This window comes from Vigna umbellata, chromosome 8 (assembly GCF_029865625.1).
Source record: "Vigna umbellata cultivar VRB3 chromosome 8, Vumbellata_1.0, whole genome shotgun sequence".
Classification (NCBI taxonomy): Eukaryota; Viridiplantae; Streptophyta; class Magnoliopsida; order Fabales; family Fabaceae; genus Vigna; species Vigna umbellata.
This window is the reverse complement of record NC_142172.1, coordinates 38,444,791-38,733,148: the sequence shown is the minus strand read 5'-3', so window position 1 is coordinate 38,733,148 and position 288,358 is coordinate 38,444,791. Positions and strand designations below refer to the sequence as shown.

At 31.6% G+C, this 288,358-nt stretch overlaps 25 protein-coding genes, 3 long non-coding RNA genes, 1 other non-coding gene and 2 pseudogenes across 40 annotated transcripts; 19 read left to right on the top strand and 12 right to left on the bottom strand.

The window, feature by feature from the left end:
• Positions 1–9,474: 9,474 nt before the first annotated feature.
• On the bottom strand, positions 9,475–11,223 carry LOC124833604 (zinc finger protein WIP6-like). The gene is made up of 2 exons (XM_047308121.2): positions 10,778–11,223; positions 9,475–10,229 (listed from the first exon to the last, which is right to left on the bottom strand). Exons 1-2 carry the CDS (start codon positions 11,162–11,164, stop codon positions 9,807–9,809), a joined length of 810 nt encoding a protein of 269 aa, XP_047164077.2. The 5' UTR covers positions 11,165–11,223; the 3' UTR covers positions 9,475–9,806.
• A 3,284-nt stretch (positions 11,224–14,507) lies between these two features.
• On the bottom strand, positions 14,508–16,642 carry LOC148194647 (uncharacterized). The gene is made up of 3 exons (XR_015781402.1): positions 16,240–16,642; positions 15,205–15,471; positions 14,508–15,006 (listed from the first exon to the last, which is right to left on the bottom strand). It is a non-coding gene; the product is annotated as an uncharacterized LOC148194647 (long non-coding RNA).
• Positions 16,643–23,003: 6,361 nt separating this feature from the next.
• LOC124833607 (transcription factor HHO3-like) lies at positions 23,004–25,416 on the top strand. Of its 2 annotated transcripts, XM_047308125.2 has the most exons (6): positions 23,004–23,239; positions 23,330–23,438; positions 23,578–23,870; positions 24,001–24,277; positions 24,359–24,435; positions 24,735–25,416. In XM_047308125.2, the coding sequence occupies exons 2-6, from the start codon at positions 23,339–23,341 to the stop codon at positions 25,104–25,106; spliced, it is 1,119 nt and encodes a 372-aa protein (XP_047164081.1). In that variant the 5' UTR covers positions 23,004–23,239; positions 23,330–23,338; the 3' UTR covers positions 25,107–25,416. The 2 variants fall into 2 exon arrangements, with proteins under 2 accessions (XP_047164081.1, XP_047164080.2); XM_047308124.2 differs by lacking the exon at positions 23,004–23,239 and having other exon boundaries at positions 23,309–23,438.
• Positions 25,417–36,230: 10,814 nt separating this feature from the next.
• On the top strand, positions 36,231–39,434 carry LOC124833601 (lysine histidine transporter-like 6). The gene is made up of 8 exons (XM_047308118.2): positions 36,231–36,531; positions 36,631–36,770; positions 37,039–37,422; positions 38,080–38,473; positions 38,554–38,659; positions 38,793–38,884; positions 38,997–39,065; positions 39,174–39,434. The coding sequence occupies exons 1-8, from the start codon at positions 36,529–36,531 to the stop codon at positions 39,270–39,272; spliced, it is 1,287 nt and encodes a 428-aa protein (XP_047164074.1). The 5' UTR covers positions 36,231–36,528; the 3' UTR covers positions 39,273–39,434.
• A 272-nt stretch (positions 39,435–39,706) lies between these two features.
• On the top strand, positions 39,707–47,052 carry LOC124833600 (Zn-dependent exopeptidases superfamily protein). The gene is made up of 9 exons (XM_047308116.2): positions 39,707–40,027; positions 40,105–40,240; positions 40,322–40,594; positions 41,327–41,474; positions 42,650–42,889; positions 43,526–43,658; positions 44,622–44,803; positions 45,927–46,039; positions 46,564–47,052. The coding sequence occupies exons 1-9, from the start codon at positions 39,790–39,792 to the stop codon at positions 46,670–46,672; spliced, it is 1,572 nt and encodes a 523-aa protein (XP_047164072.2). The 5' UTR covers positions 39,707–39,789; the 3' UTR covers positions 46,673–47,052.
• A 1,839-nt stretch (positions 47,053–48,891) lies between these two features.
• Positions 48,892–54,912, bottom strand: LOC124833598 (uncharacterized). 2 transcript variants are annotated; one of them, XM_047308112.2, is made up of 5 exons: positions 54,392–54,912; positions 52,898–53,600; positions 51,123–51,492; positions 49,513–49,905; positions 48,892–49,144 (listed from the first exon to the last, which is right to left on the bottom strand). In XM_047308112.2, the coding sequence occupies exons 1-4, from the start codon at positions 54,657–54,659 to the stop codon at positions 49,855–49,857; spliced, it is 1,392 nt and encodes a 463-aa protein (XP_047164068.2). In that variant the 5' UTR covers positions 54,660–54,912; the 3' UTR covers positions 48,892–49,144; positions 49,513–49,854. The 2 variants fall into 2 exon arrangements, with proteins under 2 accessions (XP_047164068.2, XP_047164071.2); XM_047308115.2 differs by having other exon boundaries at positions 51,123–51,489.
• Positions 54,913–66,425: 11,513 nt separating this feature from the next.
• LOC124833602 (uncharacterized) lies at positions 66,426–71,847 on the top strand. Of its 2 annotated transcripts, XM_088097488.1 has the most exons (14): positions 66,426–66,710; positions 67,193–67,304; positions 68,287–68,399; positions 68,479–68,601; positions 68,697–68,869; positions 69,014–69,089; positions 69,834–69,920; positions 70,116–70,196; positions 70,289–70,321; positions 70,555–70,608; positions 70,714–70,755; positions 71,176–71,254; positions 71,339–71,409; positions 71,489–71,847. In XM_088097488.1, exons 1-14 carry the CDS (start codon positions 66,510–66,512, stop codon positions 71,585–71,587), a joined length of 1,344 nt encoding a protein of 447 aa, XP_087953614.1. In that variant the 5' UTR covers positions 66,426–66,509; the 3' UTR covers positions 71,588–71,847. The 2 variants fall into 2 exon arrangements, with proteins under 2 accessions (XP_087953614.1, XP_087953615.1); XM_088097489.1 differs by lacking the exons at positions 71,176–71,254; positions 71,339–71,409.
• A 2,941-nt stretch (positions 71,848–74,788) lies between these two features.
• On the top strand, positions 74,789–78,317 carry LOC124820726 (RNA-binding (RRM/RBD/RNP motifs) family protein). 4 transcript variants are annotated; one of them, XM_047292480.2, is made up of 10 exons: positions 74,792–75,235; positions 75,315–75,412; positions 75,637–75,877; positions 75,960–76,057; positions 76,131–76,196; positions 76,491–76,580; positions 76,926–76,994; positions 77,086–77,192; positions 77,343–77,473; positions 77,937–78,317. In XM_047292480.2, exons 1-9 carry the CDS (start codon positions 74,916–74,918, stop codon positions 77,427–77,429), a joined length of 1,176 nt encoding a protein of 391 aa, XP_047148436.2. In that variant the 5' UTR covers positions 74,792–74,915; the 3' UTR covers positions 77,430–77,473; positions 77,937–78,317. The 4 variants fall into 4 exon arrangements, 3 of the variants coding, with proteins under 3 accessions (XP_047148436.2, XP_047148435.2, XP_047148438.2); XM_047292482.2 differs by lacking the exon at positions 77,937–78,317 and having other exon boundaries at positions 74,860–75,011; positions 75,086–75,235; positions 77,343–77,588; XR_015781432.1 differs by lacking the exon at positions 77,937–78,317 and having other exon boundaries at positions 74,789–75,235; positions 77,106–77,192; positions 77,343–77,588.
• Positions 78,318–83,253: 4,936 nt separating this feature from the next.
• On the top strand, positions 83,254–85,580 carry LOC124820725 (GDSL esterase/lipase At5g03610-like). Its single transcript, XM_047292478.2, has 5 exons — positions 83,254–83,583; positions 83,684–83,878; positions 84,217–84,479; positions 84,591–84,900; positions 85,231–85,580. Exons 1-5 carry the CDS (start codon positions 83,523–83,525, stop codon positions 85,440–85,442), a joined length of 1,041 nt encoding a protein of 346 aa, XP_047148434.2. The 5' UTR covers positions 83,254–83,522; the 3' UTR covers positions 85,443–85,580.
• A 5,187-nt stretch (positions 85,581–90,767) lies between these two features.
• On the top strand, positions 90,768–92,797 carry LOC124821472 (GDSL esterase/lipase At5g03610-like). The gene is made up of 5 exons (XM_088097725.1): positions 90,768–91,056; positions 91,132–91,305; positions 91,438–91,706; positions 91,900–92,209; positions 92,479–92,797. Exons 1-5 carry the CDS (start codon positions 90,909–90,911, stop codon positions 92,700–92,702), a joined length of 1,125 nt encoding a protein of 374 aa, XP_087953851.1. The 5' UTR covers positions 90,768–90,908; the 3' UTR covers positions 92,703–92,797.
• Positions 92,798–98,064: 5,267 nt separating this feature from the next.
• Positions 98,065–100,778, top strand: LOC124847946 (copper transport protein ATX1). Its single transcript, XM_088097534.1, has 3 exons — positions 98,065–98,222; positions 99,054–99,129; positions 100,356–100,778. Exons 1-3 carry the CDS (start codon positions 98,214–98,216, stop codon positions 100,517–100,519), a joined length of 249 nt encoding a protein of 82 aa, XP_087953660.1. The 5' UTR covers positions 98,065–98,213; the 3' UTR covers positions 100,520–100,778.
• Positions 100,779–102,282: 1,504 nt separating this feature from the next.
• LOC124847944 (serine/threonine-protein kinase D6PKL2-like) lies at positions 102,283–105,300 on the bottom strand. The gene is made up of 2 exons (XM_047325539.2): positions 104,514–105,300; positions 102,283–103,351 (listed from the first exon to the last, which is right to left on the bottom strand). The coding sequence occupies exons 1-2, from the start codon at positions 105,131–105,133 to the stop codon at positions 102,553–102,555; spliced, it is 1,419 nt and encodes a 472-aa protein (XP_047181495.1). The 5' UTR covers positions 105,134–105,300; the 3' UTR covers positions 102,283–102,552.
• A 1,648-nt stretch (positions 105,301–106,948) lies between these two features.
• LOC148194646 (uncharacterized) lies at positions 106,949–109,247 on the top strand. Its single transcript, XM_088097256.1, has 2 exons — positions 106,949–108,059; positions 108,439–109,247. Exons 1-2 carry the CDS (start codon positions 106,949–106,951, stop codon positions 109,245–109,247), a joined length of 1,920 nt encoding a protein of 639 aa, XP_087953382.1.
• Positions 109,248–126,431: 17,184 nt separating this feature from the next.
• Positions 126,432–140,385, top strand: LOC124840904 (pleiotropic drug resistance protein 2-like). Its single transcript, XM_047317043.2, has 20 exons — positions 126,432–126,987; positions 127,178–127,298; positions 132,711–132,799; positions 133,162–133,246; positions 133,512–133,802; positions 133,894–133,984; positions 134,112–135,012; positions 135,351–135,511; positions 135,653–135,756; positions 135,836–136,001; positions 136,072–136,152; positions 136,626–136,753; positions 136,925–137,257; positions 137,520–137,810; positions 137,900–137,983; positions 138,052–138,185; positions 138,296–138,523; positions 138,927–139,098; positions 139,345–139,599; positions 139,906–140,385. The coding sequence occupies exons 1-20, from the start codon at positions 126,584–126,586 to the stop codon at positions 140,173–140,175; spliced, it is 4,389 nt and encodes a 1,462-aa protein (XP_047172999.2). The 5' UTR covers positions 126,432–126,583; the 3' UTR covers positions 140,176–140,385.
• A 1,796-nt stretch (positions 140,386–142,181) lies between these two features.
• On the bottom strand, positions 142,182–147,623 carry LOC124840905 (uncharacterized). Its single transcript, XM_047317044.2, has 3 exons — positions 144,896–147,623; positions 143,352–143,662; positions 142,182–142,800 (listed from the first exon to the last, which is right to left on the bottom strand). The coding sequence occupies exons 1-3, from the start codon at positions 147,151–147,153 to the stop codon at positions 142,433–142,435; spliced, it is 2,937 nt and encodes a 978-aa protein (XP_047173000.2). The 5' UTR covers positions 147,154–147,623; the 3' UTR covers positions 142,182–142,432.
• A 2,573-nt stretch (positions 147,624–150,196) lies between these two features.
• LOC124840908 (uncharacterized) lies at positions 150,197–151,768 on the top strand. The gene is made up of 4 exons (XM_047317048.2): positions 150,197–150,696; positions 150,798–150,908; positions 151,186–151,266; positions 151,550–151,768. Exons 1-4 carry the CDS (start codon positions 150,454–150,456, stop codon positions 151,631–151,633), a joined length of 519 nt encoding a protein of 172 aa, XP_047173004.1. The 5' UTR covers positions 150,197–150,453; the 3' UTR covers positions 151,634–151,768.
• Positions 151,769–151,961: 193 nt separating this feature from the next.
• On the bottom strand, positions 151,962–171,118 carry LOC124840907 (Galactose oxidase/kelch repeat superfamily protein). 4 transcript variants are annotated; one of them, XM_088096177.1, is made up of 16 exons: positions 170,922–171,109; positions 170,742–170,839; positions 170,383–170,521; positions 170,277–170,305; positions 170,061–170,157; positions 169,908–169,963; positions 169,707–169,814; positions 168,938–168,994; positions 160,278–160,369; positions 157,724–157,808; positions 156,685–156,837; positions 156,215–156,312; positions 153,497–153,655; positions 153,298–153,410; positions 152,749–152,830; positions 151,962–152,278 (listed from the first exon to the last, which is right to left on the bottom strand). In XM_088096177.1, exons 1-16 carry the CDS (start codon positions 170,981–170,983, stop codon positions 152,222–152,224), a joined length of 1,485 nt encoding a protein of 494 aa, XP_087952303.1. In that variant the 5' UTR covers positions 170,984–171,109; the 3' UTR covers positions 151,962–152,221. The 4 variants fall into 4 exon arrangements, 2 of the variants coding, with proteins under 2 accessions (XP_087952303.1, XP_087952304.1); XM_088096178.1 differs by having other exon boundaries at positions 153,497–153,646; XR_015781537.1 differs by lacking the exon at positions 151,962–152,278 and having other exon boundaries at positions 153,523–153,646; positions 170,922–171,118.
• A 3,324-nt stretch (positions 171,119–174,442) lies between these two features.
• Positions 174,443–182,100, top strand: LOC124842953 (transcriptional regulator ATRX). Of its 2 annotated transcripts, XM_088096877.1 has the most exons (6): positions 174,443–174,738; positions 177,674–177,759; positions 177,912–178,032; positions 178,261–178,694; positions 179,531–179,849; positions 180,824–182,100. In XM_088096877.1, the coding sequence occupies exons 3-6, from the start codon at positions 177,943–177,945 to the stop codon at positions 181,889–181,891; spliced, it is 1,911 nt and encodes a 636-aa protein (XP_087953003.1). In that variant the 5' UTR covers positions 174,443–174,738; positions 177,674–177,759; positions 177,912–177,942; the 3' UTR covers positions 181,892–182,100. The 2 variants fall into 2 exon arrangements, with proteins under 2 accessions (XP_087953003.1, XP_047175525.2); XM_047319569.2 differs by lacking the exon at positions 177,674–177,759.
• Positions 182,101–184,843: 2,743 nt separating this feature from the next.
• Positions 184,844–188,076, top strand: LOC124842955 (RING-H2 finger protein ATL38-like). Its single transcript, XM_047319577.2, has 3 exons — positions 184,844–185,443; positions 186,002–186,099; positions 187,018–188,076. The coding sequence occupies exons 1-3, from the start codon at positions 185,285–185,287 to the stop codon at positions 187,442–187,444; spliced, it is 684 nt and encodes a 227-aa protein (XP_047175533.1). The 5' UTR covers positions 184,844–185,284; the 3' UTR covers positions 187,445–188,076.
• Positions 188,077–192,669: 4,593 nt separating this feature from the next.
• Positions 192,670–194,546, bottom strand: LOC124842954 (cytochrome P450 77A3). The gene has a single exon (XM_047319576.2). It carries the CDS (start codon positions 194,486–194,488, stop codon positions 192,896–192,898), a length of 1,593 nt encoding a protein of 530 aa, XP_047175532.1. The 5' UTR covers positions 194,489–194,546; the 3' UTR covers positions 192,670–192,895.
• A 10,772-nt stretch (positions 194,547–205,318) lies between these two features.
• On the bottom strand, positions 205,319–208,134 carry LOC124833330 (trihelix transcription factor PTL-like). The gene is made up of 2 exons (XM_088097424.1): positions 207,608–208,134; positions 205,319–206,764 (listed from the first exon to the last, which is right to left on the bottom strand). The coding sequence occupies exons 1-2, from the start codon at positions 208,054–208,056 to the stop codon at positions 205,657–205,659; spliced, it is 1,557 nt and encodes a 518-aa protein (XP_087953550.1). The 5' UTR covers positions 208,057–208,134; the 3' UTR covers positions 205,319–205,656.
• Positions 208,135–218,633: 10,499 nt separating this feature from the next.
• TRNAR-UCG (transfer RNA arginine (anticodon UCG)) lies at positions 218,634–218,707 on the top strand. The gene has a single exon. It is a non-coding gene; the product is annotated as a tRNA-Arg (tRNA).
• Positions 218,708–222,428: 3,721 nt separating this feature from the next.
• Positions 222,429–233,037, bottom strand: LOC148194643 (uncharacterized; annotated as a pseudogene).
• On the top strand, positions 228,458–230,384 carry LOC148194644 (uncharacterized). The gene is made up of 2 exons (XR_015781705.1): positions 228,458–229,471; positions 230,009–230,384. It is a non-coding gene; the product is annotated as an uncharacterized LOC148194644 (long non-coding RNA).
• A 4,775-nt stretch (positions 233,038–237,812) lies between the features above and the next one.
• LOC148194642 (uncharacterized) lies at positions 237,813–240,107 on the bottom strand. Its single transcript, XM_088095879.1, has 5 exons — positions 239,462–240,107; positions 238,838–238,959; positions 238,708–238,748; positions 238,523–238,621; positions 237,813–238,240 (listed from the first exon to the last, which is right to left on the bottom strand). Exons 1-5 carry the CDS (start codon positions 239,916–239,918, stop codon positions 238,087–238,089), a joined length of 873 nt encoding a protein of 290 aa, XP_087952005.1. The 5' UTR covers positions 239,919–240,107; the 3' UTR covers positions 237,813–238,086.
• Positions 240,108–247,044: 6,937 nt separating this feature from the next.
• On the top strand, positions 247,045–249,387 carry LOC148194641 (uncharacterized). The gene is made up of 3 exons (XR_015781567.1): positions 247,045–247,222; positions 247,371–247,442; positions 249,206–249,387. It is a non-coding gene; the product is annotated as an uncharacterized LOC148194641 (long non-coding RNA).
• A 750-nt stretch (positions 249,388–250,137) lies between these two features.
• On the bottom strand, positions 250,138–259,125 carry LOC124848899 (Vps51/Vps67 family (components of vesicular transport) protein). Its single transcript, XM_047326725.2, has 7 exons — positions 258,310–259,125; positions 256,659–258,146; positions 255,753–255,947; positions 252,677–252,957; positions 252,030–252,209; positions 251,615–251,789; positions 250,138–250,918 (listed from the first exon to the last, which is right to left on the bottom strand). Exons 1-7 carry the CDS (start codon positions 258,994–258,996, stop codon positions 250,745–250,747), a joined length of 3,180 nt encoding a protein of 1,059 aa, XP_047182681.1. The 5' UTR covers positions 258,997–259,125; the 3' UTR covers positions 250,138–250,744.
• A 2,248-nt stretch (positions 259,126–261,373) lies between these two features.
• LOC124848901 (uncharacterized) lies at positions 261,374–262,802 on the top strand (annotated as a pseudogene). Its single transcript, XR_015781534.1, has 4 exons — positions 261,374–261,516; positions 261,678–261,735; positions 261,844–261,981; positions 262,059–262,802. The product of XR_015781534.1 is annotated as an uncharacterized LOC124848901 (transcript).
• Positions 262,803–264,683: 1,881 nt separating this feature from the next.
• Positions 264,684–268,549, bottom strand: LOC124848902 (glucomannan 4-beta-mannosyltransferase 9-like). Its single transcript, XM_047326726.2, has 9 exons — positions 267,814–268,549; positions 267,579–267,677; positions 266,888–267,140; positions 266,581–266,691; positions 266,358–266,494; positions 266,068–266,181; positions 265,761–265,960; positions 265,481–265,675; positions 264,684–265,123 (listed from the first exon to the last, which is right to left on the bottom strand). The coding sequence occupies exons 1-9, from the start codon at positions 268,132–268,134 to the stop codon at positions 264,961–264,963; spliced, it is 1,593 nt and encodes a 530-aa protein (XP_047182682.1). The 5' UTR covers positions 268,135–268,549; the 3' UTR covers positions 264,684–264,960.
• An 11,360-nt stretch (positions 268,550–279,909) lies between these two features.
• LOC124842038 (GABA transporter 1-like) lies at positions 279,910–282,715 on the top strand. The gene is made up of 7 exons (XM_047318451.2): positions 279,910–280,515; positions 280,645–280,875; positions 281,202–281,299; positions 281,394–281,580; positions 281,666–281,796; positions 281,977–282,213; positions 282,291–282,715. The coding sequence occupies exons 1-7, from the start codon at positions 280,392–280,394 to the stop codon at positions 282,669–282,671; spliced, it is 1,389 nt and encodes a 462-aa protein (XP_047174407.1). The 5' UTR covers positions 279,910–280,391; the 3' UTR covers positions 282,672–282,715.
• A 2,510-nt stretch (positions 282,716–285,225) lies between these two features.
• On the top strand, positions 285,226–287,224 carry LOC124834732 (uncharacterized). Its single transcript, XM_047309506.2, has 2 exons — positions 285,226–285,595; positions 286,971–287,224. Exons 1-2 carry the CDS (start codon positions 285,305–285,307, stop codon positions 287,088–287,090), a joined length of 411 nt encoding a protein of 136 aa, XP_047165462.1. The 5' UTR covers positions 285,226–285,304; the 3' UTR covers positions 287,091–287,224.
• Positions 287,225–288,358: the final 1,134 nt, after the last annotated feature.

Here is a 288,358-nt window from a genome sequence, read left to right as displayed (position 1 = left end):
ATAAGAGATGAAAATGAGTTTATATACACATAAGATACTTCAATTGATAAGAGACTTTTTAGAATGGTATCAAAATAAAAAAAAAAACTTCTACCAATAAATTTTGCTAAAGCTGAAAAATACTTAAAAAAAACACTTTTATTTGATTTTCTCTTTCAACCATATAAAAATAAATAAAACCATTGTCTATGTTTTTCTTTTCTGTTTTCTTCTCTCTAACCGAATTTAATATGAAGGGTTGAACATTGAAGCCTAATAAAATTAGTCGAACTATAATAAACGCCAAAGCTTAACAAAAAGGGAAGAATAATTGGCAAGCCAATAAGGAATATCACCAATTTTTTTATTTAAAAAAACATTTAGGACATCTTCATTTTCCCAGAGACATATAGGTTTAAAAAGTATTTGACATTATTATCTAATAAGTAAAGATTAAATGATTAGTATTATATTTGTTGCTGTTACCAAAAATATAATTTTGTTATTCATGATGTTAACAATAAAAAAATTTAAACATATTATTGGGGAAATTACTAAATTCATAAATTAAATATTATTATTGATTTGAAGTTATATTAAAAACCAAACATAGGGGAAGCACAATCAGTGAAAAAAGGAAACTGTTTTTTTATAGAGAAAATACAGAAACAAAACAAAGAGTGAGAAGAAGGGAAGGAAGAAAAATTGCCATAGGCTCCAAATTTTTGGCTTACTTTTATATAGTATAAATTAAAAATTTGACTAAATTTATAGTGATTTTATGGATATCCTCTGAAAGTGAAATAATGTTATTTTAAAGAATTGGTAGTTGTGGAATAAATAAGCATAGAGAAGTTATTAATTAGTCTTTCCTTGGACATGAGAAAATTCAAACCGAAACATAATGTTATTCTTCTTCCAAATGTTTCAATGATGTTGAGGAACATTACTTGGCAGAAGTCTTAGTCTGGTTTTGAAACAGTGGATTTGAATCTTCTAACCAGAGAATTAAAAATCCAGGCACTTTGGAATAAAAATATATATATTTTTTAACACTTCTAATAATCGTCTTCATGTTCCATCTAGTCTGCGTAAAGAGCCAAATGTATATATATATGATTTCCTGTGCAGAAAACCTTCGACATTTTATTCGTTAAATGTTTTAATCTTCAACTACATGCATGCTACTTATTACGACGTATCGGACACAAGTGTCAATTTAATTTAGGTTCGGAGTTAAGTCTGATATCCACTAAATTAATACATCTTCACATCACACTCTACTTATTCACTATTCTAAATTCTGTTTCTGTCGCCATAAGATATGTATGTAATGATTTAAATAATCATATTTGGTGTTTCTTTTAGGAAGACTTTTATGGTAATTTTGATTTGAACAAATACCCCTTTTCATCAAACCTGTTCTACCTGCTGTAATTAATGATGACAAAATTTGAAATTTTCCTTATGAACGCAAGAGGAAGAAGACCATAAAGAAGAAGGGTTTGTGATAGATACAGGAAATGTGACAGCTGCAGAGATGAACGTTTCCTACACTCACAGGAGTCTTTTGGTTTATAGTCTTTTTTTTTTTTCATTTTCGTCTCCAACGTTGTTTCTTCTTTGTCTTTGTCTTTGTTTCCCTTAGATGTTTCCTACACTCTAAAATGTTTGTTTGCTGAAACATTTGACTAAACTAACTTGTTCTCCATATTTTCCTGCTAAAAATTTCAATTAGTTCAAGTAATTACAAACATTAAATTTCTGTTGACTTTAACTTGTTTATGGATGCTAATCATGTCATGAGTTAACAATTTTACTCATTCCATCAATGTATCTGTGAATATCAATCACAAAAATATTACTCACTACCTCCTTATCCTTTACATAAGAATTAAGATTAGTTGAATTAGTCGATTTTTAATTGATAAGTAATAATATTTTACGACGATAATTACTCAAGATATAATTTTCAAATCCTTGAGTGCGACTTATAAGGTTACATTACAAAAAGGACTTTTTCTATTAATATTTTATGGAACATTACAATTTTGAAGAAAAGGATATCAAATATATTTCTTGTGCCTTTTTTTTAAAAAAAAAATCTAAAGAAATAACAAAAAATATTAAAACAAAAATTATTAGTGTCAGGGATTTTATGGAGTAAATGACTTCCCAGTAATTTTAACGTATGTTTAATAAGTTAAATTTAGAGTAAACGTGTTTTTAGTTGTACAAATTTAAAATTATTTTCAAATCTTTGTAATTTGAAAAAAAAAATCAGTTTCTTTTTCCATTTACATTTAAATGTACTAAAGTGAATATTTTTAAAGCAAATAAAACATGTGATAAGGTATTTAATGATATGAACAAAATTATAAGTAGATTACTAACAGTCTAAGTCTATTTGTAACAGTACTCGAGATAGAGAGATTAAAAAACAAATTTTTAAATTCTTAGGATTAAAAGACAATTTTAAGTTTATATGAGCAAAAGTGAATTTATTCCAAATTTAAGAAAATAGAAAACATATTCAAGCTTGTATTTTATTATATAAAGAAGATCAAGCCCGAAAACTTTCATGCATTTTGGGCTTTTGGTGTATTACGCCTCCTGTTTTATTCAGTTTGTGTGCTTTTGTATATTTCCTCGTCTTTTTGCATTATTCTCATGATTTTTAAACTAGGAAGCAAATACATCTATAGTGGTAGGTATTATTTTAATTTGTCCCATTTTTTATGTACATTATTAAGAGGATATGATATGGATATAAGCAATATTTTACTTTTTTAAGTTGGATATAGAAATAAGGAAGAATTTATATTTACTTCATTATCTTTTTCATACTGATTCCGTTTTAAATTGTTAAAAGATCTTTTATAATTTTCTTAAATTTTTTTGTTTGGTCCTATTTGAAAAACTCTTATTTTCTTTTAATTTTTTATTTAATCTCTTAGATATTTTTATTATTTGATATCAAACAATATCACTAAAATTTTTAAGGTATTTTTTTTTTCATCACAACCTTAGCTACATATTTAAAATAACTTAAATATCAAATCTATCGAATTAACTCTCTTTTTATTTTTTTTAAAATACGTCTTATTAATATTTTTCCTTTAAATACTTATATATATATATATATATATATATATATATATATATATATATATATATATATATATATATATATATATATATATATATATATATATATATATATATATATGGGTTAAATATGTTTTTAGTCCCTAAACTATTGGTCGTTTCTGGTTTTCGTCCCTCTTTCAAAGTAAGGTACAATTTGGTCCTCATTCTTTTCGAAACGTTCGTTTTAGTCCTCGGAATTTTGGTTTTAGTCCTCATTTGTTGCTAAATGAGGACCAAATTTTTAAACAGTGTTTAGTTTTCGAGGACTAAAACGAACGTTTCGAAAAGAATGAGGACCAAATTGTACCTTACTTTGAAAGAGGGACGAAAACCAGAAACGGCCAATAGTTTAGGGACTAAAAACATATTTAACCCTATATATATATATATATATATTCTTTATTTCTGTATTAAATAAAATATGTTACCATTCATTTGAGTGTTCAAATTTGTATTAACATAAAATTTATTTTTAAAACAAATATTTAATTAATATTTAAGATAAATAAATTTCCTACTTAAAACATAAATGAAGACCGAAATAAATATAATTTTTATATCAGAGAAACTAGTGTAGATTTGACTTCCTAATTCGATATGCTTGTTGTCATACAACTGACATTTTATAATTTTTTATCTTTACCATATGGAGACACTAACAGCTAGATATGCTTGTCGTTTTGTTTTTGTTAACTTTATGATCTATTTTAATCCAATAACGGTATAAATATTGATATTAATATATAATAATTTGACAGTGCAGAAAAAACATACTTTGATATTAAGAATATATATATATATATATATATATATATATATATATATATATATATATATATATATATATATATATATATACACTTAGAAACAAAAAAAATGTAGCAAGGAAAAATATCCTTCGGCCACAATTAAATTCCGTTTTATTTAAATCTTAAACTATGATTATTGATTTTAACCTCTGTTGTACGGAGATTAAAACTAAAATTTTCTGGATAACTCAACAATATAACCATTGTGCCAAAACTTGATGATAGGCCTGATATTGTATGGGCCTTGGGATTCATGGACCGTGAAAAAAAGAGTTATTTTCTTAGTTTTCCGCAAACTATAATTAGTGTATGTATAAGTTGTAAAATAAAAAATTTAACGAGTTACATAAAAAATTTCTACTTGTTAGTTAATATTAAAAACTGATTTATGAACTTAACTTTTTCATATAGTTAAACGTTTTGAAAATAGGAAAGAAAAATATAATAGGTGTTCAACTTTCACAAACTATTACACCCTTTAATAAATTTTAATTGCTGTATTTATTCTCAAGTTAGCCATTATATTCAAAGCTTTTTTCTCGGTTAAATCTTATTTAGTAAAATTTATAAAAATCTAACTATGTAAGATTCCATTTATATACATTAAAATTTATATCATATTCAGTGAATAAATAAATCTAAGATATTTTATTATTATCTTATTATAAAAAACTTTGATACAATTATCAATGTACATGTAATTATAAGTGAAATATTAAACGGTAAAATAATACATTTTATAAAAAAAAAATATTAATAGTGTAAGATGCAAAGTAAAGGAAAATTGGAAACGCCTGTCTCAGCTTCAGAAGGCTGACTCTTTTTGGTCCTTTTCCCTATCCACAGAGTCTTTCCGTCTTTTTATCATTGTCCTCTTAATTTTAGTCCCTTTTCCTTTCATTAAATTTCAATAAATCATATAAAGTAGCATAACATAAACAATCTCTAAACATTTATGTGTTAGATTTAATGTTAAGGATTTATATCCGTGTAAATTGGCAGTCGCGGATAAAATTCATACCAAGTGGATACTTCAACTAGGTTCCTATGAATAATGAATTGGTACGGCTTATAAATGAATTTGGTGTGAGAATTATATACATGAACTCCCAAGTATTTATTATTAGTAAAAAAGGAAAATTTAATTTATATTTATTTTAATTTATATTACCTATTATATAATTTTATAATTATTTTAGATTTTATTTTAAAATTTTAAAATTGTTTATTTAAATACTCCGTGAGTTTTTCTAAATTCCCAAACATGTTTTAAATGGGTATTTGGTGAGTAACATAAAGACTTACAAAATCACATTTTAGAAGTGGTTTAAAAATAAGGAGATTCAACTGTTTTAATATAAATAATTTTGTTTTGAACAGAGTTCTTTCACTTTTAAGGATTCTCTTTGTTCGTTTGATAGAAAATCTGATATCGTAAGATATTTTTCTTGTAGTGAGCTCTTCAATTTGGATCGATTAGTTTATTTGTTTGAGAAAATTGAGTTCTAGCCATTTTTCTTGGTCTCTTTCTGTTATCAGTTTCATGTGAAACTTTTTCCACTTATATGTGTCTTAATAATATGTTTAAGTCTCTATTGATCAATGATTTTAATGGTATGCCTTGATCGTATTTGTTTGTGCTCCTTTTATTAATGCTGTCAAAACCTGACCCAACCCACTACGGGTTGGCCACTTATAAACCAACTCAATCTGACTCACTTATTAGCAAGCCGAAAAAATTAGAACTCGACCGACCTAACACAAGTTTGTGGGTTAAACGGGTTGATTCACTGGCTCACCTAAATAAAGTTTTTTTAATCCAAAAAAAAATTTACAATTTTTTTGTAATTTAAATCTAAATAAATTTCACTCCAAAGACAATTAAAAAAAAGTAACGTACAACTCAATGTAATCCAAAAGAAAGCTTAAAAAGCAAATAATATTGATAGTTTTTGTTCACTTATCCATTTATAAGATTAGAGTCTTCAATGGATAAATCTATAATGTTTTATTCTCTTGAAACATCTTATTCTTTATCCTCATTTACAATACAGTAAAAAAAATTGTTAACTAGTAATATCAAAACACAAAGTAATAAATAATTAAATTAAACTAGGTTAAAGCCCTATGTAAAAAATGTATTTAGATAGTTGAGTCTAGTGTCAACTGCTTTTTGTAAATATATGATTTGTTATACATACATGTTTAGTTTATAATTGATATTTTATGATTATATTACGCAAACTATTTTGCATATTAACTTACTCTTTATTTTATGTTATTCTTTGTGTGTTGTATTTTTTTTTTTGCAATGATCATTAGTTTATGTTATTATTTGTGTGTTGTATTTTTTCTTTTGCAATTATCATTAGTATTGGTGTGAGTTGATCTATGGGGATATGTATTATATTGGTCTCTTGAATATTTTCATCCTTTTTTTTGTGCTATGGTTTATATGAAAGTATATATTTGTATCTCATAGTAGTACAATTATAGTTTGAATTTTCTGATTCCAATATTATTAATAAATGTTTTGTTTTATTAATTTTATGCTTCTGAAATAAAATGTTACAAGTAACGAATCAAAATTTCAGTTACATATCAAATAGCGAGAAGACATTACATGTACTTAAATTTGACTTGGTATTAAAGATTCTTTAGTAATAGTTACATGTATTCACATAAAATTTTAAAAGATTTATTTTTATATATGCTATGTTACGATTTTTGTCAACTAAATAAGATTATTTGAAATATAAAATCAAATAGTTTTTAGTGTAAAATATATTTAAGCAAAATTTCATAATAAAACACAAATACATTTATTTAAAATCACTTTTTTATTCTTATAAATGATAGTAATATTCGGATATTAAATTTGTTGAGATAATATAGTTAAAAGATGGGTAATATTGTCCGCTTTTTGAAACGGGAAAAACGGTTAATTGGGAGAGACCCGAAACGCGGTTGCATGATGACAGGATAAGAAGTTCTGCAAAACTGTCCATTATGCTAACTGCATGCATGACATCCTCTTAACGTTCCTTAACTTGACTTGTCTAATCCCTAACCTAACACATTGTTGCGTGTAAAAGTACCTCATATCCCTCTACATAAATACTTTATCTATTTATCTCATCTCTCTTTTTCATTTATCTATTCTTTTTAACAAAAATAATGTACTATAACCATTCTCTTTTTTTAATACTATGTACCAGTTTACCTAATAATTTTCGTATTCCAAAAATATCCCTACAAGAGCCCAAGTGTATTTTTCAAATAAACGTAACATCCTATTGTTTTAACTGAAAAATAAAACACTGTAATAAAACCTGTATTCTTTTTTTTTCATTATACGACAATAACGTTTGAAATTGTGAAATAAAATGCAAGGAAATAGCCTTATTTTCAAACATTGATGAATGGAAGTTAAACGCATTAAAGGAAAAAGGCGCACTTTCAATTTCAAGATGCAAGCATCGAGCATGCACGGTGCATATACACATACAGCATTTAATCATCTTACCTAGGTTTTTGCAACCTTTCTTTATGCTTCGTTTTCAATAAACTTTTGATGTCAAAAAAAAGAAGGGAAGAAAAAGGAAAAGGTAAAAGGCTTCAAGGCAAGAGGCATGAGAGCCTCGACCAAAGAACACTGCTGAGAATAACCATGCTAAAAGTATTTTTTAAAAAATAATACCAATTCTTTAATTATTGTTACACTCGAAAATTCATGTTAGAAGTGAACTTTGAACTTAACTTAATCCTACAAAAACCGACTTGTAAAGTAAGATTTGCATTCACTTATAAACTATGGAATGATCTTATCTTTAATAATACCGTACTTCCAACCAACCATTCATAAAGATGCAAGCATCAATTGGTGTTTTAAATTTAAAATATAATAATTAGTGATATTTGTATAAGATGAGATATTTAATATATTAGTTTAAAGGGTAGAATAGAATGTGTGAAAAATAGTAGATAGGGGGGTAAAAGGTAAAAGAGGGAGGTAATGATGGTAAAAACAGAGGGTCTGAAAAATGTTTGGTAGTATGAGTTTGTATTTGGTCTGAAAAGGCAAAAGAAAGGCCTTTGGGTGAAACCCCAGAAGCAGCAGCAGCAGCAGGTATCAGTGTGCCTCCATCGTAACTCCCACTCACTCCAACCTCTTTCTATCCTCTTATTCCTCACCCCTACTTCTACTTTACAATAATATCATAAATCAACGTCTACACAATAAAATCAATAACACTTTAACTTTCCAGAAAGTGTTTCAGTTCAAAAACACAGGAAAAAATATATATAAATAAAATAAAATAAAAATATTTTCGTCAATGGATTAATTCACTTGAGAACCGACTGTCTCTTGTTTCACACCAACATAATTTATTCCTGTCAGAAAAAATATATCGTCAGTGAAAAACACATTATTCAAAATTCTTTTTTTGTTACCCCTATGATAATTAATTTGTCCTCCGATTTTCGTATAGTATTTTCAAATGTGTCCTTCAATTTTTACTGTGTTAGGCCTACCACTTTTACTGCTTTTTTTAAAGTGTAAAAAATAGAAAAACGTTTTTTTATACTAAATATGCCACTTGACAGATTATTTTTCAAGGTATTTTAGTTAATAAAAAATTAGATTTTTTATTTGTAAGAAAAACATCAAAAGATAAAATAATAAATATAAAATGTGTGTAAAATTTTATTAGATGTCAAAATAGTTCTATTCTAAAATTTATTTGTTATGTAAATTCTTTAAAATGTGTGATTGAAGTAATTTGCGACAATCCTCCCTTTTGTTAGGCAGTGATAATTTCACACTGTAAATTTTCTATTATTTTCAAACTTGCACTTTCAAAAAATTTTATTTTATTATAATATTTTATTTATATTTATTTTTATCATGTTAATATAATATTTTATTATTAGAACCCAGAGTGAAATTGACGTAGAAATAAAGGTGGTATCAGACAATTTTTTTTCCCTTTTGTTATACTCGACTATTCATAACAATATTTTACATTAAAATTTATAAAAGAAAGAATTTGGTTTATTATAATAGCATAGTTCTATCTAATAATATTATGATAAATAAGTACGTGTTATTAATTATTTTTGTAAGTTATAAGATTTAAATATATATTACATAGATAGATATGGATTAAAACTACAATATTGATGGAAACTATAAACATAGAATGATCCATTTAAGTAACGAATAATATCCCTTCTCCTTTCTATATATTTTTTCAAATAGTTGTTTTATTTTTTGTTACTATTTTTTAACACTCAACAAAATTTATCATACACTTTACATTTTTTTATTTTATTCTTCAATGTAAAAAAACACTTTTTTTTATATTTTTCTCTTATAATTTTCACACGACGAACTTTGTATTTATTCTGATTCTTTAATATAGATTATTATATAGATATTTGTCACATATTTTTGACTTAGCATAATATAATTTATGCAATAAAATGGTTAGGGTGTATGAAAATGTAAAGTAAAGAACAACGGAGTCTGTGTCTGCTCTAGTCTGCATGTCCTTTTTCTCATCTCCTCTGCACTCAGACTCACTGATTACACTCCAGTCTCGAGTACCCCCGTTAAGTTACACTCTCTCTCTCTCTATCTCTGAATATCTCAGCAAAAGTAGCATCGAAAGAAAACGTCCTTTTGAGTTGATAAGACTGCAACTTGAAACCTTTAATGCAAGAACCTTAGCTTTCATTTCACTGTTTGTCTCGCACTCCTTTTCTTCCACGTACCACAGACAACGTACAATCTTTTAATGGATCAATCCAAGTCCTAGTTACAACCAAAAATAAAAGCCTACCATACACCTACCTTGTATTATTTCAAACTAAAAACACCATTTCACTCTCATCACTGCCTCTTTCTTCACCCAAGCTGTGTGGAGCATGCCCATTGCCAAATGCACGGACATGGTCTTTCAGGGACCGCTTGTGCTTGAAATCAGAACCACAGATGCAGAACCAAAGCCTCCCACAATTCTTCTCGTGTGTTCTCCAATCACCTCTCACTGCAAATGCCTTCTTACATTTCCTGCACTCGAATGGCTTCCCTCCGTGCTTCCTCTTGTAGTGTGTTTGGAGGGTCCTGAAATCCTTCAGTGGCCTTGACCTTGGATAGTTTATGTTGTTTCTGCAACCCTCTTCACAGCAGTAGCAGGGCAGCCTCAGCATTGAAGAACCTGCTTTTGACCCTCTCAATGACTCCGACCCTTTCCTATACTCTGATCCATGTCCCCACATATGCATCTATATTTACACCACTTCATCTCATATTAGTTACATCATAATGTTAATATATAAGAATAAGTCTTTCTCGAGACCAAAATAACACGCAGCAAAACAAACCAGTTCTGCTTTGCATTGGGTGAATTTTTAAAATATAATATATATAAAGACACTGGACACGGAAAATTTAAAGATTTTTTAATGTTATTTAATCGTAAGTTCGTATGATAATTACTCCAACTTTTACGCTAATTAACTAACACTGTTACAACTTCTATCTAGCTTGAATGCTGGTGGTTGATATGCAACGAAAGACATCTTGGATTTTTCAAATGACATGATTTTAAATTCCACTTTCAACAGAAAAGCAAGGGTTTAACTTTCTTACTGCGTGTATTTTATTAGCAAGAGGGTCTAAAGGCCTCTGCAGTGTTCGTATATATATATATATATATATATGTAAGACTTTAACGATGGGAAAGTACTATTTCCAGATTATTAATCTTAGTTTAATAAGTGGCTAGCATGAATTTAGAAAAATAGTTCAGTTTGAGCTGTTACGGACTGACCTGCATGTTGTTGAAACGGGTGAACGTTTTGTTGCAGACTGCGCAAGAGAATTGAGTGGGTCCAATAAGGATTTGTTGAGTAGTAGGGATCCAATATCGGACATGAGTCGGAGTGGAAGAAGTTTTGGTAGCGGTTGTGGGAAGGCCGATGTGGAGGGCAACTGTTACACCACTGGGGTCATCAGAGGTAGGGTTTTTCTGATGACCACGCACAGCAGAAGTGCGTTTTGGGTTAAGGACTTCAGATCTGTGGTGGCAAGGAAGGCCGAGGGAGAGGGAAATAGAATCTTCATTGCCAACCTCGTCAGCTTCTACGCAGGCACTATCACTGCCACACGAGGATATGCAGGAGAAAGAGTATGTTTTCTGCATGGAGATATGGTTCATGGATATGGACAATGGAGATAATATTATAAGACGAGAAAGAGAGAGAGAGAGAGAAAGAAGTGAGGGAAAGGGTTGAGTTTTCTATTCAGAAATTGTAAGTGAAGGGACAAGAAAAGGCCATAAATAAACAAATTTTGTATGCGTCTGTGTTTTGCTTTTATTTGTTAATTAATAATGATTGAACGAAATTCAACCCAATTTTCTTTTCTTATTACATTATTTTACTTAAGTTTAGAGTAATCAGTACCATTAAGATACCTATCGGTTAAAAAACAGTAAAAAGAGTTTTGTGTGGTTGTTTTTCTATCTAACGGTGGTTTTTATGAACAGACAAAAAAATACAAATAGAAAATAAAATGACATGAAAGAAAGAAGTTGGCTGAGATTTGAAATAGCTTTTGATTTTGTTTGGAAGTTATAGTGTGGTCGGTAGAATAGAGAAAGGAGGAAGGTAGAGTAGAAGCATGAGGAGGCACGTGTGGCGTGTGTAGGCGCACGTGGAATGAAGGAAAGTATAAGGATGATAAGGAAATGTGGATCTTGACATGTTTGGAAATGGAGTAGAGACAGAAGAAGGAAAGGGAGAACAGAGTAGGAGGAGGCAAAGCATAGAATAGTGAACTGAAATAGTGTTTGGGTACAAATTTAATTTCAGGAGTCACGGACGCATGTGCAAGTTAATTTTCTTTCACGGTATCACTTACAGTTACCATCTGTCTTTGTATCACCCGACCTCACATAATTAAAACTAACTCATTAATTGCTGTTTTCATCATAATTAAAAGATTATAATAATAAAGTTTTACACAGTAATAATGTTAAACACGCAAAAGGGTTTGACATCAAACTGCAAAGGAATCTACTAGATTGCTGCTCACAGTGCCTCTGTCACGGTTGAAAAATCGCATTAGAGATAAAGCAAAAGTATATCATATAATAATGGAACAACCTCTCAGTTCAATATTGATTTTCATCTCTCCCTCCTCATGCACTCTGCATCAATTACCAAATCAATACATGGCAAATTTTCTTGTCACCCCTTTCTTAGTTGCTTAAAAAAGGTTTTAAAAAATTATAAAGAAAGAATATTTCTCGGCCAATGTTTATTGAATCTGAAAAATATTTAAAAAAAATTAAGAATTTTAATACCACCATTGATGGTGTGTGTAAGTCATTCAATTATTGAGTTAAAAGTTAACTGTAGAAAAAGCTTTATATTTGTTTGGACATGATGACAATTTTTTCTTGGGTAGCATAGCATCTGTATGATTCATTGGTCTTCTTTCGGCATGTTTAATCAACTTTCTCTCTCTTTTTTATAAGCAATTCATCTGCAGAGACACAGAGACCGAAAAGTGAGAGTGAGTGTGCGATGGTACAGTCTCTTTCCATATCAGACTGAGACAGTAAACACACAAAACTATAAGTGAGAGTGGTAATATGAACAGAGCAAGTAGACATGGAGAACTGTAGAAGGAGAGGCGTGTGTTCCTCTCTCCCACTTAGTTATTACCAAAGAGATTGTGATGGCGATGTAAAAGTACTGCATGTAATGAAACTCGACTCTTTCAACTTTTCACTATTCCGATTCCTACCAGTATCAAATCTTTACTGCATGTGTACACCATCTTAATGATATTCATTTAAATGTAAATGGTGATCATAATTTGTGTGCATAGGTGCATGCATGGCGTGGATAAACATAATTTTGAGGATAAAATGGTGAATGTGGTGAACAGTGTAGTACGTTCTTCCATTCCATGCTTGGAAGGTGGAGAAAATTGAGAGAGTGAAGCATTGATGGGCTGAAAAAAAAGGGGGTGGTGGTAGGGCCCTGTGGTTGATTGGACATAGCCCTAAAACTTGGAATCTTTGTGTAACTGTTGAAGCATCTCATGAATGGAGGATTGACATTGGGTTCATTAATTCAGGGGTGATCCACCACAACTAAAAAAGGTGGCGAAAGGGTCAGGTGGAAGTTCCAATTTTGCCGATCTACTCTCCTTTAAGTATACCCACTGCATGCCTATACAATAATATCTCCTAGCCTCTGGGTTCTTCTTCTCCTTTACTCTACCTTCATCACAACAACAAACACATATTCATGACAAAATTTCTCCACACCCTACTGCACAACACTTCACTGTTTCAATTCATTTACTTCATACAAAAATTAAAAAGAAATCTCATTTTCTCAAGTACAAATTCTTAACAATACTCTTGTGGGGGAGAAAATAAACTTATGTAAATTTATAATGACTGAGTAAACAAAATCCTCTTTAATTATTGAGTTAAATATATTTTTAATTTTTAAACGATAACACAAACTTCAAATTCGTAGATGTCCGATATTTTAATACAGTTTAGTTCCTCTTTAAATGCCTGAAGTCTTTCACATATCCCTCTTTTAATGAAATCGTTTGGACATTTCATGTTGAAACTGAAGGTTTCTATCAAAGTAAAAGAAGAAGAAACAAGTTCCAAAAAAAACAGATACACTTTATTTCGAAGATTTTGAGCCTTAGCGAATTGTGAAGTGGGTGACTTCAATTTTATGGAACTTGGCTTCAGAAAGTCCAATATAAATCTTGACTTTGTCGTTCTTAATTTTTTTTTATGACATTATGATATAAATTTCTATAACCAATATTAATAAACAAAGTTGTAGTTGCAGATCATTGAAGGAAGATCTACAGTGGATCCCATGGAAGAAGTGTGTTTATTTTAGAAAATAAAAGAATAAGTGTCTTTGTAAGGGTCATTATTAGAATTTTTCATATTTTATAGAATTTTTTATGCAGATTTTTTATAAAAATTTGTGGGAAATGTGTTTCCTATCATTTTTCCTATGAATTTTGATCGGTAATATTTTTGTGGATAATTAGTAAGAGTGGAATTTAAAATTCACAGAAAATTTTTTACATTTTTTTAATGAAAATATTTGCAGCAAATTTTTCCTGTGAAAAAATTAATTTAAATTCACAAGTAATTTTTTTTCAAAAAATATTTCCAACTAATTTTTACAGCGAAAATAAATTTGTAAGTATATTTTTTTCTACTATTAATTTTGCAAAAAAAAATTAATAAATTTTAAAAATATATAATTTTATTTTTATAGTTTTTTAGATGACAAAATAACTCATAAAGAATTTATTTATTTTACTATTACTACTTAAAATACATAAATAAATACAGTATTGAAAATAGCCAAATATTTTAATAACTTAAAATATTTTCAACATCAATGTCCAAAAGCAATTAGTAATCATATGGAAAGCATTGCATAAATTAAAGATTAATTTAAAACCATTCATGGATATTTAAATTAAATAATTAAGTAAATTCAAAATATTAATTATTGTACATGTTTCCTCTGTTGACACAATTTTTCAAATTGTTAAAGAGCTAAGTTAATTACAAATTCCATAGTAGAATAATGTTTGGGATACACGCCTGAGGTTTAATAAAATTATTGTAGTATCCTTTTTACATATAAAAAATATAGGGTTAAATATGTTTTTAGTCCCTAAACTATTGGTCGTTTTTGATTTTCGTTTTTAAAATAAGAACGTTTGTTTTAGTCCTCGAAAACTAAACACTGTTTAAAAATTTGGTCCTCATTTAGCAACAAATGAGGAGTAAAACGAACGTTTCGAAAAAAATGAGGACCAAATTATACTTTACTTTGAAAGAGAGACAAAAACCAAAAACGACTAATAGTTTAGAGACTAAAAACATATTTAACCCAAAAATATAAGATAAACATTAGTATCACCGGCTGCTGGCCCCTCCCTAGCAAGTCCAAACTAAAAAAGCTTTGGAACATCTTCATCCAGTAATACCTAGAGAATTAGCATAGAAATTGTTAAAAACAGAGAAAAGTTCAGGAGATATAAATATAAATTAAAACTCTCTCAGTGAAAAAAGCAACTCAATGATAGGCAAAATGGTAACTAATAATGTGAAATCCAAGATTACGGTATTATTCCGTTGAGTTGCCACAAATAATGCAAAGGAAAATATGGTTTCCAAAATCAAACCTGAAGTTCTAATTCTTCATGAAGATAAGTTAACCGTTGAGCTACTCCAAGGGCTATTTCATGTCTAGTTTTCCAAAGAAGAGGATCATAAGCTTTATTGAAAACATGAAACTCTAAGATTTTGTTCGGCACGTATTCATACACGAGTAATCTCTCTGGATGCCTCTTTCGTCATCCAAAGCACAGTATCAAATAAGCTTGACGAGATTTGGGTGTTCCAGAATGCCAAGAAAGTGAACTTCAGTCAACCATTGCTTATGAACATTCCTGGAAGAAGGAAAAATAGTCAAAGGGATATCCTCACATCACCACCATATTCAACTATACTCAATTACTAACAAATTTCAGCTTGCATAAATGACAAATTCCAGCAGGCATATATGACAAATTTATGGAGTTACATGACAGTACAAAATGTATGTATATGTAAACCATACCTTAACATACTGAACATTAACTTCAATCCTATAAATTATTAAGTAGAAAATATGGCTCCAAATATATCAGGAAAAATATCTTATCAATACATGTAAGAGAAGATTTTGTTGTGTTTGAATTGCCTGAAGAAATCCCAATAATTAGCAGTAAATATAAAGCTCCAAAGTGAGATATCTTTGCCACTAAAAAGAAGATTTTTTCCAAAAGCAGGCATTACTGCAGGAACCACTAAAAGAAGAAAGTGTTTGATGTTGTATGTTTTCTCATTGATTTAAGAAAATCAATCAGGAAGTTCTTCCAAAATAGATCATAGTTCTAACTTATTATTGTTAGTATATGCAAAACACAGTTGATTAAAGTTGAGTCAGTGATTCAATTCAACGTTGATATTTCAGCAAAGTTACTAAAGACCATTTTTTGGTAGATACCGAATATGAATCATGCTTCATTCACACAAACTCAACAGGTAGACCAATAAAAACACTACATCTCGTGTATCTATCTCAAAATAAAAAAATTCGTGATGATCACGACCTCAAATTTTTGTTCAATTACAGAATCGAAACAAGCCAACTGTAGAAATTGTGATCGGTATACCTTGAGCATGTGGTTACGGCAGGGTGAATGTCGATCCGAGACTCTTCGACGGTTGCAGAGTCACTGGATTCCTTCTCGTGCTCGTGGCGGACCTACATTCCGTGGTAGGAGAGCGCGACGTTGAAGTCGAAGGCCTCGTTCCTCTCATTGAACCCTAGTCCGATGAAGGCATGCTTTCCGCGACTGTCCTCAATCTGAAGGACGAAATAGCGAGTTGAATCGAGGGCCGACTTATTGCACTCTCGCACTGACCAGAGTACATGAAGCACGCGACGAAGAGGTCACCCAAATTCTAATCCTTAAGGCTAATCTTGCAACAACCTCGTCCAGATCTTGTCGGACTGGAGCCACTCGCCTACCGGAGGAGGTGCTCGACGGCGGGATCTTGGAGAGAGCCTGACGAACCAACAAAGACATACAAAATCTAATTATAAATGTTTTTTTAAATGTAAAATTTTATCTTATATTGCATCATTATCCATTGTTAATAAATTTTTACGAGAAAATCTTCAATAAATAACTCTTAATGTTTGCTCCAAATTTTTGTTAGCAAGAAAATATTATATAATTAACATATATAAATAAATTTCCATGAGATTATAATATATCTGTGAATAAATTTACATAAAAAAATTTAGGAATATTTCATGAAAATAAATCACTATTAAATTCCTAAATATTTCCTGCAAAATACATTTTATAGGAAAAACCAAATGAATTTCATGTTCGAAAATTGTGTATTTTCATGCGTAAAAATATCTATAAGAAAACTAGATTTCCTGCCAAATTAAAAATATTCTAACCTTTATTTGCCAAATTCTTTTTCCAAGAAAATATACATGAAAAACTTTAAAAATCTGCGACTTTTCTCGCAAATTTTAACGAAATCAAATAAAATAAATAATAAACAAAACTCCAGCAAATTTGGCAAGAATTTTATGCAAAATATTTTTGCAAAAAAAAAAAATTGGTAATAAGTTTCTGTAAATTAATATCTATAGCAAAATTTATAGGTATCTCCTTAGTACAAATTTTTTAAGAAAAATTGGCAGGAAATATACATTTTTTAATAGTGGTTTACCATACTTACATTAGGGATGTGCCCACTCATTTATTTGTTAGGTTAATTTTTGTTACACACCGAAAACCCCAATACTAGGCTGTCAGTCTACCTAGCACCCTCAAGTTACATGTCAACCCATCAAACCGTAGACCTCATGTAATGTCAACTAGACAAATGCACACAATTCCACAATTCACGTCTCAATACAAAATTAATGATCCGTAGATCATTTTTTTTCCCTTCTATCAAATTCATTTAATTAGTACCTAATATTATATATATATATATATATATATATATATATATATATATATATATATATATATATATATATGAGTTTGCTAACGCGCGTACGCCTGTTTTTCAGTTGGTACATTTTAGCAATGTGTACCGGGTTTTAGTAGACAAAAATATCCTTATATACCATGGATTCTTAGTTTTAAGGTTAAGGGTATTTTAATAATTTTCATTCTCAAAACTAAAAAAAAAAAAAAAAGAAACTTTCATCTTTCTCACTCCAATCTTTTCTCTGTCATCCCTACTGTAGTCCCAATTGAAAAAATGAGAAACACCCTACTGTAGTCCCAATTGAAAAAATCAGAAACACTTGCCGTTAAACAATCTTACAAAAAAAATGATTTTATAATGAGTTTTGATGTTATAATTTTTGTCTTATCTAATTTTATCCAATTTTCACAAGCATAAAGGAATTGGTAATTGACCTGGAAAAAAAATCAAAAATACTTGTTGTTAAACAATTTCTTACAAAAAATGATTTTATAATGAGTTTTTATTTTATAATTTTTGTCTTATCTAATTTTATCTAATTTTCACAATCATAATGACATCAAAAGAATTGGTAATTGACCTGGAAAAAATCAGAAACACTCGTTGTTAAACAATTTCTTACAAAAAATGACTTTATAATGAGTTTTCATTTTATAATTTTTGTCGTATATAATTTTATCTAATTTTCACAAGCATAATGACATCCGAAAGAATTGGTAATTGGCCTGGAGGATTTTTTTAGAGATGATGATTCAACATATGTAGAAGATGAAATTAGAGAGATTAGTGAAGATGGTGAAATTGAAGAGATCTTGAATGAACCTTTGCCTGAAGGTGAATATGTCAATGACTCAACTCTTTACAAAGACAAATTGTTTAAAGGCAAGTGTCTCTGATTTTTTCAATTGGGGCTACAGTAGGGATGACAGAGGAAAGGTTGGAGTGAGAGAGATGAAAGAGAAAGGATTGAGAGAAATGAGAGAGGTGAGTAAGGGTTTGGGGGTTTCTTTTTTTTTTTTAAGTTTTGAGAATGAAAATTATTAAAATACCCTTAACCTTAAAACTTAGAATCCATGATATATAAGGGTATTTTTGTCTACTAAAATCCGGTACACATTGCTAAAATGTACCAACTGAAAAACAGGCGTACGCGCGTTAGCAAACCCATATATATGGTCTTTTATCTACTAATCTTTCTTATATTTTCGTACTTGTCCTTCACAAAATAACTTTTGTATTTATAGAAAAAAATTTAACATTTAAGTCAGTATTTATAATTAAAGATTTGATCGAAATAAGTTAAAAGTAAAATCATAATTCGATTAAAGTTATATTTATAGAAATATTTTTTTTAAATAAATGGCTCAATAGTCAATTTTTTTAATGATGTGTAGTCAATTTTAACTAAGTTTTTATTAAACATAAAATTATTTTTTTCTTAAGAATATTCCTTTTTTTCTTACCAAGAGATAACAGTTTAATTTTTGAGAGGTTGGTCTTCCAGTTGAAAAACATGTCCGGAAAATCTAATAGACGGAGGTAGTTAGTTAATAGCTTTAAATCCATGGAGGAGGGAAGATGAATGGCTTAAAGGCATTGAAGAGGTTTTAAGAAGGGAAGAAAATCCATGGATTGAAAGAGTACAGACAGAAGCACTGTTGCTGCTGCATCACTATGCTTTGTGAATTTAGTTCATCACACACTTCAATGTGGGAAAGCCCAAGATAACTTTGCCATTTTCTTCTTTCTCCACTAACCTTACACTGTCATCATCATTCATCTCTCTTATAATAAATGTCTCCTTTATGCTCTCTCTTACAATAAATTTAAACCAAAAAGGACAGTTACTAATTAATATATCCCAAACTCAATTCCTATATCTTATATTTTGGGGGTGCAGGAAGAAAACATTGGAATGCATGAAGAAGCCCTCAATAGGTTATCATTATTGGGCTCAAATATAAAGATGGGCCTGATCCAAATCATAGACCCATTGTTGCAAGTAATAAGTGATAGCTATGAATAGACCTTTAATGGAAACATGTTGCTTCTCAGCCACAAAGAACATTTTCCATCATTACTCAAGCAACCTATCTGCTTTATCCTACTTTTTTTCCCTCTTCTAGTAAGCATAATTTTAGTTCTTTAATCTTCTTTCATTTTTGAAAAGACTACAATAATCAAACACTCTTTTTTTCTTCACTACAAATCTGTATTTAAATATAATTTTAATTTCTAAAATTTAAATACAAAATTAAAATTCGTCTCAATACTAAAATTTTATTACAATTTAGTTTCTAAATTTAAAATTAAATGTATAGTCCTATCAGATTCATCGTTCAAATTTAAGGAAAAACACCAAATTTAAGGAAAAAACATATTTAGTAAAAAAAAATCTATCGTGAAACTGTTAAAGTCTAACATGAAAGGTGTAGAGTGATGCTTCGTCCCAAAAAATTATATCGTACTCCAACATCACATGCCGCACAATTAGAAGAAAATATGATACAAATATAACCTAGCTAGCTATTTTTTTGTATTTATTTAAGAAACAACGGAATAGAATAAAAGTAATTTGTTGCATACGGAAAAAAGCAGTGATAGTTAATTTGTTCTTATTCATTTCCCAAAGAAGGCAGATTCTTTACAAATTGAAGGTGACAAAGGAATAAGTGCATTAGCCAATACTCAAAATTTTAAGATTCATATTCCCTCCTCAATGTGTGCCAGTCACAATTGAAACGCTGATTCTGTATTGGTGCCCACTAGTTGATGCTGCTACTATAATATTTTTAATAAAAAAATTAAATATTTCTTTAAGATGAAATAGGTGGTTGGAATGAGAAACTTAATTAAAGTTTAAAAGGCTATTAAATATAATTTGATTATTTAATCTTATATTGTTTCAATTTTTTTTTAAAATTAATAAATTCTTTATATATTTTCAGCTCTTATGTGTGTATCTTTTCTTCATTTTGTCTTTTGGTTAAAACTCTAGTTGAGAAATATCGTTGATTATACTTAGATCAGGATGTTATTAACTCGATTAAAACATTAATATATTAGTTGACATTTATGTTTTTAACTAATGTTGACGGTATTTTCTTTCATATTAAAATAATAAAAAATTGATCATCATTACCAAAATTACTTTTTTTGTTTATATATCTCAGTGTTATTTCTCATATGGTGATAGTTAGGATTTTTCTTTTTAAATACTAACTTATGTTATCAACGTTTTATTCTTTTATATTTAGCTCAACTTTTTTTACATCAACTAAGATCAGTTTATGGTGATGAGGACGTAGTTCAATTTATTTTTTAAATAGTATTAACTAAAATTTTATCAACCAATATTGATATACTATTTCTTAGTATACGCTAATCATATGTTTTTGGTGACTTCAAAAAAAATTTAAGTTAAACACATTTTAATTTATCTTAATAAAGATTGTTTTACTATTGTCATTGTTAAAATTATGTTTTTATTTATTTATTTAGGTAGATTTAAATTATCTTACGATTGAAATTTGTTAATACGAATTATAATGAGGCTACTTTACTTTTTTTTTTTCATTTTTATTAATTTTATTGAATATTGAATGTGGATTTACGAACAGATGACAATATTTTAATATGACTTTGAAAATGTTTATGGTTGGGAATGAAACTCTTTATCTTTTATGAGTTATGAGTATAAGTAAGATAAAGTGAATATTTTTTTAAAAATATATTAATTATATTTATAGAATCAATATAAACCATGAACCAATTGAAATTATACTATATAATTACATTAAAATAATAATATAATAATAACTATAATATACATTTTTTAAAATTAGTTATAATATGTAAATATTATTTTAAATACATCTAAATTTAAACTGATCTGAATAAAAAAACTTAATGGATATTATTCGATGATGTAGTATGTTTATTAGATCGGTAATATATATACTTTAAAATTACTATAACTATTAATTTTTGAAGTCAATTATTGGACATGTAGATATGGATTAAAGAGATAATTGAATATTTAATTGCATATATTTGTTGTGATGGATAGAAGGAAAAGAAATAAGAAAAAGTAAATCAATGTAATATGAATAGATGAAAAATAAAATGAAAATGAAGGAGTTTAGTTGGAAAAAGAGAAAAAGAAGAAGGAAAGACAGAGAGATAAGATGTGTGGATTTCATGTGGGAAGGAAACATGTGTTAAAAGATAATCTGGATTATAGGTGGTACGTGGCAAGTTTAAGATAATAGGAAGTGAGTTAGAGGAAAAAGATAAAGAAAATCATGTGAAATGATTGAGATGATTCTTAAATATTTTATGAAAGTCACACGCAGGAAAAGTCAGGAACAGCTGGTACTAGTGGTGCGCGAGATAGAGATAGAGATAGAATGAATGAGATGTTATAGAAGAAACTGTATAATACAACACAACACTCAACACAACAATTTAAGGATTGAATAATCATAACTAAGGTTGTCCATTCAACTGCCTCAAAGGCCAATTTCAATCTCTTCTCTTTCCAACCTTTTTTCATTTTTTTCTTTCAATCTCCATTTCTTTTCACATCTCTTCTATTGCAATTCCACAAATTACATCTTTCATTTTTAAATATTAATAAACATCTAATTTAATTATTGGCATCAACTAATTTTTCTTCTAAAATGCCATATTTAGGATGTTCAATTTATGTATTTAATAATTACGAACGGAAAGTATAATTTTATATTATTGATTATATATTTTTAAACAATTATTACAAAATTTAACTAGTTTGTTGTGTATAATGATTTATGATTGGATGTTTAGATAATAAAAACCTAATATCATTTGACACAAACTTTATAAGATAATCCATCTAATATTAAAATATAAAGGTTAGCAGAAAAAAATAAAGGATAGAAGAGAGAGTTGTTGATCTTATCCTTAAACCACAACAGTGATTGGTGAAGAGACAGAGACAAAAGATTTGAAAAAGCAACAGAGCAAACGCCCATGAAATACCTCTCTCTCTTAATAGAAATTGCCAACATAAATAGTATTTATTGATTTTAGTTGTTTGAGAGTTAAATTTTAAGTAATTGAAAATATATTTTTTTGAAAATGTTTATTTAACCATTTTATTTTACTTAAAATGAATTCAGGAATTCTTGTATAGTTTATGAATTAAAAACAAAACGATTAAGTTGAACTTAAGAGTTATAAAATTAACTACAATATTTTGGTTTTATTTTAGAAAATTTATATATTTATTTTATTTTATTTTATACCCAGCAGTTTTATTTTCTCGATCTTTTTTCAAAACTAGAAACAATTTATCCCCTACCCAGAGGAGAGCAAAACAAATGAAAAAACAATATAAAAAGCATCAAAGATTCTGTATGCGACGCCCCGACCGCGATATTTTCCCGAGCTGTTGGTTTCAATTCAATGTCTCGTTTTCTCGACCCATCTCTCTCTCTTCCTCTTTTGTTGGGAATTTTCTTTTTTCTTTTTAGTTTTTCCAATTGTTTTCCTTGCTTGGTTTACAAGTCTATTTTATTATTCCAAAATTTGATTCCAAGATCCCATATTCTTCAATGAGAAGCTCTCTCCTCGCTCCTTTCTGCTTCCATAAAACGCCATTTCCTTGTATATCTCTTTTCCCTCTTCTTTCTGTTTTTCTACTTTACTCCACCACGTTGGCTTCCATAAATGTATTTCTTCACTGAGAAAATGCAGCGTTTGAAGATGGGGTTTCCTGACTACATCCAGGCATTGGAAGAAGAACGCCGTAAGATTCAGGTCTTCTGCAAAGAGCTTCCTCTTTCCTTCGAGCTAGTTACTCAAGGTAACCCAACAAACAAACAAACAAACCATATCCTTTTGTTGCTTTCTAGAAGATCATAAAGTTTCCTCCTTTATTTTCTGGGTTTGTTTACTGAAAGGTTTTTGTTTTCTTGGTTTTGTTGTTTTTGTTATGTTTGCAGCAATTGAAGCTTGCAGACAACAGTTGTCTGGCACCACTAGCGAGTATAATTTGAATGGTCAATCGGAGTGTTCGGAGCGGACAACATCATCGGAGGGACCAGTCTTGGAGGAGTTCATTCCGATCAAGAAAAGGGCATCATCATCCCCCTGTTGCGATGAAGATGACGAAGACTATGAACAGCATTCTCTCAGGCAAACGGTTTTAAATGAGAATAATAATAACAGTGATAAGAGGAAATCCGACTGGCTCAGATCTGTTCAGCTGTGGAATCCAGATCCCCCAGCTGAGGAGGTAAAAAGACCAAAGCTTAATTGTGAATTTTCCATTGTTTGAATAAGTTTTGTGCTTTGTGTAGACGATGTTTGTTAATTGACTATTTTTCCTTTTTGTGTGTATGCAATTTCCTTGGCAAATTGTTCAGGATGCGACTAAGAAAGTTCCTGGGATGGAATTGAAGAGAAGTGGGAGTGGTGGTGGTGCTTTCCAGCCATTCCACAGGGAAGAAAGAGCTACAAAGGAAACTGAAACATTGTATAAAGCACCCTCTTCAACTCGGGTACCTGCTGCGAGTTCTAGCGCCGGAGAACTCACCCCAGAAAAAAATCAGAATGAGGGACAGAGAAAGCAGCGCAGATGCTGGTCTCAGGACTTACACAAGCGCTTCTTGCATGCCCTTCAGCAGCTTGGGGGTGCAGATTGTGAGTATCTTAATCAGTTTTGATTGTTTTGTCATGTGCTTGGGATGTCACTATAATTGCCTATTTTCGTGGTTTCTGCAGCTGCCACACCAAAACAAATCCGAGAGCTAATGAATGTTGATGGACTCACAAATGATGAAGTGAAAAGCCATTTACAGGTATGTTAGGTATATATATGCTGTTTGTATCCAAATTCACAAAGATTGGTTAACAAAATTAACTTAAGCTGGTAGAATCACAATCGGGGTCTTTGCTATTGTAATTTCCATTGTCTAGTCTAGTCTCCCCGGTGTGGAATCGTTAACTGTTTGTTCTTGTTTCCTTAACCCTCCCCTCCAGTTTTAAGGGGGTCCAAACTAATTAAGTTTTTTTGTTTCAGAAGGTATAGTAAATATTCTTGAGATCCAGCCGTTCCATATTCTGAATCATAGTCTAAATTTTTCTGTGTTTTGGACAGAAATACCGTTTGCACACCAGAAGGCCAAGTCCCTTGGTTCACAACAATTCCAGTCCACAAGCAGCGCCTTTTGTCCTTGTAGGGAACATTTTTGTTCAGTCACCAGAATATGCTGCTGTAGCTACCTCAACAGCATCAAGAGAAGTGACCACAGTTACAGTACCTGCTGGAGTTTATGCACCAGTGGCCACACATCCTAAGCCTGTTTCACAACCATCAGCCGATTCAATTAAGAAGCCACAGTTTAAGAAATTTAAGCATTCTGAACATTCAAATTCAGATGAAAGGGGTCATCACAGTGAAGGAGCCGTTCATTCAAATTCCCCTACCTCATCCTCCTCTACACACACCTCTGCTTCCCCTGGTTATTAAGTTTAAAATGTTGCACAAGTTTTGTTACCAAATTGCTGTAGAAAGTCCTTTGATATTTCCTTCTGACGTTTTTTTTGTACTAAAATTATCTTTACTCCTGTTATATGGGATTTAAATCAGAGGTAAAATACACAGTGACAGTTTTGATGTTAAATAAGTCCACCCCACCCTCATAGCTGGCTACCATGTTATCTCCTTGCACAGAAGGTGAACTGAAATTTCAAATTTTAAATTTGGAAGCATGATCAATGTTTCAATTGGTACTTCTTGAGATTGTGACTAATTAAAAGTTACTAGTCTGACTTAGTCATACTCCTTCCACATTGAGTAAATTCTTAATCACACCTATGTACTTGTGTTGTTGATGCGTTATTTTAGTGGTCCACCTAAGCATCTACATTGCTTTGGTTGATTGGTTGTGGTTAGAATTAATGGGTTATAGTTGCAGCATGATTTTTCTTAAGGAGGATCTAAGAATATCCAATGGAATATGCAATGAACATTACCTACACAGGACAAAAGGAGATGCAGACATGTGTCAGTTGTGAAAGTGCCAAATTCAGCATCTCTGAATTACAATATTGCTAAAGACCTTCCTTGATTTTTAAAAAACGGTTTGTTACGATATTAATTGGATTGTGACCAAATACTATTGAGGAATATTAAAGATTACAGCAATGGTTAGGTTCTGCCGGATAGTCCTCATTAATTATTTTGGCCCTTGTTTCTTCTTTTGGAGTGAGCCAAAGTAACCTTGCGAGTTGGACAAGAGATTGCCAAATAAGCAAAGGTACTACTCAAAGTTTGCACAAATATTCAAGCCATTTGCACTGCAGGATTCTGCTCTCGAATCTTCTAAATTTGATTCTCATTGAACTACTATTTTTGTCTTTACTTGGCAAAATATGGCTAGAGACAAGCCTTCATAACTAAGGACGGGTTAACTTAATTTCCTTTCTTTTTTTAATTTTCACCGACTTTTCATTTTTTTCTTTAAATTTATAATTTTTCAAATAAAGTTAATTCTCTTGACCTTTGGAAGAGTTGTTTGCAGGGGCCACAAGCCTAACAGAAACAAAGAAAATGACACAATCACCCACTAAACGGTTCTCACCAAAAGATACAAATTTTAAAAATTCCACTGAACGTGTTAGCAGCAGCGCCATTTTCTAGAGTGGAAGCTATGCATGAGTTTGATATGGTTACTTTGCATATATTATGCATCGAGTCTAAGTCACACTTGGATAGAAATAGAAAAGTAGAATATTATATAAAAGTAAAAAATTCATTAACTTATTGTCTTAAAGTTTAAGGTTTACATAGAAAGTGGTGTCAATCCCTTACATAATTAAACTTAAATGTCATTGGTGTTTGTGTCTTTCTGATGAACCTCCTTTTCGATAGATCTAACATTGATAGTTTTTGATTACCGAAAAATGAAAACTATCTGAAAATCCAATACTTTGTAATACAAATCAATTCATATAATAAATTACACTTTCAAGGCAATTCATAATTTTGCTTTACATAATAGTAATACTCAAATGACAGCCTATAGTACCATGCTTACTATTCAGATCACTACAATTAATTGACTCTAGCAGTTTTTATTTAATTCATGATATACCACTAAAATTTGTTATTAGATCAAGAATAACTCAAGCATAATATGAACAAACAAAAAGTTGCAGTACATTATTAGGTCTGATAAAGAAATACTTTAGTTTTTTGAATTAATTAGCTGGTAAACTAGTTCTATTTGAAAGTGGAACTCCATTGAAGATCACTAGAATCTTTCACAAGATTACTTGCCCCTGAATAGTAAATGTTATTCATTTACCCTCCTCTTTTTTCCCACTTTTTCTATCCTAGCACCCTTTGCATTGCCTCTGTAATCACCCGACACACATTGCTTTTTGCAAAATGACCTTAAAAGCACAAGAAATGTACATGCACAAACACAAACAAAAAGTCAAAGCTTTCAATCAGCCAATCTTTCTAATTATATTGCGAGTTAGGTGTGGATACTCAATAATATTCCTTTTCATCACATGCATAAAAGTAATCCATCGATTTTTCTATTCGGTTTATCGATTAATTAAAGTTAATTTCGAATATAGTACAAAGAGAGATTAACCAAAACCATGATCTAACGAATTTTTTATCAGTCAAACTTAGATAACTTTGTTACCCAGTTTATATTATCATGTATTTTCATATGTGTTACGGATAATCTCTGTTGAACAAGTGAATACTAATCTCTTTCAGTATCATCTTTTTTTATGCATTTTTTATACTGGGTCAACACAAATTAATTATTATACTATGCTTAAATGGTTGAATTATACATATAGATGAAAAAAAAAACAATTTACGTATCGTTTGTATTTTTTTCCCAATCAGCCAACTCCTCTCAGGGTTATGTCAAATACGAAGGTCAAATTTTATATTGCAGTTATCAGTGTTTTTCTCTTTAAAAACTTATATTTGAAAAAAAATAAAAATGGGTGTAAGTAGGAAGAGGTAATTTTACAATATGTAAAAGATTTTTCATGACCTTTTTAACTTCAATGGGTCCCTTGATTGCTAGATTTAGCTTTTGCAGCTCCAAAGGAGTGAATGATAAAAAAATGTGGCTAGATGTTATATGTAATGGAGGCATTATTTAAAGTACTACTAATTTCAGTGTCACGTTATCTCGTTATATTCTGAGTAATGGAATTCCATTCTAAGAAAGGTGCATATTAGATATGTGATATTCTCGTTTAAACTAGTGCTGTAAAAATGGATTGTGATCTGCGAGTCAATCTGACCTACCACGGGTTTAAGCCAAATTGGGTTTGAAAAAAATGTAATTCTTTTATGCAGGCTAGTTTTCAACCCGGTTCATCCGGATTGAACCTGTGGTGAGTCGGGTTGGCTCACCAACCCACCTAATTTAATTAAATTATTTATTATTTTGTGTTTCAATATTATTAGTTAACATTTTTTTTATTATATGGTAGATGGTGATAAAGTAGATGTTTCAAGAGAGAAAAATATTATAGATTGATCTATTTAAGACTCTTATACAAAAATTATTAATATTAAAAGCTTAATTGTTAGTCTTTTGTACATGTTTTTTTATTACGCTTGGATTGTATAATACTTTTTTTTGAATTGTCTATGTAGTTTAGTGTGAAATTTATTTAAATTTGAATTAAAAAAATGTAACTTTTTTTATTTTAAGAAAAACTTTTTATTATTAAATGAGTTAGTGAGCCAACCCATTTAACCCACCAACCTGTGATGGAGCAGACCGGATTCAATTTTTTTCAACTCGCTAATAAGTGAGTCAGGTTGGGTTGACTCACTAAGTGACCAACCCCCTGTGGTGAGTTGGACCGGATCGATTCTGATTATCCGTTTTGAGAGCTCTAGTTCAAATGTGATGGTCTTAAAAAAGATTATATATTAAACTTAAAAATAGTTTTATTTAAAATTATTATGCAAATTACATTTTTATGTGTAATTTATTACACGTCAAACGGATCATAATTATATTTACACATACATAATATTTTTCAATTAATTTAGTGTGATATGATTAGCAAATTTCATCTCTTAAAGCATTTTATTATTTATTCAATTCCAAAACTCTGCGTATAACAATATGTTAGACCTACGTATTACATGTAGATACCAATACCAAATACAAGTTTAGGTACATACGGGATTAATTGTTTCAATAATATACAAAATGGCCAAATTTTGCAAACGATAAAAACAAAACAGGCAATTTGCAAATTTATAAATTAAAAGAACGTTAAATTTTACAACACGACGAAAATAATATTGAAGTAAAATCTGTAATACATGAATGTTCACGAAATGATTGACATAAATCCTAAACATAAGTTGATAAGTATCCAAAAGAGTACGAATTCAATGACTTTTGAGAACTATAAGACTTTAAAGTAATCTATACTCTCTGTATTGAGTAATTTAATGTTGTTATTATTTGCATGGTGGTGATCTGCGATTATTTGTTATAGAAATGGAAAGTGTGAGAATTAAATATTGATACACCAACACGAGTCAATTAAATTATATATTAATTACGAAGCTAGTCTCATAAACAAACAAAAATTAAATCGACAACAGAAGCTGCAATTGGAGCCTTCTTTGCATAGTTTATTGCTTAAACGCAAACATGGTTTGATTTAGAAGTTGAAGGGAGAAAAGAAACATGTATACATGAGGATTGTCGTCAAAGTCACCTATTAATGGTCCCCATCACGAATATTCGAGGACAAAGAGAGGAATATTATTTTAAATTATTATCAATATCCGTTCATTCAATGTCATGGTATATTCTCCCTTTTAATTATATTATCTTCTTTTAGGACAGCCTCACAAATCAAACCATATTCTTTTCTTCCTAACCTAATATAACAATTTTTATTTCATATATTTTTTGTTAATATTTCCTGAGATTTTATAAAATCTACATAAAACTCATTTCTTATGAAATTTCATAAATATCCGCAGAAAAAATCTTACAGAAATTGAAAAAAGTGACAGCCATTTGGTGTAGATATAGGTTGAGATTATATGGGAGATCTGAATGATTTAAATTGGGTGAAGACGTGAATGGTTGAAGTACGTGTAGTTTGACTAAAAAAATATTAATATGTTTGATAAGAGGATGCTATATATCATAATTTTATGAATATTGTTGATTGTATGAGTTGGAGCATAGGAGATTTTCTGTTTTAGGCAAGAGTAGAGTTGGAAAAGAGACAGGCTAAATCTGTCCCTTCAGTGTATCTAAGGCCAAGTGACCCTAATGCTCTTTCCAAAATACCAAAAACAACATATACTCTTTCATGGATTCTTTCTAAATATTAATTAACCTTTCCCTTCGTAATTATCACAACGAATATTCCTCCAACCTTATCATTAAATAAACAAATGCAAACAAAACCTTTGTTAGGTTTCTTAAGTTCGAATGCCTAGCGTCAATTTCACGACAACACACTTTAATTTGTTCCTTAAGTTGAACTTGCGTTTCTTAATTACGCACATTTTAGCATTTTTCCTTTTCATGATTCATTGAAAGGTAAATTTCGTTTGCATTTGATATTAATTTATCGAGTGCTGATAGATGCACATCACTAAAACTGTTTATACCAACTTAACACCACTTATATAGATTTTAACTCATAATTGTACTAATTTAATCAAAACATTTCACTACCAAAGTGTTATGATCTTAAAATAACCTAAAATGTCATGTGTTTCTATTATAATTAAGTAAGAATTTATTTTTAATATTATCACAAGGTTGGTGGTGATTATGAGAGTTTTGATTAGCCTTTGATAGTTGTGTAATATTTGGATGTGTCATAATTGATATATTGATTCATATATGAAGTTAATTAACAATTATACTAATTTTATCAAAACATTACAATAGTTTAAACAACGTGAAAGTGCAGAATATATGTGTTCTCGGTGAAAATGTATATTTATTATTTTTCTAATTCATAATTCATTTAATATATCTTTATTTATTTAATATACTTATATTTATAAGTTATAATACATGCATAAAAGAAAGATGTTCACTCTCCATACATTCTTTATGGAAGTCTTTGACTATCATATTTCTAATTCATGATTTAATTAATATACTTATATTTCTCAATAATAATAGTAATACGCATATTAAGAAATAAACTTTAAATTTAATTCAATTTTATAAAATAAATTTATAAAACGAGTTTTGAACTTATTTATATATATAACATTGTTTTATCTTAATCGATGTGAGATCTTCGATACATTTTATTTTTTTTAATACGAGACTAAATATTAATGATTAGTCCAATAACAATCGTTAGTGATTGATACGATAACAAATAAAAAACATATGCTCTAGTAGAATCAAACTTATGATATTATATTAAAAGATGAATTTAAAATCTAACTTAATTTTATAAAATTAATTATTAAAATAAAATTTATATTTATTTATATAATAAAAGATTGTTTTATCTCTGGAAAACCTGAAATCTTCCACTATCCATGCATTCTTCTTTAAAAGAAATTTAGTGTTATCTCTTTTTTTTTTTTTTTTAAAATGTTATATAAAATGAAGACACAGTTTGTAGTGTAAAAGGAAGGAGAAAGTAAAGGAGGGACAGAAACAGAAATGGTTGCATATAAGCAAGTGATTTTAAGAAAAGGTGTACTTTGTCAAACTGAGACAGAAAAGGTGAATAGAAGAGAATGGGGTGATTTCCTTTTTGCAGAACAAATAATTAGTCGGTAAAGGTTGATTAAACCCCACGTACTCCTCGTTAATAATGTTTTGTCCTATAAAAGGCATGAGATTAAGTGTCTTTTCTATCATGAATCTGGTAGTGTTGTGATCACATGATTATTATTGTTGTAGCGTGTGCCATGTGCTTTCAAAGATGAAGGCATCGGTGATCATTGAGTTGTTGTAAAATAAGTTGAAGTTTCACTGTCGTGGTTGACGCAGATTTGGGAGGTAAATAAGGTAAATTGCATAGTATGAATAGCAACGTAGAAATTTTGACAAAGGAAATAAAGTAAAAGATTTTGTTTGATTAATTTCAAAGGCAAGATTGAGTTCAGTCCCCCTTTTAACACCAACTTCAAATGCACCAAATCTTAAATCTTCACATCTCTGCATGCTCACACCAACCAAATTATCAGGTGGTTGAGACCTACCACCTTTATACAAGATCCTATAGATTTTGACACACCAAATATTTAAAATTAAAAAAAAACGAAAATTCACTCATGACATGAAAGTGTTCAACTTGTAAACTAATCAACTATACATTTTCTTAGGAAAATATCAGAAAGTAGTTCTTTTTATATTAAAGTTGTTGCAATATATTAAATTTATTTATTTTTTAATTATTAAACATGATATAAAGTAATCAAGGCTATATAGTAAAGGTTTTACGTCTCAATTATTATTATTTTTATTTCTTAAATCAGTGTTTTTCTTGGCTAGCATTTGTCATTAGATGAATAAAATGTTGATTCAATCAAATTAATTTCTAAATTATTGCAATAAATATTTATATCATGCAAAAATAAAAACCATATAAATAGTGATAATAATAAATACTTAAATTAGACGAGTGAGGGTGCAGGAATTCTTTTCTGAGACAAGTGAGGGTTAGAGCTATTGCTTCCTGCACCTCCAAAATTATCAACTGCATTCTCATTCTAATAGAAAAATATAAGCTACCTTTCACCACTGCACCACTGCACCACTGCACCACTGCACCATACTGTTGCCCTCTGTCACTGTTTAGTTGCCGCTTCCATGACTGTTGCTCCTGCAGAGAAAAAACGTTTCAAATGAAAAAGAAGAGAGAAAACAAGACAAAATATTGTTCCAGAAAACTCTTTCAAAAACATTTTATATGTTCTGGAATGTATTTCATGTGAGTTGTTCTAAAAAAAGTTTCCAAGAAAAACATTTTATGTGTTTCAAAAAATTTGTTCCTTTAATTTCTTTTTTCAGAATATATTTCATGTATTTCGGAAATTTTGTTCCAAAATTTTTTCAGGACATATAATCTGAAAATTACTTCTATAAACGGTAAAATAATCCTTTTAAAAAATTTGGCGGAGGTGCGCAAAGAACTTGTGAGGACTCAAAAAGTAAACGCTGTTGACAGGGCTTCCCTTTGGTCCAGTAAGTATATGAAAATTTCAACTATTTCTTTTCACACCCCCATCATTTTCTTTATGTACCTCTATAGAGAGGTGGAAAAATCGTTCATGATTTAGAATTTTAACTATGGAGTTTGAAAATTTTGAAAATATATTTTAAATTACATAATTCGAAAAAAAATTAAAATTATATGATTCGAAAATTTGAACTTTTGGACATTTATAAAATTTCAAGAAAAAGAAAAAGATAAGATTGGTAAAAGAAATCGCTCTAGCTTTTGGATGACCTAATATCATTATCGGCCTATTTTTCTTTGTTTGTGCACGTTTTGTGGCAAGGAGGGGTGTAACTAGTAACTAAATTGAATCCTTAATGAATTATCCAGTAGTTAAGTATTCCTTCAAGCTCACTTATTTCACTTACCAATACATTTAAACTGAAATGAGACAAGAACCAAGCTAGTTCATTTGGGGAGAAAGACACATTAGATGGAGAGTTACACATTCTTTTAAATATTAATAAAATCAATTAGAAGTTATGATCAGCCTAACAACTTTAATATTAAGATTAGTTTTTATGTAAACCACTTAAAATTTGGGTCATTTTTTGCAAAAATAAAATAAAATACATTATATGGTAGGGTTTACAAAATAAATAATTTATCTTTATAACAATGTATTAAACTTAATTACTAATTTGATTCATGTATTTAAGTCTTTTATTCATTTTAGTTCATATATTTTTTTTACTAAATTGAATTCAATTTTTTAAATAAAGTTAATATGATTTTTTTTAAATTAACATTAATATAATTTATAAAGTGATTGCGTACCAGTCCAATAAAAAGTTTAATTAATAATTTGATTAATAAATTTTTCTTTTGACTCAAATAAGTTTCTATATTTTTGACATTGAAACAGTGTAACATCTTTTTTGTTAATCCATTTTCAACTATTTTTCGGAATAAACTCAAAAGTCATAATTGAGTTTAAATGTTCATCTCCAAGAAAACAAACAAAAATGACAATCTTTTATATATAATTTTATATGTGATCTTATATTTGAAGTATTGAATATGAAAAAAACAATAGGATTATGTTGCTGAAGAAAAAGGGAGTAGAAAGAGAAAATATTTTAAATTTCCCATTTCATAAAAAACACAACATGTTTCTATTTAAAAGATATAAATATTCGATTGAGGAAAAAAAAAATATAAAATACATTGATTCAGAAACTTAAATATAAATATTATTTTATTAAAACAACATTATCACTTTTTGAACGATATTAATGTAAATTTGACAAAAAGATGTCACCTTACTTTTATCTAAAAATTAGACTCAAATGAATAAAAAATATGAAAATCAAAAGAAATAAAAAATGAAACAAAATTACTAAATAAGTTTATTACTATATGAGTTTGTTGCAAATAAATAATTATTTTTTATTATTCTTTAAAAGTTATATAAACATGAATTTAGAGACGTGAGGCAAAGGCAATCTTAGTCTCTAAAAGGTTGAAATGGTGTGGCAGATTAAACCAAATGTTAATCAAAACAATTATTAATAGAAGCATCATTACCAAAGCTACCTTTCACTAATTTGAGTTCTTGCAGAATCACTCCTTTTGGAGATAAGTCCTTAAAGTAAACATTCCAGCAAAACCAAGAATCATGATTATGCTTTCTACTAGCCATTGGGGTGCCAATTTAGTGGCTAGTTTCAATGTCATATTCTGTTTCAACCGAGACAATTATTCCATACTTTATTACACCTTCAATATAATTATTAAACCCAACAAATAAATTAAATAATATGACCACACCATTATGTTAGAATGACTTAATGATTTAGTCAAATTATGCAAGAGTTTATCGGAACAAATTTTAAAAGAGAAAAAAACATAGGGAAAAAATTACGTTTTTCGTATATTAAAATGATTAGTTTGTAAAGCAATTATAAAACTTACAAGAGAAAATTTCTACTGTGTAAATTAATTTATTTTATAAAGAAAGCATTTTCTCGACTTTATCGAAAACACGTCTTATAAATTATAAATTATTTTTTATAGAGTTGAAATTTTCTACTGAAAATTTAATATTGTCTATTCTTAAAATATATTGGTTTTGATATATATTAAATCTTTTTAATATATTTTAGAATATTAAAATCAGTGTATTTAAAATACACAACATATTAATATTATCAAAATTCACAAAAAAAAAAGTTGCATGTTCATCCACTTTTTAACAATCTCTTAATTAATTAGAGACTTTGTAGTTGAGGAGTAAATAATTATGACATGGTTTAACTTCATCGTGGGCTGCTCAAATAGTTAATTACATTATCTTTTAGTCACAATAGTTAAATTCATTTTACATAGCATCTTTGCTTTCCGTACACTTCGATTTGTATTGGATCAGATCATCAAATCCAGAAAACTAAATCATAATATTGCTTATTTATTCCGATGTTATTTTGAATCGTAATGGTTTTCTACAATAGTATAAATAATTAAGCATTAGCCAAAGATCTATTTTTCATTTTATTTTCTATGCTATTTTTAACCATATTTATAGATGAAAATATGATAATTGGAATTTTGAAAGAGAAAAAGTCAATCCTAAACTACTTAAGTTAAAAATAAAGATGGAGTTATATATTTTTCCTATTTGGGGTTGAAAAAGTCAATAGTGAGAGTCAAGACTTTTATCAATTTTATCAATAGACATTATGATCATTATAAAAAGTCTAAATACCATATTTGTAAACTTTTAACGTATTTCTTATTCTTTTCACTGTTTTTTACATAATTTAAACCATCTTATTTTTTACTTACATTTTGATTAATTTCCTTTTTTTTCAGTTGTTTTTTCCATCTGTCCAAACAATCACACTCTGACCAAACAAAGACGTCTTTGTTTATGCTATAAAATTCAAGGAATAAGAAAGAATTTAGTGGGTGACATACAAGGACAAAACAAACAATAAAAAAGAAAGGCCATGTTACCAAGCGTAATGATTAAAGGTTACATGTCTTTCCCTCGCCGTCAAAACGTTCTCATTATTCCCTATATATCAAACAAAGATTTCAAAGTTGTGATTAGCTTCAGCATTGATTTTGAAGATTTCCCGTTATATTAAAATATGTGATGTTCTGAATTCTGATTCTTGGCCGGTATATCAAACTAACCCGCTTTAAAAAGTGGGAACCTTCCATGGTGCCCTTAACACCACCATAAAATGATCAAACGAAGTGATGTTCCATCATAAATTTTATTCGAATTATCTTTTCACTGACAATACCACAAACAAAAACATTACTCTATACTCTAAAGTTCCTACATTGTAACTGGCCAGAATTTGAGGAAGAGTTAGATTAAATATAACCACAATCACATTGTCATTATGAAATATTTCCTCACAAAGTCTTCCTTTGGGGTGTAGTGGGTTTACCTCATATAGCCACTATCTAGTACGACTTACTATGCTATATCATACATGTCCTTTGAATTCTTCCACCTTCTCTTGTTTTAATCTCACAACTCAAAGTGTTGCAACCACCAAAAATACGTATTTGTTATGTTTTTATCATTATCTCAACCTGTATTTGCTACACATCAACCACCACACACACATATATATATAGCCCACGCATCACTTTAACTTCAAAATCCTAAGGGGGTCTCTTTCTCCACTCTTTTTGATTTAGCTAATATGGTAGCTTCTTCTCTACCTTCTAATACGTTACGGTGTGTATATGTAATCTCTTGGCTTGCATTAGTTCTCTTAATTTTTTTGTGTCTTCTACTATTGCAGGAAGTTCAATCAGAGCAAAAATGGATGGACAATGGACCCTCTCGCCGGGCCAAATGGTGGTACTCAACTTTCCACACTGTGACAGCCATGATAGGTGCTGGTGTTCTCAGCCTGCCCAATGCCATGGCATATCTTGGATGGTAAACTGAAATACATGTTTAAACAAGTTTCTCTTGAACACTAATCAAGGAAAGAAAATAAAAAGATAAAGTAGACTGAACTTCTTTGTAAACTAAAACTGACTTACGGGGAAGTTTAGAACACAGTTTCTATGAAAGTTAATCACATAGATTGCTCTTAGCTTATACGAGAAGTTCATTCAAACAAGGCCTAAAAACGTAAGATGCAGCGTAAGTTGTTAAACATGGGTTGTAGCTGAATGTTTATTATCTCTTCTCTTCTGTACAGGGGCCCAGGGATCTTGATGTTGTTGTTATCATGGTGCCTGACCTTAAACACAATGTGGCAAATGATACAGTTGCATGAGTGTGTTCCTGGAACTCGTTTTGATCGCTACCTTGATCTTGGTAGACATGCTTTTGGACCAAAACTTGGGCCATGGATTGTGCTCCCCCAGCAGCTAATAGTCCAGGTTGGGTGTGATATTGTCTACATGGTTACTGGGGGGAAGTGCCTAAAGAAGTTCATGGAGATAGCATGCATCGATTGCACACAACTCAAACAGTCTTACTGGATTCTGGTCTTTGGGTCCATCCATTTCTTTCTTTCTCAGCTTCCCAATTTCAATTCTGTTGCTGGGGTTTCTTTAGCTGCAGCACTAATGTCATTAAGGTGGTTCATGATCCCATATATCTATTATTTCATTAGAAACTAGCCTTTGAACTTGATAATTTATCGATCCCAAGTGCTAGCTTGCCATACAAGGACCCAAGGAAGAGATAAAACACACAAACATGAGATAAGGATAATGATCTATCTCTGAAACTAAGAAATTGATTGAAAAAGATAGTTAAATGAAAGATGCGAAGTGTTTGATTCTGTAGTGAAACCAAACAGAAGCAGAGGTATGTGGCCTTTAAACTCAAGGTAGTAGTTGGTGAGCTGAGCTTTTGATAGATAATATCATACTTTTGCAAACTCTTGATCCTTGTTTTTATGTTACAAAGTAAATTTTAGAAGGCGATACTCTTCTCACAGTATCAAATTATACTACCTTGATAGGAATGAGAGTCACCAACCATGTGTTCTTTACCTCGGCGTGTTTTTATGTGGTTTTCCTCCAATTAGAATTTGAGTTTTACTTCAATAATCTATATTGACATTTAATGAAAACTTTTATTACATGGATCACCAAAGTAAACTCTAATTTTTATTGAAAAAAAAAAAGCAACACCAGAACACTTAAGAAGCAACTGAATCTACGTTTTGTCCTTATTATTATTATTTGAATAACACTATAACTTACTTTCATGAGGTTTCTGGTTGAAGCTATTCAACGATAGCTTGGTTGGCTTGCTTGACTAGAGGTCGGATTGAGAATGTTAGCTATGCTTACAAGAGAAGCAGCAACACTGAGTTCGTGTTCCGGGTCTTCAATGCGCTGGGCCAAATCTCATTTGCATTTGCTGGCCATGCGGTGGCCCTTGAGATTCAGGCTACAATTCCATCAACCCCTGAGAAACCATCAAAGATACCAATGTGGCACGGTGCTCTCGGTGCCTATTTTATTAATGCAATATGCTATTTCCCAGTTGCACTCATAGGATACTGGGCATTTGGGCAAGTTGTTGAGGATAATGTGCTTATGGCACTAGAAAGGCCTGCATGGCTTATTGCCTCTGCTAACTTGATGGTCTTTGTCCATGTTGTCGGTAGCTACCAGGTCAGAATGCAAAAACCAAGAGCTTCTACTCCAAGTTATTTATGTTGCTTAAATAATTGTTGTGGAGAATATCAATGTAGGTCTATGCTATGCCTGTTTTTGACTTGATTGAGAGATTGATGACCAGAAGATTGAACTTCCCTTCAGGATTAGCACTCAGACTCGTTTCTCGATCTGCTTATGTTGGTGAGATTTCAAAACTGAAAACTTATCCATGCTAAAACTGCACAAAAGAAAATTGTTTATTTGTTAAGTACAGAGCAAGGGGATTGTTAACATGAAAAGTCTTAATGTGACAAGAAATTTAAAAATGTTTCAGCTTTTACGTTATTCATTGGGGTCACCTTTCCTTTCTTTGGCGATCTTCTTGGGTTCTTTGGTGGATTTGGTTTTGCTCCCACTTCATATTTTGTAAGGCTCTCTTGCTTTCTTAACTTCCTCATGCCATGTTCATGTTAAATTGTCAAATCTTCAAACTGTATTAAAAGTAGAAAAACAATGATCCGGCAAGTTAACTTTTCAGCTTCCTAGTATAATGTGGTTGATAATCAAGAAGCCAAGAAGATTCAGCATCAACTGGTTCATCAATTGGGTAATGATTAGCAATTCTGAAGGAAACATTCTAAAATAGAATACTAAATTCAGAGGATCTAAGAGATGTTTCCTGCATGCATTGACCCTCAGTTTATGTGTCTTTCAGGCTGCAATATACATAGGAGTGTGCATTATGTTGGCATCAACTATTGGTGGCTTGAGGAATATCGCTGCTGATGCCTCTAGTTATAGTTTCTATACCTAAATTTTTGCAATAATAATAATATGGCAAATATAATCCAGTAAATCAAACTGGATTAGATTATCTAATTAATTAGGTCTTTGTTACTTTTATCAGCTATGGGTTGTAGCCTTTTCCCACCATCTTGTCTTTTCTTGTAATGGAAAAACAATCTCTGAAAGTTTATTTTGTCTGAGGTTATTAAATAACTTGGTTACTGCTGTAGTTTGTAATATTTCTAATAAACTCCTGTAATTATAAATAACTCTAATAACTCCAAAACCAAATTTTTATTAAGAGTTTTATATGTGAAATACAAGACTCGGATTAAAACGTTCAAATAATTAGTAATATTTATTAAAATTATTAACTTTTAATTTACACATAAAAGTGTTGTAATTTAAAAAAAAAATTGAAGAAATTCACAATATAAAATGTATTAAGAAGTGGGTGAAAGAGTGAGGATATTCATACAATAGGGAGCTTCAAAATCAAATGTATCAAATCTGACGTGGTGAATTTGGCGAACGGAAGGAGCAAAATGGCGTCGATAACAGGACCGCAGATTCTGCTGCACTCTCGTTCTCCGTCGCTGAAGCTGAAACTGAAACCGTCATCAGCCTTTCTCCTCTTCCCAAATCCACCGTTCTCCGCAAAATGCACACGGCGTCGCGCCTTCTGCTCCATCAATTCCAATTCCAAGCCTCACGCTTCCACTTCCATCGTCCCCGACCTCCTCCATTACCTGAACCATTCCTGGACTCAATTCCACGCCACAGGTCTTCTTCTTACAACTCTCAACAATCAATATCCCTATCCTAAACCAAGATTCGATTAACCTTCAATTCCTGTGCAGCGGAAGCTAAACGACAATTACTCGCCGCCGGTTTCCATATGCTCAACGAGAATCAAGACTGGGACCTCCAGCCCGGAGGACGCTACTTCTTCACGCGCAACATGTCCTGTTTGGTCGCTTTCGCCGTCGGAGAAAAGTGAGTTCGCTTCTTTCTTCGCTTTCTCTGCGCTCTGTAGTCCTTCTTTATGGTTCTCTTTGACGGCGTCGTTTTGCGAAGGTACAATGTGGGCGATGCTTTTCACGTGATTGCGGCGCACACGGACAGCCCCTGCCTGAAATTGAAGCCCAAAACGGCGTCGTGCAAGTGTAACTATTCGATGGTGAACGTTCAGACTTATGGAGCTGGGTTGTGGTACACTTGGTTTGATAGGGATTTGAGTGTTGCTGGGAGGGTCATTCTCAGAAATGGAGATAATTCTTTTGTGCATAAGCTTGTCAAAGTCGATAGACCCATTTTGCGCATTCCCACACTCGCCATTCATCTGGACCGGTATATATTACTGTAACTTTTATGCCTTCTATTAAGCTAGTTGATTAATTATTTTGCTCGGTTAAGTTGGTTTTTTCTGTCGTTTGTTTTCCTGTGACTACGTAGTGGGAACACTGTTCTCTAGTCTTTTATCGTCTTCATTCGGAACTGTCTTGGATCCAAAACATTCAGCACATAGTATTGATTCCAATTTGGTGGACATCTTGGAATGGAATGGGGAATATCGGATGGGTTTTTCTATTTTGGTCTATTTCAAATACGAAAGAATTAGATGGTGAGTTAAAAAATGATTTTTTTAGTGAAATGACCATGATCACTTTCATTTGATATTTCGGGTAATAAAGTTTAATGTTTGGTTGTGCAAAACTGAAGATTATGGTTATCTTTGTACTGGTATTCTTGTCCAGGCTGAAACAACTTTCTTGTGCTTTATAAAATTGAAGTTGTTCAATTATTGTAGGCTATTGTGTAATAACTATCAAAACACTGTTACTGGTAACTTCGGGGGGATTTATGTGGTTATTGTAGAGTAATTTTGGATCAATCAAGAATGACACGTAGATGATGTTAAAATGTTGTCAAAAGAATGTTGTCAAAGTATCAATATCCTTTCCTATTTGGCCCCAGTATCGTTTTTTTCATGTACTTTTTGTCATCTGCCACTGTTCTGCAACAGAAACATGCAGCTAGCAGCAGATCCTATCACCCTCTCTTGTTTGTTTTATTGTTTAGAACAGTGAACCAAGATGGTTTTAAACCAAATCTAGAGACTCATCTTCTTCCTTTGCTCTCAATAAAATCTGAGGACACTTCTTTGGAATCCATGGAGAAGAATAGTGCATTGTCATCCAAATCTTATCATCATTCGCTGCTAATGCAGGTAACTATTGTCTTTGGTTATTTCAAGTTGAATGTGAAGTATTGTCAAAAGTTTGAACAGACGCCATGTTCGATTCAAACTAGCTGCACTTGTTTTAAATATTATGTATTGCAACGGTCACGTGACAGAAAACCCTGCATATCCAATGAAAAAGGATATTGATTTCAAACCCTTGTCGATAAGATTTGATTTGAAAAGAAATACAAGTGGCGATGCCAATTCAATTGTTGTTCACTATTCTTTCTGGTTTGAGACACTTCTAATAAAATCCTGCAGACAATAAAGATAATTAATTTAGATGATATTCTTTTTTAAAATGTTATCAATGTACCAAATTCATTATTAATAAGTTTTAAAATTATTTCCTCACTATTCATTAATATAAAACACAAAATACTCATAAAATTTAATAGGCTTAAACGAGGAAAAGAAATCTAAAATTATATACAAATTATAAAAGGCCTTCTGAAAAGGACCAACAATTTCTTCTAAAAATGTGTTTTACTGAGGAAGTATTATAAGAAATATACTTGACCTTTAAAATTACCATTCTTCTATTGTAGTAGAACTTTATTAGTGACAGAAAATTGTACACACAGTCTTTAGTCCATTACAAAGCAATATGCCAATCAATTGGTATCATTAGATTTTGGTATGTAAAGGCATGGCAATATGTGCGAACATTGGGGAGGAAGATTTTAAGTCAGAAAGTAATTATTCCGTTGAGACTAAGTACTGTAAAACAAAATGTCTTATTGCTTTCATATATTAGTTCTCAAATCAAAAATATGTGAGAAGGATTGAATGGGTTAATTAGAGTAGCTGGTAAATAAGAAAAAAGGAGGCAACAAGGAACATTGTGTAAAAATGATAACAACAGCCTAACTTCTAATGACGCTACATGAATTCACATGGGAATGGTTTGATGCCTCTGATTTTTATTTCAATGCCTGAGTTAGCTTGGATTTTGGAATCGGTTGCTCAGTCAAACTAGATTGATTTGTAGTTGTTTTAAGAATTGATATGGGTAAAATGAAATGCTTTTATTCTGCCAATGGAATTGTGATGTAGTTTATCCGTTCTGATCTTAAATTATTTGTTTTTTAACTATAAATTACTGAATTGCCTATCCTTTGACTACTATTCTTTACAGTAGCCCTTATATTAATTCTCAGGTACTATCAGATGAATTGAACTGTGATGTTGATGACATAGTGAACATTGAACTGAATGTTTGTGACACTCAACCTAGCTGCCTTGGAGGTGGAAACAGTGAATTTATATTTTCTGGAAGATTAGATAATCTGGCTTCAAGTTATTGTGCATTAAGGGCACTTATTGACTCATGTGAATCTCCGGGTAACTTAGCAAGTGAACATGCAATTCGGATGGTGGCTTTATTTGACAATGAGGAGGTATTTATTTTTCTTGATTTGTATGCTTAATGTTTATAGATGTCAGATTTTGTTCCACTTTTGCTTGCCAACAATAGGTTACGTGCTTATTATGTTGAAAATTGCTCAAATTATAAGATCAAAATACCCGCGATTCACCAAAAGCACCAAATAATTGTCTCTAATTGAAGAAAAAAAAAATACCCGTAGGGCATAGTTTAGAGTTTCACTCCCAGCTACAAGTATCGATACAACATTAGAATAACATTAGAATAAAGTATCTAACAGAAAGATCATAACTGCTTCTCTTCAATCCAAAAGCAAGGACTAAATTAATTAACCTTCCACACCAGACACGAGGTAGATTATTTCAACCCTTTTGGGGCTCTGTCCCTGAGACAATGTTGAGAAGCAATTACAGAATAAATGCAAATAGTAAATTATTCTATTAATTCGATCCATCCACTTGGGGCGAGGCATCCAATAAATTGTTACGTCCAGGATCCCTTTTTTTAATAATAAATATTGTTAAAATGCAAGATTAGGTGGAATTGTTTTCTTATATGGCATTGCTTCATATATCATCAACCTTACTGAAGTGTTATATGACATTTCACCATTGATTTTCGGATGATATGTCTAACTGCCTCTATTTAGGTGGGTTCAGGTTCTATTCAAGGAGCTGGAGCACCCACCATGTTTCAGGCCATGAGGCGTATAGTTGGTGACTTGGCAAATAACTATGTTGGTGAAGGCTCTTTTGAGCGCACTATTCGTCAATCATTTCTTGGTATATGATCCACTTGTCTTCATTCCAAAGTAAATTTGAGGCATTATACATAAGGGTTGACAACACCAACTTGATCATAATATTGTGGTTATGGATCTTTTGCAAACTTTCAGTTGTCCGTCATGTGTTATAGATTGACCAGAATACCTAATTACAATAGAATCTGGAAAGTCACATTATGGACTTTGGCTGGAAAGTTCATAATTTGAAATATAAAATAAGAATGCTGTGTTGTGGAACTTTCTTTGGTTGCTAGATCTATTAGAATGCTAATTTGATTTTTTGGGTACAAACCTAACTTTGGAAAGCAAAAACAGGGAAAGAGGTTAAGCATGGATTTCTCTCTGGATTTGATGAATATGTGCATATGATTTTGTCCTGCAACATTAAAAATTTCCCTTTTTGTTAGATGTTAAATCTAGTAATAATATAATATTTCTATTTAGGTAAAAGATCATACTCAATGGAAAATAGTAATAAGCAATAGTAAATTTGATGTCCTTGTTCTCTGATTCATTGATTAACGTAATATTTTGAAAGGGACTGATGGGAATCAAGATCCAAATAAGCCAGGAATGATCCATTGTTAGATCCTGTCCGAAGGAGTAAATCACCCATCTGCAAAGTGTATATCAGAAGAGGGCATGTGACATCTTAATGCCCCACTGACAGTTCCTGTTAATCAGTTATATATATATATATATATATATATATATAGAGAGAGAGAGAGAGAGAGAGAGAGAGAGAGAGATGTGTGTAGTTATATAGGGAGTTAGTTATGTCAATTGTGTGTATCTTTTAAGTATGGACTGGGAACTCATCTCTGTAAGAGTCTGCTACTCTAGGACAGCGACTACTGCTGTACCATTTGTATTTTATGTGATTTGTAATATTATTCATTATGTATCTATTGGCTTTATATTGGGGATCACTAAAGTATCTTTTGGATTGCATCCTGAATAGTGTCTGCGGATATGGCCCATGGAGTTCATCCAAATTTTATGGATAAGCATGAAGAACTCCACCGACCAGAGCTGCAGAAAGGATTGGTAATCAAGCACAATGCAAACCAGCGCTATGCTACCAGTGGAATCACATCTTTTCTTTTTAAAGAAGTTGGAAAAATCCACAACCTTCCTACTCAGGTTATTCTTCTTTTTGGTTGCATTAATTTATACTCATGAAACACCTATTTATAAAGTCTGAACTCTGAAATGCAGATTATTTTATTGACATGTCAACAATATGAAATATAGGAGCATCAAACTAAGTTAATCTATTAACTTCTCGATTGAGTAATTTTTCCTGAATTACTTCTCTCAATGTTAGTTAAATTTCTCTTGAACCTTAGTTATTTGAGTTACTACTGTGGATTAATTTGATTTAAGTTATCTTAATTATTTGAATTACTGTATTAAACCTTTTCACATTACAATCTAACTCCATCGCCAAGAACTATAGACCAAGTATCCAATGAAATTATCAGAGTACTTTGCGTCTTAACAATCTTTGTACTTTGCTCATTGTTGATTAGAATTATTAGCTTAAAGGTTCATCCATTACAAATTCAAGAATCAGACATATATTTTATTATAGATTTTACTCAATTATTTATTTATATCTACAATGTAAACAAATATTTTTAAACAATATCAAACACCAAACGAATCATTTTATTTTTTACAACTAGAACATATAAAAAATAAAAAAATTTCTTTTTAATTACATGAAATTAAAGTAATTTTATTCATCTACATGTACAATGCACAGAAATAAAAACAACAAATAAGAAGACTCTAGAGTATAATATACTTCTCTCTTCTAATTTGTTTTAGATCTAGAACTTCCTAATACGAACAAATTTGTATGTCTACATCAACTCCTGCACTTGTGACTAGCATTCTGGTGGATACTTTCTATGTGCATGACAGCTTAGCAAGAGATTACCATCCATTTATGAATTAGCGTATCAGTTTCCATTACAGCAATTATTTTATACTATAAGTTATATTGTTAATCACAGACCATTGGAGATAACTTACTAATGCTACTGTGTTAGTATACTTTTCTTTAGGAACCTCTCTATCTATGCAAAAGGAACTTTTGAATCATTACAGGAAAACAGATAGTAAAGCGCATGAATAATTGAAAATGTAAATTAGTGTGTAAACTAGGAGAGTGTTGTATCTTCTTTTCTCTGATTTGTTGATCGTCACATTACGTAATTGAGGCACCTATACAAATAAAATTTGTTTACTCAAATTGTAGGACTTTGCTGTCAGAAATGACATGGGGTGCGGATCGACCATAGGTCCAATACTTGCTTCTGGAGTTGGCATCCGAACTGTTGACTGTGGAATTGCTCAACTTTCAATGCACAGGTATCAAATGATTTTTGCATGAAAACTTCGTTTAGAGGGACAATAAAATAAAGCCTATATTCAATCAAAGCCTGTCACCATGTCATATGCTTAGCCAGTCGGCCTTGCTACCAAAAAGGTTATATGAATAAGTCTGGTAGTCAGTTCAAATACACCTTGCATATGTAATGAGCAAAGATGAAAGTCAACAAACCATAGGATTTGTTAGTATTTATAAACAGAGGGGGAGAGGAACCAAATTGTGGTATTCCGTATTTACATTTAAGGCTTTAATTTCTCTTTTAGAATAAAGTGCAAGTTGTCGGTATGTTGCCTCTATAATCGTTTTTTTTTGTCTTCCTGAGCACATTAGCTGTTATCGTGGTCATATTCTTGCCTTCTTATTGAAATCCTTCTTTTGCAAATAAATAAACAAAAGGTCATGCTGGAGGGAAATAGAAGCCAGTGTTCTAATTTTTTTGTTCCATTCATCTCTCACCCACTACATGAATATTGAGTCGAGTCTGCTTTTGCTTGGATTGCAGTATAAGGGAAATGTGTGGGAAGGAAGATATCGACATTGCTTACAAACATTTCAAAGCTTTCTATCAAAGCTTTTCAAGCGTAGACAAGATGCTGACTGTGGATAACTGAGCTGTGTTTTGTACCATGGTAACGTTTCCCGAGTAAGTGCTAAGCACTAAATTTTACGATGGCTTTGCTTACCTGCTTCAAACTTTAGCACAAAACTTGATTTTCCTCCTTGAACTCAAGCAGATGAACTTTCTTACCAGACTTTTAGATGCATTATGCCAGGTTTTTATTTTGAAATTCTTTTTAATTGCCCAAAGGGTACTTGTAAATATGTTAAATTAAAGCATGGATTTTCTTGTCAGTGGTTTTTACAATGTCGGAGTACATGGTTAGAGTAGCACCATAAAATCTCAAAGTCTATTTTCATATTTAACACTAATTATCGGCACGTGCCACCGTGCCAGGATTAGGATGGAATAGAAACTGCAATCAATACTTCAGTGCTGTTTTACACTGTTTTATACTTTACCATTAAAGAAATGCAGCTATAAACTGCTCTGTTGAAATGTATGATAAGGGGCACACTAGTGAAAAGATAATGTATTATTTAAATCACTTAGCAGCAAGCTTGGTTCGGAAGTTCATCTGTTGAAATTGGTACTGATTATGGAGATTCCAATTTAAACCTAATAACTCAAGTAATCATATCATGATATCCCGAGTTACTGACATGTGAGCATGCCAAGATTTACCGACTTTGGAAGCTACTATTCTGAAATAGGTTTATTTCATGCCCAATTAAATGCATACCATTCAGTCGTTCATAAAACATAGGAGAATCCTAACAATGTCATTGTCTGTCCTTTATCAACAGTGCTTTAACTTTTCTTGCTTAGATCAATTTTAGGAGTCACTTACTCTCACATTGGCTTGGATAATTAAGTTATTTGATGTGGTATTTTTAAGTTTGAAAATTTTCTTAACAGACTATTATTTTCAGTTTCACCTTTTTGTTTTGTTTTGAATCCCATCAGATAAAATTTTGGTCCATGAACACCCAAAAACATTTTATTGGGGGCACTTATAAAAAAAATGAAGCAGAAAAAATCTCTTAAAACAATATTTCGCCGATTTCCAATACGTAAAAAATTATTAGAAGCTAAAGGTTTTGTTTGTTTAAACTTAAAAGAAAGTAGAAATGTTAGTGATTTAATTTTTTTGTGAAAATTTGGAACTGTTTCATTTCAACTTAAAATAAACTTAAAAGAAAAGTAGAAATGTTAGTGATGTAAATGGTGTCTAGAATTTCTATTTTGAGAAATTACTCCACATAACTTAAAATAATTGAAAATTTATGTCTTTCTTTTCAAAATCGCAAATATCTGGAACTTCATAATACGATAAAAGATTCAAAATAAATTGTTCTTTTATGACAAATAGCAAACAAATGGACTCTAAAATATGTACTTAAAATCAATTTTAGATATCACACTTAATTTTCAAATTAAACCATGACCAAACACAGTTGGTGGTTTGTCATTTCATATTGGTAAAATAACATTAAACATTGGTTACCTCACAAACTAGTCACTATTTGCAATCAACCCACAACACTTATTCTTTGTTTGAAAGATGAGAAGAAAAATATGAGAAATTAGTAAAATAAAAACGATAAATTTTAAAAATTTATTTTTGGTATGCTCTCGTTTTTTACTTTTTAATAAAACACAAACTTAGTTTCATGAATTCTTTCTTTTGCGCAAAACTCAGACCACAGATGTTCGAGCTTCGACATGTCATACTGTAAAGTGAAACATTAGAATAAACCACCAAAAGACACTTCTGAAAAACTAGTATTAATCCCGCCACGCGGAGGAATTCTGACACCTGGTTGTGGGTATTATGGACACACTCTGCATTCCATCATCGCTTTTATCTTTTATTTTAATTTACTTTTGAAGATGATGAGAAATTGGATGTTTCTTTTGGTGGGTTTGGCACTGGATGAATGGAAGGTATGGAAGGAATGGTGGGAATTCTACCCCTCAAACAAACCCTTTCCTCCCGTGCAGGGAAGAATAGGGTGATAGAGATGATGGTGAAGAACAACGGAGAGGCAGAGGTGCATTAATTGTACTAACTATTAATCTCCAAAACATTGAATGGGCTTTTTTCATAAACTATATTGTAAATAAATAATTTGTAAGAGACATCGCCCAGTTCACCATTCACTACCTTTCTCACTTCCACCAATACCGTGCATCGGTTCTCTCCTTGAATGCAACATTAACCTTTACAAAAAGTCAAGGGGAAAGAATGAAGAAAATAGGCGATCACTCAAAAAAATGATAATATATGTAAGATAATAAGGAAATCCAGAAAAAGAAATGTTAGAACTGAGTGAAATATACAAGTTAGTCATGTATTATACATGAGGTCAAGGATAATTCACCAGACGATATTGTAAATTATAGCGACTAATGACTAAAGCTTGGAAAATTCAGTTAAATCTCAGCATCAAAAGTTGCTGCACCTCAAGGCAAATGACGTACTGATCTCTTTAACTGAAACCCCTAGAGCTTGTTGAAGGAGCTGTAGCCAAAACAACAAAATCACAAAATGTAAAATTAAACAAATTCCTTTAAAGGTCGTTGTAACAAATGCTCCATTTGCAATCATCCTCTGATTGACAAGCACTAAGCTAATGTAAAATTTGATGTGCACTGTTAACTACAAGAGAGTATGGAAGATGAAGAATGAAACACTAATTGATGTTTAATTGAGATGTATTACAATGTATTGATGCGTTCATAAAATCAAACCTTTACTTGCATTACACATAATCTTAGCTAATTACTTAGAAAAGCAAATCATGGCACGACAAGGAAATAACGAAACTTAGAAAACTCTAAGAATTTAAAAAGATATGATAAAATATTTTTATATATACTAAGACATACCTTCATCCAAGTCAAGAACAAACTTTTTTGGCTCCGTTTCCTGTGAAGAAGTCCTCATGATCAACAGTAGACGCTCTAAAATCTCCTCAAAAAATTCAATTGTCTACAAGAGACACATTCACGGACTGGTGGAAGATGCAGGAAGCATCCCTGTAAAGCCGAGATTGGAAGGATAGATCAATGCTGGTGGGATGATCTTTCGGAAATATGCAAATCCATTCCAACCAAACTCAGCCTATATGCCTGCACTCCAATCAGCTAAAAGAAAATTGGAGCTTCAGTAGCCCAAGATCTTACATCTTGCACCTCTGGCTGACTGGGTGCAGGCATGGCCCATGCCCCTCACCGGGGCCGGGCCAATCCAAAACTTGCATCAGGTGGGGGCTGATGAGACTGCATTATCAAGTAAATGAAAGAGTGCAATTTTTAATATCCAAAACAAAGCAAAACAACAGATTTCTAAGCTACGGACACTAGATGTGTAACATAAACATACATCATATTAGTAAAAAATCACATGGCATTATGATAAGCAGCGTAGATGGAATTAAATTGAATTTACAACACATAAGAAAAATCTACTAGCCACAACTGCCGGAGAGGTGCTGAAAATACACTACTTAAAAGGACACCAACTACGAAGACTAAACAGACAATTTTCAAGTGTAATCCAAGAAAAGGTAAAGCACAAATTTGCTTTGTAATGCAAGATAATACATAAGTTAAATTGCATTGAAAATCCTCACGGTTTTGGGGGAACATTCAAACAAGTACTTGTTGGGTTTTGACTAAATTTATAAACATATTTTACTTAGTTTGAGTTTTGTTAGCAAACACAAGAAAAACAAATCATTCATAGCCAATAACCACCTATTATTTCACGACTTCATGAACAGGCCTTTGACAGGTCTCACCTCCAAAGTTTAAAGATGCCAATTGTGATTGAAATTATATATGCTAGTACTGAATGTTTTGTAATTACTAACATGATACATGGCTAATTTCATCATTCTAGTGTCATTTAGTGATCGATATCTTTGTGTAATATACAAAAGTTGCACTTGCATAGTTACTTTAAAGTGCTGCATATGTATATGAAATTTGCTTTTTATTTTAAAAGGTTCAATCTGTTTACATGTTTAAGTCGAATAAATTCTCAATTGAAATGTAAGATCAACATCTTAAGGTTACGCTTTCAGTTAGAAAATACAGTATTATTTTTCAATAGAGCTCTATTTCTCTACAACTGATCAAATGTTTTTATTTAAATCTTATAGAACATTAAAAATTGTATAATTATGGCCACACATGTATATCAATCAAATTGGCAGACTATGAAAGATAACTTACCTCATGGTTTTAAAGATACTCATTTATTCTATTAGAATGCTGATCTACATCTGTATATAACTGCCATCAAAATCCTTTAATGGTTTTAACAACATGGACGTTTATGTAACTAAAGCTTTATACAACAATTTTGAATTGTTTTCTTTTCGTTCATGTTAGAACAAAACATATTAGAAGCAAAACATTAATCAACTAACAAGGAAACTATGGACCATATAAAACACTGCACATAGATATGGAGGTTATTGTTGTCATTATACCTGTGCAAAGGGTTGGTGAACATGTTCATGATGGATAAACGGCATTCCAGGGCGCTGACAGGGATACTGAGATGAATGCAGATACATGGTTGATGATGAGTGTGCACCAACTTGATTAGGATTAAATGGGGGCATCATGGTCTCAGGATGTCCATATCCAATTCCAGCAGGTGTTGATTGTGCAGCCCATGGCCCAGGCATATGCTGTGGAAGAGGTCGTGGTTGGTGTTCAGCAGAAAGCTGGGGTCTGTGAGTGGATCCAAGTTGTGGAAACTCAGTGTTGTAATTCAATACTGCCGTATACATTGGCTGTATAGCATATGATCCTCCATTGAACCCAAAACCAGGATCAAATCTTTGCGTGTACCTGCTATACAAGTTATAAGTAGACTATTAGGCTAATTCATACATTAAATATAACTCAGTGTTTATCTTGCATACAATCACATGCTAAATAACAAAGAAACTGACAAGTTCCTTGGGACTTCAGCCTTCCAAAAAGGTTAATTATTATGATATGTGATAGACTCGAGCATATTGTCCTGAAATTAGAAATGGAAATATGGATTCAATTCGACCCACTGGATTGGCCTGTTATAATTTAATGAATATCAGTCATTGGTTAAACAAGGCAGGCTGAGTTGAATCACTCAACCCACTGACCCATTATAACCCACCCCGTGTAACCCACATGCAAATAGTTTTGAGATGGGGTTGAATTGGGCTGATCAGTGACCCATTATTAATTCATGTTAGTTGAGTATGGCCTTTGGTATTTGCCTTGTGGTTTATTGGTGAATTGAGACTTATTTTTGACAATTGAACTTATTGTGTTAATGAACTATAGAATTCATATATCTATTTTTGAACTTGTAATGCCATTGGTGATGCTTCAAGAATTAGGATGTTTTTTATGAAATAATTAAGGGCTATGTTTGGATGATTTATATTTTTTTCTATTTTTAAATTTATGTCTGAAACTGTGGTCTATAACCAAGCCGGATGCCATCAAGTAACCCATATGGCAGACCTGGCCTGATGAGATAAGACTTTCTTGCCATTTTTGTAGAAGGGTCAACCTTCTATAACCCATTCTTTAAAAATTAGTCAGACAATCCAACTAACCCAAGGGTTGGATTTTCAGCCCAGCATAGGCCCAACCCAACCCCACCACTCGGGATGGAATGAGTTGACCTGTTCTGAAATCCCCCACCCGGAATATTCATTAGTCACCACATTATTCTAAAATAACTGCAGAAATATTTCAGATTCCTGCTATAATATTTAAGTATTAAAATAATAGCATAACAATCATTCAAATCTTTCTAGGGGTTTGAAGAGAATTTGCAAACAAACAGGGAAGACTGAATATTTTGTTGAATAAAGCCAATTATCAAATATTCGTTCAAACAAAAGATTCATTAAACTAAATCTTCAATACGAAGAAGGTGCTATCAAATATCAGTATGCATGGGACAGTATATCTTAATGTGTGCTAATTGCAAAATCCAAATGCCTTGGTTATCAATTATTAATTATTCATTTGTTGTGAAGAAATGATAAATTGACATAAGATATTCTGTCTACACTCCATAACTATAAGAAATGAAAGTGTGGTCTGAATATGAAGAAACATACAGAAATTTATTATCACTTTTCGTGAAATCATTTACGCCATCAAACTCAAACCATTTATATATTTACAAAGAACAAGAAACGAGATCACAAAACATAGCAAACAAAAGTGTGACAAAGAACGTAAAAGGCACAAATACCTATCATAGCTCCTGTCATAATCAGGATCTTTGCGGTCAACCTCACGATCCCGAAATATAGCCACCCTATTATTTTGCCTGTACCTACCAACTGTTTCCTTCTCTGTCCTACTTCTAGCCCTATTGGTATTACTTGAAGACTCAACCATCCCCCTACCAGAAGTGACATCAGATACCGAAGCTGATTTGTCTTCAACCCGAGGAACCCCCAATGAAACGTGCAATGAGTTATCCTGCTGTCTTGAGTCACACTCTGGCTTCCCAACTACAGTTCCACCATTATTGCTTGAACTAAATATCCTTGCTCGAGCCCGATTATATTCCTCTTTTCTCTCTTCCACACTTTTAGAGTTACTATTCTTCATTGAGTTTGAATTTGCATTACTAAGTATCTGTGTCCCCTTCTGTGGCCTCTGTTTGATTGCAACCTTCATGACAGCACTGTTTTCTGATGATAATTTCACTGGGATGTCAGCAAGGCGGATAACTGGAAGCCTACATTCAGAGGTTTTGCGAACAATAATTCTTGAGCCAGAACCGTCTGGTAAACTATTATCTAGTAACACCATTGACTGTAATGAGTAGTGCTGAGCCACCCGATGCGCAGCAAGCCTCAAATAGGATGTTGGAAGCTGCTTAAATTCAAGCTGCTGTTGAGTTGGATCACGAATAAAGTTTTCAACATCTTGCTCCATCCTCAATACTGAATATCAAATTATAAGCCTTAATCAGTGGGGCGCAACATAATATTCTATGAAAACAATTGGAAAAGTAGCAAGCAAATGAATCACGTGAGATCGATAGAACATTTACATGTAAAATTTTAATTATAAATAACTATGTTTTTGCATCCTCATTTTTTTCTTTTAACGTGGGGTAATCACTCTCCCCAGAAAATATATCTAGAAAGTCCCTGAAAACTCTAAATCTGAAAGGCACAAGAAAAGGCATCTGCAAAAATCCAGTCAAATAAAACACATTCTCTTGCGATCGACAAATTAGATAGTTCAAACTCAATTAAGGTCAGGAAGCAGCTTGGTTGAGTTTTCATATGATTTGACTCCTCTCAAATGAAACATTCACTATAGACGTGATGAATAAGGAATTAAATCTACTGATGAGAAGGTGGTAGAGAACGAGAAAAACATTCCAAATAAGAATCTTTCACTTCAAAAACCCAAATCCTTTCATATGGTGGCTACACTTAAAAATGCAGAAACTATGCCGGAATTGTTTCTCTCACCACACCGCACAAGCGTAAAATTATACTGGCAGTGTAGCTAATTACAGCCCAAAATTTTTAACAGTAATCAGAACCTAAATCAACTCCCTGATACCAATTATAACACCCAACAAAAGAAAATCTAGGATTTCGGAGTCTAATATAATTCACGAAATATTAACAAAGTAAAAATTTCTCTGAGAACGTTGAAAGAAACAAGAGCTTATAAATGCCTTCCCCCAACTAATTGATGCCTGTAAAGGTAAACCTACTTGAGAGTCGTTCGCGAGCGTTCTGAATGGCTTCGCGAAGGAACTGATCGACCTGATTGACGACGTCATCAGAAACCTTGTCGCCACTGGACGAAGGGAGCGGAGGAGGCGGTGGCGGCGGCGGAACGTCATCATCGGAGAGACGTTGGTGAGGATGGTTGGAATCCTTGCTGGAAGAGAGCATGAGGTTCAAGCGGTTCATGGACTCGTCCAAATCGGCGACCTCCCATGACTCGGGGGCTCCGAGATCCTCTGCAGAGCCCTCCATGGAGAAACTGCGAAGAGATGAAAGGGGTTTGTTAAGGGGTTAGGGAATCGAACCTGATTCTGAAACCGTGGAGTATGGCGTGTCGAGTTTCATCAGAAGATTCGGTTTTAGGGTTAGGGTTGGGAATTTTGGAATTGGGGCAGAGTGAACGAGAAGGGGCAAAAGCGAAGCTAGATAGGGTTTGGGTTAGAGTTTGACGACGACGATAGATGGATGCACCCTCCTTCCTCCCACGTGTCCCTCTCTTCTGATACTACGCTATTTTTTACGTATTTATCATCATTCATCATTCATATAAATAAATTTTATATCTAATCAAATTCTATCTACACTATTAAGTTCATCCATAAAATATGAGTTTTCTACAATTAACAAAATGTTATAAGATTGATTTTATTAATAAAATAAATATATATATTTTTGGTCAACAAAATTTTATTTGGTCATCACGAGAAAGGTTTTATATTCTATAGCTCTAAAATTAAAAATATAAAAATATTTATACAAAGTTAAATTTAGTTAGGTTATAAGAAATCAAAAAAAATATTTAAGAAGTGAGAAGGATAAAAAAAAATGAAGTTGTAAGGAAAAGAAAAGCTATTTTACTTTAAAAAATTGAATTATATTTAAGCCGAATAATATCAGTCAAAATTCCTCCAATAGGACCTTCCTGATGACCAGATTAAATAGAAATTAAATTTTAAAATTAAATGAAACTTTGAGAATTTTCAGAACATTAGTTATCTTTCTTAATTTAAAAGACTGATATGAAACATGATATACAAAAATTAAATTAACGATTTTTTAAAATATCAACAGACATTGTTTTCAACTGAATGTTTTAGACTTTTCCTTCATAAAACTGATTTTATAAGTGTGCGTGGGAATCTAAAACTTTTGAATTAAAAAATAAATAAAAATAACGATGTATCAGAAACACTTTCTTCTAATCAACTCATTCCATATATAAAAAATTTTCCGATTATACGAGACAGGTAATTAAATTTTAAATAGAAATAGTTATATATACTTTTTTTTTTGTTTTCTCATCATTTTTTAAACTTATCAACACTTTAACTAATATTTAAAAAAAAAATGCACTATCTCACGGATAATAGCCCCACCCAACACGCAACATCACCACAAACTCAATAATAATTGAAAAGCACTTATTAAAATGGAATCGCAGTTTTTAAAACTTAATGAGACTCCCTCATTTCAATGACCTAGTCGGTTTTATAATTATAAAATATGTAATTGTAATATTTCATACGATAATTAATAATTGATATACTGTAACACTACATTTACATTTAAGATATATATATATATATATATATATATATATATATATATATATATATATATATATATATATATATATATATATATATATATATATATATATATATATATATGGGTTTGCTAACGCGTGTACGCCTGTTTTTCAGTTGGTACATTTTAGCAATGTGTACCGGATTTTAGTAGACAAAAATATCCTTATATATTATGGATTCAAAGTTTTAAGGTTAAGGGTATTTTAATAATTTTCATTCTCAAAACTTAAAAAAAAAAAAAAACTCCGAAACCCTTACTCACCTTTCTCATTCCTCTCAATCCTTTCTCTTTCATCTCTCTCACTCCAACTTTTTCTCTGTCATCCCTACGGTAGCCCTAATTGAAAAAAAATCAGAAACACATGCCTTTAAAAAATTTTCCTTTGTAAAAAGTTGAGTCATTGACATATTCACCTTCAAGGCAAAGGTTCATTCAAGATCTCTTCAATTTCATCATCTTCACTAACCTCTCTAATTTCATCATCTGTATTTGTTGAATCATCATCTCTAAAAAAACCCTCCAGGCCAATTACCAATTCTTTTAGATGTCATTATGCTTGTGAAAATTAGATAAAATTATATACGACAAAACTTATAAAATGAAAACTCATTATAAAGTCATTTTTTGTAAGAAATTGTTTAAGAACTGAGTGCTTCTGATTTTTTTCCAGGTCAATTACCAATTCCTTTGATGTCATTATGCTTGTGAAAATTACATAAAATTAGACAAGACAAAAATTATAAAATAAAAACTCATTATAAAATCATTTTTTGTAAGAAATTGTTTAACAACGAGTATTTCTGATTTTTTTCAGGTCAATTACCAATTCCTTTACGCTTGTGAAAATTGGATAAAATTAGATAAGACAAAAATTATAAGATGAAAACTCATTATAAAATCATTTTTTTGTAAGATTGTCTAACAGCAAATGTTTCTGATTTTTTCAATTGGGGCTACAGTAGGGATGACAGAGAAAAGATTGGAGTGAGAAAGAGGAAATAGAAAGGGTTGAGAGGAATGAGAGAGGTGAGTAAGGGTTTGGGGGATTTCTTTTTAGTTTTGAGAATGAAAATTATTAAAATATCATTAACCTTAAAACTTAGAATCCATGATATATAAGGATATTTTTTGTCTACTAAAATCTGGTACACATTGCTAAAATGTACCAACTGAAAAACAGACGTACGCGCGTTAGCAAACCCCATATATATATATATATATATTCAACTACAAACTCATAAATATAATTCGAATTCTTTTAATTTATTCTTCTATCTCTTTTTTCATTGGCACTAAATCAGACGACATTCCTTCATCTGCTTCCGTATATCCAATTATACGATCATCGCACAAACACAAACACAAACAAGTAGGGTGAGCTACCATGCAACAAATCATTTATAAAACATGCATATAAAAAAAGCATAATTATTTTGATACACTCAACAAACATCATATAATAATTATGTCAGACACCCTCATACCATCATACAACAATCGCACCATAGATACTCATCCCATCATACTATAATTCCTAATAGACACTCATCCCACAATACCCAATAAACACTCATCCCACAATACTCAATAGACACTCATTCCACAATACCCAATAGACACTCATTTCATTCCACAATACCCAATAGACACTCATTCCACAATACCCAATAGACACTCATTCCACAATACCCAATAGACACTCATTTGGATGATACGTTGATGAGCGGTCACGGGAGATTATGCACTTGTGATGACTTCTACTTCTTCTTACCAATACACTTCCAAAATACTTCATACCATCCACAAGGTTAGTTCTCAACACTATGTCCAAAACCGACACATAGACCAGGACCTCTTGCCCCTCTCACAACATAATTCATCTTTCTCTACTTGAGACTGGATGATTATTAGAGTATCGGGATAACCTCCAACAACAGGACCCTCAACATCAACATATACACTAATACCATATCATTACAGAATCTCTCCACGAGACTCATACCATGCTCATATTCCTCAACTCATATTATACCATTACAAAATCTCCCCATAATACTCATATCATGTTCAGATGCATAAATTCAAATCCAATATAATAAAATACAATCATCACAGAAATCATACAAAATGAATATATCACAAAGTAAATTAACAATACTAAAATATTACTATAAATGGTCATCGGAGAAGAATCAAATTTGACGAATCAAACTCACCATAAATAGTCACAACTTACTGGATTTGACCATGGCTGCTCTACAATCAGGGATGTACCAACTCCGGTTTTTAAGATTCTTCTATCCTACCATCACAATTATAACCTTGATATAAACGTTTTGGGGAACTAAGGAGTTGAATCTGGCACAACCGGTTAAACATCTTCTTATCCTTCCAGAAAGATGAATCCATTACATATTTTATATCAATTGAGTATATTGCATAATAGTTTAACAATACTTAATCTGTTCAATAGGATTTAAGTTAAAAACCTATCGAGTAGACTTTCAGGAAAGAGAGGTGTGTCACCATGGACAACTTAAGTACCAAGTCTTTCCTTAGCCAAAGTGTTCCTCAAGTAGTTTTTAACAAATTTCTTATTTATAGATTTAAAACAACAACATATAATATTAACACAGAAATTCAATATAACAAACACCTATGTTTTTCATTGGAGTGTTTATCCATTATCACTATTTTTTAATTTTTATTTTATTTTATTTTTTACAAAACCTTCTAAAATAGGTTCTCAAAACTTCGAACCCTTCTTTCTGAAATTACTATAATTTTATATCAAAAATTTTAATTTTTCTACCATAATTTTCTATTTTATTATATTTTCGGTCTATTAAAATTATTATTACTAATAAAATGCTAAAATTTACTAGTAGATATTTTTTATGGGTCTTACCAGTAATTTTTTAACCTTTCTATTTACATCCCATCATTTTTAAAAGTCCACATTTTTATTTTTGTACATAAATATCTTCAAAATATTTAGAAATACATATTATAATATAGTAATCTATTATTATATTTTATTTTATACCAAAGATATAATATATACAATTAACAGTGTATGATATAAAAATATGTTATTATATTCTATCTTTAATATATTATTGTATATAACATTATATAATTATCTTCAAATAACAAATTTTATTATATTTGTTTATTCATAACTTAAGAAACATGTAAATATATTATCTATCACAATGATAAAAAAATTTATATAATTCTCATGGATATAGATTCTTTAAATTATTATTTATTAAGAGTTTTTTTAAGTGGGTCTTCCCCTCTTTCTCAATGAGACTTTGTCCATTTTATCAAAAATAAAGATTGGTTGATAAACATTGGTTCTTGAAAGCCCCAAACTCTAATTCAGAGACATCTCAACTAAATCCAATAAGAACATCTTTTATTGTTTTACATGAAAGTTTTCTCATTCGTATAGATAGTGATGATTACATAGTGTTGTATGTTTGTGTGTTCTTTGTACTGGTGTTAAGGCAAGTTTACATGACTCGTATAAATTGAGCTAAAAATGGTTCAACAAAACTCATTTTTTGGTGATCCAAAAATTTTGTAACATGGATTGACTTATCATTGATGTCTCACTTTCGAATGTCTTATTTTTTGAGTTTATTTTATATATTTATGACAGTATAATTGATTCACTTATTCATTTTTTCTATAATAGTATAAGCAAAATGTTTACCCACTTCTCCAAATTTATATACTATTATATAAAAAAATTCATCTATTTGGTATTCACATTTTTTTTTCAATTTTATTTGACCATTTCTTTTAAATTTAACTTTTTAAAATATTTAACCATTTTTCTAATTTAACAACTTTTTAAATTTAATCCTTTCTTGATTAACCATTTTTTAAAATTAAATAATAAATTATATAAGAATTAAACAAAATTATCTATAATTAAATTGTACAAATTATTTATTTTTATTTTTATAATTTAATTTCATTATTTTTCATTAAAAATGAACAGTTAAGAATTAAAGTATTATAATATCTAACTAATATTATTTAATTGTTATTGAATAACAATATAATATTTAAAATACCTAAATTTTGGTGAGTTTAGTTGACTTCAATCTATCTTTAAAGAAACTAAACCTTTTTAATCCAACCAAACTCAAACTTATGGTAAGCAAAATTAATTCACGGGATATAATCCATTTTAACAATTGAGTCATTTGACAAGTTTGATTAGAGGTGTTAGTGAGGTAGTGGTGATTTGTAGAATCGATATAAGTTGTTTCACATACATTGAGATATGTAATATATTTTTGTGTGCGTAATGGATAAATAACTGAAAGTGAGATTTTTGGAAATTGAAATTTGGAATGATTAAATATGTTTTTACTCATTGAACTTTGACACGAAATTGAAATTTGATCATGTTAAAAATTGATACATTTTTATCTCAAACTTTAAGAATAAATGGATATAGTCATTTTAATTCAGTTATGTTAAAAAAAATTAACATGTCAAACATTTTTCCATTCACTTTTAAAGTTTAGAAATTAAAATTTATAAAAATTTCAAACAAAGACACACTCCAAACTTTCAAAAAGAAAAAAAATGCCTAGTAATAGGTGTTGGAGATGAGATATAATTTTTCCATATTCTTAAAGTGAGTAAAATATTGTAAAGATTAATCTCGAGTAAGAATTTTAGAAATCAATTGAAATTATATAATTTTATTTAAATAGTTGCATTTTTAAAATTAAAGAATTTCAAATTTCATCTAAAATTAAAGAATTTCAAATTTCATATAAAATTAAAGAATTTAAAATTTTATCTAAACTGAAAATTTGAAATTATTCGTATTTTTAAACTCAAAATTTGGTATTTATAATTTGGGTCAACTTATGTACGTGAAAACTTGAATTGACATAAGTTCATATAAACTTTACTCACTATGATATATGATTAACCCAATTTAGTTTGACATTAATGTTTTGGTTCAATTTAACTTGGCCAAACATAACCATTTTCTCTTCATCCCGTTTTGGCTTAACTCTTAAAACCTTGATTTAACTTGACTTGGATCGGAGTTAACTTAATATGACTGGTCTGACTAACTCAATCCTACTAAACTCATAATGAATCCAAACTAATTTAACTTAACTTAAATTTTTATTCAAACAAAATGTATGTTCTTTCAAAATAGACTTTTAATTTTTGAAATAATTACTCAATCAATATTTAGATGGATGAATATCTCTATTATCTAAAAAAATATACAAGCAATATATAAATTTCATATTAATCGAGATTAGAAATAAAAATAGTTAATAAACATTTATTCACGTTTAAGAAAAATTACAATATTAATAGAAAAAGGATTTAAGAAACATTTTAGACAAAAACTCTACTTCAAATTAAAAATTGTTCAGATAAGAATCATTTGAACAAATCTACTCCTACACTAGTGAAAATTGAAATTAAATTTTAAAAGAAAAGGAGTGAGAGGGAAAATGAAAGGTCAGAAGAGACGCATTCGACCATAAAAAATCTGTATGCACTATTTCCTTTGCTTTTCTAAAAGACACTAATTAAGTTGATTTTGACATTTATTTTGGAAAGAACAAGTGTCGCTGTTACAAATTTTATTCTTAATCTTTCCCAATAACACAATAAGTTGAATACAATAACATTTTTACCCTCTCAGAAACGATTTGTCTTAGAAAACGTGGCATCCCAAATATATAATAATCATAATCATATAACTTAGATGTCCACATTCCAATAAAGAGAATCGTCAGAGTAGAATAGTAGTTCAGTAGCTGATATTACAGTCATCCACAAAAAGGACAGAACTTACAACTTAAACAGTTTAGAGTACTCAAAATAACACCAACTTAAATTTAGAAATCCTAAAAATACTATACTGCATCATCGACATCCTCCAACTCTTGCTCCAAGGGAACATCCTCAACAACATCTGCTCTCATCCAAATGGATGATCATCGCAAAGGAAAACATACACAAGCAGCACACAACAAAGCAAGCAAGGGTGAGCTAGATAAACAAGCAGTAATCATATAGTTCAATCAATAAATATCATCGTGCTTAGCTACATATAAAGAACAATCAAGGCATACCACTTTAAACAATGACTCAACCACTCTCACGACTCATCCGTATTGATATAACTGTCGAACTATTGGTCGTCTTTGCACTTGCATAGTTCAGCTGGCACTCCCAACACTATGCAAGGTAAATCCCCCATTTGTCTATGTCTAAACTCTAAGACTATAGACGAGAACCTCCCTCTACTCTCACCACTTACACTGCTCTCCTCTATTCGAGCATGAACAGTGCTTCGAGTGTAAGGATAAACATACCAGTTCAAAGCTCCATATAGTTATACAGAACAACCACAACACCCCACACATCACTTTCAATCATCTCACCCTGAGATGACCACTTCATACTCAATTACATCATTGTAGTTCACATTCATATGCTTTACAACCACTCAACAACACCATACATACATCCTGGCAATCAAACAACATCAATCAATCAAAACAAAAGAAGAAAAGTGAGTGAGATCCCCTCCATGCACCAGTTTATGTTCATATATATATATATATATATATATATATATATATATATATATATATATATTATGATCACAATTTATATCATATGTTAATATAATATATATATCATGCTTTCCTAACTTATATTTCCATAACATTTAATAATATACATACATATATATTATGATAACAATTTATATCATACGTTTCATATGTTAATATAATATATATATATATATATATATATATATATATATATATATATATATATCATGCTTTCCTAACTTATGTTTCCATAACATTTAATGATATACATATATATATATATATATATATGTATATATATGTATGTATATCATTAAATGTTATGGAAACATAAGTTAGGAAACGTATCATATATTATGATAACAATTTATATGATACGTTTCCTAACTTATGTTTCCATAACATTTAATGATATACATACATATATATATATATATATATATATATCATGGTTCTTATTTGGTAAACTATTTGTCTAATTTTCATCATAATAGAGATCTTACTTTCTTCCAATTGGTCACCGGAAAGGGTTCAGATGTTTGAACGCACCAGACTCACCTTCGACGTTAGCACATATGACTAGTCACAACGTATTGGACCAGGCCAGGGCTACTCTATGATCAGGGATGTGCTAACTCGGGTTTTTAAGACTCCTCTATCCTACCAACAAAGAAAGGCTTTTAACAAGTTATGATGTAATTATCTAAGTTATTAAAGTTGTCCTACAGTGTTCTAGACATTAAATACCCAATTATATATATCACCCTTCCCCTCACAGTAACATTAAACAGTACCTGCCCATATACATGCTATCACAAAGCCTTTACTCCCAACCCTCCAACCAGAACAATTTCAACCGAAACAGATTAATTTCAACATAGACATTTATAAACATAATTGCCACATGTACCAGTTCAACACCAAAGCATAAACACAATTCCACAGTCTCAGTTATAATTATCTAATAAAATTAACATCGTAGAACAGCTTCACATGAACACACCAGTTCAACATTCAACCTGGATATATTTGTATAAAATAAATTCATACAAAAATAATTAGCTCCCCTTACCGGGAAAGCTTCACAGTTTACTTGACAGGATGATCTAAATAGTGCTCCTCACAGTAAAATTCAAAGACACCCTATAAATCACCCAATGATGATAGAATTAGCTTTTTAGGCTAGAAATTACCGTAAATTTGAAGTAGAACACTTCTAGTGACATGCATTCAGTAAAATAGCAATGGCCTAGGTACTAGAAACGGTGGAGAAAAGGAGAAAGTGACTTACCGGTTGGAACAAGAACCCGTTCGGTCCGTTACGGAGCCCTTGACGCGATGAACGTTTGAGCACCACCTATTCAAAAATTGAACGGTTCAACAGGGTGATATTTTAGAGAGAAGGCAGAGCAATGATAAGTTTTTTAGAGAGAGAAAAAAAGTTGGCAGAGTGGAAAACTGACTTAGGAGAAAAACTCCTGCTAAGGTTATGTGTCTTTAATCTGATGCACCTGGCTGTCCCTCGTAAGGCCCCTTACTAATTTTACATGTTCTCCCAAAAGGTGCATTTTTTCAAAAGAAAAAAAAAAAGAGCTTTCTTTTTTAATTTTATCTGAGTGTAATATCATATAAATCGTGTAAGTGAAGTCTGCAAAGTCAATGAAAATGAGAACAAAAAAGTTACTGCTTACAAAAATAAATGAATACAAGGTGTGCAGTATGCATATAAAAAACATGAATCCTTCGTGTTTGGAAATTATACTCTGCAACAAGATTTTAGTAAAAAACCACTTGCATTATAGTTTTCAGGATGAAAGGGTGTTTCTTGCTTACAAAAATAAATGAATACAAGGTGTGCAGTATGCATATAAAAACATGAATCCTTGTTTGGAAATTATACTCTGCAACAAGATTTTAGTAAAAAACCACTTGCATTATAGTTTTCAGGATGAAAGGGTGTTTCTTGCTGTGTGCAGCATGCAAATGGGTGACATTCAGTTTTGTCAACGCTAAATAATTCTTAATTGACTAAGTCAATATCCTCCACTATTATTTTTTTAAAACAAGTAATCTTATATTTATCAGAAGAAGTATAATAACTTAGTAAATAGTAATACTTATTAATATTATAAATCAAATGCTAAAGCTCTTATTTAATATTTATAAATAAATTTCAGTATATTGACTGAACTGTTATTCGCACAATGTAAATCAAGTTAATTCAAGATAATGTCATTAATTTGTTCTTCACGTTGAACTAAGAAGCATTAATCGGAACCAGTTTGATTTTTTTGTTCTTTAAAAAATTTGAACAAACTCAACAACTCCATCAACTATTTTTAGAATTTAGATTAATGCATTTTAGTGCTTCTTATTTAATTTTCCTATTTATGTTTTTTCCCCTTTTCTCCGTTTTAATACAATCTTCTTATGACCTTATACTTTATTATTATGTGTCCTGATTTTTTTTTTCAATTTATTAGAAATGTATTTCCATATGTTTTGAGGAAAAAGGAATGAAATATATATAAATTTTGGTAGGAAATAAAATATATAAAGTTATAATATAATATCAATCATAAAATAAAATAAAATATGTAGTCATTAAGGAACAAAAAACATTTCATCATGTCATGTATCATATATAAAATTAAAATTTTGTATAAAGTTGAAAACAGTGAAAGAAAAATCTTTAAGTAATATATATTTTTATGTGATCTAGACAAAATTAATTCGTTTTTTTTATTTTAGTTCTAAGGAGAGACAATGACAGATTTTTAATAAAATACTTTGAAAATATTAAAATTTTATTTATTAGTATGTCTAAATTTGAAGAGTTGGAACAATAGTTACTGAAAAGTACATTTAATTAACTATATTTTTCGTAAATATATAAAAATTAGAGTCACGTAATACATTATGAAAATTAAAATTATTGATATAAGTCACGTCATACATTTATAAATAAAAATAAACGTGTTAAGTTTAAATTATGTTGGGTCAATATTTCAAAATTTCCAAAATTTTATTGATTTTAATTAAACATTTTTTTTAATTTTGATTTATTTAGCTTTTAATGTTAGTTAGTTAGATGGGTCTTTCCGTTGGAATGACCACGACAGAGACTTTTGAAATCAAAATTTTTGTTTGTCAGGTGTCACCCAACTACCAAGTTTTATTGTGGAATTCGCGCTGTAATTTCAAAATGGTTTAATATCTCTCTATTTTTGTTAAGTTTGAAATAGATTAAACTTTTATTGTTTCGCGTTTCAATTGTATCTTTATTTTTGTTAATTTGATGCAAATAAATCCTTTCCGTCAATTTTATCAAACGGCATTAATGAATGTGTGACGTGGCCTGAGAACAGTATTGACACGTGTAAGGTCACGTCACACATTCATTAACGTCGTTTGATGAAATTAACGAAAAAGATTTATTTGCATCAAATTAACAAAAATAAGGACCCAACCCAACAAATAAAGAGACTTATTTCAAATTCTGAACAAAAATAGGAACCTATTGAGACATTAAAACTTTCAAAATCAATGGATAAGATAAGATTTACAATTTATATGTTTTATCTTACTAATATTTTGGTAAAACTTCGAACACTACTTTTGAAATTACAAAGATGCCGCGACACTACTTTATAACTCTATTTTATAACTTTAAATTATCTTCTCAAAAAAGTTAATGTGACGGCTTAAATGATTTTAGAATATTAAAAAAATGATTTAATTTTTAAAAATTTCTCCTACAACTTCTTGAAAATTATATAAATAGAAACAAATTATTATCTGAGAATATAGATAGAGGCCGGAGAACAAGTTTCTGACACAACAATCCACTTCCTTGGATGCGATATCCCAGAACACGGTACAACGTTTGATGTTGCAGGGCACAGACATACCATGGCTGAGAGGCATCGGAGAAATGAGGCCTATGCTTCACTTGCTGCTGCCACTTACCATCCACTGGATAGCTGAGGAGATGACAGTTTCTGTTCTTGTTGATGTCACAACCTCTGCTTTGTGCCCTGGAGACTCAACTTGCTCCAAAGCTATTTATATCAACGGCCTTCAACAAACGGTACTCATATAATCTCATCATGCATGTACCCTTGCTCTTTCTGCTTTTTCTTCTGTCATCTTCTGGGTTGGTGGGGAATTGAAAGGATGAGCTTCCGAGGCCTTGGAATCATGCAATTGAAGAAATTTGGTATTACATGAAAGTTTTCAAGGGTTGGGAAATTTATGCTGAAATTGTCATCAATCATTACCTTAGTGGCAACATGAAGAAAGGGGAGAAGGGAGATAGTTTTCCGAGCTCTCATCACAACCCTATATCTATTGCCATCTTTCTTGTTGAACCAAACTGACATCTGCTTCGCATTTTGACTATGGCAGTTTCACTAATAATTGGTCCATTTCATTTCACTGATTCTTTATTTTCCCTGTACATCTGCCCTACTTGACATATTCGGTGTGTGTGTGAGGGGAGTATAACGAGGAGGTCTGATTTCATTTTTAATGAGTTTTAGATTTAATTTAATGATGTAATTTTTTCTACAGATTGTTGGAGTTTTCAAGATGGTGGTAATTCCACTGTTGGGTCAACTTTCAGACGAGCATGGTCGCAAACCCTTGCTCCTTTTTACCATCTCCACGTCTATATTTCCCTTTGGTATGCTTGTTGGTATCAAATGCATTAAGACTTTGAAAATTTACCGCCTCAATATAAACTAATCTGCAAAAACTTTAAATTTCGTTGTTGATGAAGCCCTTTATTATGTTCTGCTTTCAATCTCCTTTTGTAGTGTGTTCACAAAATTGGTACCAAATTGAACTGACGAGGCATTTATTTCGGATCATGTTTTTTGCTCAAGTTTTGTCTGTCAAAGTACTGAAAATTATTTTTTATCATTGTATTGTTGTAGACTTCTGTAGTCTGTATTGTCAGCTTAATGTTGATTTGGTCACAAATGATCTAAGTATAGTTCCACCTGCTCATATTCAAAAGACATACATAAAAATATGTGAACTCAACATTTTGCTCAATATAACATGTTGGTGATGCCAAGTTGTTATATTTCAAACTAGAATTTAAGCATTGGACAGAAAATTTAAATCGACAGGAAAAGTGAATGTTATTTTCATCCATTTAATTAATCTAAACAGTGATTGAACAAAAGATCCAAAAAAAGATAGAAGGTGAAAAAGATAATGCTTAACTTTATGATCCTTTGCTTGTGTTCTCCAACAGTTGCAACATTCCATTAGTCAACATAGCCCCTTCACAGGCTCCTCAACACTAGTTTCAACCAAGCTTTATAGACCCCTGGAACATAGAAGACTTTCCATCAACGTATTCCAATTATTATAATATAGACCATCAAAGTGAGAGTTTTTAGTTGAAATCTTTTGGTCACTCATCTTTGTGCCCCACCCTCTTCTCTCTTACATAGAGGCTTGCCTGTTATATAGCCTTTACAAAAACATGTAACCACAAATATCTCTTCATCTCTTGATTTATAGCAAATTATTCATTACTTTGTAACAGACCTCCTCAGTAAACTTATAGAAACTTGTGATGATTTCTCTATTTCCATGTTGGTGTTTGCTTATGGATTTTCATGTACTTTCTTCGGTGTATATGCTTATTGCAGTTTTACTTGTCTGGCGTCAGTCCGAGGGATTTGTCTATGCCTACTATGCGCTACGCACAATTTCAAACATAATAAGTCAAGGCAGTATTTTTTGCATTGCTGTTGCATATGCGGTGAGGTTTTTTTCTTAACTAATTATCAACATAATTCGGTAAAGGATTTTATTTGCACCCTGTATACTTTTTCTGTCAGGCAGATGTTGTCAGCGAAAGCAGAAGGGCAGCAGTATTTAGTTGGATTAGTGGTCTCCTTTCTGCTTCACATGTTCTAGGGGATTTACTGGCTCGGTTTCTTCCTGAAAAGTACATTTTTGCTGTATGTCTGTGTTATCAATGCTACATCATATTATTCATAAATGTTCTGTACTTGTCCTTTGGGAATGAATCTGATTTACTGTTCAATGGTTTCAGGTTTCAACTGTGCTGTTGATCATTTGTCCAGTTTATATGAAATTCTTCCTTGTTGAAACGATGATACTAGCTCCCAAAGATGATCAAGAGTCAGGTTTCTGGGCTAAAATTGTTAATGTTCCCCAACAAAGATTCAAATCTATGAGGACAGCTGCAGAAATAGTAATTTTCAGGTTCCCTTTTTTGGATGCTAAGCATTATTTCTTTATTGTCACATTTAATTATCTGTATAGTTTTCTTTTGTAAAATATTATATTATATTATATACATATATATAAGCATGAATCGTAAAGACTCTGCTATATTTCAATTTTCAGTCCCACTTTAAGGGGCATGGCTCTTGTCTCCTTCTTTTATGAACTGGGAATGTCAGGCATAACTAGTGTTTTGCTGGTATGTTTCAATGCCCTAACTTATTGCCAAGCTATTTTATCTATTATTTTTGAAGTCCTTATGCTGAGTCTTTGGTTATCTTGACAGTGTTAGAGATTTTCTAGGCATGATGAACCTTCTTCTTTTAGGTTAACTATTTTTGGATAGTAGTTTTTTTACTCAAGAAAACAAAAAATAGGGCTCTTTTTATCAAGTTGTTAAGAGAGTGATTAATGATATCTCTGTACTATCAATTTAAACTATACTTTGAGAGCAAGGTTGAATGTGTCATGATTTGTGCACATTTCAATACCAAAGAGATTTTAAGCAAGGGAGCTTGTTCCAGATTTTGCTGAAACCCATATTTGGCCATTTCCTAATAACATAAGATTTTGGGATATTGAAAATCCCTTGACAGATAGTGTCTAAAGTACACTATGCTTTCCTTCCATGTGTTAAACTAACATAATTTTACCCTCAGCTTTGTCATTGAGACAGTATCAATTATTTTCTACTGACAACTGCATTGTTTTTGTTCGTATGTATATTTCTGTTGATCAATCAAGTACCTTTCTTCTTGGAATGTCACCATGGAGTACTTGTTCAAACGAAACAATAAGGGTAGCAGATCACATATTTAACAATATATATTGATTAAAAATGATGCATTCTATCATTTCAATTCTTATTTTTAGTGCTAGTATATAATTAACAAATTTCTTTTTTCTGATTCAATAGTTTGACAGTCTCACAATTCCTGTGCAGTACTATTTGAAAGCTGCTTTTGGCTTTAACAAAAATCAGTTCTCAGAACTTCTGATGATGGTGGGAATCGGTTCAATCTTCTCTCAGGTATTATATTTCCCAAATATTTTTGTTCTTTTAGTACCACAGTACTAAAATTGTATTTTTATTGCGCAATTAATATTCTGCATGTCTAAAATTGTTTGACTTAGTTATATTCAATCAGCCTTCTATGAGTGTTTGATAAGCTGATTATGCAAGAGTGTTGATTTTTTTAAGAGCTTACTCTCAGTTGGCTTCCAGATGTTGTTGCTTCCAATACTCAATCCATTGGTTGGAGAGAAAGTTATCCTCTGCTCTGGCTTGCTTGCATCAATAGCATATGTAATTTATCTCGTGTTACTTTACTTTTCCCTTGCTTCCTGAAAGCAAACTTGCAGATACCATTGTGCTATTCATATTTTATTTCTGTGTAGGCTTGGCTCTATGGATTAGCATGGGCACCTTGGGTACGTAAAATTGACATCTTTCTGTTTATCTTTTTGACTCTTGTACTTCAACTTCACCACCTTATCTTCAATAAGCTTCTTAAATAACTTAGATAAAAAAAAGTATAACTGGAGTGTACCTTGTGTCACCACCTTATCATACAAATTCACACTTCATATATATGTCTTGCTAAAAATTTCAATTTGCAGTAACTTAATGACTGTAATACGAAGAAATTAATTCATCAATGCAGGTATCATACTTCAGCGCCTCTTTTGGTATCATCTATGTCCTTGTGAAACCTGCCGTGAGTAGTAGATTTAGTTTTCTCAAGTTTGACAAAGTTGTTCCCACTTTTATTTCACAATCAACTCTATTATCCTCGAATGACTATGAATTTCTTGTCGTGCAGACTTATGCTATTATTTCGAATGCGACTAGCTCAACCAATCAGGTTTGCTCTCCCTTTTATGCATCCAATATGTACTAATATTCATCAAAGCTATACAGCCATGCAGTAAATTAGTGAACTAAAGCAAAATCTTCTCACTAATATGTAATCTCCTGCTAAATTCTCCGTGAATGTAATTAGATCTAAAATTACAAACAGTCATAAGCTCGATTTAGCGAACAATGAAAATAATGTCATTTTCAGACAGACATTATTGTAGCATCTACTATTCCTTATTTGGAAAATGTGATAGATGAACACTTTTCAAGCTAGAGAGACAACACTGGAGGACAATAGTATTCCCTTCCTATTACATAAAATGTTTATAAACATATGCTCTTTGAGGATATAATTTCTGCAATCTTCCGTAGAATAATTTATATGATCTTCTTTCTCCGGTTTTATGCTTTAACTTCACCGCAGGGAAAAGCACAAACTTTTATTGCTGGGGCACAATCTTTATCTGATTTGTTATCACCTATTGCAATGAGTCCATTGACTTGTGAGTGAATACTGTTTTTGGTAGATGCTTATTAGTCCATTTGACTACTCTCAATGCTCACAATATACGTAAATATTGTTTCAGCATGGTTTTTATCTAGCAATGCTCCCTTTGAATGTAAAGGTTTTAGTATTTTATGTGCGTCCATATGCATGGTAAGCTCTCTAAATTCTCTCTTCTCTTGTATTGCACACTCTTTCTCTTACTAACTTTGAGATCTTTCAATTTTTGCAGATAATCTCTCTCTGTTTTGTTTGCATGCTGAAGCCAGATAGTAATTCGAGTAATGACATAGAGGGGTGCATAGAAGCCCCTCTTCTGAATCACAGCTAGGTCATTGTATCAATTGGACACATGCATGGCCAGTTTTGTAAACAACGTATCTTGTCTCAGTATTTTCAATAGCTATCTTTTTTCTTTATTTTTTTCCTTTTATTTATGGATTTGGCAAAACTATTGGGAAGTTTGAGAAGAAAAAAGTGATGACATCATAAGCTATGTTGAACTTAAACAGGACAAAAAAATCATCACTGAAACACTGTAAATTTTTTGCCATAAAATAATAATATAACTGTGGAACGAGTTTGTTATGAGATTATAATTTTCGATCAATGTTTATTTATGATGATGAAACAATTCTGGAATATTTTGTGCTTTTCCAATCATGATAATATAATATTCTACTTGTGTTAAAAAAAATTAAAATACTACTTAACGAAGTTGAGTTTAAGTAGAGTCTGAAATTTTCTTTACAATTATGAGCAAAAACTAATTCATCCTTATATATAAATCAGGTCTGCTTACTTATGGTAAAGTCTTTTTCAATGAGTTATTTTCTTCTTTGTAACGTCACATGTAAATGAGAGTGTACTTCTTTTTGTATTTATATTATTTAAAGTTAACTAAATCTAAATGGATTTGAATACTTTACTTTTTGTGAAATCTGAATTTTGATACATTTTTCAAATAAAAAAATACATTTTTCTCAGATAAATTAGATTCTAAGAATACTGTAATTTAATCCAATTGCTATTTGAGCTTGATTTTTAAATTTTTAAATTTTGGCATAATATGTCAATGGTGAGGATGGGTATTAATTCATACAGTTTATTTTCATATTTACCTTTTAGTTATATTAATCTAATGCACGGTTGTTTAACATGTCCTGCATATTAATTGAAAATAATTTTATCTGAGTTTTAATTTTACATACATTGTTAAATCATTAACATTTATTTCAAATATATATATATATATATATATATATATATATATATATATATATATATATATATATATATATATATATATATATATATATATATATATATATATATTTATAGGGGTTTGCTAACGCGTATACGCTTACGCTTGTTTTTCAGTGGATACATTTTAGCAATGTGTACCGGGTTTTAGTAGACAAAAATATCCTTATATATCATGGATTCTAAGTTTGAAGGTTAATGATATTTTAATAATTTTTATTCTCAAAACTAAAAAAACAAACCCTAAACCTTTGTTCACCTTTCTTGTTCCTCTCAACTCTTTCTCTTTCATCTCTCTCACTCCAACATTTTCTCTGTCATCCTATGGTAGCTCTAATTGAAAAAAATCAGAAACACTGGCTCTTAAACAATCTTACAAAAAATGATTTTATAATGAGTTTTCATTTTATAATTTGTGTCTTATCTAATTTTATCCAATTTTCACAAACATAAAAATGATTTTATAATGAGTTTTCATTTTATAATTTGTGTCTTACCTAAATTTTATCCAATTTTCACAAACATAAAGGAATTAGTAATTGACATGGAAAAAAAATCAGAAATACTCGCTGTTAAACAATTTCTTAAAAAAAATTATTATATAATGAGTTTTAATGAGTTTTCATTTTATAATTTTTGTCGTATATAATTTATCTAATTTTCACAACCATAATGAAATCAGGAATTGGTAATTGGGCTGAAGGGTTTTTTTAGAGATGATTCAACATATGCAGATGATGAAATTAGAGAGGTTAGTGAAAATGGTAAAATTGAAGAGATCTTGAATGAACTTTTGTCTGAAGGTGAATATGTCAATGAGTCAACTCTTTACAAAGACAAATTGTTTAACGACAAGTGTTTCTGATTTTTTCAGTAGGGATGACAGAGAAAATGTTAGAGTGAGAGAAAAGAGAATTCGGGTTGAGAGGAATGAGAGATGTGAGTAAGGGTATGAGATTTTTTTTAGTTTTGAGAATGAAAATTATTAAAATACCCTTAACCTTAAAACTTAGAATCCATGATATATATATAAGGGTATTTTTGTCTACTAAAACCCGATACATATTGCTAAAATGTACCAATTGAAAAACAGACGCTTGCTAACTTATGTAACTTCCTAAAGTGTATCCAATTTTAGTTGAGAAAAAATACCTTTATATGTTATTAATTATAAATTTTAAGGTTAATGATATTTGAATAATTTTTTATTTTTTTATTTTAAATTAAAAATAAAAATTATTAATATACCTATGTGTTTAAAGTATACTTTAAGAAGTTACATAAGTTAGCAAACCTTTATATATATTGTTTTATTATTATTTTTAATATTAAACTTTTGTTAAGTTTGATATCAATACATGTATCCAAACAATTGAGTCTAGTATGAGTATTAGTATATGTTAGAACTATTGATACAAATGTTTTATATTTGTTAAAATTTTTGTTTTTTTTGCACATTAACTTACTATTTCTTTTGTATTTATTTTTGTATATGTACTGTTCTTGTTTGCAATAATCACTTTAATAGTGTGAGCAAATGATGATACACTAATGAAAAATAGCGGTAATGCAATATAGGATTAGATGATCGAACTTTCTATATATTTTCTTTTGAAAACTTTATTATGTTTTTAAATCAGTATAATAATATTTCAGTTATAATCTTGCATATGTACATTTTTTATATTATAACTATATTTTGAAATAATGTGAAAGATTTCTTTTAATAGTTGTATATTATTAAATTGGGATACTATTATTCATTGTTTCTACTATAATAATCTTTAACGATATAATATTATGACTAAAAAATAGAACTTATATTTTTTCTAATTTTTAAATAAAAACATTTAACACGAATACCACTTATTTATTTTCATCTTTAGGTTTTTATGTGTCAATTTAAAAAAATATTTTTATTAAATATTGTTTTCAAATTAAATTAACGTGTATCTATCTAGTATAGTCTTTATCATTAATAAAAAATTATAATTTATTTGTAAATAAAAGTTTAATATATTCTTTAACGTTAGTTACTTAGTGATGATAAAAATAAGTTTAAAATCTGATTCATTGTTATCTTCTTCCATGGCTTTAAATTTGTTTAGACAGTTGAGTGTTTAAGGTGATGGTTATTTAAAAAAATAAAAATAAAATAAAAACTTAACTGAAGAATTTTCCTTTTTTCTTTTGAAATTCTAGCAAACAAATAATTATTCCTTAAATCAAAGATATCCTATGCTTCTATATTCTTCTCTTAATCCATGGGATTAACAATTTGAACTATTCAGTAGTAACAACAGCGGCTTGGGAAGATAAGCGACTGTTCGCAGTGTGTGTAGTTTCAATTTCACACATGACCCAACACCGTAGGAATATAGGATCGTGACACAAACATGGAGCTTCTCTCTGTGACTGGCTCACTCTGCAAAGGCCAAACATTTTCCTTTCAGAAACCAAAGACATCCCAAATTCATGAACTTCCAATAAACGTAAGATTACCCGACACAATCAACCATTCCAATCTTTCTTCTTCTTCTTCTTCATGTAATTGCTCTATTACTAGGGTAGCAGCAACAACATACCCTTCCTTCAATTCTTCCACCACACAGAACCGCCATTGGATGGTGGTCCTGGACACACCTCCTCAAGGGCTCAATTCAAAGTCACACGTCATTGATTATTATGTCAACATTCTACAAACAGTTCTCGGCAGGTACTTCTTTAATGGTTTCAGCCCTTTCTTGGACTATCTTTTGTTTACCTGAAAATTGCTTTGAATTTGGTCTCAACAGTGAGAAAGATGCTCAGATGAGTATATATGATGCTTCGTGGGACACCCACTTCGGGTTTTGTTGTGACGTTGATGAAGAAATATCCTCCCAGCTGGCCAGTTAGTTTTTTCTTCTTCTTTGATTAATCCAATTCATTGGCGACGGGATAGTCTTAGGAGTAAGGATAATGTATGTTTACAATTTCATATATGCTTTTGCGTCCAATGTATTATACTGTTAATGCAAAAATAGGTATTTGTTTGGAGTTTTAGTCGTGAGGAGATGTAGTTGCATTTACGTTATTTTTAAAATGAATTTGATTCTGATGTATGCATCTTACTAGGTTTGCCTGGGGTGTTGTTGGTTAGGCCTGACCCGGATTTCAATTCTTTGAGAAAGGACTATAGTTTATCAAGGGACCAGGTAGTTAACCCGTCAGGATTACAAAATATTACCAATATGTTGTTTCCTTCGGGAAATTCTAAGCATTGGCTTGTTAAAATGGATAAACCTGGGGTTGAGGTTGTTACCAAGGCTCAGATTGTCGATTACTATGCTCAAATTTTGACCAAGGTCATGGGAAAGTAAGAGCTGTGAATTCTAGTTCTTTTGCAATTGTTACTCGATTTCTCCTTTCCCTAAAAGTAATGATAATAATGTCTGCAGTGAGACGGATGCACAAATGTGTATATATCATGTCTCCTGGAAAACCAACTTCGGTTTTTGCTGTGAACTTGACGAGGACTGTGCTCAAGAGCTAGCTGGTTAGCCTTGTAGAACCTTAACCCATGTGTCAAAGTTTGAAATACCTCATCAAAGTTGCTCGTTGTGGTGCAGGTTTGCCAGGTGTCTTATCAGTTCAGCCAGATAACAGTTTTGAGTCTGAAAATAAGGATTATGCAGGTTAGCAGTTTTGTAGATTCCCCCACATTTTTTTCCTCGGGAACATGTTAGTATTATAGTGTTGCTTTAACATAACTTCTCAGAGTTATGTGAGTGTGATTAGTGTCAAACTGGTTTCACGCATGTTTAGTAAAACTAAGTTAAAACTTGTTGCAAGACTAATATTCTTGCTGTAATAGATGAAAATCTGGTTTCGTTTCCTCTGATGTTCAATTATGCCATTCATGGTTTCCTGTACTTCGGTGTTGATCAATGTTCATTGTCTCTCTGATTTTCTACTAACTATACATTCAGGTAGTACCTTAGAAAATAGTTGGAATATTTCCAACTCTTCTGAAGCAAGTCATGAAGCGCCCTTGAAAACAAAGAAATTGTTTGTGACAGGTATGCCCACAACATTTATTCTATGTATACACCTGTGTTTTATCCTCGCGTCCTCTGGCTGTTCAACTAAGAACTATATGTGAATTACTTTGTCAAGAACAAGTATTTGGCATGTACTTTGCAAAATACTAAGCATGGTACAAAACAAATATTAAAAAAAGTCAATTTTTAAAAGTATTTTTGTGAAAAGCAAATATTTAAAAATTATCAGCTGTCAAATGGTTCCATGTCTAGTTTAATTGGCCAACCTATCCTTTAGTTTGTTGGAGCTTTACTTATTTCATGGGAATGTCATTTTTGGTTCATGTAAGAGATCATACTAGGAATTGTTTGTCTCTTCAACAGGGCTATCATTTTATACATCTGAGAAAACCTTGCGTGCAGCATTTGAAGGCTTTGGTGAGCTAGTTGAAGGTAACTAATTTTCATTGCTCATCAATATTTAGTCTTCCATAACAGAAACACATTCATCCCAGATTTTTCTTTTAAATGTAATTCTTGACAGTTAAAGTTATTATTGACAAGATTTCAAAAAGATCAAAGGGTTATGCATTTGTTGAATACACCACAGAGGAAGCTGCCAGTGCTGCGCTCAAAGAGATGAATGGCAAGGTGATCCATCTTTCTCACTTTCTTCAAAAAGTTGTTTTTGCTTTTGAATCAGTTATGCTTCATAACTGTCATGGAGAAAGGATAAAAATGAGTTAATAATTTAGAAATGAAATAAGGTTGGCGGTTTTTGAAATTTTAATCTGTGTGCAGATTATTAATGGCTGGATGATAGTGGTAGATGTTGCCAAGCCTAACCCGCCAAGATACAACAGGAATCGTGCTGAATCATCAAGTTGACAAAAGTGAAAAGCTTTGTACTATTAAAAGCTCTGCTGTATGAAGTTAGTTTCCTTGAAAGTTTGTGTTTGTCAATCTTTATGCTTTCAAGGCATGATAGTGTGAACTAGAATCAGTCATGTTGTAAATACTATATTTATATAATTACTTAGTCCTCTATCTTAGGAGTTGTTTCTTAATTTTATTTAAGTTTTCCAATTTATTTCCTTGCACGATTAGCGTAAAGAATCATTATTTTTGTTTTCTTAATTGTGCTAGTAATACTATAGAAGTACTTGGTCTACTCATTCATTAGTATGAACAAATGTTGGTTATTTTTGTTTTACTTCACATAAAATGAATCCAGTTTTATATAAATTGGAGCCTTCATTCTCTCTTACACTAATTACTACAGAAAAGGCTGCATTGGTAGTGGATGTAGCTTATATGTAGTGCATTTTGCATTCTGTTTTCGGTGCTCACTCATGGCGGTGCTGTTGTTAACTTGCATCTTTTCATAACTTCTAGATAAGGGAGATAAATGTAATGCATACTTCATTCAAGTAGACTTGCCCGGGAGATGTTTTGAGCAGCAAGTGTAACATCCCTGAAAAGGTTACTTCTCTATGGCTTATCCTTCACCTCTGCCTCCATTCTGATTATATAGTTGTCTTTGGTCTGCAAGCAAGAAAAAAAGGCAAAATGCAAGAAGCTAAATGTTTAATACTAAAACACTATTTGAAATAGTATATTACAAAATATCATGTTATTAAAATAAGTTTGTTAATCAAATACTGTTAATTCGGTTAATCAAACTTAGTTAACAAATGAGGAACCAAAGTAAAAAGATCTCTTTTGTTTATATTAGCTTGATTTGAAATGTTATTTTAATGTCCCTATTGCAAGTACTTAGTTGAGAAACCCATCTTAATTATATACATGTTAGACTAATTACTTTTACTATTCTGAATGGCTTCTAATGCTCAAATTTTATTCTTGAGACTAATCCCTTTCTTCTATAAGGAGAAAATAAAACTTGACTTTATTTAATTTAATATCCTCTTTCTTACTCCAATTATACGAAGGTTATGCTAAAAAAATATGCAAAATAAGAGTTCAGAAAATGAAACTCCCATTCTTCTCTATAGTCCCTGATAAAAAGTAAAAACCAAGAAAGTTCTCTCTGGAACTGTGCTAAAATATTTCTAACCAGTTAATTAATCGTGCCAAAAATTCAATCAATGTTTTAATGCTTCGATTAAGACTTCAATTAATCCGAACGTGGAAGAAATCCACTTTCAACACCAGTTAAAATGTAAAAAAAATGTGAAATTTAAACAAATTAACTCTATATTTGAAAAAAATGATATTCTATTTTTTTAATTTACTCAAATTGATATTTAAAAAAAATATATTTGGATAATTTTATATTTTAAATTACTGTGAAGCCTTTTTGTAAATATGATTTTATTTTCTTAAGTTGTGTCATTTTGCTCATTTTATTTTCTTAATTAATAAATTCAGAATTAGTATATCGGTATACTACTTTAATGATTTTTTTAATTTATTCAAACGAAATCATATTTATAAATATTTTTTATTATTTATGTTATGGTCATACTTATAAGCATATTTAATTATTTTTGTATCAATTAAAGGTAATTTAAAACAAAAATAATTAGTCAACAACTTAAATTGCACGTAAATAAGATGTTAAATTTATAAATGAAATTATTTATGACCTTTTAGTAGGCCCTTTTATGTGTAGTTTGGATAATCTTTATAATTATTATTGGAAATATATATATATATATATATATATATATATATATATATATATATATATATATATATATATATATATATATATATATATATATATATATATATATTGTTTGTTAACTTGTCCTGTTTTTCAGTTGGTATATTTTAACAATGTTAGACAAAAATACCTTAATATATCATGGATGTTAAGTTATAAGGTTAAGAGTATTATTATTATTATTATATATATAATAATAATAATAACTCATAAAAATCATTTATATTTCTTTTTTCTTTAATTAAATTATAATGGATCTAATAAATTACTTACCCAAAATATTGACATCTCGAAAAATTGAAATATGCGTTGGAATATGGTTCTTATTAGGACGTTGCGCCTGATGTTGGGTTCTTCCCTAATCAACTATTTCTATTTTAAACTTCAAATAACATTAACCCACAATATCTATACATGGAAGAAAAATTAATTAGAATTACATTTCACATAAACTACTAATTTCTGCATGCTAACAAGGATTTGGGTCATCGTTCCCTCTATCGTTCGTTAGAAAATAAGAAGAGACACATTCACTAATATTTTAATATTTTTTATTGGATAGCTAAACTCACCAAGGTAATAACAAATATGATAAATGTTATCATTTTTTTAGTTTAGTTAGGCATAAACTCATACTATTATTAGAAAATATCATAAATTTTTATGATAAATTAAAGATATTATAATATATTATTGGACTTCTTTCAAATCAATATCTAATTTCAGATTCAACTTGTTCATTTTAAAAGGCAAGAAAGTGTTTTAGTGATTCTAAATTGATGCAAAATTATAACATGTATGGAAGGTTAAGTTAAAGATAAATATTTTTATTAAGAATTACGCTTATCTATTTTCCTTAAGAAAGAATTAGAAGATAAGAAAGGATAAGATAGAAAATCCAATTGAAGGGAGAGAATTGAAAGAAAAAAAAAGTTAGGTTTTGTTTCACAAGCTTTCAACAATAAATACCTATGATTAATATTAACAATAAATTAAATAGTTGGATGTAAATGTTGAAATTACTGTTGTGATCCACTCTAATTCACTCATGGCTCAACACTTCTTAACCAATAACTTTTCATTATTAATTACTAACTAATTTGCTAATTGCTAAGCTAGCACTTTTCATAATCAATATTGAGTGCAGAAGCAATGACTCAACACACCTTGATGTTGTGTATGTTAAACTTTAAATGGTAATTAATATAAAAATTATGATACAAAAGTTAATATGAATTATAAATTGTGTGAGAGCAACATAGAAAATATGAAAAAAATAATAATAGGAAAGATGATAAGTTTTTATTAATAATTTGTATACCTATGTTGAAAAAGAATTCCAGACATTAAAATGACAACAAGTAATTATATTTAAGAAATACATTGAAAATAAGATATTAAAAATATTATAATCCTGTTAAGTAGTGAATTTTAAGTCTAACTCAACCTCATAAAATCAACTTGTAAAGTGAGGTTTGCATCCATATCTTTAGTTGATGTGAGACTTTCAACACACCCGTCACGCCAAGGTATATACATCTTGAGCGTGTGACTAGACATTAATGAGTGGTTCAATAGTAGTCCAACACACCCCTCACGCCAAGATATATACATCTCGAGCGTGTGACTAGATGTTAATCTCTTTGGCAAGTGCACCAAATCGTTCAAGTAATAAACCGTGGTAAGACCAGATATCATTTTCCCAAGAGACTCGTAATACTAGAAAATTGTGCGATTAACAACTCATCTAGACTCAAGAACATTTCATCATTTAAGAATATGTGCAAAAAGATAAATTCACAAGTAATTACAAGGTTGGACTTTGGTATTGAAGGCACTTGGAAATGGAAAAGACTAGAAATGGTATGAAATGACATTGTTAAGGTTAGTTTTCACCAATGCACTCTTGTGTATAACCAATTTCATCTCCTCTCTATCAATTTACTAAAGTCAATCCACTAAAACACTCTAGCCCTAATCCCTTAGGTGAAAGAGCCTAGGTTTTCCTTATCAAACTCCAATCCCTTGGACAATCTAACAAGCAAACCCGCATTAAGAACTAGGATCTAAGACAACATGTGAATCATATCCCATCCCTGGCTCAATGACCCACAAGGACTCTTGTTTCAGTTCAAGATTTCATATCCCATCCCTGGCTCAATGAAATCCCAAAATCAAGTCATGAACGTCCCCATTACATGCAAGCTTTAAGATCGGAAACAAGAATACTAGTAATAGATAGAAAAGGCATTTATAAATACGAAACAATCATTCATTACACAAGAGTTCATAGGCTACATCTAACCCTAACAAGATGAATCTGGTTCTCCATTTCCATGGAGAACCCTAAAGCTTACAAACATGGAAGATGGAAGAAGAAGGAGACCCAAAGGAAGGAGGAGATGTTCCCACAAGCTCCTTGCGCCCTCCATGAGCTCCAGACGTGAAATTGCGCCTCCAAAGAGCCAAAGACCATTTTTCTTTCTGCCTCGTGAGTATATATACTGCCCGAATTCTCGCTTAAGCTAAATTATTCTCGCTTAAGAGAGAATTCTTCTTGGAGAAGATAGTCATTCTCGCTTAAGCTAAATTATTCTCGCTTAAGCGAAAATGAATGTTAAATCAATGACTTCCTGAATCACCGAGGCTCTTTAATGTAATGGAGGATCTTCCTAACATCAAAATAGATCAAAGAAAACAAGGGATTAGAGTATTATTTACGTAATGTAGCTCAAAATATAGATAAATACTAAAACTAAATAAAAGAGAGGATTTAAGCAAGTAATAAGCTAAAGAAGAGTTGATTTTGCTACTAAAATGATGCTTAGATAATGGTAAGAATTAGCATTATCACTAGACATTAATGAGTGGTTCAATAATATGTCCACACAAATCTCGTTAGGATAAATTCTAACCAGACTCTGATACCATGTGTTAAGAAGTGAATTTTTAAGCCTAACTCAACCTTACAAAATCAACCTGTAAAGTGAGGTTTGTACCCATATCTCTTGTCTGAATTTCCAACAAATACTTTGAAAAAAAAAATAAAAAAAAAATTTCATGTTAGATTCTCACTCGTCATGTTTTCCATATTCATGTTAAGCGATCACATAACATATCATTCTCATATACAATTTTATTTATAATGTAAACAGAAAGAAGCTATCACATAAAACGTAACGCTAGAAATTAACTCACATAAGACATAACGTAAGATATAAAACATAACTTTAACTAACCTTAACTTTAACCAAACTTTTCTAGTGATAAGATCAAATATATTAATTTTTCATAGTTTTTTTTTTCAAAAAAAAAATATATATATTGTTTTCAAGTATTAAGCATGTGATTGACAAATTTGTTGATTTACCTAAACACATCAAACGAAGAATCGAAAGACATCCTCGTATAAAGTATGTAAAATCAAAGTATCAAATCTCACTGTCACAAAGCCGTGGTTCGTATTGATTTGGAGATCTTAAACTTCCCTATTATTAACTATAATTGCAAATAACTAATGTTCATAAATCAATTAATGTTATTTAGAAAATAATAATGAATGTGTACCCATTGGAAGTTTATGTATTCCCAAGAAAGAAAAACGTACTTTTTGTGAGTAGGAAAGCTTATCAATTGAAAAATATCTTATATAAATTTTTAAGATGCTAATTTTTGTTACCAGAAAAGGTAAATTATTAAGATACAGTCACTTTTATTTTGTTTCATAACCTGTAATACTTAAGGTAGATAAACGACACTTAAATATTATTATCTTTAGAGTGATATAATAAATAATGGTATATGACATACTTTTATATTTATTTAATACATAATAAAAATATAAAATGATTATAAAAAAGTAAACTTTTATATTTTTAAAAAAAATAAGAGAATAAAAGATAAAAAAAGTAATATAAAATGAATGTAAAAAATTTATACATGTCCAAATATATTATTCTAGTAATATATATTTTTTAAAATATTTAAAATTAAAGTAACGGTTGAATGACACACTTTTGTTGATAGATAATGTAAAAGTAAAATGGTTATAAAAAAAAGAGTTTTTATATTAGAAAAAAAAGAAAAAATTAAAAAAGATAATGTGAAATGAATATATTATATGTATAAAAAAAGTATCATTTTTCTTAAAACTAATAAAATAAAAGAGGTTAGAAATTCGAACAAGCCAGTTCATACCTTAAATCTGTCTCTGCTTCTGAGTATTTATACTTTACCTTGCCTTGCCAGCTAAATAGAAGGTATTAACATTCCTCACCTGCTAAGGATAATCAATGGCAAAGCAAATTGTGTCCATAATCTCTGTTCTCCTTTTTTCCTTCATGATTTTCTCAGGTATGTAGGTAACATAACATCACAATCAGAATCTATTCCCTTTTAAGTTTAATATCGGTTGGTAATCACATCTATATATATATGCATGTCAATGTTGCAGAAGTGAAAGGGGCTAAGAAGTCATATGGGATATACGACACCAACACTGCAAAGAAACTGTTTGTTTTCGGGGATTCCTACGTTGACAGTGGGAATTTCTTGCATTCAGAATCATACAAGCCTCCGAATGGAATGACTTTTCCTGGTAGTCCTGCAGGGAGATTCTGTGACGGTCGCATCATCACTGATTACATTGGTAATACTCCTTTTTCATCTCTCTCTGCATAACTTTAAAATTAAAAACAACACTCAAAAATGAGTTAACAGGGCATATTTGGATTTGAATCAGAGAAATTTCAGTGTTAATTGCATGACTTGTTCTCTAAAATTTTGCACCCCAGATGGTTTTTTGATTCATTTGCTATTTGTTGTGTTCGTCAGATGGATCATTTCACTTAGACTGCCCAAATGTCGAAAGAACATTACAATAAAACCAAACTCTGCTATATAAATTTAATCTGTGTGCATTGCTGTTGTATGAAATGTTTTAATTTCGAGCTGTGTTTATTTTGATTGTTATCATGTTGGTTGCAGCTTCCTATCTGAAAATTGAATCCCCTACACCATATGTGTTGAGAAATTCGTCTAATATGCAGTACGGTATAAACTTTGCCTATGGAGGGACTGGTATTTTCAACACTTCCATTGATGGACCAAACATGACTGTCCAAATCGACTCACTTGAGAAACTAATCCAACAAAATATCTATACCAAAATTGATCTTCAATCCTCAATTGCTCTCGTCAATGCTGGTGGTAATGATTATACAAATGCACTAAAAACTGGGCGCTTTTTAGTAAGTGGTTAATTATGTTTGTACTTTGGCAGAGTTTGGTGTTCCTGTTCCTCATTTTGCAATGTGTTTCCAATCAAATAATTATGGTTATTATTTTGCAATGTGTTACAGGATTTGCCAGCCTTCATGGAATCACTTGTGAAGCAAATGTCAGTAAATCTGAATCGAATTCACAGCTTGGGGATAAATAAGGTAGCAGTTGGATCATTAATACCAATTGGGTGTTTGCCTACATTAAATGCGATATCTTTTCGTACCAATTGCATTGGCCTTTTCAACTTAGTCTCCCAAGATCACAACAAAAAGCTGCTCGAAGCCATACAAAAACTCAACAACCAAACAGGAAAATCAGTGTTCATAACACTGGACCTATACAACTCCTTCCTCTCTACAATTGAAACAATGCAGAAAAAGCGTGCTGGTCAGTTCTCATTCTTTTCACAAAAGCACTTTCAGGAGAGAATTTAATATTTACTTTTAAAAGTTCTCTATTGTTAAAGAAATGCTAACAACACATTCTGTATTATTTGGTTATGTGGGAAACACAAAGTTAGATCCGCTTAGTTATTAAGAACACTATAACTAATTTGTACTTAATAAATATGTAGCAAGAATTTGATGCTACTCTGATCTTTGTTTTCGTGTTATACACTAATAATGACAGACAGCATTAATTGATTTTGTGCAAGCATTTACTTAACATAGGAATAAATTGTCTTGATGACGTCTTCCTTTTTTTTACATTATGCAGAAAATTCAACGCTGATGAATCCATTGCAACCATGCTGTGACGCAAAGAATTTGGGAGATTCATGTGGAACTGTAAATGCCAAAGGAGAAAAGCAATATAGTTTATGTGAGAACCCAAAAGTTTCTTTCTTTTGGGACAATGTTCACCCTTCTCAAAACGGTTGGTCTGCAGTATACACAATGTTGCAACCTTCTCTTGCCCAACTTACATAGAGAACTTAAAATTAATAGTGACGTGTTTTAGCATGCTGAGCTTAGTAAAACATTAAATTACATGTCTGTATTATGGAGTGATAGATCATAAACATTAATGGTTGTTATTATTTTAAGAGATGAGGCTTCTACCGACAAGATTGTGACCGAAATTCTTAGACACTCTCGTTTTTTCATAATTATCAACGACTTTTAGCCATGAATTTGTCGTAGTTTTTGATATGAAATATTCATTTAAAAAACACTTAAATTTGTAAAAGAGAATGTTGGAAAAGTCTGTAAGTTTTATAATTCCCATCATCATGAAAAGAAAACCATTTTCACCTTCTATGAACTCAATGTTTTTTTAAATACATGTCTTATATTTATTTTTTATACCATTCTAACCTAAAATCTTTACACAATAGGTAATTTTTTCTTGAAATTTGTGTCTCATCATATTGATAATTTCTCAAGAAAAATATTTCAAACTAGAAATACTATTTACTCGTATGATGGTTAATAAAACATGTTTGTCTATTAAAAAGACGTTTAATATAAGAATTTTCGACCATCACCACAAATTTTCGAGTATAATATCATTAATGAATTTTTGAGAAAAAAACAACAAAAAAGATATAATATTAATGAAGCAGAACTCAACGCACAATAAATTGACATCACCTCCAATCAAACATCTTAAGAAAATAAGTTTATGAATTTAAATAACGAAGTTTTTTTCTTATATATTGCACAACTTTTTCACTTTTACTAATGTGAGACTTAGATTTCACTTGAATTTTTCATCACTTTTCTATCATAAAAAAATAAATAAAAGATTTATTATTGTCTAAAGATTTATTATTATAATAATAGTTAAAATCTTTAGACAATAACTAATTTTTTCTTAAAGTTTGAGGCTCTTCATATTGATAATTTCTCATCAAGAAAAACATTTCAAACTAGAAATACTGTTTATTTGTAGGATCGGTGATGAAATATGTTTGTCCATGAAAGAGATGTTCAATATAGGGATTCTTGACCATCAAGACAAATCTTTGAGTATAATATAATTAATGAACTTTTGAGAAAAAAAATATCAACGAAAGAGATATAACATCAAAGAAAGATGTTTGTCAATCAGAGAGACGTTCAATATAGGGATTCCCGACCATCAAGACAAATATTTGAGTATAAATATAATTAATGAACTTTTGAGAAAAAAAAAATCAACGAAAAAGATATAACATCAATGAAAGATGTTTGTCCATCAGAAAGACGTTTAATATAGGGATTCCTGACCATCAAGACAAATCTTTGAGTATAATACAATTAATGAATTTTTGAGAAAAAAAATATCAAAGGAAGAGATATAACATCAATGAAAGATGTTTGTCCATCATAGAGACGTTCAATATAGGGACTCTCGACCATCAAGACAAATCTTCGAGTATAATACAATCAATGAATTTTTGAGAAAAAAATATCAACAAAAGAGATATAACATCAATGAAACAGAACTCAACTCACACAGTAAATTAACATCACTCTAACTAAATATCTTAAGAAGATGAGTTTATGAATTTATATACTTGGATTTCCCAACACTTTTCTACCATGAAAAAATAAATAAAAGATTTATTATTATTATAATAATTAAAATAAAAAGTATTATTAAACTCTAAAAATATAATTATAAAATATAAATATAAATTATTTTGTTAATTTTATTATAGGTAGTTTTTATTATATATATATATATATATATATATATATATATATATATATATATATATATATATGTATGAGTTTGCTAGCCTAAGTTAAGTTTTTTTTTTTTCAGTTGGTACATTTTAACAAAGTGTATTGGGTTTTAGTAGACAAAAATACCCTCATATATTATGGATTCTAAGTTTTAAGGTCAAATATATTTGAATAATTTTCATTCTCAAAACTAAAAAAAAACAAGAAACCCTCAAACCCTTACTCATCTCTCTCTCATCCCTCATTCCTCTCAACCCTTTCTCTTTCGTCTCTCCCACTGTAACCTTCTCTCTATCATCCTTATAGTAGTTCCAACTAAAAAAATCAGAAACACTCACCTAATCCTAATTCACCTTCCTCACTTATCCAATTTGTTTCTCTCTCATCACCATCCTCTCTCTCCCACACACAATAACCCGCGACACCGTAATTTGTTGCTTTGCTATGTTAGTTCATTTGTTTTCCACTTTAATAACAAAATAATTGATGATATTGATGTTGATTTTTGATTGGAGGGTTGTGTTAAGAGAAAAATCGTTATGTGAAAAGGGGATTTGGGAAGGGTAAGTCATATTTAAAAACATACTTTCCACTGAAAATAATATTTCGGAATATACTTTTCACATTTATGCATATAACCAATGTCAAAACACAGCAAAAAATGAAGTTCCTACGCATCATACTTAATGATTTAACAAGAACAAATTATTGAAGAGAGTTATGAACAAAGAAAATTGTTGTTGTTAACTTTGTCCCCTTATTCAGAATAGAGATCATTGCTCATTCCCTTTCGAATGTTTCATATTGATAAACATATTTTTATTTCATTTTTGTAAAAAGAATAAAAATATTCTAACAAATTACACATCTTCTAGATTTGAGCATATTGCAGAATATTGTGTAGTTTTCAAGAATAATTGTATTGATACAAAAGTGAAATTAAGAAAAACAAAACACACTAAATTTCAAATTGGAATTTAAACTTAATAAATTTGTTACCATCACGCTCATAGTTTAACTTCTACTCCTTTCATTTCTATGATTTTATCAAAATTGGTATTAAGAAACTAAATGCTTTGCAACTATTTTAGGTTGATGCTAACGTTTTTGTGTAGGTTTCTTGTTTTTTTTAGTTTTGAAGAAATTATTGTGGACTTTTAGTTTTTTAGAAATTTAATAACAATAAGAAGGAAAAGATATAATAGAGCACTACAATCAAAAATCAACATCAACATCATCAATTATTTTCTTATTAAAGTTAAAAGAGAAAGGGTTGAGACGAATAAGGGATGAGAGAAGTGAGTTTATGGGTTTGAAATACCTTTCACCTTAAAACTTAGAATGCATAATATACGAGAGTATTTTTGTCTACTAAAATCCGATACACTTTGCTAAAATATACCAACTGAAAAAAGAGCTTACGTATGTTAGCAAATCTCATATATATATATATATATATATATATATATATATATATATATATATATATATATATATATATATATATATATATATATATATATATATATATATATATGGGTTTGCTAACGCGCGTACGCCTGTTTTTCAGTTGGTACATTTTAGCAATGTGTACCGGATTTTAGTAGACAAAAATACCCTTATATATCATGAATTCTAAGTTTTAAGGTTAAGGGTATTTTTATAATTTTTATTCTCAAAACTTAAAAAAAAAAAAGAAACCCCCAAACCCTTACTCATCTCTCTCATTCCTCTCAATCCTTTCTCTTTCATCTCTCTCACTCCAACCTTTTCTCTGTCATCCCTATAGTCCCAATTGAAAAAATCAGAAACACTTGCCTTTAAACAATTTGCCTTTGTAAAGAGTTGAGTCATTGACATATTCACCTTCAGGCAAAGGTTCATTCAAGATCTCTTCAATTTCACCATCTTCACTAATTTCTCTAATTTCATCATCTGCATATGTTGAATCATCATCTCTAAAAAAACCCTCCAGGCCAATTACCAATTCTTTCGGATGTCATTATGCTTGTGAAAATTAGATAAAATTATATACGACAAAAATTATAAAATGAAAACTCATTATAAAGTCATTTTTTGTAAGAAATTGTTTAACGACGAGTGTTTCTGATTTTTTCCAGGCCAATTACCAATTCCTTTGCTGTCATTATGCTTGTGAAAATTAGATAAAATTAGATAAGACAAAAATTATAAAATAAAAACTCAAGTATTTTTGATTTTTTCCAGGTCAATTACCAATTCCTTTATGCTTGTGAAAATTAGATAAAATTAGATAAGATAAAAATTATAAGATCAAAACTCATTATAAAATCATTTTTTTGTAAGATTGTTTAACGGCAAGTGCTTCTGATTTTTTCAATTGGGGCTACAGTAGGGTGTTTCTGATTTTTTCAATTGGGGCTACAGTAGGGATGACAGAGAAAATATTGGAGTGAGAAAGATGAAAGAGAAAGAGTTGAGAGTATTAAAATACCCTTAACCTTAAAACTTAGAATCCGTGGTATATAAGGATATTTTTGTCTACTAAAACCCGGTACACATTGCTAAAATGTACCAACTGAAAAACAGGCGTACGCGCGTTAGCAAACCCCATATATATATATATATATATATATATATATATATATATATATTATAAATAAACCACATTTTGATGAAGTTAATGAATAATAAATTTAATAAATTCATTTTAATTTATAAAGAAGTTACTTTTTTTAAATTTTTATCTTAAATGGTATTTACATAAATTTTTTCATACACATCCTATCCTATATGTCTAATTATAAGCTTGGATCACGATTTCAAAATTAGTTTGTACTCGTTAAAAGTGGAATCCATGTATATACCATTTTTTAGGACTAATGTTTCATTTGGAAGGGAAGAAAAAAAGTGAAAAAAAAAGGAGAAAACTTATGATCTTATATTGTTTGGTTGAAGATGACAAGACATTGTTCAACTTAACCAAATAAATCAGATCAAACAACTCATAACGTATGATTGATGTAATTATTTTTTCTTCCAATTGTCTTTTAAGTACATAAAAAGCTATACCAATAATGTACGTTGGTGGGTTGTAATAAAGTATTGTTTTAAGAATAAACAATGAAAGAGTTATAGCTTTATTTTTTAATTTTAAAAATATTTCTAGGGGTTACAAGGTGTTAGCAACAATAAAAAAAACTAAAAACTCCCAAATAGTATTAACAAAAATTAAATATAAAGAAAATCTCAAATGGCATCTATTTTTATTCGCCCCTAAAAAATTGTTGCACATCTATTTTTCATCTCCAAACTACTCTTTTGAAGATCCAAGAATCCCCACTGTTCTTGACAAATTAGCAGTTAGTCATTAGTCCATGAAGCTTTGGTCTTGTCCAGTGCTACTGCACATGGTGGATTGAGATTGTTGAGTACTGGTGGCCGACCAGTTTGTTTCAACAACCATTTGAACTATAGTAAAACCTAATTTTTTTAGTAAGATTGAGGGTGCAAGGGTTCTTTGATAATTGACATTTGGAATAAAAGCACTTGTATTCAGAGTGATCAATAAATTTTCCCTCATCTGCCACTCCTTTCTTTTTCAAAAAATGGTAAGTTGTGGGTAAAATTACATTGACTAGCTAGCTAGGCCTCAAATCACTTTTCGCACCAAAAGTATAGAGGTGGCACCTAATTAATCTGATTCAAGTTAGTATCTCATAAATCTGCAATCCATATGAATGTATGCAACTATATATATTTATGGTGTTATCTTTGCAGAGTAAACATTTATACTTTGCCATGTCCGTGGCAGCCAACATATCATCAATGGCGAAGCAAATTCCATCAGTGACCACTCTGCTCCTTCTCTTCTTCTTCTTCATTTTAAAAGGTACACATCACATCACAATCAAGAGGGTTTCATTTTTTCTGGTTGTTGACATATATAGCTGTTATATTGTTGTAGAAGTCGAAGGAGCTGAAGCGTTAGGTGAGGTAAAACTGTTTGTTTTTGGAGACTCTTATGTTGACACGGGGAATTTGGTGAACTCAATTTCTTATAAGCCTCCTAGTGGAATTACTTTCCCTGGTACACCTGCTGGAAGGTTTTCTGATGGATGTGTCCTCACAGATTACATTGGTACTTCATCTTCCCTCCATTTCTGTCATAGATTACTAACTAATTTTAGAGCATCATTTGTACTTATGTTAATGTGGTCATTTCTTATATTCTACTGATATGTTATATATACATATATCATGATACGTGCAGCTTCATTTTTGAATATAAAATCCCCGACACCTTATGTATTTAGAAATTCCTCGAACCTACAATATGGTATAAACTTTGCTCATGGAGGAACTGGTATTTTCAACACTTTGGATAATGAACCAAACATGACTGTCCAAATTGACTGGTTTGAGAAGCTAATCCAACAAAAAATCTACACTAAAGCCGACCTTGAGTCTTCTGTTGCTCTAGTCAATTCTGCTGGAAACGACTATGCTACATTTCTACAAAGAAAACAAGGAAGCATGCAAGTGAGTGGTTCAGCTAATTAATTTCTTTTATACATAACCCCTGTTGCACGGTTTGGTGATCCAATCCTAGTTTTTATCGCTGCAACTGACTAAATTTGTATCAGTTTTCCGAATTCTGCATAACCCTTCTGCTATATGTATATATTCATTTTTAAAATTGTAAGTATGTTTCTCACATTTCTCTGTGTGGCAGGACATACCAGTTTTTACTGCATCACTTATCCAGCAAATGTCTATAAATCTGAGACGCATCCACAGCTTGGGAATAAATAAGATAGCAGTGGGGTTATTAGAGCCTATAGGGTGCATGCCTTTGCTAACTGCGGCATCTTCCTATAACAAATGCCTTGAACCTTTCAATTTCATCTCCCAAAATCACAGTCAAATGCTTCTCCAAATTGCTCAAGAACTTAACAAGGAATTGGGAAAACCAGTCTTTGTGACACTGGACCTATACAACTCTTTCCTCTCTGTACTTGCAACCATGCAGAAAAGGCGTTCTGGTAAGTTCTCCTTCTGTTTCAAAAGGTTTTGCAAGTTTCAATTAGCAATGCTAAATTGTTAAAACCTTTTGCCTAGAGTTTGTTGTTTTGAAATGTGTACTGTGATGGCATCAGACGACTTACTTTGTCATGCAGTGCCTTGTTTTTCTTACAGAAAACAGAAGACAAAGAAAATGACTATTGCAGAAGCTGTTCATTTTTTATTACATTATTATTTAAAAGAAAAATAAAATCTCTTGATGGTGACTTGTTTTTTCTCCATCACTCAGACGACCCAACATTGATGAATCCACTTCAACCATGTTGCGAAGGAGTGAGCACTGAATATTACTGTGGAAGTGTTGATGAGAAAGGAGAAAAGAAATACGGTTTGTGTGAAAAACCAGAGTTTTCATTCTTTTGGGAGGGAGCTCACCTTTCTCAAAATGGTTGGTACGGAGTATATACGATCTTGTATTCTTCTCTCCGAAGCCTTATTGAGACAAAACTTTGATCTTTGAGGAATTTATGTTATATTATCCTTAGCTTGTTGGAATTTAAGAGTATCACATAGAGTTTTCAAATTTAAGTAAGAGTTACAATTATTTACGAAGAGTTACAACCAATAAAGAATTACAAATATTAATGAAGAACTACAACCAATGAAAAGTTTCAATTATTCATGAATAGTTACAACCATGAAAAATTACAATCATTTATGAAGAAATGTAACTAATCAGTATTTGTATCTTTTGGATTTGAAACTGATCAACATCTATTGATATATATGATTTTTTCTCTACATTCTGTCATTCATTTAACACATCAATTCCTGAGAATTTTATTCTTGTTTGAAGTTAATACTAGGAATGAGTATTATCGTTGTATTCCTTTTTTGCATATCAAAAATGGATTTTGTGATCCCATTCACTCTTATAAGAGACAAAATATTGTTTTTAGGAAAATGTGTTCCAACATAGCTTTGTACTAACATTACAACTAGGTATTGAGATAATGATAAAGTAGCATATAAAAGTTTAAATATGTTTTTAGTATATGCTTTTCAAATTATTTATTACTTTCAAATAGTTTATATTAATTTTTAGCTTTTTCTTATAATTAATTATAGTGTTAGACTTTTTTATGATCCTCAACTTTTAGTAAAAATTGAAATTAGTTTTTCCTCTTTGAAATTTTGAATCAATTTAGTCTCCCATTTTTAGAAAACATTAAACAATTTAAATATTATCATGAAACACATTTGAAACGTTAAATAAATTTAACAAAATTTATTTAAAATGATTAAATTCACACATTTCTAAAGTTAAGAGACTAAATTAGATCAAAATTTTGAGAATGAACTAATTTAAATTTTCACTAAAATTTAAGGGACCGTAAATATATTTAACCCTTAATTATAATTAATTTAATACTAAAAATAAAAAATATTAAATAAAATAATTAAGCTTAACAAATGAGTAAATAATAAAACCAATCTTCCTTTAATTGCTCTTGCAATCCATCTAATTTCTCTTATTTTTCATTTTTATATCACAACCAATATATAAGTGTAGATTAAATTAAAATAGTGATACAATTCAAAACAATTAATGCCTTTTAAGTTTTAACAATAATAAACAAATAAAATAATTTTTGTAAAAATAATCAATAATTAAAAATATTATACGTTTCATTGTTTTCAACCTTTCTTTTTTAACTCAAAAAACATTTGCATACGTTAAGAAAATTAAGTTTTTAATAATTTTGTGAGTGTGACTTTTGATAAAAGACGCGTTAATGTAAATGTGAATTTTGTGAGTTTTTAATAAATTCAATCCAAATATTAAAAAATAGAAGAAGAAAATAGACAATAAAATTTATGGAGGTGAAAGAGAAGTATTGATCATGCTTGCTAAAGCAGACAAAAGAATAAATCAAAAAGGAGTTATTAAAGAAGTAAATAATGTATAGAGACGCATTTAATGCACATATGCGTTACGTATTAGGATTAGATGTTTTATACAGAAGCGCATTTACTACACATATTTTCAAAACGTATATTTGCTATGGATGACATTGTCGTAGATTGGCCCGCAAGTTTGCTGTAAAAAATTGTATAAATAGGTTACATATATAAGTAGGTCAATTTACACAGGTTTATTTTCCATGATGAATTAAGTGTGGATTAGTCTGATTCATTCTATAACTTTAATTTTTTTTATATTTTATAATATTGTTTATGTGTTGAATATAATTAAATATTCTTATTGATTATTTGTTTTATTAATATTATATATGTATATGCATAAATCTAAATATTCGTTTTAATATATATTTTTATTGTTTCTTACTTGTAGTTAATAATAATTTTTAGTCTTATTTTTTTATACTTGCATATTCTTATTTTTACAACATACTCAAAGTTGATATTGAAAGATCATTAAAGACTTTCTATTTATATTTCTTTCAAATTTATGTGAGTTGACTTATAAATCTGAATCAAACTTATTAACCTAACTCCTATAAGTTAATTCGTATCTTTTACTTATCGACAAACCAAAATAAAGTAAAACAATTTAGACAGATACCTTTCGTTTTTATTCCATTCCTCTAAAACTTTATCCCGAATTATCAAAATTTGATTTAATTCATTTTTTTCATGATTGATTATAGAATTAACATTGATTTTCTCTAACATGAGAGAGACTGCTTAGAGTTAGATTTGGTAATAAATTTTATGATTTTGAATTAATTAAGAAGTAAGTCTTTGATGTTTTGATTACATTAAGCTAAAATTTTGAATTTTCTCGTAATTTTGTTTTCTACCTAATGTATCTAACATATTTAGTTTCAATAATTGAAATAGAGACAAAGAACAGAGTTTTTGCTTTAGAGAAACTTCACTCAAAACATTTTCTAAAATTCATAATTTAATTATTTATTTTTGTAATTTAAAAAGTTGTTGTATAAAGTTTTAATTTATCATACCATTTATACATTACTACAAACAATACATTTTATATCAATTATACAAAAACTATTACATTGCATAACAATATCATTCTTATCTCAGTTTAACCTATTTAACTGATGTATAAGTAATTTAAGAAAAAAAAAACACATTACATTGGTTCTGTGTTGCAATCGATATTATATCTCCTTACGAGAAACATATTATTACATATGTTGTATCTACGAACCAAAGTGTTGGAAGTCCGTCCCACATTGACTAGAGATAAGGCCAATTCATAGTTTATAAGTGGGTGCAAACCTCATCCTACAAGTCGGTTTTGTGAGGTTGAGTTAAACTTAAAGTTCACTTCTAACATGGAATCAGAGTCATGATTAGAGTCTATCCGATTTTGTGGGGTTGACTTAGGCTTAAAGTCCACTTCTAACCCAAAGTAATATGTTTTCATTGGTATAGTCCATAATTGATGTAATATGTGTTATTTAAAAAAAGTTGGCTATATTCAATATAACATTAAAGAAATATGTTTTCATATTATATCCACACAAATAACAATTACTATTTTTTAATTGTTAAAAAAATTTCGTATTATCAAATTTCTTCAATTGTGTTAATTTCTTACTAATCTTTCTTTGAGAATATATGAAATACAAATTAAAGAATACTAACACATACTATAATACGCACGCAATGCATGATATAATAACTACATTCACAACTTTCACGTTACTTATGACACTAATTATAAAATCCAACAAAATTAGTTTATTAGAAAACTAAAACAAAAGAATTTTAATAATATAACTAAATTACTAAATACCTTAAGAAAAATTCAAAGTAAACAATGTGACAATGACATGATTAATTCCACTGAAAATAAAAACTATTAGTGATGTAAGATACATTATATTAAAAAAAAATAAAAATAACATTTGAAATTAAAACACACATTTGCATCATAACTTAAATTTCATGTGTGCATTTGACTTTTTATGTTTATGATGCAATATATGAATATGAAATAACAAGTAACAAAAGAAAAATGTGTTCTGGGGGTTACGGTGACTAAATTTGGCCTTTTTCACCCTTCATTAAATTATGTCACATTAAATTTATTAAATTTATAAATACGTTAACAAAAAAAAATACATTTTTAAAATTATTTAAAATATTAAAATTAAAATATTACTAGTGTCATTTTATATTTATATTTGTTATAGTTTTAAAAATTATAAGTTTAAAATAAAGAAATTAAAATTAAAGGTATAAAATAAGATTAATTTCAATATTTAGATAGAGTGGTTTGTGTATAAATTTTATAAATTTTTTTAACATGTATAATTTAACATAAATATATAAAAATTTAAATAAGTTTAAATATTAATTTAGTTTCATTTTAGAAGAAAAATCATTTGAATTAAATTGAGTCGAAATTTTAAATATAAAAACTAAATTAAATATAAAATATTGTCATGTGACATTAACCTTTATACCTGATACTATATCAACACGTGACACGATGATATATGACAAAAAATTAAAAATGAATTAAAATACCATGAACTTAGATCTAATATATACAAACACAACCTTAACTTCAACTTAACAAAATTGACTTAATTGAATATTTTTTAAAAACTAAAATATTTAATTGTACCAAATAAGAATTATGGGTATAATTTAGTTTTTAAAACAAATTAAAATATCAAAAGTGAAACTCAGCCTGGTTAAAAAGATAAAATAAAAAGAAATATTTTTATTGAGTAACAACTTAATTTAAAAAGGTGATTACTAAAGAGTAAAATTGAAAAAAAAACATTAACACTAAAAATGAATCTCTTTATATAACAATGTAGTACAGAGTAATATGGATAATTAATAACTTTGATATATTTTAATAAAATAAACTAATTAATTTTATTAATAAATATAATTATATTAAAAATTTTTATATTAAGGATTTGATAAAAGGTTTTTATTTTATTTTTTTCAGTTTGAAAAAGACACCTTTGTAAAAAAAATTACAGACTCATAGGTTTTTTTTACCAAACTAATGTTTTTTTTTGTCAAAGTTATCAAAATAGACAATTTTAAAAGGAATTACACGTATATAGATAAATTGTGTCATCTTTATGACTTGATTGTGAAACAGTTGCATAAAAATAACACGACTTTAATGAAAAACACTTCAAAAATATAGAATGATTTTAGTTCAGTGTATTTTAAACTGAAATTGTGATAAAATAACATAACTTTAGTTTAATTTTGGCTTAGTATTCCAGTTTCACTCGAAAATGTCAAATTAGTCCATCGTTTAAAAAAAGCGTCAATTACGTCCTCACTTAATAAAATTTGCATCAATGAAATCCCTTCCGTTAAATCCGTACAAACGGCGTTAATTATTTTTCTCTTTCTTCTACTTCCTCAATTAACGTCGTTTGTACGGATTTAACGGAAGAGATTTCATTGATGCAAATTTTATTAAGTGAGGAGGTAATTGACGCACTTTTTAAAGGATGGACTAATTTGACATTTTTTTAGCGAAACTGGGGACAAAATAGGGTATTAAGCCTTTAATTTTTGTAAAAATGACGTTAAAATAGTAAAATTTCAACTTAAAATACTCTGAATAAAATCATGTTAAATTAATCTTAATTAACTTAAAAAATATCTTGAATTAAAGTTGTGTTCACAATGAAATTGAGCACCTTAACGCATTCGAATATTTTAAAAAGTTATCCATTTAATAAATTTAAAAAATAAAAATTACACCAATTTGATAAAAAAAAAAAGCGTAGAATTGGGAGTTTACGTGGCGACAGACGTAACGCGTAAGAGTTGACGTTGCTCAACAGAAGAAGGAGCTATGGTCAATTGAACTAAACCTTACCCAATCTAACCCACACCACCCAACTTTCTTCCTTCCCTTTTGACCTTTCTTCCATATTTCCCTATAAAACCAACTCACTCCTCCCTCTCTTCCCATTTTATCCGTTCTATCATTTTCCCTCTTCTCATTTATTTCATTTCCTCTTTTGTCCTTCATCTCTAACCATGTCTCAGGTACATCTACACCTTCTCCATTTCAATTTTATCTTTCTCTTCTCTTTCCCTCAATTTTGCTTCTGTAATTCCCCCTTTTCTGATTCGCCTTCTCCTTATTTGACCTAGACTTTTATAGCTCAAAATTTATCAGATATCTGGAATTATTGTTTATACATGCATTTGATGTTCATCAACCACTGCTTTTCCTGTCAAGTATCGCAGAATTTTGCATTCATCTCTATATCTGTTTTTGAACTCTACGTTCCTGATTATATTCTCTATCAATTAATCTCGGGAACAGCTGAATTGAAGTATTATGTGTTATTTTGCCCAAAGTTCAAATCTAATACTATATATGATCCGCCCTTTCTTGTTTGCTTAGAATTTTGGCTTTTAGCGTGTTTTTCTTGTTTTCTGTCAGCTATGTTATCATAGTTTATGTGGGATTTTACTATATATGAAGGATCTTCTCACGCATTTAAAAGTCTTTGTCCGATGCAATCATGGTCAAACTTTTTCGTTCTGTTTTCTGTTAAAGCTTGTAAACGTAGCATTCAATTTGTATTTTCAGGCTTTAAACCTGAATAAACGTGATTTATGCAGCTACTTTTACCTTTAGCAGCAAAGATGAAATGGATGAAATTTGCTATATCTGTATCTGATTTCCTTTTCTGCTCTCGTCCTCCATGCCCCCACTCCCGTTTTTCCTTTGTAATTGGTTATTTTGTTTCTTAAGTTCAAAGCATAAATGTATTTCTTCTATGTTGGGGTGTTGGGGGTTTAAGAATTAAGATGGTTATTTGTTCTTTCCTCTCCCCCTTAATCTGAACTTTTTCATTATGAGTACAGACCGTCGTCCTCAAAGTTGATATGTCATGCCAAGGATGTGTTGGTGCAGTGAAGAGAGTTCTTGGAAAATTGGATGGTAATCAAATACGTTGGATTGAAAATGCATTTATATTTTTCTTAGCAGCATTCTAATTAACTGTTTGTGCAAACTTTCTCTAGTATTCTCAATATCGACCTGAAAATGTTTATCTTACACAACCATTTTGCTTTGTAGTTCTGTGCCTTTTGTTATTTTGTGTCAATTCTGTTACCAGCATGACATGAAGTATCGTATCAATGTATCTTAAGCTATCCTCTTGGATTAGTTTTCCTCTTAATTCATTATCTCTTTGTAATGGTTACCATATATCCTTATATTATCATGAATTGTTGTTGGTTCCCCTAATTTGCTTGGATTGTTACTATTATAAACAGGGTTAGTGGAAAAAGTTACACGATCATATCAAATACAAAAACATATTAATACATGATGATAAATCTTGTTAATATCGATTAAGCTTTTTATTATCCTTTAGATCAATTTAGGATGATACTTTTAGCTCAGGGATAAGGTTAAATAACTCAAAGTTATTGTTGATACTCTTCTGTCTTAATTTTCTCTGTCCTGTTAGACTCTGATTGTTTGATCATGTGGGTTTCGTGTTTGTGATTAATTCATGGAAATCATCAATAGTACCTTGCTTAGGTTTTTAGTGATTCTATTACTGGAATGTAACACTGAATTTGACGTTGTTTACATATAGAAACATTGGCAGCCTTGTTTAGGCGATATTTTATCGTAATTCATTCTATTTATGATCTTGAAAATACAGTTTTCATATTCTGGCCTTATTTTATGTACGTCATATGTACTTGTTTTGGGTGTTATGATTTAGCTTCGGAGCACTTTGAAATGATTTTCTTGAAATTCCCTTCATGGTGATATGTGCTGTTTCTCTTCTTCATGCCAAGTGGCAACTTATCTAATAATCCTTTAATCCACTTTTGAAACATGTTTGAATATTTCACCAAGCAAAAAGAAAGCCTTTTGATTCTTTAAATCAACACCTTCTCTAACATAATAAAAGTTCTATATTTCCGATAGAAAAGGTCTTAAAGGCACTGTTAACTTGTATCCAAACAGACCCTATATAATGCTAGTTTCAAAGCTTGCATGTTTCTATGATTTCCCATGGTACAAGAATATGAAGTATACATGCGAAGACGAATTGTAATTATGGATTAAAGTCATTGTCATGACAGCATACCAGCCATAGTTCCTCTTCTAATGTTGTAGAATAATAAGTGGGATCTTATTTGCAGGTGTGGAATCATATGACATTGATTTGAACGAAAAGAAGGTGGTAGTGAAGGGAAATGTCCAGCCAGACACAGTTCTGGAGACCGTGTCCAAAACAGGGAAGAAGACAACCTTCTGGGAAGGTGAAGCACCAGCATCTGAAACTAGCACAGTAACTGCTTCCTAGAACACTTGGCTCTATTATGTGAGGACGAAGTAGCTATGTGAATAAAATACCATTTGGTGGACTCGAAATAACGATGAACTCGTCATCGTGTCACAGCAGACTGCTGTATATTACTGTTTTTCTCATCTGTGATACTGTATTAGTGTGGTTTTAACTTCCTTCGTCTTCGTTCCCACTCATTTTCTTCTTTCTGTCAATCAATACAAACTGCAAATATTTCCAAAGTCATCCGTCAGTGGAACTATGTTTTTTTTTCTCATTGATATTCTCCTTTAAAAGCAATTAAAAACATTTTATGGTCCATTTTCTTACCTAAGTTGCATATTATGCTAGCTCGCGAACAGAGTGTGATTTATGGAGGATGTTCAAGCAAAACAGTAAAAAAATAGCAGAACTGCTGAAAAAAATTATACTTAATTTATATTAAATTGATTTATCAATACAATTGGAAAATACCAGAAAAAATGATAATGCTTGTAGCTCCAGATCCAGAAATAGTTTATGCATTCACGTCCTAGTAGCTACTGAACCGGTCTTAAACTCTCCTATATACGTATTCCACTGGGAAAAAACATGTAAAGTATTATCGAGAGGTTCGATCACAAAGGGCCGACGTGTAAAGATAAAGAAAGATGTTTTATATTTGCTTTAAAATCATGGTTTTTATTAGGATAATGGTATTTTGAGAACATTTCTTTATAACATTTTAACATTATAAAATCATAAGCTACTGTTAAAAAATTTCTTGAGAAATTATAATATTTAGATAACTGGAACGACTACTGTTCTTTATTTCTTTAGTCCTTCACTTTAGTTCTTTTTCCTTTAACTTACCGCAATAATAGAATAGGTCATAATTATTTTTATTTTAAAAGAGTGATAAAACAAAGCTTTTATGGTTGATGGAGAGGAGTGGTTTTCACGTCACAAAAGAATGATTTACAGTCTTAAATGGAAGAACCGCAGGATTCTGGAAGGAGAATCACAGGCTGAGAAAAAAATGGTGCTTTCCATGGCTATTTTTTGCTGAATTTTTACTATTCTTAAATTTATATACAATTTCTTTGTATAACATTTGTATAGATGAAGTTATTAATATATATTACGAAATATAAAGAGAAAATGCATGTTATATAAATTATTGTGTAAACAATATAACTAATTTTATGAAAAGTAGTTCTTTTCTTTCCAAACAATACTTTATTCGAAACGTGATTTAGGAAAATAATAATACTTTCTTCTATTGAAAACCATTGATATCTAAATATAGTATTATACGTTCAACTAATTCGAATACGATACCTAATTCAATTTCAACCAATAACTCAGAAAAGTTTGTACTTTGCAGTTTCATTGCATAGTTTTTTTTTCTTACCAGAATTGCAACCACCACAGACACCGTGAATCTAAATCAAAACAAAAAAACCGAGATTTAAAAAACTAAGTAAAATACATTTGGCGGTTGAAATGGTTGGCCCACCAACCAACAACAGCATCTGTTGAGAAACAATAATTGATGTGGGCAAGCGAACAAGAGGAAGTGAGAAAGAATTGCCTTTCTTATATTCGAATCTTCTTATGTTCCCTTTCATATTATCAGACACATCATTATAAAAAGCAAACTAAGTAAAATATTAATGATGATAGGTTTTATATTCCATGATTATGTCTACGTCTTTTACTTTTATAACATGGAATCTAATTCCTGGGTCAAAGACGAAATGGCATATATCCAATGAATAACTGGAAATCATTTATCCTCCCCATTCTATAAATTAAATAAAATTGTTAATTACACCAATTCCAGTTTTATAACTGTAATTAATTACACCAACGCAACTGTTAATTACACAAACATGGTTTTGTAGTTTTAGTAAAATCCCACAGCAGTTGTCTGAGTTGAAGTTGTATATGAGCAGTTTGAGTTGTATGGATGGTCATAAGTATGTATATATATATATAAAAGTGGGATTATATATATATAAAAGTGGGATTATATATATATATATGAATATATATAGAGAAAGAGAGTTCTAATAGAAGTCTACGGTATTGGTTGTGCAATTATAGAGTCGAACCAATTCCTTGCACTTGTCTGATGCAGGGATGTATGGAGGGGTAGCACACCTTAACAATGCCCAATTAACTCCATTGAAGAAGGGGTGGTGCTTGATTGCTAGGGCACCCATTGTTGAACCCAGTCTCATTGTTGAGTCCTTCACCAACAGTTGTGATATCAAATCCCTAGCTGCTCCTGGGATCATTGGCTCCTTAGGGAACTCAAGGGCACGTGCCACTATGTTCGCTAGGGTTAGCTCATGCTCAACCCCTTTGAAGGGTGTCATCCCGTAGAACAGTTCAAAAATGAATACTCCCAGTGTCCACCAATCAACGGCGTTACCGTGACCCTCCCCGGAAATCACTTCCGGCGCCAAGTACTCATGGGTCCCAACGAACGACGTCGACCGAATTTCTATTGGCTCCGCCACGATCTCCACCGACCCACACCGCGATGACCTCTTGCTACGACCGCGTTTCGGGTGGAAGCATGGGACAGATGGCACAATGCAATTTGGCAGCATGCAGGATGACATGGCGGGGGCGCATTGGTTCTTGGAATGGTCGTTGGAACAGGTGTTGCAGGGTGGATCTTGATCGAACACGATCTGAGCCGTTGATGTTGTGTCGTCGCCTTTCAGTGAGAGGTCAAAGTCAGTGAGCATTACGTGACCGTCCGATCTTATGAGCACATTTTCAGGCTTCAAATCACGGTATATTATCCCCATCATGTGTAGGTACTCCAAGGCAACCACAACCTCAGATGCGTAGAACCTGTAACCACAACCCTCAAGTCAACATAACATGGTGGAATTGTTATTATCGGCATGTATTATTTTGGTATATCAGCATCATAATTTTATTACCATCAATTTCTCCAATAATTAAATCATGCAGGGTCCACTTTTGAATAATCATACCCATTATTTTAAAATTTGACCATGCAAAACGTCATCAACTTCTATTTTTGCATAATTTTTCAAATATATTTTGATGAAGACGTACGAGCACTATCTGTAATTTTTAGAGAAATAAAACCTTTTGACTAAATCCAAAAGCTGAATTACTTGTTTATGCAATAGTTTAAGATGGAGGTTCCATCCTAAAAGTATTTAAATCTGTTCAAGCTCAGAAACGACGAGATATAGGAATGCTCTAAAATTTGTTTATTATCAGTATTACTTTGGCAATCCGATAATGGTTACTGGTTAAGTGGGGGAGGCACTAAATTATTATTTGGTGCACGACGGACACACCAAAAGCCTTCGTGGGCTCACCATCAAAGGCATCAAAGGAGACATGAATTGAATCTAATGGCCCACAGCCAATGAAATTATGAGCAGATTAAACCAACTCAACTCAAACCCAAAGACCTATCCCAACTTTCCCATCACAAACTGCATCACCAACTCATCCAAAGAAGCCAAATAAACATGCGCGCTCTCTCTCTCTCTCCACCCTCTCCACTACTATATTATAAATTTTCATTTTCCTTACATTAGCGTTGATGTATGAAACATCAACATACCCAGTTACCCATTGTTAATTCAGTTACAAATCCCACTGACATCTCAAACAGTAACTGTTACCTATTAACTTTTCTTTCTATTTATTACGCACCGATTTATATTATAACAACGTATAAATGAAAGAAACAAATTACTCGACCAAATTATTCTCTGCATGCATGTGTTCATTCATCATCTAAAATTGCAATCTCTTGCGTTCAATAAAAAACACACAAAAAAAGTATCGCATAATTCAACACTAAACATATTCAAGGTGTCAACTAATTTCTGCATCTCATGTAATGTAACCATTAACAGTTCCGACCGACATGTGATCATTTTTGTTCCCACGCCGCTTCAAAGTGTAACAGGATCACATGCAGATTAAATAGGGAGAGTTAAAGAAGAGAAAGGAGAGACAGACGGACCTGACGGCGGCGTGGTGGAAGCGTTTATCGGGCTGCCGCTGGCGGAGGACGTGGAGGTCGCCGCCGGGGCAGAACTCAGTCAGGAGGCAAGACCAGCGCGGGGAATCGAGCGACGCGTAAAGAGTTGGCAAAAAAGGGTGATCCACCGCTTGCAGAATCTCTCTCTCAACCTTTGCCCTCGTGTCTTTGTTCCTGGCCACGAGTTCCTTCTTGTCCATCACCTTTGCCGCGAACAGGCACCCGTTCGAGCCCTTCAGCTCCACCAAGTACACGCTTCCGATATCGCCGCTCCCCACTCGCTGCACAAACCGGAGGTCACCCAATCCCAGGGTCCCGCCGCCGCGCTCTATGGCTTCCCAGCAGGGGTCCGACGACGGTGCGTGGTTCCTGGCGGAGAACGTCCACTCCGCGCCCGCGGTGGTGGCAGGGTTGTCGGAGTCGTCCTCGGCGGAGGAGTGCATTGTGTCGCTAATGATTCTAACAATAACTGCAGTAATAATAATGGAGTTGGAGTTTGCTGTGTTGTGCGTGAGAGAGAGAGAGAGAGAAAGAGGTGTGCGTGTGGGGGGAAATAGAGAGTTGAGTTTTGTGAAGGGAATGAGAGAAGGAGGTGGGGGCATAATGGGCCGGCAGTTTATTATTGGGCCATCTGGTGCCTTTACACTAAATAGGCCACTGGGTCAAAGGGCCCATCTGCTTCAATTTTTTCTCTATTTTTTTTTTGTTTTTTTGTCTTTTTATAGTATTGATCATCAATTCTCATTCACGTATGAACAAAAGTAGTAACGTGGGGGAGACACTACCAATTGCGAACGGGAGAACATGTTGATTTTGTCAAGTGTCAATGAAAACGCATCGAAAGAGTTAAATTTTACGAATCTAAACTGTAACTAGTTTTATTCAACTGTAATTATTACCCTTAACTCCCATCTAATTAAAGAGTTATTTTTCATATTTTGTAATGTCCACTGACAGTTTAACTTAACAATGTGTTTAAAGAAAATCGAACCACGACCCTACGACATCATTAATAGATAATAGTGGTTCTTTACTTTAAACAACAACGATTACATGCCCGATCTTCTTTTATTCAGAAGATTATCAAATAAAGTGAGAGCTTTAATTATTCTTAAAAAAATAGCCATTAAAACAGATAAATCTTATTCAAAACACACGCGAATCTCTATTGCGACAGACAGGGGACCGTGACACCCACCCAAAAAAAATTAAATATTTAACAAATCTGTCGAAGCAAAAAAAAAAAAAAACAATAACACTATGCAAATTGGAGATCAAAATTATTAAGGGACAAATAAAAGAATAGGTTTCTTTCAAACCTTTCATTTCTAATTTTATTTTTAAATAGTTTTTTGAAATTGTAGTTGATTTAATAAGTTCTTTCCAAAACTAAAAGGAGAGGTAAAGAAGATTAAATGAAACACTGAAATTGTGGATTAATTTGGGTCCCTTTATCTTTCAATTTTTTGTGCTTTAACTTGAATGAAATGCAAAGATTTTTTTTTTCCCGTTAAATTACTTTTTAACTTTTATACTTTCCATATGTTATTGAATAGGTTCTTATGGTTGATTGTTTTTAATATGCCTATATCTCCATATAATTACAATGGAGGGCTATATCACTAAATACTTTAGTGAGCCATTAAACATGTCACGTTGTTTTTTTTTTAAATGACAAAAATTAACTTTTTACAAAAATGCTTTACATACATTTCTATAAGTAAAATCCCTTACATACATGGATTTTTTTTATCTCCGATAATTAACTTGTATAACTTAAAATAAAATAAATTATTAATATCGTTAAAGTGTTTTTACAAACAAATGTTTGAAAACAAAAATGTAATATGTAATGTTTTTATAATTATTAGCGTTTGAGAAAACGTTTGAAAGAGAATTTCTCATTATGATTGGAGAAAAGAACACACTGTAGAAGAGGATGAAAACTTTTATTAACATATAATATTTCTATTTGGAAGAAAGTATTACATTTGTCCCTCCCTTTCCAATAAATTTTTCTCCCGCATCTTAATTGCTTTGAAAAGCTTTCATTTTACTTACTTGTTTCTTCGATCTCTTCACTTTTCTCTTCTACGCCACCACCATTTGAAGCTCCCAAGGTCGCCGGATCATCGCGTCACCACTGATCTCCTTCGCCCTCTGGAAGAAGCCTCTGGAATGCTCCGTTCTCTCTCTTCATTTGCATAGATAGTGTTTTGACACGTCTGCGGAGATGTCTCAATCTCACGGTCTTAATTGTGTTGTGGGCCGCCTAACATTGGGCTTCTTCTCTCTGCACACCATTTGGGCTTCGGCTTAATATGGTATCAGAGCAGGTCTAGTGCCTGCTCTGCTTCCGCTCTGCCTGCTGACTTTCTTGGTTAATTCTTGGACTGGTTTGCACAGCTTTAGGCCTCATGGAACAGGCTGAGTTCAACAACCCATCCAGCCCTTACTATCTACACCCAGGAGAGAATCCTGGACTTACTCTCATCACACAAACTCTAAGCGAAAACAACTACTCATCTTGGAGTAGAAGCATGAGAAGAGCTTTGCTCTCCAAGAACAAAGTGAAATTTATTGATGGGACCATAAAGAAACCCCAGAAAAATGACATTCGGTACGATGCATGGGAAAGGTGCAACATGATGATATTGTCTTGGATAACCAAGACCCTTTCTCCACAAATTGTCGAGAGTGTCATATACGTGGAAGAAGCAAAAGAATTATGGCATGAACTGAAAGAAAGATTTTCTAAAGGTGATCATTTCAAGATTTCGGACCTCCTCCAAGATATACACTCCATTAGACAAGGGGAGAGGGGAGTCAACCAATTCTTTACAGATTTGAAGATTCTGTGGGAAGAATTAGAGTCCTTGAGACCCATACCCACCTGCACATGCAAGATACCATGCAGTTGTGCTCTTTCAAAGGTTTTCTTGAAGTATAGAGAAATGGAGCATGTGATATGTTTTCTAAAGGGATTGAATGACTCTTACAACACTGTTAGAACACAAATCATCCTAATGGATCCCCTTCCAAACATCAATCGGGTCTTCTCACTTATCATGCAACAGGAAAGACAAGAAAAACATGGGTCAACTGATGCTAAAGTCATGGTTAATACTGCTGACAGAAACAGCCAGTGGAAAGGCCAAGGACGGGGACCTGGATTGCGTGGTCAAGGAAGAGGAAGAGGCAGAAATCCTAACCATGGCAAGCAATGCTCTTATTGCAACAAGATGAACCACACGGTTGATGAGTGCTACTTTAAACATGGATACCCACCTTGGTACAAGAAAGCAGAGGGCAGTCAAGACAGAAAGAATGAGTGGAGTTCAGCCAATGCTTGCCAGAACACCACTGAACCAAATGGAAATCAGAAAGCACAGTCCAATAATAACAACAATATTTTCAACTCTCTCACTGCAGAACAGATACAGAAGCTGCTTAGATTGATAGACAGAGATGATGAATCAACCCACAAGATTAATCAAATTCAGAGGGCTGACAGTGCAGATAAACAAGGTAATTCCTCCTGGATTATTGATACTGGTGCCACTGACCATGTGACACATGATAAAATAAATTTTATCAATTCTACCAAATAAAACCTATATCTGTTAGATTACCTAATAACACTGTCTTAACTGCTAAACATGCTGGCACTGTACAATTATCTAAGGATCTTGTCATTTTCAATGTTCTATATATTCCTGAATTTCATTTCAATTTGATCTCAGTTCAAAGTCTTATCAAAGACTTGAATTGTAATCTAACTTTCTCATCCAAAACTTGCCCCCTTCCTATTTAAATCTCAAAATTTTTGGATGCTTGTGCTTTGTCTCTACTCTTGAACATAACAGAAACAAACTTGACCCAAGAGCTAGAAAAACTGTTTTTCTAGGCTATAGACCTGGTGTCAAGGGATATCTTGTACTTGACATAAATTCCAAAGAGCTTTTTATAAGCAGAAACGTGGTTTTCCATGAGAACATTTTTCCTTATATGAATCTGCAAGACAACAATACTAATTCACCTACTGGAAAGGATACAACCAACTCTCTTAGCGATCTCCTAAGAGATCACTATCACAAGGACACTGACATACATGACGAGCCTGATGGTTCTGGGCAGGAAAATGCACAACAGCTCACTGTTAGTGAGGACAACAGTGACAGTGTGGGAGATAATCAAGATGTCCAATTGCAAAGAAGGTCAAATAGACCCAGAAAAGCTCCTGACTATCTTAAAGATTATGTCCATCAGGTCAATCAATCCCTATCTCTGAAAAATAATCTTAAAACACCTTACCCGATATCCAACCTGTTATGCTGTGATAATCTTTCAGGGAGACACCTAAAATATACCATGGCTGTCACTGGTAGCAAGGAGCCTAAATCCTACAGTGAGGCAAAAGGCATGAATGAATGGGTAGAGGCAATGCAGAGAGAAATTAAAGCCCTGCAAGATAATGACACATGGGCCCTGACCCAGCTGCCTCCAGGGAAGGCTGCCATAGGATGTAAGTGGGTGTATAAAACAAAGTACAAAGCTGATGGAAGCATTGAAAGATTCAAGGCTCGGCTAGTAGCAAAAGGCTACACACAACAAGAGGGAATAGATTATCTTGACACTTTTTCTCCTGTTGCCAAACTAACCACTGTCAGATTGCTCATTGCCCTAGCGGCTTCAAACAATTGGCTTTTACACTAACTAGATGTTGACAACGCTTTCCTACATGGAGACCTCAATGAAGAGGTATACATGGAGCCACCCCCAGGTTTGATGGTTCACAGTAAAGGACAAGTTTGCAGACTGAGAAAATCTTTATATGGCTTAAAGCAGGCCAGTAGACAATGGTTTGAGAAACTATCATCTTTCTTAATAGCTGTTAATTATGTTCAATCTAAGTCTGACCACTCTCTGTTCATTAGAACAACACCTACCAGTTTCACTGCCCTTCTTGTGTATGTAGATGACATTGTTTTGACAGGGAACTCTATGACAGAAATCAATTGCATGAAAGAACTCTTACACAAAGAGTTTCGAATAAAGAACCTTGGTGAGCTCAAGTATTTTCTGGGTTTGGAAGTTGCCAGGTCAAAGAAAGGCATTCATTTATGCCAAAGGAAATATGCTTTGGACATACTGGAGGAGACAGGGATGTTAGGATGCAAGCCTTCCTCTACTCCTTTCCTCAGTGATACAGTTTCATTATACAGGGAGGACAGCTATCTGGAAGATCCAGGACCATATAGAAGGCTAATAGGAAAGTTACTCTACCTTACAAACACTAGGCCTGATTTATGTTTCTCAGTTAACTTACTTAGCCAATTCATGCAATCACTCACTGATCACCACTACCGTGCCATTCAACACATACTCAGGTATATTAAAGCCAAGCCCTCTGAAGGGCTATTTTTCTCTGCTGACTCTCCTATGCAGCTAAAGGCATTTAGTGACTCTGACTGGGCTACTTGCCCCAATACTAGGAGATCCACAACGGGATTCTGTATCTTCCTAGGATCATCTCTCATTTCGTGGAAGTCTAAAAAGCAGAAGACCGTTTCCCGATCATCCACAGAAGCTGAGTACAGGGCACTAGCAGCCACTGTATGTGAAATACAGTGGCTCTGCTATCTGCTACGTGATTTTCAAATCAAGGAGTCAGGGACCCCTGCTTTATATTGTGACAATAAATCTGCGAGGCACATAGCTCACAATCAAAGTTTTCACGAACGCACCAAGAACATTGAGCTTGACTGCCATGTTGTTCGTGAAAAGCTTCAGGAAGGTCTCCTCATTCTCCTTCCCGTACGATCCGACGAGCAGCTTGCTGACATCTTCACAAAGTTTCCTCATCGCGTCAAATACAAATCTATTGTTCCCAAACTTGGATTGGTAACCATACACCATCCAGTTTGAGGGGAGGCTATTGAGAATATGTAGTTTCATTACTACAGAATGGATCGAAACCCTCTCTAGGTCTTTGTTCAATGGATTCTGTTTGGGTCTTTATTACTTTCATTATTGTTACAGTTTTCAGTTAATCAGAACTCTATAAATAGAGTTCTGTTTTGTATTTTACAGATAAGAGAGATATAACAATTACAACAGTGAGAAATAAATCAGATGATGAAAAGCTTTCATTTTACTTACTTGTTTCTTTGATCTCTTCACTTTTCTCTTGTACGCCACCACCATTTGAAGCTCCCAAGGTCGCCGGATCATCGCGTCACCACTGATCTCCTTCGCCCTCTGGAAGAAGCCTCTGGAATGCTCCGTTCTCTCTCTTCATTTGCATAGATAGTGTTTTGACACGTCTGCAGAGATGTCTCAATCTCACGGTCTTAATTGTGTTGTGGGCCGCCTAACATTGGGCTTCTTCTCTCTGCACACCATTTGGGCTTCGGCTTAATAGTATTAATGGATTTTGGGCTCAGACTTACGAGAAATTGAGTTGAATGGTTTGACTAGAGAAGATATAAAAAGAATTGAAAGTGCAATAAATTTTAAAAAAAAAAACATTAATTCCGAAAAGTTTCTTACACTGTCGTTAATTCACAGTTTAAATTTATTATTTATTTGACTATAACATTTAAAGAGCATTTTAAAACAAGTATAAATATCCTATTCATGCTCTTTTTAACACAAATCCTCTTTGCAATTCACACACTCTTCCAAATCTTTACCAAAAGCATTCTTTCCCGTCGATTTTCTCTCTCTTTCTCATCAATTTTCTCTCTCTGATACTATATCTTTTGTAAAGACTCGAAATTTCGAATATAAATACTTCTAAGAAGTATAAAGAGGGAATTTATTTTTAAGGATATGAAAGTATATTTTTTCAAACATATTGTAAGTTGCATTATAGTGAAACAATTGGGCCGCTTTATCTTGTCCTTCCATAAATTTCTCTCTGCATTTTCATATTAATAAATTTTCAATTTTATTCATTTTGGATTTTAAAATTTAAAAGTTAAAATTAAATTTTAAATTATACATTAGAAAGTATAAAATGAGAATTTCATTTAATATAGAGTTGCAGGAAAAAATATATGAAGGTGCAGATATAACCTGCCAAACAATTACAACAATTGCTTTCTGCACCTATCATTTTCTTTTTACACCCATCACTTTATTTAATTTCGATTTTTGTCCTTGAAAGTTCTGTTACAAACTTGAGAGCTTTTTTACAAATTTGTCTCTACGGAGGAGATATCGTGAAAGTTTTGTGTGGTTGTGCCTTCATGGAGGTGCTCCATTTTCTGGTGTGTTTTGACAACGTTGAGCTACAACGAGTGTTGGTGTTGCTCATTCGAAGAGGTGGGCAATTTTTAGAAGATAATATTGAGGTATAGAGTATGCTTTTTCTTATGAATTTGAATGGTAATTAGGGATCATAATGGATTGGGTTGGATATAGATGCTATCTATATGTTTAACAAAAAATTTATTTTCTTACCCATTTCGTTATTAGTTGAATACACATTTAGAAAAAAATCAACAAATATTTTAAAATCACAAGTATACGTGGATACCGTAGATATTAAAAAAATATATTGTATAAATTTTAAAGTAAAATTTAAATAAAATTACAAAAAAGATATAAAATATAATAAAAATAAAACCTAATAATATATAAATTAATTTTAATTAAAATTAATTTAATAAAATATAAATTAATTTTAAATTTAATTTAATAAAATATAAATTAATTTTAAATTTAATTTAACAAAATATAAATTAAAATTTATTTTAATTTTTTACAAATAATGAATATCTAAAAATACGAATAATATATCCGATTTATTTATAAATAAATATTAAAATATCCTATACTTACTTCCAGGAATAATAAATGTCTATAAATACCACCAATTTTATCCGGTAAACACAAATATTTTTGTCACTAAGTATTTTTTTCATCTAACACTGATTGTATATTTGTTGGAAATCACAGTCTAGAAATACTGTTCCGAAAACATTATCCATAATAATTGAAGGTAGGAAACAAATTCCAAAATATTGTTTCCGATGTAGTTAATTGTTATTTCAAAATATTGTTTCCATTCTATTTAATTGGAATGAGTTTGCAGTGAGTATTTTTTTCACAAGATTTATCTTAGGGTTAAATATATATTTTATTTTTTAATTTTTATGAAAAAATAAAATTAGTTTATTTTTAAAATTTTATTCATTTTTTATAATTTTAGAAATACATAAATTTAATTTTTAAATTAAATTTATTTTATGTTTTAAACATGTTTTTTTAGTTTATATTAAAGTGAAAATATGTCTAACAGAATAAATTACTCAAATATTAGTGTTTAAAATATTAAATAAATTTAATAATATTTTATTAAAATAACTAAATTTATATATTTCTAAAATTAGGTCAAACTTTTTAAAAAGAATTAATTTTAATTTTTATTAAAAAATAAAAAAGTAAAAATATTTTTAATCTTTTATTCTATAAAGTTTAATAACCTTCTGCGAGTGCATTCCAGGTTTATATCTTTTAGGATATGCTCTTATTTTGGAGAGAAGGATGGGTGGATAATTATAAAAAAACTGATGCCATGCATTTTGACGAAATGCACAAAGAAATTTGATAAGGTGCTAGCAAGCAACATCTGTCCAAGCCCAATTGAAGATTAAACTTAGGCCTTCCCTCACTTAGTTGCAGGGACTGTGTCCTTTACATTGAAGGACTAAAACATAGGTAACTTTTTTGTAAAAATTTATACTATTTTATTAGATATGTTATAAATTAATTTATCTTTGGCTAAAATAAAAATTTAGATACGGTATAATCTAAAAATGATAGTTTGTATAACACATAATTTAATATTCCCAGTTATCTGACTTGAAAAAATGAACCCTCTCCCACCAGCCACGAACCCACCGAGCACATTGGCCACAAAGACCAAACCAGTATCATACCAACTTGCATTGCTCTGTACAGCCACAACAAAAGCTAAGTGTACAATTAATCTTAGTTCAATGTGCAATAAAAGAAACAGACTAAATAACTAAACCTGTTATGAGAAATAACATTAATTAAATCCACTCATTGCCTCACCTTTTGGTTTTCATCTAATTACATAATTCATAGTTACAACATGACACTAGTGTAGAAATAACATATAACCTCAAACGTTTAACCACTAACAAAAAAAATCTAATTTAAAATTTAGGTGACAATTTTATAAATAAAACGTCGTTAAGAAGTCATTTAAATGGGTCTCCAACGTCAAATAGGATATAGACGTTGGCTTTCCTAGGGTCAGGACGTCAAATGGTCTGCATAAAGAATCGAAAAGTCACTATTTTATTGTCTTTAGACGTCAATTACAGGCCCCGACGTCTAATTCAAATTAGACGTCGGCTCCCCCTCCACAAACGTTAAAAATGTCCGAAAATATCTCATTTTAAGCATCAATATTAATTTTTTTTACGACATAGAAGTCAACATAGATGTTGGCTCCCCACATCAGACGTCAAATCCTCTACAAAATCAGATTTGAAAGGTCACTTTTCCAGACTAAGACATCGACCCTGCTAGATCAGACCTCAAATCCTCTGCAAAATCATATTTGAAAGGTCACTCTTTCAGACATTAAGTGTCGCTCATAGAAGGGGCCGACGTCTAATACACAACAAATGTCAAATCCCCTTCCTCAGACGTCAATAAACTGTGAAAATACCCCAAAGTAGCGCCAAAATGGATTTTTTTTAGAAATTAGACGTTGGTGGTGGAAGTGGCTGACATTAAATGCCCTTTTAAACTCCAAAGCCTCAAAACGTGAGTCTCACTTTCTTTCGCGTTTTTGTTTCGTTCTCATTCAAAATTGCTGCTATCAGGTATGTTCAATTGATTTTCTTCAAGTTAATTTATTTTGCACTGATTAAATTTCATTTGCACCTCGTTTGCACCGATTAAATTTCATTTGCACCGATTAATTTTGCTTATGCTGCACAGTTTTGTGCACGAGTTCCCAAATTTTCACAGTGACATTGAGTGATTATTCTCAATTGCTTGAAACTCATAGTATATTCAATTTTATGATATATTGAAATCGTTTTTTTTTGTATGTCAGGTGTGATAATATTGTAAAAAAGAATATTTAAAAAAAGAAAAGAAATGGATATCGATTAGGAGGGATCCAACGTCAAATTAACGTCCGGAGAGGGAATCCGACGTTAAATTGACATCTCCCAATAAGATGTTGAATCTGGATTCAACGTGGAATGTGAAAAATAACCTATGTCAAAAGCTTTTTTTTTTTTTGTTACAGTGTGACAATACGCTAATGTATTGTCTTTTAGTTTCAATATTTGTACTAATTATTTATTTATTTTTATTCAAAATAATCACAATATTTATTAAAGAAAATTAATTCCGATGTTAACCTCTTTTTTATAGTATGATATAGACACCTCTTATCCTGTAAACATAAATATATTACTTTATTAAATTATATCCCTATAATGTTGATAGAATAAAAAAGAACACATTCAATTCTTCTAATAAATATTGGAACTATATTAAATAACAAAAAATCAAACAATTTTTATAAATATTAAGATTAAAAAATATTAATTAATTATGCAAAAAAAAAAGTGTGATTACATTGATTTCATAAATATAAAACGGTATTTTTTATTACTTATCATTTGTTTTCTCTTTATCCAAATGATTTTTATTTTTTCTATTTTTTACCTATTTTTTTTGTTTAGTCAATTTTTCTTACTCTATTTCTTTTCTTGCTTAAACAAAAGGATAACTAATGTGTTTAATTAGTACTGCACTGTTAAACGAACTTGTGAACCTTAAACAGAGAAAACAGTTAAAGTTTGATGGTAGTAAGGAATTAACAGAAACTTGCTTCATACTCTTCTCTTTATGGCTTAGCTAACCAAGAAATCAAGAACCTGATCCTCACCAATATCCAAAAACTTTAAAATGGAACCAGTATCTTCATTCAAATAATTGTTCATTTTCCATACTCTCACGGTTGGTAACCAAATCATTCTTTATCATTTATCGTTAATTAGAAATATATTTTTTAATTTATTTATAAACATTATTTTATAAGCATAATTATAAATAATATTTGATTGACATAATTATGAACTGATAAACATTTTTAATAATAATATTTAATTAATTGAGTGTATATATTCATGACTGAAAGAGTTACGAGTTTTTCTACTTTACTTCTTTTACTTCTTAACATGCATGTTGATCACTTAGTACATAAGAAAGCATCCGTGTTTGTTTGTTAGAACTTGAAGTGTGCAAATACAAAAGGAAAAGAAAAAAGGAGATGGTAATACTTAGAATCTCCCACAAGTGAAAGAAAGCCTAGGAATGAAGGAAAAGGTACACATAAAATACTGTAAATGATTCCAAATCCACCGGGATATAGGCTAAGATTATGGATAAAATATTCGCTAGATATTTTAAATTTATTTTATAATTTAATTTTGTAAAATTGAATTAGATTTAAAATATATTTTTCAATAAAAATAATTTTAAAAACTCAATTTAGTGATTTCGTTTTATTTAGTATTTAATACAATTATTTTTTTACACATACATTTAAATCGGACAATATACAGTATAATAAATTAATAAATAATTTAAGCTTAAATTTATTTTAATTAATTACTAAAAATGAATTTATTCATCTTTTAACCAAATCGATTGTTCAATGCTAAAACTGACATAAATAATATAATTAAGAGACTAAATTCTCTAATTTATTAAGTACACAATTAAAAAAAAATCTTGCTTAATGTAAAATTTTCATAGTACGTTCATAGAACTTATTTAAGTCAATAAATTTGTATATTTCAATATATTTGAATGTAATAAAATAGAATTCTATTTTCTATAACAATAATAATAATAATTTAACATCCAATTTCGAAGTAAATAAATAAAAATAAAAAATAAGAAAATAAAAATTAATGGTTGAAGAAGAAAATAATAAAATAAAGGTTTAAACTCTCGGATGGTTCTTATATTTGTATGGAAATCTTAGTTGGGTCATCATATTTGAAACTGTCTCAATTGGGTCATAATATTTGTAAAATTGAGTCAATTTTACCCTATCCGTCAAGTTGTCTCAGATGGCGTTAACTTGAGCTAACGTGGTACACATTTTTTCTGCTAATGTAAAACTGTTATATTACGTGGAATTTTTTATTTAAATTAACAGTGGTTGATGTGGCACATGAGAGAAGACGAACACAGGAACGTGACCCAGCCATCAGAACCTTGGTAGTCACCGCGTAACACCTCCACCGAAACCTGCAAAATAGAAAAATCAAACCAGCCCCAATCCATTTCACACTGCAATACCCAACACCAAGAAGCTAAATGAGGAAGGTGGTGAAGGGTCTAACATAAGCAGAACCCATATAGAAAGGCATCCATTACTGCTATAGAAAGGTCTTCAGCTCCTTTTTACTGCATCCCCTCCCAACAACTCTAATTTTCGATGACCCACTACTGCATCCCCTCCCAACAACCCTAATTTTCGATAACCCCATCAAATAGATATAAATTGAACCCAAAAAGCGTCGGCTTTTCTGACTCAAAAAAACTACAAATCTTTTTTTCTTCTTCTTTGTTTGACATCCAAGTTCTGACAAGGAAGACTCACTTAAGCCATTGCTCACAAAAAGAGAAGAACAAAGTGAAAGGCCCCAGCAAAAGTCCCTGCTCTACATGACTCGCAGGGTTGAAGGAAAATCAAGCAAACTACCTCAATTGATACAAATTGATTTTTCTTACAGTATCACTGTTTAAGATCCAATTAAACCTGCCCCTGCGACCCCTCTGGAATGGAAAATGAGAGAAAACTCACCCTGGCGTGACAAAGAACCTTGAGGGTTAACCTAAGCAGACACCGAAATGATGCCTCCACCGCCTAGAATAAGAAGAAAAAATGATAGAGAATAACTAAGGCTTAAGAGGAAAGATGAAGACGATGGAGGATGATGAAGGTTCTCCAGCAAATCTAGCCAGGTTCGCGCATTTCTCCAACAAATTTCATGAGGTTCGTGCGCCTTTCCAGCAAATTTCACGAGGTTCGTGTGCCTCTCCAGCAAGTTTCACGAGGTTCGTGCGTCTTGCCAGCAAGTTTCACGAGGTTCGTGCGTCTCTCCAGCAAGTTTCACGAGGTTCGTGCGTCTCTCCAGCAAGTTTCACGAGGTTCGTGCGTCTCTCCAGCAAGTTTCACGAGGTTCGTGCGTCTCTCCAGCAAGTTTCACGAGGTTCGTGCGTCTCTCCAGCAAGTTTCACGAGGTTCGTGTGCCTTTTCAGCAAATTTCACGAGGTTCGTGCGCCTCTTCAGCAAATTTCACGAGGTTTTGTGCGCCTCTTCAGCAAATTTCACGAGGTTCGTGCGTCTCTCCATCAAATTTCACGAGGTTTGTGCGCCTCTCTTGCAAATTTCACGAGGCTCGTGCGTCTCTCCAGCAAATTTAACGAGGTTCGTGCGCCTCTCCAGCAAATTTCACGAGGTTCGTGCGCCTCTCCAGCAAGTTTCACGAGGTTCGTGCGTCTCTTCAGCAAATTTCACGAGGTTTGTGCGCCTCTCCAGCAAATTTCATGAGGTTTATGCGTCTTTCCATCAAATTTCACGAGGTTCGTGCATCTCTCCCATAAATTTCACGTGGTTCGTGCGTCTTTCCAGCAAATTTCATGAGGTTCGTGCGCCTTTCCAATAAATTTCACGAGGTTCGCGCGCTTCTTTCAGCAAATTTCACGAGGTTCGTGTGTCTCTCCAACAAATTTCACGAAGTTTGTGCACTTCTCCAACAAATTTCATGAAGTTCATACGTCTCTCTAACTAATTTCACGAGATTCGTGTACTTCTCCAACAAATTTCACGAGATTCTTGCGCTTTTCACAGTCGCGGTTGCGATAATAATTTTAATTGTATTGTTTACTTTCAAAACCAAGTTAGTTTCACTATTGTTTAAGATTACCTTAGTATTAAGTTTTGTCGGAATTAAATGTAGTTTGAACAATTCTAACGCTGGCCATTCAATCGTAGTCCGTCTATGACTTCTATACTCATTTTCATTCGCTGCATGAGCCTACAATAATAAATTTTGACATTATCTCCAGACCTGCACACCAAATCAATGCACACAGAGACATGACAATGTAAAATATAAAAATGAAATAAAGTTGTTAATATTAAGAATAATTATTAGTCAACATGTGTGAGTTAATTTTCTTGTTCAATGATAAAGATTTTTATCTATTTTGAATATTAAATTTGACCTACATAAATGAAAATGTTTTCTAGAATAATTTAGTTTCCTTTTAATAACTTTATTCATCTTAATTCAAACTATATTAGGAGTTTCTACGCAAATTATTGCTTTTTAGCTATATTTAATTCTTTTAATTTACGAGATTGTCGAGATAAGCGTGTAAAAGTTAACAAAGTTGAGTCGCATCATTTTCAAGCTTAATTCGATAACATTTTTCCAACTCAACTTCATTACATATATGGTTTGAAAGCTAATCAAGATATAGAAGTATTCAATGTTTCACATTTATTGACTTACGTGTGAATTTAGAACTTCATAGTATTTTTATTGTTTTATATGTGTCTGGTTGAAAAACATTGTTGTTTATGTAAAAAAAAAAATCCTCATTTCTTATTCATCCTAAGAATTATTTTAAAAGTAAGTATAATTTATTTAATAGCTATTTTAAGTTATAAAAATGGAGAAAATAGGAAACTCAGTATTATTAATGAAGAGGAGAATATGGTTGGTGAATGGTTATTAGTTAAAACAGAAAGTTAGAAGTGGCATTCATAAACAATTAATGCATTAACTGGACAAGAAATGACGCATAGTTGGGTTCTTCTAGCTATGACAATTTTCTGTCTGATGTGTTCTTTTCTCATTTAATTTGTTTTGAGGTGTCACCTTTTCTATCTCTTTCTCAATTTTGTCATTTTTCTACAATTTATCTTTTCCATTTTTTTTTCTTTCCTTTTCATCAAACATCATATAAATTAAGATGTGTAACGTAAATTATGCATGTAATATATATATATATATATATATATATATATATATATATATATATATATATATATATATATATATATATATATATATTTATTTTTAATATAATACCTCGATCTACATAATCATATACAATATAATATAAAACCTCTAAGCATGTCCATGGGTGTTATTAGGACTTACAATTTGCGGCACAACAATAAATATCATGGTAAAAAATTCATACTATGTAACCATAATAAAAATAAGTTATAATTTTTTTTTATCAACAAGAATAAGTTAACATGAAACAATTTAAAATAAAGATATTGATATTAGTTTATAACATAATTCCTTACTTTACAATCTCTTATCATATACACATGGTCTCAATAAAGGTTTTTATGAATTTTATTCCATATTATATTCATTATTTGATTACAAAATTATAATTCAACACCTTGTGGAACACCAATAATATATGTTTCACAAAATATTAACAATTGATTTGTGAATCAAAATCTATTAGCATATCAATATCACCTTGATGCAGTAAGTTTTGTACAGAAATTTCATAATTTAAATTTATTTATATAAATAAATAAAAGAAAATAACTAAATTCAATTGAAATTAGTACTTTTCTTACGCGAATTAACATGACTTATGAATTTTTTCAAATGAACCTATCTGTCTATTAAATCTTTGACGATTATGCACGACATACCAACAATTTTAGTACTTTATGTCGAAAAGGTAAATTTCTTTCACTAAGAAATTTAAAAGAGAACTAAAACTCACCAAATTATTGATGTTAATAAGAACACTAAAAATCATGACTTCTTCATTCTTTGAGAGACAGGCAAGAAATGATGGACCCAATTATATATATATATATATATATATATATATATATATATATATATATATATATATTTTGATATTTTTGGTTTTATATAAATAAATTAATAAAAAATAAAAAGGTTTAAGAGATAATAACTTATCCTTTCTTGTATTAAAATTTTAAAGAATAATTCTGATGTATTATTTCTAAGAGTAGAGTACCATATATATATACACACAAGGATCCTATAATTCTTCCTCTATTAAAGGAATGACAGGTGTACAAATTTGTACAAATTATAATAATATCTAAATTATAACTGACAACAATATTTGATGGTCTAATATCCGTTAATAGAATATTTGGCATATCTTAACACCCCCACTCAAGTTGGTGCATGGATATCACACATTCCCAACTTGAATAGAGACTCATTAAACAATCTTCTTGACACTCCTTTGGTGAAAACATCAGTCAACTGCAATTCTGATCTTAAAAAAAGAAATGAAATTATTCCAGCTTCAAGCTTCTCTTTGATGAAATGTCTATCAATCTCCACATGCTTTGTTTTATCATGTTGCACAGGATTGTGAGCAATTGCTATAGTCGAAGTATTGTCACAGTACAAACTCAGCTTCATTTGGTTTAAAGCCCAAATCTGATAGCACATTTTTAATCCACAAAAGTTCACATATATACACCTAGTGTCATGTCTCTGAATTACGCTTGAGCACTATATTGCTACTACAAGTTGTTTTTTACTCCTCCAAGTTACAAGATTTTCTCCTACAAAAGTAAAGTATCTAGAGGTAGATCTTCTATCATCTTTTGAACCTGCCCAATCTGCATCAATGTACCCTTCTACCTTTAAGTTTCCATGATTTGAGAACAAAATTCCTTTTCCAGGAGCGAACTTCAAATATCTCAAAATCTTCTCAACAACATCCGTATGAAGCTTTCGTGGGTCATGCATAAATTGACTAACAACATTCACTTCATAGGTGATATATGAACGTGTATGACACAAATAAATTAATTTTTCTACCAGCCTTTGGTATCTTCCTCTGTCTATGCTTGCTGAATTTGAGCATTGAAAGAGTTATGATTTTGATCAATTAGTGTATCAGCTGGTTTACTCCCAAGCAGCCCAGTTTTCGTTAGTAAGTCAATAGTATATTTTCTTTGACATAGAAAATACCATGTTTTGATTTATCAACTTCAATACCCAAAAAATATTTGAGGTTTTTAAGATGTTTCATCTCAAATTCAGATGCAAGGTATTGTTGTGAGTTAGAAATCTCATCTTGGTCATTTCCTGTAACAATCATGTCATCTACATATATAATCAAAGTTGTAATTTTTCCTTTTCCTCTCTTCAAAAATAAGGTGTGATCATAATTACTTCTATAGCCAAAAGCCTTCATAAACTTGGCAAATCTTCCAAACCATGCTCTTGGGGATTGTTTTAATCCATATAGAGTATTCTTTTATTTGCAAACCTTAATTCCAATTGAATCGGTCATGTCTAGTGGAGAATTCATATAAATTTCTTCTGAAATTTCTCCATGTAGGAAAACATTTTTCACATCAAATTGTAGAAGAGGCCAATCTTGGTTTGCAGCTAGCGACAGAAGTATTCTCACAGTGTTGAGTTTGGCTACCGGTGCAAAACGTCTCTTCTCTTGGTAATCTACACCATAAGACTGAGTGTAATTTTTGGCCACAAGTCGTGCTTTATACCTCTCAGTAGTTCCATCAGCTTTATGCTTAATTGTAAAGACCCATTTGCAGCCCACAATAGTTCCATAAACTTAATACTATTATTATAAAATGATTTAAGAGATAAGAACTTATCCTTTCTACAAAGTATTAAAATGTTTGAAGAATAATTCTGATGTATTATTTTAAAGAGTAGAATATCATATATGTACACACAAAGATTCTATAATCCTTCATTTATTAAAGGAATCACAGGTGCACAAATTTGCACAAATTATAATAATATCTAAATTTATAAGTAACACAATATTTGATTGCCTAATATCTGTTAATAGAATATTTGATATATCTTAACACAAAAGGATAAGTGAATTATAAATATATATACTTATAAAATTTTTTAATTTCAATAAAAATCCTCATTTTAAACTTATAACTTTTTTAAAATATTAAAAATGTAAATGTCAAATCATACTTGTAGTTTTTAAGTAAGTTAATATAGATTTAAAGTATATTAAATAAAAATTTACAAGTTTTATTTTATATTTAAATTTTTAATATTTAAAAAAATTAGAAGTTTAAAATAGGTATTTTTTTACATTTAAATTGAGAAATAAAATTAATTTGAATATTTAGGTGAAGTAATTTAATGTAAAAATTGAAAAAAATATTTCAATTTGTATATATAAGCTGTAACTCAACTGAATTACTAATTTGATCTAACTTGAAAGAAAAAACATTGTTTAATTTATAAAAAAATAAATAAAATAAGTCAAAATTTAAAATATAAAAATTAAATTGTATACAAGATACTGAAAAATGATACAACTACTACTTAATGATACTGTGATGTAACATGACATTAGCTTACACGTGACAAAAATAAATAAAAATAAATAAATATATAATTTAAAAATATTACAAACTAATATGAAACATACTAACACAACATTAACGTCAATCTAACATAAATAACCTAATTATATAATTTTTAAAAACTAAATTCTTACTAAATAAAAATTAATATCTAATTAAAATTTTCAAACAAATAAGACAAAGGGAATTTCAGCCTTAAAATCTTTATCTTGAGATATTATGTTATACAGTAAAAAAGAAAAAAAAAATCAATGCTTTAAGTCTTCTCATTCTGGTGGTGAAATTTCGTCTTCTCCCTCCATTAACGATTAATTAATAAATAATTAATACTTCTTTGTATTATAGTGGGTCAAGCTCACACTACTAGGGTTGGTTTCTAAGGATGACGCAAATTGAGTTTGGTTACAGCGGTAGAAGGTGGATCCTATTATGGCAGACACAAAATGGATTATAATTTGTTGTTAGGGTTGACTTTTTCTCCATACATGGAATTATGAGATGAGAATGATAATATCACTTTTTCCATTTTATTAATTAACAATTGAATTTAGTTTAAAGTTTGATTCAATCAAGTGCTTATTCCTGCACTCCAACCCTTTTTCCTATACCTATAAATATTTTAAAATTTTTAATCTAATCCTTCTGACACATATAAAAGTTTTTCATTAAGTTAATTTCTTTTTAATTTTTTTTCCTATTCAATACTTTCTTCATCTCTCTCTACACCCATTTGCACCCTTTTCTTTCAATCCTTACGCTCTTAAGCTTCACCCTCAAAACTAGGTAAATTGTTTCTCTCAAATATGCATTTGAAACACTTAAGATTTGTCTTGTTGGTTTCAAACCCAATTTGTGTTGCATTTTGTACGTTGTGGTATTGGAAATAAGGTCAAGATGTAAAGGAATTAATACAAAATTCGGTGAAAGCTTAATCGATTTACCTTTAATCAAATATTAGAAAGTGGGTTTAAGCCTAACCAAATATTAGAAAGTGGGTTTAAGCCCAACTCAACCTCACCAAACCAGCTTGTAAGGTGAGGTTTGCATCCCACTTATATATTATAATTTGTCCTTTTCTCTAGTCGATGTGGGACTTCTAACACACTCCTTCACGCTGAGGTATAGATATCTCGAGCTTGATAGTAAAAATGGGTGGTCCGATAGTAGTCTGACAACAGGTGGAAAAGAAATGCCCAAGAAACAAGAAATATGTTATTAGAAGAAGGAACAACTGCAAAAGTCATTCAATTTCACAACCTCAAATTGGATAAAAATTTCACAACGCGAATTTCTGAAAACTTGTTCAGATTCCTCAAAAATCAATCCAGGGTTACGAGTGATTAAAACACCAAATTGTTTCTCATTGAAAACCCTAGAAAGCAAAGTTAAAACATAAAATATAACAAGGCGAGAGTAACAGAGGAAATAGCCATAGAAGGTGAAGAAATTGTAGGAAAGCCAAGAACGAAAGGTAGAAGATGAAGATATTGACACTAACTGTTGGTTGCGGAAGAACGTGATCAAGAATTAATTTTCTTCTGATACCATTATGAGAAAAAAAAAGGATGAAAATTATGTATCTTATTCAATAACAAGGAGAGAGTACAATTGATATATATATATATATATATATATATATATATATATATATATATATAACTATTTAAAACAATATAAAAACAAAATATAAATATATAAACAAAAATACACAAAATATGAACGAAAAATAAATTAAATCCAATATCAAAATTGACTCGATTTACCTTCGACTTCTTCCTCATTCGTCTTTACTCGAATTAGACACACATTAATTTTGTATTTTCTAAACATACAAATAAAAACGGCTAAAATATCTAAATATAAACAAGTGATTAACTTTATTCATTAAATATAAACGTTTTAAGATTAGATTCCAAACTTCTAAACATTTAAATTAAATAAAGTTAATCTTTCTTAGTTATGTGAAATTGTATACCGTAATCTTCTTCTTAGGATATGGACACGGTAATATTTTTTTAAAGAACAAAAAATACCGGTGTAATGTGTCTTAAGCAATAAAAAAAAAGTAAAATATAACACAAAAGTAGAGTATTTCTCGTGCTTAGTGTAATTTATTCTCTTACTTTTATTATAAAAGAAGCTTAACTTTAATTTTGGTGTCATGTGATGTCACATGAGTAGGACTTATTCATCTTTACCTAACAGGATTAAATAGATTGTACGTGGGACATGCATAGTAATAACAAGTCAGTAAGGATCACTTTCTCAGGATGTAGCTTTCAGAGCTCAACCCCTTACCTTAATTTCTTTATACTAATAAGTGAAAATATATATGTGGGTCTTCTTTTCTCTATTAATAATAATGAAAAGACAAAAACTAATTTTTGTTATTAAGTTTATAAAAAAAATATGAAAATAGAAAATAAATATAAAATAGATAATTTTTATAATTTTATAGTGCTAATTATTGAAATTAAAAAATAATTTTAAAATAAAAAGTTAAAATAATAAATTTATTTATATTAATGAAGATAAAATTTAAGGTAAAATGCTTACAGTAAAATATCAGTTATAAAAATAAATTTCCTTTATTAACGCATAATTAAAAATCGCAATTGTTGGATTACAACCGTACCCATTCTGCAGAAGGAAATGGTGGTTTCATGACATTTCACTGTATTTGTTTATTATGCTATCTTAAAATATAGAAACTAGTCACGTATAGGGTTACGGAACCACTTGTTTTAGCTTCGTATGGACAAACTGAAGAAGTTTCGTTGAAAAAACTTCCTCTAGTTACTAATAGCATTTGTGACCTATCTGTGTATGGAACTGTGTGCAAAATTTATTTGATAGATATGAGGATTATATTCATATGATAATATATATTTTACTTTTTTATTTGAAAACGTTGATATGTGATTATTGGTTAATAAAATTCAAAGATTTAAAAACTTAATTAATCTTTAATGAGATACATGTGATTATTAATTAAAAACTACATTATTTAGCGCTATTTAATAATTACTCGTATAGAAAGAACAGGGTGTTGTTTGTACCTTGAAAAGCATAATTTTTAATAATTAGCAAGGTCAAAGACATAATTTTAAAGTCAAAAAGATATTTTTGGTTTTATTTTGAATAAAAAATATCATTTGATCCTCATCTATTTTTTTTCTTTTATATTTAAAATAGTTTATATAAGAAACATTTTCTTCCATCTTCTGGCTTTAAAAATATATATAAATTTAAAGCAAAAATGGAAAATATATTTTGTAAGGAAACTTCCCTTGACAAAATGAACTAAAAAAACATAAAGTGAAGGCCCCACACATACCTTCATTTTGAAAATAAGTACAGATAAAAAAAAAAAAAAAAGAGTTGACAGCCATTATTCATAGCAACTGAGCAATCAGAACGGTTGGTTTGAAGCAATCCGGTGGAAGCTTTTAAAATTGAGTCACAAATAAATGATTTGGGGCTTGAGAAAATTTCCCATCATTTTGGCTTTCCCACTCACAAGAACTATCACTTTCACTCCATCTATCGGTGAAAGCTCACAGAGATGGAGGAAGGGGTGGATGCAGATGGGGTGGTGCGGTCAGTGAGCAGCTTGAGGATGAGCATAGGATCTCTGAGCAGAAGAAGCTGGGTGTCAGCTGGTGTTTCTGAGGTGTGGGGTGCTGGACATGGTGGTGATGTCTTTGACAGAAGCACAAGATTGGATCATCATGACGATGATGAAGAAGAGCTCAAGTGGGCAGCCATAGAGAGGCTTCCAACATTTGAAAGGCTAAGGAAAAGCCTCGTCAAAAGGGTCTTAGAAGAGACCGGAACCTTCGATTATGAAGAGGTCGATATATCCAACCTAGGTTTTCAGAACAAGAAGAAACTCCTCCATGCCATTCTAACCACCGTTGAACAAGACAACGAGAGGTTTCTCCGTCGCATGAGGGAGAGGATTGATAGGTCAGCTTCTATTATTTTCTTTATCATTTCACCGACATAAGAAGGTGTTTGTTTATTCACTTTTTTTTCCGCAGTTGCTGTCTGTCTGTCTGTCATGTTTGGACTAGAAATTCTTCGTATGTTAATTTGTTGTGTGGCTTGAAAGGATGTTGATTACGAAGTTTCATGTTAAATTTGTTGTGTTGATCAGGGTGGGTATAGAGATTCCAAAAGTTGAAGTCCGATTTGAAGATTTGTTTGTGGAAGGAGATGCATTTAATGGAAGCAGAGCACTGCCAACCTTGGTGAACTCCACCATGAATGCGATGGAGGTATTTTGTTTCTTCCCTTTATAGTTTTGATACTAACTAAAAACCATCCACACTGATACATTCAAGAAAATTAATACATAACAACTTGTGTTTTATACTTGCTTCTCCCTATGCTCTTCATTTTCTAAAAATACATTGTTTCATCAGTTAATGATAAACTTGCTTAAAGGGATGTGGATTCAGAAATCCACAGATAAATTCCTTAAAAATATTTTTTTTCTTCACAAAACTAGGGTTGGTAAAAGATTAATGGTACGGTTACCCAATGTTACATTCATTCATTTTATACATTATACAAAAATAAAATAGTCATAAAAAAATAAATTTTTTACATTTTTTTAAAAGAAAAGAATAAAAAATAAAATAAATAATATTAAATAAATATAATAAATTTATGTGTGTGAAAATATTTTGTTTTTATTAAAAATGAATTTCACATGATCAATCAAATATATACTTCAGTAAAATGACTTATAATTTGAAAATTTTACTTAAACTGAATCCAACTAATTTAAACAAATTCAAGATATTAAATGTGCGTAACCAAACTAAAAAAATACTTCAAAGAATCCAACTTGTTTTATACCACACTGTGATTTAATTTATTACTTTTAAATTATTAAATATAAATTAAAAACAAATGAACTAGCATATGAGCTAGTCCTTGAATCATAAAATATTACGAAAAAAATTCAAATTAGGTCAGGCTAACCCACTTTCCACCTTTAGCTAATCCATTTCACAACTCCATATGACATTAACTCAAATTGAAGAATTTAATTAAATGATTTAAAATATATTAATAACTTACTAAAATTTAATTTTAATATATTTTTTCTATTAATATCAAAGAATTAAGTTTATAAAATAAAGAAACAATATTCATAATAAAAATGTGTATCTTTTTATATTTTAAGAACACGTAAAACTAACAAAATAAATAGTCAAACCCTAAACCTAAATTCACCGGTTCCTTAGCTATTACTTAATGTCTAGTTAATATTAACTATACAAATTAATAGTAATTTTTTAACTCGAATATTTTATTAAAAGAGACAGAATATAGTTACAGATTAGTTAAATATTTATGAGTTAGACTGTTTAAATAAATAAACAGCAATGTCAATAAAATCAATTAATGTTTTTTGGCTTAGTTTTTGTCATAATTCTTTTAAATACATTAAAATTCTTAAAGTGATAAACAATATAGGAACAAGCGAGTAATTATAACATTTAATAATGTGGACATAATGTTTCTCAATTAATAACAAATAGTGTTCCTATATTGTCGAAATATTGTTGTAAAGTTAAGATATTTTTTTAATGAGATACTTGAAAACTTATTCTTTGTAATTTCGGTTTAATTATACATTTTATTACTCAACAATTGTTATCAAATTGAATAATTTTCTATTCATGCTTTTCAAATTTATTATGAGTTTTTCAATACATTTTATTACGAAAATTTCAATGTTTAGACATTTTATCATCTATTTTTTTTTTGACACATTTTATCATAATACTAGTTTAATTTACACAACGACATCATTAAAACAAAACTGATAAAGCAAAGTATTTTTTAGAAATATGTAAATACCTTATTATATTTTTAATATATAAGTAATATGTGTGCAAATTTTTAAAATATAATAATAATATGTACAAAGAAACAATTCAATTGTAAAATGGTTTTAAATATGATTTTTAAATACGCTTTTATATGATTTCTAATCCTTTAGTTTAACCAATAGTTGTGACGTCGGATAATAGTTAATAAGATCTTAAGATAAAAGCATTAGATTAAAGAAATAATGAACAAAATTTACAAATAATTATGGATAATATTTTATTTAATTTTAATGTTTTTATTAATTATCTTCAATACGTTAGTAATCATAAAATACTGAAAAATGCTTTGATATCCTTTGTTCTTAACACACTTTCTTTTTCTCTGAGAATGATTTTACTCACTGCAAATCTGACATCACATACCAAAAATAAACTAATTGACATGATTTTACTCTTTTCTGAAAGTTGTCTTACAATCAAATCACAGCATCAAATTTTTGTTTCCTTCTCTCAATAAATATCAAATAACTAGAATTTCAAAAAACTGAATACGGAAACATACGACTGAACTTATTGTAAATTATAAAAGTATATATAACATCAATTGATGAATTAAGTAAAAAAGGTTTCATTAAAAATATTTTAGATAGTAATTTTACGTATATATATAAATACTTTTTACAATACAATCTTTCAATTTTATTTTCATAAGGTAAGTCATTAAGACTGATTAAGAAAACCATTTAACATATCAATTTTTTTAATAAAACTATTTAAGGGAATATAATTCTAATTAGATTTTAAAACCAATCATACGTTCAAGAATTCATAAAAAAGAACATATATTTTTTAGATAGTATAAAACTATTATGAGTGCATTCATTACCAACTACCAAGATAGGTTACTGATAGTAATAAATTCTGATTCAACAGGTATGATGTGATCATAATAATACCTTCTTCTAATGGTATTTACTTAAAGGAACATAACTTTTTTTAGCACTCTTAATTATTATTTTTTATAGAAAAGAACAGAAGCAAAAGCAAGACTTGTTCTTGATAATATCTAGTGCAAGAATTTTGTCGTGAAAGACCATGTCGGCAAGCATTATAGATTTGAATTATTTGGTTCTGACATGAAGCCGATAATGTTGTGTTTGGTTCTTCTTTTCTCTTAGCTAAATGATTTTCAACAAATTCCCTTGCTAGAGTCATGTCATTTTAGAAGATAATGTTCCAATTTTGTAGCCAAAAGATATTACATTTCTCATCAAGGGGACACGATGAGTTGATGTTGTTCACTTCTGAATCAGCTGAAGAAGTTTTTTCCATCTGACACATATAAATTTAGTATTTATTAACTAAAGTTAAAGTTTCATTTAATAATCTGTATAATATATTACCTCTGAAAAAAATTAGAATCATATATTTAGGCGTGTTTTTAATATTTTTTAAATTAAAACTGAAATTTCATAGGGATAAAAGTTAGTACTAAGGGTCAAGATGTTATATTTAAATATATCAAAAGAGAGGTTCTTTTTTGTATTCACATGCATTTTTCTGGGTAATGAGAAATGAATAAATGGGTGAAAATAAAAATAAATAGGAATAATTGATGGAGGTAGTTTGAAAAAATAAATTTAAAAGTGGTGTGGCTTATCAGTACTCTTTTATTCTATTTTTTATTTTTATTTTCTTATTTCTTCTTTTTTCTTTATTTTAAAGACGTTTTTTCACTTATTTTCATCAATACCTTTTATTTATTTCTATTTATTGATAAATTTCTATTCTCTCTGTCAAACAAAATGTTTAGTGTGATAACATTATAATCAACTGAAAATTTTAAATTGCTTTGGAAAATATAAGTAATTCTTTGATATCGCATAACAAATATCTTTTCAGTAAAGACTTTCTTTTTAATTTTTTTATTAACTCAAAATTTTTACACAAATTTCATCAACTAACAAATAATGGTTTTAAGTTAGGAAAATTCCAATAAATTTTCTATTTAAAGACAATGAAGTAAAACATTAATCTTTCTATTTAAAAATATGATAATATAATGCTTAAAATTCATTAATTTTAACACATAATAATATCTAACATAAATTTAAAAATATTAAAAAAAATGTTTAACACGAATCAACTAAAAAAATATAATCTTCAGTTTTTCAATTAAATTATTATATTTTTACAAGTTTAAGGAATTTGTTTCTTTTTCTTCATGTACTATTTTTTTAACTTGAAAATTATACAGAACAAATATCTTTTTATATAAATAAATTTACGATAAACAAATTCTTTCAATTACAAAATATTAAATATAAAAATCATGATGTCTAAATACTAAACACGTAAGCCTAAATAAAATGTGTGGACTGTTTTAGAAAATCAAGAAACAAAAGCGATAGTACTTAAATATATTTGAATGAGTGTCAATGTTTATGAAAAAAAAACTTTAAATGAGACTTAAGAGTGTTGGGTGTTACCTGTTATTACCAATAATATAATAGTTTTCTAAAACAATATATATATATATATATATATATATATATATATATATATATATATATATATATATATATATATATATATAATGACTTTATATAGTTTAACACACAATCAACAAGTTGGATTCATAGATTTATCAATCCAAACTAATTAGATCATTTTAGATAAAAAAAAGAAGAAGAAAAAAGTATACAGGTAATTTATACTCTTTAACATCTATTAAATCATCACATGTTTCTCTATGGTTAAATAATAAAAGTTAAACTACGGCTAATAGTACATATGATATTTTGTTTTAATCTTTAACTAAAAAAGTTATTTTCCACAATTCTTTTTTTTCTTTTCCATATATATATGTATATATATATATTTGTTTTTTTTTTTGTGGAGAAAGAAAATAGGAAGCTAAGAAAAAGTAGTTGAGGAAGAACCTTTTGTGTTGTTGGGTGTGAATAGTTTTAAATAGTTGAACATTACATGTTCCTAACTTTGATCTTGAAATCTCCTTTAATGGACCTACTCTCATGTAACACCTACCTGCATTCACGCTTAATTTAATACACACTAGACAAATATCATAACAAAATATGGGCGACAGAAAAAAAAATTCAAGAAAGAAACTTTAATTTTTGTCCAAAATATTTTTTCCTTACATATTTGTTTATGTTATATCCAGAAGTAAATATTTTAACTGCTAATAGCAAAGTAAGATAAATTTAAGAATATATTTTCCTGCTTATGATTGCTACCAAATTACATTTTCTGTGTACTACAGTTTATATGGTTTTTTGTATTAACTTTCTTAAAGGTCACGGCCAATAAAAAATTTATACGCATGTTTATTAAACTATAGATTTTAAGTCAATTTTATATTCATTATGTGAATATTTTTATATTTGAGCATTTTTTTTTCTGGAGAAAAATAGATTTATTTATATAAGTGATAAAATTACGTATTATGAGAGAAAAAATAATAAAAAATGTTTTCATTGCCAATGGTGTTACCTCTATATTATCACAAACAAATTTAAAAAAATTTGAGATAATGAAATAAAAGTGTGGGTCTCTTAAGAAAAAATAAAGATTTTTAAAGAAAACAAAATTATAAGAAAAAACTAAATTAACTTTAAAAAAATAAAATTAATGTGTATAAACTTGAAGAAATTTTTTTAAATGTTTATTTTCTAATTTTGTATAAGGTAATTTATTTATATCACCAGCCATCAACCTCAACATTTTTCTTTTAAGTCCAATAACCTTAGTTATTTGATTTGAAGTCTTTTAAAGCATTTGTCCAATGATATTTTCTTCTTCTTGGTTTGTGGCAAACAGAGAGTTCTTGGATCAGTTAATCTTCTTCCATCAAAGAAAACAGTTATCAAGATACTCCAAGGTGTTAGTGGAATTGTCAAGCCTGCAAGGTACTTCACACAAGTTAAATCGGTGTTGCAGTGTACATTTTCTAAAACTTAAAAAAGAGTATTAACATTGTTCTGTAGTAGCAGGATCTTAGTCTCAATTGAACCTCACCTTATGTCAAATGAGAAAAACAAAAGAAAAAAAAAAGGCTTTTGATAGAATTGCGATCACAGTTGAATAACAAAGATTTTGTTGTTGTTGATCCTGTTGAAGTCTGCACAAAATATTTTCTATAGGGAAATGTGTCCCGTTCTGTTTCAAATCAAAGAAATGCATTTAGAAAAATACACAAACTATGTTGCTAACTTCTTATTGTTATTTTTTATGCCTTTTCTCTGTATAAACTTTCTCAAACACTCTCCAGATTGACCTTGCTTTTGGGGCCCCCAAGATCAGGAAAAACTACACTGTTGCAAGCACTTGCTGGGAAACTGGACAGGGATTTAAGGGTTGGCTATCCTCTTGCTCCATCTTTAATAAACTGGACAGTGCCTTGTCTTGTTTTTAAGGATTTTCATTGTTAAAATTTTGTGCTCATTCTTCTATATTTATATGTGCATTATTTCTTACACGATGAATATGATTGGTTTCCCAGAATTGTGATTATATATTGTACTTCTTCTCACCTATGGATCATAGATAAAGAAGTCAAGTAAATAAACAGTAAAAAATCCAAGTTTTGACAATGGCATCATCAAATTTGTTCATCAACAGGTTTCCGGAAGAGTCACTTACTGTGGTCATGAGTTATCAGAATTTGTTCCTCAAAGAACATGTGCTTATATTAGTCAGCATAATGTTCATCATGGAGAGATGACAGTAAGAGAAACGCTAGATTTTTCTGGACGCTGCTTGGGAGTTGGAACACGGCATGAGCTACTATTAGAATTGATAAAGCGAGAAAAACAGGCTGGACTTAAACCAGATCCAGAGATAGATGCCTTCATGAAAGCCACAGCAGTGGAAGGTCAAGAAACAAGTCTCATTACAGATTATGTTCTCAAGGTTTGGTTCCTCTATTTCTATTTGATCACTGTGTTTTCCGTCGCTATATCAGGTTTCTTGCCATCTGACATATCAAAGACAATGAACTCAGGTTCTTGGATTGGAAATATGTGCTGATACTTTGGTGGGAGATGAGATGAGGAGGGGAATATCTGGTGGAGAGAAAAAGAGGTTAACTACAGGTATGAGAAAAAATTATAAGAAAGTTTTATCTTACTAAGATGAATGTCTCCTTCAATTACTTCTTTCCATTTCAAAATCTCGTGTTTGTTCAATGCTCAAGCACTGGCTTTCATATCATGGATGCAGGTGAGATGTTGGTGGGACCTGCAAAAGTGTTCTTAATGGATGAGATTTCAACTGGTTTGGATAGTTCCACAACCTTCCAAATAGTCAAGTTCTTGAAGCAGCTAGTGCATGTGATGGATGTAACAATGATAATCTCTCTTTTACAGCCTGCACCAGAAGCATTTAACCTTTTTGATGACATAATCTTGCTTTCAGAAGGCCACATTGTCTATCAAGGTCCACGTGAGAGTGTTCTCAGCTTTTTCGAGAGTGTGGGCTTCAAATGCCCCGAAAGGAAAGGTGTTGCAGACTTCTTACAGGAGGTTACTTCCAGAAAGGACCAAGAGCAATACTGGTTCGCAAGGGACAAGCCTTACCATTATGTCAGCGTTCCTCAGTTTGTAGCTCACTTCAACGATTTTGGCATTGGCCAACAACTTTCCCAAGAACTTCAGGTTCCTTATGACCGTGCCAAAACTCACCCTGCTGCTTTGGTTAAAGATAAATATGGGATCTCAAAACTAGAACTCTTGAAGGCATGCTTTGCAAGAGAGTGGCTACTGATGAAGCGCAGTGCTTTTCTATACATATTTAAAACTACTCAGATTACGATAATGTCATTGATTACTATGACAGTGTTTTTTAGGACACAAATGAGAAGTGGTCACCTTGAGGATGGGGTAAAATACTATGGTGCACTGTTCTTTAGCCTCACAAACATAATGTTCAATGGAATGGCTGAGCTTGCAATGACTATTTTTAGACTTCCGGTTTTCTTCAAGCAAAGAGATTCACTGTTTTATCCAGCATGGGCTTTTGCACTTCCCATATGGATCTTTCGAATTCCTCTCTCTATTGTAGAGTCCGGATTATGGGTTGTCCTTACTTACTACACCGTAGGGTATGCTCCAGCTGCAAGTAGGTATGAAAGTATGCTAATTCATTTAAAAGAATCAACCATTCCAGAAGTTTATACTGCTACATGTAGATCTACTATAACTTGTTTTCATTCCTTGGATGAAAATTGCTAATTGAATCATGGCGTGTTTATGATTTGTTATCTATGTGTGCGTGTGTTTTAGACTTTCATGGTACTATTTGGTGCATGCTGCAGAATGACTTTATAAACAGTTTTGTACTCTGGGAGTATTCTTTTGAAAGTGTAACTAATTGCACACTTTCCATGTTCATTTGTTTTATTGACTTGCAAGTAGCCAGAAGTTAACTGTCTTCAGTAATAAATCTAAGCAATTATTGCAGATTTTTTGGTCAGTTCTTAGCATTTGTCTGCGTCCACCAAATGGGTATCTCACTGTTCCGATTCATTGCTGCTCTTGGGAGAACACAGGTTGTGGCAAACACTTTTGGTTTCTTTGTACTGCTACTCATTTATGTTCTTGGTGGGTTCATTATTGCCAAAGGTGAGCCTCATTATTCTTCTGCGTTCTCTACTCAACTAGTAAAATGAAAATGGAATTATGCATGACGGAAAGCACTACACATTCACTCAAGTAACTGTGCCAAGAAGAATGTTCATGCAACTTGAATAATTTCCTTTACAGATAACCTTGAACCCTGGATGAAATGGGGCTATTATGTTTCTCCTATGATGTATGGTCAGAACGCCATTGCTATCAATGAATTCCTTGCCCCGAGATGGAGTGCTGTAAGATCTTTAAACATGCGGATAATTTTTCTCTTTTACAATTTCTTTTGAAAACTGAATTCTTTTATCTACTTTCCAGCCCAACGTGGACAGGAGAATTCCTGGGCGTACAGTTGGGGAGGCCCTTCTCAAGGTTAGAAGCATGTATACTGAAGAATATTGGTACTGGATATGTATCGGTGCTCTTCTAGGCTTTTCTCTGCTTTTCAACATTTGTTTCATAATTGCTTTGACATTTCTGAATCGTAAGTTCTCTACTGCTGCTTGTTTCTCCTACTGCCATAAAACTGTCTCTGACAACATCTTGAATACCAGCATATGGAGATTCTAAATCTATTATTATAGAGGAGAAAATCGAGAAAAAAGGAGCTGAAGAAAGGAGTTTCATTTCAGCTGGTAAATCATTTGAAAGCAATCTTACCTTTTTCTTTCTTTGCATATATTGTAAAATTTGAGAGAATGTTTTCTAGTTTCAGTTTCTGTTTCTGCTTCGTTTCCTGTTATTCAGTGTTTGTACAGGAAATAATACCTTTTATTGTTTTCCTTTTATTTTCTGTTTTCAGTTTTTCCCGTATAAACTTCAAAAATCAGGAAACAAAGTGAAAAAATATTTGTTAAACCAAATGGTCCTTAAACTTTCTTGCTGCAACGTTCAACACCACCAAGTTTCTCGGTTTCATAACTTTCATCACAATGAGTACTTTGCCCTGCATGGTTTGAAATGAATTTTCTATCTGAGCTTTGCTAGGATTTTGTCATGTTTTCAACTTTAATTTCATACTCAATTGTTATTTACACCAAATGTATGTCTGCTATTATAATGTATTTCTTTTCAATACAAACTAAATGGTTAGATATTGATATGGCAGAAAAAAACAGCCGAGAGAATTCAACTCCTGAAGAAGACACTTTAACAACCAAGAGGGGAATGGTGTTACCCTTTAGGCCTCTGTCGATTGCCTTTGATCACGTGAATTACTACATCAATATGCCAACCGTAAATTCTACACACTCTAGTCCAAGTTTAATCTCCAACTGTCATTCGCTTCAGCATTGTTTCTCACTACTTTCTTTTCCTACTTTTGACAAATATCTGTGTTCATCAACTACTTTTACATTTGTGTTAATCTTCCAGTGTACAATATGTTAACACTGTTGTTCATATCAGGAAATGGAAAAACACGGAATTGAAGGGAGTCGACTTCAACTACTAAGAGATGTCAGTGGTGTTTTCAGGCCCGGAGTACTAACAGCATTAGTAGGTGTAACTGGTGCTGGAAAAACCACATTGATGGATGTTCTAGCTGGAAGAAAAACTGGTGGTTATATTGAAGGAAGCATCAACATATCTGGTTACCCAAAAAAGCAAGCAACTTTTGCTCGGATTAGTGGATATTGTGAGCAGAATGATATCCACTCTCCAAATATCACAGTGCACGAATCTGTTATGTTTTCTGCTTGGTTGCGTCTAGGCAAGGAGGTCAACAGTAAAACAAGGAAGGTGTGTCTCATGATTTCTCTCTCTATATAAAACGTTATATATTCCTAATCTCCATACTCAAAATTGAGAGTAACCTTTGTTTTTATGAACTCGTTCTCCTTTAGGATCATACTATAAAAACCATTGGCCCAAGTTTCCAACATTTTGCCATTTGTCATACCACTGATCTTTCAATTCTGGAGCAGTGCTTTACTTACTAAAATTATCTTCGTTGATGTAACTGTTACAAAGAATTATTCTTAAACAGTCTTTCTTCTCGCAGATGTTTGTGGAAGAAGTTATGAACCTTGTTGAGCTACATCCAGTGAGAAATTTTATAGTAGGTCTTCCTGGGATTAATGGTTTATCAACTGAACAAAGAAAGAGACTCACCATTGCTGTAGAATTAGTTGCCAATCCTTCCATCATCTTTATGGACGAGCCAACGTCTGGTCTTGATGCTAGAGCTGCAGCAATTGTCATGCGCACTGTCAGAAATACAGCGGATACAGGTAGAACTATCGTCTGCACAATTCATCAACCAAGCATTGACTTATTCGAAGCTTTCGATGAGGTACAACTTCCAAATATTTAGAAGATGAAATTATTATTTCTATGTTAATAATAAGGCTCAATGCTATATTAACTTAACCTTCTCTTCAGCTGCTTTTGATGAAAAGAGGAGGACAACTCATATATAATGGTCCCTTAGGTCAACAATCTCAGAAGCTTATAGAGTACTTTGAGGTGAGTATAACTTCTACACAGCAAAATGTATAGATTCTCAAAGTAAATAAACTTGTATCTATTTGCAGGCTATTCCTGGAGTTCCTAAAATCAAAGAAGGTTATAATCCTGCAACTTGGGCTTTGGAGATCAGTTCTCCAGCAGTTGAGAGTCAGCTCGGTGTAGACTATGCAGAACTGTACAAGAAGTCAGAATTGTATCAGTTAAGTATTAATTGAAGTTGTATTCCCAGAGTACTATCACTGTTTCACTTTTTTAATCTGAAATTATACATGGTCTTCTCTTTTCATTTCTGACATCAACTATTTGCAGGAGGAATCAAGAACTTATTAAAGAGCTAAGCACACCTTCAGAGGGAACAAAAGATCTTGATTTCCCTAATAAATACTCCCAGTCCTTCATTACTCAATGTATAGCTTGCTTCTGGAAACAGAACTTGTCCTACTGGAGGAATCCACAGTATAATGCAATCCGGCTCTTCATGTCAACAACTATAGGTGTTATTTTTGGACTCGTTTTCTGGAAAAAAGGAAAGAAAATGTAAGTCCATATGTTCTGCTGTGTATTGTGCTTACGGAAAACATGGATTAACTTTTGATAGAATAACCCATGAATCAAGTGAGATCAAATGATCATACATTCCTAGTTGGAGACCAATAGAACAATTTAAAGCTTTGTTCATAGTGGATGATACTTCCTATCCTAATTTTAAAATCAGGAAGAAAATAGGTCGTGTTGAAATATTTGTAGGAATCGTCAATATTTTGTCAGTTGTTACTTCATGCAACAGATGGGATAGAAGTGCACAACCATCTACAAGAACTCTTTCTTATCTCAATTTGTTTAAAAAAAAGTCATTGCAAATGGTCAAAGGGAAAAAACCATGTCTATTTTCACGATCATGAAATGTGACTAAAGTGAGGATAAAATACATTTTCTGCAGAGATACGGAGCAAGATCTAATGAATCTAATGGGAGCTGTCTTTACTGCTGTTTTCTTCCTTGGAGGGTCCAACACCACTAGCGTTCAACCCATAGTTGCAATAGAAAGAACAGTCTTATACCGTGAAAAGGCAGCTGGATTGTACTCATCTCTACCTTATGCAATTGGTCAGGTAAATGCAGCTATCATTTCGCAGAAAACAAGACAAAAATAATTGATAGTTTATGAGCGTGTTTTGATACCCAACCAAAAACTGGAACCAACTATTTCAATTCTTCTATAATTGATTTCAATTCCACGTTAAAAGTCACAGCAACTAATAGTTGCTTCCACTTTTCCAATTATGGTGGTTATCCAAACACGCACTGATTCTCAACGACTGAGCAAATTTATGATATCTATGAGCATTGTGCTGCAGGTGGCAGTGGAATGTATTTATGTTGGAATACAGACATTTACATTTAGTGTTATCCTTTTCTCAATGATGGGGTTCCTTTGGCAAGTTGATAAGTTCTTGTGGTTCTACTTCTTTATGTTCATTTCGTTTGTCTACTTCACTCTTTATGGCATGATGACTGCAGCTCTAACACCAAACCCTCAAATTGCTGCAATTGTTATGGCCTTCTTTCTAGTGTTTTGGAACGTATTCTCAGGCTTCATTATCCCAAAATCGGTAAGTATACCAAACAATAATTAAATAAACTGTTCACTGGCCTGCGTTAAATGTAGTTCAAAAATGATACATTGAGTGCACTAGTTGAAATTCTCTTGCAATCTATTCTTAAAAGTCAGCTTGGATAAACTTTTCAATAACCACTTACCGGGAAAGAAGATAAAGAAAAAAAGCATTAACTTGTGCACCCAACTTATGGAGAAATTGAATGAGACTTGATTGATATTTTAGTTATACTGAATCACAAGAACTTCAATAACAGCTTACAGAAACTAAAAGTATCGGCTGCTTCACATGTTTTTGCAGAAAATTCCAATATGGTGGAGGTGGTATTACTGGGGATGTCCAACTGCATGGAGTTTATATGGCCTAGTGACTTCCCAGGTGGGAGACAAAGCTAATAACATTCTGGTGCCTGGATCCAAATCTGTGTCAGTAAAAGCATACCTTCGAAAAGAGTTCGGCTATGACTATGACTTCCTTGGAGTTGTTGTTGCGGCTCTTATTGCTTTTGTCACATTGTTTCTTTTTGTTTTTGCATATGGTATCAAGGTTCTTAATTTCCAGAAGAGATAAGTAACACATACTATACATGAACAGAATAAACACAAACAAAAAGTAAAAGAGTAAGGAAAGACATTTGAAGGTTTTTTTAAGAATAGATAAGTAGCATTATGCTTTTCCATACTGTCAGAAATTTTCAATTGTATGCAGTTATTGATCATTGTTCAATATATGAACCGACATACCCTTCCCAAGTGTACAAATAAAAATGACTGTTGTGTATATTAGCAGTGTGAGCTTATGGACTATTTTTATAGCGAACTCTTGTATTTGTTTTTTAACTTATAAGCACCAATCATGTTAACTTCTGACATATATTTTATGAATCTACAAAATGACATTTATTTTAATCTATGCTAATGACAAACAATAGATAAAATGAATAACTTTTTTTGTTGAAAGTAAATACATTCTACCAGCAAGTATAATGTAGTACTTATATTTTTTCCGGTTTGTCAGAAGTACTTTTCTTCGGAGATAATTCTACTTACGAAACGGGTGGTCATTAAATGAGGGAAAATTTTTCAGCGTAGATTCAAATTTTGGTTCGTCATGCTGTGAGAGACCAACTCCTTATGTTAAACATGATCTTATTAGTTTAGTTGTTCGTATTGATTCTTAAATTGCAGCAACTTTCTTTTACTAAAAAGTTAAGTATCTTGAAAATACTGCTGGAATAATTAATGAGTAATTATAGTGTTTTTACATAAATTATCGACTCTGGTAAGTAATGCTTGAATATTTGAGTTGTTGTTTGACTAAATTTTGAGTTGGGTTGTGATTCCTAAAACATCATAGGAACTTAGGGGTTTACAATAAAATATGGATGGACTTTATAATTTTGGTGTGTATGATAGAAAGGGAGGTGTGTTTGGTATTTAGTTGACTATTTTGTATTTGGTTAACTTCCTGTGATGTTGAGATGCTACGAATATGGGTTTGACTTTTTGGTGATATGTCTATAAAGTGATGGATACGTATACTTATGTATTTAATAAATCTTGAGTTTTAGACTTTCGACCGTGCAATACAATAAAAAAATTCTTAGCCTTGTGTATGAAAAAAAGTGATGTTCGTATGCTGTATTTTCTTTATATAGAAAATAATAACAATAATAATAATAATTTTTATTGTTATTGAGAACCTTATCCTTGTTACCCTATGAAGAGGTGAATCTGGATGTTGTTACTGATATTTGCTTGAATCATACCATACTAGCATATTTTTTTGTTCTTTTATCTCAATGTATTTTTTAATTAATTTTCAGGCTTTACGATGACAAATTAGATCTCTGTTTACATAACTTTGTACCAATGCTTAGGTAATTAGTGTAGCAGAGCATGTTGTATAATGATGTTGTCTAACTGATTCTTTCTTTCTTGAATTGTGAAATGATAATTTTTGTAATTCTATAACGGGGTAATTAGCTTGGAAGAGAAACTGGTGAATCTATGATGTGATACCATATCTGAAGCTTTTGGCATCTGTCTCCGGCTTCTTGAAAACACTTGATCTTCTTATATTTTCTCTTTCTATATTTACATATGTATGTTTATAGATATAGATATGTAGAAGTTGTGATTCTGCTGTAAGTGGTCTCCTCCCTTTGTGAATGTTGTCTCTCTAAGTAGCTCCATATTAATATTATATTCATCATCAGTTGCTAATGTTTTTATGCGTTGTATATATTAATCCTATTTATCTGGATGTGTTCTTAAATAGTTTTGGCTGAGCCTCTTCCTGATTGCAAATTTGGTTTTGAAGGTCACAATATAATCATTTTCATTAGGTCACAATATAATCATGTTTCACATTCAAAACACAACGTCACAATATAATCAGAGATTTTACATTTCTAAACATTTTCAAAAATCATTAATTGTCTGAAACAAATTCAACTAATTATAAAATTATCCAAGTACTTTTAAAATAACTTGAAAATGACAACAGAAATTAATAAACCTCGTAAATATTTATCTTTACACATGTAATAATTAAATCAAAGTCGACAATGCTGCTAAAAAAAACTCAGGGTGCTGCATAAGCTGTATCAAGTTCAGTGAAAACATTCAAAAACTGAAGACATCTTTCACAAAGGACTTTGAAATGAAATTCCAGTTCCTGGACTACATACATATCATAAACTGCTGGGAGAAACATATGGAAAAATAGATTATGTAATTAGATCAGTCCACACTCCAATTCAATTCATCAGACTAACATGAAACGACCCTCAACTCAACGCCATGTAAGATTCAAAGCCATGTAATTATCGCCTCTCGTCAGTTTTAACAGGAGCTTTATCCAGGTCATCAATCTCCTTCCTACTCTTTACCATACTCCATTTCTTACTATTGAAATCTAGTTTGTCAAAGTCCTCAGCAATTCCAACATACCCATAAAGAATATTCTCCACTTTGGCTCCCTCGTCTGTCTCTCCCATGTTGCAGTTTTCAACACCTTCAGATTTTACTCTCTCATATTCAGCTCTACTGCGATTATTATCAGAAAGATATTTATGCAGCCTCTCTGCATCTCCCAGCCCACCAAACGTGCCCAGGAATTTCACCAATACAATACTTTGGTCCGCAGGCTTCCCTAAGCACAGTTTGATTCTTCCTCTCACAAAACCTTTGCCTGAAAGGTCAAAATAAATAAATAAAACTTCCAAATGCACAGTTTAACAGGGTAACAATGAGTAAATTCCATGGAGGAATGTGAGTTTCATGCAATATAAATTTGAGATTAAATTTATCAGCAATTCCCTAAACTATATAAAAATAATAATTAAGTCCCTGACTAAAAATATGTGATTAGACCCTGATCCGGTAATTTATTATTTATTTGTATTTGCATGCCTGAAGGACGTTTGTATCAGCTTAAAATAACAATTCATGGCCATTTTAAAAATCCTAGGACTCAGTCACAATTTCTGATATAAAAGACCTAATTACAATTTATTTTTATGTTTAGAAACCTAATTAAAAATTCCCAAAAAGATTCAAGGACCTAGTTATTTTAACCTAAATTCAACATGCAGTATTTAGAAACATGCATATTCTAGTGGAAGATTGATGGATATAATATAAATAAAATATTTAACTAAGTAACATTTGGTTCACTAAAAATTATGTTTTAACTCAAATAATTAATACCGCATACTGTCATAATATCCAAACACAAATTACCTCTTAGAAACGCCTCAATTGTTTCCATGCTTACAACCTTCCAGTTTTGTGGATTTTGATCAGACATGGATATGTTATGGATGATAACAATAGGAGGCCAAAGGATCAAATCCTCCTTTTGAGCCAGAGCTTCTGCTGGGGGCAATACCTGGGGAACCCAAGTTACTGTATCTTGAGGAACAACGGTATCCCATCCCATCAGAACACAGATTGCTTTGTGAAGCCCCATATGCTTGGCTCTCAGCCCAGCCTTATGGGACATAAAAGCATGAGTTACTAGACGTTGAGTGTCCATGAATTCTTTTGACGAGCTGTTACCATTAAAAGGGATAAATGGGACACAAAAACATGTTAAGAACTGCAACAGAGATAATTACACTTAAAAAATAAAACTTACTGGCAACTTAAACATTATAAAAAAAAATTCAAGCATATGAAACAGAACATAAGGAATTCAGTAAAACGAAAAAACACTATTTCCATTACAGCATAACAAACAAAAATCAAGTTTAAAGCCTGAGGAAATGACAAGGCATTAAAATAAAATAAAATTTGGTGGTATCTTCAAGATTAATAACTGAAGTCAGTAAAAGAAAAAGATAAATAGCACACTACTAGAAAATCATAATCTTAAACAGTTATCAGAAATACGATAGCATACAATCACTTGCATGGTTGACTGAGTATACCTCAGATTACGATTTTATTTTTTCACTCAGAAATTCCCACGATATTAATAAAATCATAAATTCCCTCAAATAATTCCAACTAGAAAAATCATTAAAACCCCATTATATACAATTCCAAATTCTTAATCACTACACAAATGCAGCACAAGTCAATGAGCACCTGAAGCTTCCATCCTCGGCTACTAAAATCTAAACCCAAAATTCACAGCTTTAGTTGTTCCAGGATGATCAGTTTTAGCCAGAAGTCATCATTACTATGTCATGACATATCACTATGTCAGAACAATCCTTTTAGTGGCTGTAGATGTTAAGTCAATACTTCTACCGTTTACCCTTTGAAGATCAGAAGCCACATAAATAGCTTTTGTCCCTTCCATCCTAAATATAATTAATCAGCAATCTCTATGGCACCTAAAGCCTAAAATAAATACTCTTAAGAGATTGTGTCCATTTTCAAAATACAGTAAGATGCTAACAAAAATTCTAACCTAACTTAAAACCAAGCAACAAGGCAGTAAATTTAAATCTAACTTCACCATCATTAAAAAGCAAGGACACCGGTTCAGCTAGCTTTTCTGACTCATGTTCATCCCACAGGAGTTAACCAAATGTTTGATCCTATTGTCATGGATTCGTGCTATCAAACTCTCCAAATATCTGCCTTAGTAAAGTACAACAATTATACATACCAACATGTTTACTTCCAAAGTTTGGGAACCTAAAACGTGATCCCCGGAATAATAGCACATGTACTTGACTCCATCTTTGTGTTAAATGCTAGAGGATTCCTTATTCAATATGTGAGAGCAGAAGTGCTCCATTTAATAAAACAGCGTCACAGAAAAGAAAACAGACCTTCTGCCACAAGCAATGCAGTACAAACTACCCGCTTTTCCCTGGTCCTGGTACCTTCTTTGCACATATAAGTTCAGATTCAACTTCTTGGAGTACACTAAGAAATTATCATGTACCATTTGATTAAACTCCTCAGAGCCCTCGGTCGGCTCCGATTCTGCAGCACTTATCCAATCTTCAGATGATTCATCATTAGCTGCATGCTTATTATTCTCATCATATCCATGGTACTTTTTCCAAACTTTAGGTTGCTTTTGAATTGCATTTCTCTTAGAAAAATGCTGGGATTTAGACCAGTTTGAAGAACTAGACTTTGAATGATGCTTTATATTTTGATTGGAATATTTCCGAAATTGAAGGGAATTCCTCGGTATATGTCCCATAGAACCTTGAGGTATAATCAGTTCATCAGATGGAAAATCTTCTTCGTTATCCAACTCATTATATTCGTTCTTATACTTCCTGTACATCTTGGGGTTAAATTCAACATTACTAGATGAATACAACATATCCATATCCTCCTCGTCTACCCATTCTTCATTTTCATATGCATCTTGAAATTCTTCAGTTGCACCCCATTTACTTGATTTTATGGTTCTCAAATCATGCATATCTATTTCATCATTGGCATTGTATTTTCTTTTCATAAGTCTCTCTGAATGCTCATGAATGCCAATATCCTGTCTCATTTCCGCCCTGACAGCTTGTCTGTAGGTTTCTGAATTATGTTTAGCCATAGGTGAATTTTGAAACCTTCCTTGTTGGAGCCCTGGACCAACATCTCTTCGAGATTCATATTCTGTTCTTAAAATTGGTAACCGGTCAGCCTCGGGTTCACCCATATGTGAAACTTCATAGTCTGGTGGCATTCTTTTCCCATTTTCAAGATGATATCCAGATCGCAGATAAGCCTCATCTTGCATTGATGTAATTGATGTTCTTCTCACATCATGATAGTCATAATACTTTGGCTTCTGTATTGCAGGGTGATCATGTACAATAGCCCTTCTTTGATTGCTATAAGAATCTTCACTCTTACCATTTCTATCTAAATCTGGATGTGAAATATAAGGTCTGGAAAACTCCCTATTATCATATTCCGTTACAGCTTGTTCATAGTCCAATCGACCATGAGGCACTGTCCTTTTAGGTAAATCATCGTATTGATATAAACGCTCATCCTGTGCTGCCCTTGCCTGTGATTTATAATTAAGATAATCCACATGCTCAGTCCTGGTAGGACTGAACTCACATCGTTGGTGACATGTCATATTCCTTGATCCAATTTCAAGAGCTCTAGCAGGGTCTAAAACTGTCCTTTGCCCATGCCCACTAAACCCTGCAGGTTCAGCAAGTTTCCCGCTGCTCCTTGACAGATCATAAGATGCAGGTAAACAGATGCCATCACCGTGTGAACATAGAAATTCGCTCCTTGACATTTCAATGGTGGAACCTCCATAATCCCTCATGTGAGAAGTGCCTGCAAAATCCTTTGCATAGGAGGGAGATAAGGCAGAATAAGAAGCATCCCTAGCATAAAGAATAGTTTTATCTGCCCCACTGTGGGACTCTGTGAGGGGTATCTTATTCATAGGTAGTCCGTCTCTGTGTTGTAGTCTATCGTGATCAAATCTCCTACCTGTTGGCACACCCCTCGACGGTGGAGGAAAGTGTCTACCGGTTTCTTCGTACCTCATTGTTACACTTACACCCGTATCTTGAACAGACCTATATTTATAGGATCCTCCAACTTCATTTTCACGTACCACAAACTTCTGATCTACCATACCACCCTGCCCACCACCCAACCTGCCCTCAACCAAGTCCTTCTCTCTATCAAGGTAAATGCGCTTTGCATCTAAGTTTCCATTATCGACAGAGTAATCCATGGCTTTTGACAACTCGTACCTTGCTCTCAGGCCTGGTGGTGGTGGTGAACAACTTCTATCACGGCTAACCCCATCATCAAAGTGTGACCTTTTCCTTACTGTTTCACTTGGAGGTGACCTTGACCGAACCCTACCACTCCTTCTACCACCACCCACACGCTGCCAATCATAATCCCTCCCTTCAAACCCATCAGAACCCCCTTTGCTCCCACCACTACCCCTTCTCGCCCCATTCACCTTCAGAGGGCTCATCTTTCTCTGCAGCACCGGATCCGACCCGTCTTTCCTGTTTCTCCTAAACGGGTCGGGACCCGATTCGAATCGGTGCGGTGCAGCGTGCTCTTCCTCGCGCCGTCTACTGTATTGCATGCTTAATTCAACAAACAAAACGCAAACCCTATATACCTTTTCGGTTGAATTAGGTAATTCCCAAAGGGATCTTAGGAAAAGCAAGAAACCCTACCGATGCACACAAACCCTAACCCTATAAATATTTTGACCGGAGATTGCAGATAGAGATGAAGCAAAAATCAAAGTAGCGATTAATGAACGAGGTGAGATTTATTCGTGCTGGCAAACCTTTTTGGGGAAAGCGCGAAGTTCAATCAATGCAGATAGAAGTTGTAGAATCATGGCGATTTTGAGTGGGTAATATATCCAGCTTGTAGTACTAAGAAAAAAAGGAAATTTAGGATTAGAATCGGAAAGAGAAGAGAAGAGAGTGTGATGGATGATTTTGTTCTTGGGTGAACCACTTCAACTGAAACTCAAAAGTTTTATATTTGAGATTCATGGCTTTTCGTTTCTGCTCGCACCAAGTGGTAATGGTCAAATGCCAGATTCGATATTATTTAATTGATAAATTGTAATGTTAGTCTTTTAATTTACTTTTATTTTCACTTTTTTTAAAAAAAAACTATATAGTCTTTTTTTTTTCTAAACACCTTTAAAAATATTAACAGTTGAAAATTATCACAAAATAATAATTCTTTTAAAATAATTTATTATCAGTGCTGCTATGAAATATGGTCATTCTGATATTTTAAATTTAAAATCATCTTTCTAAAATTATTATAATGATAATTTATAACTGGTACTTTCTCAATTGTTTATATAAGTATTTCAAGTAAGTGTATCGTACAAGTCAAAATATTTTTCTTAATATAATGATGACGTTGAAATTTCTCAAACAACACCACACTAAGATAGTGATCATGTGATATTGTTTAATATTTTTATATATATTATGTTCGATTAAAATTGAATTTTATATATATATATATATATATATATATATATTAGCTTCATATTACATAGTCATGTGTATATATCTCAGTTTCATGTTATTTAATTATGTAGATAAAGGAAATTTAAATAAGAAATTGAAAAAGACTTACACGAGAGACTATAAATTTAAGGATAATCTTTTTTAAATTGGTACATCTTTTCTCAAAGGAAAACATCTCAGCCATAAGTATATAGACAGTGATCTTTTATATTATCTTTTTATCACAACAAAAAGACATGCGTGTCTAAAGCGTCTATCAAGAAAACTTTGGATAGAAAATATTTTCACATTGAATTTTCAATGGATTCCAATATATGCATGATGACTGAAGTATGACAAATATAATTTAATTATAATAATAAATATATTATTAAGGTTAAATATATTTTTAATTATTAAAATTTTATTAAAATTATAAATAGTTTTTCTTTTCTTCTTTTGAACTTTGATTTTGTTGGATTCATTTATTTTTAGAAACATTAATTTTAGTATTTAGTTTTCATTAACGTTAAATTTTATTATACCAAGCAAATGTAAACTTTTTTTTATGAATCTAAATGAAATATTTGTTCCTACACAGGTTACAAACGAAGTCATACATCAAATAAAATAAAAAATCAAATATAAATTTATATACACATAAAATATTTTTTTATAAGAGGTCTCTTACTTCTTAAATTAGATTGTATTTATTTATTTATTAATTAACTTAAAGCGTGCTAATCAGTGCAACAATTTTAATATTTTAAATAACTTAGGAATTAATATTAAACATCATCTGAATTTAATATTTTTTATTTATAAAATATTAAAATAACATGGCACGTATTATCTTATATATCATCAAGTTCTGGTCTCGAGTGAAATGTTATTTCTTTATCACGAAAGGTAAAATTTAAGGCAGTTGAAAATGATGTAATAAAATTAATATCTTTTTAAAGTAAAAGGATAACTATCAAAGTTTTGAAAAGAGATATTTTTAATTTTTCATTTAAGGAAAAAAACATATTATAACTTTTATTATTATGTTGCTTTTATTAGTTTGGCATTTCATATTATTGTTCTATGTTATTCTTATAATCATATTTTACACAAGAACAAATTCTTCTACAAGTATATTTTTTTAGAATTCTTCGTCACATATAATTCAAAAACTATTTATTATAATTTTTTTTGTTGCTTTTCTTAAGAAAAAGAAGAAAGTATCAAATTTTAAAAGGCTATTTGGGTTAGTAAAAAAAATATGAAGGTGAAAAACTAAAAGTCAGATATCATCTCGTAATGAACACAGAAGTGGGAAAAAAATACAAATAAAAAACACATATAAGCTTCTGAGTAGAGTTATCCTAACTAATCCAGTCATTATCTTAAGTCATTCAATAAAAAAGATATTACTGAAAGTGTGTTAATTATGATATGTGATTTCTAAGCTTAAATTTACTTGACCAATATGAGAAGTGTCACAAAAGTTACTTGCCAAAGGGGGCAAAACATCAAAATAGTGATTTTTTTTTTCAAAATTAACAAAATGGATAGTTTTAACATAAATGGCAAGTGAAACTTTAATGTTAGGGTGACATGATTTTAATGCAGAATATTTAAGTTAAAGTTGTACAAAAATGTTATAATTTAATTCAAAACATTTTAAATTAAAAATTTGTGTGAATTTACCATGATTTTAGTTTAGTTTTAATAAAAATTATGTACAACTTACACCATCAACTAAAATGCTCTTAACTAAAATTTGTATTATCTTAACACGATTTAAATTTTAAAAATGTTATATATTAAAGTTGTGACATGAATTCTTCAAAATAAAATTATATTAATTTGGCATAATTTATTCATTTTCATAATTTTTTTGAATTTTTTTCATTTGAATAATTTTTTAAAAAAATTTCACGAGAACGGTGGTTTTGCCGGGCAGGGTTTCCCAAATGTATCTTATGCATGAAGAAACGTAAGTTAGCACCCTAATACATTGCTTCCCTATTCAGTCTCCATTCTTTCTTGCCCATTATCTGACTTTGAATTCAAGATTGTAACTTTGCAAATACCTTGTGAGAAAAGCAAAGATTGTTCACAAACAATGCAAAACCACATCATAATCCATCATCACTGAGGTGTTCATTGTGGATGCAACATCATATTACTTTCAGTTTTACTACAAAATCTCCAGGAGATCAATTATATTCCTGGAATGCAACAAATACTTAATAAAGAAAGGCAAAGAGTTTCTGGGAGTCTCTTTACTGTATTTAGAAGCCAAGAGAGAAGAAGTTGTTGAAATTGAAGAAAGAGTATTGAAGTGAAAGCAACAGAGGCCTCTTGTTGAAATAAACCAACACCAAAATCATTGGACCAAGTTTGTGGGGAAGCACATGGGCTTAGTTTGCAGCAGCAGAGAGGAAATGCAGAAAATGAAGAACCTTGGCAGCATTGGAAGCAGTGGGAGGCTATCAGCAGAAGAGTATGAGGATGAAGATATTTCAAAGCTCGCCATCTCCACGTTTCAGTCTAAGGAAGAAGAAATTGAGAGGAAAAAAATGGAGGTGAGAGAGAAAGTTGAACTCCAACTTGGTCGTGCTGAAGAAGAGACTAGGCGCTTGGCACACATTTGGGAAGTAAGTTTCATGACATGATGTTGACAGTAGTTTCAGTTCTTTAAGCTAAATCCAAATTATGCTAATATGTCACGAGTTGTTATTGTCACACTCTCTACTAGGAGCTTGAAGTGCTTGATGATCCCATGAGGAAGGAAGTTGCAATGTTACGCAAGAAGATTGACTTGGCTAACAGAGATTTGAAGCCACTGGGACTTAACTACCAGAAAAAGGTACTCATTAGTTGAAGGCTGAGTTTATACATGAAGTTTTTATTCCTTCCTAAACACATTGAAATTTTGTTTACATTATTATCTAATCACAAACTGACAATAATAAATTTATGGACTTGTTAAATCATACTCACTACAATTTCTGATAATCAAACTCGTACTTTTGAAGGAAAAAGAAATCATGAACCAGAAGTTTTAAAAATGGGATGGCTTTGTATTCTGGAACTACTTTCTTAATAATGTCGAGTGAAAACTAATCTGTGGTGTTGTCTGATAGGAGAAAGAGTGTAAAGAAGCCTTGGAAGCTTTCAACGAAAAAAACAAAGAGAAGACTCATCTTGTTGCTACACTAGTTGAGGTATATAGCATACAATATCTTTCAATAAGTTTTTCCAAACAGATTTTTAAATGAGAAAAAAATTGAGTTTTTCATTTGTTAAAATTAACCCAAATACAAACTAATTTATGCAAAGTTCTCACGTACATTTTCTCCAAATTCTTAATTTTCACTTGATAAATTAATTTTGACATTTTGAGAAGGTGAAACATACCCTTCTCAGTTTAATTTTTCTTCCTGTCTTCTTTTTTTAACTGTTCTGGTAACCATGTATCTGTTGCTGTATTTTATATTTCATAAATAGATGCTGACTGAGAGTGAAAGAATGAGGATGAAGAAACTGGACGAGCTATGCAAGACAATAGAGTCTCTGTCTTTGAAACCATAACCTATGCGTGTGTGTGTGTGTTGCGTTTACTAGCTTGGTCTATTCAATTTTTCAGTGGCTTGTGTTTAAATGTACTTGCATTCTTATTATTCAAAATTAAAAATGCCTTGTGGACGTCACATCGAGAGAAAAAAAGGGGGAAATTTGTCTATATTAACAAATGAAGTATTATTTTATGATAAACATTTTAAAATATTTTGATTATATCGAGATAACAAACAGTATGCAAGAGTTTCAAAATTGTAACCTCAACCAAATTAAGTGAAAAATTAGAACAAATTTAACATAATCTGGATCACTTACACTCCTGGATCTTTAGATATGTTCATGTGTAGCAAAACAAATAATATAAACCACTACAGACATTACCATTACAAATTTAATATATTGTTTTTTCTCAAAAAACTGTTAAAATATACTATAATGTTCAGTTAGCTAACTTTAGAGGCTGAATGTGCCAAAGTATGGGAAAAAATATTGAAATGTTGATAATTATTAAAAGGTTAATGTACATAAAATAACGTATTATTTGTGACCCATGCTTTGCGTTCGGTATAAATTAGAAACTGTTCATACAACAAGTATTCTTCATATAGGTAGCTGTTTGTACTCTGCCAAAAGTTTTGGAATATCGTCCATGCGCAACTGCAATGGAATAACAGGGGACAATGAGAAAATAAAAAAAGGAGTGTGGTTAAACATAAAAACAAAATGACAGAAGTTATACAATAGGGTTACAACTTACAAGGGTAACTTTAGTATTTAATGTAATCAATCACAGACTTCAACCAAATATAAAGTCTCTGCAACAATATATACCAAAAATGCAATACCAGACAACCTGATGTATTTTAGTTTCAATGTTCAAATCAGTGCCACTGGCATATCGTTTTGATAATATTTTTATGTACTCAGAATATTACTACTGAAATATCACTTTTACCATATAGTGTTGATAAAGCATGTCCAAGAAGAATATCTATGATTTTGGTATCACTATATCCAAGGAGAATATCAAATATACATTTCCAGAATATTTTTTAAGTAAAAAGGAATATCCAAGGAGAAATAAAAGCACCGGTAAAGGAGAATATCCATTAACCACAAAAATATACCTGAGTAGCATTTTTGACGTGGTAAAATTGATACATCACGTGTTCACCAAATCCAGGCGTCTGGGCAGATGCACTCCTTTCTCTAAAGAGGTTAGACAAACAAGCAACATAAGCCAAACTATTCACCACTCATGTTCATAAAGAAAAGGGATCATCCATAAGCAGATACACACACACGATTATGTGCACGGTATCAAGATTCTTTTTCGATCAAAACAATTGTTGACCTCAATTTCTTTCAAGATCCACTCTTCAAGGATTTGCTCAAGCAAGCTAACAAAGATTGCCAGCAGATCGATAAATTTTAGAAAATTCTACCTAGCAACTTCAATGCGAATATAGCAGGTAGCAGATTAAGCCAGTAGGAAGTTGAGAATAGATAGTGTGTGATCAATTGCATACGAGTACCCAAAGAAAAATAGTAATAAAGAAGCATGCATGCCAAAAATCTGCCCCAAATTCTGCTGAGAATACGAGGCTCATCAAGTTTTGCAGATACCAAATGCAGAAACATCATAGAAAGAATTGGATAAAAAATATAGTTCTTACAGATAGTGCCTGTATATAAGACGTTGGTAATCCCGAAGCAATGGTCCAAGCTCTTTGAGTTTAACCATATTTGGTTCAGACTTTCTCCAGTGTTTACGAATTGTTTCGATCGCCTTGTTCAAAAATGAAATATTATTTCAATTAAAATTATGATGATATGGACATACAGAAAATTTCCATCCAAGTAAGGGAATATTACCAGTGAATTAGTAGAAACGTTTTCACCTGCTAATCTTGATGCTACTTCAAGCAGCTCTTTATCTTCGAACTCGTTTACAATCTCAAGGCTGGAACTGGAAACTGATATTTGCAACCGTCTTTGTAATTCAGAGAAAGGAAATTTCTCTGTCTGGCTTTCCTGACAAAGATGTCAGCAATAAATTAATCAAGAACTATAATGTGTTCAAATTTTACTTAGAATTAACAAATGAAATCTAAGATTGTCATGCCAGTGCCACTAAAAGGACATGACAAAAAAGAAGATTTGGCAAATAATAAAAACAAAAAAACTGTTTTGGGGGGAGGGGATACTGCCTTTGGAGTGTCCGAAAAAGCACCTCACCATAAAAAAGAAATGATAAACAGAAGAAAAAAGTATTTGAGCATTTTAAATTAATTCTTCACTGTAAAGTTAGTTACACGTGCTTAACACAGTAAAAACATAAAAACATTAAAGTGATAAAGTGATGAACATTATAATAAGATATAAATTATAAGGTCACAGTAAAAAACATAAATATCCTAGCCCTAGAAAAAGCTCAACAAAAAGACCCAAGTCGCTAATACCATCACAACAGAAATCAATCAAAGAGTACATCCACGAACTCATCATTAGATTCAATTCCGCAGCTGTCAAAACTTCCATTTCATCACCACTTGATTCCCAGTCATTTTCAACATATGCAGCTGGTGCCTTTTGATGATGACTCTGCATATTTGAAGGTCAGGCCACACCGCCAGACTTTGATGCCGTCCAACATGGGAAGATGCCACAACCATCAGGGATCAATACCCAGACTTCAACCTTGAGGGCAAGGTTGATCTTCAGGCGGCAGGTAATGTTAGGGGCTGGCGAGTATACGAAAGAAAGAGATATAGGAGAGAAAAGGAGGGAAACCGAACGGTAGAGGATATGGGCCGACCGGTGGGAAACCGAACGGTAGAGGATATAGGCCGAACAGTGAAGAGGGTGGAGCACGAAGACCGAACGGTAGAAGGAAGAGAGAAAGAGGACCGAACGGTAGAGGATATGGGCCGAACGATTAACGACAGGGAATGAGCGGTCCAGATGATAGAAGGGGGAGAGAGACTTAACCGAGCGGTAGAGAGCACGATGGCCGAACGGTTAGTGACAGGGAACGAGGAGCACGATGGCCGAACGGTTAATGACAGGGAACGAGCGGTCCAGATGATAGAAGGGGGAGAGAGACTTAACCGAGCGGTAGAAGGAAGAGGGAAAGAGGGCCAAACGGTGGTGAGCAGCGAGGAGCATCCTAACTGACACAGCAGTTAGGATGGGCGGAAAATTTATTAGAATTTAAGGGCGTATCTCAGGATATTATTAAATATAAATTAAATATAGTAAATAAGGGTGAAGATATTCTTACCCGATAATCTTAATAAATAGGCATAATTACTATGATTCTTTACCTTTTCGGGAGAGAGTGATTAGTATAAATAAAGTTAGAGTTTAGGGTTAAAGATATGTTTTTATGTGTGAGATTTGTAAGAGAGGCTATGCTCTCAGGTAACTGGCGGAGATCCTGCTCCCAGTTATTGGTTGTTATCTTTGGTGCAGTATTTTCTATTCAATAACAGCGGTATATTCAGTAAATTTCCAGTGTTCCTTATCTGTGCGAGTGTGTGAGTGAGTCTACTGGTTACGGCCCAAACTCAGGTACGTAACAGATTTGTCTTTATCAACATCTGCTTTCATATTCATCTTCGTTGGTCCCCACTATCTCCCCATTTTTTTAAATTTAATTTTTCACAAAAACCTTAACCACCAAGAGTCCAAGACCCAAATCCAAGTATGTAATTAGTTTGTTATCAATTTGTCATAACTGTTTCCTTCCTTTTAGCATCACAATTACAAATTAGCTAGGCTGTTTTTTTGGTTTAGTACAGATATGAATACTTATGACTGAACGTAGAATACATTTCAATAAAGAATTAGAGGCAGCCCAGCTAGAAAGAAGCACTTATACATTTTTCGCACATTGTGCTCTGTCAATGGAAGTGTGTTTTCAAACATAATAATGCTCTCCTCCATAACTTTTATTGGAAAATGGATAGGCTTGCCTCAGCCTCATTATGCGATCCTGGTCATGGATTTTTTTTAAGGATGTTTCTATTTCATATTTGTGAAGACTAGGTTGCTCTGTGAGTTGACTCATTTAAATTTTCCGGTGTCTTTCTTTCATCTATTTTTTCATTGTAGGAAAATTCCTGATTCTACGATTCTATTCTTTCCTAAGTGATTTGTTATTTAAACAAAATCAAAATAAGAAAAGATTGTGATTTGAAACACTATGTTAAATGAAAACCACTTTAAAGATTAAAAACAACAGATAAGAACTCAAAAGTCTTGATACTGAGATAGCACAGTAGCAAACTTAAGCATTTAGTAACCTAGAGAAGTGACTGGTGAGAATTGACTACAACAATGCTCCACTATATATCAACAGAAATGCTTAGTAAGCTAGTATTATCTACTAATTTTTTTCTTTAACTGAAATTATGAACAGTCTTTAAATTAAAAGAAATATTAAGAACAAACAAAAGCACCGAGAAGTTAAGACATTTTTTTCTATCTTAAACACATTTTTTTAAAAAACAAAAAAACTCACTAGTTAAGACAAATATGGGATGGATCGCAAAGTGAGATGTCTGCAAACAAAACAAGATTAACCAATACCTTTAGTTGAGGTTGAAAATCATCGTTGAAAGCAAATTCCTTACTTTCAGGAATATTTCTGGGTGGAGATGCAGTTAATCTATTTGCAATTGGATCCTCTGTGAAACATGCAAAAGAAGTGAGAGTTTAGGATGCCACTTTTAGCCTATGAACAGTTAGGTTCTTTTTACCCTTTTCATCTAAGGTTGAAAGGTTTCAGCTTTCTAATAAAACATCTCCATTAAAAAAAGAACATTTATAGAGAGGAAGATTCTGGATTGAGTATTAAATCACAGTACAAGAAAATAGAAAGTTCAAAGAATAGAATATTCCTTCCATTCAACTTAAAAACAGTACTCCAAGAAAGAACTCATTGGCAAACAAACAAAAAAATTAATTACCTTCTTTTCAGTGAAAATATCTACAATTGAAAAAGGAGTATTTGACAACAAAAGCAATAGAGTTGTAGATCATGATAGAACAATGAATACCTTGAGGGACTAACCACCATGGATCACCATAAGTCGTTTTCCCATCAAAACCACCAATTAGCAAATACCGTGATCCAACAACTGACATAGAGTGGTACGCTCTAGCAGGAGGGGGTTCACTGCCTATGGAGAGCCGTTTCCACTGTGCTGAAACTGTTGCAACCAAACACACCAAATAATTGAATTTAGTATATGCCACCAAACATTGATTTTGTGCAGGACTTTGTCATAGTTTAAATTAAAAATAAAAAAGTGCCATTTATGATTTGACTCAAAAATCATGCATTTGAATATCATAGTTTACAGACAAACCACTTCAAAAAAAATTAAAGTAACATGTAAATACACTGAATTTGCATTCAAGGACATTATTGTGCATCATTAGCTTATTGCTTCTTTCTAAAAATAATGTACTCATCCAAAACCTAATAACGAAAACTAGTATTTGAGCAAGAATGTAAAATGTTTCACGGAGTATCATTAAGGTTCCAACAACAATAAATGATAGGTTTGTAACTCTCCAACACGAGAAGATTCACGAAGCTCACATCATAAAGATGAAATGTAAGTTATGTGAGAATGTTTAATCTATTATAGAGCAAAAAACACAAGGGATGCTGGATTATTGAGAAGAGAGCCAAATATTTATTTGATAAAATTTAGTTTTAATGCTTACAAAGTGATATTCAAAAATAGAATAAATAAAAAAACAACAAAACTGCATCGAATTTTCCTTGGATAACCAGGTTAACTTCATAAAATTAGACTACTGAACAGGAACCAGAATCTTTGATTTCCACGGACACAAAATGAAAATAACAAAGACTCCCTCATGCAACTAACATACATAATCTGTTTTTCTCCCTCAAAATTAGCCAAATCCCCAACCGTATTTTGCATGTCAGAAATGTATGTGCAAGGATGCCAGAGATCATTAACAAGTTAGCTTTAACAAAATAGATTGACAGACAACAGTTATAATGGTTAATGATACAAAAAGTGTGATAGATACACTGACAGGTATAGTGAAAGTTGTCACCTCTGTCTAATATAATGCAGTCATTGTAATAGATATCATAACGACTCAACCATCCACCAGTCCCATGTCCTCCAAACATCAACAACTGTAAAATCCTCTCCAACAAAAATAAAAGAAGTAAATAAATGACAGGATTTCAGGTTAAAACAGTAAATCTATGCAATTCTGACTAGGGATTAAGACGTATTAAAGAATTTAGAGAGGAAAGGGGAATCACAACAGTATAAAAAATTATTTGATGACATCAACCATAATGTAATATTATTTGATCTTAGGCTTAATACCTGTTTTTATCCCTCTTTATAAGGGAAATGTTCAATTTCGTCCTACCTTTTTCAAAAAGTTCAATGTGGTCCCAAGTTGTGTAAAAAGTGTCCAATTTAATCCTTTTTGGTCACGGCGTTAAATATTTAACGATCCTGCTGACAGCGTGGACTGATGTGTGCAACGTGGCTTTTTTCCTTCGTAACGTGACAGTTGACGTGGCAGTGGCAGTCAAAATTTATGAGTTAGGGTTTAGGTATTTTCTCCCATCCTTACTTCTACCGTTTGGAACCAATTGGATTCGAAGCTGTTACAGGGCACAAACAACGTTTGTTTTGTTTAGTTTGGGACTTTGTGTACCCTTCTGTGCCGGGTGGCATTGATATCCCCATGGTCAACCCCTTCGCTCCTGGGGCACCAAGCTTGGATGGACTTGGGTGTTCCAAGATTATTGTGTGTGTGGCTAGCGAGGATAAAATTAGGGATAGAGGGGTTTGGTACTTGGAGGGTGTGAGAAAGAGTGGGTGGCAAGGAAATCTGGAACTGTTTGAAGAGCAAGTGATGAGAACGGAGAGTGTAATTTTGCCGTCGAAGCCCCTGGTTGAAGAAGCATCAATGGAGAATCCTCCCACGGCCATTTTTTGCTGGCTCTGTTTTTCCTTTCTAAACACTGAAAACAGGTATATTTTAATGTTAATTAAAATTAATGTTAATTAAAATTAATGTTAATTAAAATTAATGTTAATTAAAATTAATGTTAATTAAAATTAATGTTAATTAAAATTAATTAGGGGTTGTTATATAAAGTAAGAATTTTTATTTCCTGTTAACGTTAATTAAAAATAATTTGGGGTTGTTAATTTCTGTTGTAAGTGATAAATTTTAATTATTTCTCTGATTCTAAGTGAGAAATTTAATTAAACCAATTGAATCCTAATTACTCTAGTTAAACCCCAAATGCTGATTCATCTCAATACCCTAATCTGAAGAATTTTTTCCCCAATTTTGTTTGCCTTCCTCTTCTTCGCGGAAACCCCAACTTAAGGCAGCTTGGGAGTCTTGGAGCTCGTGCAAAAGGATTGCTAGGGGAGCAACTTTATTCTTCCCCATATATGTTTTCGGGTTCGGGGACAACCCCAACCCTAGGGAAAACTCTCCTGCCGTGCAAGTAGCAGTGGGGTTCTCTTTGTTCTCCCTCTTTTCTCTGTTCGAGCTTGACGTTGCAGGAGATCCTCATCCTCTCTGTTCTGGTTCGCGGGCGCAGTGGTCATGACCGTAGCATCTCTAGCGACTACGCAGCACAGGGGTTTCTGTTCTCGCATTTCTTTTGACACTGCCACTGCCACGTCAACTGCCACGTTACGAAGGAAAAAAGCCACGTTGCACACATCAGTCCACGCTGTCAGCAGGATAGTTAAATATTTAACGCCGTGACCAAAAAGGATTAAATTGGACACTTTTTACACAACTTGGGACCACATTGAACTTTTTGAAAAAGGTAGGACGAAATTGAACATTTCCCTTATAAAGAGGGACAAAAACAGGTATTAAGCCTTTGATCTTATAATTCAAGTTTATAAACATAAACTTCTTTCTGACTGGTTAAACTTTATTAAAAGCGAACATGTGATACTCTTGAACAAGAGAACACATATGAATCTAAGAGAAAGTCACAAGACAATTAAGGCAGACAATTTATGACTAAGGAAAGTTGAAAAAGGAGAACAAAGATAACCAACTTCCTAGTATCATATAAAGGAAATCTTATATCCCTTGGAAATAACCAAGTTCATGCAGCTCTTTAAACTTAAGTAACCTAGACCAACAATCAAAGTGTTCGCTGGTCACCAGGGCTATTCAGCAACCAAAGCCCCTTCTAGTGAACATTCTACCTTAAACTAACAAGGTAAGGCAGAAAACACTGGGAGACGATCACATTCCCGGTATACCCATAACTAGAAGAAGTAGTTGAGAGAATTCTAAAATCCTACCACTAAAGAGTTAGTCCACAATCTCCATCATGTTCTTGAAATACCTCCCTTTAAATACCATTAATTTCAAAAGGAAGCTGCTAGCCTTCAACTCTCAAATACACAGAATTTCCAATCTTTTCAACATCTAACACACCATAAAAAAGAATAATGATAATGATATTTAAATGTAGATCATTCCACTACAGGATAAAGTGTGAACTGTACAGAAATCCATGTTTAGCAGTAAATATTAAAAACGAAAGCAAACTACAAAAATAGCAGAACTAGAAAGAGAGGGATTTTGCAAATGAGATTACATAATGTCCTCCAGACGTAACTGTATGGCCACATCGGGGAGAAGGTGCTTGACCTGGAAGCTTTAATTGAGTCCATCCAGGTGCTTCATTCTCTTTCCTCCATAACAAATACACATTGTAAGTACATAACCCATCTTATTCAGAAGCTACCAAGAAATAAATATTTCTTAATATAAGAAATTGTATTAAAGACGAGAAAGAAACTATATGTCCATTATAAGTACATAACCCATCTTATTAAGAAGCTATCTGATACAGAAGCAAACACAGCATGTTGACAATAAGACAGGATTGCAGGTTTATTATAGGAGGTTTGAAAGCAATAACTAAGAATCCCTTTCCATGTTCAAAACGTCAAGGGATCAAAAAAATTATGCCTAGTCAAATTCTAGCCATTGGTTCAAATTTTGGCAACAAAGTCAAAGAACTCTTCTTGGGAAGATCTTGCAACAGAACTGCTAAGGATATTTGGAGGCAAAGGGAGAAGCACAATATTTGAGAGATTGGCAGAAATAAGACAGAACGGGAGTGTGGAAGATTTGTGTTAGGGTATAAGGTGGGAGGTAATGAGAAGGAGAAGAGGCCGAACGGTATTGACCGTAAAGGCCGAACGATGGAAGGCATGGAGAGGTTAGGCCGAACGGTGGACAAAAGGGGAAGTGAGGCCGAACGGTATTGACCGTAAAGGCCGAACGGTGGAAGGCATGGAGAGGTTAGGCCGAACGGTGGGAGGCATGGAAAGGTTAGGCCGAACGGTGGGAGGCATGGAGAGGTTAGGCCGAACGGTGGACAACGGGGAGCGACCAGGCCGAACGGTGGGAGGCGGGGAGCAACCAGGCCGAACGATGGGAAGCAGAGAGAATATTCAGTATAAATTAACTAGAGTAAATAAATATATATTCAGGGAAATATTCAATATAAGATATTTATAATTAAGGATATATGCTAGGATAATATATAGGGATATTTATATTAAATGCAGATATATTCTAGGGAAATATTTAATAAGAGATGTGCGGGAATTAATTAGTATAAATAAAGTTAGAGTCTAGGGTTAAAGAGAGGCTTTTGATTATTGAGTTTTTGTAAAGGAGGTTATGCTCCAGGATAATTGACGGAGGTCATGCTCCCAATTATTGGTTGACTAAAGGAGGTTATGCTCCCAGTTATTGTTTACTTGTGTTCACCCAGCTATTACCATCAATAAAAGAGATTCATTCATCCATTGTCATTCGTTTATTGTTCTGTTACGTGTGTGAGAGTGTGAAAGGTTGTATTTGGCTAGTTTACGTACTCAGGTACGTAACAATTTGGGTCATTTGGGTCATGTTATTTCACAGCAGGGAATTTCCATGGACCCCCCAAAATGGATTGAAGCTATATTATAGTGGCCTATTCCCAAGACTAGTAGAGCCATGAAAGATTTTTCTGGGACTAACATGTTATTATCAATGCTTTATACAAAGTTATGGCAAGACAGCATGTTATTATCAATGCTTTATACAAAATCATGGCAAGACAGCCAGACCTTTGAAAGCTTTACTAAAGAAAATAAATTTTGAGTGGACTCAAGACTTTAGATTGATACAAAAAGTTGTTGCTACTGCTCTAGTTTTAGTGATGTCTGGTTTCTCTAAGCATTTTTCCATAGATGTGATTCTTCAGGCAAGGGATTAGGGGCAGTTTTGTTCCAAGACAAAAGACCCATAGCTTATTTCGGCAAAACCTCAGCAATCACAACTCTCACCAAATCTATATATAAAAAACAGCCATGGCTCTGATCTTAGCTATTCAGCATTGGCATCCTTATTTGTTAGGACAGAAATTCACTGAGTATACAAATCAAAAAAGATTAAGCAACTTGTTAGAACAATGGATCACAGCTCAAAATCAACAAAACTGACTAGCAAAGTTATTAAGTATGAATTAGATATTGTTTATGATAGGTTCTTGGGATCAAGAACCTATGGAAAGACACTCAAGAACACACAAAGACAATTTATCTGAATTATACAGTCCTCCTTTTATTGAAAAGAATCACAAGAATGGTGATACAACGTAACCCGAGAGCTTAACCTCCCTCCAAAGAACTATCAGAGTTCCCGCCAAACAATAACACTCCAAAACTAATCCCAACCAACCACTAATCCCCCTTTTATATCACTTACTAACAGCACTTAACAGAACTATTCCTAACTGCCTTGGCAGTTAGGCTCTGTAACTTTACCCCTCCTCCTATATACAATCAACTCCCTAACATTACTCCCCTCTCCTCCAACAACCTTGTCCCCAAGGTTGAACTCCGGGTATTGCTCTTGTATAGTCACCTCATCTTCCCATGTAGCACTCTCTTGTCCCCCTTCTTGCCATTCTATTAAAACTTGTGGTATTTCCTCTGCTCCCAATTGTCGAGTTCTCTTGTCCAGCACCTTGGCTGGTCTAAACATTGGTCCATCTGCTTGTAACTCAGCTGGAAGCTCTTTTTCCACTTTCTTCTCCCCCACAGCTTTCTTCAGTTGGGAAACGTGGAATATGGGATGGATTCTGGCTGCCTCTGGTAATTGCAACCTAAACGCAACTTTCCCTATCTGCTGTAATACCTCAAAGGGTCCATAATACCTTGCCGATAGCTTCGGATGTAAGCGAGTTGGCATGGATGATTGTCTATGGGGTCTAATCTTTAAATAGACCCAATCGCCTATCTTAATGTCTGATTCTTTCCTTTTTTTATTTGCCTGATTACTCATCGCCTCTTGTGCTTGCCTTAAATGCATTTTAAGCTGTTTCAAAGCTTCATCCCTTGTCATCAAATCTTGAACAACCGACTCCACCGCTGTCTCCCCAGGAATAAACCGACTCAAAGCTGGAGGTGCTCTTCCATAAACTATTTCAAAAGGGGAACACCTGGCTGCACTTTGATAACTGGTATTATACCAGTACTCAGCCCAAGGAAGCATCAACTTCCAACTCCTCGGCTGCTCTGAGCAAAAACACCTCAAATATCCCTCCAAAATTCTGTTCACCACTTCAGTCTGGCCATCCGACTCAGGATGGTATGCGGTGCTCATACTGAGCTGAGTACCCTGCATCCTGAAGAGCTCTTTCCAAAATACACTTAAAAACAGGGGGTCTCTATCACTGACTACTGACATAGGGATCCCATGTAACCTTACTATTTCTTGAACGAACTTCTCTGCAACCGTGCGAGCCGAATAAGGATGTTTCAAAGCAATAAAGTGGCTATACTTACTCAGCCTGTCAACTACCACCAGTATTGCGTCAAACCCGTGTGACTTGGGTAGCTTAACAATGAAATCAAGGCTTATTTCTTCCCAAATAGCTTGTGGGATCGGTAATGGCTGCAAAAGACCCTGAGGAGAGGCAGCCAGGTACTTGTGCTGTTGACAAATTACGCACCCCGCGACAAAATCTGTCACCGTTCTCTTCATTCCTGGCCAATATAGTGATTGGGCAATTTTCCGGTAAGTACGAAACACACCCGAATGGCCTCCTGTACTCGTCACATGAAACTCCGCAAGAAGCTTGGGAATCCAACTCGATTTAGCTGATAAAACCAATCGTCCTTTATAGTGAAGGCGATCATTCTCCATCGTGTATGCTTCATGGCTCGTTGGATCCTCCTTGAGATCATCCATAATCTTTCGCAGCATGTCATCTTCTTCTACTTCTTTTAAAACCTCTTGAAAGTCATGCCAATAAGGCCTAGAAAGTGCCCGTAGTTCTCCCTCCTCTGTACCCCTTTCTTCTTTACGAGACAAGGCGTCTGCTACCTTGTTGGAACTTCCTAATTTATAAACTATTTCGAAATCATACCCCATCAACTTGGCTATCCAATTCTGCTGGCTATGCGTCGTTATTCTTTGCTCCAACAGATATTTGAGGCTGCGCTGATCCATATAAACCACAAACCTCCTCCCCAATAGATAGGGTCTCCAATGCTGGATGGCCATAACCAACGCCATTAACTCCTTCTCATAAATTGACTTAGACCGAGACCCCTCAGACAATGCCCTGCTGAAGAAAGCAATGGGCTTCTTATGTTGCATCAATACAGCGCCCACTCCACTCCCAGAAGCATCACACTCCACATGAAATTCCTGTGTAAAGTCGGGCAGTGTTAGCACCGGTGCCGTTGTCATTGCCCTCTTTAGAGATCCCATAGCTGCCCGGGCTTCCTCAGACCACTCAAACTTTCCCTTTTTCAACAACTCCGTGAGAGGTTTAGCTAGCTCCCCATACTTCGGCACAAACCTCCTATAATACCCCGTTAAGCCCAAAAAACCTCGCAATGCCTTCAAATTCTGGGGTTCTTCCCACTCCATCATGGCCCTTATCTTATCCCGATCCATCTCCACTCCTTGCTCCGAAATCTGGTGCCCCAAATATTGAATCCTCCTTTTCCCAAACTCACATTTCTTTTGATTTGCTACCCACTCCTTCTCTTCCAGCAGCTGCAGTACCGCTGTTAAGTGGTGGAGATGCTCTTCCCAGGATGGGCTGTACACCAATATGTCATCAAAAAAAACCAGTACCCATTTCCTCAAATAAGGTGCCATTAATCTGTTCATGGCACTTTGAAACGTGGCCGGGGCATTCATTAACCCAAAAGGCATCACCATAAATTCGAACAAGCCTTGGTGGGTTCTGAATGCAGTCTTGTGAATGTCCTCCTCTCTCATTCGTATCTGGTGGTAACCCGCCTTCAAGTCCAGCTTAGAGAAATATCTAGCACCCTTGAGCTCATCCAATAGTTCTTCAATTACCGGAATAGGGAATTTATCCGGTACCGTAGCCTTGTTCAATGCCCGATAATCCACACAAAATCTCCAGCTCCCATCTTTCTTTTTCACTAAAATTACCGGGCTGGAAAACGGGCTTTGACTGGGTCGAATAATACCAGCTCGAAGCATATCTGCAACCTGTTTCTCGAGCTCCTCTTTCACGAAGAAAGGATACCTATAAGGCCTTACATTTATAGGATCCTTACCTTCCTTAAGCACTATTCGGTGCTGTGAGTCACGTGAAGGAGGTAGTCCTTCTCTCTCCATAAACACCTTGCAGTGGGCCCGCAAGACTTTTATGAGGTCTGTCTTCTGTTGCTCCGTCAAATCATCCTTCACGTCACCGTTTCCCCTGGCCTCCACTATGCACAATTCCCACACCAAGAACCATGACTCAGCGTCTGTGATTTTTGTAAGTGCACCCGGTTCCACCAGCTGTCTTGCCAACGCTGGGTCACCGCAGATTTTCTTCTTCTCTCCATCCACCACATACTGCATAGACATCTCTTTCCAGTTAATAACCACCTCACCCAGTTTTGCCAACCATGCAATACCCAATATTAAATCCACTCCACCGAGATCAAACACATGCATGTCCTCCTCTACCTTCACATTTCCCAGCATCAATCCCACCTTTTCACATCGCCCCCTGGTCCACTTCTTACACCCGTCACCCAAACTCACCGCGTATGTGGCCGTTTCTGTTACCGGAAGCCTCAGTTCCTCCACCACCTTCCGGCTGATGAAATTATGGCTGGCTCCGCTATCGATCAAGACTACCACTTGTTTTTCTCCTATCAGACCGGTCAGTTTCATGGTTTTGGGAGGCGTTAGACCCTCCGCCGAACAAGCCGAGAGCTCCATAGGTTTCGTCTCAAAGTCAGCGTTTTCCTCCAACTCACCCTCCTCATCCTCCGCCAGAAGCAACACTCTCAAGCCCTTCTCCGCACACCGGTGACCCGGTGCGAACGGCCCTCCGCATCGGAAGCACCTCCCTTCTTCCCTCCTCTTCAAATACTCTGGATAAGGTAAGTTTCTGACCATTCGATTCTTATTTTCTCCTCCGGCCGAGCCATTGGCCCTCGCATTGGTGCTATTAGCCACCGTCGCACCTTCTCTCCTGGCCGTACCCGCTCCTTCTAAACCACCAACCCTCGTCGCGATACTGCGATCTCCATCAGCCCTCACTATCGCCGTCGCAGTTCGATTACCCACGTGGGTCATCTTGAGCCCGTTCCAACCTCCTCCGCATGCACGGTTTATGGCGTCCTCCACGTCTCTCGCAACTCTGATGGCGACCATCAAATCAGAGGGATTCTGAATTCTCACCTGGCCTTTAATATCTTCCCGTAACCCCGCCAGAAAGAAACCCAAAATCAGCTCCTCCGATAGGCCCTGGGTCTGACCTAGTAACATCTCAAAACTCTTTACAAACTCTTCCAATGCTCCTTCTTGCCTCAAGGTGGCCATCTGTTCGTAAACCGTTCCCCGGAACCCACCACCGAATCGATTAATCAACCCATCCTTCAAACCCATCCACGTCCGATTCCTGGTTTTATCCCGCCAATACTTGAACCAATAACTCGCGCTTCCCTCCATACTAATGTAAGCGAGTTCGACCTTATCCCCCTCCGCTACCTTCTGAATGTCAAAAAATCTTTCAGCCCGATTAATCCAAATGTATGGATCTCCGCCTTCGAATGATGGCAGTTCCACCTTCTTCCGCCAATTGACCCCGATTCCCCCAGTATCGCCCCTCCCTGGGTTCTCGTTCACCGAGCTACTGCTCCCTTCAGAACCACCCCCTTGATGGTTCGAACCCCCCCCCATCATTCTCATCAATTGCTGCACGTCGCGTCTGATTGCCGCGGTCTCATCTTTGATTCCCTCAACCGTGATCTCCAAGTTATCTAACCTTCCCTCCGTCTCGCTCCCCATAGCTGGCTCCCCCCCTTCGTGATCCGGCAGGTCGGACCAAATGATAGGTTCTTGGGATCAAGAACCTATGGAAAGACACTCAAGAACACACAAAGACAATTTATCTGAATTATACAGTCCTCCTTTTATTGAAAAGAATCACAAGAATGGTGATACAACGTAACCCGAGAGCTTAACCTCCCTCCAAAGAACTATCAGAGTTCCCGCCAAACAATAACACTCCAAAACTAATCCCAACCAACCACTAATCCCCCTTTTATATCACTTACTAACAGCACTTAACAGAACTATTCCTAACTGCCTTGGCAGTTAGGCTCTGTAACTTTACCCCTCCTCCTATATACAATCAACTCCCTAACAGTTTATAAAGTGGGAGCAGCAAATCAGACAGTGGACAAGGAAAGAAGAAGACAAGGCGATGCAGGTAATGTCTAAACCTTTTTGGTAGGACGGCGTCTATTGACGAGGAGGTTAATCTCAATGCAGTTTTGTCAAAATCAAGGATGATTTAACCAAGGATCCAAACCTGCACCCCTATTATACTTTGGAACATAACAGACTGTACTACAAAGGAAGATTAGTGTTGGAATCAACATTCCAGTGGATTCCTAAGTTACTACAAGAAATTCATTCTTCACCCACCAAGCAAAATTCAGGAATGTATCACTTCCTGCAGACTAGCAAAATCCCTTTATTGTATAGGTATTAAAGGGGCAGTAACAGAATATGCGCCAGCCTGTCATGTATGTCAATGCAATAAGTATTTGGCATCATCTCTGGAAGGGATACTGCAGCTCTTACCAATACCCAATGCCATATAGGACGATATTAGTATGAATTTCATTGCAGGCCTACCTAAATCTGTGAGTTTTGATACTATCTAGATGGCAGTCAATAGGTTAAGTATGGCCCTTTCACCCTAGTAAAACACCCACAATTGGGCCGTTGCTGAAATATGGTTTGCACGGAGTGTCTAGTTCTATTGTGAGTGATACCCAAACTTTATAAGCTTGTTTTGGCAGTAGTTATTCAGGTTGCAGGATACCAAATTAAGGATGAGTACCGCCTATCACCAACAATCAGATGAACAATTCTGAGGTCCACAATAGGACCTTGGAAACTTATCTGTGATATATTTGTTCTGAGCAACAAAAAGTCTAGGCAGAATACTAGCTTCCAAAGTACCGCAAATTCTATTAAGATGGTTTATGGTAGTCCTTCTCCTTCAATAGCCAAGTTTATACCCAGAGAAAATCTAGTTGAAGTTGTGGTGCATGCCTATTATGAACAGAGATAAGGCTTTTGAAACAACTGAAGGTTCATTTGCATAGAGCACAGGCTCAAATGACAATTCACGCTAATGTTCATTATAAACCTTCCAAGATCAAACTACGTGATTGGTGTACTAAAACTTCTGCCACATAAACAGTGTTCTATGTCTGATAAGCCTCATCCCAAACTTTCAGCAGGTTACTATGGACCATATTTGGTTCTTAAGCAAATAGGAGAAGTGGCTTTCAAATTACAATTACCACAGCAAGCTCAGACTCATCCTGTCTTCCACATATCTTAAGCAAATAATGTGAAAAAGGTAATTGTATGTTTAAGATATTATGTAACCATAAAACTTGTATTTATAACACCTATCACAGAATAGTCTTTGTTGTGTAAATTGAGGCACACAGAATCCTCTCTTTCTTTCTATTAATAGACATGAAAGAAGGGAAATGTTGGTATGACAATTGCAAAATAAAGATATAGATCCAAACTAGAATAAAATGCACAAATCTCACAGGAAAGGAAGCTACAGCACCTGACCTGAAGCAAAGGAAATACGTGATAATAACAACTAGCAGCAAGCAATGAAAAAAAAAAATCATCATACATAATTCAATTATAAAGATGATAAATTATGCATACCTTCTTCAATTAGACCCTTCAAAGCCCATAAATCACCCATAATTGGTCCGCCTCCTCCTGTTAAAGTCAGGATATAGCACTCATTTCAGATAATAAATCCAAATTGGCATTACAGCAATCAATATGTATGCCCTTTTCATCAATTCAGAGCAGTTATTTATTTACATGCAAGTTAGACAAGAAGAAGTTCCACATTCAAAAAACTAAGTCTAACATAATGTGTGTCAGTGAAAGGAATAGACTATGGAATGGGTTTCTAGATAAGTTTTATGCAGTTTAGCAATCCAATAACAGTGCATCTTTGAATATAGAAAAAATTAACTAACACTTGACCGAGTTCAATTTTATTAGTTTCATTAAAAAAAATTGAGTATCTTCAATATTGCTTCATGACCATCATGCTAATTTTAAATTTCACCAATCTTGCCCCTAAATTTAAACCAAAAATGCAGAGCTAAACTTTGCTCCCAGACTATTATATTAAAACTACTTCCTAAAACTGAAATGATAGTGAAAGTGAGGAAATGCACCAAATGGCACAAATTGATCATTGTTTGAGAAATTAAGACACTCTTCTATTTAACCTTGAAACCCATAAATATATAAAAAGAAACAACAGATAGAGAAAAGAATAAATATTCTCCTGATAAAATACTTGACACACGGGAATTGCCTAGTAACACTGGAATACGTTCTTTCTATTTAAATAAAAGGACTATAATCTCAATATCAGATCAACATCTGAACAAGTAGAACTGTGTCACTTCACCTCTTCCACCGTATACAAGCAATCGTTTTTCAACCATAGTGGCAGTATGCCCACATCTGGGCTGTGGCAATGTTCCAGAAACTGATAGCTCCATCCATTCAAGCGAAACTAAGAGAGGAAGAAAATGATGTTATACTTGGTTACAACTGAATAATGAGGTAATTACACAATAAGTGATAAAAATTAGTATTAGAAAAATACTAGTGTCCAAGACATAAACATCAGATAGCCATTTCTTTCCGTCCCATCCACCATACCTGAATCAAAAAGAATCCACCTCATTACATGTTTTGATTTACTCCAACTCAATCTAATTTGCATAAAGAAAATGTCAAATTAAACACTATATCTCACATAATAATTTTTCGGTTTCCAACAGCTGAAGCTGCTGCAAAATCCCGAGGAGATGGCAAGTCTCCAAATCCAGTTAGTTCAGACCATTGCCATATGTCTGGAGTAGCATCATTCATTCCAAGTGTCAGCATGTCAAAACAGCATAAGTCCCAAAAATGTCAGAAAGTTCCCTCACAACATGAACTCAACAATGACCACACAAAATGTCATACATACCAGTATCCAAAACCCAAAAGTCCCCCAACCTGTAAAATTCAAAACCACCAATTATACCATACATTATAGTAATGAAAGAAACAAAACACCGAGATGCAACACAGACCTCTGACTTCCAAGACGACCACCAAAAATGAACATGTGACAATCAATGGAAACAGCGACATGGAAAGCCCGAGGGCTGGGACCTACGTGCCCATCTGAACCACTCCCAGTGCACTCAGGCTGAAACCATTGCTTGGCCTCTAAAATATGTTAAATGAATGGAGAGTTCAATTTTGTGTCAACGTTCATCGAACCACAACTACAAATCACTATGATAAATTACAGTGAAAGTCAAAGTCAAGTCAGCTATAATTTCTGATTATGGAGAGTGTAAAACTTTTATACAAACAACTTTGCATAAAATTAAACTCTTCAATTTTAATGAAAAACAACTACAAATAAGAAAAGGGATTACATTACCAATATCATAGACAGCGATGTCGCTGAGAAACTTCTTGTCGACAAGGCCTCCGAACATGACAACCTTAGATTTCCCAATATTAACAGCGGAGTGACCACTAACAGAATGAAACAAACTGAGATTACTGAAAAGAAAGCAACAACAAAGAGAATAAGCGACATAATGAATCAGTTCATCACCTGCGACGTTGGGGAGGGGTTCCGGCGAAATCCGAAGGATTAGCACTAACCCAATAATACATTTTTCTCCTGTTTAGTTTGTAATACCTTCTGTTCAAATCAAAGGTTTGTGATGTAGCAATACAAATCAAGATCAAACCACTGCACTGTGTTTCTTTTAAGTTTAATTGATGACAGGGTATGAGTGAAGTAATTAACAAAATGATAATATATTAGATCAATAAGTACAGGGGATTCAAAGTAATTCCTTATTTTACCTCCATGGAAGATAGAAGATAATGTACTAGAAAAAAGAAAAAAAGAAAAAAAAAACTAACAAAATAGTGAAAAAAAAAAAGAGAAAGATAATGTAGATTGAAAATATTGATTGCTCAGGCTTTTCAAAATAATTATAAGCATTTTGAATGTCTGATTAATTCAACTTCTCATATTTTCACTATTACCATATACATATACAATGAATTTCCACTAGTATAAAATAAAAAATTATATTTGTTTATAATATTTTAAAAATACCATTAAAAATACTTTTATGTTTCCACTAGTATAAAATAAAAAAATTATATTTGTTTATAATATTTTAAAAATATCATAAAAAATACTTCACACGATTTTTTCCTGTTATAATATATAAACAAATATATCCTATAAATAATATATAATATATAATAATATAAAAAGGAATATTTTCATATACATATATATTAACTTGTAAAATAGAAATTAACAATGTACAAAGGATATCATTATTATTTTACTTTAATTATATATTGAAGATAGAAAAAAATTATAATCCATATCATTAATCATAATTATTTAAATTTCTACTCTTTTAGCTATTTTAAATAATTATTCATAATAAAAATTTATTTATATAGTAAACAAATTATAAAAGTTATTTCATAGTTTATTAATATGTTTTATTTTAATAATTAAAAGATATTTTAAAATTTAATAAGATTTTTGTTACATATGTCTATATGGAATCCGTGTTAACGTTTGTTTTCTAAATGTTAAATTTTATTGTACATTTTTTTCAAGTCACAAATTATTCACATAAAGGAAAAATGCTAACTTGTAAGAGTTTAAGGAAATCTTTGCAACTTATGCAATGTGAAATAAAATTGTCTAGATGATCACATATATTTACCATGTCATATAAATGGAATAAATCTAATTTAACTTGTAAATGTGTGAAAAATAGAATGTGATTTAAGATAAAATTACATATTTTATTTATTGTGTGTGATATATATCAACATAGAAATTTCAAAACCAATATACATATCACCAAAATTATTAAATCTATTGAATTATTTAGAAGTTAGCCCTAATCCACTTCAATAATACCATCATTTTAGCAAATTCATATATAATCACACACATCATGTCATGTCATAACTATGTATGAGAATTATTCCAAAAGAGGTCAAATTGATGACCATTTTTAAAAATGTTAGAACATAACATGTATGGACACTCACCATATATTAGTTGACTTAATAACGTGAGTCATGTGCTTATCACAGCCTAGGACATGATACCATCTTATGTATCCTTATATCACCCATTATGGTCACCCATCAAAGACCAAACATTATATACACATATACCACTTCATATAACTTGAGATAAAAATATGCTCTTGAGGGCTTGAAAGACACCTCTCATGTTCTGTTATTTATTTATATAGATAAAGAGTTGATACAATAGAGAGATAGAAGGTCAAGTCACTGTCCTAGACGGCTAGGTACAATGATTAAAGATAACCCAACACACTACCCCCTATTTTAGTCATACTGATTACACTAACAAGTAGACTTAGTAATTATTCTAACAATATACATGTATATAAGTTTTCAACTTCATTCATCGTACATCAAAGTCACCCAAAAAGGACACGAGATACATCTTAACATCAATTACATATATATCCATAATATATATAATTACATTAAACCATCAATTAATATGTATAAAAGCATTAAGTGACACATCACATAACATCATCTTAACATGTTATTACTTGAGTGAATTTTTCTCACTTAAACAACGTTATCATTTGTAAACAGATAATACTCATTGTATTTAATTTTGAGAAAAAATCAACTTGGGAGTAACACACTTCATTTATTTTTTCGCTCTATCCATTGCATGAACGTCAGTCACTTGAACTTTTATGATCAACATTTGAGTGAGTCACCTATTAAAAAGAAATTCAACTATCTCCAAAAATTCCTTCACCATCATAGGATACATGACTTTCGTCCAACCATATGTACATATATCCTCACCTCTTGGTTAAGTATATGTACATATATCATCACCTCTTGATAAAATGATTATACCAATAATATCACCGAAGAGTTTTATCAAACACCCAGTGTTATACTTCTAAAGAAAAAAGTAATTGTTTCATCACCTTTCTTACTCAAACTACAAAAAGGTTATGTTTCACATTACTTGACCAACATAAAAGGTCTAATGCAATTAGCACACCACTTGCACATGCGTCAACAAATGATATTTAACCCAAAACCAACTCCAATAATCCAAAACAAACATTTTACAAGGTTTCTTTCCCCTCCAACAAGTCTTAATCTCATAACTCAACAACAAAACCAAAATTATATATAAGAAAACAAATATAACAATATTCTATATAAAATCTCTTTCAAAATTTCATATAATTTACTCATCATTTAATTATATTCATTATAGTTTATCATTCTCATAATGTACTTCATTTAAATTATCCTATATCTTATACAACACAAAAATAATAATTATCTCATAAGGGTTATTAGCTAGTGTTATATAAATTAAAACAAGTTCTTATACAGCAAGGGAGAATCACTTGAAAATTCAACCAATGAAAGCAAGATTCTAATTTTTCATTCTACACCTCATATTGACTATCTATCCAAGAAGAAAATAACTTCAAATAGATAAAATAACTCACCAAAATTTAAATCCAATAGTCTAAACTAATACACAGTACACTGGTTTTGGACTATCTAAATTTGATAGCAAAACTGTAATAACAAATTCCTTTTTGATTTTAGAAAACATATAGAGACTTTTCCCAAACCAAAGAGTTTAGGCATAAACTTTAGAAATATACATTTAACTTTTGTATGTAAACTTCATATCTATTTTATTTTAAAATTTATTATGAAAATGTTATTAATTATCTTTACTAAATTAAAAACATTATTTAATATTAATAAGAAATAGTAATTGAAAAATCTTTCCTCTTAAAAATAATTATATAACCACTTTATTTAAAATTTTCATCATCTATTCTATTCTATAAGAAAATATATTTTTCTTTAAGGACATTTATTTGGTTGATTTTAAATTCAAAATATATTTTAAAAATTATAATTATTTATTTTTATTATAAAATTGATTACATAAAAATAAACATAACATTGGTACGAAGCTGTGAGTACTCAGGAAAACCACTTAAAAAAAATAAGATAAAAAATTATCATTATAGAAACAGAAATAACACCTAATTAGGAAGAATGAAAAGGAAAAGGAGAGAGAGAGGGGAAGGAGAAGGTGATCGAGAAAAGATCCGTCCTTCTATGCTTCCCACCATCTTTCTGTTATCTTCACTTCCTTAACTCACACCACAACTTCTTTCTCTCTCTCTCTCTCTCTTCACAACTACTTTCTCTTCTATTACTCTCAATTTCACCATATTAACAATCTTCTATAATTCATATTTCTGGGGTTTTTCTCCACCAGTTAGACTTCCTAGTTTGTCCAAGATCATGCAAAACTCCGTGTTCGATCCGCAAGATCAGAGGTATTTTCGAATTCCCTTGTCTTTCCCCTCTTTATTTGTACTGCTTTGCCTTGGACTTTATTTTTTTGGTTTTCGGCTGTGAGTGGTGTTTGATGCTTTTGGAGTTTTTCTAGCTTTTGTTTTCTTGTTTACTTCATGGGAAGGAGTTCGATGGTATTTCTATTTTCGTAGTGGTTTCGTGATTTTAGTTCATCGGTTGTGGTTTGGTGCCTTTGTTGTATGATTTATTGTTTATCATAATTGTTATTTGACCCCGTCAGGATTTTTTTGTTTTGTTTTGTGTTTGGTTGGACCCGACAATACTTTTTAGTTTTTGGCTTGGTTCTCCGGACATGTTTTTACTATTCGAAGTAATCCAGAGAAAGTTTAAGATCTACTTGAGATTTGTGAATCTAAGTGTGAGGTTGCTCTATAGAGACGTATTTGGTCCCGTTTTTGAGAATTATAATCTTCTAATTCTGGAACTAGGTCATAGTCGGAGTTCCATTCGTGTTGTTGGCTCGCGAGTAGTTAATTGTTACCTGCACATGGGTGAGAATGCCCTCTTCCCTGGAATTCATTCCTCAAGTTAGTTTTGGAACTCTGGGACTAATTGACTTCATCTATCCTCGGAATTCAAGTTTGAACCCAATTTTCTGGACACGTCTATTGTGGTTCAAATTTGTAAGGAAAGGCAATCTCAGAAGACTAGCCTGGGGGAGACTCACGGCTTAAAAACCATGTTATGTTCTCTCGTTTTGGACATAAAGTTACATATCCTTTCCAATTTTGGGATCCACAGTGGTCAACTTCAGCTACACACTCAGAATAGTCCTTTATAAGCCGCCTCTCCCACTTTGCCCAACTCTATGGTCTCGGCAAAGGTACTAGCTTTCATGGCTCATAAGCTGATGTAGTTCAAGGCTTCTAGATAGAGTTTCGCCAAGGATTCAAGGATTAAGAGATGATAAATTAAACACAACCAATGAATGGGCTGTTTCTTATGTAAGAAACCGGGAAAATAAAGTTATTTATAATTATGGATTTATGATTCAAGGTAAAGGTCTGCCGTACAACTGTTGAGGTTTTTCTTTTATAGTGCAACCTAAGCCCTTCTAGGTTACATGTTTTCCAGTCTATCTCTTACTCATTACCAATTGCAAAATGTAATCCTTTTAGTCTTACGTTTAACCTAAACACATTAGGAATCCTTGGACGTACAAATAAGCCAGTGGAGTATAAAATAAAAATAAATATTATTTAAATTCTACCATTATCATTTACGTTAAGCTACCAATATTGGTGGGCTTGTTTGTTTAAGCTTAATAAAACTTGAAAAACTTCTGTACTTATAGATTCTTTAAATATGTCTTTTAACTTCAAAGCATCTTTTATTTTAAAAGCACACTAACAGGCCCTAAAATAGCTTGAGACCAGTTATTCAAAAACCTGTCTGGTTGATCCAACTCATCATAAACTGTGCAGGAAAGAAACAGAGAAAATGTAAGAAAGTGAAGTAGTCAAGGAGAGAGATCCAAATCTTGCAGTAGAAGCTCTGATTAGAAAGTTGAAACTAGTGTCTCCGAATGATGAGAGCTTAAAGTCTCTGTTAGAAATATAATGACATTGTCATAGAATATTTTAGAGCATCCTGGATAATCTCTTAGGATTTATTCTTGTTTAATACTTTGCTTTATTTCCATGGATAGTTAAGATCTTTATAATTATAGGAATATCTGATTGGAATCAGATTTATTGGAATGTGATTAATAGGTATGTCATATCATGTATATAGGAATAGAATATCATATAATTATTTGTATTTATCGTCATCAGGTCATATAAAATGGATTCTGTTGTGTAATCCATAGACACAGTTCTGATCATCTCTACCATCTATTCTTTTTCTCTTTCTGCAGTCTCAAACGTAACCCTACATAAGTCAGCTAGTTACAACTGTCAGATACTGTTAGAATAGAAAGCTTAAAATTGATCACTAATCTAGTAGTTACCGTAGCTGATACATGCTTATATATATATATATATATATATATATATATATATATATATATATATATATATATATATATATATATATGGAAGACCATCTGGGGGCAAGTTTTGGGTGTGGGATGCTTGTTTAACCTCTGTGTTAATCTCCTTTCTGATTTGTCTTGGTGCACTGCATTTTCAAACGCTTCCTGTGGACCAACCTTTATGCCAATAATAAGTGTTCAGTCAACTGGTGGAATACATTACATATACCTGGGAGCATTAGCTGATCTGGTACATCAGTACATGTTCCTGTGCCCATTCCGATCTTATGTAACTTTGCTCACTTACCCCTCATAGCTTATTTGTTCTGGAAACATGTCTTGCATCTTTTCCCAATCTCCTTTAAGGGATGAAATAGAAGTTCAAGGAGGAATAGCAAAACCTAGTTTACTTCCCAGCTGAAACTGGACGCAAACTTATGGTTGATGGCTTAGAGAGTATAAAGCCCATATGTGAAGTGGAAAAAGTATCTCTGTATATGTATATATCCATCTTCTGTCTGAATAACACACAAATGAGACAGTGTTCAACCATTGTTCAACAGCGTATACCATCCAACATGAACCAGATATTTTACTAATTCAATATCTAGTCCAGCTTTAAAAATTTTAAGATAACTCTGCTAATAATTATTTACTTTTAATATGCTCTTGCATTACAAGTCCATGAAGAGAGATCATCCCCCAAAATGCTAGTTTATTGGGTGGGAGAGTCTTATGACTTAAGTACCACATTCATCTTTTTTATTTGCTAACTGCTGGGTATAACATATTTTAGGACATTTTTCCTTAAGGAAAACAATCTTAAAATAAGTGGACATTTTCTTTGGCAGGGGAGAGGGGCTGCTTTTCTTCTATTTTCATTTTGTTATTGAACTTCATTGTTATTTTTCTTTGGCTAGAGAGAGAGAGAGATTGTGACAAGGCAAGGCACTGAGAGGAAAGTAAAGGAAGGAAGGATATAAGTTTATAACAAGTCACCTTGAAGGTCCTTCCTCCCTCCAAATTTAGTCATCATAAAATAAGGAATAGTTATTTAGGATTTTTCACTACCGACTTAGCATTACAATCAGATTTCTTTTATTTTTCTTCTCTATCAGATATTTTTTGACCTGTATTAATTAAATGTGTATCACTTAGGATTGCTTCCTGTCCGGAGGATTCGACTGCAATGACTATTGAGTTCCTGCGCGCAAGATTGCTTTCTGAAAGGTCCATCTCAAAAAGTGCTAGACAGAGAGCTGATGAACTGGCAAAAAAGGCATGTTAAGTTTAAGTTTCCTATATTATGTAGTCAAATATGCCTGCCTGTCCTTTTTTAGGGCCTATTTGGATACAGGTTAGAAGGGTATTTTGAGAACTTCTCTACAAGAAATAGAGTTTTTTTTTTTCAGTACAGAAGCTCTGAAAAGCTCTTCTAGCTTTGTACCCAAACTGGCCTTTAATGCTCCCTTTTTGACGCTAAATTTTTCTCCACTATTTCAATCAGGTCATGGAATTGGAGGAACAACTAAGGATGGTGATTCTTCAGAGGAAGATGGCAGAGAAGGCCACTGCTGATGTTCTTGCCATTTTGGAGAATCAAGGGATAAATGGTGTATCTGATGAATTTGATTCAGGCTCAGACCTTGAAAACCCTTTTGATTCTATGAGCAATGACTGTTCAAAAGAGAATGATGGGCCTATGAACTCAAAAGGAAGACAACACGGGTCAGATGAACTGTCTGGTTCCAGTGTAGATTCTTCACTAGTATCCAGTAAAAGTTTGTCATGGAAAGGACGCCATGATTTGTCCCATTCTCTTGAAAAGTACAAGATCAAGACTACTAATGTGAGGAGGCAAAACAGTTTTTCATCTTTTAGTTCTTCACCAAAGCACCATTTAGGAAAGTCATGTCGCAAGATAAGACATCGACAACCCAGGTAAGTCATAACCTTTCTTTCTGATCAAATTTGTTTTTATTCCCATTTATGTGACTATGTTCCACAGATAACAGTGCTATTTTCCTGCTTGTTCTTATTGTCTCTATGTGAGGTAACCGACAATTAACAAAAAATCTACTTGTTTCTAGTTTAGACTTGGTTCCAACTCATAGGCTTTGGGCCTTTCGAATTTCCAGGGTTATATAATACCTGTGGTTGCTCAATACTGTCATGCCATGTGTTAGGTTTCTGGGTACGAAACCAAACCAGACAACCACTCACACACTCACTACTCACACACGGATAACAAAAGAATGGGTTTCTTGTATTCAAAACTGGTAAGATACAATGTACAAGCAATCAATGGGAGCCTAACCTCCCCCACAGGACCAAAGGTGCCTGTCTATACAAACAAGGTTCAAAAACTCCCCTCTAACAAAAGAATAGAACTCTATTTATACAAGTCACTTCCTGCCCATCCTAACTGCTTTTAGCAGTTAGGATATTAACTCTTCCTTCTATCCTACACCCATTATATCCTATTACCTTATATCTTATCACCATGAGAACTGATTTTTAGAAAAACTGTGCCTATAAACTTGGTGTTCTTTTGATATTCTTGATCCCTGCTTTTTGTTTTAGATCTTTTGAGGAAGTGTCTCATATAAATTCTCTGCTTGACAGTGTTTTGTCATTTTACTTTTGATAGTCTTGTCCTGTCTGCTCCAAATTTTCATATATGAATACCTCCTGAATGTAATTTGCATATTTCTTCTATTGTAACACTTGTCTTCCTAAGTGCTTGTGAAGTTGATAAATATGTTGTGTTTTCCCAGGTCTGTTATGGAGGAATCTAGAGACAAGTTTGTCCAAGTTAACTGCCAAGTAAATGAACTTGTATCCTCTTCTGAAGGATTTCCAAATTTCCAAGATGGTGGATCTGACATCCTGAAAATAGAATCTAAAATTCAAGAAGAGAATGGATCAGAGGCCAACCTACTTAGCAAAAATCGTAGCATAGATGGATATGGAAGAGAGAAGGAAATGGAGAAGGCTCTTGAACACCAAGCCCAACTTATTGACCAATATGAAGCAATGGAGAAGGCTCAAAGAGAATGGGAGGACAAATTTAGAGAGAATAACAGCACAACACCAGTATGTATGATTCACCTATACTTACTATATTCTAAGTATTTTTTTCTTGAAAATTGGTGTTTGGTTGTTGCATTTATGACAATTGCAGGAAGGTAGAAATGATTTTAGGCATAGTTTGACATTAAAACAGAATTAGTGGCTATAGTTTGACATTAAATATTTGTTAAATTCAAATTTAATTAGAAGAGTGCAGTTTACTAGAATAAAGCTCTTGATCGAATATTCCTATGGATGTTTTAACGAAAGTTAATGCTGAGGGTTCAAGATTAGTCTTGTATCTCTTATTTTTACCAATGTATTTGTTGTCATTTATGGTCTGTTTCGTAGAGAAGGGAGAGATAGAGTAGGTGGTAATAAATTTGATGAGTAGAAGTAAGTGAGAAATAAAATAAAAAATTAAATGTGTTGTGGTTGAAGAGAAATAAAGAACAAATGAGGAGAGGGATAGAGAGAAGCTTGAAAATGAGTGAAAAATGGAGTAGAAAAATGTTGCTTAGACCACTTTTTAATTTTCTCTTCCCTGTTTCTCTCACCAAACACACTAACTTAACCATCCTCTCAATTTCCTGTCCTCTCCGACCAAACATAACAAGTAGTGAAGTAACTCATTAATTAACAGATAGGAAAACTGTTTTTTATCAAAAAATTAAAGTAAGCTCACATGCAAAACTATGTAAGACATTTCTTTTTCAAAAAGGATGTAGAGAACAAATTGAATGAAACACATGTATGAATCTCGGTTTGATCAAAATGTTTGAGGTAGAGTGTTTGTTGTCTATTATATGTCCCCTTTTTAATATGTATGCTTCCACTGTATTAAACAAGTAATAACAGTAGTTCATGTAATATTTTTTGTTCATTAAGCTTGTGCATCTAATGATTTTATGATTCAAAATAGGTTATTTACTGCTTTCTCGTTCCATGTAAAATTCACCTGAAGTCTCAAAATTAGTTTTGGACCCTAAATTATTCAGGATTCATGTGATCCGGGCAATCAGTCAGATATGACTGAGGATAAAGATGAAGGCAAGGTTCAGATTCCATATGCTGCTAAGGTGGTTACCTCAAAGGCTGAAGAGAGCAAAGGAGAACCCAGAGGCGTTTGCTTATCAGAAGAAAAATTCAAAGCTGGGGACACAGAAATTATGCCAGAAACACATGATGATACAGATGGCTACAGAAACCAGAAAAGCGCAACTTTTAGCACTTCTGATTTGCTTGGTCAAGAAAACTCACACTCCCCACTGAAGGGAAATCAGAATGAGAGCTTGGTAAATGACCACTCTCCGTCTTCTGATATGAGCCATCTAGATCCAGGTAGGCATAGTTATTCTGATCCCAGGCCTACTCATTCCTTTCCAACTGATATTCATGGTGTCCACCACCAAAATGATGCTTCAGAAAACAAAACGGATCTCTATGCATTAGTTACTCGCGAACAATCTCACAAATTCGATGGTGTTCTTGAATCTCTTAAACAAGCTAGAATATCCCTACAACAGGAACTCAGTAGATTGCCAGTAGTAGAGGGTGGGTACACTGCTAAACCGTTGCCTTCTGTTAGTAAAAATGAGGATAGATTTGAAATTCCTATTGGGTGTTCTGGTCTCTTCAGACTACCAACAGATTTTTCTGATGAAGCAACTGCTAGATTCAATGTCCGTGATCCAACTGCTGGATTTGGTTCAAACTATCATCTTAATGGAACCATGTCTAGAACTTCTGATGGTCAGTTTTTAACCTATCCTCCTTACTCTGGCACAACGTCGAGCCTGTCTGCTGATGATCAAGCTCTTTCCACCCGGTACTTGGAAAATGGGCCAAGATTTAGTTCTAATGAGTCCCCTTTTGATCCTTTCTCAAACGGAGGTCCACTCTCTTCCAGTAAATACTCGTATCCCACGTTTCCCATCAATCCATCCTATGAAAATGCAACACCACAGATGCCATTTGGTGATGAGGTTTCAAGACCCTATTCAAATAGCACAGTTGGGATTCCTCTTGCAAATCGTTTCTCTTTTAATGGCGATCATTTAAGATGAAGCATGTATATATAACTTCATTAGGTTAGAAGCTAAGCTTGGTGTAAAAGTAATGGTTTTTATTTGTTATGTACTTTAAGGTGATTCTCTGTATTCTCTTTAGTTGTCTTGGAAAGAGATTTTTTGGTGGCAAAATACACTCTAAATTCTTCCATTAATCTGGACTGTTCTTACTTTAAATGCCGAACTGACTATCCATTGGTCATCAAGATTTTGTCTGTCGTAGATTAATCTCTAGATTTGATAATTTGAAACTGAGATTGAATTTGATAATGGGAAACATGTTTTAGTGTGTTAATCTTACAGTGATAGAAGAAAATGGAGGGGGGAGGAGAGGGGATTTTTTGAAACCTTTTTGTTTAGTTCAATTTTTAGGAGAACAAAATTCTTTCTCGTCTATGGTGTGTTCCCTTGATCAGGAGAAAAGAGGTTAATTAAAATATTTTAAGTATATTGATAAAAGTAATTTTATTTATCTTTTAATCTACAATCATAAGAATGAGGAAAAAATATTATTTTTTTAACATCTTCCCTTTTCTTGGGAACCAAATGAGAAAAGGATTATTTTTCCTCATTTCATGAAAATTTCTCTCCTTTCTACGGCACATAATTTTCTATTAAAAAACATCCCACCTCTCCTTTTCACTCCTGTTTCCACTTCTAAAATGTCATCCTTCTCCCCTTGTTGAATTAAACATGTTCTTGGGTAAGTTGAAAACAAAATATAAATTGGGTTTAAATTATTGAATGTAATTTGATATGTGAATAAATTAATGAGTGACAAAACCATGGGTTTGTTTGAATAAAAAGGTACAACTGGTTGAGAGTTTTTCTTCTAGAAACATAGATTCTTTCAAGCAGAGAATTTCTCCAAACTTTCTTACTTTCATGTTCACATAGATTGAAAATGTATCAAGGTAAAAGGAAATCGTTTTTGATAGACTTGCACAAAGAAAACTTTCAGTACATCTGAAAAAAAAAAGTTAACTAATTGTTGCTTCTCCATTTGCTCTTTTGGAAGGTATGAAAGTCCATTTTGAAAGCCCCGAATTCAATCCAAACTCATTATGTGATTGCATTTATCTGGTTTTTATCTCATTATCAGTGCAAAGTATTACAAAAACTTAACCTTGTTAACAAAAACATGTTTCTGCAACAATCTTAAGCCCTTGTTCCACCTGTCTCCCTGAGATCTTCCTCCATATCACATCATGCTACCCCATAGCAAGCTCATAATTGAAGATTTCGGATATACTGACAAAAGCAACCGACAACATGTGTTTTAACTCACTTCTCACTTTTTTCACTCCACACCCTAAAGTTATGACTGTGAAAGAAAAAGATTGATTTGAAAATGGTTTTAAAATTTTGATATAAATAAATAACAAATCTATTTGTGAATAACAATAAGTTATTTAGAACTTAATACTTTTTTAAACCAACAAGAAATCCATAGCAAACTATTTGGGGAGGTTAGATTGTTGATTGTCAATAGTCAAAGCAGATTAGTTATCAGGTCCAGACCTATCAGTTTCCATCAATCTCTATCTGATACATAGTCAATTTTTACTTGAATAACAAAAAACACTAAATTATATTGAGATTCATTGAGATTAGAGTACTGCCATTTTAATAACCTTTTGTCAAACTTACTAAAGACTTAACGAATGATCCTCAACCCAAATCGAAAAATATTGGAAGGTGTGACATCACACAATTACAACTCAACTTCTATGAAAAAGACAGTTATAAAAACTTCAAGAGGACAGACATATAGACTAAAATTGTTACAGTTAAAAAAATAAATAAATAAATTATCAAACAAAATAGATGAGAGTGCAAGTTGGTGAAACTGAGAAAGGAGGCCATACAAGTAACTATAAGGCATAATTTGATAAAGAATCTTTCAAGTATTAAATTCTAACTTGATTCTCACCTTATAACCACTCTCTGATTTAATTAATGAAGCAATTATTCGCTTCTTGATCAATTAATTTATTATTCAATTGTTTAATCACTGTCATCTTCCTTGATTGGATCAAGAGAAGAAAAAAAGAAAATACTAAAAGTAGTAGTAATACTGCTAACTAACTTTTTTCTTAAAATTAAAAAGAAAAAAAGTAGAAGACATATTCCTTATTGGAAGTTATCATGTTTGACTCAACATCATAGTCATCAAACTTTTGTTTAGACTAAAAAATGTGATTTTATAGTTTTGTTTGAATTGACGAGAGTAGAAAATGAAAAAAAGAAGGTAAGATGAGAAAAGGTGGAATTTTTTAATTAAGAGAAAACAAGATGAGGGAAATAAAAATAAATTCAATATTTAGAAAATAAATCTTTATAAATATCTTAATGTGAGAAGTATTTCTGAAAAAGTAAGTTAAGGTTGAAATCAATTTAAAATAAAAATAAAAATATATTATAAAGCTTTACAATAGAAATATATTAAAATAAATGATAAAAAGTTTAAATTAATTGATTTATTGCATTTATTTTTTAATTTTACTTCTTTTATAATATAAAAACATATATTAAAAAATAATATATATATTTTATTGTTTTTGTTTTAATCATTCATTTTATCATATATAATAAAATATATTAAGAAATATTAGTAATATGATTATTAAAATAATTACAATTGCAAATACAATTAGTTATGTAAACATAAATAATAATTAAACATTTATAGACATAGGTAATTATACATATTTTTTTTTCATTTTTAATATATTTGATTTTTTTATCTTTACTTCCCTAAGCACAATACATCTATAAAACCAAATAAATTGTAAGAAAAAGAAAATTAAAGACCTTAAATTAAATTACATTTGTATTAGTTGATTCAGATTCTCTTTGCTAAAGTACATATTAGATGATAATATAAAAATATTTATGTTAGCATAACACTCTTCTAAAATTGAAATAAAAACATAATGAAATAAAAAGTCTTCAACACCAGTGAGTCATCTTCTTTGTTCCATAGCTAAAGAACAGTACTCAAAACTTGATTTAGATCTAAAAAATCTTGATCATAACCATCATTACTCTTAGATCTTTCACCCCTTTCTCACTCTCACTCTCACCAACTCACCCATCATGCCTTCTAGGGTTTGCTTTCTCTCTGTCACTGGGACAATACAACAGTCCCAATTCTCACCCTCTCAAACCGCCATTATCTGATTCACCTTTCACCTCCATACCCACCGAGAAAAGCATGCATCTTTAGTGCCAGCGCGTGTAGCTCACTTCAGATTCTCCTCTGATACCCATGGAGGAAGTTGCTGGCGGTGTCTGTTAGTGTTCACTGTTCAACTGGGGCCTTTTCGGCTGGAATCTGAAATTGGAGGGTTCTTTATCAATTTGGGATTTTTTTTTAATATTTGCAAAATGATTTCTTCTGGAATTAACTTGGTGATGACTGTGATTGGGTTTGCGGTGAGCACCATGTTCATTGTTTTCGTCTGCACCAGGCTCATATGTGCTCGAATTCACTTGAATGCTGCAAGGAGATCCTTTCCTATTGTCTCCAGATCCAATCTCAGCATGGTGCACATTTTTTCAGTTTTCAAGTTAATCTTAAAATTTTTGTTATTAGTATCATTATTTTTTGGAGTTTAAGTTTTATCCACTATCCATTGTTAGTGTAAAATATTACTCAAATAATTTGAAGTTATGTTATGATTCTCAAGGTAATTCATGTGAAAGTCAACAAATTTAGCATAATTTATGTTAATCAGTTGACAGAGTAAAAGAAATTTCTCCACTTTTTGATTAAATGGTCTATGCACCTTATTTATATTATTTTTCCATTTTTATCAAATAGACCATGGACCTGGCAGTATAAAGGGTTTTACATTGTCATCCAATTACAAAGTATATTTGTTAACTTTATAATGATTATCTTAAAGGTGATACTAATCATGACATTTATATGGCATACAGATTTTTATACTTTACAGTGATATAACATAGCAATTGAACTTTTTAGTTATTTATTTATGTAAATTGATGCAGCGCAAACTTTGTGTTGTTTTCCCAATAAATATGATGTCATTTTATTTGAATTGGATTTCTTATCAATTAGACCTTTCTTTCCGTGTTCAGATGGAGCGGGGTTCTCATGGTCTTGAACGCGTGACTGTAGCCAAATTTCCAACAAAGAAGTATAGTGACAAGTTTTTTGCTGCTGCAGAAAATTCTCAGTATGTTTGAATATCCGTTTCTGATTTATATATTCATTACTGTATGATACTCTTACGGCAAAATAGCATAAGGTAGTTTATGCCTATTTCAGTAGTTAAGTTAAAAGGAATTGCATGGACAGGAATTTGTAATGAAGGTGTTAATCCCATATATTGAAAGACATTTAAACTACTGAAGTATTTGCTCCTTTTAAGTGGGTTATAGCCATTTTTTTCGGTGGTTTCTGATGCGAAGTCTTCTCCTATGTTCTTTAATTTGATTATGTATGTATCTGTCATGAGAAAGTGATATGGTGATAGTTTCCATTGGCTTAGGACTAACTCTTGTCAAAGTCTTTCTTAGATTGTCCTATCATCATCACTTTTGTTGTTTTCCTGCAAAAGAAGCTTGTGTTAGAGTGAATTTCTTTACTCTATACGTGTATGCCATGGGAATGGATCCTCTCATGTCTAATTTTATCATGGCATAGTCATATCAACAAATCTTAAAAAACTATGTATGATATTAATAACTTGCACTAACCTCTCACAAGATTTGTCTACTAACTCCTCTTTATCGTAATGTTTGGAAGGTTATCATATACCAATGATCCTTTAATAACCTTCACACATTATGACAAAAAGGTAGTTATTTAGCCGAAACTTGTGGGATGACAGGGCCATCTAATCATGCCACAAATTTGGAAAGTTAAATACAGCTTTGTAAATGGTTGCCCCCAATGGTTTCCTTTCCTATAATTCTTACAAAGGATAGAAAATGGTATGAAGTTTTTGTGTGTGGTTTATGCTGTAAGGAACTTAACTGAGGAGAGTGCTTTAGGTTTTCTCATGAAGTTTCACATATGAGATTATTGATGACATTTCTCGTTCAGATAACATTTTCCTTGTTTTGAACGTTCAATTGCATTGTTTTTGTAGATGCACAGTTTGCCTCTCAGAATACCAAGGTGAGGATATGCTGCGTATTCTCCCTTTCTGTGGACACTCCTTCCATGTGACCTGCATAGACCTATGGCTGCAGCAGAATTCCACATGTCCTGTTTGTCGAATATCGTTGCGCGAATTTCCAGATAGAAAGTGGTTAATGCAACCCTTGTTCAGCTCTGCTCTGCAACCTGGTATAGAATCCTTTGACACGCATCATTATCACTGTATGATGGATGATAATGGATTATCATCAAGAACCCCTGACAACCATGGGGTGAATCCTGTGGAAGAAGATCATTTTCCATCTGAGGTTGGTGGAGCAGTTCCTATGGACAATATCACATGTTTAAGTGAGGTTGACTTCATTAAAGATGAAGGGAAGAAGCATGTAGAGAGTCCATCAAACTTCCAGAATTGATTGTTTTCATGGAAATCAAAGCTTCAATATGATACTTTCAGACCACACATTTAGTACAGAAGTTAATGTCCCGAAACTGGAGTGAAAATGTGAAAGGCTTTAGCAGGTTGAAAGGATGGTTAATATCTTTTACTGTATATATAGCAGAGAACACCCCCTCCCTCTCTCCCCCGGGCTGCCCTTTATTGTTTTCTCCTATGTTGTTTTGGAATTTGGATTCTCTATCGAGTTTTTGGTTTGCCCCTCTGCCTAATCTTCAAAATACATTGATGGATACTGATTTTAATGTTTTAAAATATATTAAAAACTTTTTTAACATACCTAAGTCAATGCATTTTCAAGGTTCAGTAGAGGAACAGTGTCAAAAACTCAGCAGAGAATCTGGACTCGTTGTTTTGTTGATCCTCCATACTAAATAGTATTTCAATTCTCTCTTTTCCCTTTCTAATTGTAATTGTTGTAAGGCTAGAATTAATTGAAGATCAGGTGGAGCTTTAGCTGTGTTCTTCCCCAGCAAACCTTTGTATCAATTCAAGCCATACTGTTCAATTAATGTATTTTTATGTCCAACAATTGGCTTTTTGTAACAGTAGTTTTTCTAATCAGGTTCAGTTGGTGATTTTTCTCCTTTATATTTGAAGGAAGGTGCCATAACTATGATCCATAGTTTCTTGTGAAGGAAGGTGCCATAACTATCTACAAAAATTAAATCACATTTTAATAATGGAAAACACGTATTCTGATAAATATATGATTGAGACTATTTAAGTAAATATCTTAATTATATATTTAATTGATTTAAATTTATTTTTTAAATTAATTTTAGCAAGCTCTTAACAAGTAGGCATTGTATGACCTTTTGTAAGGCCATTTGAGTGAGAGAGAAAAAATCCATATCCAATTGACAACCTATAAAATTTGACATGTTTTGTGTAAAGTTTTAGAAGTATAACATTGCTAATAGAAAGATGGTAATGATGAGTAAGGTATAGTTTTTGTACTTATTTTAAAAACTACATATTAATGGCTTCTTATTCACATTGGTAACAACTTTGAATGTGGTAATGTGAAGGAAAAAAAAATGAGTGGAATTGTAATTCATTAATAAGGTAGGAACAAAGTAGGCTTCCAAGGGATTATGAGCCAATGAAGTGAATATAAGGTCATGTTTGGTGAATTATCAAGATGCGTGTTATTATTTTTATTATTTTTAAGCTAGCAATCACTCTATTATATTTTATGTCAGTTGTTTTAAATTATATTATTCTTTATAAAGTGACAAGGTAAATTTTTTAAAATGATTAACGAGGATTGTAAGTGAAATGTTGCATAAATAATTAAGAGAAGCTAATCTAAGATTAAAAAACGAAAAGAATTAGAAGATATTTAAGGAATTAATAAATAGATGTTTATGTTTATTTAAAATTAAGTGTTTATATAAATAAGAAAAACAAATAATATACGAAAAAAATATTTAGAAAGTTATTGTTAGAAGAATTTGAATGGGAAGTGGTGTTTTTTTTTTAAAAGAACTTTATTCATAATTCATTAGTAAAATTATTAATTTAAATGAGAGAAAAAATTAATCTTTGCTAGTTTCTTATTAAGTTTTTCTTTACTATAATCTATTAAACGAGTAGATTCGGACTAGTTTATCTAAATCTTGTATATTTTTTATTAGATTTGACTTTTACACTTTGTTGTTCACTTGAATGAATTTGGAGAAAATTGATTGAATGAATTTGGAGAAAATTGATTGAATGAATTTGATATTTGAAGGTAAATTTTTTTAATCTGTCACATCAATCAAATCATACACTAATTCTCATAAACTTTACTTCCAAATCCACTCACACTTACCTTCAAATCCACTCAAATAAACAAAAAGAAAATTCAGTTTCAAATCTCTCAAATTCATTCGATCACTCTCTCCTAAATTCATTCAAGTCAACAAAGTTTTGGTTTTTTTAAAATTTTCTATGAATATTGTTCATTGTGAGTCTAAACTATGCTATATATATCTTATCCAAACTAATCGGACATAATATAGGTTCTGATTGTATTAATATCGATCTAGATTTAGATTAAAGAAATACTTTTCATGTATATAACAATTTTCTTAAATAAATATTTTCATTTTAAATAAAGGACTTTACTTTAAAAAATAATGGATTGATTGACTATGGTAGTGAGACTTTCTTTCTTGAATTTTGTCCCGGTAAACTTTGTTTTCATCCTAATCTAGAGTGAAGTCGAGGAGGTGTATTTATTAATAATGAATTTCTGTGAGGATCTCACCTTAGAAGGTACCCAATAATATTAAAGATACTTACTTAAAATTTATTTTTTTATTATCACAGGAATAGCTAATGGTAATAAAGTTAATATTTATTTGTTAAAATTATAATTAATTGTTATATTTGGAAGTTTTTGATTAGATAGAAAAATGTCGTAGTGTGTTATAAAATGGTGAAGTTGTCTGTGTATATAAGGGAAAGAAGGTAGAATTAATGGCGGGAAAGTTAGGAGAATGTGGTCCAGAGTGAATAGGTTTCTTGAATCTCTGAGCAGTAATTAAAAGCCTCCATAGCTATACCTCACACACTCCAACCAACAAAACAACTAAAATGGAACAAAACTTCATATCGCCCACAACTTACTTCCTTAGCCCACAGGTTTTTTCTTACTTCTGTTTCACTATTTTTAATGATGCAATTATGGTACTGTTCCAACAATTTTTTAGCAGCTTTTATGCATCTCTCTCAACAATTCAAACTCAATTCTCTCTCCAACAACCTTCTTTCTATAAAAATCAATTCTTTTATGTAAACACTTATTTCCCATTAAATTTAAACTTCCATTTCATTAATAACCCATTCAAAAATATTACTTTTTGCATTACAAACCACCTTAAAATTGCCTTAATAAATATTTTAAATATATTAGTAATTACAAAACCACGGTAAATATTTTATAATGAAATCTAGTGTATATATAAACTGGTACCTATACTGTTGACAATATGGATATTTCATTTCATTTCATTATTATATTAATGAATATAATTTTTTATCCTATTTGTAAATATATTAGTATTTCTGTCCTTACTTATTTTTTTAATTATTTTAAATATTAATTAAATCATTATTTTACAAAAGATAAAAATCATAAAGGAAAAACATATATTATTAAATATTTTATGTCAAAGATACATACATATATATATATATATATATATATATATATATATATATATATATATATATATTTCACTTAAAAAGTTTGAAATTCAGTCAATGAAAAAATTATTATCAAAATCTTGGAATAATTTCAAACAATATTTACACGGATGGGTCATTTGTCATCTTACTATTCCTCTACTCGATATAGAAAAAGAAAAAACGTACAGAGGGAAAATATCTTCGTTACATTATATAATTTATTTTCAGCCAGATAATAAATATCTGTTTCCATTACATCTAATCCACACGACTACAAAATGCATATATGCTAGATTTGGGTTAAATATTTACCAAGTACATTCTTCCAAACTTAAATTCTCTTAAATTACACGTAATAACTGGTGGACCATTGTGTTAATGAGTGCTTAGAAAATAATTATTCTGAAATTTTAATATTTTTTAACAAGTGAAAAAACTATGAATAATAAGTAGGAATGTATATATTTGTGTGTGTTCACTTATAGAATGTGATAGCATGAGGGTTATTTATGAGTTTCTAGACTTTATAATACATTTCGTTGGACATGCAATGAATTAATTGATTTGAGTATTCACGTAAAATTAATTTAAAAATATTAATCGCTATCAGATGGAATAAGACACGACTTTCTCACCATTAATTACATAGATTTATCCTAAATAATTTTTTATTTGATCAGATTTATCTTGATAATAATTTATTATACATTTGCAAGAATTTTTTTTGATAAAAAGTCCATAGTATTTAATAAAACAAAATTGTCCACAATATTTAACTATAAGTAGTGGCAAGAATAACAAAATTAAATATTACAAAAAATATTGGTTGGGAATTTTGTTGGTAGGTGAATCTTCGGTCCACTCTATGCACTGCCCAACCCGTAAAAGTACAATGTAACGCAGAGTCTGTGGACCATTCTAACCCCACACGGTCCAAGATTCATTATTCATTATTTCTTGGTATGTTTGTTCACCGGATGTAATTCTTTGCAGAAAAACATCTATTCTTTCGACTTCCTATATACATGTCACTGCAAATCTAATCAAGATAATACACTAAGTATGTAAAAGAAAGAAAATTTTATCCAAACTATATTGTGATAATAGAAGAATAGGTTCTAATAAATTAATTTAAAAATTAGACTTTAAACTTAATGGATTAATGTTTCCACGATCCATATGATGGACGTCAATGTTGTTATCCCGCGGTATCATAGAATTCTTGGTTCTTAATGTTAAATCTTTGTTGTCTGTTCGTGTTAAAAAATCCAAACCATGAGATATGCATTAACTATGGCAGAGGTAGAGAGAGAGAGAGATAAGTACATATAACATCAACGTTTAACATGGCAGTTATTTGTCTTCTTCAACCATTGCTATCCCTGTTACTTCCACATCACTTTCCAGACTCATACGAATTAAAAGCCAACAAAAGTGGATTCATTACCAACTTCCTTTTTCAAAAATTCCTTAACCACAATATCTCTCCCCTTAACTTTACTATATTATGCCAATCAAGTTTAACAAACCTCACTCTCCTCTTCAACTACCATCCTCCAAAACCAAACACTGATTAAATAATTATATATTATAATCATTTTTCTTACATTATATACTCAGGTGATACACGTTTGAAGGAATCTCTTCATAGCTCTTCCGACAACACTAATCACAAGGATTTCAAGTAATCTGTTTAGAACTCGTACATTAATTTTTAATTAATATATTTCGTATCGATAATAATGCTTTATTAAGTAACATTGCTTAATTTGAAGTGTCTTTAGTCGGAATATGCTGAAAAAAAACGTGCAAAGCTTAAAGGGATAAGATTTTGTGTTTATTAATTAGTAATCCAAAAAATTAAACTCAATAAATATGCATAGTTTGCCTTCCATTGCCAATTAGTTAATTGACAGAAGAAAACTAACAAAGCTTTCATTTCATTCGAAAGGGGATGGGTGAAGTCTACACTAGATCTGGATTTCTTCAAAAATGATGTTCACGTGATAAATAAGATAAGTGTAAATATCCACTAAAAGATCCATTTTTGTGACAACTCCAAAACAAATTTCTCTGAACAAACCAGACCAATTAAGACAATAGAGATGAGATTAAACTTGCAGTTGTATGCAAATTAACCACAAACACGATGATGTATACATATAATAGTAATCATATTAATGATGATAAAGGTTTTATGTTATCTGTAAAAACCAGAAGCAGCAAAATTTTACAACTGCAGCTTTTCTCTCGGTTTGATGATTGCTCTTAGAGATTCTTTCATGACCACAGTGAACTCCCACTTGCCACTGAAATCCAACTTCTTCTCTGGAGGGTAAGCACCCCACTCAAACTCCTGCACCATCCTAGCCATCATGAGGTGAATATGAACTGTGGCCATTCCCAAGCCAGGGCATATCCTTCTCCCAACCCCAAATGGAATCATCTTCACGCCAGTTACCCCAGTTATGTCTGCTTCCTCTCCCCCAGAGATGAACCTGTCAGGGTCAAATTTCTCAGGGTTGGACCAATATTTGGGGTCCTCACCAATGGCCGGAGTGTACACCTCAACATTTGCATCAATGGGTATGTCATACCCTCCCAGAGTGGTAGGCTCAGTGACAGCATGTGTGAGCACGAAGTGTGTTGGAGGGTGCTTCCTTAGGAGTTCCTTCACCACAGCATGTAGGTAAGGCATTTTCTCAACGTCCTTTTCATCAACCTTCTTTTCTCCCACCGTCCTCTTAATTTCTTCATACAGCTTTGTCTGAACCTCAGGATTCGCTATGAGCTGTGCTATGCCCCACTCAACCGCTGTGGCTGTTGTGTCCGTGCCTCCATTCAGAAACTCTGAGCACAGTGACACTAATTCAGCATCCGAGGGTGCTGATTTCTTCCCATCAATTTTCAGATCAAAGAGTGTGTCCAGGTAGGAAAATGTTGTCGCAGTGTGATCTGACCCTGGGTTTTGGATTGCCCTCCTTCTCTGCTCAATGATGGGGGCTATAAACTCAACCTGTTCTTTACGCACCTCCAATGCTCTCTTTCTTTGCTTTGAGAAAAAGAGACTTAGGATTGGAAGATAGTCATCGATTCTGGGATCCAATGTGATTAGAACATTCTTCATAACCTGGTCTATTCTCTCCACTGTTTTCTCATCCATCTCTAGACCAAAACACATAGCCACAAGTATGCAAAACACAGCAAACCTGGCATCTTTGAGCACCCAAACCACCCCGCCGTTGCTCTCCCCTTCAGCCTTCAGCCTGTTGATGAGCTTGTCCATTGCGTTGTCCCTCACAGTGCGAAACTCCTTGAGCCTGGTGGAGCTCAGCATGTTCTGCACCATGTTCCTCCTGAGTGACTTCCAAACAGGGCCATACACTGCCGCATTCACGGTGAACTTGTTCTCACTAAAGATGGTTCTGGTGGGGTTCTCGGGAGGCCTGGTGGCATATGTTGCCCCCTTTTGAATCATGGCCTCGTGGACCAGCTTTGCATCGGTGAGGATGATCATGGTCCTCGTCCCCATCTTGAGGGTGAAGATTGAGCCATATTTGAGCCTCACGTCGTTCACATACTCAAAGAAGGGCTTCCCAGAACGAGCAACTTGAAAAAGGTTCCCCACAATAGGCCATCCGGGGGGTCCTGGGGGAAGGTTCAACTTCTTGGATTTGGTTCTGCGAGTGAGGAAGAAAATCAGGCCAGCTATGAAGAGGGCCAAGGCAGTGAAGGTAAGGCGATCATAGAAAGAAAGTGTCACCATTTTTGGGAGAGAGAGAAAGGGTTGTTGGAGGAGATGATCAATAAGTGAAGAATGCATGGAGGGTATAAAAATGGGAGGCAGCGTGAAATTGTAGGTGAGGTTAATTAAAGCACTTTGAAGCGAAGAGACGAAGGTGGTTGTGGTGGTGTGAGTACTTTTTGGTTGCTGCTACACTTGTGTTGAGACGGTTCTGATGGTGACAGCTACTTAATGGACTCAACAACTTCGATAAAACCACTTTGGACATGGAATGCTTTGAAGAAGTGATGCAAAATTTATGGCTAACCACAAGAAAACAAATGCTGCGGCTCACAGGTAAGGGGCTAAAAACATTAAATGCACCACGATAACTTCCCAATCCTGAGGTGGCATTGTTTCAAACACGTGGCAGATAGTAAAAAGTTCTTATGAAAGGGTTACGGAGAGAACAAGGAGACCTGCTTGACGGAGGCTGCATCCAATAGTAATTGCCGTTCACTGAACATGGAAACTGAAAACAAGGTCAACGACATATTTTGACGGTCTTCAACCCACACACTCAACCTACCAAACTTTCTTTTCTAACGTTATATTTCTCACTTTAAACAATAAAGTCCATTTTTTTCTCTGATCAATTCCATGTTTGTTTTAGAAAAAGGAAATAAAAGAACCATCAAAATGGCAAAGAAATTATTACATGTAAACTAAATTATTTCCGAAAGGTATTTTGAATATTCTTAATTAGATAGAAAGTAAATTATTTAAATTGTATTATAGTTATTATTAGCCTCACTGTATAATAAAAATAAGAGTAAAAAAATAGTTAATTTTATAGTTTAAATTAGTATTATTATTTATATTCGAGGTTTTCTTCCTTTCTACCAACCTAATGATTTTGAATCTCCTTTGCATCTTCATCTTTTATCTCTGACAAACACAAACTTGGCCATTGTTTGCTCTCATAAATGTTACTGTGTATGCATGTTGGAAGATGCGGATTTATAATCATTGTTGTTTATTTGTTTTTACATTTAAAAATAGTTGGTAAAAAAAATTTACGTGGAGTTGTTAAAAAACTTTACTAACTGACTCTATGTAAACTATTTCAACCAATCATTTTAGATTGGAAAAAATCAATTATCAAAATTAATTAATTATTTAATTAATTTAAATAACTCAGTAATCTAATTTAATAAAATTAAGTTGTAATTGGATCAATTTTTAACGTGTATTGGATTGATCTTAACTAGAAATTCATAAAAAAGCCTATAAATATATTTCAAAGACATAGTTATTAATGATACATTTATTATAATATTAATTATTTAATCTATTAAATCTAAACTAACTTAAATATTGAAATATGTTCAATCAGTTGAAGATTAGACTAATAAGAAAAAAGAAAACTAAAGAATGATAGAAGGATTGAACATCCTTCCTTCCTACCCATACACCCGAAATACTAATTAAATAAAAAATTAACAAAAATATAAAAATTAGTTTCCTTATATATATAAGTAATACCTGAGAAATTAAGTTTGATTTTAAGCATGATTGCAGCCATTAACAGTGCAGTGGGTGGGGCAACCTTGGTCAACGAGAAATTAGTGCTTAATCACAGTTGTTAAGTACTGTTGAAAGGTTTTTTTTGAGAAAATATACTGTTATAACAACATTGTTCACATGACTTTATAATCACTTATATTGGTATGCTAAAAATGCAAAAAAATTGTTTTCAAACAATTGAGATACAGTGTCAAAATTTGAATTATAAACTTAATACAATTAATTTGAAAAACATGTATATTTATTATAGTCAAATTAAAAGAGTAACATCTGAATTGAAGGAAAATAATTAAAAACTGAAAACAGTTTTCTGCCATCAGTATTATATACGTACGTTAATTCAATGTTCACCATCATATGTAAAACCCAAAGAAAGTTCGTATACTTAATTAATAAAAGCCCTTTTCCTTTTTTTTTTTTTTTTATGAAATAACTATAAACTAAGGATTTTATAGGTGCAGCCTTTATGGTCCTTATTAATTCGGCTTAATCGAGAATGTAAGAGGAAACAAAAGAAAGATGAAATCATATTTTCACACAAAAAAAGAAAATAGCAAAATCCTTTCTCTTAGAATTTATTTTCGTCCTATGTAGGACCATGTGCGATATGTTTAATTAAATCACTTTAACTAAAATACAAGTCACAAGATAAGAAATAAAGATATAAGTTTTTTTATATTCATCTTTAGTCTAAAATTATGTTCAATGTTTGGAAGCTAATAGCTCCTCTTTATTTGCCAGTAAGCAATACTAGTTTAAAACTATGTTCAATATTTAGAAGCTAAACACTGATATTTAATCAATGATCATGATTATTGCTTTTGTTGTTAATTTGTATTGGGATAAGATTATTTGATTGCTTATTTAAAAGCAACTTTGTTTAATCTCAGACAAATTTTAATTATAATAAAATCAATAATATATAACAAACACACTTTTTTGACATAACAATAAAGCAAAATATGTTGTTTAATTTGTTCTTCCAGCTTTAGAATATCATCAACGAAATCAATAAAGAAGCAAATGCGTCTCTTTAATTCTCACCATATCTAGACAAATTAAAATATGCAATTAATTATAAACCGAAAACAGTTTGTTTTTTCTTTTTTTCTATACCAATAACCCTACGGCAATTAAATCGATCATGGGAATTTGTTGATAAGAATAGTGATTTATGACTTTTCATACAATTTGATTCTTTTTAAACCTGATAACATAAGAGTATGTTACAATTATGTTATTTTAATACATACATACATATATATATATATATATATATATATATATATAATGAAAGTATAGAGGAACAAGAATTTTGTTGATGTAATATCAATAATTTCATTAATGATTTTAAGATATAATTTGTTTTGAAACTTACAATTTTATTACAGTGTTATTTTTAAAAAAAAGTATTAAGGTAATAAATACTAATAAAAGCATATGTGCTGTGACACCCGGCACTGACGAGGGTGAAGAGTGATCGCCGGTGCAAGAGGCATGGTGCAAGGAGCACTGACAAGAAGCGGTTCTTGGCAGGCTTCCAGTGGAAGGGGTACAGGGACGAATAGAACATACACCGAAATGAGAGGGATCTAGAGACTGTATAGGTATGGGACTATACAGTTGAAGGATAGCTTAAAGGGATTGATTTGGCTACTCGTATCACCAAATGCATTTGCTTTTTGGTAGTCTAACTGATAAGAACTCAATGTGCGTTCATTGTTATGATCATAAAAATAAAAAATTAATATTACTTCTATAATTATAAAAACAAAAAAAATTAATTTTTTAAAAATAATTATATAAAGGGTAAAATAAAAATTAGGTATTTTAGTTTAATAAATAGTTAAATCTAAAATACATTGTCAAGAAAAAAACAATTAAAAATATCATATAAAGGGTAAAATAGTAAATCAAATAATTAATTTTAAAAAATATTATATAAAAGACAAAATAGAAAATAAAATATGGAATTTCCTTGTAGTATAGTATAGATAAATAATTTGTATAATATTTTTTTGATATAAATAGTTTTTAATTATAAATCATAGTTATTAGAAGGATAAAATTAGAAAATAATTTTTATTATGAGTAATTATTTAAATTTAAAAAAATGGTTATTGAAGGATAAAGTTAAAAAAAATAAAAATAGATAAACTCGTTTAATGAAAAAGTATAATAAAAGAATAAAATTAGAAAATAAAATTATTATAAGTAATTATTTAAATTTCAAAAGGCTGAAGGATAAAATTGCCCATTATATATTATTGACAACTTTTAAGAAATATAAAGCCATTGAATATTTGGTACTAATTGTTTAAACTGAGTATGAAGAACTCCAAAACTACAAATCATACTTTGTTATTTAGTCCTTCAACTAAAAATACATATAAATTCAGTAAAAGCTAAGCATCTTTCAACTTTAACCGATTACCTATGCTATAGCCTCAATTCAACTAATTTATCTATTGATTTAAAGACAACATATTTAAGGAACATTTTGAGAATACATTTTGATAAAGCAGACAATAATTATCTACACTTTTCTAATAAACAAGGTCTCAAAATAAATATTGTGGTTTTACACCAATTACTGTCATTCACTTTTTTCTTTATTGTCATCGTCAAATTTGTCGGCGAAATTTAATTCATTTATTTAAAAGTTTAATTATTTAGTTTAATACGAATTAATGTACCAAATTTGGTCTTAATATCAAATCCAGACACAACTTTGAAACTATAATGAATGATATCTTATGTTCCAGTATTTTTTTCTTCTTTCCAATTCTCATTTTGTCTTTTCAAACTTTATGCATAAATGTTATTTGTAAACAAAAGTACCAGTCAAATAATTGTGTAGACCCCCTTAGCAAAACGCTTTGCATTTCTTAAAAGAAAATACCATTTTAATACTAAAATGCTAAATTATTTTTATCTAAAGTACATTGTATTACCAGAATATAATTTCTATATATGTCCAAGTAATAATTAATGATTTTTTTAATAAATCATATCAGGTATTATTATAAAATCGTAGCATCCCAAGCGGTTGACACTCCAGAACTTTAATCATCATCTATCATTACATAAATATCCATATAAGGAATAAGGAAGAAAAAAAAATACAAGGAGGCATAAAAGGCTAGACAAAACTCATGTCAAAGAAAGTAACACCTACCTAAAAATACTAACTATATGACTGAATTCTAAATTCTCAACAAAAACTCAACTTTACATCTCTACTATAAAGAAATCTAAAGAAATTTAATTTATTAAAAACCCTTAGCAAATATACCAATATACCTACTTTCACAAAAATGTGAGTGACTCATTAAAACTATAAAAGTCAAAGTAAAATAAAAAAATTATAAAAAGTCCAATGACAGTTTAGAACCAAATGATTAATTGTTAATTAACTCTAATGTTAAACAACTTAAAGTAAAATGTGATTATCAATCATTGAACCGTAATTAGATCATTGTTAATTAAAAATTCATCTCAAATTTTATAAATATAAGTTTATGACAAAGAAATAGATGATTATATTTACTATATCATATCTAAATGGTAAAACATTAAACTAACTTTGACATTAAAATATCTTTTGTAAGTGTGAGGCCCTAGATAATTAGCACTAAAAATCTCTGTCACATCAAATTAATGCACTGATGAGTCACCTGACTGCTCTCATTAATGCACTGCGCCACACACACAGTCTCATTAAAAACGCACTTCGCACCACATGCACGAGCGCCACCTGTCACGCTAGAAGTTTCGGAAGTCAGTAGTGGGATACAGGTGTCAGCAGGGGAGACGTTCGTCCATTTTGACTTGGATTGAACAAAACTGAGTTTTTGGAAAATCTCTCCCTCTCACCTGCACGCACTCATCTTCTTCCTCAGAACTCAACCCTTCATTTTCTCTACCTTCTCTCTAGAACCAGTCCATCTTCTCTCTACTGTAAACTCATCACTTTCTTCTCCGATCACGTTTCAGAACCGTGAGGACGTTCCCTGAGACGTGGGCGTTATTTTGGACCGAACAGAGTTAGAATTTAAGCTGGTAAGTTCTCATCTCTGATTCGCTCATCCATTAGGGTTCATATGAAACCAAGTTCTGGGTTCATGCATGGGTTATATCTGAGATATTTGATTTTTGGTGTTTAGATTTAGTGGAAGTTGTTAAGGGAACCTTGGAGTAGAACGTTGTAAGAGAACAAACCAATCCTTTGCATTAGGGCAAGTTGCGTACGAATCCGGGTAAGGGAAGCTTATATATTTAATTTATACTTGTATGATTGCATGAAGGCATGATATGGGTTGTTTGTATGAAATATATGTATATGTGTTGTTCTGGATCTGCATGAACGAACCCTGTTGTGCTGTATGAATATATTTTCTGTTGGTTGAAATGCATGTTGAATCGGATTCGTATGAAAGATGTATGACTATAGTATGGTTGAATTTATTAATTTGATGAAATCTGTATAGTATGAGAATTAATCCTGGATATGAAAATTACGAAGTAAGAATCACATGAGAAATAGTGAGTTAACTTAGTTGAAAATCTGGATCTGATAAATTCCCTATGATAAATTACGATCGTCATCGAATGGTCTTACACCGTTCGGTTTCCCTGAAAAAGACTTAGAGTTGAATTCTTTCATTTGGGAAGGGTTCGGTTTGAGAACGAGCGTCTTTATTTGAATTACTATGTTTGAGCGTTCGGCTCCACATAGAGTTGTCTTACGCCTTAAATTTAATAATATTGCATTAAGTAGCGTTCGGTCTTATACTGAACGTTCGTCCTAAATATCGTTCGGTCTTATACCGAAGCGTTCGTCCTAAATAGCGCTCGGTCTTATACCAAGCGTTCGTCATGATTGGGGCTCGGTCATCTACCTAGCGTTCGCATTAATGAAGCGTTCGGTCTTAGATTGAACGCTCGTCCTTATAATTGATTTCTTAACGAACGTAAATAGCGTTCGTCCTAAATGGCTAGTAATTGTATATTGGCGCGTTCGGTCATTGACTGGCAGTCGTCCCATTTTAAACAAAAAGTTCCCAATGTAATTAAGTATTCCTCTTGATGTATCTTCGTCCAAGTTGAGTCAATCTTACCTCTTGGTACTTAAAATATTCTGAAATTGTTTTATTATTTTGGAGTCTTTCTGATTGTTAAAGGGTTCTGCTAAATCTGGTTTTAACGTTCGTCCTATTCCTTCAGAAAGTTAAACGTTCGTCTTTTTAAGAGAGTGGAACATAGAATGAAAATGTTATAAATATGAAAGGTTAAGATGTTTGAACACTATATTAAATGGTTATACGATTATGGAATTTGAACGAGCGTTCCAAGGAGGAACGTCTCAGACATGTTAAATATTAAATTTGGTAAAGTATGACCGTGGATAAGTTAAGACTCGCTGTCCATCCTGATGTTCCGTGATGCTCATCTTCATGTAGAGGAGGGTAGTCATGTGTGGGAACGGCAGGAGGTCCTTAGTCCATAAGTTAACATGGGTGACGTAAGAACGGATTAACCTCGAGTGGCAGCTGTGAGATTAGATGAGTTACTACACCACTCGGGTGCAAGGACGCTTGTAACTACATGGTTCATACAGTCCGGACGGTCTGTCTTATATATATATATATATATATATATATATATATATATATATATATTTCTATGTTGTTCTATGTTAAGTTACATGTTGTATGTGTGAATGGAAATGTTAAATGTATGTGTTAATTGTATGAATTAAATATTATAAGCTTACCCTTTCGTTTTTCCTTGTGTTGTCATACTGTCTATGTACGTTCGTCCTGTCTTGCAATGATCATCCATGTGGATGTGAGCAGAAGGCGAGGCTACACTAGAGGACGTTATTGAGGATGAGAACTTGGTTGAAGTAGAAGTGAAAGCGGAGCAGTAGGACGTCCGTCTTTCTTTTTGCTTAGAACGCTCATAGATGTTTAGTTTGTAAACGTTAGCTTATATTGACGTTTGGTTATTAATTTTGTAAAACCGTTCGTCCAAATCCCTTGTATATGCGCACTTAAGTCGTTCGTTTTAGACTCCCACTGTATACGTTTTATGAGCGTTGCTTTTGTATTGAAGCCGTTCGGCTCTGGAACTTCAATTATGAATAGAAAAACTGTATATTTTGCTGTTAATTGTAATTAATTCTGATTTATGGTAATTACTGTATTTTGGGATGTTACAGTAAGTATCTCTGAAATTTAATAGACAATTATAAGAAACTGGCAAAATAACTTTTGGAACTACTTATTAAACGTTAAATATTAATCTCGAACTCACTCCAAAGAAAATTTAACTAGAAAAATCATATTCAACCATTTTTATTTATCCTAAGAATCTTAATAATAAGAATAACAACATTCAACTCAAAAACATATAATATTACGAATATTCAGATAAAAAAAAGAAAATATTAATATATTTTTCTCTAATAACTTGAAGATACCTCAATTGATAATATTGAATTGTCTTTAACAACTCTATTTCCATTAACCGTAATTCATCTCAAGATGACATAGCCCAATTTACCTGTTTAAGTTGAAGAATTTGTTTTTTTTTTCTATTCTAAATATTAAAAAAACCTTTAATACAGAGAAGTCGGCAATATTTTTGTCTATACTATTAGTAGAATTATTAAATGTTTCAAATATATATGTCATTTAATTAAATTTAAACAATAATAAAAAAATAATAATTATTTAAATCTTTTACTATTCATTTACTCTCAAATAATATAAATAACAGTAAGTCTGATATATTTAAGAGTAGTATTATTATGAGCAGAATTTAATTTTACTTGTTCGGTGATACAATACTGTGTAATAATATGAAATTGACCATTTACAGTACAGTATAATTTTTGTATAATATTGTTATAGAATTTTTTTGATTTTCATCATCAATATGCTTCACAAATGTAATATAATTTTTATCTGTTTTTATTATTTATATTTTTATTGTAAATGCATCTTTTAACTTTTATTATTTTCAAAACCCAAACTGCAAAAAAATATCTTTCTTTCTGTATGATAACCAATGTTGAAAATCCTTTTTTAGACATTAAATTTGGTATGAATGTTTAAGTCGTATGGTGTAAAATACACATTTAAAAAAGGTCAAATCACGAAACACGATCACCAAACCCTACAACATTCATTTAGTGCTAACATGAAAAAAAAGAAAATGAACTCTGTCAACAATTAGACAAACAAATCCTTGGCATCGATAACTAAATAATTTCTTATAAAATACTAATTATCAACAATTATGTGAAATCCGTCTAACTATTGTAAACATAAACTCCACCTGTTTTTCCAACTTCTTCATTGCCATTTATATCACAAGAAACAATGTTTCAGCAATTAACATATCATACTTTTACCTGTTCTTGAAATCTTGGTGCAGATAGTAATCATGGGGTGTAGAATGAAAAAGGCCATATACAATTGCCGGATTGAGACCATATTTCAAAAGTTTTGAATCACGTAATTACCAGTTTTTTTTCTGCACCTCCACAAATTCTTTTCTTGCACTTCCATAAATTTTTGTATTTATGTACACTTAAAAATATAAATTGTGCATTACGGAATATATAATTTAAAATATAATTTTTAGCACACTAAAATATACAATACAATCTACAATAATTTTTATTTTATATTTCAAAATAAACAAGTTAAAATTTAATTTTTTAGATAGAACTGAAACAATATTATGTATTGGGTTATGTTTCACAGGAAGAATAACCAATTAGGATTCACATACAAGGAGAGTTACATTTACGATTTTTTTTTCCGTAATTTATTTATTTATTTAAATTATTGGCATACTTTTACGGGAAAATGCAGACAGCATAATAAAGTTGAGTGCCGTGGCTTAAATAAACATCCTTCCCCTCTAATCATTAATTTGTTTTAATTTTGAGGAGTTTGTCCATAAAAGCATGAAGAATTACAAAAATTATTTTCCATAAATAAAAAATAATTTACGTATAAGTTAATTTATAAATTTTTCAATTTGATTTTAAATATAAATTAAATTTAGTTTACAAAACATGTATATAGATATAATAATGCGATGAAAAACTATTATCGATTTATTTTAAACATATCAAAGTTTGTAAAGTTTGGAGATTTTATAAGCCTAGAATATCCTCTTTGGTTGGCTTTACATCCTCAACTCAGGGAGTGAAAAAAGAGAGTTGCAAATAAAAAAAAAATAATCTAACAGGTATGCTATAGCTGTAGACACTGGTAATGACGTCTTGTAGCGAAATGAGAAAGAATATCAGAAGGGTAATCTAGTAAATTGCAAAAGTTTTAGCCTTTAGTCGTATATTTGTCGTAAGAAGTTCAGGTTCAGAGAAAGACAACATGCGCATACCTTCATATTTTAACTGATATTATATTATGTCTATACTTTCTCTTTTTTATAATTTCATTTAATAACCTTAAAAAAAATTATATTTATTTTTATTAGTTAAAAATAATATTTTACTTCTAATTAAAAGAAGTTGGAAAGTGAAACTAAGAAAAAAACGATGAGTGTGAAAATATAGTTTTCCTATTTAAATTGTAAATGTTTTTTTTTTCCTTTTTTTTTCTGTTTGAACGCGCATTCACTTGAACAAAACACATATTATTCATTTCTTTATGGAAAATATCCCTCGATGCATCTCCGCTTTTTATCTCTGATTATGCATTATCTCTTAACAAAAAAATAATATTTACAAGAGGATAAATTATTTGATAATTCAAAACTATCATACTTGTCATTAATCTCTTTATATGAGATGTACATGAATGTTCTTAATTTATTTAAAACTTGTAAAAAAAAATCTGATTATAAACATACAGTGATCTCAGGTAAATCCTTTCTACAAACAACAAAGATGTGAAGTAATCCTTAAAATAATACGAGAATCGTGTGTAATTTTATTAAGCTTGAAAGGTTGAATAAGTATAAATGCGAGCATAATGAATGCCTACTTCAAATCTAAAATACCCAGTTGTTGCATCCAGTAAAAAATATCTTTTCAAGGGTACATTTCCATATAAACTGGTATTTCATTTCTTAACATTATTTATCACGTTTTATTTATTTATTTCTTTTCTAGATAAAGAAATGAACAATATTTATGCAATGATAATCCAATGCAAAATGTTTTCCCAATTACCTTTTTTCTATTTTATTTTGTCCTTGTAACTGCAATTAGCTTTTCTCCTCTAGTTTTGTTATAAGTCTAAAATCCTTGTCCAAATACACAATGAGTCGTGTAACAACAACTTGAAACTGCAATTTAGAAGCAATGACATGAACGCAGAAGATACTTATACTTATAGTGTTTTACATAGATGCATATATAATAGCTAAACTCTGGCATTGATGCATGCATGGATAAAACTCAAAATTAATGAAGAAGGTGAATGCTTACACTGAAGCATGAGTCCTCATACGTTACACTAAATATAAAGTTAAAAACATGGCCTAGAATAGCTTGTGATTTGCGAATGATTAAAACTTGCTAATTAATCCTAATCAATGAGCCATTCACAAAGTTTCCTTTAAAAGCTCAGAACTGAAAAGCAAGTGTGGTATATACTTAACCTTTCTGATGAAGCCTGCGTTATAACAAGAATATGTCAAAGATCATCATCATCCGTCACCTTAAGTCCCAAATACCAAGGCCTTCTTTTCCCACCATCACACTCATCCACTGTCCTTCTCAGAGAGATGCTGATCTCATCCCATATTTGCTTGCACTCACTTCCACTCCTATCAAATCCCAAACAACCCAGTTTTGCTGATATTTCATCCCAAAGCCCATTCTCCAAGTACCCATTTTCTCTGAATCGTTGCTCAAAACCACTCCTTAGCTGTATCAAATTTGAAATCTCCATTTCTGTCCACCTACTGCTACTTCTTTGATCCACACCCTCCGACGGAAATTCACTGCTCTCAATCTTTCCTTGGCCCTTGTTCTTATTTCCTGCTTCTTCAACCACAGCTTCATCCAGGGGCATTGCTTCCAGTTCTATCCCAACGTGTTTCCTCACAACCTCTATCAATGCAGCATCTCTTGCTTCAACCCATGCTTTCTCTTTAGCCCACAGTTCATGCACCTGTTGGTCAAACCACATTGACTCTTTCCTCTTCCTTTCTTCCTCCTTAGATGACATCTCTTGCTCTCTTTGTTCAACAACGCTCAGCATTCTCTCCATCCAAGCATCTTGAGTCTCTATGATCTTCCTCATGTGGGAATCCACAATCTCCTCCACTTTTGCTCTCCAGCTTTTTCTTAACCTCCTCTGATCACTTTGTCTTTCATCCAACAACGCTTTCTGCTTCTCCCTTGACTGCCTCATCATGAATGCAATGGCTGAAAGATCCTCCTCGTTGTTTTCAGACGAGGATGTCTCGAATTCAGATGAGTTTGAGATGCTGATGCTCTCTGAGCACTTGGGGTTATTACCAGAATCCCCATTGTGTTCTTGGTTAATTGTGAAGGTAGGTGTTTGAATGTTCGAATTGTTTGCACCAGCACGATGGGTTTTATCTGAAGTTGAGGCATGATTTGTGTTTGCTTGGTCTCCACATATTGCTTCAAGCTGCCTGAAGAACCTGTAGTGCTTCCCATCTTGTCTACTGGCTTTACCTTCCTTCGTCTTCTTGTAATATTTGTACAAATTCTCAAACTTCTCTTTGCATTTCTTTCCACTTCTTTGATACCCAAATTCCTCAGCCATTATCCTATACACGCATGCACATTAAAAATGTAAGTGGAGATTCGTTAGCACATTAGTAATTCCCTCTTTTATTTTTCCCATCCTTTTCCATCTTGGATAAAATCTGGGTGACAGTAATAGGAAAATCTTATTTGGTTCAAAAACCGTACTAATAACAAAACGTAACATCACATAAATATTTCTTTTTCAGGAATGCATGGAATTAACATTCGTGTAATATTAAATCCATTTAAGATTTAAGATTTCTCCGTTAATAAGCGTTCTTATGTTTATCATTCTATCTTCTTTGTATATTGTATATTAACCGCTGAAGGATTAAAATAATAGAAACATTCTCTCTTCATTAAAGATGTCAGAAACATCAATACAATTATCCGAGTTCAATCAAGAAAATAAACTCCAATATATAGCCCTAAGTTAACTAGCTGAGCAAAGTAGCTAGCTAGGTCTAATAGTACTAAAAACAAAGACAGGCTTTCAGGGTGCTGAAAATCCTTGCACCCATAATTACTTACTCACAGAAAAACCAGTGCAAGTATACACATTGAGTCAGTGGATTTCTTGGACAAAACTAGAAATAGATAACAAAGCCACATGGATCTCTCAGTTATCTGTAAGTAATGGCCTGTCATTTTCAAATGCAAAGAGGAAATTAGCCTCCCACCCCCCCAAAAATTGTAAACCAGCAAGATAAAAGGAAAAGACAGAAAGAACAACCATATTTCTTCACTCCTCACTCATCAATCACACTATGCATTTCCCCAACTCGTTCTGAGTCTGAAAACAAACCAGAAAGCAAAAACAGTGGTTTTCTTCCTTTTTTTCAGAAGTTAGTATATACATATACCTAGAAATCTCATTCCACAAGGGTGCTTTCTGATTATTCTCTCTGAACTTGCAATCAAGACGAGATCTGATCTCTAGAAGCGAAAGGGTCTCCTGTCTTGGCCACCTGTTGTTCCCGGAATCAAAACCGAACCACCCTTTCTCTGCACTCTCCATGCTGCAGAATGCATGATCCGAGACAGCAGCAGTGGCAGCATTGGTAGGGTTGACACCAGAAGAAGAGGAATAGTCATGATGATGGGCAAAGTGAGTGAAGGCACGAGGGAAGAAAACGTCCCCAACCATGTTGTGGTCATAGGTGTTGGGTGGAATTGTAGTGGCAGCAGCAACCGGACTGAGACCATGGTGAAGACACAGTGGCTCAAGTAGGTGCGTGCTTGAAGGGTTCATATGGGTTCTGGGTGGTATAAAACGCCGGAGATCCTCCGGCAACCCATATGGGTCACCCATGTTCACAGAAGACAGTGAGAGAGAAAAGGAATAAAGGAAAAGCAAAACAAAGTGTACAGAAGACACAGAAGGGATGAGAGAAGGGTCTCGCTTGGTTCTATCACACAACAAGCAACACTTTTTATCTATTTTTCATTTACCTTTTTCACCCTCTATTTAATCTTTCACAAATTTGACGGCAGCCAGCCACGTTACTCCCTCATTACCTAATACAAAAATAATAAACAGACCTTCAAAATATATATATTACTAAATTATACAAAAAGAAATAATGAATCAGTAAGCATTAAAACTCACTTTACTCTTGCAAAATATGTAAAAAATTGTTTATTCTTGAACTCTACGTGACTGTAATGAATTGGACATAGTTATGAGGTATTTTTACAATGAAGAAATGAGATAAAAAAGATGAAAAAAAAAAAGAGTGTGCAGTAATAAGAGATGAGTATTAATTGTGAAGGACGAAACCGACGTTGATTGTTTTAGTAACTTATTATTATTATTTGAGGAGAGGGGACAGGATCCGAGTCTACCGCAACTCTTAAAAGTTAGACTCATCTGGGTCAGAGCATGAGAGAAAGAGAAAGAGGAAGAAGAAGAAGGTAATTAAAGAAGGTGATTTAAATAGTAAAGATTGAAGTACTTGGTAGGGAAAGTGTAAATTATAGGTTCCTCTTAGAGCCATCCTTTGTTCTTCATACCTAGGAGATATAAAAGTACCATCATCAAATGGTTTTCCTTATTCATCAGCTGAATCATCTTCTAGAGAGACAAACAATTGCTGTTAAATTCTCTTCTCTCATTCTAAACCAAAAATATTATTATTATTTCTATATACATGCAGTGAGTGAGAGAGAGACAAATGGCAGAGGATGAGACGATCAATGGTGACGGATGCACAGTATTTCAGACTTAACCTTTTCACTACTTTACTTGCTTTTAGCAGTAGCAGCAGCATCTTTGTGGAGGCTGCCATAACTTAGCTTAAAGCCAACACACCTTTCTTAATCATTCCAGTTTGGTGAACGTGAACGTGAACCTCCTCCATTTCCTTTCTATCTAACATCATCTTCGTCTCTTTATTCATCAATCTCCTTGCTAAAGACTTTCAACACTCTGTGTTTTAGGTTCTTTTTAACTTATTTTTCTTAGTTCATGAGTGCAATGACATCTACTAAGAATATATATCTTGGATATTTGCTTATTATATATTAAAAAAAACATATGAGTGTATAAATATAATGTAAATAATTAAACACCAGTGCTTGTAGAGTTTGCTTTGTGATTTTTAGAATTGTATGCTTGGAAATAATATCTAAATTATATATTTATAAATAAGCAGTGTGTTATAATGAGACAAGTATCCATATTAATCAACTTTAGTTATCATCATAAATAAAGATGTTCTGAGAAGTCAACTTATAATTGAGCTAAATACTCAATTGCTGTAGAATTCCAAAATACACTGCACTTGGATAGCACTTTTTTTTACTTTTAGGGAACAGAAAGGAATGAAAAAAAAAATATTCTCCCAATGTATGCAGCTAAAATCTGTAATCATCATCAGATAAATAATTTTAATCATATATGTGGATAACAATAATGGATTAAATAATTTGATAATAATAACAATAATATATAATTCAAATTATTTATATTTATTATAAGTTCTAATAATAATCATCATACTTGATGCATAATCTAAAATTGTAATTTTAGAATAGTTAAATCCTTCTTTGGAATATGCAGATATCATTATTAACACTCATTGCATGGTTTTAATAAATAAAAAACCCAGAAAGAAGAACAGGATAATAGAAATTTTAATTTTCTTAATTTTTATACCATTTTGTTTAGTTGTTAGATTTTCAATTGTCGACATTTTAGATATGTCATTTGTTAACCTTTTTAATAAAAAATAATAATTGAACCATAACGTGGGTTATATATATAAATTAGAGATATTTTCATTACCTAATTTTGGGAAGATTTCATCTTGTAGAAATTATTTAATAAAAGTCTTCATTAAAATTAAACAAAATCTAACAACTAAAAACCTCCAAAAATATTAATGATAAAATATTACATTATTAAATCAAAACATTATTTTAGTCTTTCTTGTTTATATAGTAAAGTCGTTTTCACGGGTCTATGTGAGAATCTTCTTTTTCTGATCCCTTATCATCTTCCATCTATTTTACTTTGCTGCACCATGCAATCATGAGAAAATTCAATGTCCATTTATATATATATATATATATATATATATATATATATATATATATATATATATATATATATATATATATTAATTTCTTGAATTTCACCTAACCCTTTTGATCCTCTTTCCTAGAAACAGACTAACAATTTCTATCAACTTTCATGATTTTATATTCATTTTTACTTGTATATGAATTTAGCATAAATTATTCATGTAAGGATAGTTTGGTTAAAAAATATTTATAATATTCAAAAATATGAATTGTTTTTTATTTATTTTTTTATTATGTTGGTATATTAGTTTAGTGTTTATGTATTTTTCTAAGAAATATATAAAGATATAAAAGCTTTTAAAATAATTTATTCTTTGAAATTTGTCTACCATGATAGTCCTAGAAATATTTTAGAATTGAGGTTTTATCTCATGTAAAAGGCAGTTGGCTTCTTGATTAAAATAATCAATATATAAAAATAAAATAATAATTAGATTAATGAGAAATAGTATCTATACTAATGTCTTATTTGATGAGATTTAATATATTCGTGTTGAGAATAATTTAAGAGTTTAAGTTTTATATTGTATAAAAGTTATAAAATTAAATACCGTATAAAAAGAATACTCATAAGTTTAATAAATTATATTTTTGGATTGAAAGTTGTAAATATGACTGAACTCAAATATGTATATATATTTTTTACATAATGACTCTTGAAAGAAGAACACTATATAATTACAATTGAAAGAGAAGTCCTCCTATGTATTTTTATGTCCTAAGTAAGAAATTTCTCTGATCAAATTTCTCAAGTAATAAATTACAGAATATTTAACAAAAAGAGTAAAATTATAAGTTGTTTATGTTAATGAATTATTAAAGTGATAATTTTAAGATCATATTTTGGTTTTTTTTATATTATAAGTTATTCAGTAAATTTATGATTATTAGTTTATTAATAACATTTCAAACGTAACCAATAAATTTAAAGAATTTTCATTTAATTTATAAGTTCGAAATTTTAAAAGACAACCTAGTATGTATATTGTACTATAGGTCGGACGGTCCTCAAGGATGAGAACGATTAATTGATCTAAAGACCAAAGATATCAGGACCCTAACAGGCAAGATCGGACGGACATCAGCAGTACCAGATGGTCAAACTCGAAAATTAATTCTTTTAGCAAAGATTAAGATAAGTATTGATTAAGTGTAATAGGCCGAGATTGGACCGAGACTAAGGTTTCGCTCAAGCTCATCTCAAAAACTATAAATAAAGATCAAAAGTAAGAGGTAGGTGATCGCCTGTGCATTTATGACTATTGCTTTGATCTATACGGATCGTTTGCTAACTTAAGTATCGGAGAACCTTTCGCAAGTACCCTCCGAACGGCTGGAATGAAGACGAAGGTGAACCCTACACCCGAAACACACACACACACACACACACACACACACACACACACATATATATATATATATATATATATATATATATATATATATATATATATATATAAATTAACATCTAAGTGAGTATTAAACATATTCACTTGTAGCATACTTCACAACGAGTCAAGTTACATGCACCCAATTAACCATGTGAAAGTGAAACTTCTAGCTATATATATATATATAATTAACATCTAAGTGAGTATTAAACATATTCACTTGTAGCATACTTCACAACGAGTCAAGTTACATGCACCCAATTAACCATGTGAAAGTGAAACTTCTAAGGCTTTTCACAACTAAAATAATCATTTAAATAAGTTTAAAGTTAATAAAAATCAATTATGTAATTGCTATTTGTCTAATTTCAAATATTCAAGAGAACTAAATTTGGGAAGGGAAATTTGATAACAAGCAAAACTTTTTAAAAGTATACACCAACCTAACAAATATTATAATAATATAAAAATATCATTACAAAATTATGTGTAAGTATCAAAAGAAAAAATCTTCAATAAACTCAAATTTATTGAAGGATTTTATAATTTAATTCACCAATAGATATTTTTATTAGTAACAAATATTTATTGTAAAATCCATTTACAATATTTGTTAATAAATTACAATTTGTATTATTGATAACATTTTTGTAAGTAATTTATAATTACAATTATTAATAATTAAATATGTTACCAATATTCATTGATAAGTTATAATTTGTATCTTTTCGTCAATAATTATAATTACATTTGTCGATGGTATTTTTTTGTTCCTAAATCCATCGCCATTTTGGACAACAATTCTTTTGCTAGGTATGATGAAATAAGAGTTTAAAATAAGAGAAAAAGAAAAGAAAAATGATAAAGGAGGAGTAGGGGAGTAGATGCTCTATAGTGAGTTACCGGTGACTTGATGATGATGTGCGACAAGTTGACAATGATGCAAAGATGCAAAAATTGTAGATGTCATAGTTAGAGAAGAAAGTGGAGAAAGAGAAAATGAAGATGAAGAGAAATAAGAAGAGGAGAAGAGGAGGAATGCATGAAAACTCTACAACGAGTTACCAATGACTCAACGGTCATGTACGGTGAGGTAGTGTTGACATAGAAATGCGACGACAATAGATGTTGTAATTAAGAAATAAAGTTGAAAATAAGAACTTGAAAAATTGAAAAATGAGAAATAGAAAAAAGAGGAAGAGATGAGTAATAGGTGACAATGATGCACACAATTACAAGGATTAACATGCGAAAATAAGAACAAGAGAAAAAGGAGAAAAAAAAAGAAAAAAAAAACCAAACTCAATCACAAATTTTACCAATTAAAAAAATATATCGATAATTCACTCGTATGTCGAATTACTAATAAAATATTATTATTATTATTATTATATATATGAATTAAACCGGTTCATAATATATTTTTTCTTATAATGTATAGTAATATATAAAATTAAATATCAAACTTTTTAAGCCGTGAAGTAAATAGTTTTAACCTTTATGGATGTGAGATCATTATTCCTCTGTTGTTAATGTTAATAAGAAAGTAAATAATTAAAATTTTGGTGTAATTAAATAAGGTGTAGGTATAGTTTATTTATTTTGATGTAAATAATATTGGTGTATGTTTGATGGTAGTTTTTGTGATTTGTCTTATATGTGTGATAGGGGGAGAATAATAAGTATGAGAAATGGTAGGGGTTTGGGGTTGGGGGGGCCAGAATCGGGAATCGTGGCTGCTGAAGGCATTTACATGGAATAGACTACGTACCTAATATTTGACTTCTCTCTTCACCACTCTTCCCTCATCCCATGGCTCAAACTTCGAAGCATTCCTAATCTCCTCCTTCACTTATTGCTCTCACTCACCACCACCATCGTCCACTTTTCAACCTTTCTTCTTCTACTTCTCAAAAATAAAACAATGTGTAATATTTTTTTTCTCTTCTTTTTCTTATCCACGTCTTAACTGAATAATTTGTTAGACTTGTTTCATTTTACAACGCTGCCTTTTTAATTATCTTTATCAACATATATGAAAATAGACAAGAGTCTTAGTTGGACTCCACAATCGATTTTAGATTTCGTTTGTCTTCGGGAGAGATAACTACGTATGTGCATATTCCACCACAAATAATAAACAAACTGTAACTCATGGTCCTTCCAATTCTAGATTCGACCTATCCAAACACACTATATGCTTCTACATCTACCTCAAGGGACAAATCCTAAACAAACTCATCTTTTAACTTTAAATTATAAGAACGTGAAGAAAGTGATTAATAAAATAGTTAATTTTTTTTATATCATGGAAAGAGATTCTTCTAGAAAGCTTAATAGTCTCATTATATATTAATTTAATAGTTGTATGAGAAAATACATATACGATCGACTTAAACTTATGTTATATCAATTTACTTAGATCGGAATAATTTTATATATTACTATTAACAATGATTTAAATATATTTTTATCTCTTAGTTCTCTAGTATGTATTTTACAATCAAAATTGTAACGAAATTATTAGATCTAAAATGAATAATACATTATACATATATATTGATTTGAGTTAAAACATTTACGTCTCGTTTGTTGAGATAATGAAATTTTAAAGACATTATTTTCGACCAAAATTTTATTTTAGTATGTCTAACAATCTTACGTTACATAGGATTCCAAACTCATAACAACCTAATTACATATATTAAAAACAAAAGTGTAGCAAAATTCAAGAACTAAAAGGAATCATTCCACAAATGCAATTACGTATTTGTAATATTCGTTAAAAATTTGATTTATGTTTAAAAAATTGATCTTATTTATAGTAGATGTGAGTATATACATATTTAATATAGGACTAGATATTATTGGGAGATCTAATAATAAATAAACAATATATCCAACAAATAACAAATTTTGTTAAGATAAATTTTAATGTCATGTTAAACTATAGACTTAAAACTCAACTTAATCCTATAAAATTGATTTTTTAAAAATTTACACTTCTTTATATTAAAAATTTTAATGTTAATTTTAGATTTTCAATAATATTTTATGTATTACAGTAACAGAACCCACATAAAAGTATAAAGGAAAAATTGATTTAATAGTTACTTATGTTTATAAAATAACTGATAGAATAAATCACGCTTCCATATAAGCTAAATAAGGTAATTTCGTAACGGATATAATGACCTCTTAAACATTCGGCGGTAACTGCCTTCACTGGGTTCTTCAGTTCACCATAATATATCAAAGTTATAAAAAAAAGAAAAAAGAGAGAGAGAATATTTGAATAGAAATATTAATAAATTTTGTTATAGATGCAATAATGAAATAGAAGGAATATAGTCTAATCGAAAGAAAGTCTTAAGTTGATTCAGTGATTCTGGATTGGAAAAATAAAAGGAAAAGAAGTGAAAAAGTTGTAGTGACTGAATCGCTGTGAGAACTGATTGCTTGGTTCAGACGTTGGTGAGAGCAGATGTTGCAGCGTATGCGAGTGTAGGCCACGTTCTCTTTCTCCCTGCTGCCATGCACATTGACGTAGCCGCGATATATAACAAAAGCGCAGAAGAATCAACCAAGCCAAACTTGTGCAAATTCACAAAAACCAATATCTCCCTCATAATCTCTGTCACGTGACTGCAACTGCTCATGTCACATCATCACAATTTTAAATTCTAATTTTTTTTTCTTTCATTTCTCTCCTGCTTCAAAATAAAAAAATATTTTTTAACATTTTTTTATAATATTTTAACAAAATACATGTGTTAATTTGAAATCGGTTTATTTCGAATATTTTTTTAAAATAAATTCAAACGGAACAGATAACGAATGACATGTAATCATTATTAAAAAAATTGTTATGAAAAAATTGTTAATATGTTTATACGACACTTCAAATTCATATATACATATATATAATTTATAATAGTGTGAGATCTCTATAAACAGTTAAATTTATCAAATTAGGACAAAGTTTATTGAATTCCTTTTTATTTAAACAACAAAATAATTTTCTAAGTGTTTTATGACATTGCGGATGTTTCTTTTACTTATGTTTGTTTCTAAGACAAATTTAACACACTGAAATATTTGAGTAAATTTTAGATAAATTGAAGTCAGAGTGAAGTTATTTAAATTTTAAAAATATAGTAAAAAATTAAAGAATTTGAAATAAAAGTTTATAAAAATTTATGATTTATGTGATAGCTTGATAGATAAAAACACATTTTGATTGTTAAAATTAAAAGATTATTATTTTACTTTTCATCATAAAAATAAGTTAAAATAAAATATGATAAATGTAAATTATGTTTGTTAATATTTAAAATAAAAAATTTTAAATGATAAAATTATATTGAAATAAAATGCAATTGGTATAAATTAAGTTTAAATCAATTGTGGTTGAGTAATTAGTTTACATAAAATTATTATTATTATGAAATGTGAGTTACTATTTAAAATGAAAGAATTAAAATTGACAAAATTATATTAAGTACAAAGTTGTATATATACATGGTTTGGATAATGAAAAAATAAAAACTTAAAAGATTATTTTTGTAATTAAACATAAGACCTGACTTTCTTTTCTAATATCTTCATTTATGGAAGGATCCAAAGAAGTTCATCATCTCAAATCTGTTTGCGCATATATCTCAAAATCAATTCATTCAAACAAATTCCACACATCATCCTTTTATTTCTTCTTCTATAATACATCAATTTAAACACAACTTAAGAGCTGTAACTATGAAGAACTTAAGTTATTTTTTCAAATCTAAATCAAAACAAGAAAGTTTCTTGGAGAAATAATTATGATGAAAAAACAATTATAATATAAAATAAAATATGATATCCAACTATTCAAATATATATAATATCAGCAATAAAGAGTCGGAGTACAAGGATGATTATCCTTCTCCGCTTAAGTGATTTGTTGAGATAGTATTTGTTAATCATTACATTTAAAGTATTGCTTAAAGAATTTCAGAACTTTATCACAATTTTGTTTCTATGAAATATCTTAGAATATTAAAAGAGAATATATATTTGAATTATGTTTAATTTTACTTTTAAAGAATGCCATATGAAACTATCTGACTAATGTGACAAACCCCATTTAGGAAAGAAAGTTCGGTAATAAATAACGATAAGCCTTAGGCTTTGAATCTCTTTATTTTTATGATATGAAGCTTTAACTTATTTACTCATATATCCATATCTTTTGCTATTATACACATCTCCCTGTACATGAACGAACATAGAGGCCAAGAGTTTTGGATATCATCCCTTTTAAAAAAGCTTCCTGACTAAACAAATTGAAACTAAGCACTCCAATCTCCTTTACCTAAAAAAGGCTTCACATAATAATTTTTTTTTTTAAAAAAAGTTGATTATATCGCTAAAATAAGAGAAAAAAAAAACTTTGTGCACTGCTTTGATAAATCCACTTCAACACTTCCTAATACTTAATTGTAGTTAGATAGAGTTTGAAATATAGGAGAAAGAGAGCTAATAGATAAAGCATTGTTCTTGATGGTTAGTAGAAAGTGAGAAGAATATAAAAGCTCATTTATAGATTTGAGGTGCATTGCATGTTAACTTAATTAGTTATTCGATGGTAACCTTTCGATGTTTTATCGTCTCTTTATATTCACTCGGTCGGTCTAGTGGAGGATTAGGCACCTAGCTTTGAATTTTACTTTAGAACTTTATTTTTTTCATCACACAGCAATCTCAGTATAGTTTCATAAAAGCATTTGTTTAAAATAAAATACAGAAAACTATATTCATTTTATAATACAGGGAACTAGAAAGCTGAATACACATAATCTTAATTTATTTTTAAAGTTTGATGTTGAAGTTATCTCTATTAATAATAGTAATAGTAAAGGCAGTGTAAATATTTTGATAGTTTTGTCGAAAATTTCTACAGAAGAAGGCTGATTATTGTGTTAAAGTTTATGCCATGCATGATTAAAAGGTGGAGAATTTGAGAAAGAGAAAGTGAAAAATGTGGCTTTGTGTTTGATGATGAGAAAGAAGTGCTTGTCCCTGCCTAAATAGGAAAGGTGATTAGAGTAGGACAGCTAGACAACATGGTTTGATCATAACAATTGTACGGACAATTGGAGAAGTGTGGGACCATGACCGGAGAATGGACGGCCATGATGCCATTGCATCATCATTCATTCACTCCGTAAAGTAAACAAACAACATCAAAGTTTTGTTCCCTCTTTCCATCTTCATCATTGGAGAATCTTGCATTCGCAATCTCCCCACACCATCTTTTCTTCTTCTCGGTTCTTCAATTCATAAAAATACGTTTAATTTTATTTTAAATTTATCCAAAAATTTCAATTAATTGTTATTAGATAATTTATGATATTCAACTTTTATGCGGATGGGTGGGGTAACCATGCTCCAATATATATAATTTAAGAGAATATACTTTGATTACATCAGGTAATAGTTATAATGTCCCACGACTACAGAAGCAAGGGACTAAAATTAGGTAAGCATATGAAGCTGATATTGATGTAAACCAAAAAGTTCAAACACATCAAAGAGAGAGAATACGAAGATATTGTTATAATGAAACATGATGAAGGGGAAAAAAGTTCATGAAATACTGTGTGCTAACAATGGGATGGGGGAGAGAAAAACATGTTAAACAAAATAATTTTTATCATTTTCTTTTGAAAGTTTATCACTTTTGTAGTTTTTTATAAGTATTTACTGAATACTGGCGCTATTGAGCATTTAATTTTCAACTCCTTCCCCTTTTTTTTACGAACTCTTTCTTGTACAGAACAAAGTATAATTATAATTTTTTATTAAAAAATTTAATTAAATTTATTTAAATATTAGTTAAATAATAAGTTTGTGTGATGAATTCACATGTGAGGACCGCATAGCGCAGTGGATTAGCGCGTTTGACTTCGGATCAAAAGGTCGTGGGTTCGACTCCCACTGTGGTCGCTAGTTATTTTTTTATGTTTTTTCCTGTGGGCTATTTTCTTCCAGTCCACCTAAGTAAAAAATGGTCCATTACGACTTTGTGTTGATATTTTTGGGCCTTTGTTTTTGTAACCTCGTTCTTTTTCTTTTTCTTCACTCTACTTTGGTGTATTTGTAATTTTCCCCATCTATTTGAATTATTTTGGCGAAATATTCCTTTTAATAATTTATGTATTCAATTCAGAAATAAAAAATAAAATTGGAAGTCTTTAGAAATTAATCGTTTTAGGAGTTTGGTTTGTGAAGGTGTTGAAATTTCAATTATAGTGAGAAACTAAATGTTGATTATGGAAATATCATTCATGAATCATGACCCTATGATTATCCATTGCAATGGCTAATGACATTGTGAGACCAGAGTATTGTTACAACACCAAACTTTTAGTAAAGTGAGGATTAAAATAGAACAAGTCCTTAAGCCCTTGAGGTACCCACAATTGTAAAATGAAAATTAGCTTTATTTTATTTATTTTTTCCATATAAGAGGGTCAATACAAAAATTTTAATTTTACATGTTTCACACAAACTAACATGATTATTGAATGCAGAGATAAAACAATATTTATTGAATTTAATAATTATGAAGTGTGAATATAAAGTCGATCTTTTGATGAATTAAAAATATTATTAGCACAATTTTAAGAATAAGTATAATAAAAACACACCTTTGCTCATAAATGACATATTGTGATTTAAAAACACAAACAATATAAGAAGAAATTTGAGGATTAAAAAATCAAATAGATTTTTTTATTTATTTTCTGTTTTAAAATCTTATTTTTAATGAATTTTAATATACAAGAAGTAATTTAAAAAATAATGAATATTAACATTTAATATAAATAATTTAATTATAATAGGTTAGAGAAATTGTTTATATAATTTTTTTAAAATATTTATCAGGATGATATTAAAAATACAGGTGTCTATTTAAAAGAATAATGCAATTTAAAATTAATTAAAATAAATAAAATTTTAAGATATCTATTTTTGAATGAGTTAAACTCGATAAAAATAAAATTTTGGAGGTGCATTTACTAAAAAGAAGTTTATGGAAATTAAATATTGTGTTTTGAAAAGTTAAGGAGGGAAGTAAAAAGTGGCGGCAAAAGAACAATGGAAATAACCGTTACATTTGTCCTTCTGTTATATCTCTCCATACCCACTATATCTTCCCCATCCCTAACCTCTATTCATCGCTTTCCAATTCCAAATCCTAATTCTTCCATTTCTCTCTATTTTTCGTTTCTTTTTTCTAGCTACCATGTTCGGGTGTTAGGAAAATCTCCGCCAAATTCAAGCCGAAAGAAAATCTCTTGCTGCGGGTACAGTTATACTCGCGCTTCTTTCGCTCATTTTCTTTCTCATTTATCCGTCATCGTTTGTGTGACGAGAGGCACGAGTTGCGTGATGTGGTTGTTGTTTAGTTTGGATCTGTTTATCGAGATAAGCGATTTGTTCTATTTCGTTTGGTTTGTGGATTTTATTCTGTAATTCTCTAATCGCTCAGCGTTCTGATCGAAGATCGTCGGGGTTTTTCGGGTGTAATGACACTTTATGACAGCACTGATTCTGTATCAATTGGAAACCGTTTCGATGGAAATGCACGGAAGTAAAGCGGAGAACGATCTCGCGAGTATCTACCTCTTACTGAATTATCTTCTGGTTTCAATTTAATTGTATCGTACAGGGGTTTGTCTTTTGCATTTGTGGTGAATATAATTTAGCTTCGATATGCCTAATAGAGATGTGTCTTGTTACCTTTCTTGAACATATAATTAAGTGCTACTAGCCTGATTAATTTATGCCATTTTTGTGCATGGTCTTTCTGATCCATTTATTATACGTTTGATCTATTGTTTTCCTTATCAGCTAATTTTTTATGCGAATGTTTCTTTATCTGTGAAGGATTATTGGGGGATGGTGGTGGTGTTGAACACCAAATCGAATGACATAACTTTTGCACTTAACTGAATAATAAGGTAAGGTCTATCTTTTTATTTCTTTGCAGATATCCTAGGTATCCTCCATAGGACAATCATGCTTGAACTTGGTAGGACTTTGGCAACAACGCTCTTCCTTCGAGTATTTGATACAAATATATACTCAAGGTTTGAATTCAATATACAATATTTAAAATTCTAACTGTTGGCTTAGGTGCAAAATTTGAATGGGAAAAAGTGCGGAACTAAATCTGTCAATTATGATAATCTTAAACTCCTCTTACCCTTTAAACAATCTTGTAGAGGATCCAGTTTTTGACGTTTAGATGGCTTTATTTTGGATGAATGGGTCACTAACAGCCAGCCACTCAAAACTATGTAGTTGGGCTTTGGTTATGTTTTGACAGATTGTCTTTCTTAATATTTATATATATTCCTATTGGATGAGTTTTTTGGCATTTAAAAATAAAAAAAGTATAATAGATACTGGCAGACCATAGACATACATTCTTGTTTACGAGTTCCTTCACAACGATTAGTATAGTTTGATTGTATTTCTTTATCCAGCCCATATTTAGCATTTTGAAGCTGACTTAACCAGCCCGTGCACACCCATCAAATATGAAGCTTTTAAAATATTGTTGTAGTTAATCTTGTAGCTTGTCAAATAAGATGAGAACAGAAGACAAGTAAACATCATAAGACACTATGGAATTTGATGAACGTGCCATAAAATGTATGCATAATGTAGTGAAAAAATGATAATTTTGTGCTTCTTGTTTTTGTTTTTTGGGTTTTCAAATGCTTTTTCTTGGAAATAATTCTCCAAACTTAATAGAATTTAAGTTACAAATTGATTTAGGAAACAACTTTCAAAATAAAAAAAAGTGAAATGGGAATTAAAAACTCTTAATTCTTATTACTTTGCCGTAACTTTTACTGGTTCTTCACACCAAACCACGACAATGCCGTCGTCACTTCAAGCACATTTAATTTGTGAAATTGTAGGTTCTACTTAGGGTGAATTTTTATAGCAGTGAGATGGGTTGTAAAAAATGAAATAGGATTCTATAATTCTACTCCTTAAAGAATCTGACTCCTTTCTTAATTACAACTGCCATAAACAGTATAATGAATGATTTAGAAACGTCGATTGTTCTGATATATACACTCCAGTCATTTCAGCTTAGCATTACACCACATTTGAGGAATTCTAGGGCTCACATAAGCCATTTTAGGGCCATTGTACTTGTAAGTTTTTTTGTGACATAAATGCTTTCGGTTCAACCAGTAAGTATACTTTTGTTTCTTTGATAATGGTAGGCTAACAATGGATACTGCTTTATTTTTGTGATGTGGGCTAACAATTTGTGTCTGTTGACAAAACTGGTGGGGTTTTAACAAAAACTAGTCATAAATGCACTTTCCCATTGTCTATAAATTTGTTCATTCATAATAAAAAGTTCATTATGTTTTTGTCCTTTCATTCTCTCTCTCTCTCTCTCTCTCTCTATATATATATATATATATATATGTATGTATGTATATATGCACATTGTTTCTTTTTCTTTTGATATTTGTCCTCTTCCTTTCAAGTCTCTTTGGACAATTGTTTTCTGCATATATTTGTATATATGGATTAATCACAAATCTGAGTTTTTTAGCTAAGGAAAATTACATCAGTTGAAAATTTCTATTCTGCAATGATGTTTCTATGAACTGGGAGGTATTGAATCCTAAGTTACCTGGATTTAGTCGTAGGTGCTGGTTGTATTCTTGTATCTGACACATGTATGCACAATTTTTCCCTTGGATAATCATAACCATGAATACTTATGTTTAGTGTCATGACATCTTAAGGAATAGGGAAAAGATTGTTTAAAGGTTCAATTAATCTGATCAGTTTCCAACTGCTTGCGGGGAACATTTCCTTAAAGTAGCAAGCTGAGCATGATATTTCTGGGATAATTCAGGGGACCAACCACCACCCTTGGAGCCACTTGACTTGTGTTTGTCTATGGGAGCCAGTGGGTCTTTAATTGTGATGGAGCTGGGTTTCATACATATACTGGCCAAGCTCCCACCACAAGAGCTGCTAGACTTTGGCGCTCATAGGGTTCCCAATATTAAGCCAACTGTTAAGGGGGGATAACCGCGCTAATTAAGTGTTTCACTTAGCATTTCATACTATTCTATGCAAAAGTTAGGCTACTTTCGGTTCCACAGAAGGAAAATAAAATAAAGTGAGAAAAAAAAATGAAATAGAGTGAAAATTGTACTAGTTAGTTTAAGGAGAAAGTGACATGAAAATGAAGGAAGATGTAATTTCAAACAATTTAAATAATTAACATTAATTAATGGTATAATTATATAATTACCTGAACACTATTAATTATCTTTTTATGAATGTAATAATTATTTAAATTGACACCTTCAAATTAAAATTTCATTTTTGTCCAATCTGTTTACACTTTGATATATAATTGTAATGTACTTAAATTAATAAAATAATATCTCTTAAAAAATGGTCTAATTATATGTTTTAAAGAGACGAGATACAAATAATTTTGGAAAATACTAGTTTCTTTTATTCGTTTGTCGTGATATTCAAGTGGAAAGTAAAATATGTAAGACCCAATGGAAGTGTTATCTTTCTTTGTCTTTTTTTTTGTTACGGAACAAAGGAAATGCTTTCTTTCTACTTCCCTGTAATAGTCATTTTTTACTCTACACTTTCTCTTCAAACGAAGGGAACCTTGGCATAATGTAATATCCAAGTCTCTAGCATGTCATGTTGTTAAGAGCTGATGCGAATGACAGGTGCTCTATGATTCTTTAGTCTTTTTTGGTTAGCTCCATTGCAAGCAGCCCTTGTTGACACATGACAACCATCTTGGATTGGATATCAAGCAATAAGCATATCTAAACACTCAAGGAACCCTCTTTCATAAGCTAGTTATCGAGGAGGAGAAAACCAAACAATTTATGTACTCGAGTGAACATCCCATGTAATTTGATGGACATAGTATCTACTAATACCCAAGTTTCTATCACAATCATTTTCTCAATATGTATATTAACAAGTCCTAACAATGCCAGGTTAGTTCCTTCGAGATAAGATTTTATCTTTTTAAATTATGTAATGTTTAAGTAAAAAAAGAGTTTGTAAAATACTTGATAGATTAGAGAAAACAGAACGCACTGTTTAACTCTGCTGAAAATGTTTATTCTTTGTTATCAATATTATGTTGTAGAAAATTTTCTTCTCTGAATTTTAGGAGGCATAAATTTGACTGTAGCATATATTGGATTTAGAATTGGGGAGATGGCAAAATTTTGGAACTATCATCTGTCACCCATGTGATATGATATATAGCATTGTGGTCAATATTAAATTGGTTTCATTCATAGCAGCAGGAGTCCAGAACAAATTTTCACTATAAATGGATGAAACAATTGTGAACTTGCAATTAGTTTCTAAACTGAGTGCACCAATATTCAAAACGTAATACTGGAATCATGAACAGCGGTTTGGGGTTCTGGATCCTAGACTTAAATAGGAAACTGAAAACAGCACTGGGAAGTAAAGGTTGATAGAAGTACTCTGAAATGAATATATGTATAGAACTAGAGGAAGGGGTGTAATGGATGCACTGATGCAAGCCTTGACAAGGAAGGATGCGGATGCTGGAAATTTAAGAAGGTTTTGAATAAGTTTGTTAGAATAGAACAGTTAAATGTCCAGGGTTTGATTTACATGGAAATTGAAATAAGAATTAATATATTAACTTATCTTTTCGCTAATCTTGCTTTTAGTTCCACAATTGGATCTGCCGACTTCTTAAATTTTCAGATGCTATTTGTCCTTGCTCTGGTTTCTTTGATTTTTACTTTTTCTTTTAAATGATAGTTATTTTATTTTAGTTTTTACATGTTTGGTTGTGTTTCTTTGAATTGGCTATGGAATTAAAGTCTCAGGATATATTTGATTCTTGTGTTTTACTAATCTAAATGATTTACATATGGCTTCAAATGCATCTTGCATGGAAAAGTATAATGCATTTTAACTGACCTATGGAATAACTAACCTTGCAAAAGCACTTGCAAAGTGCTTGCACTCTGCTCGCACTGGGCATGCATTGCAATTTGGTTTTCTCTTTGTGCAGAAAACCTGCATATGTAAAGCATGAATTACTTTTAGCCTCCTATCTCATGCCCGTTAAACAAAACTAATTCTCATGCCTTCCCAAATGTAATCATCTAATAGTGCAGCTCATAACCTGCATTTTTTTGATATATCTGTTAGAGATATCAATCATATTAAACCAGTTATACTAATGCAGGTTTTTGGGGTTATGATTATACAAGGTTCTTTGATCAAGTTTACACAATCTGGGGCAAAGATACTTCTGAACTGTCTCTAACACTGGATACCTACATGACATCGTAGTTAGCACTTTTTATTTTTATAAATACATATTTTACATCTATATATGTGTGTGCGTGTGTGTGAGAGAGAGAGAGAGTGAGTGTGTGTCTACAACTTTGCTTAACATGTTCTGCCGGATGCAGCTGTCCTTTATCTCTCTCCTCAAACAATGGTACTCCATTTAAACTGTTATAAAATTCCTGGAACACAGTGGCTCTTCCTACGTGTAAAGAATTTGTCAAAGTTAAATTTGTTTTTCTTCACATCTGCAGTCAAGTCCTTCTGATTCTAAATTGGATCCAAGGGATCTAGTTATGGCGTCCTGAGTAATGGAAGAATCGAGAGAATCTTGTGATGAAAAAATTTCTTCTTCTGAGCTCTGATTATTGGCTTTATTATGCTCCCTTTTGGCCTTGAGGTTTCACTGTGTCTTCGAAGCTCTCTTGTATGGTGGGGTGTCTCAAAGGCAAGAGGATAGTTTTGTTGATTTAATGTCCCAAATCCACGTGATGTTATTGTATCAGCTGGATTTACTATGCATAGTTCTTCTTCAAGCAATATGTTTCTGTCAACATATGATTTCTTGCTGCTTTTTGACTGAACAGGAAACCTTGATGCCAGAGACATAAAAGCAGAGCTACAAATAAAGTAACGATTTTGGTGAAGCATCCTGAGCGGCAAGCACCTATCACTAATATTTAGCTTACCTTGAAAGGTGCTCTAAAACATTCTGAGTGAGGAAAACACCTATCACCGAGTCAACAACAGACCCTTTCCACTTTGAAAAGCTTCTATCTCCTACAATATAGAGGTATACTTGATTTGTAAATATATGTTGACTATTAATTAATTTAGCAATGAAATCAATATTTGAATAAATGATAGTTTTCTGCTTTTTCTGTTGATAAATATGCTAAAGGGATGTTACTGAAAATATATAGGATTTTTTATAGTTTATTCATACCTGGGTGCCTTTAGATGTTTGTCCTATACTTTTGTTAAGCTTTTCTTTAGAAATCATGCTGTTGGAATATTATAGTTATTGATCATAATATAACTAGGCTTGTGCTTATGCTTGTACATACAGTACTAGTATTCAACTAATCATTATTATGATGGGAGTATATATTAGGGTATTGAATCACATTAATAATTTCTCTTTCTTCCCCTCCTAAGCCATTAATTCTAACACATCGAAGAATTCTATAATTAGAAGTTCAATGGTAATTATTTTTACTAGGGGACAAATTGAGGTGTTATAGGTATTACATAAGGTAATACAATGTCTGGTAAAGTAATTATTCTTACTCGAAAAGAGTCCTGTTTTGGGCCTTTGGTACTTGATGTTTGTGTATGATGTATCTTACCTTGAATAAGATGCATCCGTGCTACGAAGCAATCAACTCGTCGACGAAAAATGTTTCTTTCTTCTTCCCACCACATATCTTTTTCCTTATCAATTCCTTCGAGGCCTTTACTTCCTCCTTTGCCCGTAAATAGTTTCCAGGTTCTCTCTGTTTCCGGGTCAAGTTCCACTTTAGGCTTTGGTTTGTGTGTTTTAACTAATTCAAATTACTGGTAGGGTACAACGGAATGATATTCATTATAAGGAACAAGTGCCTTTTATCCTTCCATCTTCGATATGCTGCTCTCCCCAAGTTTGAGACCATCCAGTTGAGAAGTTATCTGCTCTATCAGAGTGGAAATTGTCTGGTGTGATTCCTCTGAAAATTAAGAACAGACAGTTATAATTATATGTTTGCTGAAAATTCCATTTCTTTGAAACAACACATTACCTGAGGTAGCAAAGCATCCACCAATGCTGGCTCTACTGTTTTGCTTCTCTACAAATCTAATATTTTTAATGCAGATATCTTGCATTTCGTCATTTGACTGTGATAGAAATATTTTTTTTTCTTTTTTTCTTGCATTCTGAGGATTATCCTCAGACTTTTTTTTTTCTTGAAGACCTTCCACTTACTATTTTATTGAGTCTATTATCTATTTTTTGCTTTCTAATTACATCTTTGGCAGGAGTTGCACCTTTGAAATTTCAATCAGCTTGTAAAGTCTTTTGACAACAGGAAGTATCAAAAGAATTTGTGGCTGAGTCGTGTTTGTTCTCAGTGCTTTTGCAATATTTTCTCATGGAACCCTTTGCTTCAATGGAATTGGAGAGGATGTTAGGCACCAACTGCAGGGTATTTTGACAAATCTGTTCTCCAGTCTTCTGAGAGTTTTCGAACCATTTTTCTGATTGATAGAGGATATTACCAATTTTTTTTGCATGATGATTATACTGCTGCATAAATCCATTATCCTTCCTGGCTCAGATCAGAATTTCCCTGAGCTGGAACTTCCTCAGTGACTGGAAATTTTGCTATCTGTGGTTCTTCTGTAATTGCTGACAAGGCTGTGACTGATTTCCTTTCTGACTGGAAATTATCAGTTTGCTTTTTATGTAGAAGTTGATTATCAACAGTGTTTTTTGGTAGGTTTTCTGTTTTAAGCTCATTGCACAAGCTGATCAGCAAAGTTGAGTTTGTATCATAGATTATAGTTGCCCCACCCAGCATCTCTGTGGCCTTGTGGTCTGAATTGTTATTGAGAGCTTTCTTATTTGTATGGGGGATCTCCTGATGGCATCCTATTTTGCTCTGGCTTTCATACTTAATATGTTCCAAGTCAAAATTTAGAGCTCTCCAGCAGGACTTTTTAGTTGAAACAGCAGAATCAACAATTTCATCTATAACATCAGTCTGTGGTGTCACGGCAGATTTCCGGACATACTTCCTCTTTGCGTGGATTCTCTTTGAACTGTGTCTTTTGAGTTGCAGATTTTGTACTTCTTTTTGGCTTGGCCTCTACAATTACCTTTGGCCTATGTTTTCTTTTTTGGGGTGCTTTCTGCTCAGGTGTCTTGTTCAGGTCAAAACCCAGGACAATTCCCTTGCCGCAAATGTTGTCAGAACGCTTTTGATCCCCATATGTTGTAGAAATTGTTGCAGATGATGAATCAACAATTTGCTGTAGAAGTTCATCACAATATTCCTGAACTTCATTTTCTGTGGAAGCAACCAATTCTTTTCGTTGGTCTTTCTCCTGACTCGTGCTTCCAGTTATTGTATACTCTGATATTGTACAAAACTGGTTGTTCACAAATTTGAGTTGACCCATCACATTTGGTACTGATGTGAGAAAATTGGTAAAAGTAGGAGTTGCATCAACTTCAGCTATTGACACGTAGTTCAGATTATAATTATGGTAAGAATCACCTGTAAATGCCGTTTTAGTGACTCACCAATCAATTGCTGAAATCATAAGGAATGCAAGGTATTGCTTCAACAGCTAAAAGAAATGGAGTTTGTTTTGTGTTTTAACATCACAAATCTTTATCATGTCTCTTTGCTGCTTACTTGATGTGTGAGGGTTATCTGTTCTAGGTATTCACAATGTAGAAAAGTAATAAAATAATTATTAAAGAAAATTATTGTCTATATTCATCATCAGTGTTTATATATTCATGTTTTTTTATAAAAGAACAATCACTGTTATATCACTTTATGTGCACCAAATATCTATTGGGTTTCTGTGAGGGTCAAATAGTACCGATACTTTTCTCTCCCCATCCCTCTTTCATTGCATTGTTGTGGAAGTTTCAATCATTGGAGTACAATTGAATTTGTCTTGAATCGCTGATATAATTTTTGGATTATGGGAGTATATACATTACACGGTTGTATTTCTTTTTCTTTGTAGGATTACAACAAACCGAAGGTTTGTTTGGTTTACTGAACTCTGTTAGTTACAGTTTGATATCCTTACTTCAGTTAGCTTCTCTACTGTAGTTAGTTTTCAGCTTAGTTAGCTCATCATTTTAGAGTTTACAAATAACTGAAGCTTATTATAGTAAAATGGGTTTTATAATTCTAATTCATGATGAAATCAATTTCGCTCCTACTCTGTTATTCTAATATGGCATCTAAAGCACCAAACAACTTCTCTAACCTGGTCTTGTTCTTTTCTCCTCCTCCATCAATGCCTTCGCTCACTCTTTGAAAAACTTGTGTGTAAATAGTGGTATGACACAACACATATTCTCAATTGATTAAGATTTTTTTTTTTAGAATCTTTATGTTCGTTTCAGCATATTTTTATTTCTTTATTTCAGAAAGTTTGATAGTTACAAAGAGGTGATGAGAGTATAAATAAAATAATTCTTTACTTCTCTGTGCAGTTAAATTTGGTATCAGAGCTTCTGAAATTGGGAGCTCTGGTTTTGCTGCCATGTCCGCATCTGCCACTGCCACTGCCACTGTTTGCTGCCATTGAAGTCAATGGTGGGCCAGAAAGGTATGCCCTAAAGTGACAATCACGACGCAGCCCATACTTACTGGGAGCTCCAGTGAAGCCCTGTTAGGTTCCTGGGTACGAAACCTAAGTGTCTCACAACCCACACTCACAATTGCACACAAAGGGGAAATAAACGAAAGAATTGTATGTATTCACACGAACGAATGTCGTATACAATGATGACACGGGAGCCTAACACCCTCACAAGGTCCAAGACCTGTCTATACAAAAGAATATGACTAACTGCCTTCTAACAATGAATAGAACCCTCCCTTCCCTCCTTTCCTAACTACTAAAACAGTTAGAATATTAACTTTGTATTAACTATTCCTTCTCTCTTAAACCCATTATCTCCTATTACTTATATCCTATTAAGCCCCCTCACTATTGTGGCCACTACTTTTAATATAACTCAATTTCACAAAATTGAATTATTCTGAGATTTAAATTTGTTCATATAATATATTTTAGTCATGTTTCTCATTGGTATGGGATATCTAACCAGAAAGAAACTTCTTTTTTCGCCAAAAATTCCAGATCGTCGATGTTCTCACTAAAGCCTTTTGCCTCCTCAATTCAGGGCTCTTTGGCTCGAGCTTAGAGTTGTGGATTCGCATGCTCACCACCATTCTTGAGCTTGCAGGGGTGTATTGGAGTATATACATCACTCAATTGTATTTTTTTTTTCTTTTCTGGGATCTCTGTAAAAAATCAATTTGTTAAGTTAACTAAACTGTCAGTTACCATTTGATATCTTTACTACAGTTAGCTCATCTCTGTAAAGTTATAAATAGCTCAAACTTACTATAGTAAAATACGTTTTGTAATGTCTTATTCATATTGTATCAGACTCTCTACTGTTATTCTAATATGGATGTTAAACTACTTTATGCAAATTAATCGATTCAGTTCACTATCAATTTATATGTTTAAGCTTGAGTGGCAGAATGTGACATGCAATTGAATTCTTTAATATTCATTCGTCTAAAGTTTGTTGTGCTTGAATAAGCATATAGCTGAGATTCTCTCCGCAGCCATTTAGTATCTCAGAGAAGATGCCCTTAAGTTTGTTTGGGACTGGACGGTGAATGTCTTCTTTGGGTAAGCTGTCGGAGTTACTGTAACCAAATTCAAAATTCCTATATGGAAACAGAAGTCTATCTGCTTCTTTGAAAACAATGTCTGAAGCTGAATGGATATTGCATCTCTGAACATCTGCATAGGGATCACTCACAGCACCGCTAGCCTCAGGATAAAACTCTGGCAGCACTGTACTCGATACTATGTTATTATGGGTTTTGATTACTATATGGTTTCTCTCCTTCAATGTGGAACTTGAACTTGTCCATATATTTGTTGCTATCTATATTCTCGATGTACCTTCAACTAACAATATGTAGATATTTAAGGGAAAGGACCAATGATCACCCAAACAGGCAATTTTTCAGCTCTTTAGAATCAACTACTGATTGATCTCAGCAAGAAGACAGAAATAGAAGGCCAATAAAGAGCTCACCAGATAATCTCACCTGCTATGCTGTTGCTCATCCATCTGAAGAAATTTCAAAGCTTTATCATCTGAATGGAGTAAACTAAAGGTACAAGTTCTACAGCTTCTTGAGCAGTATTTGAAAATGTATTTTACCACCTCTACATTAGCCCTGAATTCTTTAAATCTTGATGTATTCTTTCAACTTTTTGTTTTAATCGTGTAATTCCAACCACTCAAATTTCCCTCCAACACATTCTTCACCATAGCTAGCAACTGCAGCATTACGATATAACATTAAAGAATAAAATTATAATATTTTTTTGCAGCTGAGCTCACCGATGTATGTGAGCTCCTCACGAAACTTAGGAATGGAAAGAGAGTGAATCTTTAAGAGAGATAGAGAGTGACGGGGACAAGAGAAAACGATAGATTATAGTAACTTAAAATAAGAATAATAAAAAGAATGTTAAGAATAAAACATGTCTGTTTGAAATACCTTTGGGAAAAAGAATCTTAATTGAGCATTAATGTTTTTAAGAGTGTTTTTCCCTCTACCACATGCTTCCAGTATCATCGCGTATTCAATTTATCCTTGATATAGAACGAATGTCAACCTTCATTTCACCGTCCCATACCCAATTTTTTAATTAATTATATTCAACGAATATAACCACGTTCGTTTAAGTATTTTTTTTTAGTTTTTTAAATGTTATATTTTAATTAATTTATAAAATATTTTTATTTTTTATAATATATTACGAAAATTAATTTTATTTTACTTAATTAAATAATAATTATTAATTTAATTAAATAATATTTATATATTAATTTAAAATATCTAAATTAATAAACTAATGAAAAAAAAACTACGGATGTTTTAATAATTATTTATTAAATAAAATAAAATAAATTTATATATAATTATGTAATAAATTTAAAAGAAAATTAAATAATATTTATATATTAATTTAAAGTATAATAAATTAATAAACTAAAAACTAAAAAGAAAAAAACCTTAACAAATGTGACGCATTCATTTAACTAATTATATAAAAAATATTAAATTAATAAATGAAAAACTAAAAGAAAACTTGAATGGATGTGTGATATTCGTTGAAGTCTGTTGAAAAAAAATGTGAAGTGTAAGATATTTTAAAATATAAAGGATAGTTTTGGAATTTTCAAAAAATATGGTGGTGCAGAAGGAATGTGAGGTGGTGTTGGGAGTAGGGATGACAACGGGTCGGGCACAGATAGTGCCTACAATCCGACCCGACAAAAAAAATCTACCCCGACCCGCTACCCGCACGGATACCTGTTTAAAAAATATCCGCGGGTTTTAAAATACCCATACCCGCAAATATTTAAAAAAAATATATTTTAATAAATTATTAAAATAATTTAAATAGAATTACAAAAAATTTATAAAATATAATATAAATTAAATTAAATATAAATTTAAATTCAATTTTAATTAAATTTAATCTTGTAAAATATAAATTAATGTTAATTTTAATTAAATTTAACTTAATAAAATATAAATTAAATTTTTATTTTTATTTTTTGCGGGTAGCGGATATATGCGGGTAGAGATAGTATAATACCTGTACCCGATTTGTTTATAAGCGGATATTAAAATATCCGCTATTCGCGAATTGCGGGTAGTGAATATCTACGGATATCAATTATCCGTCATAGATTTTATCCGTAAATATGCGCGTGAGCGGATTTTTTTGCCACATCCGTACGTGGGAGTAACCCTCATATTTTTATCTTGAGTCATTCTCCCTGCACCTCACCACCCTCGTCCTGCACCTCCAAAAAAAGTTATAATTCCAAATGTGCCCTCACAGTCAACGAGGAGAGAGAAAAAAAAATTAATAAAATTTGAAACCTTATTTAACTCATCTTCTTCCTGCCGCATCTCACTCGCCCCCTCCTTCCTCCCTCTTTTTCTCTCCGTCCTCTGTCTCTTGCATCCGCTGGTTTGCTCGAGTTCGTCCCTGGCGTCCAGTATCTGGCATCCGCTGCTTTGCTCGTGTTCGTCGCTGGCGTCCAGGTTAGTAGCTTCCATCATATATTTGTTTCCTGTGCTTGGTTGGGTTTGTGGTTCGTGGGTCGTGATCGGATCGGAGCTCGCTGGAGGTGCACGCCACAGTTGGAACTGCGGCAAGGATCAGAGCCGCAGTTGGAAGTGCGGCAAGGATCAGAGCCGCAGTTGGAAGTGCGGCTCGCTGGAGGTGCACGCCGCATTTGGAAGTGCGGCAGGATCAGAGCCGCAGTTGGAAGTGCGGCAAGGATCAGAGCCGCAGTTGGAAGTGCGGCTCGCTGGAGGTGCACGCCGCATTTGGAAGTGCAGCACTGAAGGTGAACGCCGCAGTTCGATCTGCGGCAAACGTATAACCGGAGTTTGATATGCGGCAGCGTTTTTCATTTTGAATTGAATATAGATAATATATGTGATCTGTTTGACAGTGTTTCTTTGAATTTGAATTGAATATGTGGTTTAAGCAATAGAATTTAAGGAAGTTGTAATGTAATGTTGGATCCGCCCCATAATCTAACAGAAGCAGAACACAGTTTTCTTTCCCTTGAGATGCTGCTATATGCTGATTTACTTTCCCTTGAGATGCTGCTATATGCTGATTTAGCAAGCACAAATAAGCACTATAGATTAGAAGAAATAGAAAATAAAAACCATGTAAAGAAGGTAACAAAAATTATAAAACTATTCACCCACCAAAGCTGTCCTTCGATTGTTGTCGGATTCGTTTGGATCCATTCCTCGTTTCAGCAACTGATGTAACAACAAGTCATCACCTCTTGCTGCCGCAAAGCACACACTCACTGGTAGGTCCATTCTACCACGAGCTAGCATGTTCTCAATCTCCACCAAAACTCCTTCCATGATTGGATCGTTGAGCTCTTTCAAATGCTGCTTACCATAATAAGTCCACATTCATAAAATTACTCATTGCTCTGTTGAATATGATACTTAATATCTCTTTAAGAAAAACAAGTTTTTTACATTGGATTATCATATTTGAACAAACCTATGTACAGTATATATATATATATATATGTATGTATGTATATATATATATATATATATATATATGTATGTATATATATATGTATATATATATATATAGAGGGCCTAGTTTTGCATTAACTAAATCATAAAAACGTGCAACTTCTCATTGTCAATATGCAGTGAATGCTCATGATGTCATGCATACCTGAAGCAGATTATTCATGATATTTTTTTTGAATTCTTTATATATTTTTTGAATGCTACAATGAACATGAACAGTGCACCTAACTGAGGGTGTATAAAGAAGATATATTTTTGTAAATGTGGTTGGAAGTTAGAAGAATGGTTGGGGATTAAAAAAATTTAATTTATTAATTACGGTTTTGACTTTTTATTAAATGAAGGATAAAATGGTAAATTTGGGGGTGCAGGATGAGGTGAGGGAGGTGTAGGAAGATTCACTCTTTTATCTTTTGCTTCTGTTTTTATTCTCTTACCATTTATGGGTTTAAGAAAAACAGAGAATTGGGTTGTCTCTCTCTACCCTCAGACCTCTACTTGTTTTTTTTATCATGTTTTGTGAATCAAGAGTTATTACAGGATTAATTGCTACAAATATCTGCTTTGAATCATACCAGAGCCTCTTATTGATATGATATATTTGCTGACATGATACCACAGTATTGCTGATAAGAAAAACAATCATACTAAGTATTTTAAATATTTTAATTATATTAATTTAATATTTTAATATATAATAATCGAATTTTAGAATCTGGTTAACAAATTTCTTTTAAATTTTGTTTTAAGGAAAAATTTATTAGATATTTTAATTAGCAAAAAATATTCATAAAAATAAATGTAATTTTATTTGAATCAATTTGAATTTAAATAAAATTTACTAAATATTTTAATTAGTTTAATATAATATTTTAATACAATTTTATGTTAGTATTTTAATATCTTAACATATAATTTATTAAAACAAATGTAAAAAATATATAAAGAAAAAATTAAAAAATTAAAATTAAAAATAAAATAAATACTCGATTTTAAAATATGTTAAGTTCTTAAATTAATTTCAAAATTTGATAAATTTTAAAAATTTTGAAATTTACTCTGTTTTCTAAAGTGAATTTTAAAATGTGATAGTAAACACTAATTACTACTTATCTAAATTATTTTATATTTTATATCTATATACATATACATATTTTATATCTATATATATTGAAGGAGTTGTCTTTTGACAATGAAATTTGGAAGTGCAAAAGTAAAGCCCCTTTTTGGGATCGGATATGTCAATTTTTTTGTCCTCATTCATAAATTTTTGAACGAGTTAAACAAATTCAAAGGTAGGCCCAGCTTTTTTTTCTTGTGTGGGCTTCGTGGCGTGCCTTTCAAGTAAAAAAAAGTAATTTTCTGCAGGAAATGAAATGTCCAAGATCTGGGATGCATTTTTAGTTGTTAAAATTAAATTTAATTAAATGTATTCCTTATGAATAATTACGCAATTTTTAAATAGGGATAACTGTTTTGAAAGAAAAGTGCAACATTGTTATCAGTTATAACACATAATAATGACTAAGAAAATGTATAGTTATTTATTTCTTGAAATTTGTAAATCAAAAAGAATTTATTTATAAAATCAAGAATTAAGTTTAAAGTTCTTAATAAAATTAAATATTTTTAATTAAGTATTTAAAAAATTTATATTTTTCAATTAAATATTTGTTATTAATTTTTTTATTTTAATTGAAAACGTATTGGATAAGAAGGTTATATTATCACGTATAATCATTGTAGTTAAAATTGATATTTAAATAATAAAACTTTACAATTTTACATAGTATTCACCATTCAAATCCATCGTATAATCGTATATATAATAAAATAATTCAGATTCTCAAACAAAATAAGATTGTACTAATTGTTTTTTTTTTCTGCTACACTACCAGTTCATCCTCTTAGTTGAGTGTATTTCATTTTAATAAAACTTGAACCTAATTAAATTTCATGTTATATGTATTATGAGACACAACTCAATTAAAAATTAATACAATTAATATTATTTTTTTCATCTAACCAAATTAAAATTTAATACAACTAAAAATTTATCTTATTATTAACACGTAACATCATCCAATTAAAATTTTTCCTTATTATTGATATTGAATTCACACCTTCTTTAAGACCCACCACACTTATTTTCTTTAAGTTTTAATTAAAACAAAATTCAAACCTAGTTAAAATTTTAAGGAGTTTTATGTTGCATCTTTCACATTCTTGAATGAATTTCAATTAAAATAAAACTCAATTAAGATTGATAAATTAAGATTTTAATTAAAATAAAATTTAAATTCAGTTAAAAATAAACGTTAGTTCTTTTTCACCCATGACCTTCTGGACTAAAATTGAATTAAAATAAAACATTGTTTTCTACAGACATATCTTCTCCTCACCTCTTCTCTTAAAAATAATCCAAATAAACACAATACGTAGTTAAATTTGATGAACAATTTACAAAATGAATAATTTTGTAACCTTAAGTTTGATGAAATATTATCACAGCAATTAATTTTATTTTAATAATTTGTCATTTTCTTTAGAGAAAGTAAAATGTATTGGTGTTATGAATTTTATAATCTCCATTAGAATTACTTGCTTATGAACCAATAAAAGCTTATGTATGTTGTTTTACACTAACTATAGTATCTTTATTATAAATAACATTCCTCAATTAAAAAATATAATTTTTTGAATCTTAAAAATAAAACTTAATTAAAAATACTTAAATTTATTTATTATAGATTTTAAACTTAATTTTGTCTTCTAAGAACATCAATTAGAGATGCTCTTTGGGAATTGAAACCTTTTTGAGTCCTTTATTACTACAGTCCTTTTTCTCCACAACTGAAGGATGCTTTTAGGTTCTGTTTTTACACTTGTGCATCATTTATACAGCAATCTAAAAGCTTAAATTTAAAAATTGGATTCACTCATCTAATTTTTTTTTTTAAATAAGCTACCATATTATCAATGCATATTAATAGGCCCAAATGTATCACTACACTACCATCACATGACAAAAGACAAAATAAATATTTAACATAGATACTCTTGCCAATCTTAACAATAAAAACAAAAATAAATAAATAATAGTTCCTCCTATAACAGTCAATTGATAAGTTACATTTTTAACCATTCCTTGTCCCAGAAAATGTAATTCCTTCTTTACCAGACCTTGACCCAACTGCAACAAGTATGATTTTTTGTTCTATAATTTCACCTAATAACATTGGTCTCACGTCTGCCTCATGATTTTCAGTGTTGTATTTGCATTTCGTGTACCAACTTTTCCCTCTCTTTTTTTAGGTTAGTCATGAAGGACTAATTTGAAAATCTACACAATGGATCAAAGTAAGTTAATGATTGTAGTTTAAATTGAATTAGGTCATATTTTATTAATCTATTTAACTTTCACCTAATAAATTATGGATGAATAAACCATATATATCAAGAAAAAAAAAAACACTAATTAATTTCATTCAATTTTGTTTGAATATTATGGTGGTAAATCCCATGGATCAATACATCTAATACTAATAGTCTAATGTCAATTAATACATCAGGATTAACTAAATCTTAGACTAGATACAAACGAACACCTTCAAAGTCAGAATAATTTTAAATTATTCATAAAAACAACATAATAATTCCTAATAACTCCACACATTAAAATTAAAATGACTAAAAGACTATTTCTTTTTTCTTTTTCTTTATATACAGTCTAATAAAGTGTTTACTACAAATGCTAATCACAATACCAAATTATTATTGCAGCAATTTATTACTGTCTTTCATCTATATTGAATTCTTGATATCTGATGTAAACAAAAAAAACTACAAAAAAATCTACCAGTATGGTTCTGCTTGAATTAAATAAAGTTACTGCTGCTGCTGCACTACACTAATAAAAGAGTAACTAAATTCAACACACTAAATAAACCAAAAAGCTCTCAATGTACTGAACGACCAAGTCGAGTGAGTTTGTTATCATGTGTCTTTATTTTAAGGCAGCATGTTCTGTCACACAGATTCTAGTATGTCATAGTGACCATATCCATGAAATAGCACGTTTATGGAATTCTCCTCTTTATCATTCCTGTAGTCTTCACCATATTTTGCTATGTTTACCAAATCAACCGAGCCCGTGTCTCTCATGAAAACTGATATTGGTGTCCTGAAAAAGTATACAGCCGAGTGAGATAAATAACCATGAAATAAATGAGAAAGCAATTCAGGCTATATATTAGACTAGGATTCAAATTGTAAATAGTAATTGGAGTTTGTCTAGCCAACATTATATACACTATGTGCAATTAATACACTTTCTTATAACAGTGAGCTAAAAGTAGGAGTTAATATATATGGATGGACAAACATCTTGTGCCTCTCAATTCTCATTTCATTAGATGTAAGTAACAACTAAAAGCAGTAGAAAATTTCAAATTCTAGAACTTACTGCAAAACATGAGAAGCCATCAACAGCTCTGGTTCTCCGCCCCACACATAAGGCTGTTGAATTCTCTTCACATATGTATCGAAATCCCCTTCTATAAACCTACAGAAACATCAAACATAACAGATAACCAAGCCCAGAAAAACGCAATCCAAAAGAATCATACATCCTCAAATTACAAAACTTACCATTCTGTTTCCTCCCGCCTTTTCAACAACTCATCTACTACCTAAATTGGGACACAAAGATGGTTAATAAGCAAATGGAAATGAAAAAAAGAAATATTTTTTTTTAAGTTATGTAACTCAATGATCATACTTTAGCTCTCAATTCATCAGCCAATTCCCTTTGACGATTCTCATCAGGTGCTTTTTCCCCATTTCTCAAGCAAGCCCCATGAGCTATTGCTCTAAACAGACAACGACCATCAGCAGGTACCCCTGCACCATTCAGTGAGATAACTCACAAACGAGTCCACATTTTAAAATCATACACAATTTCTTTACCTCCATGATCAACAACACAAAAACTGCTAAAAAAGAATTTAACTCAACAGTACCAATTTAAAATCCTCTCAGTATTAGCTTCTTTAGAAAATTCCCACAAGCATAAAACGCTTCATCTGTTCAATCGTCTACCGACAGACCATCAATAAAGAACAATGTTTAATCCCAAAAGCAAAAAGGTTTATGCTATCAAAACGAAATTAGTGATCAAACTTCAAACCAAACAACACAGACCAATTTCATTTCTCATAAAGGAGTTAAAAGGTGTCTCTCCACACAACGCAAAAGCATCTTTCACTTTACATAAGTCACATCCAACACAAATGCTTTTTATAAACCCAAAAATGTGAACTATATTTCATTTCATCCGATCAAACAAACCTAATGTAAACCTTTTAAATTAATAAAACAATAAATAATATTAAAAAGAACAAACCAGTGACTCTGTAATCAGCAGAAACATCGACTTTCAGTTCCTTATCGAGAACTCCGCAACTCTCGTCCGCAGCGACGGCGTCGGAATCGGTAACGGCGTCCACGCAACCCGGCGGCGCGAGGCAAGCACAGACTCCGAAGAGGAGCCACGCGGAATCAGAACGATGGAGCCACCGCGCCGGCCGCGTGTCCCATGCAACATTCCACGATCCCTCTCCCTTCAGGTCATGCACGGCCACAACGCCGCGGCGGAACCCGTCACCGCTGCGGGGCATTATAGCGTGCCATATGGAGCCAGCGCCGCCAGCCGAACCGAAGAGTTTGCAGGCGCTGGAATGGTGGCGGCGAGGCGGCGAGGCTAAGAGGGAGACGGAAGCGTGTGGCAGGCGAGGCGGCGAGGCATGGACGAGGGAAAAGAGCCAGGGCTTTGGACGAGTGGCGCAGAGAACTCCAAGCATGGGTGTAGGCTATCGTGCGCTGGGTTTGTTGTTATCCTACGCACCACCCGCACACGTAGTTTCCATGTGTGACGGCATGGGGTTGTTTTTGGAAGACAACTACAACGACTCACAGCACAGCACTATTGGAATCATCAAATTTAAACAACACAATCTTCAATCTTTCTTTCGCTTCGCTTTTCTACAATCTCGCACGCACGCGTGGCTCTCACTCTTACCCTTCCTTCCAACTAATTTTATTCTTTTTCATTTTTCATTTTTTAATTCTTCTCTAATTTTTATCCTTCTTCACAATCAGAATATTCTCTCCTTTGCACCAAATTCTCTAGGTTAACTTCAAATCTCATTCATTCATACATTTTATCAATTATCTTTTATGTAAAAATATGATTCTTAGAGATCAATAAAACTGATCAAAATTGTAACATGATATAATTACAATTTTAACTCCTTAAAATATTATCAAAATTAATGATTATTTTAAAATTCCAAGTATTCATTTATTTTCCTAATATATTTCCTAACTATGATTAATAAATATCTATATACTATATTTCTATTTATGTTGAGAATAATATGTATTGATGTATACTTCAAAATAGAAAGTATTTATACGCTAACATTTCTGGTGCAATGAGTTATTGTGATGATGATTGAATTTTTTTCTAATTTTTTTTATCTCTTTTATTTTTATTGTATTTATTATTGATTTTTTTTACTAATATTGTTCATATATAATTAATTATTATGAATACCTAATTAAGATTTTTTAAAAATAATTTTACTTTTAATAAACATAGTCAAATAAAACTCAATATATTGATCATAATATATAATATATATATATATATATATATATATATATATATATATATATATATATTTTGTTTCGGTTGAATTTGTTCGAGGGTCGGTCGTCCTTCTTTGTTCTGCTCTTTTTTATTGTCCAATGCTCTCCAAAAACGTAATTCACTTCGATGGGTGGTTGACCTGCAGAAGACACTCCCACGCTCAAGTAAGATATATTTCATAAAGAGGTGCGTAGGGAATCAAACCCAATAATAAATAATTAATATAGTAGATAAGCCCCCCAACCCCAAGCAAGCTCTTTTATTCGAAAGAAAGAGGTGCGTAGGGATTATTATCAGCTTTAAAAGAGGTTGCTTACGTTGTGTATTTAGGGAGTCTATCTTCGATGCTTTAAGTCTTCATTGCTCTTTGTACCGAGCGGCGAACTCTAGGAATTCTCTTTGGATGGGTTCCCTAGACTGACCAGAAAATGCTAAGAGTTCTCTTTGACACTTTTTCCTGTGCAAGAGATTCACTCCAAAAAATATGTTTTTAAATAAAATAAAGTAAACGCTTCAATATTTTATAATTTATTTTTATAATGAAAAGGCATTGGAACCTGACAAAGTTGAACCTGTTGAGTAAAAGGCATTGGAACTTGACAAGGTTGAACCTTTTGAGTAGTTGACTGATAAAAGTTCTTTTTCGAACTTCCTGCGTTGAGCGGGGATTTCTGAAGTCATTTTTCTGACTTCTTCCCGAGTGGTCTTGAGGCAGGAGTCATTTTTCTGACTTCCTGCGTTGAGCGGGATTTCTGAAGTCATTTTTCTGACTTCCCCCGAGCGGTCTTGAGGCATAAGTCATTTTTCTGACTTCCTGCGTTGAGCGGGGATTTCTGAAGTCATTTTTCTGACTTCCCCCGAGCGGTCTTGAGGGAGGAGTCATTTTTCTGACTTACTGCGTTGAGCGGGGCTTGAGGCAGGAGTCATTTTTCTGACTTCCTGCGTTGAGCGGGGATTTCTGAAGTCATTTTTCTGACTTCCCCCGAGCGGTCTTGACGCAGGAGTCATTTTTTCTGACTTCCTACATTGAGCGAGGATTTCTGAAGTCATTTTTTTGACTTGCCCCCGAGCGGTCTTGAGACAGGAGTCATTTTTCTGACTTCCCCCGAGCGGTATGAGGCATGAGTCATTTTTCTGACTTTCTGCGTTGAGCGAGGATTTCTGAAGTCATTTTTCTAACTCTCCCATATGAATCTTAGTAATAAAGGTCCTTCTCATGATATTTTTTGGGTTTTCCATTATCAGGAATAAGTCAGGACTTTTATTAACCGTAACATATCACGGCTACGGCTAAGGTCGCACCTTATACTATTGAGTACACTACAGTCGGCGCATGTCTGTTCAGGTAGTAACCCATACAAAATGTCATAGGAACCTTTTCAACCATGACATCTGTATGAGCCAGACCGCATTGAGTGCAAAGACTCCCAACTGAATGTATAGTATCCCTACTATGTGGAGTAGGGTCGCGAACCATCTTATTCCCTAAAGGTATAGCCATCAGGGGGGACTACCATTATAACTTGACACAGTTGAAGGTAGGTCTGAACCTTTCTGCACATGATATTTTATAATTTATAATTTAAAATTAAGAGTTGGTAGAACTTGACCTAGTGGAGGTCTGAACCTTTCTGCACATAATATTTTATAATTTATAATTTAAAACTAAGAGTCGGTAGAACCTGACAAGGTTGAACGCAACTCTGAACCATCTATGCATAATATTTTATAATTTAAAATTAAGACCTGACAAGGTTGAACGCATTTCTGAACCATCCTGTGTAGAATATTTTTACTCACAAAAATATGAGTTAAACAAATATATTATAATTTATAAATTATGATGAAAAGTGGAACCTGTCAAGGTTGAACGTAGGACTGAACCTCATGTGGAGGATATTTTTACTCTGCAGGATAATTTACTCACAGAAATATGAGTTAACCAAATATATTATAATTTATAAATTATAATGAAAAGTGGAACCTGGTTGAAAGTAGAAGTGAACCTTCGTGAAAGTTCTCAAAACAAAAGACATGCTTAGGAATTATTACGAAATTTTTTACTCTTGTTGCAAAATCTGGTGTTGATCCGAAGTAGCGATGTCGAGACTGAGCGCGTGTCTGGTTCTTCGTGGCTTCGTGGGGATGTCGCTCGACCCCACGGTGAGCGCCAAAATGTTTCGGTTGAATTTGTCCGAGGGTCGGTCTTCCTTCTTTGCTACGCTCTTTTTTGATTGTTAAGTGCTCTCCGAAAACGTAATCCACTCCGATGGGTAGTTGACCTGCAGAAGACATTTAGAGAGGTCTATAGATTAAGATCCCTGACATCAGTTGTATAGAGTTTGTGGCAGTCAAGTTTATTGATTAGTTAAATAATCAATAATTAATACCGTATATTTATAAAGCATAAAGTAATCTGACCTATTAATACTTGATAATTGTTCCCATTAATTTTCGATCGATATATTTCATATATATATATATATATATATACACTGAAGAGATAGATGTGGTGTCATTAAAAAATTACATATTTGAATAAATCATTATTTTGTATATAAATTTTTCATCTACCTTATTCATAAAATATGAAGTTATTGTGTAAATGGAGCTTGGAGTTTTAAAAGACTCTCATGTTGGCTAAGGCCAAGATTCTCATGGCTAAGGCCAAGATTCTAAGGAAGACTTGCATGAGAATGGTGAAGGTCAAGAATGTGAAGGTAAAACGTTGACTCCCAAGATACCGGCCAACAACACTTATTTTTTTAACTATGATTGTTCTGTAACTATTTTTGAAGTGTACTATAGAACTTGACTTGTAACTTTCTTTAATAAAATTAATCATGATAAATACTGATGAATAATACTTTCCTACCATTGTAATCAAGTACGAAATTTTACTTATATGAAATATTAGAGCTGATGAGTGACATAATATTGGAAAAATACAAAAAAAAATGCATTTAAAATCACAGTTTTTAAATTTTATCCCTTTTTATTTTTAGAATTTTGAAAAAAAAAATAGAGTAGATAAAAAAAAGAGAGAAAATTATTATATTATTTATATATTATTTTATGAAAATAAAAAATCCTAAAACTCTTTAAGCTTAGCTGTGGTATAAGTTGTTGGATTGTTTATATATAATTTCTCCATGTTTTGGATTTATGATCTTTCACAAAAGAAACATGCATACAAAAATGAAATAAGTATGCACTTATACTCACCTTCACTTCAAAACGAAAACATGATTCTCTCCTTTCAAATCTTTTCTTCCATAATACTCATATCTTTCATGTGAAAATAGTATTATTCTTCTATAATAATTGTTTTTTTTTCTTCTAACTGTCTAAACAATAAATCATATTTGTAAATTAAAATCATTAAAACAGTTTTTAACTTAATCAAATAAGTCATGTATTATTACTACACAAATAAGATAAAATTGTCAACAAATTGTCCAACATTTAACTTATATCATAATAACCATTGAGAAACAACCATGGAAACAAAATTATTAGTCAAAATTCATTTATAAGAAAATTTTAATCAATAACTTTTATGTGAACTCATTCATTTTTTGTCCAATTTAAATATTTACTTAATAAGTTATTCTTTGAAATAGCGTGTTTAGGAAAGAAATGAGTTTTTTCAAAAGTGGTATATTTAATATGGGATAAAATTTAATAGTAGAATTGAAGAAGTATGTACTAACATGATTAAAAAGTAATACTTTAGCTGTGTTTAAATATAGTTTATATATATATTTTTTGAATGCTTGCAATAATTCTATATTATAAACCTTCAATTAGTTTAGAGAGTATTTTCCCCTATTACAGTTTTGTTCAAAACCAGTTATCTTGTCTTTACAAAATAGATAATGTAATATATAAAAAATTATGTTAATAATAAAAATAAAATAAAGGTAGTCAAGAAAATTACAAAAAGAATATATTCTGTTTTAATGAGAATTTTAAAAGTAATATATTAGAAGAGTTTGTCACGAAAAAGTTTTTTTTCTTCTTAAAAGATATAAAGAATGTAAAAAATATAACCGAGTCAAACGCACCTAAAAGATTGATTTTTCAAAAATAGTATTATAAAATTAACCAATTTATAATTAAATGATTATATAACTACTTTTCACGCGGTTAATGTTGTATTTAAATTAAATTTTTATATTAGAAATTCATATTCTTAATTATGTGTCTCAAAGTTTACAAAGTTCTCACAAAACTTACTTTCATTTTTCTTAATATATATATTAGATTTATTATGTATGGGTGCATGTGGAAGCATTTAAATGGAATTTGTAATTGATGCTTCTTGTACGACTCTGATATCTACGATTAGGTAGTTGATGCTAGTGGTACAAGTAACATGTTAAATGTTGAAAAAAATTTGTCTTTTACAATTATAATTACAACCAAAGATGTACTCTAACATCTAATTTTGTTTTTTTTGAAAGAATAGAGAAAGATAATGAATACTGAAAAATAAACTTATACTCATAATTTCGCGCATTTATATTTGATGGCAGATAATATATCAACTTTAGTGTATTAGTTTAGATGAGATGGAAAATTTATAATAATATTTAATACAAACTTATTTAAGAAAAATAAATCTCAAATATGAATTTATTCCAGAAAAATAAGCTTCAAAAGCGAAATAGTTATGTTTAACACCCAATTTTTTAAAATACACTCGTTATGAAATTTATAAGTTAGCTTTAAATTCAAATTTTGAGAATGTTCACTTGAAAGTTATATAATTTTTTTTTACTTAAATATTAATTTAATTTTTATTTTTATTGAGTTTGTTCAATTCACATAATAATAATAAAATCATCTATCAATGTTTTATATTTAATTTTAATATAAATATTATACTGATATTTTTATTAAATATTTATAATTTAAGATTAAAGTTGATTTAAATTAGAATAACAATTTTAAAAATAAAAACTAACTTTAACATTTTAAGAGATTAAAAATAAATTATTAAATATAAATATCATACAATATTATACTAATTGATTATAAAATAAAATTATCAAATTTAATTTTTTTTAGTAAATATAACTATGTTTAGATATATTTTTTTTGTTTCTTTTTATCACAATAATAATTACAATGATTTTTTAATGTTATAAAATGTGTTATTTTTAATTTTAATTTTTATTTAATACTTTATGTATTTTAATCTCTTAAAGTTTTAGATCAGTAGTGTTAGTTCTTTTAAAACTTTTCTTTTAATTTTAAACCATTTGAAACCCTAAACCAAAAATATTTAATAAAAATATGAATTTTAATAAATATAACATTTATATAAATATTAAATTTAGTTTCATTTTAGAAAGGACACAATTGATTCATTTTAAAAAGAAAATAAAAGCAAACTGAACAAAAATAATGAATTAAGTAGAGATCAATTGAATAAAAGAACTGACAAATGACACTATATTGACATGTAATATCATAAGTGTCATATAACACATACTAGATTAATACATGGACATTTTTTTAAAATTAAAATAATAAATAAAAATTAAAAAAATTTAGGTGAAATACATGGTTTAACGTAGATTAATTATCTAAATTGCGTTAAAAAAATTAAATTAAATAAAATTAACAAAAACTAAGACTAAACTAAAAAGAAGTATATTAAAACTGAGTTAAATAAACTCTACGAAATTAAAAAACAAATTAGTATTTAAAGCTAATTTGTATTCTACCTCAAGTGGGAAAAAATCTACTTTTTCAATTTGGAAATCCAAGTTGAAACGTATATCTCTTATAAAAGAAATTTGCTACTTTTTCACTGAGAAGATTTTGACCAAACAAATGGCATGGTATTAATGCTTTTATAGTTTTGTAACTTATCAACTTCATATAAAAAGTCATGGTCTTCACGATTCTTGTGAAAGGTGTAATGTTTGTTTCATCTATATTTTGGACTCTGTTTTTTCTTCCTTTTTGGCAATTATTCACCAAAAAATTCTCTTTCATAGGCACTTTCATTCTAATTCTAATTTATTTTATTGATGTTCTTATCTCTGTTACTATCATCCTCCTCCATACCTCGTCATCTACCAATAAAAACAACAAATACAAAATATTGTAAAAATTTAAATGTTAGGGAAAAAGTGGAGACAGAGAATCCCATCGAGAATATAAGATAGTGCAATATGAGAAAGTTAATGGGGTAATTAAGTTAGTGAAACTATAAACTTTGCATTTTAAAAGTCTATTTTCAGATATCCTAGTTCATTAACCCAACTTCATTCTCTCTCTAAAAGTCCAGCTCTTCTTTTTTCTGCCTTCTCTCTACAACCTCTTCTTCTCTCTTCAATCTCTTTTCACTGAGCCAGTATATTTCTGTTTAGGTGGTGCTCAAACATCCACGATGTAAAAGGCTTCAAAACCATCCAATCAGTTTTGGGTTCTAAGCTAGTAAGTCCCTCCATGCAACCTCCTTTTTACTGTTCTTGAATGGAGACGTATATTCTTGTTGGTTGCATGTGCCTTTTTTTTTCCTTCTTCCATTTCTACTCAGTCCTAGTTCTAAGAGTTGTTTCCATCACCATTTCGGTGGTTGTAGGGCATTGTTCGGGTCCTTGTCGTGAGAGGTACCGTTAGGGCATTCTAGTGAGCTGTGCGGTTTTACTCTAAGGTAAGGGGAGCTAGAATATTTTCTTATAAGTTGTTATATGTTAGGTGTATGGACTGATTTATGCATCATTGTGCTGTTTGAGTTACGTTTTTAAGTTTTAAGTGTATGGAATGATATGTGCTGACATGTTCATCTGTGAATATGTGAATTAATGCTTGTGAGCTGATTTAAACATGTTGTGTGACTGCAACTGAGGATGTGAGATGAGAAAAATCTGAGGTAGCAGCTGTATGCTGAAAGTTAAGAGGATTTGTAGTGTTTTAGGTCACTTGAGAGGAAGTGAGGTAGTGATTTTGGGAAGTAGGAGTTCTGTGCACATTTGGGATGTTGGGACATCTTAGGCAAGTCAATTGTGACTTGTTAGGTTCTAAAATTGGTTTAAAACAGGCTAAAAATGGTAGAATTAGAATTGAGCCCCTAAGTTGAGGAAACTAGTGTTTTAAGAAGGAATTTGGGTCTTAATCACTTATAATCACGGTAGGAATGAGTAAAATCAATTAGATAAGTTTAATTAGGTTTATATCAACCATTAGAGGCTTTAGAAGTAGGCCAAGAGGCTTATAAATGGTAAGGGCTGGTGTGAGTGTGTGATTCTGCAGAATTTGCATTCTGCAGATGATGCAGAGTCGTTATGCGAGCTGTCTCGCATAGTGAGACCCTGTAGAGAGTGCTCACTGTTTGAGTCATTCGCTGTGCGAGTTGGTGAGCTGTGTGAGTTGGTGAGCTATGTGAGTTGGTGAGCTGTGCGAATGACCAGAGGGTGTTGCTCTCTGCTTGTGGATTCGCTTGGCGAATCTTGTTGCTATGCGACTGGTGGTGGTCTGGAACCACTGCCCATTTAATTCGAAAGGCGAGTGGAGCGCAAAGCGAGAGTTTTAGGGAGTGTACTCTCTGTCTAAGTTCTCCCATGGCGACCTGGGTTCGCTATGCGAGAAGAACTGAGGCCTGTAGCTTTAGCGAGTTAATTCGCATAGCGAATTAAGTGGGTGCGCTATGCGAGGGACATGAGGTACAACACCTCAGCGAGTTAATTCGCCTTGCGAGTGAGGGTGCGTTGTGCGAGACCATCCTGTCTCGCCTTGCGAATAGGGTGCGCTGTGCAAATCCTTTGAGTCCAGTCTTCTCTTTTACTCTTGTCGTGGGCGAACCAAGTATGGGGAATGATTGAAATGCATAGCATGATTCTAGTAATGTTATTGAACTGATAGTATGTGATGGTTTGAAACATGTTTGGTGGTTGAATGTGACAAGTATGATTGATGGACGTAATTCCATGATCTTCAAGGAGAAGATTCATGGTGGTGACCTTAGTGTTTAGAATGATTTGCATGGTAGCTCAGTCTTAGGGGTTATCCTGTAACTACAATGGTCGATCATTCTCAAGTAGAGAGGATTGAACCATGTCGTGAGTAGTAGCAGGAGGTCCTAGTCTTGGGTGCTTCCAGTATGGCCCAAGGTGAGTGATAACAGACTAAGCTTGTGAGTGTGGTAGGGTGAAACCCATTGACAATGGCTTTGCAAAGCAGTAGAGGTCACCACGAGTGCACGACCCGCCATAGCTCGACAATCATTCTAAGTCTAGACGAGTCAAGTTTAAGTGCAACAAGTCATGTTTGTGTAGTGTAGTGTATCTGTCTTTATTTGCATGTTGTTTGTGACTGCTATAACATGATTTTATATCTAGCTCACCCTTGCTTTTGTGTTTGTGTTTTGCTTGGGTATGCTTTTTCTTTTGCAATAATCATCCACTTGGATGTGAGCAGAGATGGATGAGGTGCATCTGGAGAGACTTTGGAGGAAGACAATGCTGCAGCCTAGTCTCCTTAGGATTCTCGTAGTTATTTCTTGTATTTTGAATTACTCTTTAGTACTTAAAGTTTTAAATTATGACTCAATTTAGGATGATTGTAAGCTTAACAACTTTATTTACAGTCTATTCTAACTGTTCTCTTTTATTAAAAATATGAACTTACTATTTTATATGCTTCTATATAATCTAGGATGTTACATATAGCACAAGTTTAAAAAAAAACTATTTAAATTAAATTATCTACGGCAACTGTAAATACCGTTGATTTTTTTTTTTTTACAGTTCCATTGAATTTGTTAAATAAACAGATACACTGAAACAGTAAAAAAGTTAGGAGCATACCAACAATAAATAGAAACAGGAAACAAAATTTCATTGGATGTTTCGAATAAATAGAAACAGAACTACATGAAACTAGTAGATTAAACCTATCAAACTCTTATGAAAGATTTAAAAAAGGAAGAAAAACTTTATATTGTAAAACTACTTGTCATGTAGCTATTTTTTATATAATACAAACACAAATTTGTGTGACGTACAAGCTAAAAGATAGTTATATTATGAAAAGTGTCTAACAATGTATCATAACATTCCAGAAATAGTTCTGAAAATTAGTTTTGGACAATATCTTCTTTGTAGGAATAAGAAAAAGGCAGCAGCAAAAAGTGGACGGCAATTAGATTCCAAATTTAAAATTGAAAAATTCCATTCCAGTTAAAAAAGGAAGTGCCAGATTCTCAAAAAATATAAAAAGAATTGCTCACGTTCGCATGTGATATGTCTCTACTAAATTGCTATTTTATTTTGTTTTACTCAACAACTATAAAAGTTCAATTATATTGGTTGATGCTGAGCTGTATTTCGAGTTAGATACACTTACCATAATGAAAAATACAAAATAAATAAAGTACTGCTTGTTTATAGAATTCAATTCATTGAATATGCGTCTTGAAATACAGTGTTACATTGTAATCAGAACATTAAAATAAATCTAACAAGATAATTTGATTGAATTTATGCAACTATAGACATACACCAAAAATGTAGAACCACGCAATACAGTAGCCATGAATTATAGCAGCTCTCAACTCTGACAATATCAAGAATTTCAGTTTCCTTGGGCTATATGACACGCGAACTTGAATCTGCCATCTACTCTAATTTTGCTTGCCAAGTTTCGTCATGCTTAAAATTTGGGTATCTATATTCACAACCGTTTCCAAGACAAAATGATAAAATGAAGTTAACCGGGGCAATCAACATTAAGAATCTTCATCCCATAGTTTATTGATCCATTTGCTCCACAGATGTTTAGGATGTTTGGAGATGAAGCTTCCAAAAATGATTCTAGAGTTGCTCTAATAGAGTGGTGTCACGAATGAAGGTGGAGGGCTGGGAAGGTTTCATGATTATATCATATATCACACTTTATGGAAACGAGACCTTGAAAGGAGCAAGTAGGGTGCATTACAATAATCATTGGCTTGGGGCATCATGAGTCTGATCTGGGTGCAGTAAAAGATGAAAGAAGACCGGCTGCATGAGCAGGTAAAATATCTCCAAACGAGGACATGGCAGCTGCAGATCTATCCTTAAAAATGCCAACTTGTCCATCAGTTAGTATGGATCCCAGTTTAAAAGTACTCTCGCCGAACCTGCTTCCAACCTAGAAAAATAAAAAAAAACTGGTATCAAGTACCTACACAACTAAGCAATCAAATAACGTATTCTAGATCACAATTAAGACATAAGAATGGAGGTTATCGTATATAAATACAGATTTAATATGATAATGTTACCACCGAGATGTTACACAAAAATTTGCATATATGCAGCTAATATTGTAAACAACGCAATAGGAATGTACTTGGTTAAGCAATACCATATTATATGCTCAAACATAGCAAGAAAATATTCTGCTACAATTATAAAGAATTTGCACCACAAATAAAAGAAGCAATCATAACTGAGCGGATAACCTTTTCCCGGCTAAAGTAATACATAGTAGTACTAGTAGTGGATAAAGTTTAATCCGGTCTAAGAATTTGAAATGACTCGGTATTAATTATGTCAAATACTGCGGGAGAGCTGACCAAATATCATGACGTTTAGCTTATGTATTGTAATTTCGTTTAACAGTTCTCTACAGTCAATAAAAATAACTTGTTTTAAAAATACATATGTGTGGCTGCATAAATGGATGGAGTTCACTGCAGCAGCAGTGTCATAGATGTGTATGGATATGATGTGCAGATGGAGTTATGGAATATCAACATCTCATAATATCTTAATTAAAGAATAACTGTACAAAATTAAACTGCAATAAGGCAAGAAATAGTACCGATATTTGAAAAGGGCTTACCTGCATAAAAGACTTCAGTAATGGTGCTGCCACCCCCAGACTTGAACTGTCATCCAAATTTATCTTCTGAGAAAGTTCTCCATTTGTAATTGAATTCCATGAGCTCCTTGAAGAGATTTCATTTGACGAAGGAGTAAATGTCTTCTTTGTCCCTCTAGAGGACAATGCTGGTGCACTGAATTTACCAAGAAGTTTGTAAATACGATATGACATTTAGAGCATTAATGACTTGCTTCGTAGTGTACATCAGTAGGTTTGTTCGCAAAAAACTACTCACAAAAGTAGTTAGTGAATAAACCATTACATTTTAAGCAAATTTAAATTAAATAAATAAAATAATGGTATTGGAGACCAGTTCGTAACTATGCATTATGAAATGACAGACAAAGCAGAAATGAAACAAGATCAGACTAACCTGATGGGGAGGTATTTAAACCGGGGAACTGTAGAACACCTCAGAATATTAGATTCTGAATTAGTAGGCAATTTCTGAACAGTATCTGTGTACATGCGGTTAAGTTGCACAAAGAAACCAAAGAGGACAGCATGTCGGAGGTATGATTGTCTCTCATTCTCCCAGAGATATGGTTCATACCTTTAAGATAAAGAAAGAAGATTTGAGATGACATTGCAGAAATTAATATAAGTTCTTCAAATCATTACACAACCAATTTAACCCTGTGCAAGAAATGCATCTACAAATTTTCTCTAACCATGGGTTTAGAGCAAAGAAAAGAAAGAAAAAATGTTTCAAATTTCAGATTGAAAAAATGGACCATGCTTGTGCAATGGATGTACTCTCAGATTCCACGCTGTTGCTTGAAATGAATTACGGCCTCATTGAAATCCCAGATTTCTTTTAGAAATCTATTTCACTCGCACCCCTTGGAAATTTTTCTGCTCTATTATTCTATTTTCTAATTATAAACTTACCTAACTTTGCAACTTCCTTGCATATGTAATCGTTATATAAGGCATCTGTTCATGGATTGCACATCTCATGTCCCTTCAACATACCAAAACAAAGAAAGGAAAACTTTATCAGAAGAATAAGATACTTACGTAAGCCAGTCTATGGGATCCAGCTTCTGAGAAAGACGAGTTAACAATTGATCTGAACGTTCTTTAATGGCAGAGGTTGCAGAACTTTGTTCTTGTTTCCTTCTGACAGGCATCTTTGCTTTTGGTTGACTAGATGGTACCCCAACCGCATTTAAATCACCGCCGGAGAGAATATCAGTAGCAAATTTGACATCTAACAAAACCTGTAAAACTCCTTTTTCTGAAACTTGGTGAACACCACTCTCTTCGGTGGAGAGGAATTCCTCAAAGATTCCAATTACCTGTATAATAAGATATAAACATTGTAGATGTACATGCCGTCAAGAAAATAGCAGAAAAGTCACTGGAACAATAACGCATGATAACTTGATAACCTAGAAAATTACAAGCAAATGTTAAACAATTGAATATAAAAAACTACTAAAATGGAACTGGAATTCAGTCTAAATCTGTGGAGTAAGGATCTCAAAATAAATAGGGTTCCTTTTACACTTTAATTAAGCTGGATTACAGAAAGAGTGTGTCAACAATGACACTTTGCACAATAAATTGATAACTCACTGCCTAGAAAATTAAATGCAAAAATTAAACAGTTAAGTAGAAAAAAATTATTAAAATGGAACTGGAATTCAGTCTCAATCTGTTGCTTAGGGGATCTCAAAATAAAATAGGGTTCCTTTAGCACTTTAATTAAGCTGGATTACAGAAAGAGAGGGTCCCCAATGACACTTTCATATGAGCAATATTTGCTATGTACCTGTGTTCACGGTAAAATATAAACAACAAAGCACTATAAGCAGTTGTAAAACTTAACTCGAGTGATCACTAGAATTGGAAACTGGTAATATGGCCAGTCTGGGTACCCCTATGGATAGGTTATGCACTCAACTTGATACGGACGGTATGACTTGGCTGGCTTAGACTGGAGCTCACATCTAACTGGTTGAGTCGTATACCTTTATAAAATGATTTTAGAAAGAAATAGGCGGAACTTGCTCAGTTTGCAGAAAGGGAGCTTGCTGAAGCTTGAAGAAGGTTGTTGCAGTACACATATAGAAGTAGAGAAAAGGAGACAGAACGAAACTATGTAAAGAAGGGATCGATGGTTCCTTAATTCATTTGCCCAGAAAAATAATCCAATGAATTCGAGAAATACATTGGAGCCCGGTACTCCTTCACCCCCAAAAATGAGATGGTTGAGCTTTGTGAAAGGAAGAAAATATTGAATTCAAGAAATGAATCAGAACTTTCAAAAACGGAGGAAAATTGGTTAGACCTGTAGTAAGCTTATTGGGCAGGGTTAAGATGTTGATGGAATCAGTTTTACAATATAAATGGGAAAAACCCTGGCATTTTAAATCAAAAACTCACAACCTTGGGCTAGTAAAGCATACTTTAACCACTATGCTACAAGTCATTTTAAATATGATATTAAAAATTTAATATTTTAATATTTACGTACAATACTAGTTCCTGCAGTTATCATTGACACACTATTTCTATCACTAATCCAGTACCCTGACTAAATAGATGATCAGTCTTATTTAGATAATGTTGAAAGGATTAGTGACAAAACAGGTTATGGATGATGGTACCGTAACTAAATCAATAATCGGTCTCATTTAGTTAATGCTGAAAGAATTAGTGACAAAACAGGTTATGGATGATGGTAGTGCTACGGTACCATGTCAAGAAGAGAGAAACCCAGAAGGAATATAAAGAATTTTGTGTTGTGCACACACATTAGTCTTCTTACTAATAATGAAGAAGTGATACAACAATAATTAGTTTTTGGCTACATGCTGCAGAAGAAATTAATGATTTAATGGTAATTTTACATTTTTCATTGTTTTCATCAAAAATGCGTTTTCAAAAGGATTAACCCATGCATTGCGAAGGCCAAACTATTTTTTTTTCTTTACGGATGCTACATTGCAAAAAGCATGTAATGCTAGCTGTCAATATTATGCCAATGTAAAAAATAAGAGCATAATTGAAAGCCCACGTGCACTCTCTCATTTAGTATACGGAGGAAAATTTAACCTTCTAGATTTCAGAAACTTCTATAGCCCTTTTGAATACCAAGACACACCAGCTCATTCACTCAAGATATACTCATAGGAACTTCTCAATTTTTTGTCAGGACACATTTTCAAATTTGGTTTACAACAAGAATAAGAACCCATGTGAAAAAGACACACTAGTGTTTAGTTATACGTAGCTCCCTCGTAAAAACATATAATGCCAGCAGACAACATTATGTTAATACGAAAAAAAGGTGGGTCTACTTGCATGCCCGTGTTTCTATTCACTCTCATTTAAATCCACTCTCGTCAATTCTATGCAGATAAAATTTTGGCCTTCTAGATTTCAGGAATTTTCGTATCCCATTTAGCACCAAAACTAGTAAAAAGTGCCCCAGTTCAACTATACTCATAGACCAATAGACATACCAAGATAAATGACGAGATCAAAAGTATTTAGCACGTCAAATTGTGCTTTAAAGGACCTGATTGAAACGGAATCTCCCTTTTTTGAGTTCTCGTTTGGCCACTAACCAATAATCATTCAGGTTCTCAATAACTTGATTGCAATTACTTTTTACAAGGGTGTGGGGGTGGGGTTTGCAGATAACATGCTTATTTTTTCCATTACTATAAGATTCTAGTGACATGAGAACAACTCCAGTATAACTCTATAAATAATTTTTTTTTATAATGACTTAGTTCAGCAGCATGAATCCGAGAATAAGAACTGCTCCAAATCTCTGACACAGAAAATGGAACGCAGCCACAGTTAATACAACTAATTTAAACTTCAGTTTATGCTTAACATGGTATTGAAATACTGCAGAGAGATTCCTTCATGCATTCTTAGTTCACTTCTTATTGTCTAATGTCTTCTGTTCTATATTATTTTGAGGATACATTATCCATACCATCATTATTCTTTTATTTTAAATGAAATTTCATTTTCTATAAATAACAAAGAGGAAAGACAGGAAACAAATTAGTGAGAAAGTCACGATGGTAAAAATTATGATCAAGCAGACTAAAACATCCACAGGAAAACCTACCTTTTCCAGTAGCCTTGATGCAAGTTTATGCAAAATCTTCTTGTCAAGTACATGACCTCCAACTCTATGAACTTCATCACAAGCTCTAAAGAGAAACGAGATGATGTGCAGAGAAGGCATAGATGGAAGAGAAATTTTCATCTCCGACTGGTTCTCATCAGATTGATCTTGCTTGATAATGATATCCTCCCATCCCTGTCCAAATAAGCAAAAATAAAAAACTCGAAGATGAAAAGCTATAACTTGGCCAACATATCGCCAACACAAGGTCCCACTACGAAATAACAACATTAGAACAAGACGATGTGAGTTTGATGACACCCATTACCCTTTCAAGAAGGCAAACAGACGTTAATCTGATTTTATATTTAAGGGCCACAACTTTTTATTAGGTATATCACCAATACCCACAAGATTCGTTAATACAACAGTTGCAGAGTAAAAGTTCATAATGCTGTGTTTTGTTAGACAATTTATCATGTCAGACTATAATCACTTGATAAGCTATGCTACAAATGCTCAGAAAAGAATCAAGGTTTTGTCCAATATCAATTTGATAAGTGGTTTTCCCTGCTGGTGATATACATACAAATGGAATGAGGAGCTTAAACTTGCTGACTTCCTGTATTCTCTGTTTTCATTTTACTCTATATCCGTAAAGAATTTCTTATCCTCATTGTCATGTTTTTCTTCTCCATTTCTTCACACCTAACAAACTTTTTAAAAACAGGGGTCTACAAAAGGAATAAATAACTATTATAGTTTGACATAAGGGTTCATAAAAAACTAAACGTTCACAAATGAAATATTGACAAATCATAATCTTACGAAAAAGAAAAACAAGATTAAGCCATCACGTACAAACAAAATGAAAAACACATCAAGGGAGAAATGACTATCACTTACCCTCCAGGGTGTACTCAAAGATAAAGCATCATCCTGATTAAGATCCCGAGATACAGTGGCACAAAGTTCATCCGAGAGCCATAATATCCACAAATTGTAAGCTCTAATGCTAAGGTCTCCTATAGTCTTATTCAATTCTTCCAATTCAGGGCTTGCACCTTCTCTCACCCCAAGCAAAGCAGCTATGGAAAATGAATTTTGTCTTTTAGAGCCAAGACTTGCTTGTTTCCCTGGACTATCACAGATAGTAGAATCAGATCCAAATCGAGATTGTTTCACCAAAGACGGTAATTTTGCAACTGCAGATGCACTTCCACCAGCCCAATATCTGGGAGAACCAAGTATCAGGGGTATATGTTTAGAATGATTTTGGAATGAAAACAATATTCGTCCAATGAAAAGAGACTTTTCAACAGTAACAGCGCTTGGCGATTCACTATTTTCTGCTGGGGCATATAAACTATCAAGCTCTTTTTTCAGTGTCATCAATACTGAAGATACACATTCATAACATTTACTTTGCAGGTATGGTGCCAGATCCTTCAGTCTTTGAGATGCCTTTGGAGATTCTATGAAACTTAAAAGATCCTCAAGGATGCTCTGACAAGAAACATCAACTGCATCCCTGATTCGACTGACTTCAGGACCAAAGTAAGCATTAAGACAAGAGTGAAATTCACTCTCTTCAGGATGAACTTTAAACCCAGAAGCAACTCCAGTTTTTCTGGCATTCGATTCTAGAAACCAAACACCACCGGCCGTAGAAGGTCTGCTCAAGTACACCTGAACATCATCCAGCTTGGTAAACAACTCACCTACAGCAGAAATTGAGTTTACCACGTCAACAGCACCTGTTAGTTCCCTAAATCTCACGTCAATAATTGCTTTCATCCTGCCAAGAAAAGCAGACTCAAATATCTCATCCCAAAGATCTGAATCATCTTCCAAAACAAGTTCCCGAATCCTACTCCAAGGCAACTCAATCTCCGAGCCAAAAACACTCTTCAGCCATTCTAGACTCCCCTGAAGAACTTGCTTGCTTTCCATCGTCTGCCTTATTGATTTCTCAGCAGAAGCCAAATCCTGGCCACTTCCAATGGCATCAATCAAATTTCTTCCACTTATCTTGCTCACGCACTCTCTCAACCAAGCAAAACAGGTATCAGCAATGTAACGCTTATCAAGCATCACCATGATCGATTCCAGTCTATCTCTGAATGACTTCCAGAGCCTAACTTCCTCGTCAGGATTGGGAATCCCACCAAACAACTGAGATGCCGGAGGAGATCCCAGTATGACTTTGTAAAAAAGGGGCATATCATTCAAAACCTGCAAAAACAACTCACCCACCTGACCCACAGTAACCTGAATTATACCCAACACATCGCACAATACCGAAACCACCAAGGAGGAAGCATCATTAGGACCAGCATTCCCCAAAACTTGCAATATCCACGACTTTCTCGATTCCAAAAACAATCCTAATACCTGTTTTACAAAAAAAAATCAGTTTAAATCGAATCCAGCAACCGTCCAAATCTTAAACTAATTAAGTCCATACAAATCTTTTTTTTAGTCGACTAATCACTCCACAGTTCACACCCACAAATCTAGGCACAAACCCAGAATTCAATGCGAAGAAACTAAATACCTGCTTAGGCTCGAGCTCGTCGATGACGGCGACGGCGGCAAGCGCGTCGGAGTAAGCAGCAATGGCGAGGCCGCGATCGAGCAACCGATCGCGGCTGCGCTGGGAGATCTGCGCCCTGAAGCTCTCAACGATCTGCCACTGGTGCTGGAGCATGGCGAAATTGGAGAGAAACTTCTTCTTCTGGTCATCAGAATCGACGAACAAGTGATGGTGCACGTTTTTGGCACGCACATAGCGCGACGCGGCCTCCAGAAACATCCCTTCGTCGAGGCAGCCCCAGATGTTCTCGGGCGTGTCGGCGAGGTACTTAACGCGGCACGCGGCGCCGTAGGTCCAGGCTCGGGACTGGGAATGGAGCTTGGCTTGGGACTGGGATTGGGAGAGGGAGAGGGAGCGGATGCGACCGTGCACGGTGGTGATGTTGCTGGAGATGCCGTTGCAGGAGGCCTTCATGCGGACGATGGAGTCGGCGGAGTCGATCAGGTCGCGGTACCTATTGCCGACCAGTTGCCTGAGCTCCTCCTTCTTGTCCTCGATCTGCCTCCGCGTCGCCGCCTCAGTCTTCCGGATCTCAGCAATAGGCTTGGTGCGGAACAGGGACTCGGCGTCGCGGCTGCCGAGGTTGGAGATGCGGTGGTCGTCGCCATGGGGCGACGGCGCTGCCGCGGAGGGGTTCGAGACTCGCATTGCGGTGATGGGTTTGGGGGTTTAGTGGATTGGCATTGATCTCTCCGGCGGACGGAGGAGCAAGGATAGTTGAAAATTTGGAAAACGGGAAAAAATAGAAATTCAGGGCGAGTTTCGTAAAGGATAATTTTGCGTGAGACAAAGGTGAACGACGTCGTTTATCATTGAAGAGGAACAGTAAGTAATAGTGTTTTTGCTTGAATTGATTTTCTTAATACTAAACTTTAAATTTAGAACTTACTAAAACAAATTACAGGTTCATTTTCAAGCTTATAGTTCATGATACACCTATTGAATTCATTTTTATTCATGCTCGTTTCAAGATCATTATAAATATTAATTTTTTTATACGTATTTAATATAGCTGTACTACTGTCGATATTAAAAATGATAAAATAAATTTAACTAAATTAATTATCACAAAATGTATGCTTAATAATTATTAAATTAATTTTAAAGGGATGATATCTATATTTAGATGATTTTGTTTCTAAAATCACCGATAAAAGTTAATGTGATTTTTTTATCTAATACCAAGTTCATTTATCTAAAATCATTTTAACTCAAAATCAACTTTAGATTCAAGTTTAATTCATTATGAAAAATTACTTAATTTTACATAATTGGTGTTTTAAATTCGAGGAATGCAATTTTTTTATTATGTGATCGGAAACAGGAAATATTTTTAAGAACTTATAAATTTAAGTAACTTTGGGACAAACTTCTTGTAAAACTAAACAATATAGAAATCAGACACTATTTAGGAGACAATCAATTTTCAGAGAAAAAAAAATGATGAGAAAGATAAAAATAAAAGACAGAGATGAAGGAAGATTGCCAAATTTTCTTTTTTTATAAAATTAAAACGATACCATTTTAATTAAGATAGATGTTTTCATTAAATATAGAATTTAAATTTCTTCATAAATATTTCATACAAAAAACATATTTCACTGCTAAAAGATATCAGTCTTTTAAATTTTTCATCCAAATAAAAGTATTAAGATAATTATTACAAAAATCAACAACTTATTATGTACTATTTTGATTATAGTTAGTTTTAAATCAATTTATATGGTCAATTTATATTTTCTCTCTCTCTTCTATGTCAGTAAATAAACAGACAACAATGATAAATACATAGTTGCAAGCTTCCAATATACTTTGTGCGAATTTATATGAATAGTTTTTCTTAAAATGTCTTTTACATTAACAATTTATATGGATAATTCGTAGGTAATTTTACAATTAAAAAATATTATGAATAATAATTTCATAACTTAATTTCAAACACTTACAAATATTTGTAAAAAAATTACTCATACTTACCATGATTAGTGGTGTTTTGTTTTTAACTGAAGTGGTGCCTTTTTTAGAATCTTCCGAGAGAAAGTAAAAACAAAGAACCTCTCTAATGCCTAACATATGCTCGGAAAAAAACTTCATTCAAAATATTTTTGGATGAAAAAATAAATATTTTTAATAAAGCAACTTATATATTAAAAACTCACAGAATTTTTATTTTGTAAAAATAATTATGCTTGAAACATGGATCGTACACATGTTATTTAACTAAATTATTGAAAGATAAATGAAATGTTTTTTTTAGTATGTTCTATTGAAATTTTCATCTATTTTCTTACAATGTTTAGATATCAAATTTGTAAAAATTAAATATTAGTTTTGTCTATGTCTTTATTGATTTTGTTCAATTCAGTTTTAATATTTATTTATCTTTTAATTTAGTATTTTTTATCAATTTTGTTTAATTTAATTTTTTTAATAATTTATTTTAAGTGATAAATAAATAATGAATAACATATCACATATTAATTTACTGCTTTTAATTTTTTTTAATTTAATAAAATAATTAAAAAATATATTTACATGTTAATCTAATATTGTATTAAATGATAATGAAAATATCTTAATAAACTAACGTGTTTTATATTCAATTTAATTTTTAATAAAACAACTTTATTTTTAATCAAAATTAATTTTTAAATAAATATTATATTGATATTTTTAGTAAAATTAATTTTTTTATTAAATAATTTTAATTTAGAATTAAAAATAATTTAAAATTGAAATGAAAAATTTAAAAGTAGAGACTAAGTTTAAAATTTTAAAAGATTAAAACTCACGTAAAATATTAAAATCACATCAATTTTTAAATAAAAATGTCATACAATATTATATTAATCAATTATAAAATAAAATTATCAAATTTAAATACATATATATTTTAAAAAATAACTATTTTTAGATTTTATTTTCTTTGTTTTTTTATCACAAGAATAATTACAATGTTTTTTTAAGTATGTATTGACATCTCGGTGTCAGAACTATTTATTTTATTTTATTTAAGTTTGAATTTTTTTCAGAATGTGGATGTCATGACGATGATGATAAACCAAATGGCTGAAGAACATGTTATAATTGAAGAAGGGCAAAGGAAAAAGACGAAGAGGAAAACGAAGTTTTGATTCCTCGTCCTGCATGTTCCTGGGTGTATTTTAGGTGATTTCTTTTAACTTCTTAAATCTGAAATTACATTGACTGACTGTGTGAACTGACCGTGCGTAGAAATTAAATCACAACTGCTACTACGGTTATTATCATTATTATTTTGTGTGTGTTTTGATTAATTGTTTACTAAGTCTTAAAATCAATTGTTGCAGTAAGGAATTTATCAAAGAGTGCATTGCTTCCCCTCCTAGGTCACCAGGCCTTAAAGCTGTGAGTACCTTTTTTACTTTTTGAATTGCTAGGTTTGATGCTGTTCGTCATTTGTAGCTGAACTGAATATGGCGTTAATTTTAGTATATTTTGTTTTTCTTTTGGTAGGCGACAAAGGCTGCCTCAAATGCATGGAAGTCAATGAGTCTTGAAGAGAAGGAAAAGTATGCTAGGCATGCACTTGAAGTGTGGGATGGCTACTTGAGTTCGGGTGCTTCTGCCCCTGAACCCAAGCCAAGGAAACAGGTAATTCTAAGCACATGGGTTGGTTTGTTAATTCATGTCAATAGTTGATGAATCTTGTTAAAGATTAAATACTGCAGACTAAACTGGTAACGAGATGCTATCCAGGTCGCTTATTCAATGTGTTACAGCGCCTCACACCTGAACAGAAGGAATCAGTAAAGAGCATGGGCTTTACTGACTCCTTGGACTTAGATGTCGAACTCTTCGACGCAGTTTGTGTCTTTGGTTATTTGAGAGGTTTGACGCTACTAATTGCAGCTTAGGGATCAGCAGTGTGCATGGCCAGTAACTCCAGAAGATGTGGAGACAGTATTGGGATTATCAGCCAGTGGCAAAGAAGTGGTGAACTCTGGTACAGAAGACTTGATTTCAGATTTGCAGAGCAGTTACAATGCGATGAATCATGGAATTTCAGTGCGACTTTTAGAGGACAGCTTGGCAACTGCCGAGGCTGGAGATGATTTTAAGAGGTTGTTTGTTCTCTATGTGCTGGGAACTCTTCTGTCCCCAACAGCTAAGCAGGATGTTAGCCCATCATTCCTCCACATTTTGACAAATATGGATCTTGTACATCAGTATAACCGGAGTAAATTTGTGCTTGATAGGCTGGTTGGAGAAGTATCGCTCTTCCATAAAGGCAAGCAAAGAGCTGTTGGTGGTTGTCTGTTATTTTTGCATGACCAGTAATAACCATGAAGTGACTTGCATCTATTCTCCATGTCCCTGTCCACTTCAGGAATGTAACTATGTTGGGTCATTTGAACAGTTGGCATTGCATTTCAGCAGTAACCACTGGGATTCTGGAAGACGATTCAAATATAATTATCCATTGGCTATCTCTTTACAAATGGATGAACAATTTCTTATTCTCCAGGCAGAAGAAGATGGGGTTCTCTTTCTCCTCAACAAGGGCACATAAACTAATGGAATAGAGTGATGATAACCTGTATTGGTCCAACCTCATCAAAAGAGAGGTTTGTTTGTGAGATTGTTTCATGTAGGAAAAAAGTTCTCTCAGATTGAAGTCTGTTGCTGAGAATTTTCTTCCCCCCGCTTGATTTTATTCTGATTCCTTTCAGTTTTCTTGTTTCTTCGGGGGAGCTCAATATACATATTTGTATATGGAATTCTATCAGGCACACTGTAGATAGCTCTTGATTTAAGACCTAGATTGTAGATAATTTTTTTAATGATAATGATGTCAATGTTATGTTTTTTTCTCAATATTTGTGGCTTCTATTGTACAGAAAAAAGGCATACCTACTCATTCCCTTTTTGTCTCATTGTGAATCTCCTTTTACACTAGTTAAAAGTTCTAGATTATCGTATTTTTAATAAATTGTAAAACCTACATACTAATTTGGTTATATTATATTTTGTATATCTTGCTCCAACTGATCTAATAATAAATGGTAACACCTTGTAGCCAAATAACAATTTAATTCTTTTACATAAAAATCTTCCGTTGATTTCCTTCTAATAGCGTAAGTTTTTGCAGGATTTGGTCGACAAAATTTATTCTAATTGATAATTCTAAATGGACAAATTGTATACAGAGAAGCATATAATTAATAAACGCAATTGTTAAACGGTATATGATTTGAACCAAAAGTCAAATATGGTACTGAATTCAGATATGAAACCTGCTTTTCTAATTAGGCATTCCAATTATAACAAAAAAGTTATCGTAACCTTATAAATACAAACATGAATTTTATTTCATTTTTTATATTCTTATTGAGACTGTTACCATGGGATTTCTAAGGATTAAGAATTTTCACTCCTTTTTGTCATGCAATAGTTTGTATTTTGTAGAATCAGAATTTAATCTGGCCGAGGTGGTATATGGATTAAGATGCTCCATAATGTTTTGAGCAATGAAAATCTTCATTTGATGCTGTCTTTAGGTACATTTGTCCCATCTGAAGAACAATAACATGCATATAGCTTAAAATAGAACCATGTCGCTACGTGATATGATGAATTTCACTGAAAGTCTAATCTAAAAAGTGTGTAGACATCATCAAGTATCAAATGATGGTCCCTCTGAACAACACGGTGCCCTTCATCACAAGTCTTAAAAAGTTGTAATTTGCAGCCTTTGAGATGCTGGAATATCTGTACTTCCATTTTATTTCCAGTTTATGTTTTATGGTAATTTTGTTTCTGAATAACATCAACTTTTAAGCAAATTCTAATTTTGTTTTTTTAATCAATCAAGATTCATATTTGAGGGGGTTTTCTTTTTTCATTTTTTAAAATGTTGAAGATCACAAATTTACTAGAGATAGACAAATTTACACTTTCAAATCTTATTTTACAAGTTAATTTTCTATAATTATGTTAGACTTAAAGTTTATTTATCAATATAATTTCAGAACATTTAAAAACCTATTTTATTGTTTGTTAAACCTATGTGCATCAACTGTCGAGCCGTCATCTAGCCACTCAAATGTATAGTTTCAGACTCAAAATGTTATACCACAACATATGAGAAAATGCTTTTGGAGATTCATAACAAAATTACAGTAAGTGGATACAAAATTCACTTGATTGAATTAGGTTTGAATTTCATTTTCTTAAGATAAAGTTATTCATAAATTATGGAATTTAGATTAAAATAAAGAGAAGATCAAGATTGTCACGCAGCTTAATTAGGTTAGAGAAGGGAAGGTGGGAAGCAGAAACTGTGAACTTGCTTCTGTATTCCTGATTTCCAATTTATATAATTTATTGATAATTCTTTCCAAGGGATTTCAAATACTACACAAACTTTTGTTTTGTTTATCTATGTTCTTTGTCTGTGTCCATATAAAAACAATACAAAACATGACAAATAATGGTTGTAAAGTAATGTATGGTACTAAAACAAATTGAATTGTAGCTATGAGCAGAAGAAACTGCATTCTGTTCCTCGAAGTGAATGGGATGACAGCAAAATGACAGCCACGTGGAATAATTCTGAGAAAAGAAGTTCCTTTATGAATTAGGAACAAAGGTGCCGACATAGCCAATCCCTACAACAAAGAAGGCAATCGATTGCAGGAAAAGATATATGAAGTAGTGGTTCCTCCCATAGGTAAGATCATAGCATCCACAGAAAAAGAGGTATGCCCCCACTAGAAGTTCCAAGAAATGAAGCCTGTTAATCATAAAAAAACAAGTACTGATGGTGAATAGTGAATGCTAATTATGAAATTACATACTAAGTTGCTTGTAAAATTCTTGCCTTCAAGCAAATACAGACACCAAATTCCCAACCTGAGAAAATAAGCTAAACTCGTGTCCATGTTGTTCAATTCAATCCATGGGACAAAAGATGTAAAACTATGTTAAGAACAACTTTAAGTCTAACTTAATCTTATAAAATCAATTTGTAAGATGATGTTTGTATTTACTTATATATTATTTCTGATTGATGGAGGATTTCAAACAAATCATAAGCTTATGTCAGGTATGAGATTAATAAAAGTAGAGTATTCTCCTTATGTTGGTGTACCTTTCACTAATCTTGATACGAGGCTTTCTTGCTGCTTTGCCACCTGATTTTGTCTTAAGGGCATCTCCCAATTTCTCAGTAACTACCCATTCATTTACTCTCCCTGCCTCTAGCAAACCTGTGAGTGTTGCCTTGGTCCTGTGCATTGACATAACATTTTCAAAGAGTATCCAGAATACGAGTAAGTGGATTGACCTGCACAAGATGTAGATGACAAGTTACTCACAAATCAACTCGAGAAAACCTTGCCTTCAAAAAGTTGCTAACTTATAATGCTTACCTTGGAGTTCCTACTGCATTGAGAAGTGTGATGATAGAAGGTATATACACAGCACCCCACTTAGGAACTTCCACTTCTGGAACTAGAACAGTTGCTGGCATAACCACACAGTAGAATACAAATGTGACCACATGAGCTACGATTTTCCGGACAAAGAAGAAACTATAAATCACATAAAACTTCTTCCAGGTGGAGACTTTCTGCATGGCATGGTAAAAAAGGAATTACAGGAGAAGATGGATAATAATATCATTTGACCTCTTCAAACAAACTATATGGAAATTGAGTTTTACAAGGAAACTGATACCTTGTTTCTCATGATTTCCATTGCCATTTTCTTGAAAAGATTAGCCGGGCCACATGACCACCGGTGCTGCTGATAACGAAAGGCTTTGAAGGTACTTGGCAGTTCACTTTTCACCTAAATTTGTTTAGATAAATTGTTATAGAAAACAAATAATTCAGTATAGGAGAGAAGACTCAACAGAAAGTAGATGTGTTACTGAAATTACTTTCTGTACAATCTTCTTATCTAAAATACTAACTCAAGAAACTCTTTATTACATACAAGACATGCAATTAAAAGATTCATCGTACCTTGAGATCGCTAAGATACACAAATTTCCCTCCTTTGAGGCCAGCTCGCACAGCCAGATCCATATCCTCCACTGTTGTGCGGGCCTTCCATCCACCAGCTTCATTTAATGCTGAAATTCTCCACACACCAGCAGTGCCTGCAACATATCATCTACATTATTCACATGACTGCTTCTACTACCCAATGAAAATATTTGTACTGTTTATTAGGGAAATGATTTACCATTGAAACCGAAGAAGGCATAGGTTGAGGACCCAACTTCCTGCTCCACAAGGAAATGATAGTCCAATGACATCTCTTGCATTCTTGTCATTAAGCATTCATCAGCATTAACTGCCACACTCAAGGTATATTAAAAATGAAGCACAATTAGATAAACCAGATGCAACTTAAGGAATTTTTAACCGAACAGCTATACTTTGACACCAGATGCCAGATCCTTTGCTGGAGAACACCGTTTTTATTTTTGAAGTTTTAAAGTAAGCATGCAGAAAGGAGTTTCATGAGGGTTTAATGAGAAAAAACTTACCAAATTTCCATCGAGCTTGGACAAGTGCAACTTCTGGGTTGTGAACCAGAAATGGTATTGTGCGCCGAAGGAAGTTAGGCTCAGGTTGGAAATCAGCATCAAAGATGGCCACATAATCACACAAGTTCACATAGCTATGCTTCATGCCTTCTTTAAGAGCTCCAGCTTTGTATCCATTTCTGTTCTGTCTAATCTCATACTTTATGTTTATGCCTTTGCTGGCCCATCTCTGGCATTCCAGTTCCACCATTTTCTGAGCGTTTTTGGTTAAAAGAAACAGAAAGGTCATGTGAGCACAAACTAAAAGTCAAGGGTCTAAATGAATTAGTTTTTACACGGATCTTGATAATGTTTTATTTTTCACAAATTGATGATGGCCATTTTTCTTTACCATCTACCTATTAAGAATCAGAAGCACGACTTGCACAATTGTGTTTCAAGAAGCCTTGGATTTTCTGACAGAAAGTAATGTTGTTTTGTGAAGGAAATTTTTCCATGCAAGTTGACCTTGCACATGACTAAAGAGTAAACCTGCTTTCTAGTAGTCCTTAGAGAGTAGAAAGTATCTGAAAATAGGCTTTTGATGACCAAGAAAAAAAAGATCTAGAAATATTTAACATGGTTTAGATAATGAAAGATAAAGGAGCAAATTTTCAGTTAACTTTATTCTAGGGATATGGATGATGTCAACCTTAATGATTGGGTCAGTGGAATCATCAAGAACTTGAATTATAATCCTATCAGAAGGCCATGATATCCCACATGCAGCTCCAATCGATAACTGATACACCTGCAAGCAATGAAACAGTACCCACAAAAAACTTGAGTAAAAGAAAAATTATTTTCCAAGAAACAATGCATTTGAGAGCAATATCACCTTTCTAGAAGAAAGGAATCTGTTAAATGTGATAACTTTTCAGTAGTACCTCTTTCTCATTGTACATAGGAATTTGTACCAAGACCATTGGGTATGCAGAGTTTCCAATCTCAAGGTCATCTCTGAGAGGCTCCCATTTATACTTCTTATCTGGTTTGTACCTAAACAACTTCACAAAGATTATGACTATACCCATATAAACTCGCTCCACAAACAACATAATTGACATGGCTAGGCACAAAGCCACAAGCAATTTCAGCGCTGGAACCACAAGGGGTGTCCTGGTTTGCTGCCAAATCAGACCCATTTGGCTTGCACTGCCATCGTAATGCATGTTTTCAAACGTAGCTGCTGATGAAAGCCGATCCATCTGGTGGCTTTCTGTGGTTTCCTTTGGAGAGACAAATTGCAGTGATGGAATGGTGTGACTATATAGAACAATGTGATATCACTGACTCACTATTTGTGATTGGTCTTGGTGGCTCGATGGCTTTGCGAAAAGAACACGAATTGTTTGTAGTTTTTTTTTCACTTTTGGCCACTCACTCAGTGATTGTTGCTTAGGAGTTACGTTAAGGCAACAAGGAAGAGCAAGAGAGTAGAGTCAGAAGGCACTATTATAGCACAGTACTAACAAAGTAACAATGCATTTACACTGAGCACTAGCTAGAGCAGCTCCATGTGCAAGGTTTTGTGACACCAACCTAACGTATGGTGCAATGTTTTTCAAGCTTTCTCTCTATCTCTCTCTCTTCTTATAGTTTATGAACAATGGGAGAGAGATAGAGAAGAAGGGGATTTGGATGCCTTGAGTAATGACAGAACAAAGTGTGAACTATTATTTATATTCCATAAATTGCAGAGTTTGTATGGAAGGAGAAAAAAATTGCAAAACGATTATGATATGATGAGATGAATGGATTATGGACACAGCTTGCTTGAGAGTTCAAACCAGAAAAGAGTGTCACAATCCAGTGGCGTTTGCAGCTAACAGAATATTGAAATATGGAGCAGTGCTTTCTACAAAGCTACTCATTATTCACTATCACCAAAGTTGAGATTTTGACTATGATTTTTTTTAGGCAACTTCATTTTGGTCATAAAAATAAATTTAATGTTTTAAAAAATTATTCTAAGTGTATGAAATTATTCAGTAAAAGAAATATTTATCTTACTCTTTGGTTTGGTGCTTTTGGCAAGAAGCTTGAAAAATTGTAATTTTTTTTTATTTTGGTTCCTTTTACATGTGCACAATTAGAATGAGTAGAAGGTGTTGTTAAATTAGACAAAGAACAGCCAACAAAAACCATGTACTTGGTGGTTGACATGTCCATGTATTCTATAGGTCTCAAGTTCTATTCACCTTAATTTTGTATCGACAAATTTCATGCTAAAACAGTACACATGAAAATTGACATATATGATGTTTTTGGCACTTTATAAGCATGATAATCAAATTGTATGATAAATTATAATTAATATGGACCATCTGTTTTCTCCAAATGAATTTAATTGAACTTGACGGATTATGACGATGTCATAATTCACATTGAAAGACCACTTGGTATCATCATAAATATATATTAAAACCGCTGTTTAATTCTCTTAATTAAGATGAGAAAAACGTATAAAATGGGAACTTGAAAATTTACTTATAATCTATTCATTTATAATCAAGCTAACTGACTTATAGAAGAAGAAAAATTATCCTTATAAGATATTAATTTCAATCCAAATAAATAATAACTATCCAGATTAAAATTGAACTAGAGGACTATGTTTTTTTTTTTTTTTAAAAAATCACTTTTAAAATTTTTAAAAAAATTTTAAACATCTATGTATCAACTAAAAAGAACCATTTAAAATTATAATACAATAATTTTTATTTATAGTTTACATTTCTCGTGTTAAATGTGTTTTTATCTTACGCGCTTATATAAATATTATAGAGGAAGAATAATTTTTAAAGAGTTATTTTTCGTTTATTTTAATTAGTAACTTCCCTTATGAGAAAAAAAAATTATAGTTATTCTAAGTAAGCATTTGGTTCACGGAATCTTCTTTTTACAATTTTAGAATATGTTTCATTAGAACATTTTAAAAAATATATATATTTTTGGATATTCTAAAAAAGTTACATATTTAATTGAACAATTTTTGTTCTCAATCTGAAGGGTGAATGCCATATTTCATAAAAAATAAAAGGAGAGGTGTTCTTTCCAACCTCAGTACAACTTTTATTTTATTTTTTTAAAACTCCTTTTAAAATTTAAAAGGAAACCTAGAAATATATATATGTTCATCTCTACTGTAGCCCCAATTGAAAAAAATCAGAAACACATGCCTTTAAAAAAATTTTCTTTGTAAAGAGTTGAGTCATTGACATATTCACATTCATCTTCAAGGCAAAGGTTCATTCAAGATCTCTTCAATTTCACTTCTTTCTGATGTCATTATGCTTGTGAAAATTAGATAAAATTATATACGACAAAAATTATAAAATGAAAACTCATTATAAAGTCATTTTTTTAAGAAATTGTTTAACAACTGAGTGTTTCTGATTTTTTTCCAGGCCAATTACCAATTCCTTTGATGTCATTATGCTTCTGAATATTAGATAAAATTAGATAAGACAAAAATTATAAAATAAAAACTCATTATAAAATCATTTTTTGTAAGAAATTGTTTAACAGCGAGTATTTCTGAATTTTTTCCAGGTCAATTACCAATTCCTTTATGCTTGTGAAAATTGGATAAAATTACATAAGACAAAAATTATAAGATGAAAACTCATTATAAAATCATTTTTTTGTAAGATTGTTTAACAACAAGTGTTTTTGATTTTTTGAATTGGGGCTACAGGGGGATGACAGAGAAAAGATTGGAGTGAGAAAGAGGAAAGAGAAAGGGTTGAGAGGAATGAGAGAGGTGAGTAAGGGTTTGGGGGTTTCTTCTTTTTTTTTCAGTTTTGAGAATGAAAATTATTAAAATACCCTTAACCTTAAAACTTAGAATCCATGATATATAAGGATATTTTTGTCTACTAAAACCCGGTACACATTGCTAAAATGTACCAGGCGTACGCGTTAGCAAACCCATATATATATATATATATATGAACTGATAAAAATATTTTCAAAAATATCTAAAAATAACAGTCTTATTATTGAAATATATATGAGAAACCCCTTAAGTAAGATACTAAAAAAATCTGAAAGGAACATAACTGAATAATATTATTGAAATAAATAATTAAAATAACTTAAACCTTAATGGTTTGCGTATATTATGATTAATATAAACACCACAAAACATGATTAATATGGTAAAAGGTTTTTTTGTTCTTAATAGTTATGTATTCCTAGTAGTAGTAAATAAAAATTTGGGGACATGCTGACGTGTTAGGTCATTGTTTATTGATTATTGTATAGTGGTAATTTGCTTGTTTTATTGTAACTGTTGACACTCTTGGAAAAGAGATTCCAAATTGTGATAATTAATAATTATATGCATTGTTTTAAAAAGCTATGAATTTGGTTATAATCCACATTAATTGCTTTATGATATGAAAGAACTACTTTTTAAAAATTGTGATCAGTGTGTCTACAGTTTGGTTTCTGAAACAGGACGCAACACTTCAACCATAGATTTTCCTTTCTCAACAATACATCACTCGTTAGGGTTAAATTAACAAATTTATTTACATGTATATGACATTAATCAATATTTTTGAAGAAAATTAATGATGTTCTGTTCAAAAATAAAAGAAAAAAATCTTACAAAATAATGTTAAAAAAATAATGTTACAAAATAATGTTAAAAAAATCTTCAAAAAAATATTTGTAATAAAACAGAGGTAACATACACAACCTGAAAATACATTTTAAACTACATAACTTAAAATATTAAATAATGTTAAAAATAAAATAATTTGAAATTATACAAATTAAAATATATTGCTTAATGTTTTAATTTACTGGAATTTACAATTTGAAACATTTTTAATTATTCAATTTAAAATCTTTCCAATGAAATTGTATTTTAACCTGGGCTTGTTTCATTAATGAAAGGTCCAGTTTCTTCTTGCACCTCCATAAGTTTTTTCCTTCATCTTTATATACAGAAATGAAAAAGTTATTTTTGACTTTCAAATTGCGTAATTCAGAAGTATTCTTTTAAAAAATATATTGCTTTTAGATTACATAATTCAATTTTTATTTATTTTTAAATTATGAAATTTTGGACTTTGAGGATTATATTATTTAAAAATATTTTTTAGTTTGAATTGCACAATACAAAAAAGAAAAATAGGAATTTTCTTTTATATGAGATATGCAGGTAGAAGCTGTCATGAAGGGCTTGCTTATATCAACAAGGCTTTTTCTTCTGCAACCCTATAATTTCTAATTGCATCCCATAATTTTAAAATGAGTATTTTATCTTTTATAAGAGTGACTTCCAACTAAATTATTGTAAAAGTCTTTCGATACAAGTTTTTCAGAATATTTTTATCATAATTCATAGAAAAATAATAATTCAAAACACGGTTTTGGGAACAAGCTTTCGTAACACATGAAACACGTTTCAGAACGAGAATAGGAATTTTGAAGCAAACTTTCCAAAAAAAAATATGTGATACTTTTTGGAACAAATTTTCTAAAAATAAAGTTTTCGAGACATACAAGATGCATTCCATAGCAGTATTTATTGAAACATATATAGTTTACTCTCTTTTCTTCTTTCTCTCAGATAATACAACGCCGGTAGCAATAGTGATGTAGTAGTGCAGAGATGAAGAATATTTTAGTCTTTTTACTTTGCGGTAGGGGTGAAGGTAGTAATCATGGGATGAAGAAGGAAAAGACTGACAACAAATGGGCCAGATGTTCTAAATTTCGCCCATCTATTGTAAAATTCAATTTTTACAACAATGTTTAAACTATGAAAAGAAAGAAGGAAAATATTGGATCTAATTATTTATTTAATTTTACAATAATATACAATGTTTTGTATGACAATAAAAGTTGTGTTGTTGCACTATCATAATAAGAATAATAATAATAATAAACATTTGTATTTTGGTTTATATAGATTTAAAAGTGTAATGAGAATGTTAAAGCATACAAAGTTGCTTAAGGATGATAAATAAACCTGTCTGTGTAGTACCTATTGTCCAAATTTATTTCGTTTTAATAGAAATTTTTTGCATTGACAGGATGAGTATGAGTATAAATAATATTGATTTTTTTTATTTAAGTATGGAGATTGGACGATATCTACATATTCATTATATCCTCATTTTTATACTTGTTCTATTACTTATTTTTGCCTCAATTTTCGTTTCCATTATAATCTCCCTTTAAATTCTTAAAATACTCATAGTTTAGTAATAATCTAATAAAAATATATATATATAATTTTTAGATTTATTTTTAGATTTTAGTTTCATAATTTTTCCTTTTCTTTTGTCTATACATTTTTCAATTGTTTGACTTACCATGAAATCACTTCACATCCAAATATATTTTATCTCTTATAAAACCTTTATGTAGTTGTATTCACATGATACACTTAAGTTAAATAGTTTTCATGTCTTATATTTGAATATTTATACTCATAAATCCTTCCTTTATTGTGTAATATAAAAAAAATATTTTCTTTGTTTTCTTATTCTTAATTTTTGTTTTACTTGAAAAACTCTTTCTGTTTTGTTAAAATAGTTTTCGTTATTTCCAACAGTGCATTTAGTTTGATATTTAGAAACTTTTCTTAAATCTTTTAGGTATTTTTTATCTATCATACTCTTAATTATACATTTATTTTGTTTTGCACTGTTCTATTAAATGATATATACAAATATTTCTAAGATGCACATTTAACTTATTTTTAATATTTTTATTTGTTATTTATTTTTATCATATAAAATATTGTTTTGATGCTTTTATATAATTGTTATTTTCTAAGTCATTATTGTAAGTGTAATTCTATATAAAAAAATTCTTTTACTAAAAAGAATTCTTAGTGTCATCATCATAAAATTTGTTTATTATCGATCAACATATATCGAAGTTCAAAAAATGAATTATATATATACTAAATTTTAAATATTATCAGTTTAATAATTATTCCTTGTAGGATTTCATTCAAATGTATTCTAATTTCTATTAATATACAAAAAAATATTTTATTAGAATATAAAGAATGAAAATAAAGAAAAAATTAAAATATTTTAAAATTCGATCATCCATTTTTCTTTTAATTTTCTTAAAAATATTTTTCAACTTTATTTCATTAACTTTACAGATTTAATTAATATTTTGGTGTCATAAAATTTTATTTGATAGTCTAATTTAATACATATACAATTTTTGTTTAAATATTTGATATTGAAAAAATTAGAATACATTTTTTTTATCAAATATTTAATACTATTATATTCCTTTTATAATTTATAATAATTATTTACAAAATTAATTAATTAATATTAAAACTAAAATACAGATATAAAAGTAGGAATTAAACAAAATTTTAATTTTAAATCACAAAAATAAGAATAAATTTAATTTTAGAAATGAATATGAAATAAGGAAATCCTTCGCGCTCCGTGCCCCCGTCTGGTTTGCGGGTTTGGGATTTTGAATCTACCTATGATTTGGTATATTCTCACTTTATCCCTTTTTGTGAACTTGAATAACACGTATTTTGCTTTTTTAATAAAGCGGCGTCTATATCTTTTGCGTAAGAATTAAGCAATTAATAAATTTTGTTGAGTTGGAATGTCTTTCATGCATTGTATAATTCCTACCACCTTTTTCATCTTTTCCTTCTTATGGAACTTAATTATAAAAGGGTTAAATATGTTTTTAGTCCCTAAACTATTGGCCGTTTTTGGTTTTCGTCCCTCTTCTAAAGTAAGGTACAATTTGGTCCTCATTCTTTAGAAAAACGTTCGTTTTAGTCCTCAAAATTTTATTTTTAGTCCTCGTTTTAGTCCTCAAAACGTTCGTTTTTTCGACTAAAACGAACGTTTTTTAAAGATTGAGGACTAAATTGTACCTTACTTTGAAAAACCAGAAACGGTCAATAGTTTAGGGACTAAAAACATATTTAACCCATTATAAAATTCTCAATCCACTGAATTTCGTTTTTTCCAAACCTCTTCTATCACAAACCCAATGGTCAACAGCTTCCATTTCCCACATAAGCACTTTTTTGGTTTGTTCATCCACAACAAAATCCACTTTACGACCGTTATCACACATTTCCAGAGAAACTTCCATTCCATACACCCTTTATAATTACAAGACAAATTCAATAAACCCCAATTCCTAGCAGGAGAAAGACAGCATAAGAATGTTGCTTTTGCCGCATTATGTCGACAAACATTGCGTCTTACGAGGAATAATAACATAGCAGTGGTCGTTAAGGAGAAGCTTCTTGCAAGTGAAAACAGTTTCTTCCATTTTCTACCAAAATGCGTTGTTGCCGTTTCACTTTCAATGAAAAAGGGCATAGCATCTTACTTTAACGGGGCACCCAGACAGATGCAATTATGCATACGCGGAAATATTTGATAAGTAAAAAGAAAAAGGAGATATTAAAAAGAAAAAGAAGGTATAAACAAATACAAAGAAGGGAGAAATAAAAAAAAAAGGTTAGGTAGGTTCAGGAAAAATAAAAAATTGAAATTCTTGACGAATTGATTGTTTACTGTGTTTGTAGGTTTTGGATCCGTTAGGAAACGGAATAAAATGGATATTGTTTTAAAATGTTACGGAAAAAGTGTAAAATTAGTTGTATTTTTGGTCTAAGTTTGAGACATTGAAGATATTTTTGGTGTTCAGGAAGTCAAAGAAGAGTGTCGAATAAGCAGAGCTGAGACTTTTCAAAGTGATTGGGATAAAGTAAACTTGCATGCATGAATAGGAGATAGTGGATTATTATTAGTATTAGCGTCATTTTCAAAGGTTTAATTGGAAAGAGTTTGGAATATGATGTGGTTTATGAGTAGCCGTCGGAGAAGGAAAATTCAAACTTCAATCCATCCTTGCTTTGGACGGTGGCTAACTTCTTTGCATTAAAGCTTCTGGGACTAAATATTACTCAAATTTCTATTATCCTTTTAACTTTAAACTAAATAAGAAAATATAATTTATAATATAGGATAATTTAATTGTTTTTGTTTAAAAAAAAAAGTCAATTTTCTGATTCATTTTTATTTGAAGACAAATGATAAGAGTGCAATTAGATTTAAATGTAAGTTTTTTCGTCGATGTGATCGTAGTTTTCTTATAATATTTTAATAGATATTTTAATGATAAAATCGTGACATAATTCCTATTTTTAAATTAAAAATATCTTATATGTATTAATTGATTATAGTGATATTATTTCAATAAATTATGAAATATTAAGATATGTAAGAATGTAAAGGTGATAAAAATTTAAATATATATTTTTTCTTAATTCTCTAATGCGCCTATTTAAGATCCAAATAATAACATTTGTAAGAATATATATGTGTATGTTGGTCAATTTTGCTTTTGATTTGTGACATTTATATTTTTTTATTTGAGTTTTAGATATTTGTATAAAGAATAGGGCACGAATTTCACATATATTGTTGCCCGTACGTGATTGACCTTGTAAACGTTGATATGTAACACACGAAAAATGAGTTTGTTACACTTTTAACTGTTTTCCGTGTGTGATGTTATTTTTTAAACATTAAATATTTAAAATTTCGTTATAAAGGGTTGGATAAATTTTACAGATGCATGTTCAATTTGGGTTGTAGAGTTTGATGCTGCTATAAAATTGATGATATTTTTTTTTTACAAGTATCTTATTTCGAAAACAATTATTATGTAATCAAATGTTTATTATAAACATATATTTAAACCCTGATTACGAACAACATGTTTATTATAAACAACATAATTACCAGTAGGACGTGTCATTTGAATCACTAATTAACAAAAAATTTTAAGAGAAAACTCAAATACCAATCACAAAACCAACTTACTATTTTATAGAAACTAATAGAATATAATTAAAAATCTTGTCTCAATAAATATTTTAACTATTTTCAATCTTCAAATAGATTAAAAAATATTAAAAAGTCTAGAAAAAAAAGGTAAAAAACTCTGAAAAAATAAATTTTAAAAAATAATACATATAAAACAATGAAAAACATTTATAAAAACTTTATTTATACTTTAAAATTTTATTAATAAAATAATAAAATCTAATTATTTTATACACTATTAATTTTGAATCATCATTTTCTTAACTCTTATGCTGTCTATAGAGTGTCTACCTCATGGTTAGATTTTTATATATATAAGTAAAGTTTATTTATTTTTTCTTTCTTTCACCTTGGATTCGGAGGGGAGTGATTGAGTGAATTTGAAAGGATTTAAAGATAAATTTTGTTGTTGTTTATTTTAGTGAATTTAGAGTTAAGTGAGAGTGAATTTGGAAGCAACCTTTATGAGAATTAGTGTAGGATTTGATTGATTTGACAAATTAAAAAAATTTACTTCCAAACCCACACTCATTTACCTCCAAATTCACTCAAATAAACAAAAAAAAATTTAAATCATCTCAAATTCACTCAATCACTCTTCTCCAAATTCATTCAAGTGAACAATGCGTTAGTGATACTCTTCTTAAAATATTAAAACTTTAATTAATGTATGACATGTAATTACATCATTGACACATGTACCTTATTGTTTAATGGAAAAGACATTTTAGAAAAAAGAAATTGAAAAGTTTAATGCAATTAACTAATTTCTTTAATATAGCTGGATTTTTTTATGTACATATAAATGTAAATATAAAAATATAGTAATTATTAGTATTGGTATCATAATAATATGCATTATTAGTATTATTATTACGATATTGTTATTATTGTTAGTATTAGTATTATAGTTAGATCAACATTTAGCGTAGGAAGAAAATAAATAGTAAAAAACACATTCACATATTAAATAAAAAATAATTTTGTAGCCTATTTATTGCATAATGTAAAATAACTAAAATAAAACTAAGACTGAAGAAAATATATTTATTATTTATTACAAAGTCGTAAAAACACCAAATTTAAATTTTAAATCTTTGTAGAATTCTGAAATATAAAATTATATATTTTTCTAATTTTTAACATTTTTGTCCATTCCTAGAAACCGAAATCTTATATTTGTTATTTAAAAACTTTCGCAAAATCTAAAAAGGATAAACATAAGTAGGCAATTTTTATCACCAAATCTTAGTTACCAAAATCAAGTCTCCGTTTAATTTTAAAGTTTATCCTATTTCTAGAAAGACAAAGTTTGAATCAAGATCAACAGTGACCTTTTTATTTATTTATTACCAAATTCAAGTCAAATTAAAATAACGCTATAAACTATTTCTTAACAGTCAAATTTAAATAAATAAAATATTTCAATTTATTATTTATTTATTAAATAATCATAAATTATCACGTTTCTGTTGCTAAATAGCAATTTTTTTAATCATTACACAGAGAATTTTGTTTTCAAACTAGAAGATTATTCTTCTCTCTAAATTCGTACCCATACAATGTAACGCATGCGAAAATTAAACAAAAAATTAAATTTACAAATACCCATGTCAGTGAACAATGCATAAGAATCTAACAAGGTAAAATTGTGTCTCTTATATTAGTGTCATTATAATGAATAAGAATCCAACAACGACGTATAAGAAAATATTATTCTATCCACTCATTTATGCCTTGAATTCCACGTAATATTTTTTTTTTTTAAATTCTACTTAGTATATTCTCTTTTTCTTACAATTCTACAAAATATCTAACTCAATTAGTTTCTGTTCTTGGTTTCAAAATCTTATAAGTGAAAACAACGCGAATCTTTTTACAAAATCCAATCCAAATTTTATGATTAAATTTAGATCAATTAATAAATTTTTATTTGATCAATTATAATTTGAAATAAAATTTATAGATGTTTTAATCTATTCAGGTTTTGCTTTGACTGGATGCAGCCTGACTTTGTGCATAAAATATAATAATACCGTTAAGGTTTTCTTTTCTTGATACGATAATACCGTTAAAGCTTCTCCGATTCTGTTTTCTTGAAGGAAAAAAAAAATTAAAAGTTGAAATATAAGAATTGTTCTTTACATGATCGAGTTTCCTATATAAAAACAGTTATCATTATTATTTTATTTTTGAAAAATTATTTTTCAAAGTACTTATCTTGATTTTTGGTGTGTATTTTCCATCAAAACGAGAGTTTGTTTGCAAGAATACTTTAACGTTACATAATGAGTGAAAAAAAAAATACAATAATAATGACCAATTTACTAATCATTTAGTGAACAAGGTTAGTGATATTAAATATTAAGTTCATGAACTCTTATATAATTGAACATGTTTCCTAAAGATAAGTATCATGATTAATTTGTCTAATAATGCTGAAAAAATGGTTTAACTTAAATCGTATATTGAAAGCTTATGAGTTTAAGATGATCTCGATTGTGACGAGACAAACACAGTGTTGATTGTAATGAGGTCAATTTGATGTTTATTGTAGAAAGTCACACATCAAGGTGGTTAAAAACATCTATGAAACACTTGACTGACATAGGCTTAAAATATCATTACATGATTATACAATTATTATATAAAGGCCAAAATGATTTCAAATATACATAATACATTAGTTTATCTGTCATACGAACGATAACCTTGAAGAAATACTTAAAAAGAAAATTTTATATTTTTTAGTTAATTAAAATATAAAAAAGTATTCATCCTTTTTAAAAAATACAAATAATCAATAATATAACGTTTAGATACTATTTGATTACCATTCATATTTTTTACAAAAGTAAAATGAGTTTAATAAAAGTTAATTTTTGTATTTCTAAATAAAAAAAATAAGATAATAAAAGTCATACGAATGTAAAATAAAATTTTGATGTGAAACTACTATTGTCTTTAGCGGATACTATAAGCATGAAAGCAATGGGAAAATTGAGGTGTGACAGGTTCGTGCATGTGTGAAATGGAAATGTTAGTATGGTGCCAGGCTGGATCTGGTCAACCATTGTTGCAAAAATACATAGAATGTGCCATCTAAAATATATAAATATAATAATATAATTCAGTACAGCTGATTAAATTGACTTCAATATTGATGTTGGATGAGCCACCTTACTGCTTTATTGGCACCCTATAGCACACCTCACAAACATGCCACAAAACTCAAAGCATTCTTAATAAACTAATCATCAACCAAGTTGTTAACTGTGTGTGTCAATGTCCCATAAACCATTCAAAATTATCATTTTCCAACTCACTGTAGTTATGTTTCTTTGACCACCCTGACTCAATCATGTTTCTTCACCTAAACTGTTTTTGGTCTTTTTCAACATTCATGTCAACTTGCATCTCTTCTTATTTATCTCTCTCTCTCTCTCTCTCTCAGATCATACACTGTGATTCTTATCATTATTATTAGCTCAAGGTACATACATACAAATTATAATATTAGCTGCAGCGGAAAAACCAAACAAAACAAAAAAGCACTCAAGAACTGATTCATACAACAGAGAGAGAAACTGGGGACAAAGATGGGAAATGTTACCCGCAGCTCCTCTGAAGTTTATACAAGTGACAGTGAAAAAGGGTTTGCGATCAACCACTCCACCCCACCAGAGCTAGATGCAGGGGCAAAGTTTGTTCTTGTATCTCGAGGTGAGCCTGCTTTTCTTGTTCTTGCTATAAAAAAAAAAAAGAAAAAACAGATTTTGATTTTGACTTTTCGATGAAGATGAGAAAAGAGTGTTCGTTGATGAATTGTCCACCTTACTGTGATGTGTGCAGGATCATGGTTGCACTGTGGGTATCATTTGACTACATCTATTGTGGCTCCGGTGCTTCTTACTCTTCCTTTCTCCTTCACTCTGTTGGGTTGGGTCGGAGGAGTGCTTTGGTTGACCCTTGCTGCCGTCATCACATTCTATTCCTACAACCTTTTATCTGTTGTCTTAGAATATCATGCACAACTCGGGCGTCGCCAGTTTCGCTTCAGGGACATGGCTAAAGATATTTTAGGTCATTCTTCACCCTCTTTTGCTTCATTTCATGTGCCATAAGATCGGCATGCTTTATACTTCTAATTTTGAAGAGGCTATGCACAGCTTTGAGTAGTTGCTTTAGCCTCTTGATTATATAACAGAAATATTGGAGAGAAAATATGTTGAGAGTATAGACAATAGCAACCAGTCATCTGCAGAAACTTTCTGATTTCTGGTGTTATCCACTAATTTAGCTTGATTTTTCTTTCCCCCTTTATAGAGAGTAGTTGGTAGTTACTATTTTCCCCTTTAAATATGTTTATGGCATTCAAAGCTGATGGTATAATTTGAATGTTGTGGCAGGACCTGGATGGGCAAAATACTATGTTGGCCCGCTTCAATTTGCCATATGCTTTGGCACAGTGATTGGTGGTCCTCTAGTGGGAGGAAAGTGCCTCAAAGTAATTAATCACTGTTGTCATTTTACAGTATCTCAATCTCCCACTCTCATGTTACTTTATTTGTTGAGAAGCTACATTTTCTTCCTTTTTGCAGTTAATTTACTATCTCTACTACCCAGAGGGATCAATGAAGCTCTATCAGTTTATTACTATATGTGGAGTCATAACACTGATTTTGGCTCAACTTCCATCTTTTCACTCCCTGAGGCACGTGAATATGATTTCTCTGATTCTTAGTGTTTTGTATGCCACATGTCTCACGATCGGCTCTATATACATAGGTAAGGAAAATTAAGGAAAACACAATGGCGTTGGCTGGCAAATTTGTAATCAACTTGATGTCTTTCTTGCTTGTATCCACAACAGGTCACTCAAAAGACGCGCCACCCAGGCATTATTCTGTCAGAGGATCTGATGCTGATCAACTCTTTGGTGTCTTTAATGGTATCTCTATCATTGCAACAACATATGCCAGTGGAATCATTCCTGAAATACAGGTTTGTGTAGCATCTTGGCATTCATTTTTCAGAGAAACAAATATTAGATATGCAATCAAAAGCAATTTAGTACGGAAACTTCAGTTAAAACTTGTGTTCAGTTCTGACCGAATAAGCACCGATTAGACACCAATGCATCATATGAAGTCGTTAAGTAGAATTTTTTTTTACCATTTGCAGGCAACTTTAGCGGCTCCTGTGAAGGGAAAAATGTTGAAGGGACTGTGTGTCTGTTATTCTGTTATAGCCACCACCTATTTTAGTGTGGCCATATCAGGTTATTGGGCATTTGGTAATGACTCTGATGCTTCAGTTCTTTCTAATTTCTTCAGTCCTGCGAAAAAGCCTTTGCTTCCCAAATGGTTTTTCTTGATGACTAATATTTTCATTCTTCTACAAGTGATGGCACTGACTGCGGTAAGAAAAGGCTCTTGTTTACATTTGTTAATTTTGCAATTCGAATGATGAATAACCATAGATTGGTTATGTTACAGGTTTATCTGCAACCAACTAATGAAATATTTGAAGCAACTTTTGGAGACCCTAAAATGGGACAATTCTCCATGCGCAATGTTGTGCCCAGGGTGGTACTTCGGTCAGTGGCAGTGGCAGCAGCCACGGTTTTAGCAGCGATGTTGCCATTCTTTCCAGATATAATGGCATTGTTTGGGGCATTTGGATGCATTCCTCTTGATTTCATTTTGCCTATGGTTTTTTATAATATGACTTTCAAGCCCTCAAAAAACACCATTATCTTTTGGGTGAACACATTGATTGCAGGAGCATCGTCTATTTTAGTTGTAATTGGAGGAATAGCATCTATTAGACAAATTGTTCTTGATGCCAAAACATATAATTTGTTTGCAGATCTGTAAAGAGTTTATACCAATATACATACAAACACCAGTACTTAGTTTCATTGCAAGTCTGTCATTTATCTCAAATCAAGCAATTCTTTCGACCGTATCGATTTTCTTAGCATTATGGTTGAGATACGATATCATCACACTGAATATAGTTTGATCCACAAACCCAAACATCAAAGAATATTCTACTACGATACAAATCTCAAATAAGAGATAATATCTAATAAATGCGCTTGTCTTCAATACTATCTCTAAACTATTTTGTATTAAAAACATTAAAATCCAAAAGCTCATATATTATAATCCATGAGAGACACTTGAACTCATTATTAATATTAATGTTTATTTTTTTTTATCTTTATGCTTTTATATTATACTTTTATTTATTTCTTTTTTAAGCGCATTAAAGTGTTGTTTGCATGTAAACTTTTATTTGACATTATGATCACTCCTCATCATTTTCCACACATGAAGAGACCAAAGATTTTATTTCATTAAAAACTCCACTGCAAAAACATTCAAATTTTAATAAGAATATTTGATGTCCATAATGAGAGTATGGATGGAACTTTCCTAACCACATAAATCAAATAGCATTCACTCTCTTCTAAATCATTTATCAAACAACAATTTTCACATCCTCATAGTTGTAATTATACCTTTATAGGTAATTCTCTAATGTGTTTTTTTTTTCTATTAGCACTCCTTTTGTGGCAATTTTGGCATTTAATATTTCTATATTCGGTAATAATTGAAATATTATTTCAAAACAAAAAAAAATTAACAAGTTTGAATTGTTTTCATTAAATAAAATTTTTGGACACATATTTGCAATTGTGTTATTTATTTGTTATATTTACTTGCATGGGTTGTACGTAATAAATTAAGATATAATCAATCATAATTAATTATATTTTAATTATAATCAATTGTAATTAAAATTTAAATTATAATTATTCATAATAAATTATATCTTAATTATAATAAGGGAAAATGGATAGATACCTTATAATAATAATCAATTATATCTTAATTATAATCAATTATAATTAAAACTTAAATCATAATCAATTATAATTAAAACTTAAATTATAATCAATTATATCTTAATTATATTTTAATTTATCCAATTTTTCCACTGGTAATCCATTACATGCTTAATTCAAATTTCATCCACTGATAATTGATTACTATCATATTTTAATTAATTACCACAGAAGTCATGCACCCTTACACGATTTTAATACTTTGTAATTGATTATAAATGTTTTGTAATCGATTACCAGAGTAGAAAACGTGTGAGATACACGACTTCACCTTGTATAATCTAAAGTCGTGTGAGACTACACAACTTATCCATAAAAAAAATTAATTAGAACAGTGATATTCAGAGTATTTTTGCCCATGTAAAAAATATTTATCTTTCTTTAAAAAAAATAAATTGATGATTTACTAATAATTATACAAAATTTAATGAACACAATAGTATTATAAAAAATACACAATTTTTTATTTAATAGAATAAATTTAAATATATTTTTATCTTTTCTAGAATGAGTACGTTTTTTATTTTCATCTCATTAATTTTCTTTTTATTTTTGTTCTTCTAATACCGGAAGCAAGTACTTTTTATTCTTACTACTATGTGTATTAATTGCTATTAATGAGTTGAAATAAATATCGTTTATTTTTAATTATAAAACCAAGTCTAGTGTTTTTTTTTTTTAATTCTAATGAAATGTATCTTAATGGAAATGAAAACTGAAAATTAGTCGACATTTCAACTCATAATGATATTATGATATAATAATAATGTCCGTCCCGTGTCATTCTCAAAAAAAACGGTTCACATGAGTAAAATAAATAATATTTATTTATCCTAAAATTAATATTGGAAATTAGAAATACTAATTTGAAATTTTGGAGTTACAAAAATTAAATATATTTTGTAGGATAAGATAATAATTCCAAATTTCATAAAATTAAAATTTATATATACTAAAAATAAAATTCAGTAATTTTAAAAGAATTAAAAATAATAATGATTAATTAAAGTTAATTTAAAGGTTTAATAGGTTCGGAGGTCCCTATATTTGTGGGTTCGTTTCAATTTGGTCCTCCAATTTTGAAAGTGATCAATTTGGTCCCTAATTTAACAAAATTGAGTCAATAATACCCTTTCCGTTAAATGCAATGGACGACATTAACGTTTTAAACATGTGGTATGTTGAAGCATCCTTCAAATAAAACTGTGCAACCTGCAAATAAAAGGATGCCTCAACATACTACATGTTTAAAAAGTTAACGCCGTCCATTACATTTAACGGGAAGGGTATTATTGACTCAATTTTGTTAAATTAGGGACCAAATTGATCACTTTCAAAATTGGAGGACCCAATTGAAACGAACCTACAAATATAAGGACCTCCGAACCTATTAAACCTAATTTAAATTAGTGAAAGAGATAATAAGGGGCTAACAGTGATGAAGAAATGATGTTAGATGGTTGTAACAACCCAAATGCAGACTCTAATATTCAATTAGGTTCCTCACTTTCTCAACTGTCCAAACCTGATTTTCTCTCTATATAAACACGTCAGGGTTTTATTTTAATTCCCGTTGCTATCGCCGTACCTTCAACAATGAGCACAGACACAGAGCAACAACCACCCAAACCCTCTCTACCAAATTTCTTATCTTTGATCCCTAAAATCAATTTTCAGTTTCCTTTTCTCCCGCACCTGTTGCAACCTCAACCTTCATCTCCACCTCCACAATCCAACTCTCAGGATGAAGCTCCCAAACTCACGCGCAACGTTGTGACTTTTCCCAAAAACCAAGCTACGGTGGTTTCTACCACGCCTCTGCAGGCTGAAATCGACGCTGCCAACTCTCCCGCCGCCAGGACTACCAATCCTTTTTTACTGTGGCAGGTAAATTTTTGTTTCTCTTTCTAAGCCTGAAATTTCGCTCACATCTGTCATATTAGGGTTTGAGGATTCTCTTGGAGCCTGCGACAGTTATTTTTTTAATTCACGAATGTTATCTCTTTGTTTCTGAAGTTTAGTTAATAGTCAGATTGATGGTTGAAATTTCTTCGGTGGTCCCTCAATCGTCGAATTGTACTTTACCTCATGCGTTATTTACATCCTTTAAATTTTGCATGATTTTTATCCTTCCACGTGCTTAGTTTGGATTTGGATGACTGAAATATTCTTCTGGCTTTGTATTTTATTTGTCTTTTTGTTTCTACTCCTTGAGTGGACACGAATCATGATATGTTCTTTTAAGGCCAGCAATCATAAGCGAAACCTTAGAATTTGGAAAATTCATGGTTGTATAACCAAAATATTGTTCAGTGAATTTCTTAGAGTAATGTGGCTTACACTTTTTGGGCATGATAATTCTTGGCTAAGTACTTCATGAACACTCTTATAAAAGATATATTATAATTATTTCAAGGTTCATAATATTTTTTAGGTTTGTTTCTATAGGACTTAGCTAGTTATTTTAACTGTTAAAGGATTTGTTTTGAGGGCTGTTATTATCTGAAAACAAACCTGGCAATATTAAGGGGTGGTTGTTAGTTCTGTTCTGATGTCTAATAAAATAGTCCAGTTGTACTTGGTAATATTGTAATCAAAATCAGCTAGGTTTGGATCATCATATACAACTGATCAATGTATTTTAAATATCCTTTGATTCTAGGATCTTCACAGTTGTGGTCACTTGTCTGTATATCTACTTGTTCCAGCCGAGACAAATTCACATAGATTTTTTCCTTAAATTTCCTTAGCCACTGTGGAGAAGACTGACAGGCAGCCAAATAGTCTTGAATAAGAGGCCATCGGTTTCTAAGTCCAGAGAGATGTAGCATGTATCCCATGGGAAAGGGTCATTGAGTTAGACTTATCAGATTGAGACCTTTCCGTTTGATTTTAAGTTTTATTTAGCTGACAGTGGTGGTGTTATGGTGAAGTTTGAAAGAAAGAAGTCCCTGCAAATGGTTTTACGACAGTTTTCTCATTTTCATATATTATTCTTATCTTTCTTGAGGGTTGTTGAATCTGAATATGACTTATGATGTGAGAGTAACGTATTTAATCCAGTGCTGTTTTTGTATATACCACATCAGCCGATTTTAATTAATTTTATCTAGAAGTGCATTGGAGTTTTACGTAGTATGTATGTATTTCACTGTTTTTTATACACACGAGCTTCCCAGGTGCTAGCTTTCTATAGATTTGATGAATTAGGATATTCAGTGAATTTGCATTTTCTGACAAGTTTAGATGATTTGACTGGTAGATTTACGCATTAGGAGCGATCGCGATTTCAACATGGATGTGGGCGAGGTGGAATGAGAGGAAGGGACGAGGAGGGTCTCCCAATGATGAGAAAAGGCATTCTGATGATGGTAATCACTGAGCTTCAGGCAATCAACACAAATTCACATTTTTATATTACGTTTCTTTCTTTCGTTACTTGCTGAAGTATATATTTTCTTTGATTTCAAATAATTGCATCGATTCTAGTTCTCAAAATGGTAATGGTTTCTGTAATTCACGTGGCTTTTTAAATTCCGATACCCATTATCCGGTCTAGTTATAAAGGATAAAACTTAGTAGTTAGTGTTTTGCGATCTCCTTCAAATATTTATCTTGGATAATTAAAATAAAAGGAAATAGAATTTAAAGTGGCTTTTAATATTTAAAATTTATCCAAAAAAGTTTGCAACAAAATTTTATAAGAAACTTAACAACTAAGGTATATATATTATTTTAACATACCTTTACTACTGAATATTTAAATTTGTCCAATCAGACTTAATTTGGTTTTATAAAATTCCATTTCTGAAATTGACATGTGTTGTTAACCGTTGGTGTACAATAAGATTCTTTTATTCATACTCAAATAAAAATGAAACCGAACATATGATATCATATTCGAAATTGTAATCAATTAACGTCTATTGATTTTATTCCGGATTCGTAACTAGAAGGTTTTTCTAGTTTTAATGGGAGCTAAAATTTCTATTGTCAAAATAGTAATGTTAAGGTATGAAAACTTGATATTATTAGAAATATCTAAAAAAAACATATTAGCAAAAGGAGAAACATAAAAGAACTCCTCTGAATGGAGAACCTAATTTATTTTCATTTTAGTCTAAAGTCGTCATTTTCGAATTAATATTTACACATTATATTTATTTTTTAGTAATAGAAATAATATCCATTTGATTCTAAATATTATTAATACTATTAGTATATTTTAGGACTATTCGGACTCGTATCATAGATCGTTTCCGTAAAACAGATCAAACTTACCTTTCCCTTAATGTATATGGTCCTACAGGATTTTATTACTTTATCTCGCTAAATATTAGTCATTTTGACCTTATTATCTTATTTTGTTGAATTCAAATTTAATAGTTATATCAAATCCAAATTTAATACTTGTATTATTAATAATAATGGATATCTATAGATGGGTAATTTGTTTGCAGGTATCAAATGAAATGAATATGGATAGTTGTTTGGAGGAGTGATTTATTAGTGGTAGAACTAGAAATATTGAACTTTTGTTTTCAAATAAAGTTTAACGAAAACACTTTTGTCTATATATAATTTGATTGGCAACAAAATTTTGAAGGGAGTAGAACCTACACAAACATAATTATATTATTATTAGAAAGT

What these genes read in the sequence shown, in the direction of transcription:
- LOC124820725 (XM_047292478.2), top strand. Translation starts at nt 83,523, where the DNA reads ATGGCAAAGCAAATTGTGTCCATAATCTCTGTTCTCCTTTTTTCCTTC. An exon ending in TTCCTTCATGATTTTCTCAG is followed by an intron (nt 83,584 to 83,683) that starts GTATGTAGGTAA and finishes TCAATGTTGCAG; the next exon opens with AAGTGAAAGGGGCTAAGAAG. An exon ending in CATCATCACTGATTACATTG is followed by an intron (nt 83,879 to 84,216) that starts GTAATACTCCTT and finishes TGTTGGTTGCAG; the next exon opens with CTTCCTATCTGAAAATTGAA.
- LOC124833604 (XM_047308121.2), bottom strand. Translation starts at nt 11,164, where the DNA reads ATGAACCATATCTCCATGCAGAAAACATACTCTTTCTCCTGCATATCC. An exon ending in CCCGTTTCAACAACATGCAG is followed by an intron (nt 10,230 to 10,777) that starts GTCAGTCCGTAA and finishes GTGTAAATATAG; the next exon opens with ATGCATATGTGGGGACATGG.
- LOC124833598 (XM_047308112.2), bottom strand. Translation starts at nt 54,659, where the DNA reads ATGGAGGGCTCTGCAGAGGATCTCGGAGCCCCCGAGTCATGGGAGGTC. An exon ending in CGCTCGCGAACGACTCTCAA is followed by an intron (nt 53,601 to 54,391) that starts GTAGGTTTACCT and finishes TTTGATATTCAG; the next exon opens with TATTGAGGATGGAGCAAGAT. An exon ending in TATGACAGGAGCTATGATAG is followed by an intron (nt 51,493 to 52,897) that starts GTATTTGTGCCT and finishes TAACTTGTATAG; the next exon opens with CAGGTACACGCAAAGATTTG.
- LOC124833607 (XM_047308124.2), top strand. Translation starts at nt 23,324, where the DNA reads ATGCAGCGTTTGAAGATGGGGTTTCCTGACTACATCCAGGCATTGGAA. An exon ending in GCAGCTTGGGGGTGCAGATT is followed by an intron (nt 24,278 to 24,358) that starts GTGAGTATCTTA and finishes TGGTTTCTGCAG; the next exon opens with CTGCCACACCAAAACAAATC. An exon ending in AAGTGAAAAGCCATTTACAG is followed by an intron (nt 24,436 to 24,734) that starts GTATGTTAGGTA and finishes TGTTTTGGACAG; the next exon opens with AAATACCGTTTGCACACCAG.
- LOC124848902 (XM_047326726.2), bottom strand. Translation starts at nt 268,134, where the DNA reads ATGGATCGGCTTTCATCAGCAGCTACGTTTGAAAACATGCATTACGAT. An exon ending in TGTATCTTAGCGATCTCAAG is followed by an intron (nt 266,182 to 266,357) that starts GTACGATGAATC and finishes AAACAAATTTAG; the next exon opens with GTGAAAAGTGAACTGCCAAG. An exon ending in CGTATCAAGATTAGTGAAAG is followed by an intron (nt 265,124 to 265,480) that starts GTACACCAACAT and finishes TATGATTAACAG; the next exon opens with GCTTCATTTCTTGGAACTTC.
- LOC124842954 (XM_047319576.2), bottom strand. Translation starts at nt 194,488, where the DNA reads ATGCATTCTTCACTTATTGATCATCTCCTCCAACAACCCTTTCTCTCT.
- LOC124847944 (XM_047325539.2), bottom strand. Translation starts at nt 105,133, where the DNA reads ATGCCCCCACCTCCTTCTCTCATTCCCTTCACAAAACTCAACTCTCTA. An exon ending in TTCCACCACGCCGCCGTCAG is followed by an intron (nt 103,352 to 104,513) that starts GTCCGTCTGTCT and finishes TTGTGGTTACAG; the next exon opens with GTTCTACGCATCTGAGGTTG.
- LOC148194642 (XM_088095879.1), bottom strand. Translation starts at nt 239,918, where the DNA reads ATGCTTGGAGTTCTCTGCGCCACTCGTCCAAAGCCCTGGCTCTTTTCC. An exon ending in CTGATGAATTGAGAGCTAAA is followed by an intron (nt 238,749 to 238,837) that starts GTATGATCATTG and finishes GTCCCAATTTAG; the next exon opens with GTAGTAGATGAGTTGTTGAA. An exon ending in AGGCGGGAGGAAACAGAATG is followed by an intron (nt 238,622 to 238,707) that starts GTAAGTTTTGTA and finishes ATGTTTCTGTAG; the next exon opens with GTTTATAGAAGGGGATTTCG.
- LOC124840908 (XM_047317048.2), top strand. Translation starts at nt 150,454, where the DNA reads ATGGGCTTAGTTTGCAGCAGCAGAGAGGAAATGCAGAAAATGAAGAAC. An exon ending in GACTTAACTACCAGAAAAAG is followed by an intron (nt 150,909 to 151,185) that starts GTACTCATTAGT and finishes GTTGTCTGATAG; the next exon opens with GAGAAAGAGTGTAAAGAAGC. An exon ending in TTGTTGCTACACTAGTTGAG is followed by an intron (nt 151,267 to 151,549) that starts GTATATAGCATA and finishes TTTCATAAATAG; the next exon opens with ATGCTGACTGAGAGTGAAAG.
- LOC124842038 (XM_047318451.2), top strand. Translation starts at nt 280,392, where the DNA reads ATGGGAAATGTTACCCGCAGCTCCTCTGAAGTTTATACAAGTGACAGT. An exon ending in CATGGCTAAAGATATTTTAG is followed by an intron (nt 280,876 to 281,201) that starts GTCATTCTTCAC and finishes ATGTTGTGGCAG; the next exon opens with GACCTGGATGGGCAAAATAC. An exon ending in GAATCATTCCTGAAATACAG is followed by an intron (nt 281,797 to 281,976) that starts GTTTGTGTAGCA and finishes TACCATTTGCAG; the next exon opens with GCAACTTTAGCGGCTCCTGT.
- LOC148194646 (XM_088097256.1), top strand. Translation starts at nt 106,949, where the DNA reads ATGGAACAGGCTGAGTTCAACAACCCATCCAGCCCTTACTATCTACAC. An exon ending in TGACAGTGCAGATAAACAAG is followed by an intron (nt 108,060 to 108,438) that starts GTAATTCCTCCT and finishes CTGTTTTTCTAG; the next exon opens with GCTATAGACCTGGTGTCAAG.
- LOC124840907 (XM_088096177.1), bottom strand. Translation starts at nt 170,983, where the DNA reads ATGTATTATTGGGTTAGTGCTAATCCTTCGGATTTCGCCGGAACCCCT. An exon ending in CTTATATACAGGCACTATCT is followed by an intron (nt 152,831 to 153,297) that starts GTAAGAACTATA and finishes TAACCTCTTTAG; the next exon opens with AGAAAGGAGTGCATCTGCCC. An exon ending in ACGTCAAAAATGCTACTCAG is followed by an intron (nt 152,279 to 152,748) that starts GTATATTTTTGT and finishes ATTCCATTGCAG; the next exon opens with TTGCGCATGGACGATATTCC.
- LOC124840904 (XM_047317043.2), top strand. Translation starts at nt 126,584, where the DNA reads ATGGAGGAAGGGGTGGATGCAGATGGGGTGGTGCGGTCAGTGAGCAGC. An exon ending in ATGAGGGAGAGGATTGATAG is followed by an intron (nt 126,988 to 127,177) that starts GTCAGCTTCTAT and finishes TGTGTTGATCAG; the next exon opens with GGTGGGTATAGAGATTCCAA. An exon ending in TATTCGAAGCTTTCGATGAG is followed by an intron (nt 137,811 to 137,899) that starts GTACAACTTCCA and finishes CCTTCTCTTCAG; the next exon opens with CTGCTTTTGATGAAAAGAGG.
- LOC124833601 (XM_047308118.2), top strand. An exon ending in GCCATGGCATATCTTGGATG is followed by an intron (nt 36,771 to 37,038) that starts GTAAACTGAAAT and finishes TCTTCTGTACAG; the next exon opens with GGGCCCAGGGATCTTGATGT. An exon ending in TCAACTGGTTCATCAATTGG is followed by an intron (nt 39,066 to 39,173) that starts GTAATGATTAGC and finishes TGTGTCTTTCAG; the next exon opens with GCTGCAATATACATAGGAGT.
- LOC124847946 (XM_088097534.1), top strand. An exon ending in AGTTCTTGGAAAATTGGATG is followed by an intron (nt 99,130 to 100,355) that starts GTAATCAAATAC and finishes TCTTATTTGCAG; the next exon opens with GTGTGGAATCATATGACATT.
- LOC124821472 (XM_088097725.1), top strand. Translation starts at nt 90,909, where the DNA reads ATGCAACTATATATATTTATGGTGTTATCTTTGCAGAGTAAACATTTA. An exon ending in TGTCCTCACAGATTACATTG is followed by an intron (nt 91,306 to 91,437) that starts GTACTTCATCTT and finishes TGATACGTGCAG; the next exon opens with CTTCATTTTTGAATATAAAA. An exon ending in CATGCAGAAAAGGCGTTCTG is followed by an intron (nt 92,210 to 92,478) that starts GTAAGTTCTCCT and finishes TCCATCACTCAG; the next exon opens with ACGACCCAACATTGATGAAT.
- LOC124842953 (XM_047319569.2), top strand. Translation starts at nt 174,704, where the DNA reads ATGCAAAACTCCGTGTTCGATCCGCAAGATCAGAG. An exon ending in TTCGATCCGCAAGATCAGAG is followed by an intron (nt 174,739 to 177,911) that starts GTATTTTCGAAT and finishes TGTATCACTTAG; the next exon opens with GATTGCTTCCTGTCCGGAGG. An exon ending in CTGATGAACTGGCAAAAAAG is followed by an intron (nt 178,033 to 178,260) that starts GCATGTTAAGTT and finishes TATTTCAATCAG; the next exon opens with GTCATGGAATTGGAGGAACA.
- LOC124833600 (XM_047308116.2), top strand. Translation starts at nt 39,790, where the DNA reads ATGGCGTCGATAACAGGACCGCAGATTCTGCTGCACTCTCGTTCTCCG. An exon ending in CTCGCCATTCATCTGGACCG is followed by an intron (nt 40,595 to 41,326) that starts GTATATATTACT and finishes TTTATTGTTTAG; the next exon opens with AACAGTGAACCAAGATGGTT. An exon ending in TCCACAACCTTCCTACTCAG is followed by an intron (nt 44,804 to 45,926) that starts GTTATTCTTCTT and finishes CTCAAATTGTAG; the next exon opens with GACTTTGCTGTCAGAAATGA.
- LOC124833330 (XM_088097424.1), bottom strand. Translation starts at nt 208,056, where the DNA reads ATGGGTGACCCATATGGGTTGCCGGAGGATCTCCGGCGTTTTATACCA. An exon ending in TTGTGGAATGAGATTTCTAG is followed by an intron (nt 206,765 to 207,607) that starts GTATATGTATAT and finishes ATGCGTGTATAG; the next exon opens with GATAATGGCTGAGGAATTTG.
- LOC124840905 (XM_047317044.2), bottom strand. Translation starts at nt 147,153, where the DNA reads ATGCAATACAGTAGACGGCGCGAGGAAGAGCACGCTGCACCGCACCGA. An exon ending in TGCATTGCTTGTGGCAGAAG is followed by an intron (nt 143,663 to 144,895) that starts GTCTGTTTTCTT and finishes TAATGGTAACAG; the next exon opens with CTCGTCAAAAGAATTCATGG. An exon ending in AATTGAGGCGTTTCTAAGAG is followed by an intron (nt 142,801 to 143,351) that starts GTAATTTGTGTT and finishes TTGACCTTTCAG; the next exon opens with GCAAAGGTTTTGTGAGAGGA.
- LOC124833602 (XM_088097488.1), top strand. Translation starts at nt 66,510, where the DNA reads ATGTTGCAGGGCACAGACATACCATGGCTGAGAGGCATCGGAGAAATG. An exon ending in TCAACGGCCTTCAACAAACG is followed by an intron (nt 66,711 to 67,192) that starts GTACTCATATAA and finishes TTTTTTCTACAG; the next exon opens with ATTGTTGGAGTTTTCAAGAT. An exon ending in GCATAACTAGTGTTTTGCTG is followed by an intron (nt 69,090 to 69,833) that starts GTATGTTTCAAT and finishes ATTCCTGTGCAG; the next exon opens with TACTATTTGAAAGCTGCTTT.
- LOC124834732 (XM_047309506.2), top strand. Translation starts at nt 285,305, where the DNA reads ATGAGCACAGACACAGAGCAACAACCACCCAAACCCTCTCTACCAAAT. An exon ending in ATCCTTTTTTACTGTGGCAG is followed by an intron (nt 285,596 to 286,970) that starts GTAAATTTTTGT and finishes TTTGACTGGTAG; the next exon opens with ATTTACGCATTAGGAGCGAT.
- LOC124820726 (XM_047292480.2), top strand. Translation starts at nt 74,916, where the DNA reads ATGGAGCTTCTCTCTGTGACTGGCTCACTCTGCAAAGGCCAAACATTT. An exon ending in CTTTGGTGAGCTAGTTGAAG is followed by an intron (nt 76,995 to 77,085) that starts GTAACTAATTTT and finishes AATTCTTGACAG; the next exon opens with TTAAAGTTATTATTGACAAG. An exon ending in TCAAAGAGATGAATGGCAAG is followed by an intron (nt 77,193 to 77,342) that starts GTGATCCATCTT and finishes ATCTGTGTGCAG; the next exon opens with ATTATTAATGGCTGGATGAT.
- LOC124842955 (XM_047319577.2), top strand. Translation starts at nt 185,285, where the DNA reads ATGATTTCTTCTGGAATTAACTTGGTGATGACTGTGATTGGGTTTGCG. An exon ending in CCAGATCCAATCTCAGCATG is followed by an intron (nt 185,444 to 186,001) that starts GTGCACATTTTT and finishes TTCCGTGTTCAG; the next exon opens with ATGGAGCGGGGTTCTCATGG. An exon ending in GCTGCTGCAGAAAATTCTCA is followed by an intron (nt 186,100 to 187,017) that starts GTATGTTTGAAT and finishes TTGTTTTTGTAG; the next exon opens with ATGCACAGTTTGCCTCTCAG.
- LOC124848899 (XM_047326725.2), bottom strand. Translation starts at nt 258,996, where the DNA reads ATGCGAGTCTCGAACCCCTCCGCGGCAGCGCCGTCGCCCCATGGCGAC. An exon ending in CATCAAGGCTACTGGAAAAG is followed by an intron (nt 252,958 to 255,752) that starts GTAGGTTTTCCT and finishes CTTATTATACAG; the next exon opens with GTAATTGGAATCTTTGAGGA. An exon ending in TACTGAAGTCTTTTATGCAG is followed by an intron (nt 250,919 to 251,614) that starts GTAAGCCCTTTT and finishes TTATTTTTCTAG; the next exon opens with GTTGGAAGCAGGTTCGGCGA.